This window comes from Mus caroli, unplaced genomic scaffold (genome assembly GCF_978045245.1).
Source record: "Mus caroli unplaced genomic scaffold, Mus_caroli_1 scaffold_9, whole genome shotgun sequence".
In the NCBI taxonomy this organism is placed as follows: domain Eukaryota; kingdom Metazoa; phylum Chordata; class Mammalia; order Rodentia; family Muridae; genus Mus; species Mus caroli.
Window position 1 is genome coordinate 51,790,289 of NW_028227264.1, and position 288,358 is coordinate 52,078,646.

Below are 288,358 nucleotides of genomic sequence, written 5' to 3' on the forward strand. Positions count from 1 at the left end.
TGACCATGTTTCCAGGCTTCCACTATTGACTATGGACCAGCAGCATGCCAGGAACAACCTCCCCTCCCCAGTTTTCAGTACCAGATTTGCACTGCTGAGGTCCCCAGCTGCTTGGACTGGGTTTTCCAGCCTCTCTGGTGTTAGTCACTGTGGGGTTACTCCAGTGACCGAGAACACCAGCTGCTTGGGTTCTCAGCTTCTCATGTATGATTCAGCTGTATGTTCCATTTCAAAGTCAGCTAATTAAATCCTCCAAATATATACTTTTTCATTCTATTAGTTCTGCACTCTATAGCGCCCAACCAGATGTTACAAAATAAGACTCCCCAAATCCCAATTTCATGTGCTGCCCTTGCCGTAGAGAGGGACTAAAAACCAGACCCAGTTCACTACAAATAACATTAGAGACAGTCACTCCAATGACACCTTTCCTTTATAAAAAGAAAAGGAGTTGTGAGACAATGTACCCATGCCAAAAACCTTGGTAAGGTAGAGCAGGTCTGAGACCCCAGTACCCAGGTACCCACTTAAAACAGTAGGCGCCTCCCTGCTCCTGCAGATTCCTGGCCTGGAACACGTGCCACACTACTCATGTCGGTCACATAACCCAAAACAGAGTCTCCATGCTTATGATGTACCTAGAGGCCTTGAGGGTTTAGCCAATAACCTTCCCTTCCCAGACATTCTTTCCTACAAAAGATATTTAACTTCTGGCCCACCCTGAGAAGTTGGTACGCATCTATTTTCCACAATAAACAACCAATAAACAGTTTGAAACCAAGGACTGTCTCTTTCATCGAGAACCACCAAGGGGAACATGGAGAAGGCCTGCGCCTACAGAGCCACAACCTAAATCTACTGCATAGAAGGCCTCTTTGTGCTCCAGACAAGCTCGAGGAGCTCCCTGCCTGGGGCTAGTCACCATCATCAGTCCTGCCCTCTACCCCATTCTGCTTCCAACTCCCCCCGACCCCAGTTAGTAGCACCTAGATAGCCAGGACTTTGGGAACCCCTGAGCCTGTTCTTATCACTCTCTGGGCCGAGCATATACAAACCATCACAGTACCATATTTCCTTTCTGGTCTCTTCATGTCTGAATCTAGTCCAGCCATTGGGCCTTTTATTAGCTGTTCTATCCATGTGTGCATGTTCCCTGCCCGTTCCCTGTATCACCAAGTAATCAGTCATGAAGACTCACTCTGCACACACATGTATGTATGCAGCACAAAAAAATAAACTACAAAACCAAAACTCTCCCAGTGAAGCCTATATTAAACCACTGAAAATTGTAAAACATACCATGACTTACCCAGTGCATTTTAAAAATCACCTACCATACTATAAATTACTGACTTATTTTGTTTCCTGTGCCAACAGTTCTGTCCAAGGGAGAGGAAAGTCTAAAATAGACAATGGAATGGAACCAATTGTTGTCCTAGATCAACTGCTACAGTGGAACTTAGGCTCCTAGCAAATCCGCCAGATCGGCTGCCATGCACACGGAGTTACACTGTGGGGCAGGATCTACCCAATTTCTGTGTGGTTTCTAGCATCCTGTTTGCTCAGGTGTTTTCTCTGAGTCTCCTGTCCTACGGAGACAGCCTATCATATATGGTAAACATTGTCCAGAAACGGCTAGAAAAGAGACTAGAAAAATGGCAAGTGCTGACAGTGGTAATAACTCTTTCAAAGGCCTTAAATATTTCATCCAAGAAATATTTGTTAAATATGTATTATGGGTGATACTCTTTTAACTAATGGGGTACATCTGTGAGAAAAGCAGACACCCCTATAACTTCAAAGATTCTCACATCAGTGAGGGTGTATTAAGCTGTATTTGAGCTAGAGGCAAAGGAGAAATAAGTATCACTGTTATTTAAAATTTGATATTCTGCTCATCATTTAAAAATACTTTTGAGTTTTACAAATGTTTATCCTTATCACCCAATTTTGTTATTATCTTGAATTTTGTGTCTTGGCTCCATATACAGGATGGTAGATGAATGTTGGTTGTGGAAATCGCTGCCCAGCTTGCACTCCTACGCACACACCTATTTTCAGCAGCTGCCAGTGTAAGCACCTAATCTGAGTTCTCCACCACTTGGGGCCTCAGCTCCTGAGCCCTAGCCCAGGGTCAGTCACACACCTTCCTTGTGATGAGCTGACAGCCAATCCCTAATCAAGGTGGAGTGTGAGATCCTAGAATAATTAAGTGATTGGGCTGTCAAATGCAAAGTGAGAGTAGATTGTCTCAGCTAGCAGTCAAGTGAGAGTGGCTGGCCTTGAAACTGACTCAGAGAACTAGAGTCTGTAGAGGCAAGATGTGGCAGGAGATATATTGCTCAGTCTATAACCAGTGATTCTCCAAAATGTGATCTCCCACCAGCAGCACCATTGTCACCTGGGAGATCACGAGGAAGACCAGCCAGTTCTAAAGTCTGTGCAGACTTAATAAATAGAAAATCTGGGATTAAGGATTTTAACAAGGCTTTGGGTGACTGTGATCAATATCAGTAAAGAAAGGACTGTGAAGAGGCTCCGAGAAACTGGCCCAATAATGTCACAATTCTGGACCTGATCCAGTGCTTAGCGATAGGTTATTTCTCCACTGATAGAGAAATGAACCGATTTAAACCAGATTACATTATATTAATGGCAGGTCTATTGGGAAGCTGCTGTTGGGCAAGTTAACTGGTCCCAAGGATTGAGGCCAGGGGAACTGCCATAGATAGGGAGAGGGGGGTGGGCAGAGGGAGGAAGACAAAGAGCTCACACACAGAGGAGAGAGGAGGGGAGAGCAAATTGTCTGGATTATTATAGGGAGGGACCTCTGGGAAACAGGCTGGAAAGTTCAGGGTTAGGGGCAGGATATGCCAGGTAGGGACTGAGGAATTCTGAGAGAACCTGAAAGCCAGGCCTGTGTTGATCACCTCAGTCCCTTTTCCCCGGGGTCCAAAACCAAAATCATTTAGACTGAAAACAGGACTGAGCCAAATAGAGATGCTGATGACAAGGTGGGTAAGAGTTAGATGCTCACATAAGGGACTGCTGGGTAAAAGGTGGTACTAAGAGCCCTGAGATGCAAGTACCAAGGGCCAGGAGAGAAGAATCCGAGGACAGGTAATCCTTAAAGGTCCATGATGTGAGGAGAAGCTAAGTTATCTGTTGTCAAAATCATTACATGAGTTAACACTTTCAAAATGCTGAGAATAACTAGCACATAGTAAACTACCAGCAGCCAGTTTTCACTGTTTACCTGTAGTCACTATTTTTAAAGAAGAATTAAGCAGCGAGCCAGGGAAGGCATCAGAAAGTGGATGTTACAGACCTTAATCCTCATGTAAATAAAGTATGCTTATTGTGTAAAAATAAAACAAAAACCTCACTTAACTACCGGAGCATTTTCCTCATTTATAAAGTAGGATATTACCTGGAATTGAGTAGTACTTGTTGTTGTGAAGGCAAAACATGTAGTAAATATGCCTTGAAAACGTATGTATTGGCAGTATGGTAACTGGTGCAGATAGAGTAAGTCAAGTTTCACTTGGGAAAATTAGCATTTAATATAAAGCTAGAAACATTTCACTTGAATTCAATTTTGGCCCAAAGTCTTTGTTTTGTTTTGTTTTGTTGGTGAAGGATCCTTTTGGAGAGAGCTGTACATGTGTGTGTGTGTGTGTGTGTGTGTGACTGCAGTGAACACAAGTTTATGGCTCCTGTGGCCTTCCTGAAGAAGTAACGATGCTGAGGTACAAAGTGCTGGGCAGTCTGTCTGACAGTGGCCATCCACAGATGAGTGAGACTCGCTCTCCATGAGGCCGTGGACTCGCCTGCTCTGTGACTCCCTATTTACACTGAGTTCCTTTGAAGGTGGCAACGCAACTCTCAGATATGTCAGGTCCTATAGCTGGTCTTTGCTACTTGGTGGGTTCTTCTTTTTCCTATCCTTTATTCTCTCTTGGTTTCACCCCTTAATGTTAGATAGGAGAGAAAGAAGAGAGGGGACAGAGGAATTAGGAAAATCCCTGAATCTAATTTCTTTTGTTTCTTCTTTGAGCATGACTAACAAACCTTAGCCAACTGCCCTAAAAGATCAGCAACCACCAACCCCCCCCTCTTGGGGCCCGAGTATATATATATATATATATATATATATATATATATATGAAAATTTCCCAGTCTCAGACATCACACAATCCCAGGAAAGTATCAGGCCTGCAAGAGCACAAGGCAACTACCATCAGCTGCTTTGGATAGTCGAAGCAGCCCCATATCCGTATACCTCAGATTAAAACAAAAACATATTTTATATTATTTCTGTGGTTTTTAAAAGAAACCAAAATACCAGAATTGCTACAAGGTCCCAAAACTGTTTTAGAGCTTGAGCATGACATGTTTGTTTGCTTGTTTTTTGTTTTGAGACAGGATGTCTGTTCATAGCCCAGGGTTCTTTTAATTCATTATATATCTTAGACTGGCCTAAAGCTTGCCATTCTCCTGCCTCCATCTCCTAAAGGCTAGGATTATAGGAACACAGCCATAACACTTGGCTAGATTCTCCACCTTAAAACATAATTTCTAACAATGCTAAACCATATCATTAGAAATCAACTTTGTAATTTCGGGTTTAAAACTATTATGGACTACAACTTCTGTATCATTCTAAGGATTAAAGCAGGTCTGGAATTTATGTGTTTTTGTCTCTTCAAAGTGGATCTAGTCCCTCCTTTGTTGGCAACTGTACAGTTAGTTAAAAAAACACTGGAAAAATGTAAAATATTTTAACACCCTCCTTGCATTCCCACCCATTTGGCTCTCATCTAAGTATTTCTAACAGCTACAAAGATCAACATATCCACGAGCAAATGGAGCTGGGAACCCAGCAGTACAGTAGCCAGTCCCCTCTGCATTCTGTAGCCTTCGCTGTACATCAACACTGTTAGCAATGAATGGCTTGTGTGCTTGGAATGGGCTTGCTGTCATCAAGCAGCTTAAATGGTTCCTAGGCAAAGATGATTCAAGTGCATTTAGAAATCTAAGGTCTCCAAAATTCCCTGCATTACAAAGTTGGAGAGTTATGGTGCCTAGAACCTTAAGCCCACTAGGAGATCAGGATGTAGGGGGCTGGCCAGAGTCTCTACCATTGGCCCAGGCTGCTGTGCTTGTTTGTGATGGACTGTGATGTAGAAATATAAGCCCAACAAACCCTTTTCTTTCTCTACTTGCTTTTGGTCATGGTGCTTCATCATGGTAATAGTAATAACTAGGATACAAAGCAAGATGATTGTATCAGTGAATTCCAGGTTAGTCAGGACTATACAATGAGATCCTGCCTCAACATTCCCTCCCTCCCCAAAAGAGCAAGCGTGCTGTGCATACTTATAGATGAGGCTGGAGAAATGGCGCAATGGGCAAAGTGCTCACTGTGCTCGCATGAGGACTTGAGTGTGCATCACCAGCACCCATGTAAAAGCCAAGAAAGGTGGCTGGTCTGTAACACCGGCCTTGGGGGGAAGGGTGGATCCGGGATGCTCTTAGGCGAGTCAGTAGCTAAAAAGACAGCCTTCAGGTTCAGTGAGAGACCTTGCCTGAAAAAACTAGGTGGAACAATTTGAGCTAGACATAGGCATCAGCCTGTTGCACATGCTCAAGACTGGTGAGTGTATTCATGAACTCTCATGTGTATACTCCCTCCCCCAAGGGGAAGAAAGACAACCCTTTTTTTCCCCCATCTTAGTTCTAGGAAGTCTACTAGAACCCCAGAAAGAAATAATGCTGTAACATTAGGAATATATTCAGGATCATTCTATCCTTGAACGTTCTTAAACAATCGCAGAAATACATTATATAAACTATAGTGTTAATGTCTTTGAGCAGGTATAAGTGAATATGAAATACATTTAAAAATTACTGCTTGTATAAATGTTTTGTGAGCTCTTAAGTATTAAATATGTTCTAACAGTTTACCATGTTTCAGAAAGTCAGTCAATTTGGGAATTCATTTTTAAATGCTAAAAAAATTGGGTTTTTAAGTTTTTTTTTTTCTGTATGAATATCACAAAGTAGAGATTAACTGAGCACACATGTTTTTTAACATGTTTCATGCCCCAAAGTCCTCTTGTCAATAAAAGAATCAGTGACTTTAGAAATGCATACTCTGAAGCATGTCTGTAAGGATACAACCCTACCTTCCTACCACTGCTGGGATCCAAACACAGGGATTTTAGAAGCACACAGAAAAACAGAGTTTAGTCATCTATGCCCACCAGACATGGAAACTTCTTTGTTTTATTTTATTATTACTTATGTAATAAGTAATGTCATACACGCTACATATACATTCTTCTTCTGAGCCATATCCCAACCCAACTTTTCTTGGTTTTATAAAAAGACAAACAGATGAGAAGCTATCAGGGATCACATTTCCATACCGATGCCATTGCAGATGGGCTACAGCTGGCCTTCCGGAGCTCGCTTCTCTTCTAACCACATGATTTAAGTTGTACTGAAGGTAAGCTCTGAGAGCAAAAAAATGAAAGGCAAGGCGTGTGTGCTGGCACAAGGGGAACAAATCCAAGGGCCAGTGCTTCTGTAAGCTACGGTGTGGCTTCCCTGGGGATGCTGTCCAATGAAAGCATGCGTCTTGAAGACAGAAAACCACCAGCCCCTTTTAATATGATGCGTGAGAGCATGAGAAAAACCACATGATTTAGGCAAGTCATTTCAAATGTTAAGAAATACCGCATTCAGTACGTATAGGGCAGGAAATGCAAAGCAAACAGAAAGCACTTAGCTGCCTTGTTAGATTTCTGAGTGCCACCATCCTGCCATTTAGTCTGGATATGTGAGAGAAGAAGCTCAAAATAGAACTCCTCTAGTAAAAACCAAACCAAACCCCAAAACAAAACCAATACAACAAAAATGAACCAACCAATCAACAAACCAATCAACCAAAACCAAACACCAAAACCCCAAAAACAAAAAGCAAGTGAAAAACTAGAACGTCCTGGATGGTAAGTCATCTTTTGTGAAATGAAGCATTAATTCATTCATCCATCCAAAGTATTGATATCACACCAACCGTAATTAATTATTCAGCTTTTAGTGAAGATAAACCTGACAAGGGGGTTGGGCTTAGGCAGGGCCACGTACTCTCACACACTGTGTGCACACCTGTAACCACTTGCACACTTTGAAGGCTCTTGGTTGGGTCACACTGTGTGCACACATGTAAGCACTTGTATACTTTGAAGGCACTTGGTTGGGTCACACTGTGTGCACATCTGTAAGCACTTGTACACTTTGAAGGCACTTGGTTGGGTCACACTGTGTGCACACCTGTAAGCACTTGCACACTTTGAAGGCACTTGGTTGGGTGGGGAAGACAACTCTGACCAGAAAGCTTTTCCTAATCATGGCTTTTTCCTCATCTCTTCATCCCAGTCAAAATCTAATGCTTCCTCATCTAGTTCCGACAGAGTGAAGAGCGAGAGGGTGGAAAGATTCGCTCTCTCTGTGGGCTGCTGCAGCTGGAAAGACTGCCTTTGCTGGCCGAGCACCGGAGCTGTGGTCGCAGGAGGGCTGTGGCTCCTGTCCCTGCTGTCCTTCCTTTCAGGAGGGAGGGATTCTGATTTGGATTCTGGTGGGGAAGTGAAGGAGAAGCTTGCCAGTCTGGCTATCGTGCCAGCATGAACCTTGCTGCTTTTATTACCCCAGGAAACCCCTTCCTTTCTGTCTTTCTCACAAGCTAGATGCGAATGCCCAGCCTGGTTCCCAAGCTCCGGTTCGGGCTGAATAACCCTTCTTTTGGGGTCCTGTTCCCTCTCCTCTCTTGGTCGATTACTCTCTGGTGGCTGCCTTGAGAGCTCCTTTGTCTTTCCGTGCAGCTGGTCAGAGCATCTGTCTCCTGAGGTCGATGTCGACTTTCCTGGCTCTACCACAGGCACAGCTGCTTCTCTTCTTGTTCTTTGTTGGGGAATTTTAGAACTGTCAACTGCTATTTTACTAGCACTGGGAGGCATGGGGCCTTGGCCTTCGGGGGAGTGGGTCAGTTTTGTCTTCTGTTTAAATGTGAATTTGGCCAGCTTTACTGTTGGCGTCTCCATACCTTCAGGTTCAGGCTCTTCCACCTGAGCAGATTTCTGTCTCTTTCTTTTGGGTGTTCCTGTTCTTTTTCCTGACCCAGGTGAAGGGATGGACAGGGACAGAGGGACAGTGGGTGGCAGTGGTCGCACTCTGGTTGTGCTTCTGCACACACTCTGTGACCCCTCCTTCAGCAGCTTGGGGAGTCTTTGGGGCACAGAGTCTTGTTCATCACCCCGTCCTGCTTCAGATACAACCACTGCCTGACTCGCCTTTGTACTCTTAACACCGTGAGACCGTAAGGGGGCACTCATGGCTCCTGATGATGGAAGATGTCCAGCTTCTAATAATTTGCTTCTTTGCTGTGGCCCATGCTTCTCCTTGCCCTGAGATTGATTGTTGGAGATTTTCAAATCCACATTTTTCTCAGTTGTTTTCAGATTGGGAGACACAATAGTGCTTTCTGGTGCAATCTCAGGACTTGATGTGGGGTCCAACCAGTCTAAACTGTCACCTCTGTCATCTCTGTTCTCAGCTGAGTTGTTACAACTTGTTGGTCTATTAAGCTCTGGACCAGGCGGGGAGTCTGCACCAGATCTCTCTGTGGGACTCCAGCTACAGCTCTGTTCCTGCTGTGTTGAAGTCCTGAGCCTTGGCTTGTCCCTGGGATCATTTCTGCAGGAACCTGGAGCCACCTCTTCCTCTAGTGAATGTGACTGGCATTGGTGTACACTCTCATTCTGTAACCTGGTCGGAGAGAGATAAAGAAAACATACTGAAAGGAAAGAAATGGGCACCAGTCTTTCATTTCCAGGAGACACCGCCTGGAAGGTTTAAGAACAACATAATTTCAAGTAAATAGAAGTATAATCTTCTAAAACACAAGAAATTCCTTTGAACTTAGTGCGTTGGTATGCCTCTTCTTTCAACCTGAAACTGCAGTAAAACAAAGAAACTGAAACTGGAGGCTGGTCTACCTTTTCAGTCATTCACTTGACTTGACTGTTTGAAGATCAGTGTAAATGCTCACCCATAACATTTCCCGTGCCATGTTTAAATACAAGACATACGTGCCGGCCTTGCACAGACGCTGGTACTCCTAGTGACTGCTCAGAGGGCTCACTGGGCAGTTTTTAGATCAGGGAAAGGATTCTACAGTTTTACCAAAGCAGGCACTGAACTTTAGTGTGCATGAGACTTGCTTTCCATAGAAGTAAAGAGTCTATGCCACCCGACATGGCTGCTGCCAGTGCCTGTCCACCTTCATCACCACAGCAGACCCTCTGGCACTGTTCACTCTTTCTTGCAAAGCCCCATCATGTTTCCTCAGGGACTCTGAGCAGCAGTTCAGCAGTCTGACACAGAATTGGCACCTGCTAACCAGCTGAAAATGAAGGGTCTACTCATGAAACCTTCTCTCAATACTGGGCATAGGAAAAGCTCTGCACATACCAAAAGAACCATATTCTCACAGAAGTATAGTTCCCAAAGCAAGTCCTTTAGAAGGTCCTTAACTGAGAAATGTAGGCTCAGTGGAGTGAGATACATGGCCCTGCTTTCATGTGCTAAATTGGAAAGGAAATTGCACACAAAAGCAGGTGAGGAAATTACTCTAAAATTCATGTGCAGCAACAGAAAAAAGAATTAAAAATATAAATTTAATTATATTAAGAAGTTAGTATATAGCACTGGGAAAGAAGATTACATTTTATTTTTGTTTTCTTATTAATTCATTATTTCTAGTTTTCAAAATGCACAAAGAGTATATATTATACTCATAAAATTAATTAAAAATTATAAAAGTAGATAATAACTGTATCACAACAGGTTTTGAAATATCAACAGACTAATAAGCTCATGTTCCTTGTTTCTAATTTGGCTTGCAACCAAACAGAAAAGCAAGTGACTTTCAAAATCCCTGCCATGAAGTAGACACTTCAACATCAGATAAACGTCAGGACACTACACTGGCTAAAGCTATGTAAGGAGGCCTCGAGGCTGAGGAAGTTCAGGAGTAGAATGGTTTGATCCTTTTATTTCAGTCTCGTTCTTGCTCAGGAATTAAATTCCTAGATGAAATTTCTGCAGCTGTACTACACGATCCTAAAACCAAGTGATATCTCTGCCCTCTGATTTGAGGTAGTTACTACCAAAGTATTCTCTGGAAGAAAGTATGGGGAAAATTTGAGTGGTTTTGCCATGAGATCTATTAGGGAACATTTTCCTAAAAGGCAAAAATATATAGGCTAGCTGAGTTCTTATGACTCGATGAGATTAGCTTTCAGTTGGATCTTGAAGGCAATTGACCCTTAGTGTGAAGCACTTGTTTCTGTTGCTTTGAGGATCAACACTATAACATGGTTGCATGATAAAGGCGTAACAACAGGAAAGACTATTTAAGGCAGGATTCAGGTTTGCTTTTTGGACAGTCCTAGGTACACTTCTCCCATTCCATTCAGTCTAGGAGAGCCATTTTTAAATATGAGATGATGAATTCTGAGTCTTGTGTTCTTCTTTTCTTGAATTTATCAGTGTATCAATTCTGGTAGCAGGAGCTAGTCAAAATGAACAGCCTCTCCCCGAGCCCAGCTGAAAAGTGAGTGGATCACCCATGCCTACCATACTCCTCCCGTCTTAAAGTAGCTGGAGCCAAAGGGGAGGGAGATTAATTTCACACTGTGCCAGTTTAGTGCAGCCTGACACCGGTGACTGGTGAGTAAAGCCATCTTTCCACTGCCCATCAACGGAGTGGAGAGATGCCAAGAAAAGTATTCTCAGGGTCTGTCTTAATGCAATCAACAACCCCAGTGGCTGTCAGTGGCTGATGGGATGCCTACAGTTTCCTTCTAAGTTTATGCTTTGTTTCACTGGCTGCCAGTGAGATGCCTTCCTCCATGTGCCTTCCTTTCCCTCCTTACCTTTCCAGTCTTCGAAGTTCTTCCTGCAAGAGGCTCTGGAGTTCCAGCTTTTCCAGAATGAGTTCACACTGCCTCCGGTACTGTGCACGGGGGTTTTCAGGGAAGGAAGTGTGAAGAGCATTCACACCTCCTAGCAGAGCACCTCCCTGTGGGGCAAGAAAGCACCAGGGACAGTCACAGGTAAACTTGCACAAGAGTAAGAACACACCAGGAAGCACACTGGTCCCAGGTGTGACAGACCCTCCATGCCCTCATCCTGGGTATCACCGTCACAGAGCCTTTTCAAATTTCCATAGCCCTCCCTTCTCCTACAAGGCAGTGGGCGACCACTGTGCCGGGAAGTGGCTACCTGTCACTCCTGAGAGCATGAACTCCCTTAGGCTTGCTGAGAAAGGAAAATATTGAGAGCGGCTTCTTCCCGATTTACAGGCAATGGCAATGGCAGAGTGAAGGTCTCTGCCCCCAACAGTTCCCCTTCTTTTAAACAATCGCTTTTGAATCTTTCCAGGAAGCTAATTTGATCATTTTTACAACTCTTAGTATGATAATAAAGTGTCATTTTATAAAGATCTTGTAATTAGGGTGAACACAGTATCCTCACCTGCATTGAAGATTCCATCACAGACACAACTGTAATAGCATCTTCCAGAGTCACGGTATTGCGGAACATCAGGCGAGCGTGAGCTACGATAGCAAGACACTGTTAGGATCACCCGGGATGATAGATGTGATCCTTTGATTTCTCTGCTCTCTAAACTTGCATTTTATGGAGAAGCTAAGTGAATCATCAGCTAACTTTACTGGAACAGGCAGCTACCTTCAGAGTAGCTTCTCCATAAGAGGCCTGAGCCTTCACAGTCCAGGCAACGGTGTGCATTTATATTCGAACATTCTAGACTCTAGCAGAAAAGGCACTGTAAAAACATCCATTTAATATTCAGAAACTTATCTTCTGTTTTTTACTCTCATATAAATACACAAAATTAAACCTCATTTCTCACCTCTGGCATCTCTTTTATCTATGACTTATGAGCTGTTTGAAGCACCAATCTAGCAAGCAAGAATTTTAGATACTTCTTGCCAGAATAATGAGGTTCATTTGTTTTCTGGAATTTTTATTACGTTTACATGATTTCACTCTATGTAACATTCAATTCATGTGACTGTTGTTAATTTGAACATGGGTAAAATATGAATACTATAAAGGGTGGGTATTAGTTGCCGGTGTATGTGCAAGCCTGAAGCCTGTTGGAGGGGATGGGGTACACTGTGCTGATTGCGTTATAAGAACAGGCATGAGACACTGGGAATCAGGGAGGTGGGTTTTACTCTCCTTTCTGTCCCCCATTACAAGTTTTCTAGTCTTATCCCCAGTCCTGTAGCAGTTGGCTTGAGCCTGACCTCCCTCCTACTGCAGTTCCATTCCCTGGACTCCACTGACCCTGTAGATTCAGCTCTCCTCCCTCACCCCACCCCTTGGTGTCAGTTACCTATTAGAGCTTGCAACACTCTCTACCTGGGAGCCCAGTAGTCATACCCAGCTGTGATTCTGGTAGGCAATTTTCACCCTCTTTCCCAGTCCTCCATTACAGTCTCACCCCTAGAAGACTGCTTACAGAGACCTGTCCTTCCACCCCATCTCCAGTCCTGGGGAACTCCACCAAACTTTGGAGTGGACCCAGCTTTCCTCCTCCCTGGAGATAGCCTCAGACTCATCTTCCTAGCCTATATCCATTCTTTCCAGTCAGCCTCCAATACCTAGACACGCTTTATACCCTGGAGACCCGTGGCCACACCAGCAGGAACTTGAATAGGTGAATCACACTATCCTTCCTGTCCTCTATTACTATTTCTCCATTCTCACCCCCAGCCAGTAACAACCTGCTTACAGATACACCTCCTGCTACCTCAACTCCCTTCATGGACATCCCAACTCCAGGTTCAGACCCCCATCTCCATTCATTGAAGACTCCAACTCTAGATTCAGATCCTGGGATCCTCATAGCCTTTTCAACCTGTTTCCCCAGGTAATTCTTTACCTTACTACAATATACTAGTAGCATTTCTTCTTTCTACCACATCTCTGGCTCCCTGTGGCCCCCCAATTCTAAGTATGAGCAGGTTTCCCTTAGGTCTTTCCTGAAGTCAGTCTTAACCTTTTCTTCTAGCCCACCCCTATTACTCTCTGTGACTCAGTGACTTGCAGAAGCATTCTCTCTTAGTCAACCTACAGCAACACTCTTCTCTAAGAGTCAGAGAGGCCAATAGGAAACAAGGATAACCCACCCAACAAAGATAAGACCAGACCTCAGATGCTGAGATATCAGCAAAAAACGTAATTAATAACAACCAAGACAATATGCTTCCACTGTATCCAGTGATGTTATGACAATAGGTCATGAGAAATGTAATAAAGTTGAAGGACAAGACAAGGCCTTCAAAATTGCTATTATGAATATGTTCAATTGGTTGTGCAAACGTTATATGCCTCAGTACAGGGGAACGCCAGGGCCAAGAAGTGGGAGTGGGTGGGTGGGGGAGTGGGTGGGTGGGGGAGTGGGTGGGTGGGGGAGTGGGTGGGTGGGGGAGTGGGTGGGTGGGGGAGTGGGTGGGTGGGGGAGTGGGTGGGGGAGCGTGTGGGGGACTTTTGGGATAGCATTGGAAATGTAAATGAAATAAATACCCAATTAAAAAAGAAGAGGATATGAACAGGGCTGGAGAGATGGCTCAGCAGTTAAGAGCTCTTCCAAAGGTCCTGAGTTCAAATCCCAGCAACCACATGATGATTAACAACCATCTGTACAGCTAAAGTATACACATATACATAAAATAAATAGATAAATTAATAAATTTAAAAAAAAAAGAGGATATAAACAATCCCTTAATGAAGTCTGTGAAAACACAAGCAGTGGAATGATATAATGAAAAAAAAAATCATGACATGAAAGTAAAATTTAACAAAGAAATATACTTACTTAAAAACAAAACAAAACCTCAATCTGAGATAAAACTGGAAATGAAAGATTTAGAAAGTCAAACAAAAAAGCCTCATCATCGGAGTACAGGATATGGAAGAGAGAATCTTGGGTGTTGAGGACAAGGTAGAAAGAACAGATATCTTAGTCAAAGAAAATGTTAAGTTAAAAAAAAAAATTCCAGGTACAAAACCTCCAGGAAATCTGGAACACTATGAAAAGACCAAGTCTACAAACAAGATAAGTAGAAGGTGCTAGAAGAAAAAGTTCACCCTAAAGAGGTTAATCATACCCAAGAAAACACAAGGAATATATAATTTCAGCCCAGCAAATCAAAAGAGGAGGAAAGACTATCACCACCACAACAGAATAACTTATCAATAAATAAATGCTACTCATTGATTTCTCTCTCTCAACATTCATGATCTCAATTTCCCAACAAAAAGACAGGCTAACAGACTCGCTTAGAAAACAGGATCCATCTTTCTGCCATACCCAAGAAACACACCTTACCGTCAAGGACAGATCACCTCAGGGTAAAATGATGAAAAAGACATCCCAAGCAAATGGACCCAAGAAGCAAGCTAGTACCACCATTTTATTATCTGACAAAACAGACTTCAAATGTAAAGTAATGAGAATAGAGAGAAAAGGATACTACACACTCATCAAAGAAAAAAAAAAATCCATCAAGAGAATATTGGAAATCTAAATATTTATGTGCCAAAGATAAGGGTAACCAATTTTATAAAAGAAACACTACTACAGCTAAAATCAATAGATCCTTGCACAGTGATGGTGGGTGACTTCAATAGCACAGGCACTAAGATCTAACATCCAATAATTGAGACCTCATGAAACCAAAGAGCTTCTGCATGACGAAGAACACCAGCATTTGGATAAAGTAGCAGGACACAGAAAGGAAATGAACTGTACCAATTACACATCCAATAGAGGGATAATATTTAAAATAAAAAAAAAACTAGACATGAAGAAAATAACCAATTGAAGAATGGAGTGCAGAAGTCAGGTGTGGTGGCACATGCCTTTTATCTCAGCACTCAGAAGGCAGAGGCAGGTGGATCTGTGAGTTTGAGGCCAGCCTGGTAAACAGAGTGAGTTCCATGACTGCCAAGGCTACACAGAGAAACCCTGTCTCAAAAAACCAAGCAAGCAAGCAGGCAAGCAAGCAACCAACCAACCAATAAAACACTTAAAAAAAAAAAACAAAACAAAACCCAAAAACCAAAAAAATTTTTAAAAAAAGAGGGGGGAGGAGGGACTGGAGATGGCTCAGCGGTTAAGAGCACCAGCTGCCCTTCCAGAGGACCCAGGTTCCATTCCCAGCACCCATATGGCAGTTTCAATTTTCCTTAATGCCAGCTCCAGGAGATCTAACACCCTCACACCAATGGACATAAAATTAAGTAAATTACTAAAAAAAAATTTGGTACAGAACTAAACAGAGAGTAGTCAAAAGATGAAACACAAAGTCTGAGGAACACTTGGACACTTGCTCATCTGTGTTCATAGCTGCTCTTCATTGCTGGCTAGTCATAAGAGCCAGAAAGTAGCTTAGATGCCTATCAACAGATCAACAAATAATGAAAATGTGGTATATTTATACAATGTAACATTAGTCCTCTGTTAAAAAAAGGAATCATGAAACTCACGGGAAAACAACCATCCTGAGAGTAAACCCAGACCCATAAAGACAAATATGGTATATTGTCTTATATGTAGATGCTGGCCTTTAAGCCTTCAATATGTATACTACACTTGGTATAACCACAGAGTTTAACTATAGAGCAAGGGAATGATCTCCCAAGGAACAAGAAATAGGATACATAGTAATGGATGGCCAGGGCAGGGGTTTGGACTGGGAGGAGAGAATATGGAATACAGGAAGGGACAGCTACAACTAAGGACCATTTGAGTAGTCATATGAAAACTTATTACAATAGAAGCTTCTTACATATATATATGTATATGTATATGAAAGAAATCTAAGTGGAATCACCAAAAAAACAGGGAGACAAAGTCCCAACTAGACTTTTCTCACCATCAAGTGAAACCTTCAGTGCCAGAAACGGGTTACATCTAATTAAGTTGTTGGCCAAAGGCGCCCCGTGGAACCTCCAAGCAGCTCAGGCTATCTTCAATGGTGTTGGTTACTCTCTACAAAATTGACTGAAAGGTTCTATTACTGAAGACGCCACCTAGATATTCATTGAACAGGAGGAAGTCTAACTTGTGCCTAGTTAGAGCCTTCACACCAACTGACTAGCATTGGTGGTACTGGAAGTACTCTGCATACTACCCAGAGGAGAAAGACAGACACATCTACAAACCCTTCAATCTACAATAGTGACCAGACTGCATAATATATGGGTGCAATAGTGGTACAAAAGTTGTGGGAGCAACCGACCAGTATCTGATTGGATTTAAGGTTTATTCCATAAGAAAGAACTCATGTCTGACACTGCTCAGGTGACTAGAAAGGCCATGGACTTAAGGGAAAACTGAATGCTATTGTTCTGAATCAAATATAGCAGGATTTAATATATAGGAATTTATATTTAAAATATAAGAACTCCTAACGACATTCTGCCTCATAGATTACTTACTTGTTCATCCACCATCAGAAAAGCTTCCACTGAAGTAGATGGGAACAAATACAGAGACGACAACTAGACCATAGGTAGAGAATGAGAGACCCTGAAACACCTAGTCCTAAATGGGATGTGTTCATCAAACTCTTCCCTTGAGGGCTCATAGAACTATGGGGAATAAATATGGGGAAGAGGAGGAATAAAGATTATAAAGAGCAGGTGGGGACGGAAGACACCAAGAAAATGGTGTCTCCTATACACAACAGGACTGACACACATATGACCTCATAGATACTGTGATAGCATGTATAGGGCCTATATGAGAGATGACATGGACTCAAGCTCCCATCCTTAACACAGAAGCTATTTCCAATGGACAACCACTAAAAAAAGAAAAAAAGAAAAAAAAATCTGTTTTCTCTCTAAGAGAAAACTGGGTATAAAACATGGTATTACTGGGTATAAAACATGGTTAAGGCTGACCTCATGCCCAGCAATAAATACCTGCTGCTCCTGAGAGCCAGCACCATAAAGAAGACTTTCTAAATGATCAATAGCTTACATTGTGGGAGGTCCAGACATGGCACAAAGACTAACTCCATAATCATTATTTATCCTCAGAAGCATGGTGGTCTGAGGGCTAAGGAGCCCTTATTTTTCATTTATAAAGTTTTAAAGATGTTTATTATCTTTAAAATGTACATGTATGTTCTCATATACATGTACACTGCAAGTATGAAGGTGCCCGCTGAGGCCAGGAGGGCATCAGATCCCCAGGAGTTACGTTGACAAGTTTGAGACCAAGGGATCGAGCTCAGGTCTCTAGATTGGAGGTAAGGTCTTTTATCAGCTGAGCCAGCCAGCCCATCTCCTGATACCTCTAAGCCTTTACTTTTCAAGTGACTATGATAACCTTAGAGCGGGGATTACTCTTATCATCTTTGAATGCATGGTAAATGCCTTGTATAAACAAGGCGCTCAATAAAAATATCATTTGTAAAATGAAATGAACCTTCTGCTAATCGGATCAAGCTTTCTAACAGGCGGATGGTTGTCCGGGCTGCATTCCGGGAATCACTCTGCCTTTGCATTTGGTAGTATCGAAGGAGGACTTGATTGCTCACTTCAGACAGTGTGGGGTGGAGATTCCGAATGAGGCAGAAGTAGGTTTTCATCTTCTCCATGCTCCACAGATTCTCCGATTTGCTTGGATAACCTGTGTACAGCAGACATGGGATCAGTAAACTAAAAGGAATTGGAAAATATCATAATTTGGGAATTTTAGAACATTCCTATATAAGATTTAATATCTATCTATCTATCTATCTATCTATCTATCTATCTATCTATCTATCTATGTTTTTTTTTGAGACAGTCTCTCTACATAAATATCCCTAGATGCTCTGATACTCACTATGTAAAGGTGTACACCACTACAAAAGCTCCTACACACATTTTTAAAAGATAAGATTTCATGTGCACTAAAATCTAGACCTATTCTCCTTGTAGCATGAAATTCCAGAATAAGCTATCTTACGATATAAAATAATAAAAAGAAGCTCCCCACACCCAGAGTGAACATTATGCAGAATGATTCTGAATAATTATAATAATAAGGACTTGAATAGGTCTAACTTTAAAAAAATAACATTTATGGATTTCCACTTCATAATTCAGTCCAGTTTTCTCTGTGTGCAAAAGTAGTAATAACACTACTATCAAAAAAGATATGTATGCATGTTATATATACATATATGTGTATGTTTACACATGTATACACACAGATATTTGCACACATATGTCAATTATATCCTCATGGTGGAGGTGGAGAAAGTCACTTCTCCTTATGCTATGACTCTGTAGCCCATACCTGGCTTCTCAGCTGCCTTCTGTTTAAGCATCTATTACCTGTCAACACAGACATCTTGAGTATTTAACTCAAGGGACATGTCCTTTGCTTAGGCCTAATCTTTCCTTGTCATGGTGAGTGACTCATTTGTCTTCACTTACCTTTATTTTCTAAGATAAAGGAAGAAATGATACGATCCCAGTCTTCATTCCTAGTGTCGAGCAAAACCAGGACGAGGTCAAATCGACTTAAGAGTGGGCTCCCGAGGGCAATGTTCACAGACACAGACTCCTGGGGGTCGTACTGGCCTTTGGGGTTAGTTGCTGCCAGGATGGTGGTCCTTGTGTTCAGCTTACAAACAAGGCTACCAAGATAAAGGGAAAAATTCACTAACTGAGATTCAAGAAGCAGGATAACACTTGTTAATACAATGGGGATGTAATTGTCCCTTGAACACCTAGAGGAACTTCTGTGAAAGAATATGGAGAGATAGGAGAGGGTACCACAAACACCAAGTTCAAACAAAATGAACCAGAATAAGTATCTTAAAGAAAATTGTTCAATAAGCACCTTCTATGCTGCTGCAGCTGCAGTGAACAGGACCCTCTATGCTAAGTCCTAAGAGGCGCACACATCACAGCAAGCATGGATACCATACCTAAAGAGTTTGCACTTGACAGGCTATAATGGCTATAATCTAATTCAGGGCAGCATACAAGAAAGTCTCTATGATTAAAGCTACAGTGGAAATAAGGTAGCATATATTTGGCTATCTAGATGAAAAAGATAATCAGAGAAATGAGATTAAGTAGCTTTTGAACTAGACCCTTTAATTCACCTGCATATTATTAGCTGGAAAGGTATACATACCATGGAGGGCAGGAGAGGATGACACTGGGAAATGGTTGAACCAGAAGCCTCCTATGCACTTGATTATTTTGTTTTGATTTCTTATCTGTCTATCTCTGTCTGTCTGTCTTCCTATCCTACCTGTCATTTATCCATCTATTTACAAATCTGTATTAGTCAGGGTTCTCTAGAGGAACTGAACTAATATAATGTGTGTGTGTGTGTGTGTGTATGGTTTATTAAAGTGGCTTACAAGCTTTGGTCCTTTTAGTCCAACGATAGCTGTCTACCAAAGGAAAGTCCAAGAATCCAGTAGTTATTCAGTCCACAAGCCTGGATGTCTCAACTGCTCTTTAGTATACACCAGAATACTAAACAAGTAGGCTCTAATGCCAGTGAAGAAATAGACTTGCCAACCAGAATGAGAACAGGCAGACAAAGAGCAAAGAACTTTCTTCATCTCTGTCTTTTATACAGGCTACCACAAGAAAGTGTGGCCCAGAACAAAGGTGGATCTCCCACCTCAAAATATCCAGACTAGAAGTAGTTCTTTCCACTTTAAATAATTTAGTTAAAAAATATTCTCAGGTGTACCCAGACACTTGAGTTTTAGTTAATTCTAGATGTGGTAAAGTTGACAGTTAAGAATATCACCCAACCCATCCAACTCCACCCCTGTTGCAGCACCACCTTGACCTTTACTATGTAACCATGTGAGCTTTAAACTCAAACTCAGGATCTTCTGGCTTTAGCTTCTCTAATGTGCTAGGACTTCAGACACAAACCACTTTACCTGGCTTTGTTTTCATTATTCTGTATATGGAAGAAAAAGAGTGAAGAAGGAACATAAACTCATTAAGTCTAGAATCAATTTAACATGGAGTTCTGAGGGATAATTATGAAGGACTTGGTAGAGGGACTGAACAGGAAAAGAACAGAGAAGGGTGGGATGCTAGCATAATGAATAGTCTGGTAAAAGGGACACAAAGTCCTAAGCAAGGCAGTGGAGGGACAGGAATGGATTGTTGTCAGGAGCCATCATAGGTGAAGCTAATAGCTAGCAGGTGATTGTCTTGAGTCCACCTTGAATTAAAATCCACGACGGAGCCGGGCGTGGTGGCGCATGCCTTTAATCCCAGCACTTGGGAGGCAGAGGCAGGCGGATCTCTGAGTTCGAGGCCAGCCTGGTCTACAGAGTGAGTTCCAGGACAGCTGGGCTACACAGAGAAACCCTGTCTCGAAAAACCAAAAAAAAAAAAAAAAAAAAAAAAAATAAATAAAATAAAATCCACGACGGAGTTGCTCCGATAGGCAAGGCCCAGGAGAAATTCATTTTAGTTAAGATTTCTGCTATTAATATGTTTTTCCTGTTATTATTAAATATATAACTATCACTAGGTATAAGGCCACCTTTTTGAGCAGATCTCTGCAGAACAATGAAGATGTACTCTTTTTGTAGTGATGCTATGTAGACAAATAGATAATAATTCTATAGAATTCCTGATTTGATTCAAGTAATTTTAGGTAGAAAGTTTTTAGAGATGGTCTTTGTTGCTAGAAAGATGTAATAAAGTTAGAATCAAGAATAGAATGTGTCCACTCCTCAGAACAGTAAGTAAAGGCCACATAATAAGAAATACAATGAGGGGCTGGAGAGATGGCTCAGCGGTTAAGAGCACTGACTGCTCTTCCAAAGGTCCTAAGTTCAAATCCCAGCAACCAGTGTTGGCTCACAACTATCCATAATGAGATCTGACACCCTATTCTGGTATGGCTGAAGACAGCTACAATGTACTTAGATATAATAATAAATAAATCTTTAGGTGGGAGTGAGCAGAGGTCCGGAATTTAAATTCCCAGCAACCACATGATGGCTCACAACCATCAGTACAGCTACAGTGTACTCATATACATAAAATAAATAAATAAACCTTAAAAAAAGAAATTATTTACATAATACATTCCAAATATGGATACCTGTTATTTAAAAAAAAATACAATGAGCTTTCATAATTATACTAAAAAGAGAAATAGATTTAGGACAATTTTGTATTCAAGGAAATACATTTAGGTCTAAGGATAAAGTCACAGGTGTACATATGCTAAGGCAGGGCCATGTAAAAACTGTTGCTTTGAACTTTTAATGAATATATTATGATCAACCACTATTTTGAATCCTTCTGTAACTCCCATTTTATGCAACACTTTATCTCTAAGGTAATTTTCTAAATAACTTTTTGTCTAAGTAGGTATAAAAAGATCAGAGACAAGAAATAAAGTTGTTGGTTTAATGGTTTGACTTGGGGAACTTTGCCCCATCCATTCATCCACTCACCCATCCATCCATCCAAAAGTATGTCTGTTTGTATATGGTTTTGTGTAGATGTATGTGTAAGCGTGCATGAATACTTGTGGAGTTGTGAAAGGCGGTTGGGTCTGGCCAGAGTGTGGGTGTATGAATGTTTGAAAGTATATGTGTCTGTACATATTTGCCTGCACACAGCCTCTTAATTCTTTTCTGCTCTTTCCTCTCTGGTTCACAAACAGCTAACCAGTTTATCCAGAGGTTTCTGGCTGATTCACCAGAGAAAGGAGCAGCAGCAGTAAATCTTGTAACTTAACCCTGTTATTTTATGATGAGGTGCTAAACAGCTTCTGCCTCAGAAGAACTCAGACAAGCAGGTCAGCTACCTCAGCAAAGTGTCTTACACTTAAGGCAGGCAGACATTTTATTATTATACATCAACCCTAAGTATCTCCTACAACCAAGTCTTACCCCTGCCAATGCTATTCCCCCTCCGCTGCCTTAAGAAGAACCAAGAACAAGAAAGGACTGCCGGAGCTGGCCCCTGGCAGAGTGTGCTTAATTTAGATATCAGTTTAAAACTAATTAATCCTCAAAAATGTGCTACATTTACTAACAGCAGAAGTGTGACATTTTTCATCTGTGAATGTGAGCTCTGTGCTTGATAACCATTTTTAGAGTGGGATGCCTATCTGCCTCTCGGAAGTCACAGCCCTGTGACATCAGCCAATCTGTGCTACATTTGTTAATTTCCATTTTATTTCCTGGTTTCTCTAGCAATTACTTCATTCCCTGAGGCTGAAAATGTTTGAAAAAATTTTTACTTGTGGCAAATGGCCTCAAAAGCTACTCACTGAATAAAACAAAGACAGACAAGTCACTTTAACCAAAATCTCAGCCCCCTTTAAAACTTGGAAGAGATAATTGGATGTCTACCTTTTACATTTATGTGCTAAGCTGGCAGATGTTGAGATCTTGAATCACTTCCATGTAAAAGTAGTTCCTCCCAACCCCGCATGCACACTGGCCATTCTGTGGGATGCTACCTACACTTATAAGAAAGGAAGGCTAAGAAGCTAACCAAGAAGGAAGGCCCAAGCAAGGAAGCTTGGATCTTACTTAGAAGAGGGAATAAATCAGTTATAAGAGGCAGATGGAGAAAGGGAACTGAGAGGGAAGGAGAATTGGGGGATGGGAGGGCTCAGGATCAGGTGTGAAGAAGGACAGGAGAGATGGCTCGATGGCCATGAAAATGAATAGAAATCTGCAACTGACAGGAGTAAAGAGATGGGGGGTATCTCCAGGTCAAGACAGAGACCTGGAATCAGGGAGGCACCCAAGAATCAATCGGGGTGACTTTAGCTGTGACTCATTACATTGGTGATATGGAACCTGAGGAGGCCACCCCATATATCCAGACAGTAACCCCAGTGGAGAGATAGAGACAGCAATTCATCCACAAAACTTTCAACCCTAAATTTATCCTGTCTACAAGAAATGCAGGTACAGGAGAGGGAGCAGTGACTGAGGGAACAGTCAACCAATAACTGGCCTAACTATTAATGATACACTGTTTAGCTTGCAGATGGGAGCATGTTGTCTTCTGAGAGGCTCCACCTAGCAGCTGACTCAGACAGATGCAGACACCCATAGCCAAACAGTGGATGGAGCTTGGGGACTCTTATGGAAGAATAGAAGGAAGGATTTTGGCACCTGAGGGGATAGGAACTCCACAGGAAGACCAACAGAGTTAACTAAACTAGACCTTGGGGCTCTCACACCAGCCAAAGAGTATAATGTAGCAGATATACGACTTGGTCTTCATGTGGATCCTGAACAACTGGAGTGGGGGTATCCCAAAAGCAGTTGCCTATACATGGGATATGTTCTACTAGCTTGGCTGTCCTGTCTGGCCTTAGTGGGAGAGGAAGCACCTAGCCCTCAAGAGACTTGAAGTGTCGGGGTGGGGGTGGGGGGGACCTCATCCTCTAGAGGTGAAGGGGAGGTGGGATGGGGGAAGGATTGTGGGAAAGACTGACTGGGAAGGGTGCAGTAAGTGGTGTGTAAAGTGAGTGACTAAAATTAAATTAAATAAAAAAAAGGGATGGTAAAGGGACAAATAATACTAAGGGTATTTGATTTAAAAAAAAAAAAGAAAAAGAAAAGAAAAAAGAGAACGAAAGAGCTAACCAGGTCTTAAGGATGAATGAATGACAATAAAGACAGCTAAGAAATTTGAGGTTTAGAAAAATTATGGGGAAAATTATGTTAAACCCCTTTGAACAATAAAGGTCCAGAAAACTATCTGAATTGTATAAAGTGATTTAGACTATGAAATCTTCTACTTAAACGACATTAACATAGCATGGCTAAGCAGCTGATGCCACCCCACATCACTGGCAGCACTGGAAATAACTGCTGAGGGACAAAAACAACCCACATGTACACAGAACTGATACTCAACATTGTGGAGTTCCAACACATGCTATAATAATGAATAGGTTCCAGAGCACCATAGTAAGCAAAATACTGTGACTCTATTTACATGAAGCATCTAGAGGTAAATAAATTCATAGCTACAGAAAGTACAATTTATCAGAAAGCAAAACAGAAAGTCAATTAGTTATGATTTTAGTCTGTAAGAAAAGAGTTTGAAAAACAACTGTATAACACCATGACTATATTTCACAATGGACTGCATCCTTAAAACAAGTCAAGTTTTAAAACAAGTAAGTTTTATTTTCCATCTTTACACTCCTCCCAGGAGTGGGGAGATGGAGTCAATATTACCTTCCTAACACCTGCTGTGATGGTAATGGGAGATGGGACCCTTGGGAGGTTTCAGGCTAAGATGAGGTTATGAGGGCAGGCCCTCACAGTGGGATTAGTGTTTGACATAAGCCACATATCACCTAGAGTGTTAATCTGCTGTATGCTAGAGAAGTTAAGTCAGTCCACTCTGACTTGTGAAACCCGTTCTAGAACATCAAAGACCTTCTCAACATGACAAACACAACAGCAAAAGCGTCAGCCCCCAACCCAGTTTGAGATGCAACCTTCACATAAAGGTTTCTAGGCTGTCTCACATTTTTCTCTAGGAAGAGAACCCCATCTAAAAAACACAGCTGCTAAGCACAAAGTAGGAATCAAAACAAATTCCACCAAGTTATGCAAAGTAAGAACACAATGATGATATTAAAATACACCAATGCATGCATACCATATCCACACACATGCAACATGTTCCAAAGCAAGAACAGTACTACATGCTTGTCTCAGCTATTTGAGAATCTGGAGCAGAAGGAGCCCTCAGGCCCAAGAGTTTGAGGTTAGTTAGTATGGGTAATATGACCCCATGGCAATGCCTTACGCAAAGATTCTACGTTTGAGCAATCAAGGAATGAAATTGTTGGTCATCTTCAACATCTCCTGAGAGACTTCTACTTGCTTACTGATGTGACTTACACTTATGTAAACTCTAGGCATCCTGAGGGTTTTTTTTTTTAAATCTTGTTTATATTCTGATTGTAATAAGCCTTTACACTGAAGAAATCACTGTGGTTCTTTGCGATTTCTTAAGCATTACAATCGACATGTATAGGCTATAATATGTCTATGTAGGTTTGTGCCCACCTGGAAAAAGAGTGTACAATAAACGTTTAGCCTGAACTCAAAAGGCAATTTGGGTAATAAGCATAGATAAATGGGATAATTAAGTTTATAGTTCTATTTTTGAAAAGAATTATTACCTTTTACCAGGTATAAAGTAAAATGTTAAAAAAAAAAATCTGAGAAATTTCCCTGTAGCTTTGTAGGCAGGATATAGTCTGAGTGGTCTACACTCTCATCCTTAAGGGAGACCATAATCCAAATCAAAATACTTTCCTAATAAACAACTGAGTCACATGAGAAATGAGAAAGGGAGAAAGCAAAGCCAGGCCTCTTGAAGATCTTGAAAACGATGATGTAAGAAAGGTACTGATCGTCTCACGGAAAAACCTGCAATGTCGGGAGACAGGGCCAGAACATATGGATGACGGCTGTAGAACAGGGACTACATTGATGAGATCACACTCCAAAGTGCTTTATTCGAAAATTAAAGACAATGGTTCCACCAAGACTATAATCCAAAGTAAACTGTACCTTTAGTTTTAGTAGAATTCATGATTATATATTCCTTTTCACAGGTAACCATATCTGCTGCTAATTAACGTTGTGTCTTGCTATACATCTCTAAAAATTTTTTCTCAAGAGTTTTTCATTTGCAATTTACTTGACATTTTACATCAGGAGGGTTAGCAGGGTTCTAGTTAGAGGTAATGAATTTAAGATTCTAAAAAGCTGAACCCAAGAATTTCATAAATCCATTGTTTTTAATAACTGAGTAGTACTCCATTGTGTAAATGTACCACATTTTCTGTATCCATTCTTCTGTTGAGGAATGTCTGGGTTCTGGATTTATGAAATTCTTGGACAAATGGATGTATCCGAAGGATATCATCCTTAGTGAGGTAACCCAACCACAAAAGAAGTCATTAGATATGCTCTCACTGATAAGTGGATATTAGCACAGAAACATAGAACACCCAAGATACAATTTGCAAAACACAAGAAAATCAAGAAGAGGGAAAACCAATGGGTGGATACTTCATTCCTCCTTAGAATACGGAACAAAATACCCATGAAAATGGTTACAGAGACAAAGTTTGGAGCTAAGACGAAAGGATGGACTATCCAGAGACTACCCCACCTGGGGATCCATCCCATAATCAGCCACCAAACCCAGACACTATTGCATATGCCAGAAAGATTTTGCTGAAGGGTCCCTGTTATAGCTGTCTCGTATGAGGCTATGCAAGTGCCTGGCAAATACAGAAGTGGATGCTCACAGTCATCTATAGAATGGAACACAGGGCCCCCAATGGAGAAGCTAGAGAAAGCATCCAAGGAGCTGAAGGGGTCTGCAACCCTATAGGTGGAACAACAATATGAACTAATTAGTACCCCCCAGAACTCATGTCTCTAGCTGCATATGTAGCAGAAGATGGCCTAGTCGGCCATCATTGGGAAGAGAAGCCCTTTGGTCTTGCAAACTTTATATGCCTCAGTACAGGGGAACACCAGGGCCAAGAAGCAGGAGTGGGTGGGTAGGGGAGCAGGTCGGAGGGAGGGTATAGAGAACTTTCGGGATAGCATTTGAAATGTATATAAAGAAAATATCTAATGAAAAAAAGCTGAACCCAAAATATTAGATGATCTACTGTTGAAACAAATCCGGCTTCCTCCTAAGCAATTCAGTAATAAGTATGAAGAATGAACACATGTGTTAGTGTGACCCTGGGTGGAGTATCCACTGGCTCTCACTACCAAGTAGATGGCAGAGAAACACTGGTCGCTGGGCCAGTTAGCTACTAACTCAAAAGCACCTTGTGATGTTACAATGAAATTAAAAACCACAAAGAATCAAGACATAAATAAATATAATCATCATTTGGAAGTACCTATCATTCTCTGGAGAAGTTGGAGAATCTACTGCAGAGATGAATGGAGAGTCTAGATATCTATAACTAGCTATATATAACTGTGTCCTTAGAGCCGCTGAAGTTCTATGAGGAAGAATTCATCAGACCATTCTCTCTGATTGCCTACTTCAGCTATCCAGAACTTGCCTTATGACCCATTCTTTTTTTTTTCTTTTTTTTTCCCCAAGCAGTGGGGAAAATCTGGACTATTTCTTTTTTTTTTTAACTTTTTTTATTAGATATTTTCTTCATTTACATTTCCAACGCTATCCCAAAAGTCCCCCATACCCCTCCCCCCACTCCCCTACCCATCCACTCCCACTTCTTGGCCCTGGCATTCCCCTGTACTGAGGCATATAAAGTTTGCACAACCAATGGGCCTCTCTTTCCACTGATGGCCAACTAGGCCATCTTCTGCTACACATGCAGCTAGAGACACGAGCTCCGGGGGGTACTGGTTAGTTCATATTGTTGTTCTACCTATAGGGTTGCAGATCCCTTTAGCTCTTTGGGTACTTTCTCTAGCTCCTCCATTGGGAGCCCTGTGATCCATCCAATAGTTGACTGTGAGCATCCACTTCTGTGTTTGCTAGGCCCCGGCATAGCCTCACAAGAGACAGCTATATCAGGGTCCTTTCAGCAAAATCTTGTTAGTGTATGCAATGGTGTCAGCGATTGGAGGCTCTAGCCTAGATGGCTTATGACCCATTCTTGGTACATTCCTTAAGTGATCTTTTATCCTCAATACACTTCTGGACAGGCCCCATGCTGGACCATGCACCAAGCTCATAATACCACAGTCTTTTCTATTTTAACTGCTTCTGAGGAAGAGTGGACCAGATGAGAGACCATCGTTAGACCCAAGAGATGCCAAGTCACAAACTGCTTAGAGGTCCTGGGCTATTCTGACATAAATGTTTTAATAAGAATGACAGCAGCTATCGGACCTCTCTTGAAGGTATATCCAAAGTGGTTCCATGAAGGGAAGCTCAGCTACTAAGGATAATGAGAGAATAAACTAGGAATGAATGAAGTTTTGGGGCTATGGTGACAATGGATTATACAGCTGTTATTTTACATTTACTTTAACAAACTCCCACTCAAACCATGATATAGACTGGCAGTCTAGCATTAGAAAAATGAAGTAATATGTGCTTTCAGCCTGGTTTTGTGTCAGCTTGACACAAGCTAGAATCATTTGAAAAGAAGGGCCCTCAATAGATAAAATGTTCCCACCAGATCGGCCTATTGGCTGGTCTGCAGAGGACTTTCTTGATTAATGATTGATGTGGTAGGGCCCATCCTTTGTGGGTGGTAGCACTCCTGGGCATGTGGTCCTGGGGTATATAAAAAAGCAGACTAAGAAAGCAGACTGAGCAAGCCACGAGGAACAAGTCAGTGTTCCATGGCCTCTGCTTCAGTTCCCACCTTGAGTTCCAGCTCCACTCTCCTTAACTCAGAGTACAATTGTAAACTGACATAATCCTTTTTCTCAAGTTGTTTTTGTTCACAGTGTTCAACAGAAACTTGACCGAGACAAATGCCCAAATGCCAAGTAGTGGAGCTTGAACGTCAATCTAGCCAGGCTAGCTCTGGAATTTCTACTCGTCATTATTCTAGTTAACTCTGGGGTCATTATTCTAGTTAACTCTGGGGGACTTTTGATGTTGGCTTCTGAACTTGCTCTCTCTAGAATATATCATGTTCTATATCTCACGATACAATATAAAACCACATTTTATGTACATATTCTACGGGAAAGCAGCCAACAGGTGAATAAGCTATGGTTCAATTGTAGCTTAGTCCACAATTTATTTTCCCTCGTAGGTGGCACATTAAAGGCTATCCTCTAAGAAACCTCATTAGATACTTGATTTCATACATACATGTTTTCTTCCTTAAACTGGAAGACTCTCACAATCCTATAGCTAATCTACCCAACCTCTAGGTAGCTGCGGCCGCTGGAAACTCTTTTCTGTATTGTTTGTAAGAACCCTTCTCTAAATTTCCTATCCTTTGATACTAAAGGGAGCACATCCCTTTCATCCCAGCACTCAGAGCGCAGAGGCAGGCAGATATCTGTGATTTGAAGGTCAGCCTGGTCTACAGAGAGAGTTCCAGGATAGCCAGGGCTATACAGAGAGACCCTGTCTCAAAAAACAAAACCAAAAACAACCAAATAAATTTTGTATTTATTCATACTGTATTTTGATCAAATTCACCTCATTACCTTTTCTTCTCTCTAAACTCCTTCCCAAGAAGTTCTCTTATCACATCTTTTTTATGTATTTTTATTTTTTATGAGCTCCTGAGTTTAATGAGAGTTGCATGGGTGTGGGATCACAACAAGAAAGCCTGAATATCATTTTTCTTTATTAAGAGAATGATGCTGATACAATTATCATGAAGCTATTTTAGAGACTCAAATGAGTGCCGACTATGGAGAACACTATAAATACCTTCATACACACACTTAAGATAATCTTGGAGTCACTAAGTATTATCCCATCTAGGCCAAGAACATATTGGCTAGATGTCAAAGACATGCACAGCAATAGAAAGGCACTTAGCACAGCTAAGATATACAAGGAAAGTTGGTTGAGATGGGAAGTTTATGTTATGTGTATGTGGTCTTATTTAATAATAAAATACTATACTTCAGTAGCTATAGCTTCTGTCTATTGATGTAAGACAGGCACTGAGTCAGAAGTTGACTTCAAGTTAGGACAATCTTGGTTTCAGAAGCAGATAACATGGCTGTCTAAACATGACCTGCCCAAGCATGACACCAGTAGACATGCCAACGTGGAAGGGGGAAAGCTCCTGAAGTCTCAACCTTGAAAAGAACTGTAGGCAACTAAGGAATGCGGAGAGCAGGAGCACACCGGTTAGTAATCCAAGATCACATGCTCAGCCCTAAGGACACACATGCACAAGTAACACAGAGATTAGGCAGATTGTATTCATGCATATAGGTTGTGTGTGTGTGTGTGTGTGCGCGCACGCATGAGTGGGTTGTGGGGAAGAAAGGGAAGAGGGAAATGACATAATTATGGTCACAAAAAATAGCAAATAATAAAAGAAAGGCCTTGACGTTCATTTCATGGAGATTTTCAGAGACCAAAAACAGTCAAGCCCGTCCCAAAGTCAAGCACACAGTAGATGAGGCTACCACTGACACTCACTGACTTTGAGCCAGGAACTTTTCCTATTTACAATAACCATTTTGACTGTTCTTGAATCTATCTACAATTCACATTGCTTTATTTTAAGTAAGGGTTGTTCATTGCTGCTGTCCAAGTTGAATACTGGTTGCTTCTGGGCAGCAGGGATTTTGTAGAAAATTAAAAGAAAAAATAACTTTGGAGGAAAAGTGTTTGGCCTCTTCTTGGAAGTTTTTAATCCAAGTCATTTCTCTGTATGGAAAATGTGAAATTGAATAGTTCAAGGTTGAAGAGATTAAAAGCATGCTCTATAACTGTTCTGTTTTTAAATGAAATTTAAATTTTAAGGTATGAGAAATGTTAAGCCCAACTGAAAATTTCAGGTCAGCATGCACTCACTATAAACACAATGGTCTGAATAAAAATCAGTTACCTCTTGGATACTTGTCAACATGTGGATTCATCCAGTGGAGAAAAGAGACTACAACATTTTCCTAAATTCACAGAGCATAGTAATTCCAGCTCTGTTATCTTAATGTGATTATAAATATTGTCACTAAGTTCATAAAGAAAAAGAGTCCTTTTCAATGTTCAGAAATCTAATATACAAAAGTTATGTAATTACATACTATGCAATGTTAGGAACTGACTCTTAAAATTCATGCTAACAATAAAATAGTATAAATGACTTTATGAATCCAGAAATGGTTATGGAGGGGGGCAGATACCAACAATGTCAACATATGACAGCAAGTGACTAAGAGCCAGTTTAGCTGTAATAGTGAGAGAACACTGGTCCTATCAACCTTGAATGCAGTAAATCACAACAATGTTTTCATTTTTCAATTATTATTTTACATATATGGATGTTTTGCCTGAATGTTTGTCTGTACACGACCTATGTACCTGATGCCTTGGAGGTCAGTAAAGAACTTGAGATACCCTGGGTAATTGTGAGTAAGGGTAGTGAATGCTCCCAACCACTTAGCCATCTCCCCAATCCCTATAAAGTCTTTAAATAAAATATGCTAAGTTCTTTAAAGTAAAATTCTTAAATAAAAGTAAAAAGGCCAGATCACTGAACTACTAGCTGTGGTGAGTGCCTCCTCTCAAGGAAGTATCAACACTGGACAGAAGTCAAGACAAAGCAGAAGGACAGGAAGGACTTCGTCTTTAAACCATAACACAAAAGCTCTGTGTAGGAACTATTCCCACAGCCACGGGAACTACTCACTAAATCACAGTGTTCCAGCTGCTTCTTAAGCAAACTGTGTAATACATATGTATCTGGTAGATAGATTAGAGAAGAAACAACTTAAAAACTGCCCACAAGTAGCAACAAAAGGTTCTAATCCTCTAAAATGAGTCCTTTTCTTTTACAGACAAGAAATCCAAAGTGAAAATTATTCTTTCAATGGTTTCCTTTTGGAGACATTGTTTCCCTTGTAACAAAGCAACTGTGAGTAAGTCTCCCTGCGTCCAGGCATCAGGTCTTCTTTCAGTCTCTTCTTATGTAGCATTTTTCTAGGTAGGTTTACTAACAAAGCCCAAAGAGAAGCTGTGAGCTACATTCACACACGTCACCATTCAGGAAGAGCAAGTGTTCAGAAATCTGACAGTGATTTGGGACACAAACGTATGTGTGTTATGTACACCCTGACCTGCTCTTGCCTTAGTTGGCTTTCTCCAGCATTTCACACATGTGGATGGAATCATGTCTTGGCATCTTTCACTTTGAATAAGGCTTTTATTCATGTTGCTTCATGTACCTACAGTCTGCTAGGCTGTCCCTGTATTTCATGCTAGCAGTATTTCATTCCACATAGGTATCACGGTTTATCCATTATCTGGTAATGAGCCTGAGCTGTTTGCAGTTCAGAGGCATTAAAAATAAAGCTGCTAAAAACTATGTTTGTACAGGTCCTTTTTTGCACATCCATATCAGAGTGTTCAAGCATATTTATTTCATTTATATAAATTTCTTTTAAAATTAGTTTTAAGTTAGCATACCAATCATGGGTTTCATTATTTTAAAATGTATGCAAAAGTTACACTTTGAACGAACCATCTCCTTCCCTCACTCCCTGCCACGCCCCTCCTGCCAGCCTATGTCCGCCCTCTGCTTCCATATCACATGTCTTCCATTTCTCTTTCCTCCCTTCCTTTCTATTCTGGCAAGATTTCTTTCTCCTTTCCCTCATGAGTAAAAACATGTGGTATTTATCCTTGAGTCTGGCTTATTTTGCTTAACATAATGATTTCCAGTTCTATTCATTTTCTTGTAAATGTCATAACTCATTTTTCATTATGATAAAATTCCACTGTGTATATGTAGTTTTTTCCATTCATTTACTGATGGAATTCCATTTCCAAAGACTGAGTAGTGCAGCGATAAATATGGAGTGTAACTGTCTTCACTGTACATGAGTTGTTTACATATATACCCAAGAAAGGTCAGTTGGGTCATAGGGGTCTTCATAGTTATCCTTTATCAAACTTGTTTTGGTAAGTCTATTTTCTGTGCCTTTCTTTGTAAAATTTAATCAGCTTATCAAGTGGCTAGAGTCTTGCCTGGAACAGCGTGGACTCTATAGACTGATTTCAGAAGAATTCACATCATAGTAATATTTCCTATTGACCTGTAAGAGGAAGCCTATCTCCCTGGGCTTCTAATGCTTTATGGTTTCCACGTAAAATCCTAGAAGCCATTCCACTAAATTTATCTCTATTGTACTCTGTTAATCTTTCAAAATCCCCATATTTAAGATGCCCTGAGGACACACAGGACTTTTATAGAAAAAAAAAAAAAAAGTAGAGACCTGTGTTGAAAGAGCACCATAAATTGCCCTGAACGAACTAAGATAGTCTCCTTGGTAGTTTGAAGGAGGATGACCCCCCCCTAAGCCAGTTGATAGGAAGGATTGGGAGGTGTGGCCTTGATGGAGGAGGTGTGTTACTGGGGCAGAGTTCTGAGGCTTCAAAAGGCCACTGCAGGCCCAGTCCTGCTTTCTTTCTCTGTCTGCTGCCAGAGGATCTTGGCTACTTCTCCTACACCATGTCTGCCTGCACCATGGTCCCTGCCATGACAGACTAAGCCTTTGAAGTTGTAACCAAGTCCCCAGTTAAAGGCTGGTGTCTCTTCACAGAAATACAAAAGTAATTAAGGCAGTCTACTTTTATAGTTTACTTCTAACCTTTTCTTTTCAAACCAATTCACTTTCATTCCCTTATGCACACCTATAGTCTAGTAAGTAAACTTTTGAACTTGAAGATGGTTGATAATCCCTGAGTATATCAACAAGGTTCCCATTTTCTTGGGATTTATACTGAATACTTTTTCTACTTCCGAAGGCTTTAAAGAAGAGAAATGCTTACCCAGCCTTAGCAACACTTATGGTTTGTTGCTCCATTGCTTCATGGATGCTTGTCCTGTCATGTTCTTTGAGGCTGTTAAATTCGTCAATACAGCAGAGACCAGCATCTGCAAGCACCAAAGCCCCAGCCTCTAGATTCCATTCTCCAGAGTCTTTGACAGCTGTCACGGTCAGACCTGGGGAGACAAGGAAGCTATGGTAGCTCTTATTTTCCAAAGGAAGATACATAGTCAAGGTTCCCATTTGTAATCAAAATGGACAGCACCAGGACACTAAGTCAAAAGACCTCAGAAGTACTCAGGTTGTATAAACAACCTGTAAGTGTTCCTGCTCGAATGGAAGGGCATCCTGGGACCTGGAAACCTAGAAACCATACAGCTCTGAAGGGAAAAGGTCTCCCAGTGGAAGGGCATCCTGAGACATGAGAGCCCAGGTAGCTCTGAGGTGAAACAGTGTCCCAGTGGAAGGGCATCTTGAGTCACAGTGGCCCAGGAACCACACAGCTTTGAGGTGGGACAGTGTCCCCTAGAAGGGCATCCTGAGACATGGGAGTTCAGGAGCCACATAGCTCTGAGAGGAGGCTCCTTCTCTTGTCTTGTCTTCATTGTTTCTTTTCTTCTTGGCTTCTTCTGACAAAAGAGTGACACCAGGCAGGAAATCTCATGAAAGAGATTTATTGGAGGGTCTAGGGTGCGTAGGAACAAATCCAGGGAAGGCTGCACTCTGATCCCAGGAGTGGGCAGCAGGGAATTGGACAAAGGGCTGTGCTTATATAGAATTTCTTCCTCTTCCTCCTCCTCTTCTTCCTCCTCCTCCTTCTTTTTGAGACAGGGTTTCTCTGTGTAGCCCTGGCTGTCCTGGAACTCACTTTGTAGACCAGGCTGGCCTCTGCCTCCTAAATTCTGGGATTAAAGGCGTGAACCACCACGTCCAGTTTATATAGGATTTCTTAGGGGGTGGAACTTTTTAGGGCAGAGATTTTTAGATGGAGGATTGGTGGGATTTCAAGTTCTGAGCTTGGGGAGCTCAGGGATTGGTGGATTTTTGTGGGAAGCTCAAGGATTGGCAGCTCCCCACCCCCACCCCGCTTTTCCCTGCATTGGGCCCATGGGTTAGGGTCCCAGCTGCAGCTGGCTTTTGCTGAGGTTCCATCTCTGTGGGGCTGCTGGGGTGTGTGGGGTTGACAGGTCCTTAGGATGGCAGTAGGCTGAGGCAGGAAAGGTCTACCGTGACAGCTCTTGAAGGGCAGCTTCTGCTGAGGCAGGAAAGGAGATGTGTCACCGTGGACAGCTCTTGTGATGGCTGCAGGCTGAGAAGCCCTGGTGCTGCCATTTTGGACACCTCCTGTCAGGCGTCTTACTGAGGTCATAGGTTAGGGTGGGAAGGAGGAGCTGGACCGCACTTTGGGTTTTGTGGCATGCCACTTACAGCTTTCTCTACATTTTCTCCCCCTTTGTTTATTATCAAACAATCAGAGGTGAAAAAGGGAGGGTGGTTTTGAAAGGGGCAGTATTATTCTCAGAATGCTTCCTGCTAATCCAGGGTGTCGAGGTCCTTGGGGAAAGTTTGGCCATTGATCTCAGGATATAATTGGGTGTTGTAGGCCTCTGGCTCTGTAACTAAGGGTCAGTAAATCTGTAATTACAAGTGGTTAAAGGTCTGATTACAAATCTTCTAATTTTTTTTTTTTGAAGTTTAGGTAAAAAGTTAATAAAGCAGAGAAAATTAGCAGGACTAAGAAAATGAGGAGAGGCTGGTGAGATGGCTCAGTGGTTAAGAGAACTGACTGCTCTTCCAGTGGTCCTGAGTTCAATTCCCAGCACCCACATTGTGGCTCACAACCATCTGCAATGGGATCTGTGTGTCCGCAGACAGCATGCACACACACACGCACACACAAGAAACAAAATCATTTTTAAAAAAAGAGAAAAAAAGAAAGAAAAGGAGAAGAAGGGGGTTAAAAAAGGTAGTATCTAACTCCATACTGGTCTGTCAATGATCACTAGCCAGAGACATGGAGCTGTTTCTTATGTTTTTGGAGATCTGTCTGTCTTAAGTGTTGAATTTTATCTTTCATTATACCCCATTGCTTAACATAAAGATGGTGTTCCTCCCAAAGGAAGAGACAAAGACCACCCCTTTCTGCTGTTAGTATATCTAGCTAATAGCAGAGGTTAACATCTCAAAATATGGTATGCCAGGGAAGTGGGATCAGTCTAATCTAAAGGGGATGATATTAGGGTTGTGAGTACTTCTGAGGAACTTTGGACCACTTCTTTTACCACGTCTATACCTAGGGGTTGAGAGAGTGGACTGTGTACCCTCTATACTTTGATTATGCCGGATGGGCAGCTGTGGTAAGTGCTATAGTCAAGTTTACCAATGAACCCCATCTCCCATCTGGCATGACATGGGTCCTTTATCAGAATATAAATGATTTTTTTTAATCATTTGTTTGTGCAGTGACAGAAGCTGCCATCATTGCAAATCGAGCATGCCAATTTCAGCCATTTGAACTGTACTGTAGCCAAGCTCCTTGTGGTAACAATGAGACTTTTCTCTGGAGGAAGAGAGAAAGGGTTGCAAATCAAGCTCTGTGGAAGGCAGTTTCTATAAGCTCCAAGTGGGAGCTGAGAGACAAAGAAGCCCAGGAGAGCATGGGAACTTCCAGGACAGAGCTGAGAGACAAGAGAGAGAAGGTCACAGAGGCCCAGAATGGTGTAAGGGAGCTGTGGGGCTTATCAGACAGCTCCTAGGGGGAGAAGGAAAGGAAACTGGGAGGGTCCCAGTAGACAGAGAGGAGAAAGTGCTTTAGTAACTAGAGAATTGCCCACATGGTGAGGCTCTGGAGAGCAAAGTAGGCTTCAGGAGCCAGAGAAAGGCTCCTTACTGAGGGGACAGGAGAAGCAAACAGAGCAGGTCGGGGGGAAGAAGTTGCTGGAGAGGCAGACTCTAGAATATGGAACCAAATAGGTGATAGACGGCAGAAGCCAGCAGAAACAAATGATCTGTGTATACTTTAAGACAGTCAAGACAGTAACTTGAGTCAGTTTGAAATGTTGAGACATGGACATGGCTGGAAGGTAAGTTGCAGTGTTGGAGACCCTTGTATGTTAGGAGATGGTGTGGTTGATGAAAAGAGAAGACTGTAGTAAGCGACTCAGTCTTAACCCTTCTGATTTACATCTAAGAAGCTCAGCTGCAGACAGAGCTTGCAAACCAGGTGCCAAGCCTTAGGACGGTCTCATTTTTGAGGGGCAAAGATGACCCCAGACTCTGAGAGTGCATCCCTCTATTTCAGAGACACACACAGAGAGAAGGGCCGAGTTAAGTCTGGGAGGTGTGGTGCTGGAACATGGAAGAAGGGCCTGTTTTGAAGTCTATGAAATAGTTTGCTAATGTTCATGGTGGTGGGGGTCGAGGCACAGGCCGCCTGCCTCACAAGAAGAGAGTAAGAGGCAAGTCATCCCTAGGAATGATAGAATTTCATCCTTGGTGGTGAGGACAGTGGGTGACTGGCTTAGATGTTTTCTATCTATGGTAATAGCCTTGTAAGAGTTATGTTTAGTCCCAGAGAAGAAACCTGAGGAATGCACAAGTGGACCTTAGGGGGTGAGTGAGACCCTACATTCCTGGCTAGACAGAGGTGTCTGCTGAGCTAATGTGCAGGGATGGGCTATGAAGGAGAAGGTCATCTACATATTAGATTTAGGAAACTACAAAGAGTAGGTCAGAGGCCAGAGCCTAGTCAAATAAATATGGGCTTTCCCAGAACCTCTGGTGTAGGAGAGTCCAAATGAGTTGGGTAGAAATGGGTGTGTCCTGGTCAGGCCAGGTAAAGGCAAAGCTGTTTTGTGACTGGGTAACCAGAGGAATAGGAAAGGTATCTTTAAGGTCTAGGACAGAGAATGGGAGGTCTCTGAGGGCATCATGGAGAGGGAAGTATACTGGCTAGATACTAAGGGGTGAAGAGGAACTACTGCTGCACTGATTAGCTGGAGATCCTGAACCAAGGATGGGTTCCATTAGGTTTTTATAACTGCCCATCCAGGGGTACTAACGAGGGAAGAAGTGGGACGCAGACGTTTCTTCCCTAAGAGGTCAGGGACAAGAGGCTTATATCTCCTGTGACTTTGGAGGGACATTGGTATTGAGCCTGGGTTATATATTTGGTGGGGTTTCACAATTGAATGATTGGTGGTGGTGTAATGTTTGTCTATAGAGAGGTTTTGGGCATCCTATACCTGGGGATCTACCTGAGAGGCTGATAATGGAAAAGGTGCTTCTAAGTACATAATTTGGAGAAGGGGAATGTTGATGCTTGGTGTCAAGCAGATGTGGGGAGCAAAAGAAACAGAAGCTCTCATTTTGGCTTGGAAAACAGCTAGAAAAGGAGCTGCTTTCCACCTGGGGTCTCAAGATCCAGATTAGTACATTGTAAGGGGTCCAGCAAGGAGATGGGGCAGTTTGGTACCACTGGGTTAGTGCTACTAGGAAGGAATGGGTAAGAGGGTACCCCTAAATATACAGCTAGGTGGAGGGGTTTGGTAAGCCTGGTAAGGCTGCCCTCCCTACTCTGACAATAGAGGGATGGAGAGGTGGCTCCCAGAATTTTGTCAGGACTGTAAAGTGGCTTTGATGTTCAGAAGGAAGACTGAACTGATACTGTGATAACTACCTAAGGCTCCCTGTTGGAGATGGCAGTGGTCAGGCCAAAGGAGACCCTAGTTGTCCATGGCTGGGCCAGGAAGATTGGCTGAAAGGTGATCAGGGTTTGATGTACCCATGCCATGAGGGACATGGGGACAGTCAATACCCCACAGTTCTTTGATAGCACCTTGCACATGGTCTTGGTGGATTATGAGATTGGAACTGAACCAGAACTCAATGACTCTCTTGACCACATTTGGAACAGGTACATGAAGATTCTCCGGCTTTGGGAGACCAGGATGCCTGGGCTTTTGCTTTGCCCAGCTGAGAGGCCTTAGCCATCATTGGGTATTGTTATTTTGGGGCATTTTCATCTCTCCCATGGTACACTCTGAACACCTCAGCTAAGATTTTCACCTGAGGTCCTTCCTATAGATGTTTAACTTTGGCCCTAAAAACATGGGAACTTTGGAGAAAGAAGTAGTTCATAAGGAGCTGTTTTCCACCTGGGTCTCAGGATATAGATTAGTATATTGTAAGGGGGGGCCTTTGGAAGGCAGTCTAGAAATTTTGATGGATTTTCATATCTGACCTTTTGGAATTTTTCATAATTTACCACCTTAGAGGTGGCTTTGTAGAGACTGAGCAGGAAGCAAGTTATAAATTGATTCTTAGCTAAGATGCTCCCTGGGATATTTTAATTCCAATCAGGGTCCTTGTCTGGGACTCCCCCAGCCCTGACTGGATGGGCAGCTTGTCTCTGAGGAGGGAGAAAAAGAAACTAGAAAGGCTTAAGAGGAAGGGAATACGGTAGTCTGGGTTGTGGTTTGTTTAGTGTGATTAAAAACAGTGGAAGAATTATCTGGTTTGGGCTTCACAGCTAGGAGGGGCTGATTTTTCCTTGATTGGCTTATGTCATGTGGTCACTTTTTAATCAGAATGGGAGTGAGGTCACATGGCAAAGTCCATTCTTTCAAACCCTAGAAAAGTTGACTGTCAGCCATGTGACTGCTTCCATCCTGATGGGGGCTAAGATGGCAACAACCACATATTTCCTTTGTGTTAAGTTAACACCTTTGTTAGAGATTTTACAGGGTTTTAATCATATACCTTAGCAAGCTTGGAAAATTAAACCAAAGTCTCAAAGGTAGGGATGAGCAGCAATAGTCCCTATTGTGAGTAGTCTGTCCCTTTATATTGCTGTTCTCTCTTTTCTCTGTCACATAGTCAGGTAGTTCACCTGATATGGGACAGAGATTTTGGGGGAATGTTTAAATAAGCATGCTTGGATCTAGAGGAGGCAAAGCCATGCACCAACTCTGAAGCCAGCTTTTAACTAAAGTGGGACAGCATAAACCACTCTAATGACCTGAAAGAGCTAAAATCCTGTAAAACTGAATCCAGTAAGATGAGAGAGAACAAAGAAGGCTTGGAGACAGGAAAATTGTAAGGTCTGTCTGACTGCAGACAGAGAACACTGCAGGAGGGAGCTGAGAATTTACCAGGTAGTGAGAGCACTGAAGCTGGCTACTCCTTTGCTTTCTCTCTCCCCTTCCTGCTAGGTTGGCTTTCTGGCTCCCATTTTACAACAAACTTACAGAGCCATTTATGGTAACTTAAAAGACAAGATATTTGCATTGTTTGGGGAGAGATAAACAGGGTCTGGAGAAAAGAGGAATAGGAAATGGCAAATCTCTTTCCATTTCCCAGATCACCGGCAATATTGTAAAGATCCCAATTAATATTATGATCAAGGATGCTGTTAGGCAGCCATTTGTATTGATTATCTAAGGGATAGTAAGGCCAAATTTGATAGGACAGGCAATTTAGGACCCTTCAGGTTGGGCTTTAGATATGCAGGTTGGAGGTTTTCTAAGAGGCATCTCAAGGGAATGAGAGGGTAGGAAAGATACTATCTCCATGGATGAGAAAAGGGAAGTGTAATGTCAAGGGCATCCTTAGACTCAGGGAGGACAAAACCAGGACCAAGCTGTTCAGTGGATTATCACAACTCAACAGGGTTCAGCTTAGCTGGCTAAGCGAAAGAGTCTGGGTGCCTGGTACCAGGACTTTCTCAGAAACCAGAAGCTGGGAATAAGAACCAAGCTCTTGTACAGGGTCTCCTCCACAGGAATGGTTTGGGAATAGACTCACAAAGGCTACGAGGGTCTAGAGGAGTTGCAGAATATACAGGCAGTTCCAAAGTTAGTAGTAGAAAGGGTGGAAATTGCCCAGTAGTCCCTAGGGAAGCTGCAGAGTCACAGCTGCAGGGGTGAGGGTGGGAGGGGGATGGGATAGGGTCAGGGTAGACAGGGTGGCAGGAGGGCCTAAGGAAGCTGCAGGGAAAATCCACAAGGGCCTAGAGGAACTGAAGGGAAGGTGAGAAAAGGGCAGGAAGGGGCACAGTGTCCTAGAAGGATCTAAGGCAACTGCAGACTTGCAGCTCCAATGGAGAGAGAATGGGGTCAGGTGAAGAGGGCCAACCATAGCCTTAAAAACTGGGTCTGGGGCTACCTCTACCTCAAAGAGTACCAGGGGGTGCCGAACATTCAATGGCCACTTCCTGGGACCCAGGGAAGCATTTATACCAACCAGAAGGGATCAGTGAGCCAGGAAGTGAGATTGCTGCAGGTCAACTAGGGGTGGGGCCCAGGGATAGTGCAGCTCAGACCCCAGGATTAGGGAGCACACAACACCAGGTATCCAGGTGCCAGAAGACCTGAGAAATGCTTTGAGTCATCTAAACTTGATCTGAGTCTTCTGCCACTCTGGCTATTTCAACTACCTCAGTTTATCTGTAAAAGGAAATAACAATAGAAAATAGTGAGTTTGAATGTGTAAATGAGCAATGGTGACACATGCCTTTAATCCCAGCACTTGGGAGGCAGAGGCAGGTAGATTTCTGAGTTCAAGGCCAGCTTGGTCTACAAAGTGAGTTCCAGGACAGCCAAGGCTATACAGAGAAACCCTGTCTTGGAAAACAAATGTAAATAGAACAAAGGAAAGGGCCTTTAAAGGACTATGATAAGTACTCACAATGGCTCGTACTATAAAACAAATGCATTTCTGGCCAGGGTCACTAAGGTGGGGAAATAACAAAACGAGAAGTCATAAATTGCAAGCAGCAAGAATGAAAGAGAAGACATAATTATACATATCTTAAAAAGAACTAAGAAAAAGGAAATACTATGAGCAATCTTATACTATATGTATATTAGTGTCATTATGCAAAGTTTACCTGACCTCATATGCCATGTGAGGTATAAAAATTAATTCAAAACTGTTAGAGATTAAATATAAAATATAAAACTATAAAAATAATAGGCAAAAATCACAAGAAATGGGAAGTTCTTCTGTTTTCCAATGCCATTCAAGGAGAAGTCACTATTCCATCTGATGAGTATAAAAATGAGTAAGTTGAAAAAAACATTTTTAATCAATCAAAGAAACAAGGTCATGAGACAAACACTGGCTAAAGCTGGAGACAGTCAAGTAGATGCTGAGAAGTACAGCTTACTTGGCTGAACCTTTGTGAAATGAGTATCTACACAAAGAAAACAAAACCCAACAAAGCAATACGAATTCCTGAAAGGTAACTGAGGTTTGCTGGAGGCATGAAGTGACAAGTTGGAGTAACAAATCACAGGTCAGAGTCACAGGGAACCCACCATACCTCAGTAAAGTGTTACCTCTAGAAGATATAACCTGACAGTGAAGACTTTCTGCTTCTGGCAGGCAGAAGAAAAGGACTATTTAAAATATGCAAGATTTGCTGTTCTTAACAAGATCTGTCCTCAGGAGAAATTATTTTACCATAACTTAATCTACTTGGGAGGGAAGATGTCTGTTTCCAGCCTCCCTTCCTAATCCCATAGCACCGGAGGGTGTGAAAATAGGAAAAGAAAAGTAAGACTAAGCATTTGAAAAAGACAGAGGCAAGAGACTCAGTAAATGGCTTCAGGATGCTCCAGCTATGCCATGGCTAACCTCTACAAGACAAAGGGCCTTTCTTTTTTTGTGTTTACATTTCATAAGAAAACTCCAGGGGCTAGAGAGATGGCTCAGAGGTTAAGAGCACTGACTGCTCTTCTGAAAGTCCTGCGTTCAAATCCCAGTAACCACACGGTGGCTCACACCCATCTGTAATGAGATCTGATGCCCCCTCTTCTGTGTGTGTCTGAAGTCAGCTACAGTGTACTTAGATATAATAAAAAATAAATCTTAAAAGAAATAAAAACTCAGCCGGGCGTGGTGGCGCACGCCTTTAATCCCAGCACTCGGGAGGCAGAGGCAGGCGGATTTCTGAGTTCGAGGCTAGCCTGGTCTACAAAGTGAGTTCCAGGACAGCCAGAGCTACACAGAGAAACCCTGTCTCGAAAAACCACAAAAAAAAAAAAAAAAAAAAAAAAGAAATAAAAACTCCAATGCATAGCACAAGGCAGAGCCACAATCTGAAGGGACAGAACCACAATGTAAAGGGATAAAACCGCAGTGTGAAGGGACAGAACCACAGAACCACAATCTGAGGGGACAGAACACTCATCAGACTGAGATTCCTGTTTGGCAGAGATATTGAAATTATCCAACAGGATTTGGGACAACTCTGTTAACACCACTGAACAAACAGAGAAGCAGAGAAATACAAGTCTAAGAAACAATGGAGAATGCTACCATAAGCACTGCCCACTAAGCAGTTATGTCAAGGAGTACTATGAAAGCAGGCATATTCTAAACCACATGGTTCAATGACAAATTCTCAAGAGAAATTAAAAATCATTTAAACTAAATGGAAATGAAAGGACAACTTACAAAACAAAACAAAACAAAACAAAAAACCCCAAAACCAAAAAAACCAAAACCAAAACAAAATCTTGCAGGATAGTGCAAGCAATACTTTAGAGGGACACTTAAGATACTGATCATGGTTAGGAGGAAAAATTACCTAAGCTTCCATGTTAGAAAACCAAAACATGAGCTATACCATATCCAAAGTAAGCATAAATATAAATCAGCATAGAAAGTAGTGAAATTGGAAACATGAAATCAAAAGAGAAAAAGCAAAACCAGAAGCTGGATCTTAGGGGAAAAAATATCAATAAAATTGTTAAACCTCAGAATAACTAAGAAGGAAAGGGGGAGGGGAGACGTATCACATGGACATAAAAGAACAATACAGAGGGATTATGGGTAATTCTATACCCACAGATTTGATAACCTGAATGAAATGAACCAATTCCTTTAAAGGAATCTTTAAAGATACAATCTATCTAAATGTAAAATAGAGACAGTCTGCATGACCAATACCTACTAACAGTCTTTCATTACAAATTAACAACATTCCCAAAAAGGAAGCTCTAGGATCAAATGGAGCACCTTACTAAACACTTAAAGAAGCCATTGTGTGAATCCTCTACTATCTTTCCCAAAAGGTGAAGACAGAAAGAATACTGCTTAGCTAGTGCTGAGGCCAGCCTTATTTCCTATAAAAACCAGACAAAACCATACAGGAAAAGTATAGGTCATTGTGTCTTATAAATAAAGATGCCCAAATCCTCAACAAAATACTGGCACACAAAGTCAAGGTACAAACAGTCATTTTATGTCGTCACCCAGAGGATTTCTCTCACATATGCAAGGATGGTTCAACATTAAAAAAATACGTTGATGCATAAATCCCATCAACAGTCCACTGAAGGCATAAAAATCACATGAGCAAATCAATAGATATAACAACAGCGGTTTTCAATCCAACAGCCATTCATTATTTAAACAAACAAACAAACAACAACAACAACAACAAAAAACTCCTAGAAAACTTGAAATAGAAAGAAATTCCTTAGCTCAATAAAGACCATCTTAAAAAACAAAGCCCTACAAGTAACATGGAGAGAGACAATGGAGACAATGGAGGCTTGAAGCTTTGCTTGTCCCTTACCAACAGCGCCTTTAAGGAGAACTAGCTATTGTCATAAGACAGGAAAGGGAAAAGAGTGAAAGACCAGTGGAGAATGCAAAATTATCAGGACATAGTGCGTGAAAGGCAGCCTGGTTCCTGATCGAGCTAGGTTTAAACACTGGAGACCCAGCAGATTAATCTGCAAGGGGCGGAAGGAAGTTTGCCACATGCTCCCAGTCACAAGGCTCCTGACAGGAGGCCCCAGCTCCATAGTTTCCTGGCCTTGAGTCACATAGGCTGTGAACTCTACCCCCATGGTTACCTGGCAACAGCCAGGTAGGCCCAGCCCACTATAAAAGGAGCTGTTAGCCCCCTCAGTCTCTTACTTTCTTGCACTCACCACTCGTTCCATTGTTCTCCCTCTCTCTACCTTCCCTTTCCCCCTTCTTCCCCCCACCCCCGACGTGGCCATGGCCAGCCTCTACTTCCCTACTCTCTCCCTCTCTCTGACTTTCTACAATAAACACCTTAAAACCATGAACTGTCTCTTCTCATCAGGATCCGCTGTGCTGGAGCAATGGAGCAGGTCTTCCCCTAACTAACTGCACTTCTAATCTCCTGTGGGAGGTCTCTCAGCTTTCTCAGCCATGGCCACCAGCCAAGACAAGCCGCCCAATGAGCAAGCCTAAGACCCGGAGCCCTTCCCCCTGCCCTTTTCCCTTCTGCCCCAGGCCAGAGCCTGAGCAAGGGCCCTGCTCCATTCTCAACTCTTTCACGTCATCCATCAGAGCCTGTGGTGTCCAAGAGCTAGAACCTGTTGTCCCCCACCCCTACCTCCCTGCAGGTCTGGGAACCCCGAGCCAATTCCGGCAGTTCTGTGGGGACCCTAGACTGTGCCTTCCCCATCCTTGGAGCCGGATCCTGCGCTCGGGGGAAGTGGAGGTGGGGAAAGCACAGTCTGTGATGCACTCAGATGTCCCATGTCCTGCCTTGCCAAGTGGCCTGAGCCATGGGCCTGACGTGGGACCCCATTTTTAACCTATAACTGGTGCTCTCACCCCGTGGTAACCAGCTGGAGTGCTCTCCTACCTTTTCCCCTTCAGCCCCCACCAGAGAACACTCCGTTCTCAACTCTTTTGCAATATCCAGCTGCGTCTGTGGTGTCCAAGAGTTAGAACCTGCTGTCCCCAGCCTCTATGCAGGCCCAGGGACCCCAAGCCAACTCCAGCTGGTTCCGTGGAGATCCCAGACTGTGCCTCCCCCACCCCTGGAGCGGGGTCCTGAGGCTTCTCACAGACTGACACCCACCGCACAGCTGCGTGGGGTCTGAGAAGTCAGACTTCCCATATCCCGCCTTGCCCAGCAGCCGAGCCCTGGGCTGGACGCATTTAACCCAAATGCGCCTGTAATCCCAGCTTTGGAAGGCAGGCACTGGTAGATTTCTTTTGAGTTAGAAGCCAGCCTGGTCTACATAGAGCAGTGATTCTCAACCTGTGGGCTAAGACCCCTTTGGGGGTCACATATCATATATCCCGCTTATCATATATTTACATTACAATTCTTAGCAGTAGCAAAATTTCAGTTATGGAGTAGCAACAAAATAAAGTTATGGTTGGTTAAAAAGTATTAATGGGCCACAGCATTAAGAAAGTTGAGAACCACATTGATGTACAGAGTTCCAGGATAGCCAGACCTACAAAGACAGACCCTGTTTTAAGAAAGAAAGAAAGAGAGAGAGAGAGAGAGAGAGAGAGAGAGAGAGAGAGAGAGAGAGAGAGAGAGAGAGAAAGAAAAAAGAAAGAAAAGAAAAGAAGGAAGGAAGGAAGGAAGGGAAAATCAATGCAAAATTAGTATAGGTCAGAGGAAGAGAACAGAAAGCCCATATAAATAATCTATTGATTTTTGGTAAAGTATCAAAGATAATACAATGAAACAAAGAATAGTCTTTTCAATAAGTGGTGTTGGAACAACTGAACATCTGCACATAAAACAAGTAATCTAAGTATCTAGGTACAGACCTTACAGCTTTTAAAAAAAGGATATATACATATATAATGTATATGAGTACACTGTAGCTGTACTGACGGTTGTAAGCTATCATGTGGTTGATGGGAATTTGAATTCAGAACTTCTGCTTGCTCTGGTCGATCCTGCTCTCTCTGGCCTAAAGACTTATTTATTATTATATCTAAGTACACTGTAGCTTTCTTCAGATGCACCAGAAGAGGGCATCGAGTCTCATTATGGAAGGTTGTGAGCCACCATGTGGTTGCTGGGACTTGAACTCAGGACCTTCAGAAGAGCAGTTCGTGCTCTTAACCACTGAGCCATCTCTCCAGCTCAACCTTATAGTATTTACAAAGATTAACTCAAAATGTATAGACTTAAATATAAAACATGAAACCATAAAACTAGGATACAGTAATATGTGAATCTTAAGATTTAAAATTATAGGGCTGGTGTGGAGGCATATACCTTAAATCTCAGCACTTGGGAGGCAGAAGTAAGCAGATCTCTTGAGTTCAAGGTTTGTGGTTTATATAAAAAGTTCCTGGGTAGCCAGGACTATATAGTGAGGTATGTACAAAATAAAACAACAAAAAGAACTAGATAAAATACCTGGATATATACCTCATTAATAAAGATACACAGATTGACAAATAAGATATTCAATATAGCAAATAATTAGCCAAATATGAATTTATAATGAGATAGCATTATAATCCATTTAAGTGGTTGAAATACAAAGTCACTTGATACAAAGTGATAACTCCAAATTATGCCAAAACAGCAGCAACTCATTGTGGATGGAACTGGAGAAAATTGTTGCAACTATATTGGAAGACAATGTGGAGGCAGCTTATAAAACAAACTCTTACCATGCAAACCAGCAATGTCAGGTGCTGGTATTTACCTTAAGGATGCAAAAACCTATATTCATGAAAATTTGGCTTACAGTTGCTTATAGAAGAGGTATTTAGAATTGCTGGGAATTGGAAGCATCAATCTGTCCTTCAGAAGGCAAATGGTAAACAATGTATCAGACAACAGAATAGCATCGTTGCTTGAGGGTCAAGCAATGAAAAGACAGGGAGGGGATTGAACTGCATCCTGCTAGGTAAAGAAGATGAAAATGAGTACAAACTGTATGACTCTAGCTGCATCAGATTCTTGAAGAACTCTGGAGAGAGTAAAAAGATCAGTGGTTGTCAAATGGTATAGAGCAGGAGGAATAAATAGGCAGAGCACAGAGGAGGTGGGGAGTAAAGCTATTCGGTGTAAGACAGTAACGGCAGAAACCTACATATGTTAAAACCTATAGAACACAAACAAGAATGAACTGTAGTAACAACAATGGGCTTAAAAGATAAAGATGTGCAGTATGGGTTAGAACAGGGATGCTGATAGGAAGAACATAAGTGCATATGCATAGGAAGGTGCCTGGAAATAGTTAGATTGGTACTGTATTTTTTGTTCAATCATGTTGAATTCCTAATACCACTCTAAAAATAAAGAGGAAAATTGTGACTGTAAAGATTTTATAAATATGACATGGAAAGAAAAATGATAAACTGAGCTTCATCAAAATAAAGTCAGTAGTCAGGAGCACTGGCTACTCTTTCAGAAGATCCAGGTTTGATTCTCAGCACCTACATGGCAGGTCACCATCATCCCTACCTCTAGTTCCAAGGGATATGATGGTCTCGTCTGGCCTTCATAGGCACCGGGCCTATGAAGTCATGGCCTATGGGTCATGTATTGCACAGACACACATGAAACCAAAAGACAAATATAAAATTAGGAAAAAAAAATCAAATTAAGAGTACGTGTTCTTCCAAAGACAATGTTGAGAAAAAGTGAATGACCCTGACTTCTCAATGGAGACTCTTAAAAGCCAGAGGGCCTGGACAGATGTGCTGCAGACTCTAAGAGACCAGATATGTCAGCCCAGAGTACTGTACCCAGCAAAAATTTCAATCACTACAGATGAAGAAAATAAGATATTCCATGACATAAAGCCACTGTTAAACAATATTTATCTGCCAGTCCAGGCCTACAGACCATGTTAGAAAAAGTTTCCAACCTAAGGAGGTTAACTATGACCATGAAAACGCAGAGAATAGTTAATCTCAACAGCAAAGTCAAAAGAAGGAACACACACACACACACACACACACACACACACACCAGTATTACCACCAACAAGAAGATTAAAAAAACAACAATTATTGGTTATTGATATCTCTAAATATTAATGGTCTCAATCCCCAATAAAAACTCACAGACTAATAGAATGAAAGCAAAAACAGGACTCATCCTTCTTTGCTGCATCCAAAATCACACATCACCATCAAGGATAAACATCACCTCAGGGTAAAGAATTGGATACTCCAAGCAAACGGACCGAAGAAGCAAGCAAGTGTAGTCACTGAAATAGCTACCAAGATAGACTTCAACCAAAACAAAATACAAGAGATAGGGAAGGCCACTATATAGTCACCAAAGGAAAAATCCACCAAAATGACATTTCAATTCTTAACATCTATGCCCTAATCACAATGGCACCCATATTTATAAAAGGAACACGATTACAGCTTAAATCATACACTGAGAGTGGGAAATTTCACTACTCCCACTCTCACCAATGAACAGGTCATCTAGACAGAAAGAAAACAGAGAAATAAATGCTGGAGTTAATAGATGTTATAAACCAAATGGACCTAACATATTTTTAGAACATTTCATCCAAACATAAAAGAATATACCTTCTTCTCTGCACCTCATGGAACTTGCTCCCAAACTGGCATAAAGCAAGTCTCAAAAAGATAAAAGAAAACAGAAATAATCCCCTGCATTCTATCAGCCAGAAACAACAGTAAGCCTATGAACTCATGGAAACTCTCTCCTGAATGAAAAATTAGTTAAGACAGAAATAAAGAAATTAAAGACTTTCTAAGATTGAATGAAAATAGTTACACAACATACCCAACCTATGGGACACGGTGAAAGCTGTGCTACAATGAAAGTTCATAGCACTAAGTACCTACATTAAAAAAACAAAACAACACCCAACCTGGAGACATCTCATACTCAAAACAGCACATCAGAAAGCTCTAGAACAAAAGGTTTGTGTCTACAAACAAACTAAAAGAAAAAACCCCCAACATAATCATCTCATTAGATGCAGAAAAGGCCTGTGATAAAAATCCAACACCCCTTCATAATAGAAGTCCTGGAGAGATTAGGGATAGAGGGACATACCTAAACAAACAAAGGCAGTTTGTAGCAAGCCCATAGTCAACATCAAATTAACTGGAGAGAAACTCAAAGGAATTCCACTAAAATCAGGGGCAATACAAGATTGTCTACTCTCTCAATACCTACTTAATATAGTATATTTGAAGTTTTAGCTAGAGTAATAAGACCACTGAAGGAAATCAGGGGGGTACAAACTGGAAAGAAAAAAGTCAATGTATCTTTATTTTCAGATGATATGATAGCATATATAAGTGACTGCCCCTTCCCCCACTTTCATCAACGTAGCTGGATAGAAAATTGACTCACAAAAATCAGTAACCATTTAATATACAAATGAAAAGCAACGGAGGAAGAAATCAAATAGCCTCAAATAATATAAAATATATTCAAGCAACTCTAAATCAAGCAAGTGAAAGGACTGAATGATTAAAAACTTCAAGTCTTTGAAGAAAGAAGTTGAAGCGATATCAGAAGATGTTAAGATCTTCCATCTCATAGATCAGTAAGATTAATAGTGAAAATGGCCATTCTACCAAAAGCAATTTACAAACTCAGTCCAATCCTCATGGAAACTCCAACACAATTCTTCAGAGAAACTGGAACATAATACTCAACTTAATATGGAAATCATACACAAAAATAAGATAGCTAGAACAATCCTGAATAAGAAAAGGACTGCTGGAGGTGTCATCATCCCAGATTTCACATTGTGTAGGCTGCTGCTTTGCTTGAATGGTGGTGTCCTTTGATATGCAGAAGCATTTTAGTTTTACAAGGCCACACATATTGTTGATACTAACGCCTGTGCTATTGGTTGTACACAAATCTATGGTACTAAACACAGCATGGGATTGCCATTAAAATAGACACATTGATCAATGGTATACAATTGAAAATCCAGATATAATTCTACACCTGATTTTTACAAAGGAGCCAAAAATATACATTGTAAAAAAGACAGCATTTTCAAGAAACTGGCCAAACTGAATAGCGGCATGTGGAAGAATGTAAATAGATTGTTATCTACCACTTGCACAAAATCTAAGTACAAATGGATCAAGGACCTTGAATCAAAAGTGGGGAATAGGTTTGAACTACTTGGCACAGACAAATCACCAATAGCACAGGCATTAGTATCAACAAAATGTGTGGCCTTGTAAAACTAAATGTTCTGTATATCAAAGGATACCACCATTCAAGCAAACCAGCAGCCTACACAATGTGAAAAAACAAAACAAAACTATCATTTGTAGAAGGCCTATATCTAGACCTTATACATATGTAGAACATATAAAGAACCAAAAAATCCTGAGCTTTAAGAAAATAAATAACTCAATAAAAATTTGGTGAAGAACTAAATAGTTTTCTCAAAAGAGAAACCACAAATGGCTGAGAAACATTTTTTAAAATGTTCAATAACCTTAGCCATCAAGAAAATGCAAATTAAAACCGTCCTGAGATCTCACCTTATATCAGTCAGAATAGCCAAGATCAACTAACAAATTACAGCTCTGGCTGGCAAGGAGTTTTAGAAAGGGGACATTGCTGGAGGATGTGCAAACTGGCATAGACACTATGGAAATCAGGCTGGCAGTTCCTCAGGAAGATGGGACTAAATCTACCTAAAGATCTAGCTATACCAATGCTGGACATATACCAAAAGGACTGTACATCCTACTACATCTTCCACACTGATTGCTGCTCTGTTCATAAAAGCTACAAGTTGGAAATTGCTTAGATGTCCATCAATAGATGAAAGAATAATGTGGTGCATTTACATAATTGAATATTATTCTACTGTTAAGAAACATGAGAGCCGGGCGTGGTGGCGCATGCCTTTAATCCCAGCACTCGGGAGGCAGAGACAGGTGGATTTCTGAGTTCGAGGCCAGCCTGGTCTACAGAGTGAGTTCCAGGACAGCCAGGGCTATACAGAGAAACCCTGTCTCAAACAAAAACAAAAAAAAACAAAAAAACAAAAAAACAAAAAAAAAAGAAACATGAAATTATAATATATGCAGGTAAAGGATGAATGAGGTAACCCATATCCAAAAGGACACATATTGCATGTTTTCTATTATATTTGGATGTTAGCTTTAAGCTTTAGATATATGTGTGTCAATCCAAATAACGAGAGGTTGGGTAGTTATGTTACAGGGTCATGGGGGAGGGGGGTCTATGAAAGGAAAAGTAGTGTGTTATAAAGGGATAAAGGAGAAATGATAGTAGGAGAATTAAATGGGGGAGAAGGATGGCAGGGTAGAGTAAAGGACGCTACTGGAGTAGAGAAATAGTCATCAGTATCAGCCAGGCACAAATCCCGTGATCCGCCTGCATGATATCCTAGTCCAGTAATGGTCCAAGTATTATGGAAGTACCCAACTTCTTTTTGATTGGATTTAAGGACCACTCTGTGAGATGGCACACATATCTGACACTCTTAAAGTGGACAAGGACTTGAGACTAGATAGGTCATGGGTGCTAAGGGGAAACCTACTACTACTAGTCTGCTAAAGGGACATAGTAATAAGATGACTCTTAAGGACATCTTGCTGTACCATAGATCCATGCATCACTCAACCCCCATCACAGAAGCTTCTTGCAGAAGATGATAATTAGCAACAGACCCACAACTTGACAACATGTGAAGAGTCAGACTTTGGAGCCCTCTACCCTAAATGTGGAGTGTGTGTTAAGCTTCTCCTGTCAAGGTTCCGGGCTATGTGGAAAAGGAGGCGGAAAGTGTGTAGGAGCCAGAAGTGGTAGATGACTTCAAGGAAGCAGTCCTTGATTGAATGAACAAAACATCAGGAATAGTACATATATAAACCCACAGAGACCATGACAGCACATAGAAGACCTACCCAGGTTTAAACCACACAAAATCCCAGCACCGTAAGGGGGAGTGGATTCAGACCCTCCGTCCTTACCCTACCCAGAAGCTATTTGCAATTCCTAGCAAAGGGGAACCAGTTCTCTCTCCTGGAGTGTTACTGGGTCTATGTACCACACTCCAGAGCAGACCCCATACCCTGGGAGTAGTTCACCAACACAAACTGTAGTTCTTTTCTTCAGTGTATTTCGTGTTTCATTTTGGTCCTTTTGTTTTGTTTTATTGGGTTTGTTTTGCTTTGTTTTTGAGGGAGAGTCAATGAAGTTGTGTGGCTACGTAGGGAAGCAGGGAGGATCTATGTGGAGCCGCATGTGTGAACACTGCTGGCACAGATGAAAAGCAGGGACACTAGGTTATATCTCATCCTTGCCTATGCTGAACAAGCCCACACACGGCTCTGGGAGGTGGAACGCAGCCTAAGATTGGGGGGAGCCCAGCCTGTGAGAAACACACAGCCAGGGGCTGTGGATCCCAATATCCTAGACACCCAGACACCACTGGGAATTGCAAGGAGTTGGGAAGACTGGCGATGAGCCCAGGGGTGGGCGCCTGGGTGTGTGTGTGTCTGGCTTAGTGCAGGGTGAGTGCCAGGAACTTGGAGGGGCCTTCTGCAAGGAGACTTAGGTAGAGAGCAAGCGCAGCTCAGTAAGGAAGGCTTTCCTCCATGGTGGATGCTTGTCCAAACTATATATTCATCCTTTAAAATGGATGCATACAACTTACTCAGGGTGGACCAGAGATTAAACACCTTTTGCAGGAAGGACTGTCTAGGAAGGGAAGCTTTTTGGCCAAAGCCTTGGGGCCCATCTAGATACATCATTAGCATAGAGAACTCTGGGCTACTTGCTACAGGACCAGTTGCCCTAGTCCTCATAGTGGGGTGTAGTGGTCACATGTTCTAGGACAGGAACCAGGTCGGGAGCAGATCCAAACGCCTACCATTCTCAGTTATGAGAATTGCTGGGGTTTCTTAATCTGCTCGACCTTTTCTGTTTGATGACACGTTTCCACTTGCCCCATAGATCTAGAAGGAGTTAGGTGAGATGAAAAAAAAATATGAGCTAAATATGTTATATTAAAACATTTCAAATTAATTAAAGAAGAGAAAGAGTAGCCGTTCTTATATTATTCACATTAAGAAAATACTTCCATTTTTACAGCCCCCAAAAGCAGAAATGAATCCAACAAGATAAAATAGATCTTAAGACTTTAAAGTCTACAAAGTACTGCTGAAAAAATGTAAAGTGGATGGATGATTCAAATCCCAAAATTTGCTGACTAGAAGACAACATTGTTACAAGGTAATACTCTCAAAGTGGGGCTGGAGGAATGGGGGAGGGGTTAGAGTACACCCAGCTTTTTTAAAAAGAAGGGTCTGAGTTTACCTCCCCGAAACCACATCAGTCAGCTTACAACCACCTGTAACAGTTCAGTTCCAGCAACCTTGACACCTCTGGGCTCTCTGGGTGTCTCTTCCCAGATGCACAAAACAATCAAATCTTTATCTCCATTCAGAGTGGCTTCTGTGCGGCACTGAGAAAATATCCTTAAGACCCACAGGAAAACTTAAGGACCCCAGGGAGTCAAGCTGCAAACTAGAGAACAAATGGAAAGACTTCCATTCCTCACTTCTAAACTGCAAGGTAAAGGAACTGGACAACAATGTGACAACAGGTCAGCAGTAGAACCGTCCAGAAAGAAACCCAAACGTTGACAGCAAATTTACTTTTTATAAAAACTCTAAACTAACGCAGCTGGAGAGATACGTCAGTGTTTAAGAGTGCTTGCTGGTTTCCAGGGAATCTGAGTTTGGTTCCCACCACCACCATCAAGCGTCTCATCAATTCTAGTTGCCGAGGACCCGGAACCCTCTTCTGCCCTCCATGTGCACACGCATGGCACATACTCACACGGACACAGAAATAAAATCTAAAAGAAAAAATATCTAAGCCAAGTGACTAGGGAAATGTTTTTAATAGATGCACTTGAATACTGGACACCCCTTGCAAAAAATGATTTTGGATTTCATGCTTCACATAGCATACAAAAATAATTTCAAGTGAAATCAAAGACATAATTGTAAAGTGCTAAAACTACATACAAGTGAAGGGACTCTAGCCAGCCCAAGCTTGGCAAACATGACCCCAGCAGGCCTTGCCTTTCTCCCCATCCCCTCTGCCTTGCTAAAAAGCAAGCAAGCAAAAAAAAAACCCTGCTAAATTACAGTCCTAAACTAGCCACCAGGGCCTATTTTACCATATTTGGCCACTTCCTCTTCCAAAAACAGACTACCAAGGCCCAGCTATCAAAGTATTGAAGTCTTGCAATCAAAGGCCCCTTTGGTTCACCTAATTAACCTGCCTAATTAAAATTAAACACCTCAACATAACATGGGATTTGCCTGTTATAAATCACCAATGCCCTCTCCTCTCTATCCAGAGGCAGTCCCTCAGGCCAAATATTCCTTCCTGCCTCTCCCCTCTTCCTTTTCTCTTCTGCCTTGTCCTCTACTTCCTGTCATTTTTTTCTTATCCCCTCTGCCCTTTGTCCCTCTGGGGTAAATAAATATTTGTGCTGAGAAATTGGTTTTGGGGTGCCCTGAGCCAACACCATTTCTAACAACAAGTAGAAAAAAAAAAAAAGACCATTGTAAATCTTTGACCTTGGAATGGTAATGATTTTGAGAAATTACAATCATGAGCCAAAACAAAAACCCAAAGCAGATACAACAGTTAACATACATACACACAACACACACACACAGGCACGTGCGTGCACATGCACACACAAGATTTATTTTGGAAAAGACACCACCAAAAATACCAACTCACAGAAATTTAAATCCATGTATTGAAAAGACTTGACTTCAATGATGGAAAGAGCACAACTCCAAACTAAAAAGAAAATGAGCCAACAGAAAATGGGAAAAGATCTGAAAATGGCCTCCTCAGAAGATATAGAAATGTCCAACATGTAAATGAAACATAACAACAGCTTTAGTTACTGAGGAAATGCAAAGCAAAATCTCAATGAAATATACTTTATAGATCACATGGCTACAGTCAAAACCATATTTTACACCTTTTATTATGTTATTAGTGGTCTACAAGCACATATGCCTGTGTACAAGGCATGTGCCTGATGCCCATGGAGACCCTAGGAGGGTTTTGTTGGATCACTTGGGACTGGAGTTCTAGAGGGCTGTGAACTGCCCTGGGTGGGGCTGTGAACTGAACTTAAGCCCTCTGATAGAGCAGTTAGTACTTGTAACTGCTAAACCATGCCTCCAGACTCTTCAAGAACACATTATAACAAGTGTAGAGGTAATGGGAATTTGGGTCACTTGTGTCTAATAGAAATGGTAAATGGTGCAGATATTTTTGCAACCAATCTGGTGGCTCCTCAAAGGGAGTTACCTACCATTTGTGTCCAGGTTTATCCCTAGGCACAAATGTAGAGAAATGAAAACAGCCATATGCAAAAGTTCTGCACACAAATATTCCTAGCAGTAGTATACATAATAGACAAAGGTGGAAGCAACTCACACGCCATCAACTGACAGGGAAGGACATGAGTTTGATCCAGAAAGTACAAAGTTATTGGGTAACAAAAACAAATTAAGGGTTAATAAGTGCTATACCGTGGATGAAAATATCAAAGACATGTTTGAAAGATGCTGTTCAGAAAAGACAAATCTACAGATGTAACACTGGGAGTGGTAGTTAAAGAGTAGAAAGATATATATTCACATATACTACATCCACATATATGTGTATTTATATTTTATTTACAGGACAGAGCTTACATGTTGCTTTGGTCAGCCTGGAACTCTCTATGTAGATCAGGCTGGTATTACCTACCATTCCTGCCTCAGTCTTCTGGTGCTGGGATGACAGGTGTAAGCTATCATGGCAGGTCTCAAAGTACCTTCATGAGATGATGAAAATACTCTAAAGTTGTGGTGATGATTGCATGATCCTGAATATCCTTAGTAAGCTATTAAGTTAGATACCTTAAATGTGAGAATATGCTATGAGTTAAGCTGTATTTTAAAAAAAATACTGTATAATTGTACGTAAGGATGCTTGGACAACATCTACCAATTAATTACCTGTCAGCTCATTTGTGAAACTGGTCCCCTTCATATCCTTCCTAGTTTCAGTCTCTAAAAGGCCCCAGCCTTACAAAGCCTACTTGCTTAGACTCTGCCAAATCTGACTCCATTTAAAGTCATTTGTCTCTATAGCAACCAACTAGAAAAAGCTGCTTTGTTTAGCAATGACTTTGTACAAGCAGTGGTCTAGCCTAGAGATGTTTTAAAGATCTGAGTTCTCTATTCATCACTTCGCTCCCCACCTCCTAGTATCAGGTAAAGAGGAAAATCTCTGATGAATGGGAGAGGCAAAGAAATGTAAAAACGAAAGAAGACATGCTGCAAGGAAGACTGAGCTAAAGGGGTTAGAAGGACCTGCTTTAAAAGAAGGAGGAACGCTTAAGAAATCAGAACTAGGAAATACAGAATAATTTTTAGACATTTCCATTAATGTACTGGTTAAAACACTTCAATAACAATAAGACATTTCAACATTCACATAACTATGCTGGGTCAGCAAGCAGAATTGTAGCGATCTGACAGGCATTTCTCAGTGGTTCAGCTACACATAGGTATCATATATATAGCTGGCATCTTTAACAAATTTTTAACGGACTGGTAGGTAGGAATGGACACCAAAACTGTAAAGCATTCATTAATGCTATGGAGCACACGATGAGGAAAATGTACACTGTATTTAACACATGGAAGCCTTAGGAAATTTAAAGGTCTGGCCAGTGGGCTCACTGGGCAAAGGGCTGGCCAGGCAAGCCTGACCACCTGAAAGTGATCCCCAGGACCCAGGCTGGACAGGGAGAGGAGCCCTTTCTGGTTGTCCTCTTACCTAGCATACACATGCTGAATTTTATTTATACACACACACACTTAAAAAATATAATTACCTTTAAGTGAAACTCATGAAAAAACAGGGGATGGGCTTTTTAATTTGGCATCAGTTCTAAAATATCTAAGGATTCAGGGTAGGATGAGTGGCTCTATCCTCCCCCACTTTCAGGGCTGTCTTTTCAAAATCGGCTGTCTGTCTGAAAGGCCTCCATGGGGAGATTCTGGTTTTGCTCCGGCTGGATCAAGCCCCATTTCTAGCACCGCCTTGGCCATCCACATTTACAGTTTTGTTCTTTTGGGATTCATTAATGAAGTCATTAACACAGTGCTGGCTGGCCTATGCTTATCCCCCTAGGAAATTTTATGTCTCTAGTTTTCTATACATAAGGAATACTTTAAATGTTACCTGCTATGGTGAAGGCAGAGTTGTCACTATGACAACACTGAATGTAACCAGTTCCTAGGTAGCAGCCCTCAGTTGCTATGCTGGGTGGTAATGCCCTACCCTTCTAACCATTCTAGTGTATTGGGTCGCTATGTAAATGTTCTTTACAAAGAGTAAAGACAATTTCTTTTGCTCATTTTAAAGTTGCTGGCTAAAATGGAACCTAAATTCTTCTCTTTCAGTTGTATTTTTGATCATATAAGCTACCTTTGCTACTGGACCACAAGCTCTTTATATGCTTTATTTATTTTATCTTTATGTTAGCACTCAGCACAGAGATTTAACATAATAGATGCTTTCTGTATATATGCAACAAATTAAAATCACTAAGATTTCAGTTAGAAATATCTGGAAAAAAAAATCACTCCAGCAAATCTGCACATTTGACAGTTTTATAGGGAAAAATAATGTTTAAAACAAGTCACCAAGTTTTGATGTTCTGTTAGTGTGAAAAAGGGGGGACTTTATGCTACTAAAGATCACAGTTCAGTGTGCATGGCTTGGGATGTAACTTGCCTACCTAATATGTGAGAACCTGGATTCAATTCTTAACACCACAAAACAAAAACAAAAACAAGCCAGCAAACAGAAAAGCAACACTTTTGCTGAGTTTTGTTTCTAAAGAGGGGAGTAATAATACAAATGACCTTCCTAGACAACACAGTGACTATGTAAAATAAAATGAGAAAAGTGCAACAGGAGCAAGCTTAGGGGTCTGGGAATGGCTCAGAGGGAGAAGGCTCTCTCTCTCTCTCTCTCTCTCTCTCTCTCTCTCTCTCTCTCTCTCTCTCTCTCTCTCTCAGCCAGCCTGGGCTCCACCCCCAGAACCCACAAACAGGTGGAAGAAAGCCTTCTACACCAGAGCATCCTCTGACCTCCATACTGTGGACTTTGTAAAAGTTACTCCACCGTTTCTATGTTACCTTTTATGGTAGGCAGGACTGAGACTCCATTTCTCTCCCAGCTCCAGGGAAATTTCCAACAGCCCATTTAAATTCTACTGAATTTAACTTGTGTTTTCATTGGTCTCTGTGAAACCTCAATTTAAGTAAATGTTTCAGTCCTAGAAGCCCACTGCAGAGGATTTTCGGATCCATGGAAACACACTGCTCGTCTACTCAAATAACAACCAACATACATGACTGTCAGCAGATTTTTCCACTGGAGAATGGCTATGCACAGCATCCCCCATCTTCACAGCATCCTCCCCACTGCATCTCATGGCTCATAAGGCACGTGATAACTCAGGAATATGAGGATAAAACATGCTTAAATACTCAACAACTTTAATTCGCTATGAGAGAAAAAGACATAGTTTGTGTGTTTTCTAGAGCTATCATAACAAAATATCATAGACAAGTTTAAATAGATATTTATTTCCTCACCATACTGGACACTAGACCTTACAGGGCTGCTAGCTTTGCCTTGTTTCCTCAGAGCCAGTCCCTTGGCTTGTGAATGGCCTTCTTGTCCTTTCCTTGAGATGCTTTTAAGCATGTATCCTGTGCTGTTTCCTCATATACTTTTTTTTTTTTAAATGAAGATACCAGACTGAGGTAAGGTACATCCTGACTCTATCCTTAACAGCCTTCTGTAGCTCAATCCTCTCTTTATGAGACCTATTTATAACCAGTTTTGCATTCTGAGATACTAGATGATAAAGCTACAATATATGAATTTGATGTGAACACAATTTAGCCTGTAACAACAGCCCTTGGCAGTTCATTCATGGTTTTCATTTTTAAAAAAACTAACAAATCAAATTCAGGTAGTCCCCAAAGTAGAAAGTAGTGATTTGAGGTCTCTGACCCATCAGGTATAATATGGTTTTCTGCTGGGGAGTCGCCTCGACATTGTTCTGACTGAGTCAGCGTGTTATCCATAGTTTCTCCTAAAGCCTATCAGTTTACTTAGACACATGGTACAGTGCTTCCAAGGGGTTTTTGGGGAGGAAGGGGTAGGTCTCCAAAAATATTGTTCATGGTGAAAAAATCATTGGACCAAGTTTTTCCTTAAAAATTTTTGATGAGCAGTAATATAATAGAGGGGCAAGATGAGAGTCCTGGAGATAGCGCTTGGAAAAATGGAAGATCCCTCCTCTAAATACTGTTATATATGGCACTTAAAAAAAAAAAAAAAAAAAAAAAACAAGAGACAAAAAACAAACAAACAAGCAATCCCTGATACACACATACATGTGTGTGTGTGTGTGTGTGTGTGTGTACATCCACTAGAAATGAGTCTTCTATAGTTTATAACACACTTCTGGTCTAACAGCAAGAAGCATGTAAAAAGCACATAAGAGCACACTGATAAGTCAGTTGGAATCTCCAGGGTGCCTGGCATAACTGCATATTACAACCTCACTGTTGGCATGCTTCCTTGGCTAACATCATGTAAAACTAGGCTTGGCTAACATCATGTAAAACTAGGCTTGGCTAACATGTAAAACTAGGGTTAATAAGAGCTGTGCGTATTATTTACCAGCCATAGTCATCTTGCCTACCACCAAAGTGTGACTTTTACTCTGGTACACAAAACCAATGGTGACTGAACTGATGGACACCGATTGCCCAGCGTACTGGCAATAAAAGTGGCTCTCTCCCCACTTTAATCTCCTTAAACATGGATGGGCCTGCTCCATGATCACTGAAAGGTCTCAGGACAAGGACAGATCATCCACAGCAATACAGTTGAGTCTCAACGTGTCCAAGGAAGATTAATCAAATTCTGCACACTAGCAGAAACTTCACTTGCAGATTAATACTAAGACATACTTTTCACTCCGGATTTTATTGAATAGTTTAGTAGTTTCATTTATAAGTTAAAAGAAAAGAACCCAATGGTTTATGAGTAACACCTCCACAGTAAAAAGAATCAGTTCACATTCACAAAGGTGTTAGGTTTCCGTTTCCTGTTTCCTTGCCTACCCACAGTGGCTAAGTACAGTAAACAAGCAACTTTTCCTCAAGTCAGCCTTGAAATGGTCTCACAGGCGTCACAGGCATGGAAGGTCTCCTTAGAATTGGTGTGCTGCAATTTTTCACTTATGAATGTTTGTTATAAATGCCTTGAAGAGCAAACGGCATGTTATCTGTGCTTTCTCCTTTCTCATCCTCCACCAAGAATACATTTGTTGTCCTTTGGTCTTCTGACACTGCCATTTTCTGGACTTTTAACTTCTTTCTCTGCCGCCCCCCCCCACCCCCAACAGAAACCTCACTGTAACTGATCACGTTTCCTCCCTTTTTTTTCTTTTTTTTTTCGTTTTTACATCTTTTCAGTTCGTAAATGGGAAGAAATCCAACGTGCAGATGAAGATCGCATATTTAATTTTTTTTCCAGCCTGTGTGAGTGTAAAATCACCCCGCCCTCATTTTGTATCTATTTCACCGCACTGTCGTGGCCAAGAACTTGAATTCCAAAATGGCTTGCTCCTTTCGAGCTGACATGGGCTATAAAAATGCAATTTATTCCCACTGCAACCAGTCCTTCTCCCTATTCTCTACCATTACGATTGCGAGAAGCACAGACAGCAGGCTGGGCCTGACGAGGGCTGCAAAGCGCACCTTATCTGCTAAATCCAGCAGAGCCGGCAAAAGGCGCCGGCACTGGTGGGGGAAGCGTTAAAGGCTGGGAGAAAACCCGAAAAACCCCAAGGCCCATGATGCGCGCACACCGGGCCGCCTCGCGCCCTCCCGCCTCCACCGCCGGCCCCGCCCACCCCACGGGCCCCGCCCCCTCCGTCCCGCCGCGGCCACGCCCGACGTGTGGCGCGGGCCCGCCGGGCGGGGGCGGGGCCTGCGTCGCCCCTCCCCCGCCGGCGGCGGCCTCCGCGCGGGCCTCCCAGCCCCTATTCCACTCACTTTGTTCTGCGCCTTTGTCCTGGTCCGCACCAGCAGGTGGAGCCGCAGTGAAAGTTTCCCGTCCGTTCTGCGAGCGGGAGCCCATCTTGCTCGCCGCCGCGGCCCTCGCTGGAGGAGGAGGGTCAGAGCTCGGGGGCAGCCAATCGCGGGCAACGCTGCTAGTTATCAGGGCAGAATGGGCTGTAGTTTAGTGAACTAGGAAAGCTGCAAAACACCGTGGAGTGCCGCCGTGTAAATAAAAAGGAAAAAAAAGTTTCTCAAGTCGCAGCTGCACGACGTCGGGTCGCGCCGCGCCGGGGCGGGGGTCTGCGCTCTCGGAGCGGCCGCGCGCGGGACTCGGTGGTGCCGCCAGCCCCGGCCCCATTGTTTGTGTTTTCTTCAAAATATGGCAAAGGTTCAGGTGAACAATGTAGTGGTGCTGGATAACCCGTCGCCTTTCTACAACCCGTTCCAGTTCGAGATCACCTTCGAGTGCATCGAGGACCTGTCTGAAGGTGAGCGAGTGGCGTCGGGCTGTCAGTTGCGGCGGCGGACGTTAAAGTTTCCCGGCCCGGCCTCGCGCGGGGTGGGCCGCGGCCGGCGGCCGGCGGGAGGGCGGCCATGCGAGGGAAACTTGAAGTTGAGAGACGCCGGCCGCGCCGCAACTTGCGAGCAACTTGCCGGGCGGAGGGAGCCATGTTGTCAGCTTTGTCTGCGGCGGGCGGCGCTCGGCGGCCCCCGGCTCGCGCGGCGCTGGCGGGGGGTCGTGCGGCCTCGGCGGCCCCAGGGCCCGGTGGGGAGCACGCTCGGCCGGTGGGAAGCGGAGCCATCTTACCCGGCGGCACGACGCCTGCTCCGGACCGCCGGGGGCGAGCGGGCCCGCGCCTTCCCGCCCGAGCCCCGCCGAGGCTGTCCTCGCGCCGCTCTCCGGCTCCCTCCACCAACCAGCGCCGAAGGCGGGCGCTGGGCTCGGCCCCTCGGCGCCTGGCTCCTGAGGGGCGGCCGTGCTCTCCGCAGGCGCCCGGGATGCTGTGCGCAGCCTCTCCCGGGGGACGGAGACCTCTCGGAGAGAAATGGTGAGGGGCTGGGAAGTTCCATGGCACCCTAGAGCAGAAGCAGGGTGCTTAACCAATTCCAGGCACTTCTCTGGCTTTTAGAAAGTCTGAAAGACTTTCTCCAGAACGTGTGAAGAAGATGCAATTAAAATAACTCCACGTCCAAGCAGATGGAGAAAATGCAAACATTAGCTGGGAGATAGAAGGCAAAGTCCTTTCTGAAGTACATTTTACGGTTTAAAAATGCGAAATAGTGAGGTAATACAGAGCTTAGAAAACTAAAATGTGGCTTCTTAACGCTTTTCTTAGATTTTATTAAAATCAATGCTTCATTTTCAACATTTGAAACAAAAAGTTTAACTTCATTGGTGTTAAATTTTAGTTGACGAGGAAGACATCTTGGGACTTGAAAGTATTAAGACAAAATGCCTTTAGGAGTATTATCCTAATCATGACGAAAAGAATTTCTCTTTTAATTTAAAAGTTTATAATCTCTACAATGTACTTCATGTATAATGTTAACTTTAATTATAAAAACAATTGCAATAAACCTTTAACAATTGTAAAAAGGAAGTCACAGCCCCTTCTCTTCACTCCTTTGGCTAACCATCACCATCACTTAAAATGTACCCTGCTGTTTTTAATACGTATGTAAATTATAACGTGCATACATTTAGTGAGTGGGACATATTTTGAAGATTGACTAAACATTAAAATATAGTAGTCTCTGAATAGACTGTGGTGATTAATGTACGTGTAAGGGTGTTTTGCTCATTTCTCCATTTGAAATGTAACAGCATTTCTACATCAGACCTATTTCCAACCCCAACACTGATTTTAATTTTCTTTTTCGAACTGCCAATTTATATACAAATGATCAAATATAAAGTAAGATCCTGGCTGAGTCCATCCTAACTCAGTGCAGTGTCCGAGGCATTAGAAGTTCTTTACAGTACAGGTGTTTCTCATATGATGGCTTCCATTTTAGGTCCACATTGTATGAGGAAGATATGCTCTAGGATATTGTTACAGAGTCATTACACTGGATAGTTCGAAACCAGCCACCCACAGAAACCAAACAAGGTTCCATGTTAAACAAGGATCCTTTCACAACAGTGGTATTACTCAAGTCAAGAATATGTCTTCCTCTAGAACAATTCAAAACCAGCGCACCATTATTTTAAGGTATTTTAAGCTGAGTCATTCCAAAGCTGCAGAGGAACCCTTGACAAGGGTGCCATTCCTGTCTACTCCATCTAGAGGCTCTGTGGAGCAAGGAGATGGGCGTTGATTTACCCTGCAGAAGCTCGTTTCTAGGGCCCATACTTTTGTTGTACTGTGACTTATTAAGTTACTGATCAACATACAAATTACTCTACAGTTAATTTTGAGTTTATGATTTGTGTCTACCTCCAACGTACCGATTAGCCACCACTTATTGTGAGTAGTCTTGAAATATTTTAACTTTGCCTTAAAAGTCGTCTGGTAGTTTTGCTTCAGAAGAAGCCATAAGTTGTGTTTGCTCTAAAGATAATATGGTTATTTCTTTTATAGGGCTTATAGAGCACATTAAAGCGTGGGATTTAAAGGCTAGTGAGATGGTTCAGCCACTAAAGCTGTCAATCACAGGAATCCACTTGGTAGAAGGAGAGAACTGACTCCAACCAGTTGTCCTTTGACCTCCACATCAATACCCATATATATACAGAAACACACTTAAATATTTTTAAAGAGATTTTAAGTAGGGGCTTTATTATGCTTGATCACTAAGCCTATAAGTTTAATTGGCCCTACTTCAGTTTCTAAGGTTTAATATTTGCAGTGCATCAAAATTGACCCTGTGGCTTTATACTTTGAGAGTTCAGGCCTGTTCTGATTGCAAAGACTGTATATTTTCTATTAGACCACAGATTTTCCCAACAATGTAATTAACTTAAAATTTCCTTGGTAGTATCCCTTCTAGCACATATGGAGGTATTTTCTGCCTGGGATTACCATGAGTAAATGGAAAAGTTAACTTCTAAAATAAATGAATAATTTTCAGATCGAAACTCTTGTAGTGCCACAGCCCTTAACCGTAACTCCATAAAACACCGAGGCATAGAAAAGGAAAACTGGTTTATAAGCACATTGATAAATAAGCCTACCATCAGACTCAGACCCAATTTGTGCCTGTTCCTTGTTCTTACTAAGGTTGGATTAACCCACTCTCCACTACCTGTCTTTATCCACTCTCTTCTATAGTCTTGAAACCTATTACTTGAAAGCTAGAAAGAGCAAGGCTTAAAAGCCATGATTTTTGAGTAGCAGCAACCATCTTTAACTGAATTTTAGATTACTTACCTTCTCCAAGTCTCAGCTTTCTTGTTTTTATTAGTGTGCACACACAAACACAAAGTATATATGTGCTTGAATAATTATATCTGTATGATAAAGCGTTTACTTTAGGTAAGTCAGTAGCTTTCATATACCCTTCTCCTTAGCTGTGTCTTCATTTGGCTTTTGGGTCACTTCCTTCATTGGATGCTAGCTTTCTAAACTTTAATGATTCATCCTCTTCCTGGCTTGCCTTCCAACTTTAGTGTTGAGGAAGGCTCATTTCACTCCTCAGAATTCCATTCCTATCCTTGTCATTACGTTTTATTGCCAAAATCCAATTTTTAAAAATTTGACCTTTTTGTGTTTATAATTAAACATCTAATAGGCATCTTAGACACATATAAAACTAACTCCTGATTATTTTGTTCTTTACACAGAGCCCCTCCCCCCAAAGTGGCTATTGCTGCTTCTATTTCCAAACTTTATCTAGGATGTGAATGCTTTACACCAGCCCTATGGCCACCATAACTCACCCACACCATCATGCTTTCTGTACTGAATAGTTGAAACAATCTCTTGTTCTCCTGCCCTCATACAGCTTACACAAGCACAGTAAATAAAATTATCCTTAAAGATAAAAGGAGGATTCCTGTACTTCTCTGCTCAAAACCTTCAGGGCAGTGTTTCTCAACTTGTGGGTTATGACTCCCAGAAGAGTACACATCTGGAAAGCACAGATGTTTATATTACAGTTCATTTGCTATATAACAGTAGTAAAATTGTAGTTATGAAGTAGAAACAAAATAACTCTATGTATGGTTGGATAGTAACCACACCTCGAGGAACGTTTACAGGGTCACAGCTGGGGCTGTAGCTTGGTGATTAAAGTGGGTGCCTAGAATGTGTGAAAGTCCTGGGTTTGATGCCCAGCACAACAACAAAATGGTGCCGCTGAGTGTTAAGCCAGACTCCTTAATGGTGGGCATCAGGCCTGGTATGATGTGACTGTGTTGCTCCCCACCCCAGCCTCAGGATTGGGTAGCTTCTCTCTGTTCCAAAATCCCAGCTTCTTGGCTTATTCTTGAACACACCAAGCAGGTTTTTTACGTTTGTGGCTGTTTTTGCTGGTCTTTCTGGTCAGAAAATATTATTGTTTCTTCCTAGATCCAACAGCAAATAAGTGACCTGATGAGATCCCAGGTGCAGAACCCTGAATCTGAAAATGTACTGAAAGCTGAAAATACAAATAGTCTTAGTCTATGATGGAGCCAAGACATAATAGTAACTACTGGCTTTTAAAACATTACAAATAAACAGGGAAGTTGCAATTTAAAAAGTTTCATTTTACAAGTATAGTATGATTCAAAGGAGTGCCATTACTCTTACAGATTTAGGAGATACCTACATAGCTACACAGAAAGGGTTTGTTGACATTCTCCAGAGTGAACTAGACATTCAACCCCTAGGGAGTGCTTAGTATAGTCTTTCTATAACGAAGCTAAGCATAGATCACACTATAGGAGATTGTCTGTCATCATCTTCCTATGTTTAAAGAGCAGATTCCTACATGTCTTCAAAGAGCAATGGTTTTAATCTTCTCAGTTCTCCATGGAGAGTTTTCTAAAAGGGTACTTAATGAAATCTAGGTTGAATTACAAGGCAAGTCTTAGGTTGTACTTGAGTGTATCATGTCCTTGCCTGTTTGCTATGTAAGTACTCTGCTATAAGAAGAGGTATAGGAGCCGGGCGTGGTGGCGCACACCTTTGATCCCAGCACTCGGGAGGCAGAGGCAGGTGGATTTATGAGTTTGAGGACAGCCTGGTCTACAGAGTGAGTTCCAGGACAACCAGGGCTACACAGAGAAACCCTGTCTCCAAAAAAAAAAAAAAAAAAAAAAAAGAAGAGGTATAGGAGCCTGGTTTCCTCTAGTTTTAAGAATGTATGGCAGAAAGGAATACCAGGAGGGAAGAGCACCACTGTGTCTGGTTGGTATCCAGTTGGCATAGTGTTTAATACAGTAGTAAGTACACAGTTATTAATCTGTTAGCTAGTAAGAGTGGTAAGGTAACAGATTGACAAATTTATATCAGGAGATGAGCTGAAACTTCTGAACCATAGGAAGGTTTGCTAATGATTTTTCCACTTTAGATTGTAATGATTTCTGTTTCATAGAGCAGCTTTTTTACAGGGGTGAAGTTAAAAATGGAACTCAAAAAGAGGCTGGGGGTATTGCATAGTCCGTGAGCCTGGGCGATGGGATTTCGCTCCCAGTGTTCTTTCCTAAAGGAGGTCTCTGAGAACTTACGGTGCTGTTTCGCTTTATGAGTACCTATAGCAAACATTTAATGTTTCCCCAATTTTTGTTCATGTTTTACTTGTGAGGCACACTCTCCAGGGACCAGTGCTTTATGAAACATTATTTGGAGAAGTTATTGGGATGAAATATGAATTCTGGTGAGAAATACATAAGTAACATTTCTATATCTCTCTGGTAAGAAGCCATTTAGCAGTTAAGTGGTCAACAAAAGGGACTTTATTATATTAATATATAATTACTGCTATGAAATAATGATTTTCGTTCTTTTACCCTAGACTTGGAGTGGAAAATTATCTATGTGGGCTCTGCAGAAAGTGAAGAATACGATCAAGTTTTAGACTCTGTTTTAGTGGGTCCCGTTCCTGCAGGAAGGCATATGTTTGTGTTTCAGGTAAGATTAATCTTCAGATAAATATGCCAAGGAAGTTTCTAATAGACTAAACTACCTCAGAGCCCTACCCTTTCTGTGTTACCTAATTGTTTTATCTATTCTCACTTTTAGTCTGCTGTCATTTCAGGCAGTGTCTATCATAAAGGATTTATATTTGCGATTATATGCAGGGATGTTAATTGAGTTTACTTTCAGGAACTAGACAGACTACAAGTATAGTGTGCATACAAGGTTGGGTTTGTCCTATGGAACTGTCTTTCAAGATGAAAGCATCCCCAAACATGTATTCAAATGCTGGTCAGCAACATGCATGCATCTGCTGATATGATAGCAACAACCTCACTTTAGTATAGGAACTGCAACATTAGCAGATAGAGACATGTTACTTGAGCCATTGGAGTGCCGGTCTAATGCTTCATTAAAGCTTCTTATCTAGGTTTTTATAGAGGACCACTTTGACAAATCCATTACCCTGTTAGAACTTGTGAGTAGAAATACTCATAGTATAAATTATGTTCTCAGATACCTCTGACAGTGTTTAGGTCTGTGCCCAAGCTTTAGACACTAGACAGAAGTCAAAGAGTGTTATTTCTCCTGCTTTATTAAGTTGCTATATAAAACTAGTGACTTTTCAATTATCCATGCTTCTTAGAGGGAGATATTTATAATACTACAGGGAGTAATGAGCTAGCTTTTAAAGAACCATTAATTTTTGTTAGAGGTATTCCTGCCTAACCAAATCTCACTGCAGGCACAATCCAGGAGAAAAGTCTACTTCTTCCTGTGCTTGGCCTCTCTTACTCCCTTCACACCCAGGACAATTTCAATGAATTGTCTCTCTGAAATAATCCCATTAGAATGGGTGAGGATTTGCTTAAGAGAACATTGTTAGAGATGCTGCCTTTTAAATAAAGAACTGAATCTGGGCCTGAGTGTTTTCTACTAGGAAACCCCAAATAATTTAGTATATATAAACAAATGGCTTAGGAAGGCTCAGCTATAGTAATTTAAAGGCTTCAATACTTTAATTAAAAGTGCCATCAAACTGAGTTGTGTGTGTGCATAACCTTGTGAAAGCCATAGCAACACAGACTGCCTAAGGAAGTCCCGCAGTCTCAGGCAGCCTGATGCCTCTGCTCACTATGATACAGGACCCACTAATGACCTACCGAATAAGAGTATTATGAGGAATAAGGCAATTAGCAAATTACTGACAAAACTAGCTATATCTATAATTAATTAAACTATTAATTTATTCTCATTATGTAAAGAGGCAGGATTTCCTTGCACCCAAAAGCCTGGGGACTACATATTACTGTACTGGTAATTCATGATGTAGTAAAAGAAGGTCAGCTTAATATGTAGCCATATATATACATTTTGTATTGCTGTAAAATCTTGTACATCATGGTTTTAAAGTGAGCCTTTTTGACTTGCAATGTAGAAGTATGCAGCTTTTTGTTGCTATCAGTGTAAATGTTGCCAAAAAGAACAGAGAAAGCACTGTGATTTAGGTCATGTGTTAGCCTGTGAAGTTTTCAAAGTCTGACAGTTATTAACAAAATGAAACTAAGGCAGTTTTTCTTTTGTGTTATGAGCAAACTGTCCTATTTTTCTGGTCTGCCATTTTGCATAGTATAATCAAATACGACTGACCGCCTTAGGAATGGGTCTAAGACTAGCAAAGAGATGTCCAGACACCTGCCCAGTATTGACTGGATTGGGTCAACAGAAGTAATCCCCATCACTTTTCCATTCTTGATAGCCTGAGAGCTATGCACATTTCTTAACCCAAATTTGCTCAATTAAATCCTTTGGCAAACAACATTTTTAACATAGATGCACTTACTACTAATTCACTGGGTGGTAGCAACTGAACTCCATCTTCACCCATTTCTGGGTATATGAGTATCCCTGAAAGTAACCCTGCGATGTTGATTTGTAGGACATACTACAGGAGGGTCTGTGTCCCCACACTTGGTCCACAGGGATCATATACCCCATCAGGTTAGGAAAAATTAGAGAAATTTCTAAAATAATAAATTCTTATAGCTGCATTTAGATTACACACACACACACACACACACACACACACACACACACACACACACGAGAATTACAAAGCTGTAACTGTCACGAGCCTAAGGAACTAAAAAACATCTAAGGTTTAAAACCTGCTAAAGGGCTAGAAATGGATGATGTTTAAATGGCAGAGATATAAACTGCAGGCTGGAAACCGAGGAGTAAGAAATGGAAGTTAGCAGCGTTCTGCATAACAGATGAAGGAACACCCAACCTTTAGACATGAGATGTTGAGAGTGACAAGGGAAGAGAATAAGAAAAGCTGAAGGTGACTGATAGTCTTGGTTGATTTTTATGGCTTTTAGTGTCACCTATGTGCTATATATACAATAAATATGTCTTAAAAGTTTCCAAGCTAAAAGCATTTACTGAAGTGTTCATATGCAAAGGATATGATGCTAGAATTTACTTTGTTTGCTATGCAGAGTAATGCTTCAGGTTGTACTTGGATGCCTCGGTCATCACTGTCTGTCTGTCTGTCGGTCTGTCGGTCTGTCTCAGAAGTCTTGCTGATGAGGACTGTGGGCACAACCCTAGCCTTTTCTGGCATTTTTAATGTCTTCTAGTTTTGTTGTTTCACTTTCTTAATTCCTTTAGGTTCATTATGATTCAAACCATGGTCTTTGGTGTAATCTACTTAAACAGTCTTTGACTGCACTGAATATCCACAATGTATGTGGCTCAAATATAATAGGATTTTCATTTTTTTTCAAACTTTGCTGTAAAGTTTTTCAGGTCCATTGTCATTTGTACTCACTGTTTACTCATATGTACTTCTTCGTTGCTGGTGCTCGGATTGAACTGAGCTACATTGCTGACCTCTGCTGTCAGTTTTAGAGGGTTTACTACTGAAGAACTTACGTGTCTTGGATAGAAGAGGGAACTAATAGAATAAACACTAGAAAAGACTATGAAACTTAATTTGGTAATTAGGACTGTAAAAGGTTAGGATCACTACAATGATTGACTTGGTTATAAAGAATGGAATTTATAATGAATATTATGTAATTAATCACCATACAGTAAAACCAGAGTTATTTCTTTCTTTAGCTATAATTATACCTGCAAGTACTAAGTGTGCCCAGTACTACTACAGAGAAACATGAACTTTATTTTCTAGGTATAAGCCAAATCCCACCAAAGTTCATTTGTTGGGCGGGTGTGGTGGTGCCCACTTGTAACTCTAGCACTCAGGAGGCAGAACAGAGTGAACCTGAGGCCAGCCAAGGCTATAGCAGGACTCTGCCTCTAAAAGCCAAAAATAAATTGTAAAAACATTTTCCCCACTAATATGGTTTCAAGTAGCCCTAAGGTAACTAATGTTCATTTGCTATATCTGCCACTAACAGCCATTTTGTGTTTCTTTCTGAATTACTCTAGGCTGATGCACCGAATGCAGGACTCATCCCAGATGCAGATGCCGTGGGGGTAACAGTTGTTCTGATTACTTGCACCTACCGAGGTCAAGAATTTATTAGAGTTGGCTACTATGTAAATAATGAATATACTGAAACAGAATTAAGGGAAAACCCACCAGTAAAACCAGACTTTTCTAAGGTAATTTTTTTACTCTTTCCGGTTTTTAGGGGTTGCTGTTTCATAGTGTATCATGAACATGGCCTTACAGCAGATCTGAGGTTTTGTAGCTCTTTAACAAACTAATCATTGCCCCATTTGCATTGACGGCTCCCACCCTGCTCTCCCCAGGAGTTGCTGCTAGGTGGTACCTTGAGCCTGATGGTTAGTAAAATGGAAGGGCTTCCTGCAAACGCAGCCCTTTGTTTCTCTATACCGTTAGGGACTTCATTTCAACCAAGGACATGTGAGGTCGTAACGCTTGTAGTGACCTGATTAAAAATAGTTTTGCCTATGACTCTTCCCCAAATCATGGCCAAGATTAGACTGGTTGTGTTGTTTATTTCTTTGACAGATTTTGAGGCTGTTGAGGCTCAAGCTGTCTTTGAACTGTGGCATACTTCCTCCCTCAGATGTCCACAGGATTACAGTTGCCACCATGCCCAGCTTGTGGTTATTTTCATTAATATTTAGGTTGTCTATATAGTTACCTGCTATTCTTAAAGGTTAAACTAAAGTTCTTAAGTATTTCTGATGATAACAAGTTAAATTCTGAGACATTAAAATCTGATTCAATAGTCTTATAAAAACACTTCGAGAGGTTTAGTTACTGGTGACTAACTAAAGTACTCTATCTGCTAGGCCTCACCATAGACTAGAGAGTTAGTTCTCCTTTCTGCAGGTGAGGGTGGGAAGCTTTTCATAGTCTGAAGACCTCCTGTTGATCCAGGATTACTCTTTGTAGAACCTTTGTATGGCAGTAAAAGAGACTAGAACATATTACTGCTTCGGAAACTGAGATTTAATATATTACTGCTAGGATCCCAATAATTAGGGGTTTTGTTTGGGAAAAATTGTTCATTTGAAGTCTGGTTATTTGATTTTATTTCTTAGTGCTTAGCATTGAACCTAGGGACTTTTCCAGAGTATGGCCAAGGCAATGAGCAATATTCCTAACCTGAAAATACACCAGGCTAAAGACACACTTATTTAACTACCTCTAACAGGGATACAAAAGGACCTTTCCCTCCCGTATGTATTCTTTAGGTAGCAGAAGTATAAGAGCAGGTACTTTGTTGGGGGGTGAAATATGTTCCCCACCCCTCACTTCCCTTTACCTTGTTTCTGAAGTTAGTTTCTAAGCTAGTAGTTCTTTTGCTGTTTGCTATTGTGGTCCTTGCTTATTAGTTATGTGTAAGTGCTTCACTTGTTGATGCCTTTGCATATGAATTTAGTCTTCTAGAAAGATAGAGAGAACCACCCAGTTTGCACATTTTAATCTAACTTCCTTAGTGCTTACCACTTAAATGTTTCTCTTTCTAGCTTCAAAGGAATATTTTGGCATCTAATCCCAGAGTCACAAGATTCCACATTAACTGGGAAGATAATACAGAAAAACTGGAAGATGCAGAGAGCAGTAACCCAAATCTACAGTCCCTTCTTTCAACAGATGCATTACCTTCAGCGTCAAAGGGATGGTCCACGTCAGAAAACTCACTCAATGTTATGTTAGAATCCCACATGGACTGCATGTGACCACGTGCCATCCCATTAGTACAGATTAAGCTATTAAAAACAGAACTATTTCCCTGAAGTTCCGTAAGTACATAGTCAACGTGAAATGTGAAGAATTTGTTTAAAAACATCCTGTAGAAAGTTTATAAGAAAACCAGTATTTGAGCAAATTGTGGATTATAAATACAACTATTTTTAAGTACTTTTTTCTCTAATGTGTTATTTTATTTGTTCATGAAACTAATCTGATTAAAGCATATATATTATTTTCTTCTCTTTTATATGTAATTAAAGCACTTATATCAAATTATTAGACCAGGTTGTAAAGGTGTTGTTTTAGCCTCCTGGACAATAAGATTTACTAGCCTTTAAAAAAACAAAGTTTACTTCAACTAAAATGATTTTTTTCCTGTGAAGATAGTGTCCTTTAAATTTGAGGAGAAAACTTCCATTCTGTAGTAAAAAAGATCACTTTAAAATGGGATTTGAAATCAATTATATGCCACCAGGGTTTTTCTAGGCCACCCCAGTGCATCTTGCCACAACTTGTGTTACAACAGACTTCTAGTTTTTATATAACAAATGCAGCTGCCTTTGAAGTCCCTCTGACTATGGTGTATGCTTCCTTACATCTAAAACTGAGAAACCACGACCATAAATCATTGTCCAGAGATTTCAACATGGCAAGAGCAAATACAAGGTCTCTAAAGTTTAAGATTACATTAAAATGGCTCAGATCTGCTCTTTCTTTCAGTTTACAAAAATGCCGAACTTGTGGTGTTGGCACTACTAATACATAAGGGTAATTTAGAAAGGTCTGGTTAGCTTTATTCTGGCTGGCTACTTTAGGAAGTATGTCTTACCATTTGCAGCTGTATTACCCCATATCCTCTGGTTCTCATTAACGTGTAAGATCAGGGTATTATCTGTAGTTGACATAATCTAGATAGCTTTTCCAGACTTTTTCTTCTTTCTGAAGAGCAGTTTTAGAAAGGAATTCACCAAATAAATGGGCCAAAAGCGTATTTTCTTTAATGAGAAGTAAATACTTCCTCAAAGTTTTGATCCATTAAATTTACAGTACAATATTTTCATTTGATTATGGGTGATGATGCACAGGAGAGCCATGGGATGCAAGTTATGCGGTGCCTTCACATCTAAGCTTTTATACTGCACTTTTCAAAGCATTCTGAGGAAAAGGAAAGGGCATTTGTTTAAACAGACTCTTTTAAGTTGTATATATTTCTTGCTATTTTAAAAGGTAAATTTGTGCAACCAAGTCTTGTTAAATGCTAAACTTTGAAATTTAAGACTCCAGGTTATTACAGTATTGACCATTATCCAGTTCATAGGTTTTAAAAATAAAATCTGACAACTAAAACGATTGGAAAAAAAAATCTCATTTTGTCTAACTACAATTAGGAGAAAATGTTAAAACAAGAGTCCAGTGATCAAAACAGTAAGAATCAGTTTGATAGAAATAAAACTAAATCTCCAAGTTAAGCGAATTCACTGGAGTGTTTAGTCTGATTATAAAAACTACTTTGTAATGAGATTATGTGGTTAAGGTTTTATATCAATTTTTAAATATATGGCCCATTGTCACAAAAGTTTGAGACATAAAAAACTATTACCTTTTATTATTTAAAGGTTACTGCTCTATAGAATGTAGTAAAAGAATAATAGAAACATTTAAACATTAACAACTAAGAAACTAGCGTGCAGCGATTTTAGACGTCTGAATTATAGTTACAAGGAAGACTGCCCTCCACCCCGTTTCTTATTTTTGAGATATGATCTCTCAACATAGCCTTGGCTGTCCTGACCTCTCTATGTAGACCAGGCTAGCCTTCAGCTCACAGAGATCCACCTGCTTCTGTCTCCTGAGTGCTGACATTAAAGGCGTTTTACTCCATACTCAGTGCTATTTCCTCTTTTTGATTAGTGTAAATGAATGTCTGGTGAATACGTAACACATACACACACTCCATTCGGGCAGCTGAAGAGCTAGGTTATGATGGCATTGTTTGAGTTGAGGAAACATTTCAGAATCTGAGGAGAAGCATGCTTACAGCTGTTCATTCACAACCTCGTCTGACCCTTCATTTCTGTTACTGTTTTACCAAGAAAGTCTATGGGGACTGTCAACTCAGTGGCTCAGTAGGTAAAGGTGCTTGCTGCCAAGCTGACTATTTCATTCAATTCAATACCCAGGATTCACATGGTAGAAACTAATTTTCCCACAAGCTGTCATCTAACTTCCATATATACACACACAAAATAAGTAAATGAAATGTAATACAGAATTTAAAGACTATGACATGTTTTCTATCACAATCCATAGTGTAAAATACAAAATGATCATGCAATGCAAGTATACATTAGGTTTTTCATAAAAGTAGCCATCTGCTGCCCTTACTGAGTGCAGCCTGATTATAACAGATTACAAGAGTGCCACAGGCCACTGACATCTTTTGAGTGGACATCTTTTGAGTGGGTAAGAAGTAGCAATAAGTTTTTACAATGGCAAAATCTTTACCAATCTTTTTTCTCACCTTTGGATTATGATCTTGACATCTGAAATGAGGGAAGAGTGCTAATTCACTTTACATTAATTATCACTAGCACATTGAAGCCTTGGCCCTTTATACTAATACTTCCTTACTAATAGTGGCCTTATAAGATGGCATAGGCTTAGTGCTTGGCATTCCACATGATTGGTTGGCAATCATTTCGTATAATTACTCACAAAATGTCACACTCAGCCACAAGGATTTCTAAGTGTGTAGGGGTAGCTCTTTATAGGCCAGCCCTTCTCTTTTGGTATTGTCAATTTACAGAGCCCATCCAATCAACACTTACTAACAAAGCATTTAGAGTCCCCAAATGGGACTGTTGGGATATTTTTCTTTTATAATGAGTTTCAAAGAGTAAGTATCATATAAGAACTCTGAGAAGAGACTACAGAAGCAAGGACATCTTAACATGTAATAACACTAATAAAATATGGGAAATCAAACTCCTATTTTTAGAACAGGAGAAATAATCAAAACTAAAAACATCAAAACACATTTTAAAAAATAATTTTCCCTAAATTTCCTGTCGCAGTCTTTGTGTTAGAGCTTTTATATGTACTTGCTGTAGAATTATTACAATGTATGAACAAAATCTCTTAGTACGTATGTGAAAATATGCTTTATCAATGCAAATTCCCCTAAAAGGTGTCATTAGGAGCCACTGCTGTCCATGAAAATGCCTTAAGCTATATGCTATCTACCTACTTTGTAAATGAATTTCCCTGTTTTGATATTTTGTTTGGTAGATCTTTATAAAATGACATCTTTACATTTTCCTATATAAAACTAAATTCCATACAGAGGACATAGACCTTTTTGAAATATCTTTTTAATTGTACATAAAGGATGTTACATTCCTTCCATTTTTGGCAGTAACTTTGAAAAATCTAAAAACTAACTTAAAATGTATCCTACAACTACTTTTTCATAAGGAAATAATTGTGTTCACTTCTATATTAATCTTAAATTACGTAAAATTGTTATACAGTACCTGCACTAGTAGATCCAATTCCTGTGGTCAAAACGGACCTTGGGGTAATCTTTGCTGCATATTTAAGGAATTGTGATTTCCCTGTGCCAGGATCCCCAACCAATAAAAGGTGAGATTCCCCTAGAAACAAATAAGTGTTAAAGTTCAAAAAATTTAAAAGGATCTATGAATAACATACAACTAGTACAGAAAGTAGACCATATGAAATGCCAACACATTTTATGTGGTATTTTTTGATATAGTTTATGCAAGGCTTTTCAAGGAAGGAGTTAACTAGAAAATCTTTAGAAAAGTTAGCTGTCACAAATATAGCAATTTTGATTACTGAATGTGACATTTAAAATTTAAAATCTTTTAATAGAGTATGTGCTATTTCCAGATGCTTAGGCCCATGTTCAACATTTTAAAAATCCTTGACTTATAAAAACTTTCTGATTGTATCTATTTTTAAATCCAAACTACAGTGATTAAAGCTATCCATACAAGTCATATAAGGCTTTATTCTATTTTTTAAAGTAATTCTAGATGTTGAGGATTTTTAAAAGTGGTTTATATATATCAAGCCATTATGATTATATTAACTGAATAAAAACATTCTTTCACTTATGTAAATTTCAATAGCTTAGTGGAATATCTACCTTAAAATGACCACCTACTCAAATTTTACACTTAATAGAAATGGACACATGCCTGTCCTAAGGCAGGTATTTTCACTGGACAGACAAATTTCTTTAGTAATAAGTATTTCCTAAATACATTATTTAAGCTCAGCACTGAGTAAAGTGCCTTGCGGATAGCAGATGATGGAAACACAGTTTCTAAAGTGCTTCTGTACTCTGTGGTTTTAGAGCTGTACTACTAGCATGGCTTAGAATATCAGTATTTTAGTGTGTGGGTTCACTGGTTAACAGCTCTGTGTGTGGCCTGCTCGCTGCACAGGAGCTTTCTGCCATCCAGATAGTGTTGCATGCTTGAAGCAGTCTGTGCTTCAAGTGTGACCTACAGCAGTAACTCCTGGCAGATGGCATATTTGCTGTCTACCAGCAGGAGAATCAGCAGGCAGATGACTGCATAGCAGTTGACAGTCACAGATGGAAACCAGCTTGGAGACATTAAGACACACACACACTCTCTCCCTCTCCCTCCAAGAGAGCTAATTAGGCTTGTAGTATATAACCACTGAAAAACTTAGTGATTTCTTTCATCTTTCTGGAATTACAGAAAGTCTCTGATAAATATGGATATAGACTAAGTATGAAAAACCCAATTAGAAACTACATTTAGAAAATAGCTCTAGAGGCAGCTTTTAAAATTAATTTCTTGAAGTTACTATCCTAAGTAATAGGTTTTATTTGGGCATTTTCAAACCTTTGTCATTATAATTCACCCTCCAACAAGCAGGTAAGGGCCTCCCTTCCCCTCTACATGTTAGTATTTCTCAGAATGTATCAGTAGGTACTGACCTCTAACCCTTGTTCCTGCAGCATCAGTTCTTTGAATTCCACCAGCCAGTACCATGGCCACAGCAAGCTTCACTAGATACATCCCAAAAACTTGAGGACACAAGCTGGCCAATATTTCATTCCTCCCTGGGAAGTGAGAAAGGTCAGAAGTTATCATTTTCTAGGACCTCAACCTGAACTCTCCCTGGCCTGTAGCCATTTTCTTATAAGCACACTATCTGTTCTAATCTAACATGATAAAGAAGGCCAAGTCAAGTGAGAAATGACAAAGAGGAGCTTTGTTTAGAGTGTGCTTTTCTTTTTCAGTTTGGTTTTTGAGATGGTCCTACAAGGTAGCCAAAGGTGGTTTCAAATGTGTAATCCTGTCCCAGTCTCCCAAGTGTTGGGACTACAGGTCTATGCCACCATGCTGCACTGACCTTGCTTAGGTTTCAAATTTAGAATCATGAAAAGAAGAGTGGTTTCTTTTCAGTTTCTATAAATTTGTCATGCTGAATAAAAAAGGGGGCTTCTTTTTCTCTTTCAACTTGTAGCTATCAAGCCAGCACTATTCCTTTTACTTCTGAAAGAAGTAAAATTAATTCACCTTCCAAGTTGACTTGGCATGTGTTCTTGATTGAGAAATTGTTTTTTTTTTTTGTTTGTTTGTTTTGTTTTGTTTTTTTTGGAATAAGTTACTGTGATATCAGTATATTAAGATCACTGCAAAATAGAACTCCAATAATCCCAGGTGAAGATCTTGAAGTCCACAATTTTGTGTTTTAAATAAAAGCAACAAATTTGGGAATCATTTTAGTGTCTTCATAAAGAAAGCATTTCATCCATTCACTGGTCTCATCAGTCAACAAGATTCTAGTGAGTTTTCCCTGAGCCTGTCCATGCTTTATGTACAAAGACTATTTGTAATGAGTCAATCTTTTAGTTTGGGAAATAGAACCAACCACTGAGCTACTTCCTATCCTGTAATGGCTCAACAATGACTCAATGGCAAGTACCCGATGTGAGCCTAGAACAGCAGGAATAGCAAACCCCTTGATTAAAAGGAAAGCAGAAGGATGATGTAGAAAATGTTGAAGGTGTGTTACTAGTAGAAGGACTCTCCTTTTCTAGACAGAAAGCTGAGAGAAAAGAGTTCAGGGCTCTAAGCCAGGAAGACTTGAGATTCTGATTAAAATCCAAGGGTTACACATTAAAAACAGAATGGACCTAAGAACCAAGTTTAAGAGTAAGTAGGTAAGGTGAGCCAGAACTATCTATCACATGCTGGCAGAAGCCACACTCCAGTGGTAAAGGGCACAGGGCCAGAGTCTAGCCTAGACACACGTCCCAGTGCTTATCTTGAGCAAGAGCCTCTACTTTTCTGCTTTACAGTCTCTCTCCCTTCTCCATGGCTTTGTAATGGAACATGATGCATTCAATCCCTTACAAATTTCTAGTTTCAGACTATGTTCTTACAGTGTCTGTGGCCTAGCTTCCTCTTTACCGTTACTTTGCAGAAAACCTTTCTGGTATAAGATAATCAAATCAGCACAGTATGAGTTCAAATGATCCAGCAGACCCAAGTACTGTGCTTGGGGTCCCATCAGTCTCCACAGTTTCAGGAGACAAACCCCAAGAAAAGCAGCACTGCCTGCAAAAGAGATGCCCTTTGGATGCAGCTTCTCTTCTCCACTCCAGCAAGATGCACATACAACTTCAAAATGGTCAAGTATACAATATACCAGTATCTACGACCATAAGAGGGGAGTTCATTCATACTAAGAAATGTTGCCTGAATTTCACGGTGTCTTCCTAACTTAACAAGGATATTATATGTAATTCATTCTTTATCTGACAAATGAGTTGCATAGCTACAACTTCCTAATTACAGGACAGATCTTCAGTCATCAGCACAGGGACTTGGGAATATCCAGGGCAGAGTGCGGTGTAATGAAAGCAGATGAGCTGTGGCACTGGAATGGATAAGGAATGAACCGACCTGAACCTAACAACAGTTCATTTAAAACTACACTGAAAAATGGATGATTTTAAAAGTAATTGCTACGTAAAGCCACAGCTTAGAGGAACTTTGGGCTCCTTTTTATACTGATTACATAAAAGGAAGATCAGAGAATTCTACGTATGTATTGTACGTGGAAGATTTAAAAAAAAATCCCACAAAATAAAAGCAAACTGTCCATATATAGATGAATGGAAGCTTTACTTTGTAAAATAAGTGTCTAGTTTGGCTTGTGACTTGAGAATAAAATAATATACATTAGAATGGAGATATAAGTTTATTTTTCTTGAAACCTTAAAAGAAGAATGAAAACAATTTAATTCATGTTTTATATATGTGGGGTTTTTTTCAATAAAAAATAATACTTTCTAAACTCAAGGCTGTGGTGTGTTATTTATGTAATACATTGAAAGCTCACAATGTTATGCTACAATGACAAACGTGTTCTGTCCATCAGTCTTATCCCTATTTTAAATCCTCAGCTAACACAGTCTTTATTTGGAAGTATGGTAGAAAACTATGTACTTAATATATAAAAGCATGAGGACTGACGTGTGTTTAGTCCCCAGCACCCACATGAAAAGCTAGGCATGCTCACACGTGCTTGTAATCCCAATGCAGGGGAGACGAGACAAGTGATCACTAGGCCTCACTGACTGGTGAGTCTAGCCTTCTGTCCAAGACAGACAACTTATTTCTGTGACTTGGGGGCCGGGGCAAGAAAACACATGATGGCTCTTGAAGAATAACATAAGATTGACCTCTGGCTTTCACGCGCACACACACACAAGAAATAACAAAATCTCAATGCCAGAAACAGACTTGAAGATACTGACTAAATGATACCCGTCAACAAAGCTACGCATCACCTAAGTAAGTCATATCCCATTTAACTACTGAGCTGAATGTAGTCAATTCTGATGAGTCTTAGGCCCTTAATCACCAACCTGCAAAGGGGTCACTCTTATAGTATTCCCAGAAGTCTTCAAATTCTTTTCGAGTGTCCTCATCCATGACCATCCCCGAGGACTGCTCATTATTCACTTGGACATAGTTGGCTTTCAAGACAATCTCAACTTCACATCGTACATCTCGCTGAAAGGGTTTCCACCGTTGCATTACAACCCCATAGATGGTGAGGTCATCTCCTAAGGAAAGCACCCACGTGAGTCCAGGAATATCATGCACAGTGAGATAGCATTGAAGCACTTGGCAAAAGACCAGAAATTAGAAATAAGCTGCCCATACACTTTCTGTTTCCAAGGACATCTGTTCATTCAAAAAGCAACAACCAATTTTAGGTTAAAACACAACCCAGATTCTCAGCCCCTAAAACAATAAATTGTTTCTGAATACATAAAGTCAAAGTCAGCATTTAACAACAACAACAAAAAATGTGCTACATAATAAACACATAATGCCCTTTACTGGGAATAGTGCACTAGATAATTATCATTGTTATGTCGGACAACATGTTCATTCTCTGAGAAACTAATCAACTAATCCTGCGTTTTTAAAGAAGGAATAGATCAGTAGATATTGATTCTACTTCAAAGCATAAAATAACTGGTTTCAGACCCCAGGACAAGGGACTGAGGTGCAGGCCTGGCATCCCAATTCTAGCATCCCTCAGCCCCTACCTGATATATCCTGCCCTCAACTCTGAACTTTCCAGCCCAGAAGCTGGACTGCCTTTCATCCAGACGCTCTTTCTATACAATCCAGACATTTTGGTCTCTTCTCTCTCTGCATGCACCCTTTCTTGACTCCCCTTCTGTCCTCAATCCTTGTGGAGAGTAAATTTGCCGGAGAGCAGCTTCCCAATAATCCTTCCTTTGATATAATCTGGCTTGAACTGGCTCATTCACCATTGGAGAAATAACTTGTCAGATGGTGCTGAACCCGAGAGGACTTGAGTCTCCAGCCCAATGGCCTAGGTCTTTCCTGGCCACGTGGAGTCTTTTTCTCTTCCCTCACCTTATTGCCAGATATATCATTTCTTCGTACTCCGTGAGATAGCCTATTAGGATCCAGGACCCTCTGTGCTCTCTGCTGATTTGTGGCTGTGCCAGTGTTAGCCTCATTCAATCAAAGAACAGGTCTTTGTTTGGGGGAGTAAACTTTGATACAGAGATGTCTTATTACACTCCCCACCCCATAAACCATTAGATCACAGACTATCAATTGGGATGCCAATTCCATAGTGTTAGCATCTCCAGCAAATGCTGGGAAAATGGGTGCCACAGGATCTAAAGCAAAAATTTATTCAAATAGGTCTGAACGTCCTGTGTCCACTTCTTTGGAAACACCCCCTTCTCACTGAGCACAGGGATCCAGGTACAGTGAAGCCTCACCCTCTCTCACCGCCCACTCCAATCTCCCTCCTGTCCTTGTGTGGCCCTGGCCCCAGCATCAGCTGCCAACTCCATGTGATTGCAACAGTGATGGTGAACGACCAGCAGGCTCATTTTAAATTGCTCACTGCGCCTGTGAGGGGTCACCATCTTGACTTTGGAATACGGCTTCACCACCATCTTGCTTAAGGGCAGCAACATGTGACATGATCAGACCAGGGAAGCAGGTCTCCAAATGATACTTTTGAATTGAAATAAAATTTTTATATATATATTTTTTTTTAAGATTTACTTAATGTATATAAGTACACTGTCATTCCCTTCAGACCCAGCAGAAGAGGGCATTGCATCTCATTTCAGATGGTTGTGAGCCACCATATGGTTGCTGGGAATTGAACTCAGGACCCTGGAAGAGCAGTCAGTATTCTTAACTGCTGAGCCATCTCTCCAGCCCATATTTTTATCTTTTACTTCTGTACTGTCTTGGCAAATAGTTTACAATATTGTTCTGTTTTCACTCTTTGAAAGATGGTTTATTTTAATATAACTTTAAAGTTTTACAACATTAAAAAGGTTAAAGATCACTGCCTTAAAAATACATTTGCCTTGTTCTTATCTACCAGTAAGAACCAACTTGTTCCTTAGTTATTCCTTCTTACCTGAGGAAAACCTATTCCTGGGAGGCAGATGACCACACTTCTATGTTATGTTCTCGTAGGAGACCCTAGGCAGCTTCTAGGCACATTTACTAACCCCTGATGCCTGTGATTTACCATATACAATACAGCATGTCATTTAACAAGTATTTAAGAATGTGATGTCCAAAGCCGGGCGTGATGGCGCACACATTTGATCCCAGCACTCGGGAGGCAGAGGCAGGAGGATTTCTGAGTTTGAGGCCAGCCTGGTCTACAAAGTGAGTTCCAGGATAGCCAGGGCTATACAGAGAAACCCTGTCTCAAAAAAACGAAACAAACCAACCAACCAACCAACCAAACAAAAGAATGTGACATCCAGTATTTTAGGAATATAAAAAAGGGGACCAAAAACAAAACAAAAATTTCATAAACTTAATTCCCCTAAATTTCAGTCATCTTGAATGCAGGATGTTGAATACATCTCAAACCCAATCTTTCTATTTTATATAAGAAACACCATCTTGCAGCAGGTAATTCTTCATGCCCAAGACTGCCATTTATGTTTTTGTGCTACGAAATGCCTTTCATTCTCCAACCTCTATGGGTAATGTGCAATCTCCAGAGCTTTTGATTTCCTGGAGAAGGGTTCGTTAGATACTAACCACATAAAAATGGTGGTATAAGTGTATACACTAGCCGGCACATTTCTAGCTAAATGCAACTTCATGCCAAATGCAGACAAACACACTGTGTTTTACATATGTGTTTCCAAGAATGTTCATACACCTTTCAAGGTAAATCTAGAATAATGGCATTTTACTGTATTCCCTCTTAAAGTTTTAGATAAAAATAACTGGAATAAGTTTCAATATATACTTACTTGAAACACCACCTTATTATCTTCACTCTAATGGATTATACTGAGGTTCTTTCAATATTCATTAAATGAGGGCCATAACTTTCAATATAGTAGAAATCAATTTCTATAAACAGTGATTATATAGAAAACAGAGTATGGAAGAATGGCCAAGAATAACAGTCTCATTAGGATTGGGTGTAAATCTTCTTGCCACCATTCTTGGGCAAATTATCTGCCTCAGTCATGATACTATAATGAAAATTAGATCATATGTATGTATGTGTATGTATATATACATATATATGTATGTACACATATAAATTAATGGAATCTCAACTTAGTAAGTGTTACCTATTATTATACTAAAAATACCTTGCATTTGTAGAACATTTAAAAATACTTAAATACAAGCTGGGCAGTGGTGGTGCATGCCTTTAATCCCAGCACTTTGGAGGCAGAGGCAGGTGGATTTCTGAGTTCGAGGCCAGCCTGGTCTACAGAGTGAGTTCCAGGACAGCCAGGACTATACAGAGAAACCCTGTCTTGAAAAACAAAAACAAAAACAAACAAATAAACAAACAAACACAACTCCCCCCCCCCCATAACAAAAAACCCACAAATACACAAATGGTTTCATATGTGCAAGTACTTTTTGCATGGCAGAGTTATGTGATCATTGTAACTTTGAAGTTTACAGAAACAGAACATTCACTTAAAAGTTGTGTATTTTCCTACAGTTAATATGCACACTATTGGTAAAGCTACAGTTCTTCCACTTAAACAGTCCACTCTCTGTCCCTTTCCCTTCCCCAGCATCTGGAGTCCTGCAGACATCCTCAGTCAGATCCATCCCTTTGATCTTTAACATAATTGTTAGCACGGCAATCCACTTCATTGTTCTGAGGAGTGTGAATTCTGTCTTTTGATTTCTTAGGTTTATAGCTATGGGTAATGGGGCAAAGATCTGTTAGCATACTGCTTTTACCTGTCCTTTATTATGAATGACAGCTGAAAGAAATATGGCTTAAGATTTCAGACATAATTCAGGTTCAATGCACTACATGGAAACACTGTTCTCTACTGAGAATATTCTTTTTCAAAACCTGTGAAACTCGGGTGTCATCAGCACACAGCTGAGAGAAACAATGATGCCTTTTGCTTAGGTATCAGTAAGTTTTTAGTCACACTTGACCGTCCCATCTGAGTCCTTTGACTGCCCAATCCACAGGAACCCTTTTGAGATGGCCCTGTTAAGCATGATGTCTGACTGAAGAGAGGCCTGGGTCAGAACTCAGTGATATGGGTCTCTATGCTCCAGTCCTGCTGCTTAGTTCTTTACATGGGGTTAGGTAAGTCTAGTTCCTTGTCAGAAGGGACCATGTGAGCAGCAGGAGACTGCTAAGCCCCAGCTTAGTTCTTCCTTCCTCTCTCTCTAAGCCTAACTCTTCACAAGGTGACCACTTAATGCCCTCTGTCCCTTGTCAGTAACTTTGTGGGACATAGAAATAAATAATGACTATTCAGACCCTCCTACGCAAACTACCAAAAGTTTACTCTTGCTGGCTACATACAGTAGCACCCATCTATAGCCCCAACTGCTGGGGTGGAGGTAGGTGGTAGGAGAGGGAGGAGTTCAGGACCACACAGACCCAAGAGTTCAAAACTGCCATCTCAAAAACTAAAAGGTAAGTGCTTACCAGATTTGCAACTGTCAACTAGGTCATCTTCCAGAATAACTCTCATGGATCGTGGGATACTTCCAACAGACAGCCTCTGCACCTAGCAAGCGCAAGATAAGAAAAGGAGTGTGCTTCACGAGATGCCAAAGATCCCAAACACGGCGCACCTGAAACTGCTTCCACTTCTCATACTATAATATAGCTTGATTATGATAAGACTTAAGGAATTTTCATTAAAAACTATGACTAATATCAGTTTCAGAATTCACTAACACTAGCCGGGTGTGTTGGTATGCTTCTTTAAACCCAGCACAAGAAAGGCAGAGGCCAGTGGATCTCTGTGGGCCTTCAGGAGAGCTGGGCTATGTAGTAAGACCCTGAGTTAAGAGAGAAAGACAGGAGAGAGAGAGAGAGAGAGAGAGAGAGAGAGAGAGAGAGAGAATATTCACTAATACTAGAGAGATGTCTCAGCAGTTATAAGCTCTTCCTGAACTTGCAGATGACCAGTTTCACACCACATGTTATTCCAGCTCCATCTGACCTGCCACCGTCTGACCTCTGTGGGCATCCATACACAGATTCTTATACATGCACATACACACAAATAAAACTAAAAACCAAGAATTCACTAAGGTAGAATAAAACTGTAACACCAAATATGAGGAATATTCCCAACTATAATCTACATTGTAGATGGTTAAAATACATATTCTAACAACTTATTTCTTTCATAATCTCTAGTCTGAAGTCCTGGAAAACCAGCCGGTCCTTGGGATTACTCCTTAATAACAGATCGCTGGCTTTATTCCACGTAGACATGACCTTAGAAATGACTCTTTCCCAAGTTCCCATGAAGCTAGGTGTGGTCATAAGATTAAGTCCTGGCCAATGACAGGTAAGCAAACATGTAATGGCAGGCAGACAAGACTTGATTATATGATCAAGTTCATATGTTCATCTTACCATCATTTTTCCTTCCTCAGTTTTCTGACTAGAATACAGGTGTCATGAAACGGAAGCCACCATCCTAAACCATACATCACCGCAGGAATAGAAGGCAACTGTCAGGAATGGTGAAAAAAGCTTGGCATGGTGGCACATTTCTACAATCTCCACCTCAGCCCTTGGGAGGCTGTGGCAGGAGGATTACCATGAGTTTGAGGTCAGCCTGGGATGTGTGCTGTGGCAGGGTATCAAGTGAAAGAAACCATCTGATCTTTGCTATCATTTACCCAAGAGTGGGCCTGCTGTGTTCTGAAGCAGTTGGATGTCTACTCCTGAGCTGCCCTCTCTGTTAACTGAACAGCACAGCAGACATGGAACTGTAAGAGGAACGAAGCACGCCTGTCTTACTCTTTTACGGGAATCTCACAAGAGAGGAAACTGTTCTTCTGGCCTGGTTGTCTCAGAACCGCACACAAAGCTACAGACAGATAGTATCAGTCTATGCCCACATGTTACTTTCAACATTCTTTGTGGAGGGAGGCACTGCTTTCAATGCCTCGCTACTTCCAGTGAGTGGTCTTAGCCTCGTTGCCACATCGTCACACACTGTTCCGAGTCAGAGGCATGAATTAAGTCAGGATGGAGAGGTAGGGGACAGGTATATCAGAGTCCAAAGCATAGTGAGATTGACTACACTGACTCTTTAAGTTGATTGACTGTAAACAGACTGAACATACAGTGTATAAGCAGAATGAGCACAGAATGGTTACAGGATGGGAAAAGTTAGAACTGTAAGGGCCAGTTTCAAACAGCATTTCTCAGAAGGTATTCCCACACATGGGGAGTTCCAGGTCTAGATGCTGGAGTGAGACCTATTTAAATAAAACAATAGAGGGATAAGAAAGGTGAAGTGTAAGAAGTCCACACTGAGGAGCCTACATGCTGCCCTTGAGCTGCCTATCTCCTTATTTACATGATTTAAGGAAAGGAAATTAAGTTCTTCTTTATTTGTTAAAAACCAAACTTCCAATTTCTTGATTTGCCAATGTTTGGCAACCAGTTAAACAGACTGAATTTTTATCATATTTCTAAGTGCAGCTAGTTTAGAATGTTTAATATAAACTTTTTATTCATTTTTACTTTATGTTATAGGTGTTTTATCTGTGCATCATGCACATGGAGTGCCAGCAGAGTCCAGAGGAGGAGTTGCAGGCAGCACTTTATAGGTGCTGGGAACCCCATGGAGTCCTCTGCAAGAGCAGCAGCAAGCGCTGTAAGCTACAGCGCCATCTCTCTAGCTCCAATATCTGCTTTTAAATTGTAATACAACTCAGTGGTTCTAAAATCTCGTCCGGGCTCCAGAACAGTGACTGCATGGTTTCTAAAACCTACATCCCAATACGTTTGACAGCTTTGACCCTGATCTCCCACAAAGTGAAGGTACCAGGCTATTCATTTCCATTTTATAGTCTCCAACCCCCACCATCTGACTGTAGTAGAAAACATGTCCAAATCTGTTATTTTTTCCCACTGACTTGATCATTTACCTGCTCCTGAATTTTGATTTCCTGGTAATCCCGACATCTGGCTGGAGATGAAGACAAGTCTGAGAGGCAAGTGAATTTTGAGGAGTCACAGCTGTCTAAACTTGGACATGATGATGGCCGACTGAAGGTGTAATACTGATGGAAGTCGGCCTCCACCACGAACACATGCTTGCATTTGTTACACATGTAATCCCGCTCGAACTCCAAGACCTTCACCAGACTCGTTCGGATCACTGTCCCAGTGACAGATAAGAAGTGTCCCACATCCTTGGTTTTGGGAATGTGTTCCCTGACCAGTTCTGGACAAACAGGCAAACCTAATGAAAAGATGACATCAACTTACACTTTTGATAGCTGACTCCACAGAATGTTATTTCGTATTACTGTATGTGTGGGGTACGTTCACATGTATAGAGACCAGATACTCCTGTCCAGTAACTTCCTAAATTATTTATCCACGGTGTATTGTGTGACCAAATCTCTCCCATGAGACTGTCTGGCCAGCAAGCCTCAGGGACTCTCCTGTTTGCCTCCAGAGTGCTTGCTACCATACCCAGCGCTATACCTGGATGCTAAGGATGTAAACTCAGGACTTTATGGCTGTACAGCAAGCACAGGGCTAAGAAAGATGGGCTCTCAGAAAGACAGTCTCAGGAGCACAGACAAAATTCCGCCACCTGACGCACAGAAGATCAACTTATTTAGTCATCACTCAATGAACCAAAAGAGTAACAAAGAGATGTACCAGGATGACCAACAGGCCCATTTGCCTCGGATTCGGAATTTAAATATGACTGTTTGCAAGCTTTGGCTTGTATAGAACTTTATCCACACTATCACTTTATCCTTTCAAAAACACGTGGTTTTCAATACTAGAAAAAGAGGCAACTGAAAGGTTTGAATATGCCAAAGAAAAAATATTATGCAAAAGCCACGAGCCCAGCTAAGCCACACCACTGGGATGCAAAGTTGCCAGTCCTGCTAGCCAAGGTTATTTCTAATGGGTTTATCAGTAGTGCTTGCTGGGCTGGTTGATGCTGCAAGATTCATTCTAAAAGTTAGTGGCTGAAAAATTTAGTAAGTATTGTTTCTCAGCCTGTTGGCTAAGATCAAGTATAAATCTGGTTGGCAATCTTTTCGATCTGCTGAGCTGTTAAGGAATAGCTATAGTTAGTATCACAGTGGCTTCAGTTTCTTGGGTCGGCACTCTTGTTCTGTTGTTACAGCTACTCTGAAAGCCTAGCAATAGCACCAATAATCACAAGGTATCTTAGGAATCATTGACAGGAAAAATCAAATCAAATTGGGTGTGTGTCTGTAATCCTAGCAATCTCAGGAAGCTGAGGCCATAGGGTTTCAAGTATATATATATGGTGGTTGCAGTGGTGGCACACGCCTTTAATCCCAGCACTTGGGAAGCAGAAGCAGGCGGATTTCTGGGTTCAAGGCCAGCCTGGTCTACAGAGTGAGTTCCAGGACAGCCAGGGCTACACAGAGAAACCCTGTCTCGAAAAACCAAAAAAAAAAAGAGAGAGAGAGAGAGAGAGAGAGAGAGAGAGAGAGAGAGAGAGAGAGAGAGAGAGAGAGAGAAACATAGTCTCATATAGCTCTGGCTGTTCAGGAACTCAGTATAGTCTTAAACTCAGAAACCTACCTGCCTCGTCTCTACAGTACTTAGATTAAAAGTGTGAGTCATATAACACCTGGCTTAATACCCAGGTTTCTTGACAGCTGGTGGTGGCAGCACATGCCTTTAATTCAAGCACTTAGAAAGCAGAAAAAGGTAGCTCTCTGAGTCCTTAAGCCACCCTGGTCTACAGAGTGTGTTTCAGGACAGCCAGTCCTAGACACAGAAAAACCCTTATCTTGAGCTCGCCTACCAAAATAAAACAACAACAACCCAAAACAAGCAAACCAACCAATCCCTGCTCCCCCCCAAAAAAAAAAAACAAAAAAAAGATTTCTCTTTCATACTATGTTGCTGGAATTTTATAATAAAAAGACAAAGGCAACACAACACTAAGCAAAAGTGACAATTTGCAACCAAAATCTTTGTACTATCCAAAAAGCTGGGGTGGTAAGGCATGGAGGCCTGGCCTGTCACACATACACACCCACATACAGAAACATATGGGCGCGCGCGCGCGCGCGCGCGCGCGCACACACACACACACTCACACACACACACACACACACACACACGCACACACACCTCCAAGAAGTCAACAAGCATGTACCAAGCTCCTGGTAGTTGAGCAGCACAACCCTCACTGTGATCTTGTAAAATAGTTCTGAAGGTCACAGGGGTGGGGTGGGGGTGGGGGGGCAGGATCTTCTCTAATTCATACATTATCAATATTTTATTGTTAGTAGTCACACAAAGCTGTTGTAGATTACAATTTTATGTTGTAGTTCACCGATGTCTTCATATTTCCTCCCTCCCTGAGGTTGGCATGGCAAGTATCCTATGCCCAGAAGACAATTATTATTATTTGCCATATAGAAGATATGTACTTTAAATATAAACATCAATTATTTTTTTAAAATTCCTTTTAGATGTATTTTGTGTGTGTGTGTGTGTGTGTGTGCCACAGACACTTGTGATAGTGTGCATGTGGAGGTGAGGGGACAACTGTTAGGGCTCAGTTCTCTCTATAAAAGATCAAACTCAGGCTATCAACCTTGCCAGCAAGCACATTTACCTGCTGAGCCTCAGAATGACAATTATTTCTTAGTGCTCTGAGTCCCTATGTGTTTAAATTTATCCAAGTCTTTCCAGAACACTAAACAACATACTCTTATGCCTTACCTGATATCCTGGCATGAAGATTCTGCTTCATAGATAACCCCTCCATCTCAGGAAGGGACTGCAGAATTGCCAAGGCTGACCTTCGAAGTGCACTGTCAAAAACTGTTAGTACTTCATTGGGGAACACGGTGAAATAGTCTCCAATTTCCATGTTGGTCTCGAAAAGGGTCATAGCATTAACCACAACCGGATAGTGAGCATCAGCATCTCTTTCTCTCAAGATCAGAAGAATATCGTTCTTATGGTGCTCTGAGACATAGGACTCAAACACCTGACCCACCAGGGTGACCTGCTCACTATTCATCTTGAAGGGTAGGTACTAAAAAGAAAGAAAGGACAGTATTATACCATTGCTATTCAAGTTTTGCACACAATTTACCAAAAACATCCTTTGCTTACAAACCATCCCAGCTTTGGGTCACACAGTACTCATAAAATATCTGAATTCAATCTTACCTATAGATGAATTATCTATTGTAGTTATGTAAAATGTGCTTTAAAATTCAGTGAAGTTGCTAGGCCAAGGTGATGCATGCCTGCCAATTCCAGCACTCAGGAGGCAGAGGCAGGTGGAGCTCCGTGAGTTCTAGGCTATCCTGTTTCTACAAAGACAGTTCTAGGACGGCTAGGGCTATGCTGAGAAACCCTGTCTTGAAAAATCAAAATCAGTGAAGTTGAGGCCACAGGGGAGGCTCAGTGTTGGCAGCACAAGCCTAAGGACCCAAGTCTGGATGCCTGGGACATACCTAACCAGCTGGACAGTAGCACATATCACATATGCAATTCCAGTGTTACTACTGAGAGATGGGTGGTAGAGATGGGAATATGACCCAGTAGCTCAAGCTGCCAACTATTCTAGACTATATAGTGCAGCTACAGAAACAAGAGAGCTCATGTCTCAAAGTGGCAGGCAAAAATCAATGCCCTAAAGTTTCTTCTGAGCTCCACATAGATGTTATAGTATACATGAACCCATATTCTCATTCTCTCTCTCTCTCTCTCTTTCTCTCTCTCTCTCTCTCTCTCTCTCTCTCTCTCTCTCTCTGTGTCACACACACACACACATACATACACACTTTTATTTGCGTGTGCACAAATAAAATAAAAAGAAGAAAATCTAGAGGTTCTTCCTGATGCAGCAGCCATCTTAATTCCAGAAAATGATAAATTTTAAAGAGGAGAGGTTCTGTTCTGTGTTCTCCAAGCCTTTTAGAAAACATAGAGGTGTTTTGTTGGCCATATACATGCAAATCTACAGGATAGGTTGTAGACATCAAAGGATTGGGTGCTGCTCCAAAGAATGTCCCATAAACACCACAGTGGCAAAACTGGGAGAGATTACAGTGTCAGCCTGCTGATGGCATTGCTGTAAACACACGGATTACAGGTAAGGTTCTTTCCAGGATTCGTGAGCATTCTGAACATCCTGAATACTCGAAGAGCAAGGGGGCCATTGAGAGAGGCACCTGGGTTCAGGGTGAGCACCAGCCCACTGCACACATGCATAGAAGCATGCTGTGTGAGGTCTTGGCAAGGAGCCTATGCTGGTGGTCCCTGTTCCCTGGGAATTCATGACTTAATGTATACAAGCATATTACAGACCCTGACTGTAAAAGTGTTTTCTTAAAAACAAACAGAAAAATAATGAAGTTAATTTTAATTTGTGGAATTGGTTGCTAGGGAAACGTATTAAACAGCACAAAGTATTCCTCATGTTTCCCCCAATCTTTCTCCTTGCTAGCCCTTTATTAACATATTATAATTAATATGCAATCTGTAGGAAGTTCTGGGCCTCCCCTCCCTCATCCCTGCCTTTAGTGGATTTTTTTGAGGCCTTCTCTGCTGGGCAGGCTGACTTGGAACTTATTATGTAGCCCAGGCTGGATTCCAATTTGCAGTAATTCTCCTGCCTCTGTTTTCCAAGTGCTGGGACTACAGTCATGTATCATCATCACACACACACACACACACACACGCACACACACACAGCTTCATAAACAAAGCATTAATCAGATTGATAGTTCTAACATGACTAGTGACTTGCTTTAGGATTATACACTGTAGTAAGTTTGTTTCCTGCTTTCTCTTATTAGCATAGGGGAATGACGGGCTTCAACAAGAGCAGTTGTTACAGGTGGAAAAAAGTTAGGCAAACCGACGAAAGATGGGAGCATTACGTTTCGGACAATAAGACTGCAAAGAAATATTATATATACTCTACTTCACTTATTTGACTCTATGAGCAAGCCTTTCTTTCTCAAATGTGTATTTACAAACATAGGGAGCCTAGCTCATGTTCATATGTACTGTCATATCACAAATCCTAAACGTGATTCTATATCCACTTCCTAATGTCTACCATGCACAAGCCAGTATCCTCACAAATGAAAGAAAAAGCACAGTAAAAGGTACCAGGCCCTCAGAGACCCAAGTGACGATCTAAAGCAAACCATTCCAGAAGGACTAAAAAGGTAACGTGAGTAAGAGTGAGAAGAAGGTTCTGGACAGACAGCACAGAGGCTAAGAGCACTTGCTGCTCTTCTAGGGGACCTGGATTTGGATCCCATCACCATGATAGGAAGGGCTCACAGTTGCATGTAACTCTAGTTCCAGGGGATCTGATGCCCCTGGACTCTGATGGCAACACATGTGCTGCATGGAACATTCAGGTGCACATGCACACACACACACACATACACATACACACACAGAGAGACAGAAAGAGAGAGAGATTGATTGATTGATTTTCAATTTAAATGAGCTGACAAGTACCAGAGAAGAAACTATGAACTGCCCTGGAGATTCCATACTAGCTCTAAGCACCTTAGCAAAGGTGTGGTTTATATTGGACTTATTTTATTTATTTAACATATATCATCCTCTATAAATACTATGACTAAAGAAGACTAGATATAGTTCAGTTAGAGTTCAGTTTGGCATCCCTTAGGTGGATCACACTGGCTACTGATTCTGCCTTCTCTGAACACCTGCTCAGCTGGGAGGTATACAAGTATAAAGTTGCATCACACTTAAGCCAAGAATACTGACAATTACACGAGGCTAGTATGAGATTAAGAGAGTATTTTTCAGAAAATCAGTGAAAGTAAGCCAACACTAAAATACTAAGCAACTTGGTTTTGGTTAGGTAATAGCATAATCAATCAGTCAAGAGTAAAAAGGAGATTATTTGGGAACGAGATCATAGTATTTCATGATGTGGATCTTAGCTGGGAAAAAAAAAATCACAGCACTACCCTCAAGAGTGACCAAAGGAATAGCTTTACGATTTTACAAATACAAAGTGAATGTAGAGCAGAAATCCGGAACAACAATTAACAACATACCCAACTCCAACAGAGCAGAAAGAGGGCGGGCAAAGAATTTTAAGTTCCTAACAGGGGCAGGTTATATGTTTGCCTAGTTAAACCGGCAAATTACAGTGTTAAACAGACCGATATTTTTTAAACACAGCTTTTTTTCTTGTTTTTTTTTTTTTTCCAACATCCGTGCAATTAGACAAGTTTATCAACCTATAAACTCAGGCATCCCGTTACAAACTTAAGCCATTTATTGTCTAGGGGAGGGAGGGACGATGGTTGTACAACTCTCAAATTCTCTCTCCTCTTGCCTCTGGCATCCAAACAAATAAAATGGCTTTGCTTTATTTCATACTATCCACTGCAAGGTGGCGCCAAAAAGAGCAGTTTGGGGATAGAGCCTTGCCCCTCACCTAGGCTCGCGTAGCTCCGCCCCTCGGGGGCTGTGGCCACGCCCCGCGCGTCTCAGTCCGGCGTTGCGCGCCATTCGCGGGTGCGCGCTCGTTGCGCGCCTTCAGGCCGCCTGGCGAGCGAGAGCCTAGCGGAGGGATGCTTTGGAAAGCATTCGGAAATTCGCTTCTAATCCACAGGTGGTTGGCTGTGGCCTCCCAGCCCCGCGAGGAGTTTAGAAATTAAAGGATGCGGACGAGACCTGACGCTAACCATGGGAGGGAAACGATCCCCAGGACCTCAGGCTGCGGTGGTCACTTACGGGCTCAATACGCACTGTCTTGGTCGCCGGGACCGCGCTGCGGCCGTGGTCGCCCCAGCCCGACCCGCGCGGCGTTGGAGGGGGCGGGGCGTGCGCGCGGTCGCTCGAGGGGCCGCCTTGCGCGGGAGCGCGCAGGCTTCTTCGCGCTGCTCTCGCCCGGCCTCTGAAGGACTTGCGCTTCCCGCGGACCACGAGCCGCGCACTGCCTCGACTTTCCGGCCGCTGGGGCTTCTTCCGGGTGCGGACGCAGGCGGGCGCGCGCCAGGACGGACGCTGGAGTCTTCGAGCAGGAGGCGGGATCAGGGAGAGAGGCGGGACTCGGGGAGCTGGGGGCGGGGTTTGGGCGGGACAAGATGCCTGAGGGGCGGGTCTCGGAGCCATGGGGCGGGGTTTGAGCGGGACACCGGCTTCGAAGGCCGGTTTAGGGCGAAGTGGATAATGCAGGCTGGCAGGAATTTCGCGGATGGGTGATGGGCGAACGCGGGGTGAAGACTAGGGCGGAGAGAAGGGGAACCCTGGTGACGTATTAGGGCGGGGTGTGGGCAATCTGGGACTCGACTTTTGGTTTGCACCTTCAGATATCTTAGAACTCATGTGATTTTGTTGTTTTTTGGTTTTTGTTTTTTGGGTTGGCGATGTATTTAAGGAATCTGCCTATTTCCACGTCACAATATTTTCCATTTCGTGTAGTTCTCTGATCCATTTCGAGCTAAATTTTATAAGTGGTGTTATGGTTTTGTGAAGTCACTTCTACTTTAAATCCTTAGACTGTACATCTACTTATCAGCAATTTTTATTAAATCAAATCAGGCAGCTGAGGGCAAAATTGGATATAAGAAATTCATTATCTGGCCGGGCGTGGTGGCGCACGCCTTTAATCCCAGCACTTGAGAGGCAGAGGCAGGCAGATTTCTGAGTTCGAGGCCAGCCTGGTCTACAGAGTGAGTTCCAGGACAGCCAGGGCTACACAGAGAAACCCTGTCTCGATAAAACAAAAACAAAAAAGAAATTCATTATCTTGACCCCAACTCAGCTTCAGAAAGAGTCATGTCAGCACATGCTGCCACCGTTCATGTTCCCTGATCTCAAAATGTCCCTAGCTCAACTAATAAGTGTTTTTCTGAACTTCAAATTGTTCCTGAAGACTTTCTACATTAGAGCCGCTAGCAAAAACATCTTAACCTAGCTTCACTACCAATTTGATTTTTCCAAATGCTTTCTAAAGGTGGTAGTCATAGCTGACAATCTACAGCTCTAAGTTCTTCCCTAGGGTGGTGATTGAGTCATTCATCTGCTCCAGCAGCAGTGCCTGAGAGAGATCAAGCACTGTTATTTTGAGTGCCAGTGATATTGCCCAGTGAGGGGCTGGAAGCCCACTTAGAATTTCCATACAATTCTTAGATTCAGAGGGATGTGAGGGCAACGAGCAGAGCAGAACTCCACAGCAGCATGACGTCCTCAGGACTCGGAGTCCCCGGAGCTCTGCCTGACTGAGGAGATCCACCATGGTGCTTAACCAGTGGGCTGCATCCATGAGTTCTAAAGCTTTTTGTGGTTCCTCCTGCATGGCCCATAGAGTCAAGAAAACAAAACCAAGAAAGGCTCCAGTGCACTTGAAGAACCATATCAAAAGTACCTGCAGTCAGGCTTGACAGTATTAGACTTCAGTCCTAGGAGAGAGAGACGCAGGCACAGGTGGATCTTTGGTTGCTGAGGGCCAGTCAGGTCTACATAGTTCATTCTTGACCTGCTAGAGTACATAAAACTGTTTTAAAACAAATGACCGAAAGTACATGGAAAGAAACCACACTTTACATTGAACTTACTAAAGTCTGATTAACTGACTAGAATTTGATTGTGAAGCTAGGACTATGACAGGTCTAAACCCTAGTTTGCCTTAAGCCACCTTTAAATTCCTTAAAAGGTATTTCTGGCTAACCTTTTTGTCTGGCTGAATAGTCTTGTGACTAGCTGGTAAAACTTTTTGAATGCATTTATTATTTCTAATTAGGGGTATATGTGTGTCTCTCTGTGTGGGTGTGCGCGTGTGAGTGCAGGTTCCTAGAGAGGCCAAAAGAGGGTGTTAGGCTGGAGCTGGAGAAACAGACAGTTGGATGTTCCCTGGTACTGGGTATCAAACTTGGGTCCTTCAGAAGGGTAGTGCATGCTCTTAACAGCTGAGCCATCTCTTAAGTCCCTTCTGGAGCTTCCCCCAACTCAAAAGTTAGGAATGTCATACAATAGCAGAGAGTTCCAAGCTGTGTTGTAACCTCCTCTTCTAGTTTCGTTTCTGCTGCTGAAAAAAAAAAAAAAAAAAACCCAAACCAAAAGTAACTTAGCAGGAGAAAGGGTTTATCTGACTTACAATTCCAAGTCCTTGTCCTTCACTGAGGAAAAGACACAGCAGTAACTTGACAGTACACCTGCTATTCCACCCAGAATTAACTCTGACCCAAGAATAAACTTTCCATCCAAAGAAGTGTGGCAGGAGCCATGGGATGCTGCCTGCTGAGTGGCTCACAAGCCAATACTCAGCTTTCTTATATAATTCAGGACTACCAGCCTAAGGGTGTTACTTCCTAGGGCTGGGCCCTCTTTTTACATCAGTTAAGGATACAATGTCTCAAAGACATTCCTACAGGTCAATCTGATACAGGCAGTTCCTCAATTCAGACTCCCTTCTCAGCTAGGCTTGGTGGCAAAGGCCTTTAATTCCGGCAGGTTGATCTCGGTGAGTTCAAGGCCAGCCTGATCTACAAAGTGAGTTCCAGGACAGCCAGATACATTTCAACAAAACAAAACAAACAAGCAAAAAAATCTCTTTTCTGAGGTAATTCTAGGTTAAGGCAAGTTGACATTTGAAATGTCAATATGATACATTGGTTCAATCTTAATGATTTTATGTCCCTATAAAAACTTCACACATTGGAGCACTATTAGTACATTGGACCACGGAAGGGGAGAAACTGGACCATGGCCACTCATAGTTTGTTCCAGGATAAACTGTTCTCTCCTTTTGAGGTAAGGGTTGTGTTTTTGACTCTACGATTAGTAGAAGTATTAAATTTTTTTGAGACACAGTCTTGTTAGGTAGCTCACAATAGCTTCCAGTCTTCGGTTCTTCTGCTTCTTAAGATTATGGGTGTGAACCACCATAAATGGCTAATAGAGCACTCTTAAGTCTTGTAGTATAGCCTTTACACAGGTGTACACACACACACACACACACACACACACACATGAGAGAGAGAGAGAGAGAGGGAGCGCTATTAGCCTGCAGAAGACCACGACCTATAGTGAGCCGGGCAATACAACTGATAGCCAGGTCTATGGTAATGACAACTGAGTTGTGAACATTCCATCTTGGAGAGAAAAGGGGTCTTAAGACCCACAGAAGACCTTTGCTTCTCATCCCAGTCACCACTCTCTCCTATCCATCCTCATGAAAGTAGGTAAGAGATTTTTAAAAATGACTTGGAGTGATACATTTTTTAAAAGTATAGAATTACATTTATTTATTTATTGTGGTGGATCCTGGGACTCAAACTTAGGCAAGTCAGAGAACAACCTGTAAGGAGTCATGGGCTTGAACTCAGGTTCACCAAGTATTCTTGACACTGAGCCACACCCCATGGCTTTTGCATGGGACTTTCTGTGGTGCAAGCTTCATCTGCATTAACCGTCTCATGTGATCAACTCCAAATAAATTCATTTGGGAAGCTAGACTTGGTAGAATCTTTGGTCTATTGGTCCCTTCCCTTTTGGGATGAAGAGACTTTTTTTTTTTTTAATTTTATTTTTTTTTATGTCCCAAGAAAAGCCCATTTTGATAGCTACACTGACCTGAATCTCATGCATGGCACTGCAGCCATCAGATGAGCCACATCCAGCTATTTGGTGACAGAGTTCACAGAAACTACTTATTAGCAGGCAAAAGTGACTTAACATAACTAACTTTTTTGGAGACGTCTACTGATCTTAGAGTCACCACAAAGTATTTGGCTGTAGTGGCTATTCCTGGTTGTCAACTTGACTATATTTGGAATGAACTACAATCCAGAATTGGAAGGCTCACCAGTGACCCTTATCTGGAGGCTTGGAGATCCTTATCTGGATCTTGGTATGGAGATCTTGAGCCATAGTGGCTATGGATTCCAGAAGATTAAATCTCCGAGTTTAAGGAGATTTAATCTGGGCTACACGTTTCATCTGGGATTAAAGGTGTGGTGGAACACACCTTTAATCTGGGCTACACCTTCTGCTGGAGACAATATAAGGACATTGGAAGAAGGGAGTCTAGCTCTTGCTCCTGCACCTGCTTGCTGTGTGAGACTGAGTAACTGCTAGATCCTTGGACTCCCATTCACAGCTGCGACTGAACCATTGTTGGGAATTGGGCTGCCGACTGTAAGTCATCAATAAATTCTTTTACTATATAGAGACTATCCATAAGTTCTGTGACTCTAGAGAACCCTGACTAATACATTGGCTAAGGTGGACTAAAGCTTAAGTGAAATGTGGGGCAGGAGAAATGGCTTGGGTTAAAGCACTTGCTGCACAAATGTAAGATCTGGAAGAGTTGGGGTCTTAGGAACTCACATAATTGCTTGGAGGGCAGGGTTGTCCACCTGCAATTTCAGTCCTGGAAGGTGGAGGAAGGAGATCAGCTAATAAGAGTCATCACCTCAGTGAACTCTAGGTTTCTGTAAAATAAATTCTGTAAAAGGGGGATGCATGATGATTCCTGACGTCAACTTTATGCCCCTTCATGTATGTGCATATACATGCACACAAAATACATGCACATAGACATAGGCACTCATAAAAAGTGGATACCCCCCCCAAATATGACATCTTATATGTCAACACAAACCATGCTACTATGAAAACTGGCAAGCAGGCGCTTGTCTGTTTTGTTTTGAAGATAAGGTCTCACCATATAGCCTGGCTGGCAGTAATAGACCATGTTGGCCTCCAGTGCACAGTAATCTCAAGTGTTGAGATTAAAGTACATACACTATTCCTGGCATAACCTTCCTTTTAAGACAAATTATAGTAGACCTTTTTTATATACCAACTTTGTACCTAAATAATATTACTCATAGATACTAACTTTATTGAAGGTTTACATCTCATCTATTGGAATCAAAAAAGAAAAAGCCACAAACCAACAAGAATATACTTGGAAGTACACAATTTACATAAATTCTTTTATTCTGGATTTATAAATGTTAACAATTATATAGTTAGAATTATACACAACAATGGAAGATAATAATAAATTTCCCTATATTGATATTAAGACTCTTGAAGTAACAATTTATGATCATTAGTGCAGTAAAACTTATTGACAAGTCTTATACCTGGTATTAAAAAGTGTTTAAAGGACACTTGATAGAAAAGAACCACGAAAAACATTTGTTCTAACAAAATTTATTATGCAGTAATTACAAAGATTAAGACTTCCATCTAAAATAAAAATAATTGTTATAATTACACACATAATATAGTACCTCAGAGAGTGATTCCAATAAATATCACAGGAAATACAGTGCATTTTCAAATCGGAGAGACAAACACTTTCTCATTCACAGTGTTTTACATAGAAAGGCCTGTCCACATAATGATTCCTATGCAGTCATGCTCTTGGAACAGTCTACACAGAGCTGTGCCAGCAAAATTCAGTCAGAATGTGAAGTACCGGGCAAACCACTCCTGGCGCTGGGGGTCTGGAGAAGCCACCGGGGAAGCTTCACTCTGAGGAGGACTGAATTCATAAAAAGAGAGACATGTAACCCAGGATTAAATAGTTTGCAAAGCAATGGGAAAGCAATTAAATACAAGCGTTGATTTCCACAACTGGTACCCCACGTCAGAACTGGATGGAAGGACTGGCTACTCTGCATTAGGGTGCTTCCTCTGACCGGAGTTCCAGTGGCAGCTCACATGAACTCTGTGACAGAGGAGCCACGTCAGTTACTCTAGGATCCAAAAAGTAAACGACTGGCAGAAACAGCAGTTTCATCTTTAAGTGTTTGAAAAACTGAGTGTTTGTGGGAGAGGAAAGCAAACAAAATAGTGTCCCTTCTTTTGGCAACTTTCCCCTTTAAAACGATCAGAACCTGACACAAGGGGTTGATTCTCACTCATACGTGTACTCTTCACTAGAGCTAAAGTAAATCAAAGTATAGTTCTTTCTACTATTTGCATATTTACATTAAGCTTCCAGCATTCTATCAGATACTTCAAAGAGTGCATCATAGCCTAGTTTTCGTCCTACTTTGCAAGCTCTAACATCTTATTTCTAACTACCTAAGGTTGTTTGGGCTACTTAAGAAAACAAAAGCATCCCTACCGTCTCTGGGGGAATTACAAGGCACGCAACAACGTGTTATGGAAAGTCCAGCGGTCAAGTTCCTTGAGCTCATGCACATGCATCTTACTGATACCTGAGCGCACCCATGCGCGGAAACAAGCAACACAGAGGATTTAGCAGCAGACACAGTCAGAGACAGCCTCGACTAGTTTTCATTGTCTTTTTTATAGTCTTTAACTAGTCATTAACTACATTAGCTATCACTTAGCTTAAAAACAGAAATACAAACCCCACTTGTAAGACTTAGTAGTGGGGTTCTTAGGATTTAGTAAAAATAAGAGAAAAATTAACTTGAATCAACAACAACAAGAAATCAGTCCTAGTAAAGTAAGCATAAAGCAGTACTTTTAATTTTAATCATGTAATCACTTAATAATTTCATTTCCTTCAAAATTTACTTAATATATTTAATCAACTTGGAGGCAACTTTAAACTAGAATTAGTTTAAAACTGGTTTGTTTCTAAATGTATTTGTATTTAACTACAGCATTAAGTTCTCAGGGTTTAATTTTCTTTTAATTTGGCAATATGTATATGTATGTTAATAAGCCTGATAAAAGAAAATACATATATAAAGCATTAGAAATGAAATTTTTAATAAATAAAAATGATTTTAAAGTTCTAAAAATTAAAGTTTGCACTAATAAAATCTTGGTAAACTATAAATATTAAAAACTTTAGCACATGAATTATGTGAACTTTTAGAAAATTCACTACTGATAAATTAAGAATAAAGCCTTTGGACACTGTCAAAACAAAATTTCCTAGATAGGTCGGAAAACATTTTCAAACTATCTCTTTTTTTTTTTTTTTTTTTTTTTTTTAGGTTTTTTTGAGTAGTGGATTTCTGTAATGTAAAAAGGGAAATTTCTTAAGTTAAAATTGAGAAGAAGGGAAAAAAAGTTACTGGTGAGACGTGGCTCACCTCAAAAATGTCTTGGGCTCTTTGGGTGGCAAAGGTTGTGGAAGAGGCTTGTTGCTGTTGAACTCAACATCATGGGCTGGAGAATTGGGAATGGGTTCCAGACGGGTAGGATGTCCATTGCCCATGCCACTGGATTCCAGAGCACTTAGGTTGGGAACACTCACAAACCTGTTTGCTGCTGACTTATCATTCTTCTTCTTTTGCTGCGTTAAAAATAACACACGTGAGAACACTCATTCCCTGCACAGGAGCCAACAAAGGAAACAGGAAGAGGAGGAAAGGTAAATTTGGCTTGGAAAATTTTTTGGAAACGTTGTGTCAAATTGTGATGTTAAAATTAACCAGTGTTACCCAAAGTGTGGTCTGGGGATCCTCGAAAGTGCTCCTCTACATGGAATCCTCAAGGATAGACATGCTACCAAGACAGAGAGCACAGGGGAAGGGGCATTTAGGAACGGTTCATCTCGAATCTCGAACCACACCGTGGACTAGGGGAAGACTAGGTCAGAGTATAGAGTGCAGGGAACAAGAGAGGTAGGAAGTTCCTCAAATGCCACAAGGGTAAGTGGGTTTAGGCTAAATTTAGGAGGTGTGAAGTTAAGTCTAGTATTAAAAGAGAGGTCCGTCCATCTGTCAAAGAGAGGCTGTTCTTGCCTGGAAAAAAAAAAAAAGGAATACAAGACTGCTTGGCATTGTAGTTTGAACAAATCTCACATTTCTACTGAAGATTTAAAGCGGACTTAAATAATCTCATGTTAAGTTCTCTGTGACATCTTTCTAAAGAGCAATAACTAAGTATGTAGCATTAAACCTACATTTTAAATTAACTGGCAATATCATGAACTAGCTCATAATAAAAAGGCTAAAGACTAGAGTAGCTGATTTTTTGCATCCAGTCAGAATTTTAAATGAGCAAAAAAAAAAAAAAAAAAAAAAAAAAGAGGAAGCCAAATGCAGCCTTGAAATCTGTCAGTTTGCAAAACGTCATCTTTAGTCTCAAAGAATTATATTCCTAATTCAAGGATTGATGAGTGGCAACTCTTACGGAGAATAAAAATTAGTACTTTGTAAAAGACTCAGAATATTATCAGGTTTTCCAGGTGGATGCATGCGGATGTTTTTCCTTGCAAAGTTATTTTAGTTTTTAAAAATGGAAATAATTCACATGACAGAACTTTTACTTCAATGAAAATAATATAGTTTCTGTGGATGTTTCTTCCTGCCATACCCTGTGACTGGCAGACAGTCTATGATACAGTGTATCCAGCATCAGAGAACAGAGTGTGAACACTGGAAAGCTATCAGCAATCAGCAGCAGCTGGGAGCTTCTCTCAAACACTGTATCTTTTGCCTTTTCTTAGTTTACTCTGGAGATGGCTTAGGGTTTTAAACTGGGCTCAGGGTTTTTGTTTGTTTGTTTTGTTTTGCTTAAGAAATCAAACAGTTGATAGCCAGGTGTGGTGGCCCACACTTTTAATACCTGTGCTCTTTGAGACCAAGGCTAATCTGGTCTACATAGTGAGAATAGCCAGAGTGGAATAATGTGACCATCTCTAAAAATCAATCCCAAGATAAAACAAATGAACAATCAAACAAACAAAAACCCATACTTATGGTAAAAGTCTAAAGTAGTTGTTTTAAAGCTGAACAAAGTATTCTGATAAAATAGATGCATAAACTTCTAGTATGCTTTGTCTTTGAGACATGGACGTATGTCTAGCACACAATTACTACAACTAGTATGTATGCTTAGTGCGCAAGTGTTAAAAGTGTTTTCATGTTAAAAGACATGCTATTCTTAATTATCAGTTTTAAAAATAAAATTAAAGCCAGGTGGGTATCAAACAACTATACTCCAAGCAATTAGGAGGTAGAGGTAGTCAGTAGTTCAAGGCCAGCCTTGGCTATAGAGTGTGTTTAAGACCAGCCTTGACTCTAAGGTGAGTTTAAGGACAGCATAGGCCACATGAGACTGTTTCAAAAATCAAATAAAATGAAAACTCAGCATTAAGTTAATTCTGTCCATCCATTCAATTATTTATGGTGAGTTTTCCTTATGGAACTCTAAAGAGAGAGCTATAGCTCTTTAGTTTGCAAAACATTAAGTTCAAAGTATAAAGTACTGATGAAGAAAGAATAAATTCGGAATTCTAAACAGAGAAATTGTATAAACATTGAAAATAAAATTTCTGGATAAGAGCATAGCAGAAATCAGCACAATGTGAAGCAATAAAATATGGATTTAAAAAACCCCAGCTTTAATATGAGCTTTATTATATTACTAATTTATCCTAAGAGATTCATAATCCATATGAAGTTAGTATATACACTTATTTAGTCATTACTTGATTTAATTACAGAATAGTTTAAAGAGGTATGATAAGGTTTTACAATTTAACACATTTATTGAATACACACTATGCCTAAACACTAGGGCTGTGTGGCCAGGGGACAATGATGTACAAAAGTCAGATCTAATTCAAGGCTTTTCCATAGTTGTTGTAAGAGAATAATAAAGAATCAGGAAAGGCCATACTTGAATTGTCAAGAACATTCACAAATGGGAAAGTGACACTTCCAGGGTCACCTTTAGTTCTGCTGGAAGGTCTGGAGCTAGGACGAGCTATGGGAATCTGGGGCTGGAGTCTCTGAACTGCACAGAGGGCTGAGCTCAGTAAGGAAGTGATAATAAATTGACTTGTGTCAGAGCTTTACTTTTCTGTAGGAATATGGAAAAAAGAAAGGTAGAGCCAGAGTGTTTCAACATGAATACAATGTTTTAAGGATCTAAATTACTAATAAGCGAGTAGCTCATTCTGAATTGAACAACAACAAAAAAATAAGTAATGACTTGAGCAGGAGGTTATTATACGTCAGAGGACATTTTGGACAGCTTTAACCTTATGCTGCCTGTCCCACACAAGCCCATCTCCCTCCGGGTTTAAGTACAACCCTACTTCACAGTGTCTACGGCACATACCTTAGCCAATGGGTTAATAACACCAACAGTAGGACTTGTGTTAAATATTTTGTTGAAGTTAGTTTCTCGATTGACTAATTCCAGCTGGTAAAATTTATTATCCTCCTATGCAAAAGAATTATAAACATCCTTTCAACATTTTCTATTATAGAGTTACAAAGTTAAAATGTGTGCGTGCCATTTCATTAAAAATTTAATGAAGTATAAAGGTTTATATATTTTGTTTAAACATCTCTAGACTTGATTGCCAGTGTCTCAAATGTAGCTAGCAGGTCACTTTTTAGCACCTTTTAAACCTTGGGCCTAGGGACTTGACCATACCCTTTAATAGCCTTTCATTCCTGTCTACAGGATCTACTAATGTCCTGTCTCTTTGTGGTGCCTACTGTGGCATCTGAGTGGGTTTAACTTGTACTTGAAGTGTTGTGTACACGCAACTATAATGACAGGAATGAAGACAATACTGAAGAGACACATGCCTCTTTTATTGGCTACTGGAATATTGTAACTAACAACTAACTAACAATGATCCCCAACAAATTGGAATTTCCAAACAAGTATCATGGCTCAGAGAAGGAAAAGGCAGAGATGCCAGAGAGAGAGAGAGAGAGAGAGAGAGAGAGAGAACTTGTCTCCAAACAGGATATCAAACAGCCCTGACAAGCTGTCAGATTGCTTTGAAGGAGGGACTACAGCTAAGACAATGATGGGCAAGACCACATCTTGGCCAGGACTGTTAAGTTATGTATATCTCTTTCTGGCATTTAAACCACAGCCTCATGTCAGGATCCCAAAGATGGGCACTGGGGCTCAAGGAAGAGGGTCATGGGACTCATTTCTACCTCTTCCTACTGTAGCCTCATGGGACACGTTTCTCTTTTCTACTTTTCAGTATTACTTGTCTGTTTAATTCGCCTGTTGAGGGTGGGTGACCATGCCCACTGTGTTAGGGCTGCCAGAGCCAGACTCTGACCTGAAGAGAGAGTTTTTGTAGCCTACATGTTTGACTGGTTTCCATATATAACTATGACACTGCTATGTATTATTCTTCAGTACCTGAAAATGGATTTGATCTCATCTGGTCTTTTCTTTGAGATACCAAGGGTAAAGGAAAAGTGAATGGCCATTACAGAGATAAAACCTTTCCTTTTTGAGGAATAAGTAAGATGGGTTAAGCAATTTAGCAAACAGACTGGGAAGGCCACAGCAGATGGAGCAGTATGGGTGAGAATGATGGCTGTGTTCAGAAGAGTAGACCCTTCCTAACTCTCTTCCTTTCAACCAACTTTCATTTCCATTATAGGCCTTGCCCCACATGCCCCTTGAGGGTCAGAGAACCACTCTGTTGTAGAAAGAGTATAGAAATGCCCCTGGCTACAAAATTGGATCTGCCCTCTGATGAGGATAAATGCAATTGTATCTGTAACATTCCAAGTAGTAACTGGAAGAATAAATAGCTCTTATAGGCTATAGATGAATACACTTGTTATACTTTCTCACTTTATAAAGGAAACAGCAGTCTTCCATGTCTGCTGCTATTGGGAAGAGCTATGCTCATATATACCAGCCTTGGAAAACTGGGTGCTTAGCATAGTGCAAGCCACAGGAAATGGCACAGCCTCTTCTTGGGCTCCCTCTAAGAACCCTAATCTACCCTGGAAGTTTCAAAAGGAACTTCATAAGTCTCAAAAAGAACTTCACAGTCTTGAAAACAGATGGAATTTTCTAAATCATAAAAATAAGTTTAAAGGATGTCGGAATATTGGTCTTGTGCTGCTACGTGCTAACATCCAAAGACTTGCATTTACTAGTCACAACGAAGAGCAGCATTTTAGTTACTGACCAGGATATTAAGGCATTTTAGAAAATTCTGAAACATTTTATAAATTTTCAAACATCTGTATATTTTTTTTTATTCTCAAGTAATCATGGTTCTAATGAAGACAGAATATTTACTGTTAGAGACATATAATTCTTTGCCAGTGGATTTCTGAGTGCCCTTGCTGCTGAGTACCACTGACTCCCTTGATAGTACACATCTCTTCTTAGGCTGGACCACAAAAGCTTCCTTTCTGTTTGTTTGCTCCTGCTCTTGAGATGGGTTCTTTCTGTGTATCCCAAGACACTCTTGAATTTAATATGGTGCTTAGGGTGGCCTCAAAGTCAAGAGCTTCCTACTCCAGCCTCCTGAGTACTTGCATGGCTCAATATCTCTCTGGGTCGGTGTTTGGTGGAACACACTTTAGGAAATGAACACGGTTCATTTGAGCAAAGCATGGTGATAACTGCCTGTAATCCCAGCCCTTCAGAGGCTGAGGCAGGAGGGTTGCTGTAAGTTTTAAGGGCTCCATAGCATAACTATCTCAAACAAAACAAAACAAAACAAAACAAAACAAAAAACAAAACAAAACCCAGAGGCTAAGGCAGGAGGGTTGCTGTAAGTTTTAAGGGCTCCATAGCATAACTATCTCAAAAAACAAAACAAAACAAAACAAAACCCACCACCAACAACAACAACAAAAAAGGGGGAACTGTAAGTTGACAGTGCAGTCTAATGCACGGCCATGATAACAGATTTTTCTTTGTTCTGATACTGTATGTACAATACACATCCCTGTGTATACCAATAGGATGTTAACTATTAAGTGGTAAAGACATATTATTAACATTTTAGTATGTGTTAAAAGTTTTTATTTCAATAAAAACACCGAAGAAAAGGGTAAAATTCCCTTATTCTAATGCCAAATTTAAATTCGAAATTAAAGCTTAATAAACGTGACCACAATACACAGATTTTATTTTCCATTTTCAATTAGCATTATTCAAAAATACTCCCCCATTGTCTATTAATTACTAATACGGTTGTACTGAAAACAAAGTATCTTACAATGAGTTTCTTTATGACCTGGTCTCGTTCTGTAAGCAGGGATTTTAATTCTGCAATCATCTGTATATCTTCTGGCCGTGATTCTCTCATTAGATACTTCTCTTCCATATCTTCTAGTCTATAAACAAGAACACCTTTATCTCACCGATACAACTCAAGACAACATCCTGTTGTAATAAATAACTAAATCTTTCAATTAGTTAAACACACGCAGATTTACGGTAAGCCTTGCAAGCATGATAATGTGACTGCCCTAAGAGCCATTAAGTGCTCCACGGGTTGGTTATGTTTGGGAGGATTTTGCCACTTTAAGTCATGTGTGAATGATGTGAGGTGTGCTTTGAAGGAGCTGAGAAGCCAGACGACACAAACTTTACAAAAGCAGGTCGGGTATTATTGTGAGTAGTTACCATCAACACAATGCTGTGTGGTGATGTACATGACATATATAAGGAACAAGAAAAGATACCAACGGAGGGAGAACAAAAGACACATAAATGTCACCTTCTTGTCTCAGTTTGTGGGGAATGCAGTTTTAAAACTCTCCATTATCAACCAATAAGAACAAATTGTTCAAGGCTCATCAGGGAAGAAAAATAATCACATTTTCTTGTAGGCCAACTCACTCAGTGGTATTTACATACACTGCAATGTAAGTATTTACACACACTGGAAAGATTATACTGTCTATGTGAGAACAACAACAAAAAAAGGTGTTAGGGCTATGTGCTGAGGCAGCCACAAGATGTCACTAGAGTGCTGCCTCTGGGGTTAGAAGCATCTTGGATGCAGAGCTACTTCCTTTTTTTTTTTTTCTTATAAAGGACAACATTTAATTGGGGCTGGCTTACAGGTTCAGAGGTTCAGTCCAGTTTCATCAGGGTGGGAACATGGCAGCATCTAGGCAGGTATGGTACAGACATAGCTGAGGGTTCTACATCTTTATCTGAAGGCTGCTATGAGGAGACTCACTTTCAGGTAGTTAGGATAAAGCCCATGCCCACAGTGAGACACCTACTCAAACCAGGCCACACCTCCAAATAGTGCCACTCCCTAGGCTAGTCATACTCAAACCACCACTTTCTACTCCCTGGTCCCCATAGACTTGTTCAAACACATAAGTCTATGGGGACCATACCTACCCATAGAATAATAAATATATTTAGCCCAACTTCCAAAGCCCCCATAGTCTATAGCAGTCTCAACAGTGTTAAAAGTCCAAAGTTTAAAGTCTCTTCTGAGATTCATCCAATCACTTAACTGTAATCCCTAAAAAAACACAGGAAACCAGCTGGGAAAACTCTACTTCCTATGGCTGTAAGAACAGTTGATAGAGACTGTAGCCAAACCCATCCTAGATGGAGTAAAGCCTTGTCGGTTTTCATTGCAGAACAATGAGCAAGTTAATCAAACAAAGTAAAGTGAATCTAAAATAATCATCTACAGTTTTGGAATCTCCTTTTGTGGTATGGGAAAGATCTCCTCTGCTCAAATGTATGTTTCAGTTTAGTTGGAACATTCTTTTTACTATTCTTTTGTTTTGTTTTAGACAGGATCTCATTATGTAGCTCTGGCTTGCCTGGCATTCACTATGTAGACCAGAGATCTACTGCCTAAGCCTTCCAAGTCCTGGGATTAGTACTCTACCGCACCTAGCTTAGTTGAAATGTTTGAAATGAAATAACCTCCATTATTATAAGCTAATTCTCCCAACAACATACCTTTACATCAGCAACAATTTTAATAAAAACTAGATAATAATGAAGACACAGTATTGACAAGAAGCAATCTATAAGTACAAATGGGAAAGCATTAAAGGAGAGAACATGAGACTGTTATGAACTAGGTAGAACTTAGAAATATACAAGCATCTCATCCACCCTTCTGCTAGGAAGGAACTGGGTATCATTCCCACATCCACTTCAGGACAACATGAGTCAATGCTGTTCCAGCTACCTGGGCAGCTCACTAGACCAACAGTGCTTCTAGGAGGCTGGGGGCAAAGACTGACTGAGAGATTGGGGGCGAGGAGTTCTAAGATTATATATGTCCTGTTTTTCTGTCTTGTCTTTCTCTCTTTGACACAGGGCCTCACTTTATATCTTGGATTTGCTAACCTCTGACCCTTTTCTGTTTGGTTCTATATTTCTTTCTTCTTTTGTTTTGGTGTGTGTGTGTGTGTGTGTGTGTGTGTGTGTGTGTGTATGTGTTTTGCATTTTCAAGAAGGTTTATTTGTGTAGCCTTGGCTGTCCTAGAACTAGCTCTATAGACCAAACTGGCCTTGAACTAACAGAGTTCAGGAGTCCTACCTCTGCCTCCTAAGTGCTGGGATTAAAGGTGTACGTCACTACCCTCAGGCTGGTTATATATATATATATATATTTGGTTTTTCGAGACAGGGTTTCTCTGTATAGCCCTGGCTGTCCTGGAACTCACTTTGTAGACCAGGCTGGCGTCAAACTTAGAAATCTGCCTACCTCTGCCTCCCAAGTGCTGGGATCAAAGGCGTGCGCCACCACGCCCGGCTGGTTCTATATTTCTTAAATGACCTTTATGAAATATGCTCTTGAAACTAATTCATAATAGTAATGTCTGTGAGCATTATTAATATGGTAGCAGGAATCCAGTTTTATTTTCATTGAGTTTTCAGATTATCATTAAAAGTAATATAAAGGCTGAATAGAAAGGAGAAGCAGAACACATGGAAGTGCCAATCAGGGTTACTGCTGGACTCTCACCAAGCATATGAGGCACCCCCCTCCCCGTGTGTGTGTGTGTGTGTGTGTGTGTGTGTGTGTGAGAGAGAGAGAGAGAGAGAGAGAGAGAGAGAGAGAGAGGGAGGGAGAGAGAGAGAAGTAGAGAGAGAGAGAGAGAAGTAGGGAGGGAGGGAGGGAGGAAGAGAGAGAGGGAGGGAGGGAGGGAGGAAGAGAGAGAAGGAGAGAGGAAGAGAGATGGGTAGGGTGGGGTGCAGTGTGAAGTGTGTATAGGTAAATTTCCCAGAGCTCATAAACAATGCAGCCCTATATTAAACTATACAGAGAAACATTATCTCTATATAACGTCTATAGAGATGATAACATTTCCCACATTATCATCTACTTCATGCTGCATTATAGAACCAATCGGACAAGAAAATCAATGACTAGAGACTGCAGACCTGAACAACAGCATCACTAGGACTCACGTAGCGCAGAAATTACATTTTCTACATTCTGTTATTTATAAACAAAATAGAGGACTGAAGCATTTTACTGTAGGACTTCTATAATTTCCAAGCAGACTTTGATTTCTGTTAAGAAGTCCACTACTACTTCCAGGTGTGCTCAAAGTTTCTGAAAATAGCCTGAGTGGTAAGTTTTAAAAAACACAAACAAACAAACAAACAAACAAATAAACAAATGAAACAACTACAAAATCATTGGAGTTTTAGAGGCCAAGAATTCAAAACAGCAATTATTGCAAGGCAGAATACATCTTTTTAGTTAGGAAGTACTGGTCTACCTAATGTCCATGTGTAGAACTGATATTTCTCTAATAAATAAACTCTTTTTTTGTTACAGTACAGTGAAGTGCTAATTTAAAGTAAACCTACCCCCCCCCCCAATCCCTTGCCAGGTATTGTAACCCATATCTGTAATCCCAGCACTTGGGAGGTAGAAATAGGGAAAGCAAGAATTCAAGGGCACCATGGACTACTGGAGGTCCTGTTTCAAAAACAAGCCAACAAAAAACAAACCCACAGAAACTAAAAGGACAAACATAAATCACTTTTTTATACAATAAATATTTCTGGACCCCAAGCTACTGGGACAGTTTTTATTTCACTTAAACTTTCTTTACTGATGAAAAATGTCATTTAGGCAAAATTGAGTAGCCTGTTCTCTCATTTATTATCTTGTTTTTTTTTTCTCTCTCTCTATTTTGGGGTCTTGGCAATCAAACCAGTGTCGTGTGCTTGCTAAGGAATCATCCTACCACTGAGCTATGTTCTAGACCTTGCTTCTTTTTAAAACAAATGAAGTTCAATACATTTAAAAATTAGATGCAAGAGGTTTTGTTTTGTTTTGTTTTGATTTGGTTTGGTTTGATTTGACTTTTTGAGACTGGTCTCTATGTGTAACAGCCATGGCTGTCCCAGAACTTACTACATAGACCAGGTTGGCCTTGAACTCACCGAGATTCACCTGCCTCTGCCTCCCAATCCCTGAGATCAAAGCCATGCACCACCACACCTGGCTAGATGTAAGGTTTTTTGGGGGATAATAGTAAGACAATCAAATTTCCATGAAGCTCTAGGAGGACCTGAATACTTAGCACTAGAGAGTGCAATTTCTAACAGTCATTTCAATGACACAAGGACTCTCGCACTATTTCTCCATGCCGTTAAACCCGCTCTCCATTCCCCCTAGCAGTTCAACAGGAGTTAGAGCAGAAGGGAGAAGAGAAGCTCCCGGCTGCTCCAGGGTCTCCCCAGCACCATACTCTGCTCTGCAGGCTTCGCAGGCACCTCTACAGTCCCCCCTCGGCTCTCTAATAATTCCCCAGGACTTTCTGAATCTGAAGCATCAAAGCCGAGGTGTGGGTAGCTTATAACACAACTGGCAACTCCAGGCTATTATTATTAATTTACATTAACTAAGTTGAATTAGAGTTTAAGTTCTCAGTCACACTGGCTATACACTTCAAGTGGTCATTACTGCGCATAGCTACTAAAGTTGGAGGAGCCGATACAGAACATTTTCGCTATCACGTAAAAACCTGAGGGACAATATCAGTCAAAAATAAGTGTGTAGAATTTGTCTTTAGTTAAACAAGGAACTACCTAAATCTAAAGAATAACTATATGATTGTAGCAGATAAAAATAGAAATGTGACTGGATAGTGTGGAGCCAAGGCAAAGAATAAAATGAATGTCATTTCTAAAAAAGAAGGCAAAATATTTTACTTATTAGTGATATAATTCTTCTTTTTTTTTGATTTTTAATATTTTTATTACATATTTTCCTCAATTACATTTCCAATGCTATCCCAAAAGTCCCCCATAGCGCCCCCCACTTCCCTACCCACCCATTCCCATTCTTTTGGCCCTGGCATTCCCCTATATTGGGGCATATAAAGTTTGCAAGTCCAATGGGCCTCTCTTTCCATTGATGGCCTACTAGGCCATCTTTCGATACATATGCAGCTAGAGACAAGAGCTCCGGGGTTCTGGTTAGTACATCATGTTGTTCCAACAATAGGGTTGCAGATCCCTTTAGCTCCTTGGGTACTTTCTCTAGCTTCTCCATTGGGAGCCCTGTGATACATCCAATAGCTGACTGTGAACATCCACTCCTGTGTTTGCTAGGCCCCGGCATCGTCTCACAAGAGACAGCTATATTTGGGTCCTTTCAGCAAAATCTTGCTAGTGTATGCAATGGTGTCAGCGTTTAGAAGCTGATTATGGGATGGATCCCTGGATAAGGCAGTCTCTAAATGGTCCATCCTTTCATCACAGCTACGAACGATATAATTCTTCTATTATCAAAAGATCAAAATATAGAAACATTAAGTCAACATTTGCTGTTAAAATTTCATAATCAGCACATAATAAATGTCCAAATAAACACAGTTTTTCCTGTTTGTAAATTAATATTCCTAAGGAGATGTCAGGACATGCAGACAAACACAGGCTGTTCATTATGTGAGTGTGCTGTTTCAGGATGTGAAGAGAGGTGCCATGGAACTGGCGGGTGCCTGGCATATTACAAAGGCCAGGGAATGTGAGAGCAATGGCTCCAAGGCTGGTTTTTATCTGCTTCTCACCAAGCATGTTGTATGCATGCTCTGCCGCACTGCAGGAGTCCACAGTGGCTGAAAAAAAATCTAAAAAATGACTGTAATCTAAGCAAACAGCAAATCACCAAGTTTGTGGAGATAATGATTTTTTTTCCTGCATTTTTGGGTAACTTCACTAAGTGAGAACACTCACAAAACGTATTCATGGCTAATTAGTATGTGCCTACTTATGTGAAGAAGGCACATGCATCTGTCAGGAAAAGTGCCTTATCCCAGAGGGCACGAGTAAACACCGGCAGCCAGGGGCCTGTTGCCACTGAGTGTGTCTATGTGTGTTTGCACCTATGCAGGGAGTATTTGCTGAGACTGAGCGGTTATGCAGACAGAAGATGTGAAGATGACATCTATATCTGAGGGTAGTAAACACGTATAATAGCACAAATGCAGAAGACAACCCAACAAAGCCAACAGTCGGACAGTGTGGTGTGGTGGTGGTGACTTCATTGTTACTTTATGGAGGTATCTGGATAATTGGAGAAGTGACTAAGACATTAGCAGCAGCTTAGAGCAGATGAAACCTCAGATGACCTAAACAAGACCAGGGATTAGATCAGAGAGACAGACTGAATTCAAAGTGAGTTATCTGCCGGAGTTTATAAAGACCCTGAAAAGACAGGGGCTGTTAATCTTCTTAATGATCACTAAGAAATACATATAGATTTTTACTTAAATAATGGGGTTACTAAATTTGAGTGATTACTTTATTTGTAATATTTTACTTTATAGATTTTTAAAATTAAAAACCCATTTAAATGCTAATTGTAGGAATTCAAGCAGTACCGAAGTATAGGAAATGAGGTCTTTGCTCTTTTCTGCCCCTCCTATCTACCAGGTACTTGCTAAATGGACACACATCATTTAGAGTGTATGTTTGTTTTGAAGGATGTTTTGGGTGTTGTAAAGTATGTATTGTTGACTCATGCATAGGCTTATAACATTTCTATGGTTCACAATATACTAATAACTTCACATTATACATGAACACACTTTGAGATGTCATCACGGAAGCCATGTACCAATGGTGTGTGTGTAGGGGAGACGTGTATTATTTTAACAGACCTACAGCTGCGGCATCAAATGGAACAAACCACTCAGTGGCCTTATCCTAATTAACGAACATCCACATCCCACTGCAATTACATCTAAATTACAGTACGTATGCCTTCCTCACTCAGCACCATTTTTACTAGATTCCAACAGTTAGGCTGAGCTTAGTCACAGTGCTCCTCAGTTTATTACCCACACAGAATTTTCTTGAATGCGATATGACTTACGACACTTGTAAAGCTGCATTTATTTCCTTGAGTAGCTCATTAGTCTTATTAAAATCTGCCCGCATGATATTTTTCTCTCTGAGGTGGTCTGCTGTCATGACATCCAGCTCTTTCTCAAGTCTCTTGTTTAAATCTTGTTCATGCAACCTGTTTAATTTATTTTTAGTTAAGAAAATGTTATTCTGAAGTCAAGTATTCAAGTTTCTATCTATGTTCTACCAGATTTGAAATGCCCCCATTCTGTTATAATACATGGGAAATTATTGTAAACAGCTTAAGATAAGCTACGGAGTTTGCTATGGACTGCTGGTTAGTGTTAAAATTTGTCTCCTTTAATGCTTTTTCTAATACAACTTTAAACATCTTTAATGATGGTCATTTTCCAAAGTTAATAATAATAAATACATTATCAAAATGCAGACATTTTATTTTTTCAGATGATATCATATCCACCACACATAGTAAAGAGTGAACTTCAATGTATTATTACGAGGAAGGCACTAGTCACAAAAACAGGGACACATTGCTAAGCATTATTCTGCAGACATAGTTTAGACAACAATGCACCTTCTGCTGTAAGTACTGGCATACCTCATTTGCTGGTTGGATTCACTCCGTACTCTGAGAATCTCTTTCCCCTTGAGTTCCAGTTCTTTCGTTAGGGTATTTATGTTTTCATGGAGGTGCTGGACCTCCTTATCCAAGTCTGTGATGTGGCGCTCCCGGTGCCGCAGCTCCTCCTGCAGATCGCTTATCCTACACATGTGCTCCTTACTCTGCAAGAAAACGCAGAAGGCTAAGGGTTTTTACACATCTGCTGTCTGCACTAATGTGACAGATGGAAATGACACTTATGAATATGAAATGTTATCATTCTGACAAGCTTCAAAACCAAACTGAACTGCTCAAAATGAGAAAACCTCAAGGCCCTCTGTCTTCCATACAGCTAAGAAATACTTATATGAATATAGTTGCAATATCATGGCTATAAGGGACCCAAAAGATTGTGAAAGCCTAGTTCACTCATTTTATAATGAGGAAATCACTACTTATAAGCTGATTTTTCCAAGGTAGTTTATAATCCATGTCAGACTGATTATGTATATACATGTACATATATATCCAAGAATAGAATATGGGTCTCTTAGTAAATTGTATAGATCTTGTAGTAAACTGCTGGTACCATTGTCCTTTGATCTTAAAAGGATTTTCATCTAGGGAGGCCTCCAACACACACGCATTACATGATTTGGAAAGGCAGACTTCAGCTGCTTTCATGGCTGTCCATATAGTTCTCTATCTAGGAAGGATTTACTATAAGTCAAGGTTTTCTACACATTCTGTAAAGTAGACATTGCCAATGTTACTGCAGGAAGAGTTGAAAAAAGTAACTTCCTTCTACGGTTACAAGTGGCTCATTCAAAACAGCCTAGTGATGATAAGCAATTCCAGGCTGACCACTTAACAAGGGAGAACCAACTAAGTAGAAGCTGCAGGTGTAATGAGCCAACAGCAGCTTTCTCTGCACAGCTGTATCCTCCCATGAACACACATCTCCACGATCACAGGTCATCATACTAGAAGAAAGTATGCTGGCCCAAAGAGCAAAGTTTAAAAAGTGTAAGCGGTAGTGGCTAATGAAGATGTTGGGCATATGAGTTATCTGTCTTCTTATGGAGGACCTACTCCATCCTTCTGGATGCTTGTGTCATCCAATGTGACTGTTAGCTAAGTTAAACTACATAAAATTGAAAATGTAGTTTCCTGGGTACACCAGACAAATCTGGGCTATGTGGCTACCAAGCACCACAATGGCCCTCCCAGACACAGGGTAATGTGTTGTCATGGCTAGGACTGCTGAACAGTGCTGTTCTTACCCTTGACAGTTGTCATATCTCATTGTTTATTTTTCTAAGATGCAAACAAAAGTACGAAACATTCAATCAAAAGGTTATAAAATAAAATGTAATTTTATAACTGGTGTGCAAAAGTATGGTTGCTTATTTCCTCTGAAAAAAAGAAAAAAAATCATCCTTATGCAATTAGCAGTTCCTACAAAGTACCATTCCTGGTATGAGGGTTGGGGAGCCAGACTGAAGTAATCAGTGCAAAGTGATCACACTTGCCTGCCTACGGCTGATGTCTATGCTTCTCTCTAATTCCATCTTAGCTGCTGCCAGTTCTTGATGGTGACTATGCCGCAATAAATCAATGGAAGCTGCATGTTGATGGTTTAGTTCAGAACGCAAGGAAGCTGGAACACAAAGAAAAGAGGTTCAAAAAGATCCAGAACATAACTTTTAAAAGTAGGACACTAATTTTAAAAAAGTTGCCTCCTAAACATTTGTCAGTATACAACTCTAAATTCCACATTTTTTTGTTGTTGTTTTGTTTTTGAGACAGGGTTTCTCTGTATAGCCCTGGCTGTCCTGGAACTGACTCTGTAGACCAGGCTGGCCTCGAACTCAGAAATCCTCCTGCCTCTGCCTCTGCCTCTGCCTCCTGAGTGCTGGGATTAAAGGTGTGCGCCACCACGCCTGCTTTTTGTTTTTGTTTTTTTTTTACAATGTCATGCAATGACCATGCAAAGTACTGGCTGTAAACAGTATTAACGATTGGAGGCCAGTCACCACATGCATTAGAGTTTGGAACTGATTTTTAATTTTTTTTTTTTTTAAGGCAAGATCTCACATAGCCAAGGCTGATTTGGCTATGCAAACTATGCAATTGGGGCCTTGAAATCTGGACTCTCCTGCATCTATCTCCCACAAACTGACTGGAGCTACAGGCATGTGTTATGCTTGGCCCTGGAATTAATCCTTTCACACACCTCACAAACATCTATGGAATGACCACAGTGTTCTAGGGAAGAATAAAATTTGACACTGTCTTTGTAACTTCAAAAGCCAGGAGTGAAGATACTGTGCAGGAACTAAGTGGAATACCAGACGTTAACATTAAAGATAATGAAAACTCAGGGGTAAAAATACCCAAATTTCTGAGAGTTGGCGAATGGGGTGGATTACAGAGAGACTGTTATGGTGAATCAGTCTAGAAGACGGAGGGGATCAACTGGGTCTCCTAAGTTGAGAAGGGGGAGCTTTCACCACAGAGGAAGAATGTGCAAGGAAAGCCAGAACCTAGTCTGTCCCACAACTGTGGTGTCTGTGCAGGAGGCCTCAGGGTGCACAGGGACATGAAGGAGAATAGAACCTTCGTGGATTTTACTTAAACCTTTAGGCCCATGGCTCTCAAACTGCGATGTGAGCCACTGCATTTCTAACAGAATGCAGGGCTCACCCGTTATGTTTTCTTAAACATGTTTGATACTTGAACATTTTTAAATGTTACTATGGAGACGTGAATAAAAAGGCAAACTATGGATTTTGAGGCTAAAACATGGGATCTAATGGAAGAGATGCTGCCCCTGACTGTAGCTGGCCAACTTAAGCCCTTCTTGTGGTCTTCATGGAGAACACAAGTCCAGTTTTTCCTGGTGTTAAGGGCTTCTTTAGAAGAAAAACTTGCCAGATACTCTCATGTAGAACCATGGATAGACTAAAAGAGGGAAGTCTCATGTGAGGTATGAACATTTCAAAGTTCTCTCTTGACAGCTGTGAGAAGGAAGTCAGGAGGAAGGTTATGATAACGATATTTCAAAAACAAAATACTATAAAGGCTGAGAGAGATGGTTCAGCAATTAAGAACACTTGTTCTTGCAGAAGACCCAGGTGCGACTTCCAGTACCCACACAGCAGCTCACAATTGTGTGGAACGCCAATTTTAGGGCATTCAACATCCTTTTCTGACCTCTGAGGGCACTATGCATGCATGTACTGCACAGACATATATGTAAGCAAAGCACTCATGCACAGAAACAGAAACAGAAAAAGAAATCATATGGCCTTGGTGTAAGTATGAAGGTCTAAGGCAGAGGAAAAAGGCATAAACAGGATTTAAGAAGAATTCACAGGCAGAATGTGGTAACAAAAGAAAAAAAAAGCTGCTCCTATTTTCCAAGTTTTGACAACTCAATAAATTGACACTGTTAATCAGAGTGCGGAGTATAGGGAGGAACATGCATGGACTTTGGATAATGGGGAGACGATAAGATTATATTTTAAGATCTAGTTAAAAATCAACGCCTCAACACGTAGCAACGAATACTAATTTAATGTATGAAAACATGAAGGTTGATCCAGAAACACCCATTTGGAGTCTCCAGCCCAAAGGTGATAGCTGAAGCCATGGAGATAGACAGAAAGGAAATGTCTAGAGGAAAGAAAAAAAAAAAGCTCGAACTGAATTAAAAGGAAAAAAAGTATTTAATGGATACACATAAAACAGGTCTGTCCCATGAGAGTAAAGGGTACAGATAAAAAAATTATTACAGACAGAATGTAGTAACATGGGGACCAAGAGGAGAAAGACCCAAAAGACCAAGAGACAACAGCTAGCCAGTGAAGACAGCTCAAGTCAGTGGTGACCTCAGAGAGGGTATTCTCACAGGAGTGATAGGGTCAACAGACCCAAAGGATCCTGACACCAGACTAGGATCTAGAGTAGATAAGTGGAACACCTAAAACTCAGCATCAACAATGAAGAATCCAACCAAAAAGGAAGACGTGAAGCTGATGAGAACATGAAAAATACTCAATATCATTATCCACCTAGGAAATGTAAAGTAAAACTATAATGAGATATTATGATACTCCTATCAGTATAACTGACTTACATACGGTCACATGTCTAACACTGGTAAGATACAAGGGGAATGAGTCATTCATGTAATGCTAAGAGATTGCAAAATGGCAACTCGGGGCGCCCTTGTGAGTATGAGTGTGTATGTGTGTGTGTGTATGTGTGTGTATGTGTGTGTATGTGTGTGACTGCATGGGTACATGGGTGTGGGTGCACGTGTGAGAGAAGATATAGGGATTCATGTGTGTGGTCCATGCATAGGTGTTAAGAGTTGGGGTGCATGGGTGGGTGATTCGGAGCCACGGGCCAGTGGCTAATTTCTGGGATCCCTAAGTGTCCTGCCTCCATTTAGTTCCATGAAGACAAACATTTATGAGCACTGCCTTCTCATAGCACAGAGGAAGCTCACCCACTCTAGTCTACCTTCCTTGCCTCTTCACACAGTAGCATCAAGTAAAGTCTGTGGCTGGCTTAAGATAGTCATCTGGATGTTCCAGACTTTAAATATAAAACTTGATGCCTTCAGTTGACATTTACAGTGGAGGAATGGACAAAGAAGTATGGCAAGATTATAATCCTGTCCACAATACCAAGCATAGCCTTTCCCTCGTCTTCTAACTCAAACCGGAGTGTCTGAAGCTCCTGCTCCATCTCCACGCGGAAGCCCTCCATCGACTCTCGGTGCGCATCTTTCAGTGACTGCAGCTCTGCAGAATGCTTCTGCTGTAAGTGAGTCTCCAGAGCCTACACAGGGGAAGCCAATCACGTCATTATGCTAGAGAACACAGCAAACAAAGTGGAAACAGTCCTCAAGCCCAGGAGCTAAGAGAATCAAGATATAAAGTACTGTAACTGGAAAACAAATTCCGTGGGCCAATGCAGTGGAAAACAATTAGTTATGAAATCAGTCTGGCTCAAAACATTCTGCTGTTACTAAGAAAACAACACAAAGCCTCAGTTAGGTTTGCCTAAGCACAGTGAGCGGGCTATGAAGCATCATGTCAGGCAAATCTGCTATAGCATTTTCTATAAAATGCAAATAGCCCACTCTCTGGAAAAAAATTACGCCAAGTAACAGCTATCTGGAGATATCTGGAGATCCTAGCTCAGACTATAATAATACGGGGTGTGGGAAATGGTTCAGTGAGTCAAATTTTTGCTGTGCAAGCCTAAAGACCTGGGCTTGTCCATTTACTTATTTGTGTGTATGTGCTTACATATAAACATGTGTATATTGTGGATATACACAACACGTGTTCTCTATCTATGTTGGGGGCGGGGTACTTAGAGTGGCAAACGTTTTACCCACTGAGCCATCTCCTTAGCCCAGGGCTTACAGTTAGATCAGCAGCACCCATACAAGAAGACAGGCAGGGCAGTGTACTCCTGTTATCACAGCACTGGGAGGAGGAGCCAGGGAGATCCTTGGAACTCACACGGGCCAGGTGAGTCAGTCAGTGAGCTCCTGGGCTCCATGGAAGGCACTGCATCTCATTCAAGCAACACCAAGCAGAACAAGGGAGAGGAGAGGAAGACACCTGGTACTAACATCTGGTCTCTATATACACATGTGCATGCATATATGTGTACTCTCTCTCTCACCACACACACACACACACACACACACACACACACAGTAAAAACTAAAGAATATGATAATGATCCAGTAATATATTCATTAGGTTTAAATCCCTTTTAACTTATCACAGTTATAATTTTTATATTAGCTTTGGGATTATATTATAAGGAAATTATATTTTAAAACCTATAAAATTTTATTACATCATGAATAGTTCTTGTTTGTAGACATATGTTGCAGAAAAAAGAATGTAAGGGTAAAGTCCAAGATTACAAAAAAGTCATCCCTTGGATTCATTGCTGCTTCTTCTTCTTCTTCTTTCTTCTGCCTCTGCCTCTTCTTCTTTCTTCATTCTTCATTCCTTATTCTTTTTTGTGGGCTCACAGTAAAAGCAAATTTAGAGTTTGATAAAAATCTGAGTGTGATGACACACACTGTAATCCAAGCACTGAGGACACTGAGGCAAGAGGATCAGGGGTTCAGAGAGAGTTCAAGGCTATCCTGTGCACATGAGCTTCTGCCTCAAAAAGTTTGTTTTGTTTTTGTTTTTTAAAGATTTGTTTATTTATTTTATGTATATGAGTACACTGTAGCTGTACAGATGGTTGTGAGCCTTCATGTGGTTGTTGGGAATTGAATTTAGGACCTCTTCTTGCTCTGGTCAACTCCACTCACTCAGTCCCTGCTTGCTCTGGCCCAAAGATTTATTATTTATTATTATACATAAGTACACTGTAGCTGACTTCAGGTGCACCAGATCTCATTACGGGTGGTTGTGAGCCACCATGTGGCGTTTGCTGGGAATTGAACTCAGGACCTTCGGAAGAACAGTCACTGCTCTTACCCACTGAGCCATCTCGCCAGCCCTCAAACATTTTTGATAAAAGATTATTACCAATAATAATACACTAGGAATAGGACAGAGACAACTGTTAACTGCTAAGGAACCAAAGATGTGCTCAGCTTGGCATTATAACAGACGAACAGAATGTTAGTTCTATTTTAACATGTCTGCAATTATGTGCAATATTAGTGTGTGTGTGTTTAAGCACTGTGACTCCCTATGGGTGTGGGGGGGATCATACCTTGGAGAACAGTTTAGTAAAACAATGAGTAATGCTTTAAAGAGAGAGAGGGTGGAGCTCCAATGTAAATCTTCAGAAGCTGGAGCTGGTGATTCCTATTTCAGTTTCCAATGTTAGGTTCACATTGTGCTGCATCTGGACCACAGACCCCGAAAACAGGAATCCAAAGCTAGCTATCATCCATCTCTTAGACAGTTTCCAAACACCTTCCCCGAGAAGCTTACCCTTTGTTCCTTTTCCTTCTCTTCTTCCATGGTCTGGAATGCGAGGACGTGTGCTTCTTTGAGGGACTTGTGCCTCTGCTGATGCTGCTCCTCCAGCTCTTCCAGCTCCTGCGTGAGTCGCTGGCGCTCTTGCGTGAACTGTGCTTGCAGCTGCTGCAGAGACGTCTGTGACTGGCAAAGCTGCAGCTCCAGGTTCTGCTTGAGCAGAGAGATCTACGCCAGAGAGACAGACAACAGAGACTAAACACAAGGCATGTTTCACAGACTGCTGGCCCAAGGGGAAGAGCAGGTCAACAGGTCTGATGAAATGACCGTCTTACGTTAAAAACGGTCTACATTTGAAACTCGGTTCACAGATGCTTCCATTATTATTGTTGGATGTGTGTATGGTGTGTGTGTGTGTGTGCAGAGGTCAAAGGGAAACAGCGTGCAGTCACTTCTCTCCTACTTTTATGAGGGCTATGGGGATTGAACTCAAGTTGCCAGGCTTGACAGAAACACTTTAAGCTGAGCCATCTTATCAGCCCAAAAATCTGATCTTGAGTCATCACTAGTTTAAGTCTGTCTTCAGAAATTGTCTTGAAAATAGTCTAATTACCATGCTTATAAAATTATGCATTATATATCTGCTGAAATAAAATTCGGCAATACATGTAACATTTATACCAAGGACAGAAACAGGAGGCAATGGACACTACTGTAAGATTAAGTTGTTCTGAGGAGATTAACTAAAGGTTAAATGGCTTCTCCGTGAGGCACTAAGTGTGATGATTGGGCTGTGGGTTCAGAAAGAAGAGCCACCTCCTCTACTAGCATCTGTACCTCACCACTGTGTGGGAATTGGGCATTTCCATACCATCCGCCTTCATTCAGAGCACTTTCTGGCATGCGAGAAACAACACAATAATTGTTAGTCAAGATTATTTGAGGACCGAAGACCTGCTCTTTTGAAATATCTGTCAGGTTGTTATTTGCTCATTATCTATTTGATGTGTGAGTGTGTTTGTGTGTGCATACAGATACACGTTTGTGAAGGTGCCCACAGAAGCCAGAAGAGGACATCACATCCTACCCCCTGGAGCTGAGATTATTGGCAGCCGTAAGCTACCACACATGGACTGTGAGTGTCAAACCCAGGGCCTCTGGAAGAAAGGTAAGAACTGGGAAGTGATTTATTGTTGCTTTTGAAAGCCCAAACTATCAGCCTTAGCATGTCAAACATCACCTCTGGCTGTTTTTATTCAAATGATGTCTTTTCAAAGAACAAAAGGCATGTGAGCACAGGTGGTGTGTGTATTAATGTACATATAAATACTGTTTAATCTTATCCATTTCTGCTCACATCTACAGGCTACTCTAACCTGAAATGGTGTCGGTCATGGTCATTCTTACTCTAGAAGCCTGAAGAAAAAATGAACTTAAGAGTCCAGATACAAAGTTGTGAAATATGCCTTATAAACAACTTAAGACACCATCTACTCAAACCAAAGTAAAACAGCATCTGTGGCCTCCAAAGACAACAGAAGAGGGTGCTCTTATAGTGAGCAGGAGCCTTTTTATTTTTCATGTTTTAATTTTTATCAGCAACAACTTTTCTTTGATGTATTGGTGGCAGGAATGGGCTACTCAGCATGTTTCACAGAGAAAGAAGAAAGACCCAGGCCTCACCAGCGATGCAAAGGAAGGCAAGAGGGAAGAGCTACTCATGGCAAACAAGGAGAGCTACAAGCAGCAGGGATAAGTCTGTGCAGAGAGCTTGGCTGAAATAGTAGCTACACGAAGGGCTTGGGACAAAGTTACAAATGAGGATTAATAACAGAGCCAGCGCGCACGGCACCATGGAAATAGCCAAGCCCTGGTGAGAAATACACAACTAGAATAGTTTGGTCTGTCATTATGTACTTCCAAAGAAGCTGTTTGACTGTTGAAATTTTATGAATTATTTATTTGTACACAATGGTATGTTTCAGAGGTTTTATAGTTTGGGGGCTAAGGGAGGAACTGTAAGTCTCTGACTCCAGGCAATGCAATTTCTTAAAAGTCTGAGGAGACAGGGTCTAACGCTGCAGCCCAGGCTCGCCTGGAATTTATAGTAATCCATATGAGTTCAGAGATTATGGGTGTGAGCCACCATGCATAGCAAACTTCACGAAAAACCCCACAGCAACAGATAAGACCATGCTGTGTGCTAGGATTATAGTTTATGTGCTCAGAATTGTATGAAAGGCTCACCAGGATGAAATCACTACCCAGGAGAGCCCAGAAAGACAGGGCAGGGCATAAAATGTAACTGCAGTAAGTGTCACAGTGAGCACCGATCTGTAATCAATGGAGTCCTCCGCTGCCCAGCCAGTGGGGTCTTGTAACAGAAAAGGCCTCTTCTAGGTAAAGTCTCAGCATCAGGATGGATCTCAGTGACTACCTTGAGTTTCTGTGGTGTTAACTTGCTAGAACACATATGGGAAAGTTTGACCTTAACTGATATTCTTGACACTCTTCCTTGGCACTCTAAGTTCCTTTAGTGGGAACTAAAACTGAACTAGGCTTTTCCTCTCCATGCTGTATGCCCGGGCACAGCCCGTGTTCATCCAGAAAGAGGAAGCATGAAGTTTTGCTTTGCACAGAGGTGCTATTTGGGCTGCCAGATCTTATCCTCCGAACCAGTGGTTCTCAACCTTCCCAATGCTGTGACCCTTTAATACAGGAATGTTGTGGTGACCCTCCCAAACATAAAATTCTTGTTGTTGATACTTCATAATTGTCATTTTGCCACTGTTATGGGTCATAATGTAAATATCTGATAAGTGACCCCAAAGGGATCATGACCCACAGACTGAGAAACACTGCCTTACACCTGTTTTATATCTTTGTGATGCATGCTTTAAACGTTCACTGCCTTCATACATCTCCCATTGGGTTAGCTGGACCACCCTGCATCAGATTCTATTCATCTGATTACAGACTGACTTCAACTTGCACCATTTAAAGGTGAAGCTTATGAGGAAATAACTTGAATATAAAAACAATTGCCACGTATATTATACATTTAAATAGAAGCAGTTTAAATTTTTCCAGCTTAAATAATGTGCACTATAATATACTTTACCTTAAAAGAACTCCAAAAAATTATTTTCCGACTTAGAATATATGATTAACCTTTGAATATACACACTATAGAAAGTAATAGGCATTATATAGACAGACACCATGCAGTTTAGTAGTCAAATATACTTATTTAGTATTCTTACTATTGGAAGCACACAAACGCTAAAGTATTCACATTCATGTTCAATGCAGCAACATGAATTATATGCAGAAAGCCGCATCATGCACTTCGGCACTGCAAATAAACTTATTGGTAAGGCAGCAATAAGGAAATCAGCCTTTATTTTGTGGGAAAATTGCATACCATTAGAAAGGACAGATAATGAGCAAAGCAGTGTAATACTAACTAATGTTTTAAAGCAGTGTGAAATGAACTAAAGTCTTATAGCAATTACTTAAGCATCTGAGTTTAATGTAGATATAAACTGCATAATAATATCAAGCAGCTTTAATTCAAAATAAAATAAACCAAGGATGGGGTCTGCATTAAAGGTTTGGACAACTTTGGTCAATAATACTGTTATAGAGAACGGAACATCCACAGAGTTACTTGCTGAACAGTGGATGAGAAACAGCAGTGGATTTGATTTATACATCATACTCAGATTGAGTACTAAATGGCATTTGCATCTTTATCTGTTATCAACTTTGAACATTTAATCCATTTACTTTTTAAGGGATTTAGTGTGTGTGTGTGTGTGTGTGTGTGCTTTGCCTGCTTGTTATGTCTAGGCACACCACATGCGTGCAATGCTGAAGAGGCCAAAAGAGTCTCCTGTAACTAGAGTTACAGAGGGTTGTGAGCTGCCATGTGGGTGCTAGGAATCGAATGCAGGTCCTCTGGAAAAACAGCCAGTGATCTTAGCTGCTAAGCCATTTTGCCAGCCCTATTTTAAAGAAACACAAGACTCCTTATTGCACAAAAATTAATCCTTATTTAAAAAAAAATTCTTACAAGTCAATACATCTGTTGTCAAGTAATGTGTTCTATATTTTGTAAACAGTTTTAATTAAAAGTTTAACTGTGCTGACAGAAATTGCTATTCTCTGGTCTCTATCACTTAATGATAGCTTTGGCAAGAAAAGTTGGACTCTCTTTTAGAAAATATGGTGTTAAAGACAGAATTCTGTAGAGATGCCAGAGAGAAAACACACTAGGATATGTGACTTACTTTCTAGGGGGAAGCCTTGCCTCTCTGTGGAGCCCCTCCCATGTGCTCCGGCCTTCACCGCGTGCACGTAGAAGCAGCTCAGCATAAATACTGGAACACACCTAGTCCTTTAGTAAGGAACAGGATCCTAATACATTTAGATTGTGTCATTACCTCTAAAAGTAAACAGTTCAAATCTAAGATTGCTGCTGTGACAGGATACTAGGCATGACGTTAACCTGCCAACTTTGTTTTTAATGTGATGTCGGGTTTTTAATCCCCCCCTTCACCTTATTACAGGAGCTAAAGAACACACAAAATACAGTCTATCCTCAAGAGATAGAAAAGGACTCTTGAATCTAGCTGTGTGTTAATCTCCTGACCCTCTGAGATTCTGGTTCTACGCATTAGAACTGGATCCAGGCTGATCGACAGGTTTGTCTCTAATTACCAAAGTAAGTGTGCACTGTATATGCAATACACTCTGGAGTGCATCAGACAGAGAGATGCAGGCTGGAGATGTAGTTCAGTGTGTCTTGATGGAATAACGTATTTTGTTTTGCTAGATTTATAAGAAAGTATACCAAGTATAAACTGAAATATAGATAATCTATCTGATAAAATATTGATTTATGTTCTATATACCAAAGTTTCTAGGTGGACTCTGGGCACATTTAAAAAAAAAAAAAAAACCTCAGTATTTAATGCTTGGAGCCATGGATGGCGTCACATATCCCAAATGTGTCAGAGGGAAAAGAAAATACCACTGTGGGTATGAGGTCATGAAGGTACAGGTGTTGACGAAGTAGAATTTACAGAGCCAGATCTGGATGGCCTCCTCAAGATGCGTGCACCCTGGGCTTTATTTGTTGATGTTAAGTGATCCCCCCCCCCCCCCCCGCTTTAGAGAGAACAGTGAGTCTATGCTTTATGTAAATGGCATTTATACGTTATACACGGTATTCAGACACTTGACTCGTGGTTTTCTTGCTTTGTTTGCCTGTAGTTTATGAGCCAGGGTCTCATCGTATTACCTAGGCTGGTCTTGACTTACAGGTGTGGGTCACCATTTACAGAATTTTCTCTCTGTTCTTTTTTTATTTTCAAAATCATTGTTGTCCTGTATCCTAGGGTGCTGGCCTACAACCCCTGACCTTTCCACCTCTCCACGAAAGCACTGTGATTACAGGCACAGAAGGTCTCCCTAGTGCGTGCAATGGCATTGCCCATGGCAGTCACTGGTCCTCGCCTCTTTCTATTTCTTCAGTGTCAGTCAGCACATGTCAGGTGTTGCAGGGATGTAAAGATGCGTCCCTCTTTTACCACAGGTACATAACTAGGGCTATTGAAAGTCATACCACGTTAATTGGAAAAACGATGAAGTTTGGTACTTTTAAGCACTGAAAACAACACTAAAAACTGCTAACTTAGGCTTAGTGGAGAACAATAAGAATAATTTATCACCATGTCAATGGTCTACATACATTTTCATGAACAATTATAGATTATGGGAGCTGAGACATTTTAACGCTTTTTAAAAGACTATTGATTTGTTATTATAAAAGACTCCATAGAGAAGGAAAGTGATAAAATATTTCAGTTAAAAACCTATTTTTAAAAAGAAAATATATTTTAGATCATGAAATTATGGCCATTCTGAAAAACTTCTGTTTGGCAATTCCAGAAAAGGGTTTTCTTGGAAGGTTCTAAACTAAAATTAGCAATTAGGAGCCACAGGGACACTTCTTAATTTTCCCAGAGATGCTATAAATTACATTCCCAGTTATCATCTCAATCTTAACTAAAACAAACTGCAAAGCATCTGTAGAGAAGAGATGTATTAGCAATCACGGGATGTTTTTAAGGATGGCCTATGAGAAGCCACCTCTTGCTAAGCATGAACTTACACTTGGGAAGCTGGGTCTATGGATGGATGAGGGCGCTGCACGCTAACAATTCAGGTTGGTTATGCAGGATGGGGGTGAAAGGTGACCAATGACAACTATGATGTCACATCTGGGGTTTAATTAAATGAGGATTATTTAATAATGTTTAATGCTATTTTTTTCCTTAGGGAATATATAAAGATATTCCCATCCAGGTACAAATAGACATTTGAAATAATGTACTTTTACTTATATTAAGTTGATGATCTAGTATTTATTTAATTAGTGTATTTTTAACCACTAAGGGGAATAATTATGCCATCAAAATGTTCTGAGAAACAATGTAATCCATTTTGACAACAATCACATTCTATTTGGGTTCTTATCTTAATCAACAAATACATCAAAAAATTTGGATATTAAGCTGAAAACTGAAATGATCAGGTCAAAATTATTACTCTAAGCTATGTGACTTTAATGTTAACAAGAATGTTTACATGTAGTCTTTCTTGTTCATCAAAATTGAGATAAATATATCTGGTCATTTATTTTAAAATATATTAAGAAAATTAAGCTAATCATATTGATTTTTTAACTTATTTGATAGGAAAGTTGACTTTTCTCAGGTAGTAGAAAAATGAAAATATTAAAGTTTCACAGGACAAATTTAGACTCAAACTTTGCTCTATCTGGGAAAGAGTGGTCTGGCTGCATTCTGCTTATAAATAGGTACACAGGAACACAGCTGCCTACCTGCCTGACATTCCAGTGAGTGAGTCTTTCACAGGACAGCAGCAAAGGCAGTGGCCACCTTTAATATTTTCACCCTCTACTCCCTGAGGAAAGGCATGCATCGCCACAGGCCTTTTCAGAAGAAATGCACTGACCTCAGCCCCAAGGTATCAGGGAGCCAAGGAACACACTCAGAGACATTCAGCTCTGTAATTTTATAAAGAAGGACAAGGTATGAATGGGATTTGATATGCAGAGAAATCTCATTATTTTCTTCAAATTAAATAGAAACATATGAATGATTATTTGAAGCTTAATCTCTGCATGTGTGTCTACATAAAAGTCAAAAATAATTCTTTTGCCATTTAGAAAAGGGATTTATCTCATGTGTTAAAATTTATGACATTAAAATATAAAATATACTTAAATTTTATGCATTTTCCCAAATACTTATTCCTTTTAAGTAAAGTTTATTAATGCTTTCTTTAAAAATAAATTTTTAACTAAAGAAAACATATTTTGTATTTATTCAGATTTTCTGATAATCAACTAGTTAACATTTTTCAGGGACATTACTATGCCTTTCAAGGTTTTTAACATTAAAATAATGAATTTTATATGTAAGTTGAAAATCTAGCTTAGCTTTATCATGAAATACACTTAATAAGACAATATTGTGGATGTACGTACATACACAAATGAATGGTTGAAAGTTAGAGATCATTAGTACCCATATGCCAAAAAAACCCAAACAAACCAAATCTTACATTGTGTGCCAAAGTCTATTTTTGTATAAGTTAAAGCTTCAAAGCAGTGTTGTTATGCAAAACCAAAAGGGCGACATGCCTTGTGCAGAAACTGTAAGTGCCGCTCGCTCACTTACATTGTTGATAGACTTATGCAAAGCTTCACCCAGAGAGTGCCGCTACGAGGAAAGATCACAAGAAGAGAGGGGACATTCAGAAACTGACTGAGTCAGAGAGGAGGAGGAGTAAAATGGAGTGTGAAACACAGAACATTCATTATAACATGCACACAAAAAACAGTTCTGAGGAGAAATTTGATTTAAGAAGAGATTTAAGACACAGTCAGTGTAAATGATCTGCACATATTAGATAATCAGGATATGAATAGGATTAGATAATAACAGGATTAGATAATCCTAAAATTATCTGATGGATCTGTGGGCTGGTCAACTTACCTGTGCAGGATACTTAAGGTTAGAACTTGTGACCTGAGTCTGGGGTAAAATATGACTGCTACCAAAGGCACAGAAGGGCTACTGCTGTTCTAAAGTCCTTCAGAGAGCTGCAACCTAACTGCTCAGGTGTTGCACACAAATGGCTGTAGGGCACAGCTTTCTCCAAAGAGCAGATGAGAACCACAAAATTGCCTTGACCTTTTGGTATTACTACTGGCTTGAGATAATCGTTGGAAATCAGGACTATAGAGAAAAAAAAATGAAGCAATTTTGTATCTTTTAAATTCTCGTTTCTAGCATGAACTTTAGAGACTATAATGCTGTTTTCCAATAGCACAGGGTTGAATAGGGGGCTAGAGAGCTAGCTCAGAAGTTAACATCATTTGCTGCTCAGGTCCCCAAACTCACATGGTGGTCACAACCATCTGTAACTCCAATTTCAGGGGATCTAATGCTCACCCACAAGCACACATATGGGGTATACATACATACACATATACATACATGCAAAGCAAAAGGAATTCATACACATAAGGTGATTAACATACTTTTAAAAAGTGGATGACTAAGTATTCTAGGACACAGTTTACTAGAATTGAATGGTGGAAGACACCACACCTTTGGAATTGACCCTGGAGGTCACTTACATACATTGCAAGACATACTGGGATCCTCAAAAACTATGGACTGGATGTTTGTGCCCCCAGCTCACCAACTCTTCTGTTGACATCCTACCATTCAATGGGATGGTATTAGAAAGTGAGACCTTGAGCAGAGCCGTGAGAAACATTTATGTTCAAAAGCTGGCATCTACAGCAATGCCACCAGCATAGCCCAGGCTAAGACAGGACTACTGGTACCAAGGAGTGAGGGTGCTGCCCCAATCCAGAATCCTGGAAGTGGTTTATGGCAAGGCTGGAGTTTGAGCTTCACACAGGAAAAACCTGTATTTCTATAAATAGGCCTTTTCAGAAAGAAAGTGGACAGGTGCAGAGAGCTGTCAGTCACGTTAGAGAACACTAAGGAGATGCTGGGGAAATAGGCACTGGAAGAAACAGGGACAGTAAGCCCCGCCGCCACCCGAGAAGGGTTCAGGCAGAAAACATGGTCACAGCACTGAAAACTGGAGTGATTGCCATACCTTTCACAAAGCTATGACCTTTGCTGACAGTTGTTTCCGTACTTGAGTCTTACAGAAAATAAAAATTAAGAAAAGGAACTGAATATTGAGCTAAGTGATTTCCAAGTAGTTTTGAAGGTCTGCATTGTCAGTCATAGTAAAATGAAAGAAGGGAGATATGGAGGTTGTACAGATGACTCAGTGGTTAAGAACACCCGCTTTTCTTACAGAGGACCTGGGCTTGATTCCCAGTGCCCACATGGCTGCTCATATCTACCCATAATTCCATTTGAAGGAGGATCTGATACTCTCTCATTACCTCAACTAGCACCAGGCAGGTAAGTGCTGCACAGACATACATTTGAGCTAAACATTCATAAATACTTCAAAAATCTAAAAAGAAAAAGATGCTTTAAAGAAGAGGCAAACAACTTAAAAGATGCAATTGTTAAACAAAAACTCATTAGAATATAAAGATTTTGAAAATCCCAAGCCTATCCATAATGTAAGCATAAGAAAGCAGGTTTTAAAGACAGTTCTGAAATATACCTGAGGACTGCTTACTACATTAGCATAACCAGCAAACAAGGGACAAGGAGTTCTTACAGCAGTAGCTAGGCACTATTATTTGGGAAGAAGGAAGGATCAGGGCATGGTGGTGCGCCTTTAATTCCAGCACAGTTAGGCATCTCTCTCTCTCTGTAAGTTCAAAGCCAGCCTAGCCTACATAGAGAGTTCCAGAACATCCAGAGCTATATAGTGAGACCCTGTCTCAAAGAAAATAAAACAAAACAAAAGGAGGAGGAGGAGGAGGGAGGAGGAGGAGGAGGGAAGAATGTCCCTGAAAGTGAATCATCTGTCTTCTTTGTTTCTAAAGGCAAGACCCTGTGCTTCACTGTTAGCAAGCCAGAAGAACTCCACCAAAAGCTGGGGGTGGGGTGGTGAAGCTAAAGCTTTAGGGGCTGGACTGGTAACCCCATGTGTGTCTCATTGCCTCTGGGAGCTGGGACCTCAGCTGCAGCAGCACTTACAGGGCCGAGGAACGAAGAGTCGCTTTGCAAGCCTTTAGAGCTCACTGTATCTGCCTTGCAGTTCAGAATAATTCCTTCCTTTCCCATTTCTCACATCTGCAAATGGAACTCCTGTTTTATTCTTTTCTCATCCTTGCATTTGTGTTGCATAAAACTTACCCAGTACAATGGTTTAGACAGTAAATGTCTTCTGAAAACCCATGTGACTTGGCTCTTAGGGTGGTGTTATTGAGAGATGGTAGAGCTCTTGAGAGATGTGGCCTGGTACATCTTTATATTACTGGGAACAAGTGAAGAGGAGACCATGGGACCCCTTCTCCACTTCTTTTCTGCGTCCTGTCACTGAAGTCTTCTCTACGACTTCTCTATGACTCAATGCTTCCAGACAATGACGTCCTGGCACTGCACCAGAGGCCTTCCAAGTAATGGGTCTACCGAAGTGTAGGCTGGAATCTGTAAAACTGTGAGTCAAGATAAACCATTCTCTTTATAATTATGTTGATAAGATTTATTAATTTGTCAGCTAATGTTCTGAGTGGAGATAAAGAAATGAACTACAATAAAATCCATCTTAAGATGGAAATAAGTGAATAAGTGATAGCATTTTAGCATTAAAAACAGAAAATATAGTCAAGTGTTTTCTTTATAACTTTCTACATATTATAGCTATATCAGAACCTAGTTGTTTTCTTTGTCAATTGTGATGTATACACTATCCCAGAAAGTACAGCCTGTGCTGGCCAATACTTTAGCCTGGCCTGCTGGCACAGAACAGGAGGCCTGGATACTTGGGAGTCTGAGGGAGAAAGAGAACTTGAGCCCAGAGTTCAAGATCAACCTGGGCAACATAGTAAGACCCTACACCATCATCACCACCACCATCATCATCAATGATGAAATCAATAAGAACTAAAACAAGTTAAAATGTAATCCTGGGATATAAAGTGGGGTAAATGCAATATTAAAAGAAAACCACTTAGTAATAAGCACTGAAGAGACACAAGGAAGAAAAGTAAGGAAGAAAAGAAAGGAAGGAGGGAAGAGGAAAAAACAGAACAAGGATGAGCTCCGATAACTTGATGCAAGAGAGATGACAAGAATAACAAGAATAGGATCAGCAATGGGGTCTGCCACTAAGGCTGATGACATGGGTTCACTCCCTGGAGTCAACATGGTAGAAGGAGAGAGCTGAATCCTGCAAGCTGCCTTCTGCACTCCACACATGCACAATGCATCTAGGAATGCACACACAAATAATCACAAAAGAATACAAATCATTTAAGGAAAAATGATGGCGAATGTGGTGAAATTTCTTTACAATACAAACAGTCCTTAAAACATTTGTGCTCAACACTTCCTGGCTGAAAAATATCAGAGACATCTTAGGGGTGGTTTCCATATTAATACATAATTGAATCACTATCCCTTGCTAGGTGCAGAATGTGACAGAAGGTTAGGGGGAGTCTGCCCAGGAAAACCTACCACTTTGGGTCCCTAAATAAGAAATTAAATTTACAGAAGGCCACTAGCAAACTGTGCCAATGTGATGACAACCTCAAAGAGGAGTTGTTTACTTGTTCTTATTCAAAAGGCTTCAAATGATTGCACACACACACACACACACACACACACACACACATTGTTCTTTTTCAGATCTCCATTTTAAATTATGGAAACCAGAGAGAAACGGGCAGGCTTCAACCATTCCTGAAATGGCAATACATGATTCTACATATATAAAACTTAGCTTAAAGAAAGCCTACTTTGTATTCCATTTTGAAATTTTTCACAATCATAGACAGAAAGAAAAGTCTGAGATATCTGTAGATTTTTCAGCACTCACTTAGGAGTTGCTTCATGCCTTAGTTCTGTCCTTGCTTGGTGAAGCACACAGTCTGCTTAATTACTGGCTTGCCAGGATCTCCCCTTGCTTGGTGATACACAGTCAGTCTATTTCATTACTAGTTTACCAGGATCATCTGGCTTGGTGATGCATACCACTGGGTCTAGTTAAGTACTTGTTTAACCAGGAAAGTGCAGAAGGTTCATAAAGTCTGCCTTTGTGTAAATAAGAGAAATGTGTAAATTATTTTAATGATAGTTATAAATGTCCTGGAAACCATCTAGATCTAGAACATACTACCACTTTTTCTTTATGCTATACTGTCTCAGTACTTAAGGCATGAAACCATAAAAGAAACTGATAAAAGTTGCTCACTTGGGTAAACAGTTTTAGGAAATCAGGACACTGCTACTGAGTATCTTCTGCTGCCCAGATGGCATCTAAAGGCTAGAAATGAAATGATTTTACATTGTCAAGAACTAGCTGACTTTCCCATTTAAAGCCCATGTGTTCTGCTCAAATATCAAACTAAAACGTTACAAATTCTTCTCAGAATCTGGATCACATATACAACTGATTTACTTAGCATACTGTTTCATGTGACTATGTTTCCAGTCTTAAAACATTTACAATGTTTTAAGTCTGTTCGATGGAAAATAAAATACAGTGAGTTAGCATGCAGCAGGTCATGTTTCTCCAGCTAGAGAGTGCCAAGGAGAGGAACAGGCACAGACTCGTCTACCTGGTTTAAGAGGTCTTCCACCTTCTTCTGCCATGAGTCCCTGGCGGCATTTTTCTCTCTCTCTTTCAGCTGCAACAGTTGAGACATGGCAGACTTTTTATCTTCTTCATGTTGGAGCCTCAACTCCTGGCGAAGCTTGGAGCACTCTTGTCTATAATAAATCGTAGGCATCTGCTTTGTAAAGAGAGTCGTTTCTCTCAGGAAATGCTCTCTGGGGGCTCACAGGGTTTCTAAAAGCCCATTTAATCCCCAGGCCTGTGAGTGTGAGTGCCACTGGGCTAACTTACAGGGACCTGGTCACTTGGGCAAGAGCACTTGTTTTCCATCAGTAGACCAGGCATGGAAAGAATGAATCAGTCTTCTTTTTTTTTTTTTTTTTTTTTGGTTTTTCGAGACAGGGTTTCTCTGTGTAGCCCTGGCTGTCCTGGAACTCACTTTGTAGACCAGGCTGGCCTCGAACTCAGAAATCCACCTGCCTCTGCCTCCCAAGTGCTGGGATTAAAGGCGTGCGCCACCACGCCCGGCTACGAATCAGTCTTCTAATCTCACGTTACTTCTCTGCATTTTTGTACTCAAGAAAATTAAATTTAAAAACTGAATCTGAATTCAAGCAGGGGAAAAAAGACCTCTAAATCCTCTGCATTTAATTATGAGAAAAATTAACTTACAAGAGCACTAGCACATCTTTTAAGGAGGCTACCACAGGAATACTTCCCACATGAGACCGCGTTGCAGAGCCCGGTGTACCTAAGATTTTCAGTCCATTTGATCTCCAGGTCATGGGCCATTCTGTCCACCCTCAGCTTCTCTTCTTCCTTCATGGTGGCTAGTGTCTGCTCATGCTCGTGACGTTCTTGTTGTAGCTCAGCCTGAGGAACAGAAGGACAAATGAAGACTAGTCTCCACGAACACAGAAGAACAGTGTGGCAGCTGCTGCTGCGCTAGCTAGGAGAATTAGTCAAGGTAGTTCCACAAAATAAAAGGAGCACTTTTAGTATTTGAAAAGTTCCTTAATTTTTCTAAATCAAAGCTTATCCCATCTAAACAGTTTAAAGTTAGTTTATTAAAGCTTTTTTTAAAATCATAAACATACATCATACTGCCATGTTCTTCCAATGATTTCTTATTCTTGTTGAACATCAGGCTACCTGTGTACCATCAACATGATTAAAGGGATTATAAAGAATTTAAATTGACTGGATGTTTTTCTTATGTAACTTGAAACCACGTGCCCATGCTCTTAGCGTTATGATAATGACATGGCCCTTGAGAAATCCTTGCAGATTGGCATATATCAAGTGATTCCCTGGATCCTGTGGCTGGAAGTGGCTATCTGGACAAGAGCGCCAATGATGACCCATTCTGGGTGCTGTGGCTACCCAAGAGCACCCGGCAAAATAGGAACAGGCACTGGGCTAGCCTTTAGTCACTATGATGGGTTTTTGGGGACAGCACAAAGTAAAGCAGTTTTAAAGGTTATTTTTCATATTGAAACCCCCACAGAACACTGTTGACTTGGCTAACTAATTACCAAGCTGAACTCAGGCACATGTTCTTGCTCAACACTCAGCCTCTAGGAACCATCTTTCCACAAAAGCTAGCACCGAACATTAATTTAACTATACTTAAAGCATTTCCTATTTAAGGAAATTCTGCATTAAGATTTATTTTTAACTATGTCTATGTGTGTGTATGTATGTGTTGGTTTAATTATGTGTATGTGTGCATATCTATGTGTTGGCATGTGCATGTGAATGCAGATGGCCTCAGAGGACAGACATATCAGATGTCCCTGAGGCTGGAATTACAGGATAAATCACAGTAAAGTTAGGAATAGGGTGTATACCAAGCTGAGGTACCATATAGACATAATACATGCATCCATGCATGTAGGCAGGCAGGCACACACGTACACACGCATGCATGCCACATGTAACTTTCAACAAAATAGAGTTACCAATTTAAAATACCTTCCTCCCTCATTTTACTTTTGCTAATGTAAAACAACACCTCTCAATATGATTTAGTCATTCTATTCAGCCGTATGTGGAAAGCTGCTACCACTAAGGTTATAGACAATGTATGGTATCATATACATCAACTATATTGTATACTACTATAGTGTATTGTATATTGTATGCAAACTTATTGTCATATTAGCATTGTTTATCATATATCTACTAGAGAAAAGTAAACAGAAGCCATCTATTTTGTCACAGATTTCAAAAGTAAAATGCTATTGGTATTCAAAATATACTCAATTATTGCCTAGGTAAACCATGAATAGAATTATATATACACAATAGAGGAAGTGCAGCAAATACACACACACCTGAAATGTCACCAATCCTAAGATAAAAACTAATACGACTACCAAGACCAATGCCAGCTGAGTGATTACACTTTGCTGAGCACCAGAGTATACAGATCATCCCTTTTAATTATTATAACCATGATATGATAAGTATTATTACCCTGCTCTCTGCCCTACTGAAGTGTCAGGAAGGAAATGCAGCTCTGTCCAAGTGACATGGTAAGTGATGGATGCAGAATCCTCATAGGGCCATCGCGCCTGACTGAAGCCCACACTCCAGATCACCCCTGAGGGAGGACATGAAGATCCCTCATCTATTGTTTGCCTAGTTCTACAGGTTCTGGAACTTTGCTTTACTTCCTAAGAGTGGGAGGGGGAGGTAGAGCCTCCCGAGACCTGTAGGTCACAGAGAAGCTCGTTTGCTATATATGAAAGCTGCAGCTTTGACCAGGGAAAAACTTGCACATACTAATTATCCTGGATTGAACGGTGTCTGTAAAAAGCATTCCTGAAATCTCAGCCCTTAGACTGAGCATGGCTCAGGATGCAACCTTATTTGGAGACAGTGCTCACACAGTTTAACTGTGTATGAGTTTATGCAGTTTAATTGAAGTGAGGCTATATTGGAGCAAAAGACTCCTTAATCCAGTATGATTAGCACACTTCTGAGATGATGATATGGAGACAGGTAGAGATGAAAATGCTGTGACTAAATGCAAATCAATCTCTGGGGCTATAAAAAGCTGCAAAAAAGAAAACAGTTTCCTCTTAGTGACATGAGAGAGAGGATGTCCTTGTCAGCACCTTCATCTTCGACACCTAACCAAGAGATGACCCATTTCAGTTGTGCTCAAATCATTTGGATTACTTTTCAGTGGGAGTCCTAAGAACTAATACACTAATTATATACAATGACACCCACAGATGCTTTAAGTAAAGTGGCCCAGTTGTATTTTTATACTTAGACATTTAGATTACAGCAGAATCATGCAATCACCTCAACATTTAATAGGGCATCCTTGGTCTCCTTCAGCCTGCCTTTTGTCAGGTCCAGCTCACTCTGAAGCCTCTCCTGGGAATCCTGAAGACTAGAAATGAGTCCTTCGGCAGAGCCAAGACCTTGTTCACTCTTCCTTACGAGGTCCTGGAGGCGGCCAATCTACGAGTGAACAGAGTGTTTTATTAATGTGCAGTACACAGCAGAACAGTGCCATCCCCACAGCTCCTCAGACGGTTTCCATATTTCTGACTTTACTGCACGGATCCCTTCTTCACAACTCTGGAAGAAGCACTTGGCCAAGATACTCTTTACCATCGGTCATTTCTTTTAGACTTCCGTGTCTACAGTTTCCACTTTTCAGGATCATAATGCAAGGGCATGGATACACCTTCCCTCAGGCTCTTGGCTTAAAGAAAATTCCTAGTAATATCAAATAATAAAATGCCAATGAAACGGAACTGAAACGAGATGAAGATTACATTAAAGATAAAAATACAAACTGTTTTAAAGCTTTTTAAAAAATCAAACCATTAATATATCATGCATCAAGTCCTTGTGCTATTTAGAAAGGCAATACATTTAGGTCAATGTTGGCAATCTCTTACATATATCTTTGAGACTCAGGTTTTATTTGTATTTCCATATAAAAGTTGCCTGGGAGACCCTCTAATTATAAGAGCTAAAAACCCATGATTTTAAAGATCTTTAAAATCTAAGGAGATGCTATGAAGTCAACACTCATTTGAAAAGAAATGGACAAGCCTTCCTATAAAATGCATGAACGTTTTCCTTGCAAGTATTTTCTTACAAATACAGACTCCACAAAAAAAGCCATGGAAACTGTTCATCAGTATCCTCTGCTCTTCCTGTTCTTTCAATGTAGGTATCTCTGTGTGTACATGCTAAATGAGTCTGGGCGTGGTAGAATGAAATCTTGTTAGTGTCTCTAAATGCTCCTAAACTTAGTAAAATGATAAAAGATTCCCCCCTTCTGTGCTCTAACATATATTCATAGCAAAAATATCTGACCCTTTGGTAAAATTTCATCCATTCCATTCTCTGAACCTAAGACCTATCTAGACACATGGTGGACTATTTTCTTTCATGGCTATGACTGGTTGTTGTAGATGGCCCTGGTGTTGTTGTATTCTGATGTTAATTCTGCTTTCCCAGGAGGGGTTGTCTGGAACAAGGAATGAGTCACATATTCAGGTGACTCCCTGTAAACCATCCCCTAATGAATAAAGGAATCAATAACTGGGCAAGTAGGCAGGACTTCCGGGTTGGATGGAGGAAGAGAGGAAGCAGGAGAGAGTTAGGTCCTTTGGAAGTTGTATTAAGGAAATAAAGAATCTAATTAAAAGGGTAATAAATATTTCCTCTTTTTATTTTTTGCTAAAAAGCAAAATGTTTTAATTCTTGCATAGTTAAGTGCAAAATACAAAAATCAAGTAAGCAACAAGAATGGCTGATTGTTTTCTATGAGTCTAATTAATACAAATGAATTATATTTGAAAGCAACTATTGTCTGCCACTGTCAAAAATCTCTTTTGGGTACATGGGAGATCTACTCTCCTTCCCCATTGATGTCCTGTGGTCTCAGCAGGAATTCAGTCCAACTCCAGATAACAGCTTGGTCAGAGTATAACCCAATACAACTGCTTCATTCTGTAGCCCTGAGAATGTTTCAAGAACAGCCATGGGGGTAAACACATCATTCATAGAGCTCTTAGATGTTTTAGAAGAAAACGGGTCTCTTAGTAACACACTTCTGCCAGCTGTACCAGGCCCAAAGGAATGCATGACTGACAAATAAAGTCAACACAAATAAGACAAATCCAAAAGGACAAGGAAACCCAGTTCCAGTGTCACCAGTTTCAGTTCTGGATCCAATCTGTTTGAAGCTCACATTATCCAGGGACATTTTAATCACTTGGGTGAGTGTAAGGTCTTTGTCCTGATGGTTTACATTCTAACGTCTGCTCTTTGTGATACAGAAAGAATACCCTAGATTCTTCTTGTTATTATGACTCCTGAGAGGATACAGAAGGTAAGCATCTCCTCCTTAGACTCTCCATCTATTCATGGGCACTGTTCTTCAGCCCTTTCTCTGTGGAAGCACAGAGACTAGTGTGGACATGAGCGTGAACCTTGACCCTAAAGTAAGCATTCTCAGGTTTGTGCTTAGCATCAGCCTTATGCTTCACAATTATTCAAAATATTTCACAGGGCCTCTGTTCTATGAGAGCTGCCTAACTCTCTAGCTAACTCAGCAATCTTCCTTCATTTGTCTTTGTATTTGTTGCAAAGGTAAAGTACTGTGGTTACAATGATTAAACTGAGCTCCAAATACTACCACTTGGACTGAAATTTTGATTTTTACCCACTTAATATGTGTCATGGACAAGTTCTCTCTGACTTAATAACTAGAATCTCCTACCCTGGCCTGTATTACAGATAGAGAAGAATACAAATCAATGCTTGGGAGACTGGAAGTGATACTATACCTATAGTTGCTGATGCACCACATCTATACTGATACTCCAATAGTATCTACAAAGGCCCCATGCATTAGGGCCTTTGTATAATATTTCCTCAATTTATCATCTGGTCCAGTCTCTGTCAATAACGTATCTCTCTTTTACAAAGTGCACTGAGGTGGACATATAAATATCTCATTTTGTAAAACTCCTCATCATAGCAGGGACCATGTTAGCTGCGACTGCAATCACAGTGCCTCAGAGCTCTTTGTACCCAACCAACCATTCAATGTTTATGAAAGAAACAAATAAGTCAATTACTAAAATACACCACATATTCTTACTAATTAAGGGGTAAAATCTCTTTAACAGTATGTAAGCATTTAATCTGTAAAAGGAACCCCTGTCCCTTTGCTTTCCTTGACCTTGTACTATGACCAGGCCACTAGTAGGCCACATGGTGTCTCCATGATGAAACATGCAATGCCCACAGGTGTGCAAACAGCTCCACAGAACAGAGAGACACAGATGACAGAAGTGTCTACGTGAATTAGAAAAAGATTTCCTTTCTTTGGGGAAAACGAGTTCTGTGGAGATTAAAGCTACTTCTGAATTTCTCCTATAAACAGTGCTGACATTTTCTCAATAATCCTTCACTATTTGCTTACAGTGATAAACAGAAAACTGAAGCTGCTGGCCCAGGGTATATCCATCCAAGGCTCCCACAGAGCCTGTTAAATCCCTTCCCAGGAAAACTACACGGTTCCATATTGCCCTTGGCTTCTTCTGCATTATCTCTCTACACATTCAGTAGCATTGCACAGCCTCAATTTTAATCACAGTGAATTTCATGGTCATGCAATGCTATGTTGCTCATTCGTACCTCTTGAATTTAGTGCAGTTAAAATTACTTTTCTTTTTGTCTTAAGTTTATAAAAACAAAATAGTGCCAGGCATGGTGGCGCACACCTTTAATTCCAGCACTTGGGAGGGAGAGGCAGGTGATTTTCTGGGTTTGAGGCCAGCCTGGTCTACAGAGTGAGTTCCAGGACAGCCAGGGCTACACAGAGAAACCCTGTCTCAAAAAACCAAAACATAAATAAAAATAATAAAAAACAAAATAGTGGTGCCTGTTCTACTTACTGTTTTGCAAATCCTCTCAAGGTAGTGAAGACAGGAATCAGTGCAGTTTACCAACCACTTACACTCGCCTTCCTCTCTCTTTCTCGTTTGTGTACAGAAATGAAAGGACAACATAAACCTCATTTATCTACATTTAAGGACCAGGTCTGATTTCAAACAAGGACATAAGGCACCAGCTTCAGGAATAGACCATGAGTCCCAGAAACTAAGTCATAAGACACCAGCTCTAGGAACAGACCATAAAATTCAGAATAAGATCATAAGCCCCCCTCCCAAAGAGCTGCCTGGAGATAACCACAAAAATGGGGAAATATCTCAGAATTGGCCATCTGCGCTGAGCAGCCCTATTTCATCACATGGCTGACTGTTCATGATATAGGAATGAAGACCACTGACCACCTGTGTGCCCCTAGCAATATGACCCACCGATGAAATTTTAGATTACCTAACCGTTCTAGAGAGTTCTCCAGTTCCCTATAAGAAGGCCTGTGTGCCTTTGTCTGGGTTTGCTATTCCAAAGAATGGTTGACCCTGCATGCTGGTTGTTTCTGCAGAATAAATGCTCTTTGTTTTTGCATACTGTCTTGAGTCTGGGGTCTTCCTTCATTGATTTCCAGACCCTTACAGAATGTTTTCTTCTGCAGCCAGAAGGTTTAGCTTTCACTGAAAGACCAAACAGGTCCTGCTGTGGCTCCTATAAACATGCCCTAATGCTCAGGCCACAGGCATGTGTTACTATGTGTTCCTATGACTTAGAGAGTTGAGACTGAGTTCTTGAACTGCAATGCATGCTATTCAGAGTCACTGATGAATAGGAGCTAAAATTCTTAAAAATTTATTCCTTGTGATTTTAAACACTTATTTATATTAGAACATCCATAGTAGCTCCAGTGTTTCATTTTTTTTCTAATTACTACAGTTGCATGCATAATAATGCAGTTATAATCTGTTCTCACTAATGATTTGTGAATGGGTTTTATCCAAGCTTTAGTTAACTGGGAAATGTGGCTATCCTTCATTTTAAGTTCAGGAAGCAGACTAGGAGATCTGAGTCAGTAGGCTCAGATCAGTCGGAATGGCTACCCAGCTCTAAGGGAAAGCAGAAGCAGAGATGAGGAGAGATGAGCCAAGCAGACTCCTGGGGAGTCATAACAATGTGGCATCAAAGCATCGCAGGACCCTGGAACATAATTGAACATGTAGCCAGGAGAGAAGAAAGTTTCATAGTCACTGCAACTCTATTTGGAAGTTACAGTACGTAGGTTGGAAAAGAAACCAAGATAACCCGTTTAGATGGCAAACCTGAGGGGCCTGCAGAAGAAGATGGTCACTTAAGTGTATTCTAGTGAGGGTGGGCCAGGGCAACTCATGTGGATTCTGATGAGAGTGCATTCGGTGAACTCAGTGAGGATTAGCTAGGACAACAGGAGACAGGCTGGGCTGCCATCAGTGTCTGCCATTAGCCTCTATCGCTTTCTAAGGTACTTTCTGTACTTTCGCTGGATAAACATTTGAAAACAACCCAAGAACACCGAGAGCAATCTACGGCCGACTCAGGGGTACTTGTGCCCTCTGCTGTGGTTTCTGAGGGCGGATTCAGAGTTAAGAGCAAAGTGGCAAGAGCAGGCTGTTGGGAGAGACGAGGTCAGTGAAGGAGGAGAGGTTGGCAAGATGCAAAGGGCGAAGACAAGAATCAGAGAGGTAGAGGGAGCTCACTCAAGAAGCCATAGAGGGATAAACCGGAAAGAAAGAAGGGAAATAGTAGGGAAGCACTTAGCAATTGCCACAGCAGAGACAGAGGAGGAACTATGATACCTGTCTTTCTTTCTCTTTCTTCTCTTTTTCTTTCTCTTTCTCTCTCTCTCTCTTTCTCTTTCTGTCTCTGTCTCTCTCTTTCCCTCCCTCCCTCCTTTCCTTTCTATCTATCTATCTATCTATCTATCTATCTATCTATCTATCTATCTATCTATCTATCTATCTATCTATCTTTACTTACTGTTTTTTCCTTCTAGCATTTTTCTTATATTCTATCCTTAGCCTTTGATTTCCAAGGCTAAATAATATTTTCCTATCTATCCAACAATCTGTTTTCGAAGCCAGTATCTAGGCCCTACAAAGTTTCTCTCTTTAAAATGAGGCACACTGGATGGAAGACTAAGCTGCCATTCTGCAGATCAGCTGCTCCCCTTGCACCTCGTAAGGTGCAGCTCTGGTTACTTTTATCCCTCCTCAAAAAACAAAAAACAAAAAAACAAAAAAAAACCATTGCTGGCTAATGTTTTTGACAGCACATGTCTACATAATAGGATATAAATACAGCATTAGAAAATCCAGCACTGAGTCAAGATCTTTGGCCAGTTTTCTCACCTACCTATGTGCTGGCATCAGATTAAGTTACTACAGAGTGTATATGTAATGTAGGCAAAAGGCCTAAAGAGCTCTTGCCTCCTGATTGGCTGAAGTCAGCTTGTCTCCCAGCGCTTGCTTTAGATTTTCCAGCTCTAGTTGGAGCTGATTTTTATCCTCTTCCAGACTCAGTTTCTCCTTTTTATATTGTTCCTCCAATTCCTTAGAAAGAAGAAAAATTTAAAAATTAGTAAGATTATAATACTATATTTCTGAAGATTCTAATAAAGACAGTCTGGTTAATATTTTACTTTTCACATCAGCTCTCCCTGTAAATAAGGTCACAGTTAACTGTGACGCCATTTAATTCTCAATGTGGTAGATCAAACCATTCTGATATAGGTAATACCATTAGGTAATGCTTTTAGTCATAAGAGTGTTTGACTGGCTAAGCTACTGAAGAAAACCAGGAAAGCATGATGTAAATGATAATTTGGCACAATAAAGCTGATGTTCTAATTCTCTTGAATTCTCCATATTTTTATATTTATTTTTATTTCTTTTAATTTTAAACAAATTTTTATTAGATATTTTCTTCATTTACATTTCAAATGCTATTCTGAAAGTCCCCTATACCCTCTCCCCGCCCTGCTTCCCAACCCACCCAGTCCTGCTTCCTGGCCCTGGCATTCCCCTGTACTGGGGCATATGATCTTCACAAGACCAAGGGCCTCTCCTCCCATTGATGGCCAATTACGCCATCCTCTGCTACATATGCAACTAGACACAAGCTCTAGGGGGTACTGGTTAGTTCATATTATTGTTCCTCCTATAGGGTTACAAACCCCTTCAGCTCTTGGGTACTTTCTCTACCTCCTTCTTGGGGGCCCTGTGTTCCATCCAATAGATGACTATGAGCATCTACTTCAGTATTTTCCAGGTACTGGCATAGCCTCACAAGAGTCAGCTATATCAGGGTCCTGGCAGCAAAATTTTGCTGGCATATGCAATAGTGTCTACGTTTGGTGGTTGATTATGCGATGGATCCCCAGGTGGGGGCAGTGTCTGAATGGTCCTTCCTTCTGTCTCAGCTCCAAACTTTGTCTCTGTAACTCCTTCCATGGGTATTTTGTTTCCCATTCTATTTACGTACAAAAATTTCTCTATAATTTCTGGAATTCATTGTTCAAACAGGGAATGTAGGTGAGAACAAACAAAAGCAAAATGAAGGAAATTAGTTTGTAAAATCAGTTAAACTGATATCTGCTAGGCATGCTACTTAATACCTCGGCCTTCTAGGCAACAAGGTGTGGTACAACACCTGCTCTAATAACCCACAGGACCAAATAAGGAGTTACTTACTCACCAGAATTCAACTAAATGTACAGAGAGAAGAGGGAATTTTCTAGGTAGAGAACTGATAAACTACAGAGAGAAAGTCAGTCGCTGGCATGATCACTTCATGGTACAGTTAATGGTGAGGTTTTTATTGTAGATAAAAGAGAGACCAGCCAGAGGCATGTGGATAAGTCCAGGGCAGACAGAGAAAGAAACAGGCTGGGCTTGGCCAGTTGACTGTACCTGGCCAGGGCTTTCTGTGAGAGAGGGAGATTAGCAGTGGATAGAGAATACGGAAAGCATGGTGAGAGAAACAAACAGCACAGAGGGAACCAATACAGCAGGAGTTATAGGAGAATGAGCAGTTTCGGGAGAAGGGAAGACCATGAGCTGGAGGGAATCTAGGGTAGAGGAGGAGGAGAGAAGGGCAGGATGCTAGTGTGGACTTAGGAATGGGCAACAGGTACTTGTGATTCTCAGGGAGGCTGGAAGCCAGTATGTGCTTTCATATACTGATAGGTGCCACGGGTAGTCACATCCTCTGCCTGAAGGAAGGGAAACGACTCCTTTTGTAGAGGGGAACTAGTTTTACAAGTTCCCGAGGAATCCTGGCTTTTACCCAATTGCAAGAGGTCCTCCTTCAATCTAGGCTGAGCTCACTTCTGGATGTATGAACTCCCTTTTGGAGTCTGAGACTTGCAGTTTCCTTTGAACCTGACACTAAGTTTGGTTTGAAGAGCAGAGCATGCCAGTTAAAAATAATGGCAGAGTAGAGGGCCACTGAGCATCCCAGCAGAGGAAAAGGGATGTTTAAACACAATAGAGGTGCATATACACGCACAGCTTGGTACTGCTTTTACAGTACAAGATGAGAAAAATTGTGGTTAAGGTTGTGTTAGGGACCCCCATGACAAACTGGAGATTGATGATATTTGGAGAGTAGCCATAGGTTTTGATATACGACTGACACATGCCTAAGATTTAGTATAGTGAAGATATTTAAATTACAATCTACAGAAGGAAAGGTGAAACTGAGGAGTCTCCAGGGGGACAGGCACTAGCTTCCACAGGCTCTGAACTCTGCTCCTGCTAGCTAGATTCTTCTAGCAAGATTTGACAGCAGTATGCAATAAACTCTGTAGGGATGCTCCCAAGACACTGAAGCTCAGGGTTTCTCACTAGGGCTTCATTGCATGGGCATCCTCTTCCGAAGTTCCAGTAGGAAGGCAGGTAGTCTGCACTATGGCACTATTGGGGCATACAGTTTAAGCAGGTGATCTTTTCATATTGGGGGAAGATGGCACCCTTCTGAAACCCCAGTTCCTAGGGGCCAAAGGCTAATCTGTCCAAGTAGAGTAATCTTGGGCTCCATGATTGTTTCTGCACAGGTTATCTCTGTACACTTGTTCAGATGGTGAATTCCCTACAGTTACAGTAAGAAATATAATCCTTTTGTAATAAATAAGGAGGAGAGAGGTCATACTAGCTTAATTTGTTTTTTTTTTCATTGTCATAAACATTTATTAGTAACTAAGTCCTTTTGGATAATTCTAATTTTTTTCTTTAACTGAAAATAGATATTTTCCTCCTGATTACGGTTTCCTCTTCCTCTCTCTTCCCATTTCTTCCTCACTGCCTCTCCCATTTAGAGCCACTCCTTTTCTGTCTCATTGAAAAGAAAAACAGGCTTCTAAGAGAATATATGTATATATATTAAAACAAAACAAAAACAAAACTAATAGGTCAGAATAGGATAAAACAAAAACTAATAGGTCAGAATAGGATAAGACAAACAAGTAGAACTAAAGGAGCCCAAAGACAAGGCACAAGAAGCAGAGACTCACTATTGACACACTCAAAACACTAAACTGGAAGCCATAATATTTATGCAGAGGACCTAGTGCAGACTACTGCAGGCTGCCTCAGTCTCCATAAGTTCTTTGTATGCATTGATTATGTTGATTCAGAAGGCCTGTTTCTTCAGTGTCTTCCACCCCGTCTAGCTCTTACACTCTTTCCGCCTACTCTTCTGGAGGGTTCCCTAAGCCCCGAGGGGAGGGATTGGATGGAGACATCCCATTTAGGGCTGAGGGTTCCAAAGTCTCTCACTCTGCACTATGTCCAGCTGCAGGTGAGAAGCATCTGTACAGGGCACTGATCTGTTTCCCCTAAATTCTCTTTAAGAAACACATTGACACTAAAGAAAGGGGGTTCTGGAAGAAAGCTAGTTTTAGCTCACATACTTAGCATGCTCACTGGGCAGCAATGAGGGGAGGGGGTGGCAGCAGATAAGAAGCAAGCTGTTATGGCAAGTGGTACCCAGAAGGCAGCCCAAAGGGCTCCGTGGCAAATCCCTCCAAATAGAAGCATTCTCTTCAGGAGCTCTGGAGCCAGGAGGGAAGCAAAATGTCACAGGTGTGGTGAAGGGAAAACTTGCTGGGTTCTTTAAGGTTCATCCCAGCTTCATAGAAGCAGGAGGCAATGGCTAGGGGAGGGGCTCTGGGCAATCCAGCTGTGAGCATGAGTTTCTCAGACCCCTGCAGCTAGCTGCCTGCACCATGCTGCAGGGCTTGTGAGCTGTCACCCGTGCTGGGGTGAGCTTTTTGTGGATGCAGCTGCTTTTGAGTCATTCCTGCTCCTTCTAAGTAACCCCTCATCCGTGCACTCTGGTGTAATAATTACTTTTGTCTGTTACAGCCTCTTTCTGGGGTGAGTAGGTGTGTATACTTCTTCCCCAAGGGAACCTCCAACACAACACCGAGCTTTTGAATGTGTTCACATATAGGAAAGGCCAGGTGATCTTTCTGATAGCAAATATTCTGATGCCATAAGTGGAGGGCTGGAAAGACAGCTCAGCAGTTAAGAGCACTGACTGTTCTTCAGAGGGACCCAGATAGGGTTCCCAACACCTACATGGTGGCTCACAACCTTTTGTACCCACAGTTCCAGGGGATCCAATGTCCTCCTCTGGCTTCCTTGGTACCACGTGTGGTGCAAAAACTCTCACACATAAAATAAAAATGAACACATTTAAGTTATTTTTAAAAGGACAGAAAGTGTGCTAAGGCAGGATTAAAGGTAGCTCAAAAATTAGAATTTAATGGTTAAGAGATGACTGGGAGTAATGAGGTAAAGACTCTTGCTTAAATAACATCTAAAAGCAGGACACCATCAATTAAGTATATAAATAAAAGTGATAGGCAATAGCCAGGGAAGCCGCAGTGTGCAGTGTGTGTGCATTAGTGTGTAACTCTGAGCAGAGCACAGCCACCTCATTAAGCAGACACAGGACCACACAAGGAGGGGGCATGTTAAGTGGCATGGAGAAAATGGCCATCAGTCTCAAGAGAGTGTGTCACTAAATTTTGTCTCTGCCTAGATGAACACATAATAGTTGAGATAGAAGTAGCATCCTAAGAAAAATTCCTAATTTTTACATCTTAAAATATTCCAGTACTTATGCCACAAAATGAAGGGGTATTATGACAGGGAATCTAAATTTACATTCCATCTATTCCACTTAGTAAGGTTGGAGACACTAATCTTGAGTCATGAGTATCAAGGGATATATCACAGAAAAATCACTTATAAACTGTAAAGTGTAACTACATAAAACAGAGCCCTTATTAGCAAACGTCTGCAGGAGGGTAATTAAATGACTTATGGTTTTACAGAGCTGAGACCCAGGTCTGAGCCAGACTTACAGATTGCAGAGGACCTAGCGCATCCCTTTATCAGTAAACAGGGTGCAACAACCAGTCAAGATACAGAGAAAAAAACTACGTATCAAATGGAACCGCAGTATGAGACACAAGACAACAAACACCAGTAACATTGATCACCACAGCTAGGACATGCATGAGTGCCCAACACTTGCTCAGTACAGGAGCACTGTAGGGCATATTATATTCTCTTCTGCCAGAGAAGGTGCCAGAGGCGCAGCTTAAGGTCCATGCCACCACAGCCAACAAGCAAAGGGCTAAGTGTAAAGGTGTCAGGTGTGTCAGACAATTTGCATTTTCTGCTGTGTAATATTGCTCTCATATAGTACCATTAATAATATGATTATTTAAGGGAGAGAAAAAAATAAACACACACACACACACACACACACACACACACACACACACACACATACAAACATTCCCAGGGAAGCCATCTACTAGAAATATGTGTGTCGGTGAGTTAAGGCTACCTGAGATGAACAGTTATCTCATGATGAAGAATCCCCGGATGAAAGAGTGTTTCAGTTACTGTTTATAGAAAGTAGTCTGTCTTAATAAAGCAGGCCTCCATCAGGACTTAACGTAAGCCAGGCGTATCACGACTAGCATCATGATATAAAGCATGATGACAGCATCATATGATATAAAGCATGACAGGAGCCATGAAACTCCAGCAATTGTTCTTCCACAATACAAGTTGTGATGGAACACTGCCAGACTCTGGACAGTTTAAGCTGTAGTGGCGAATCAAGTTTGCACTCACCGTCTGTAGCTTTATCTTATCTCTGCTTGCATTGCTATGGACAGCTTCAATCGCCATGTGGTGCTTCCGAGCTAATTCTTCCAAAGTCTTCCCATGGGCCTCGTTTAACTGAGCCACCTCTCCTTCCAATCGATTTTGCAGGTTCTTAAGCTCCATTTCATAATATTCTTGCTGAGTTCTTTTTGCTTCATTTACTTTCTGGAATGAAAACCAAGATTAAGAACTGGCACCTGCTTTTCCATCAATGCTGTCAGTGTCTAAGTACCTTAGATGGATATAAACTGGAATGAACTCATTGCTTTGGGACCTAGACTTTGAAACCTAACAATTGGTGTTCTCAGAGAGAGACAACGTAGATGAGGCAAAAATAAAATAGTTTAAATTAAGAAATACAATAGAATGAAAGGTTGCTGTATTAGAAGCAAATGTGAGTTGGTACACTAGCAACCTCAAAGGATAAAGGTTTGTGTGCAGTACATGAAATGGCTTACCCATTAACCACTCATATAATACTATTCAATACAACTGGGGTGCTAGTTATGTGCCTTTTCACCAATCACAAGCCACCAATGAGAGGAAGTAAAAAGACAGTGGCAATGCAGTGTACTGACTTGTATGAAAGGGTGTCTATTGTATGTTGCTGGAGTACACAGAAAAGGGGTGTAACTTCTGTCTGGCTCTCTCTCTCTCTCTCTCTCTCTCTCTCACACACACACACACACACACACACACACACACACACACATACACATACACAGACACACAGACAGACAGACAATGAGTCGATTCAATTAGGGAGAAGGAAATACCAAGCTGGCAATGATGTGCTCTCACACTTAACTTCTACAAGCTCAGAAGGCACCCAAAGATGTCTCATGTCAAAAGCATATTTTCATAACCATTTCCATTTCAGCAGTTTGAAAGGTGAAAAGTAGTTAACCAGGGGACAAAGATGCAGGGAGATAGAAGGCCTAATGCAGTCTAACGCACACAAGTTACCACAGGCCATAGAATCCTGGGAATACTGAATGAAGAGTAATGGCACTCAGAAACAAGCATGAGTCAAATAATGAAACGGGTCTTCATACTAACTACTAGGATTCTTATTCTGGAGGGAATGAGAAATCACACATATGCACACATACATGAGAAATCATAATATATTAGATATAGTTCATGATATATAGTCATCTTTGTAATAGGTTAAGGAGAAAAGCTAGGAAGTTGTGACTACCATCCAGAACAGCAATGACACCTACTTCAACTCATGATCTGTGGGTGGGTATGAAGAGAAGAAGATGGTATAGAAGCATATGAAGGGAGTGGGACCAACAGGACTTGGTGATGGATAAGGAGATTGGAGAAAAAGACATCAGCAATACCTCCCCTGACTAGGTTAAGTAACAAATTTAATTAACAAAGTTTTAAGGAGAGAGAATTTATATGCATATTTCTATGACATGTTTATCAAAACCATAAATAGAGACATTGTGTGGAGAGTTAAATAGATAAGGCTCAGGGGAAATGACTTTGCAACTATCAGTGAACAAGTGGTGCTTGTGACTGGATTAGATGAGTGTGTGGAATAAGAGAGAACCTTGGGCTCATCTTGCCAGGAAAGTCATTATTGTAGCTTGCAGGGTTCACAGCTGGATACCACGTTGTATTGGTTACTTTGCTCCCTTGGTAGCAAACACAGCAGTTTCTGGCACTATGAATGCTGGAGTGAAACTTCCTGGTGAGTACCAGCTTGATTTCCCATCGCCCTACAGCTCAAGCTTGTGATGTCTTCAGCAGCAGGGTCTTATCATCAAGTTCTGGAACACAACTAAGACCAATAGTAATGACAGCAGGAGTTTTAGGAGTTTACTGTGGTGGTTTGAATAGGTTTGGACCCCATAGACTCATGTGTTTGAATGCTTGGCCCACAGGGAGTGGCACATTAGGAGGTGTAGCTTTGTTGGAGTAGGAGTGGCTATGTTGGAGGGGAGATGTCATTGTTGGGGTGGAGGGTGGGGGTTTTGAGGTCTCCTATACTTAATCTATGCCTGATGTGGCACAGTCTTTCCCCTGCTGCCTGCAGAACTCTCAACTCCATCTCTAGCACCGTGCAGGCCTGTATGCTGCCCTGATACTCACAATGAGGGAAATGGACTAAATCTCTGAAACTTAAGCCAATCCTAATAAAATGTTATCCATTAAAAGAGTCACTGTGGTCATAGTGTCTCTTCACAGCAATGAAACCTTAACTAAGGCAGTAACCAATTGCTATCTGATTGAATTTAAGACTTGTTTCACAAGACAGAATTGTTAGTGTTCTGGCAGAATGTCTGGGAGTGTCATCTGGGCTAAAATCCTATGGCTGGGTGGATCATAGGCCCTAGGGGAAAACCTACTATCATTCTGTTCAATTAACAACGTATTAAACTGTCCCCCATGCACTTCTACGTGTAAGTTTCTGTGGCTTTCAATTCTCAGCAGTGAAGCTTCATTTATGCAGTAGATGGGATTACTACAGAGACTCACATCTGGTCAGAGTGCAGAGAATATGAAGCTATAGAGTGTTCAACTTAAATGGGACATCTGTACCACACTCCTTACCCACAGGCACAGGAATGGACTCAGAAGAAGAGTCAGAAAGATGGCAAGAGCTAAGGGTGGAAGACTGCTTTGATGCAAGTGTTTTATGGTCATTATAGGACCACTGCAAATGTGAACTCACAGTGGGCCATGGCAGATGAATAAGACCTGCACAAGACCAAACCAGCCAAAGTCCCAGCATAAATGGAGCTCACAGAAATCCTACCTCTGGCAACTAATGGCTGCTAAGGGGAAAAGAGGCAATATTCTTGGGGTTTCTTTCTCACTAGGCTGCCCAAGTTACATTGGGCGGCCCAACACCCATACATGTACTGGAAGCCTCGGTATTCAGTGGGTTTAAATACAGCTCATGAATTTGGGAGGGAATAGATATATGAGAAAGACTTGATCAAAGCACATTATAACACATTCATGTGTGAGATTCTAAAACAATAATCATTTTTATTGCTAGGAAAATCTCGACCGCTGAGAGTGGTGGTGGTATAAACAGTACAACGTACGATGATGCACCAAGTCTCCTGGTAACTACAGACTGGGGAACTGAGGCAAACCCAGCTTCGATGGCACAGGGGTAAGAAAAGGTAGTATCAGGTTAAGAGTGAGCGGGAATGAGCAGAAAGCAGCAGCAGATACTTTTTTTTTTTTTTTGGTTTTTTGAGACAGGGTTTCTCTGTGTAGCCCTGGCTGTCCTGGCACTCACTTTGTAGACCAGGCTGGCCTCGAACTCAGAAATCCGCCTGCCTCTGCCTCCCGAGTGCTGGGACTAAAGGCGTGCGCCACCACGCCCGGCTGCAGCAGATACTTCTAAATATATTTAAACATTGATAGGAAAAGGGAGAGGATAACCCAAACTCACGCTTGTTTGGTGGGAGAAACAATCCCCGGGTTTCTATGAAACTGCCCATAAACAAGCTGCAGCTGTGGCCAACCCAATGCTGCTGTAAAAACTTTCACAACTTGATTGGAGTCATCTTGTCACTTTTGTAAAAATTCCCTAGGATCCAGACACCATACTATAGTCCTGTGGTCTTAGCTACTGGGGAGGCTGGCACAGAGGGTTACAAGTTCAGGGACAGCCTTAGTGGAGACGTAAAGAACCCTGTCTCACAATGCAGAGTGAGAAGATCCTGGGGATAGAGCTCAGAGGCAGAGCATTTCCCCAGCACAGGTAAGGCCCAGGGTTGCAGGCCTTTAAAAAAAAAACCCAAAAAACAAAACCAAAAATCTAAACCAGAAAGATAGAAAGGAAGGACGGACAGAGAAGGAAATAGGGGAGGGTAAGGGAGAGAAAGAAAAGGATTCCTAGGAGTATATGAAATAACATATTTCATTTATGTAAAAAGTGTGCTCAGTGTGATCTATAATAAAATATAAATCCCATTCAATTTCTGGCTTGAAATAAATAGGAATTCTTAGAATTTTTATAATATAGATTATTACCCAAATATTTTTAATGCATACATAAAATTGCATAGCCTACCTTTAAACTCATTTCCTCAAAACAAACAAAAACTAGACTAAGAAACATATGTCCCCCATGCAGCAGGACAGGGGATCTGCACTTCCTTCCTCTCCTCCCTGCTCCCATCTGCCCCTCACAGTACCTTCTCCAGCCCATCCGCCCATCACAGTACCTTCTCCAGCCCATCTGCCACTCACAGTACCTTCTCCAGCCCATCTGCCCATCACAGTACCTTCTCCAGCCCCTCTGCCCATCACACTACCTTCTCCAGCCCATCTGCCCATCACACTACCTTCTCCAGCCCATCCGCCCATCACAGTACCTTCTCCAGCCCATCTGCCCATCACAGTACCTTCTCCAGCCCATCTGCCCATCACAGTACCTTCTCCAGCCCATCCGCCCATCACAGTACCTTCTCCAGCCCATCTGCCCATCACACTACCTTCTCCAGCCCATCTGCCCATCACAGTACCTTCTCCAGCCCATCCGCCCATCACAGTACCTTCTCCAGCCCATCTGCCCATCACAGTACCTTCTCCAGCCCATCTGCCCATCACAGTACCTTCTCCAGCCCATTTGCCCCTCACAGTACCTTCTCCAGCTCATCTGCCCATCACAGTATCTTCTCCAGCCCATCTGCCCCTCACAGTACCTTCTCCAGCCCATCTGCCCCTCACAGTACCTTCTCCAGCCCATCTGCCCATCACACTACCTTCTCCAGCTCTTCTGCCCATCACAGTACCTTCTCCAGCTCCTCTGCCCATCACAGTACCTTCTCCAGCTCCTCTGCCCCTCACAGTACCTTCTCCAGCCCATTTGCCCATCACAGTACCTTCTCCAGCCCATCCGCCCATCACAGTACCTTCTCCAGCTCCTCTGCCCATCACAGTACCTTCTCCAGCCCATCTGCCTATCACAGTACCTTCTCCAGCCCATCTGCCCATCACACTACCTTCTCCAGCCCATCTGCCCATCACAGTACCTTCTCCAGCCCATCTGCCCATCACAGTACCTTCTCCAGCCCATCTGCCCATCACAGTACCTTCTCCAGCCCATCTGCCCATCACACTACCTTCTCCAGCTCCTCTGCCCATCACAGTACCTTCTCCAGCTCCAGCACCTGCTGCTTCTGTTCTTCATCCAGACTCTGCGTTCTGCTCTGCAAAAAAGCTCTTTCCTCTTCCAGCCGACACAATCGCTCGTTGGCTCTGGATTTTTCTGATTCTAAATCTTTAATGGTAACTTCTTGGGTCATCTGAGTTGCCTGAAGCATTCCAATATGACCTAGAAACCGCCCCCCACAAAGAAAATCTCCTTAGTTTATAAGTCTGTCACTATGAGTGTGTGCCTCTAGTGACACAACTGTACTTCATGCCTGAGTGGTCCCAGCTGTCTCTTTGGCTTCCTTGCTGTACAGAGGGAAATAATCTCCCCGGGACTATCTTACCCATTTATACCCCTTTAGAATACAAAGTCCAGTTTTATACCACAGATGGTCCCTGGTACCAACTCCATTTTTTAAAAAGGAAAAACTGCAAGGTAAACAAATGAACATAGGAACAGCTCCTCAATAGTTTGAGGAAAAGTGTTCTGGGAGCAACTACAGAAAGAGGATGCACTGACTAACTCTATGAAATGAAAATGGGCTGTTTATTCTCTTCTCTTCTTTCTTTCCCTCTCCACCCATCCATTTTTCTGTCCGTCTCTGTCTCTGGGAAAATTTGTGTGCAAGGAACAAAGGTTGCAGCTGAGTTTACATTGAATTTGTTTTAGATAAAGACTACATTGAAAAGCAGAGGAGAGCAAAGTTATAAAAACGAACTTAGATGACAGTTAAGCTGGGTGAGAGGTGCAGGAAGAGTTGTTGGGCCAGATATGATCACAACACACGGTTTACATATTTGAAACTGTGAAAGAATAAAGCAAAGACTTATTTAAAATGGGTAAGGGGAATGGAGAGAACCGAGTGTGGGAACAGGTTTGCATAGAAAGCATCATTTAAGGCAGAGGTTTTCAAAGAACCCTGGGCAGACGGCACCAGATTCCCTGGGAACTCCAGTCAGAGCAGCCTACTGCAGCCCAGTGAGTAGGAAATCCTGAGGGTAGGCCTGGCATCCCTGGGATCACAAACTACCTGAATGATTCTGATGGAGCCAGAGATCATTTAAAATGACGGGTTTATAGGCAAGACAATTTGCCAGTGAGCCAATCAAAATTAAAGGTGTTCCTGAAAACAGCTTCACTGGCTAGGGTACACCATCCACTTAGACAGAAAGCAGCTCCAGACTAGATGTGGATCAGCATCTGTCTCCTAAGGGCTGTGCACTGAAGACCACTGCCATATCACATGGGTGACTCAACTGTCCTGTGTGAACTCACCCTTGTTCCCTACATACAAATTCTTTCACAGTCAGCCAGTCAGACAGATGGACGAACATACAGAGGAAGGGAGGGAGGATAGAGAAGCATAAATGGCTCATTTTCATTCATCGGGAAAACTATACTCTCTTAAGGCCAAAAAAATAAGAGGCATCCTGAGGCAGGATAGAAAGACAGGGGACAAGATGGGGATATGGAAGGAGAGGAGCCACCTGGTCCCACGCTTAGGTGAGGTCTCTCACCAACTGAAAGTTAAGCATCCCAGAGCAATTAGCATGTGCTGTGAAAACTGTCTTACTTCAAGACAATCCTCCTTTTACAGAAGGATATTCACAAATAAAAATGTAAAAGCAGCAACATTCCATGCTGAAGGCCTGAGCATACTTAACTCTGAGTCTCACAAACTAGGCTATTAACTTTGGTTGACAGTAAATGCTTCCTGGATAAAATCCTGGCTTGGAACACCCCAGAAACTTCCTTTCAACCTCAAATTCCATGAAAACTGTAAAGATGACAACTGAAAACCCACAAACATTGTAAGAATGAGATAGGAAAATGCAGGTCTCCCTTGAGAAGCCTGGGGCCACGTGTGTGTCTTATTCAGTGATCACCCCTTATCTGTTGACCCTGGGTTTGAATCTATATTTTACAAAAATCCCTTAGGCAAACAATTCTGCTTCAACCTGGCTCATCCTGAGAATCCTGTCTGCAGTGAAGTCATAGACCTAGCTTGACCTTGGTCTGAGGAACCCCACAGACTGCTAGTGGGGAGGCAACTGTGCTCCACAACTGTTGGCAATCATCCCATTATTCCAGTGTTATCATCACTCAGAACATATTAGAGACTTCTCAAATAAAATAGCACAGTCTAGACAGTTTCAAAATACCAGGAAGAATGGAAAATATTAAATTAAAAGAGCTGTCAAAATGTTCAGATATTGTTTTGAATGAACAGCGAAGCCTCTGGTTTTTGTGGAGCAGTGCGCCAAGCTATGGGTAGACATACTAGCTTTGAGAACAAGATCTGAAGCTTGCTCTTGCAATCGCTCCCGGGCAGCTGCTAGCTCGCTCTCCACTTCCTTGTGCTTGCTTAACAAGGCCATTTCTCCCTCCTTGGCATCGTCAAGCTGTTTTTGAAGAACCTAAGGAAGATCATATAGCCATAATCAAAACGCAAGCATGATGCTAAGCTGAAAACTTTTATTTAAATTCCAAGCATCACATTTCTCTTACCAGAAAGTTCCGTGTAACTAGGACAACTTAGTTTCAAGTCTGTAACATGAGGTAACATCACATGACCCAACGGAGGAAGCCTATTTCTACTCTGCCTACTGCAGTCTAATGCTCCACAGATACTAACATGGCCAGGAAGCCTTCTGTGTCAGGGAAATAAAACTTGTGGAGGCTTTTGACATCCTTTCCACACATGGACTAGCTTTTATAAATTTCACTTTTAAGAGCAATAATCTCTTTGTTCAATGTCTAAATATCAAAGAATGTGGCAGACGTCCTTAATAAAGAGAAAAAGAAAAGCACAATTAATCCCTAAGCTCAATATTTCCACTCTCCCGAGCCACTGGTGGAAAGACCAGTAAGCTATTGAGATGAAATCCATGTATAGTATCAACACGGTCTTACACTTATCGTTCTCAGTGCTTGATATCTGAATGTGTAACTGAGTAGGCAAAGGTAATAAAAATTACCCCTTCCACTTCTTTTCCTCACAAAGACAAAGAAAAAAAAGTTGGGAAAGGAGCTTTGAGTGGTATGAACATAAAAAGCCAATGCTAAAGCCTGCCAGGCTGATCTTCAAATCAACAAATTAATACATAAAAAGTTGACACATAAAAGAAAAGTAGGTAATGCTAAGCAATGGCTTAGCAGTTAAGAGTATTTGCTGCTTTTGTAGAGAACTTGGATTCAGTTCCCAAGCGCCCACATGGTAGCGTCCAACCATCCATACACATAAAATAAAATAAAATAAAATAAAATAAAATAAATAAAATAAAATAAATCAAATCCAGAATAAACTTCTTAAAGTTGTTAAGCATCTACCACCCAAAAAAAATTCTCCTGAACATGGGGCAAGAGGAAAGGCAGCTGTCTGCAAAGCCAGAGCTAGGGAGGCAGAAGCTGGGAACCCTGGAGGACACTGGCTAGCCTGAACAGCTGAAATGACAAATAAAGTCCTCTGGTTTCAGCAAAAGACCTTGCCTCAACATAGAAGATGGAGAGCAATCCTAGAAAACACCCAATGTCAACCTCAGTTTCCACATACATATGTGGGCACGTACCCACATTGACACATAAACACGCATGCTCACACACCACACACATGTAAAGAAAGAAGAAACCCTAAATGGCCCACCTCTCACCTGTACATTGTTCTCTGCTGTGGCCAGAGCCATCTGCAGCTTTTGGCATTTGTCGAGAAGGCTGCTAGCTTCATCCTGCACCATCTGCAGCTCTGTCTTCAGTTTTCCTATGGTTTTTCGTAAAATGGCTTCTTGTCCCTGGAACTCTTTGCGAAGATCGGCCTCCTTGTCTCTGCTGGCCTGCAAGCTTTCGGCTGTGAAGAGCTGTGACCTTTTCAAGTTATCAAGCTCACGCTCATAAAACACTTGGGCCTTGCTCAGCTTGCCCTCATACTCCTCGATGAGCTGTTTCTTCTCGAGTCTCAGCTCCTTGACCGTGTTGTTCAAGGCCTCCACCTCCATCCTGTGCAGTCCCTCTGCTTTCTCTTGCCCCAGGTTCACGGAGGAGCTGTGGTTCTGCTGTGACTTCAACAGCTCTTGGACTTCGAGCCTGTGAGTGGTTCTCAGATCCTCCAGAGCCGCCTGTTTGTCGTTTTCAAACTGAACCTGGAGCTGCCCAAAGCTCCGCAACCTTTCTTCGAATTTCTTCCTAATCTCTTCGACCTCCCGGGACATGGTTACTATGCGCTGAACATGCTGGGCCTCTGCACAAAGTTGCATGTCCTCAACTCTGTGCTTATAGGCTTCAAACTCGGTCAAAGCCTCCTGCTTCATTTTCATGTGATCTTCTAAAGACGCTTCCAAAACTTGAATCTTTCTCCTAAGGTCTAACTCTTCGGTCACCTTGCTTTTGTATAGCAGTATTTTTTCTCTTGTTTCTGCAAGGATTTGTTGGATTTCTTCTTCATGGGCATCTTTGAGGGCCTGAATCGCAGCATCGTGTTCATCATTTCTAGTATTCAAAGCATATATTACCTACACAGTTTTGAAAAAGGGAGAAGAATTCAGCACATATTCTTTTACATCTTGAAGTTAATTCTTTCATTTGGATTGATTTTTTTCTACACACATATTATTTCTGGTAACTGTTAAATACTGAGATATCAGGCAATTGTTTTTGTGCCTACAGACTGATTTGCTTTGCAGAGTCTATCCTTGCATAGACTTTGAAACTGTTATTTTAAGACATTCAAGATGACTCATTTGCAAAACTGCACATATACAATCCCAGCAGGAGGTTAAGGCAGAGGTAAAAGTCACTGCACACACAGTGAGTTCCTGGCCATCTTGAACTCCATGGAAAGTCGTCAGCCTATCTCTGTCTCTGTGTGTATCTGTCAGTCTGTCTGTCTGTCTATCTGTCTCTTTCTCCCCATCTTCCTTTAAAAAATATTCAAAATTAAGAATAATATACTATAAATGAAAGGAAGAAAGGAATAGCAGAGGTCACCTGGCCAGAGAAGAGAGTTCTCTGCACAGCGCAGGCCAGCGTAGTGGGGGCTACGGAAGAGGAGGAGGAAAGTCTCAGGTAAGGAGCCACTGTGCACCAGGTCCTTATCTCACACTCACATGCGTGGAGCTCTAGACACCAGGGTTCCTCAGAGCCCTCTTTATGTGTGAAAGGACCTACTTAACTATACAAATGTTAGCGATTCCCTCTTCTAGAACCCTTATACTTTGCTTTTGTTAAGGGATTAGACTTATTTTATTGACAATAAACAAAATCTGCTGTAGTTAAGTCCAATCTAAATTCCTATCGTCTTTAAAAACTCACTTAAGCAATTTAAACCTGATAGGGACTGAGCCTCTGTATTTCCACAGAGCACTGGGGAGCAGTAGCTCTCCAGTCTGAGGCAGCTCTAGAACCACAGGGTTCAAGGGATACGGGGTCAGCCTCCTTTCTCCAGATCACCCCTATGCTTTGGAGCTCCCAGGGGCACCTGAAGTAGACGTAATCATGTGGGCCTGAACTCTTCTCAGTCTTTGAAACCCAATGTCACCTTCAAGTGGACAATGTTAGAATTGAGCTGAATTATAGACACTGACGAAATCCACATATATTGTGGTGAGTGAATAAACCATAGCAAACAACACGGAGTGTGAGATAGGGAAGAATACTGCCTTTATCCCATCTCAAGCATCCATTAAGATGAATGATCAGGGTGGACTTGGTGGCACACATCACTCATCCCAATAGTCAAAAGGTGAAGGCCAAGACATGGCCATGAACTTATGGCCAGGCTGGACTACACAGTGAGTACCAGACTAGTCAGGGATAGCAATGCTTTGTCTAAAACAAAAAACAAATAAAAATGATAGAGAAAATAAACATGAAAAAACAAGAAAAGGAAAGAAATTAAACAAAAGAAAGGCAAAGGAAAGCCCACTGGTCAGGATGCCTAGAGCAAAGCAGATGGTTTGGGTCATTTTAAAATAAGAATCTTATACATAAAGATTCAAATGAACAAGGTAAAGGAGACAGGAGGATTCCTGAAGCTGATTAGACAGACATCCTAGAGGAATCCATGAGCTCTAGGCTCAGTGAAAGACCCTGCCATCACAGGGAGACACCAACCTCAACCTTGAGCCTCCATACATGCACACTAGTGTAAGAGCATCTGCATACATGGGTGCACACATCTAGATTGATAAGTGTACACGCACGCGCACACATACACACCCCTACAAATATAAGTAAAAATAAGACATACTTTGCTCCATTACAGGTTTCTTTCTGCAGTGAGTATATATGTATGCTGTGTCTCCCCCCAAAAGGACTGTCACACACAGAAAATCAGTTCTTGATGTTTGAGACACAGGCTTATGGTGTTTTATCATAACAGTCTGATCCTATTAAAACACTGGTAATATATCAATATGTTCCTGCTGAAATTTTAACTAGAAATAAAGTATATTCATTGTCCAAAAAGTCCATTTATAATAAACGCCATCCACCAAAGCAAAATGTATCATATTAACTTATTAACTAAAGTCAGTTTCTATCCCAGGGATGCAAGAATACACAAATTAAGAAATTTTAAAAATAGATCTCCAATAACTCAAAAAATAATAACAAGCATATACAAGCAGGATTGTATTAAATTAAAAAGCTTTTGAACAGTTAAAGAAACAACTGAGTAAAGAGAGAACATACAGAATGAGAGAAAATATTTGCCAGCTATACTTTTAGGAGGGATTAATATTCAGAATATATAAAGAACTCAAATTATTCAACAGCAAAAGGCTAAGTAATCCATTTAATAAATAGTCAAAGAATATGAAAAGATACTTCTCAAGGTTCAAATGGCCAATAAGTATAGTACATGAGAAAAGTGTTTAATATCCTCAGCTCTCAGGGAAGTAACATGGAGGGGGCCAGCAATATGGCTCAGAGAGTAAAGGAGCTTGCCACAAAGCCTGACAACATGAGTTCAACTCCCAGAACAATTCCCAGAACCCAATGGTAGAAGGAGGAAACGACTCCTCCAAGTTGTCTCCTGAGCTTCATGCCTGCCAAGTGGCATGAATGCACATACACAATAAACAGATACATAAATATGTAAATAAATACTTCAAGTTTTTTGGTGTTCAGTAACTTTAATATGCTTGATAAATAGATCCCTAATGCCAACTTTGCCATCTGAAAGATCTGTACAACTGTATCTTTAAAGTAGTTTCAAAATCCTGATTTTAAAAAAGCATACAATATGAACAACAATAATGAAACTATTATAATGCTTTTTAAAACTTTTTATTGAAAATGGATTTTTCATATAACATATTCTAGTTACTGTTTCCCTTCCCCCAACTCCTCAGATCCTTCCCTCTTCCACTCACCCATAATCCACACCCTTTCTTTTTCTCTCTCATTAGAACACAAACAGACATATAAAATAATAATAAAATAAAATGAGGTTAAAAAACAAGCAAATCAAAATAAAACATAACAAACAAGCAGAAGAAAAACAGCTGCCAAAGAAAATACACAAGAAATATCATATATAGACACAGTGTCACAAACATATGCAGACAGAAGGAAAACAGTCAAAGGAAAAATGCAAGAAACACATAGAGACACAGTGTCATACATGTCTGCACAGACAGAAAACCCATAGGACTGGAAACCATAGTAGATACACAAAGTCCTGTAAGGTAAAAAAAATAAAAAATAAAAAGAAGAAACAAACAACAAAGCTTCTACAAAGCATTATGAGACAAAGACTCTTCAACAGTGCCATTGGGTTTGTTTTGTGTGATCCATTTATTGCTGGGCCTGTGGTCTGGCCCTCAGAATGGTTTCTACACCCAGTGAGACTGCACTGGAGAAAACAAACTGTCCATTTGTGAGTGGCTGTCAACTGGAGACTGCTTCTATTTTGGGAAAGGGGCGTGTCCACTTCTCCTGTCCATACTGGGACCCCATATGGCCCAGACCTGTGCATGCTGCTGTGGTCTCTGTCACTTCTTATGTATGTAGATCAGATTGATTTAGAGGGCCATGGTGGTTCTGTTTGTTTTACAGTTTTTGTTTTGTTTTGTTTTGTTTTGGAGTCCTGCATCCCCTCTGGCTCTCACATTCTTTCTACCCAGTCTTTTGGGTAGAAATCCTACCCAGGATTCCCTGAGCTCTGTGGCTCTGGAGAAATTCGAGGGCAACAACCCATTTAGGACTGAGAGCTCCAAAGTCTCTCAGACTCTGCACATTGTCCAGTTGTGGGTCTCTGTATTTGTAATCCCATCTGCTGCAGGAAGAAACTTCTCTGATGATGGCAGAGCAAGGCACTGATCTATGAGTATAGTAGAATGTTGTTAGGAACCATTTTATTGAGTTCCTTATGTAGAATGTAGTATCTTGTTTCTCCTAGTCTTATCTAATGTCAGGTTCTTGGCCACGGATGGGCTCCATCTCATGAAGTGGTCCTTAAATCCAATCAGATAGTGGTTGGTTTCTTTAACATTTGTACCACTATTGCACCCGCCTATCATGTAGGGATGATAAACCAGTCACCATTGTAGACTGGTTTGTAGCTGGGTTGAGGTTTACATTGTTCCTCTGGTAGCATGTGGAGCACCTTCCAGTAGCATGAATACTATTCATTTGAGGTGAAGGCTCTAGTTAGGTGCCAGATGGACTTTTTCTTGTTCAGTGAGATAAGTGGGTGTTGTCTTCAGCAATAAGGGCTTACCATCAGATTGTGGCTAGTGACCAAGAGCCTTGGAAATAGCTTGGGTTGTTTGGGGGTTTCAATGGGTCCTCTTTGCAGACAACTCAATTGGATGTAACCCAGTCACAGAAGTGGAGGCTTCATTTGGTGACAAGAGACAGCCAGTGGGGGCTCTATCTCCCCTGTTATTTGGTGATTCCATCTAGATCACCTTCACATATGTGTGTATTTTAAGTTTCCATATGACTCCTCAAATGACCCTTAGTTTTAGCTGTCCATCCCTGCATCCCTCCCTGATGAATCTCCGGTAGTACTAATCCCCACTTCCTCACCCATCCATAACCATCTATTCTATTCTGTTTTCCCTAGGGTGATCTATCACCTTCCCTAAACCCTTACTCTGTGCGTATATGAATCATAGCTTCCTTATCAAAGCCTTAACTGCTAACGTCCACATAGAAGTGAACACACACTATATTAAATGGATACTTTAAAATTTGTAAAGGGGCTAGAGAGATGGTTCAGTGGTTCCAAGCATGAGCTACTCTTCTAGAGAACCAGGGTGAAATTCCTAACACCTGCATGGTCACTCATAACCATCTGTAACTGTTTCCATGGGATCCAACACCCTTTTTCTGGCTTCCACAAGTGCAGGGGGAGGAGCTGATAATTAAAATCTAACTCCCTAATTGGTTCTTGATTGGGTCAATAAAGACAGCAGAAGCCAATCGCTGGGCAAAGGATAAGGTGGGATTTCCAGGCCGGACAGGAAGAGAAGGGGACAGAGGGAACTAGGAGGTAAAGTGGACAGGATGAACACCAAGCAGGCCTGGGGGCTATTAGATGAATTCTAATATAGAATAGCTGTTGAGTTTAGGACAATAGATTTAAGCCCAGCGGTTGTGTCATTTGGCTGATTTTAAAATATTAAGATTGTCTGGTGTTTTCCATTTGCAATGATTCAGGTGGGGATGAGAAAGAGTGTAAACATGGAGCAGTCATTGGTGGAGCAGTAGATCGGTGAAATTCGACTGGTAGCTCCAGACGTTCTCAGGAGGGATGGATGATGGGCAGCTTATCAGGCCAGCAGTGGGAGCTGGGTGAGAAGGCCATTTCCGTTCAGGCACTCAGCAAGGAGAAACCGGCAGCACTCTCGGGAATATTGGTGGCAGTCATTCTTGGGGCACAGCCGGGATCTTGGGAAGGTGTTAGCTAGCCATGGGGGCTGATTATCAGATGGCAGGCAAGCTGCTGATCACAGAGCCTAGCCCCAGCAAGCGTGCACTTTTAAAATTACAGGCAACACACAGGTACCAGGCATATAAACAGTACACAAACATGCATGCACATGTTGCACAGACAAAATAACCACACATGTAAAAAAGATAATTAATTTTAAAGACATGGACATTCCATCCACATCAGCCAGAATGGCTGTTATCAAGCACACAGAATTAAGGAAGACTTCGGATGCAAGAGAGCAGGAAAGGAATTCCTCTGTCCACATCCTCCAGTACATTGTTTCTCTGTAGCTATCACTCTAACTGGAGTAAAAGGAGATCTCTAAGTCATTTTAACTTGCATTTCGCTCATGGGTCGTGAAGTCATACATTTTTTTTTTTCGGTTCATTGCTGTGGTGGTTTGAATAAGAATGATCCTGTAGGCTCATATATCTGAATGCTTAGTCGTCAGGGGATGGCGGCACTTGACAGGAATTAGGAGGCGTGGCCTTAGTGGAGGAAGAGTGCTTGAGGTTTGAGGTTTCAAGAGCTCAAGCCAGGTTAGGTGTCTCTCTTCCTGCTGACTGAGGATCCAGAGGTAGATCTCTCAGCTACTTCTCTGTCACCATGTCTGCCTATGTGTTGCCATGCTCCCGGACAGAAACATGGCCTAACCCTCTGAACCTTGAGCCAGTCCCAATTACATGCTGTCTTTTAGAAGAGTTGCTGTGGTCATGCTGTCTCTTCACAGAACAGAACACCGACCAAGACAACGTCAATCATTCTTATGTTGTTGTTTTTTCTTTTTCTTTTTCCTTTGATATTTTCTTTATTTACATTTCAAATGTTATCCCTTTTCCTAGTTTTCCCTCCAAAAATCCCCTATCCCCTCCTGTCTTCCCCTTGCTCACCAACCCACCCACTCCCATTCCCAGTCCTGGCATTCCCCTATACTGGGGCAGAGAACCTTCACAGGACCAAGGGACTCTCCTCCCACTGATAACTGACTAGGCCATCCTCTGCTATTATGTTGTGCTCTTTAATTTCCTGTTCTGTAGTTTTGTCTGTATTTTCTTTTTCTTCTTCTTTCTTTTTTAATTCTGGGTATTAATCCCATGAGGTGTATAGCAAGTAAAGGTTTTCCTGTTACAACTTAGGTGGTCTCTTCTCTCAATCAACTGCTTCCTTTGCTGGGCAGCAGCATTCTCACCCAGGAGCTTCTGTTTGTCAGCTGTTGACACAATCTCTTGAGCAAGCAGGTTCCTATTCAGAAGGCCCATAGGCCAATTTCCTTTACTCACTTTTTCCTTGAAATGTTAGAGTTTCAGATCTTCCATTAAGGTCTTTGATCTGTCTTGAGTTGATTTTTGTGCAAGGTGAATTTCCTTCTTTTAACATGTGGATTTTCTCAGCATCATTTGTTAAAAAGGTTGTCTTCTCCAATGTCAAAACTCAGTCATATGGGTCTTGCATCTGTGTTCTGTGTCTTCTTGTCTGTGTGTATGTCTTCAGTACCCCACTAGTCTTGTCACTATGCTCTACAGTATATACTCAAATTAGGCATAGTGATACTGCTAGCATTCTTCTTTTTGCCTAGGAGCCCTTTGGCTCTTCAAGGTCTCTCATGTTTCCTCATGAATTTTAAGATCTGATTTGTTTTCTATTTCTGTAAAGCATGACACTAGAATCTTGGTGATAAATACAGTGAACCCGAAGAATTGTCTGGGTAGTAAAACCATCCCTACAATGCTAATTCTGTCAATGCAGCAAGGGAGAGGGCTTTTATTTTCTTCTAGTTACTTCTTCAATTTATTTCTTCTTAGTTATAAAGTCTTAATTCTAGTTCCTAGTGAACCCCTCCCCACAACATGACCCATCAAATGCATCTTTACAATCAGAATCTTTTAATTTTCTCAAATATTAGGGGATGAAGCAAAGAGAGAATCTGAGACTAAAGAATCAGGGAGAGGATGGTACAAAGAGGGATAGCACACACTCTGTGAAGGGCAGTAGGCTCTGGATTGAGGTGTGTGAACACTGTCAGCACAGGGCAGGGGGAGGGATGCGGGGAAGGGTGGCTTGTGTCTGCTGGATTTGTCATGTTTTGGGAAATGGAACATTCTGTTAAAAGAAAAGCACAATGTGCTGGGGACTGAACCAGGGCCTTGTGTCCAGCAGGCAGGGGTTCTGCCAAATGAGCCCCACCTCTGCTCCACATTTAAGCTTCATATCCTTCCGGTGGGATCAGTCAACAGGTTACCTGGTCATACAGCATTGGTCAAGGACACTGTCAAAACCCAAATTCCTCAAAAAAAGACTTCTTACTTTTGCCATGAGGGCTTGTTCTATTTGTTCTACAATGATACCACATTGCCTGGATTTATATTTAGTGATACTCTTGAAATAGCTTCACATGTAAAATTTTCACAAATTATCCAAGGTAATTCTCTATTTCTTAAACATTTCCAATGGGCTCTGAACAGCTTAGTTAGGGAATATTATTCATCTGTAACATAGTTTATAACTTGGGACCTAAATATTAGCCTCGTGAGTCAGTAAAGGCACATTAACCAAATACTTAAAGCTCCTTTCCTCTAGAGGTTATAAAATTGTACAAATTTCCTTGCTGATTTTCTTGACAGTTCCAATGAAGATGAGAAGTACCATGTATTTACGCCATCTACATCACTTCAGTGACAGTTTTAATCACTGTACAAAAAAAAAAAAGAAAATAAACAAAGTACAAACTGTTTATAAAACCAGATTCATCACAAGTTGAGGGATTAGGCTCAAGATGAGGTGGACCAAAGAAAAGCAAAGAACAAGGAGGTCACAAATGAGAATGAGCTCAAAAGAACAACGATAAGGCAGGAGCCACATGGATGGTACGAGTACCATCCAATACAAAAGGAGCAAGGTCAGAAGAAAATGCTAGGCTATGGAAGCAGCAAGTGCATGTCCGTGAGACACACGCACAGATGCCTGCGCGTGCGTGCACGCGCGCGCACACACACATACACACACACACACATACACACGCACACACACACAGATAAGCACACATACAGCTTTCTCCTTTTTGAACCAATTTAAAAAGCATTTTATCTACCAGTGCATACTATCTCTAAATACATTCAAACATTATTTTCTAATATCAAAAGCAAGAGTATTATCACACTCCCAAATTTAGACTGATAGAATACTCTCTAATTCCCAGAGCATAATAAACATAATCAAAGTATTCCAGTAGTGAAATTTACAGTATATTTTCTTTATCAAAGTAGATTACCTAGAATACCACATTGCAGTAAACTGCTGTGCCACTTTAGTGTTCTTTAGCCAGAAACATGTGCACATGCACACACACATGCACTCATGCACATATGCAGAGAGAGAGAGAAGAGCTATTATTTTCTTTTCCTTTTTAAATTTTATGACACTTGTTTTTAAAGAACCTAGATATTGGTTATAAGTTGTGTAGTGTTATGTTTTTATTTTGTGCTTTTTAAAATATCACATGACTTAAGTAAATTTTATGTTCTGTCTTTTCAACTCAACTATGTGTGCCAGGTATCTAAAATTAACCAATATCACATATATTGATATATTAATAATCTATGGGTAAATCTATGAAACATATTATTCATTTATCAACCCTTTTCTCAGGTAGTATCCTTCCCTTGTAATGTTCTAGGCTCGAGGCAGGAGGATAACCCCATTTCAGTCCCTGAACCACAACGTATGACTGTATCTCAAACACAAACAAAAAGAGATAGGTAACTAGGAAAGAGTTCACTTTTGCTTATAAAAGATAGGTAGATCCCATGGCCCCGAGGCCATGAGAGCAGGAGAGCTGGCCCCACCCCCTCAACTGGGCAAAGCAGGATAGGTGGCCCTGGTGGTACAGGCTCAGAAAAGCTGGCAGGCTGACCAACGCAGCCACCACCCAGGCCCAGATGTAGGGTTTTGAGTTGCCTCATCCTAACATCTACCCCTTCTATGAATTGCTAGAGTGTGTGAAGGAGTTGGTCCTGCAGATGCAAAGCTGCAGAAACTCCAGTGAGGAGCCATTATTGATGGTGTAGCAGAAGCCAGAGGCCTCCAACCACACCAGTGACTCATTGCAGTGAACATTTGCAAGTAAAGCTATGTAGATGAAAGCGTATGCTATGTGACACACTGTGACACACTGCAGCTTCCATGGTGAGATGTTCTTTCTTATTTCTATTTATTTTTAATTTTGTTGGTGTTTTTTGGGGGGAGGTGTTGCAAGGGTGAAGGGTGGATATGGAGGGGTGGGCCAATGAGTGGTATTGGAGTGGATGATGTGAAATTCACAAAGAATCTAAAGGTTTAAAAATTAAAATAAATAAAACCTTATCATTCACAATAGCAATAACAACAACACAGGTAGATCCTAAAGACCACAAATCTAACCCATGTGCAGCAAGTTACAGGCCCAGCCACCCAGCCACCCAGCTCTGTGGGATTGTGTCCTTTTTTTGCCTGGGTGGGGATTGTCAGGCAAAGGCCATGTTTATAAGCACAGAGGGGACTCCAAGGGGCGGGCTGTGAGAACTGTAGAGAAACAAGTACTAACAACGTAGCCCTGTAAAGCAAAACTGACAGTTCTCAATGATACAAGAGGAAAACCCTTCTAATCCGCATTCTCACACATTGTTTGGGCATGCAGTTCACTTCCCACAGCTAACTGTATGACAGGATGCACGGAGAGCTTTGCACACATGGATGTCCAAGGTGAGCGCCACAGAACGTACTCACGGGTTCTGCCCCGGCCAGAAGTTAACTGCCTCCATTTTTCACCTCCTGATCCGCTCCCTTTTGTATTAAATTAAACAGAAAAACAAAAAGCTGCTTTTCATACATTATGTAATCAAATTAATTCCAGCAGCAGACTTGTGCCCAAATGAAACATTTAGGAGGCAATTAACAAAAAAAGCTCATTCAGATTTATGTAAGCCAAGGGCACTCTAGAACCTTGATTTTAAAATAATTTGAAAACCTAATTGCTTTGGGAAATAATTACTTTAAAAAAAACATTGGTTCTGTTTGTTTCTATTACTGTTGGAAACATATTCCAGAAAATATTTATAAAGTATATGATGCTTTCTTTTCCTGCACGATGTAGAAGCATCTATTTTCTCAGGAGATTAAACCTGAATTTTGAAACACAAAGGTCTTTTTGAACACAGAAGTCATAAAGTCTCACAAATCCAGCTGTCATTCAGTGAGATCTGTGGCACCAAACTTTAAGAAAATAACCAACAACTTTTTGTGAAAGTCTACTGAGTGCTCTAGATTGCTTTTATGAATTCCAGCAAAGAAAAGTATATGGATTCTTAATCCTGAATAGAACTCTTCAAAGCAAACCATACACAAAATACCAACAATTTTAGATAATATGCATGTGTGTCAAGTATCAAGCTGTAGGGTGCAGATTACAGGACACAGCATGAAGTCTTCCACAGACCGAAGGTAATCGGAAAAGCTCGGAAAGGGTGGGGCTGGGGAGATGGCTCAGCAGCTCGGAGCACTTGCTACTCTTCCAGAGAATGCAGATTCAGTTCTTAGCATCTGTAGCTCTTTGATTCCGTTCCAGGAATGTGACGCCCTCTTCTGGCTACCACAGGCAGTGCACACACATGATGCACATACATACATGCACACAAATAATCATGTACATAAAACAAGATTTTAAATTAGTAGATTTAGGAAGGCCTGAAAGGACACAGGCATTTGTACAGAACTGTAAGGAGGGCCACTTGGGCTAAGGCACAGGGAGCACTGTGCTCTGGGCTTTGTGTAGTCTCGTAACTCATCAACAAGAGTGATGGCCAAGGAAAGCCACTGATGAAATTTAAATTCCTAGAGACTAATAGTGTTGCAGAAATGTGATTAGGAAAGTAGATAGTAATTTTATACTTTAGTAATTTTAGAAGACTTAGAATCGATACATATTTCTTTATTTATATGTAATTAGTGACTCTAGTCACTAATTCTACCCCTCCACCCCCTACACATTTTTATTGATTTTCTGGGAATTTCACATCATGTACCCCAATCACATTGTCTTCCCAGGACTTCCATATTCACCACCCCTGTGACCTACCCCCTGAAAAAAAGTTAAAAAAAAAAAAAAACCAAGGAAAAAGTAAAGAAAACAAGCAAACAAACAAGACCCCAAAACAATTCCACTTTGTGTTACCTATATATTTGCTGGAGCTTGGTCAAACTCTCAGTAGCTGGCTGGCCCCTGAAATAAAACTTAGGCCTTTTAGACACTGATTCTTTACATTCCACAGTCTCTCACTAATTTTTCACATAAGACTTTTTTTTTTAAAGATTATTTATTATATGTAAGTACACTGTAGCTGTCTTCAGACACCCCAGAAGAGGGCATCAGATCTTGTTACGGTTCGTTGTGAGCCATCATGTGGTTGCTGGGATTTGAATTCAGGACCTTTGGAAGCATAGTCAGTGCTCTTAACCGCTGAGCCATCCTTTTAACATGTAAATATTCCTTGAAGAAGAGAGCAATGTGTGATTAACTGTGTACCACAGCCCCTTCCCCTGTTTTGAGTACATAAGGCACAGGATCCTAGGATCAATCCCCAGTGCTGACAGAAATCAGTTACCACAGTGAACCAATACCGTAAAGCCATAGGGAGAGGGAGTGAGTAAAATGTCTTATGTTGAAAGAGGTTCAATTGGTTCTCACCTGTAAATATAATTTGCCTGACCCCTTGTAAGTTATAGGTCTTGTGTCCGTACTGCCACAGGGCTCAGCTACTTGGGGGGGCAGGACTCGGGGAGTTGACTGTGCTTAAGCACACTGTTGCCTGGCAAGTGTTGGGCTGTAGGGAAGCCCTGGGACATCTCTCAAGGATGGGGGACACACTGGCAAACCAGGCCAGTTCCAACATAGAGAGTTAAGGGCCACAAGAAATGGGTCTTTCCTTCACAATTCTTGATTTTAACCACTGGTAGTACAAGCTAACCTGCTAACATGAATAGAAGACAGCAGAGGTAATGCACAGACTCCCAACAAGAGAGGTAGGGGTAGACCCTCTCTTAGTGGCAGCAGTAGCAACAAGTGGCTTGACAACCCTTACCCAGGAAAGACAAAGATGAAATCCCACAGAGCTGGGCTGAAACCAGGTAAGCCCTGGCCTGAATCTCGCTGAACATGGGCAGGACGCTTGGTCTTAGGGTCTACCTTTTATACACAAAAGTAAATTCTGTACTATTTCTTCTCTCTTTTTGTTTGTTTGTTTGTTTGTTTGGGGTGAGGGATTCAGTCACACGTTGTGGTCCAGGGACTGAAATGTGGCTTACTGCTGTGAGCTTTTATCCTGAGTGGCCCCAGAACTTGGCAGCTAGCCACTGCAATTCTTTAGCTTCCAGCTTCAGGCAGTATCTGCTTGTGTTAAAAGATCTTGAACAGGGCTTGGGGGCCAGGACAATCAGTTATATAGAGACAAGTTGTTACAACTCTTGGGTGGCTAGTGTCACAGTTCTTAGGCCTGAGATACCGTGATCTTTTTTTTTTTAATTTTTAATATTTTTATTACATATTTTCCTCAATTACATTTCCAATGTTATCCCAAAAGTCCCCCATAGTGCCCCCACTTCCCTACCCACCCATTCCCATTCTTTTGGCCCTGGCATTCCCCTATATTGGGGCATATAAAGTTTGCAAGTCCAATGGGCCTCTCTTTCCATTGATGGCCGACTAGACCATCTTTCGATACATATGCAGCTAGAGACAAGAGCTCCGGGGTTCTGGTTAGTACATCATGTTGTTCCAACAATAGGGTTGCAGATCCCTTTAGCTCCTTGGGTACTTTCTCTAGCTTCTCCATTGAAAGCCCTGTGATACATCCAATAGCTGACTGTGAACATCCACTCCTGTGTTTGCTAGGCCCCGGCATCGTCTCACAAGAGACAGCTATATTTGGGTCCTTTCAGCAAAATCTTGCTAGTGTATGCAATGGTGTCAGCGTTTAGAAGCTGCTTATGGGATGGATCCCTGGATACGGCAGTCTCTAAATGGTCCATCCTTTCATCACAGCTATGAACTTTGTCTCTGTAACTCCTTCCCTGGGTGTTTTGTTCCCAAACCAAGAAGGGGCACAGTGTCCACACTTTGGTCTTCATTCTTCTTGAGTTTCATGCGTTTAGCAAATTGTATCTCATATCTTGGTTATCCTAAGTTTTGGGCTAATATCCACTTATCAGTGAATACATATTGTGTGAGTTCTCTTGTGATTGTGTTACTTCACTCAAGATGATGCCCTCCAGGTCCATCCATTTGGCTAGGAATTTCATAAATTCATTCTTTTTAATAGCTGAGTAGTACTCCATTGTGTAAATGTACCATAATTTCTGTATCCATTCCTCTGTTGAGGGACATCTGGGTTCTTTCCAGCTTCTGGCTATTATAAATAGGGCTGCTATGAACATAGTGGAGCATGTGTCCTTTTTACTGGTTGGGACATCTTCTGGATATATGCCCAGGAGAGGTATTGCTGGATCCTCCGGTAGTACTATGTCCAATTTTCTGAGGAACCACCAAACTGATTTCCAGAGTGGTTGTACAAGCTTGCAATCCCACCAACAATGGAGGAGTGTTCCTCTTTCTCCACATCCTCGCCAGCATCTGCTGTCACCTGAATTTTTGATCTTAGCCATTCTGACTGGTGTGAGGTGGAATCTCAGGGTTGTTTTGATTTGCATTTCCCTGATGATTAAGGATGTTGAACATTTTTTCAGGTGCTTCTCTACCATTCGGTATTCCTCAGGTGAGAATTCTTTGTTCAGTTCTGAGCCCCATTTTTTAATGGGGTTATTTGACTTTCTGGAGTCCACCTTCTTGAATTCTTTATATATATTGGATATTAGTCCCTTATCTGATTTAGGATAGGTGAAGATCCTTTCCCAATCTGTTGGTAGTTTTTTTGTCTTATTGATGGTGTCTTTAGCCTTGCAGAAGCTTTGCAGTTTCATGAGGTCCCACTTGTCAATTCTCGATCTTACAGCACAAGCCATTACTGTTCTATTCAGGAATTTTTCCCCTGTGCCCATATCTTCAAGGCTTTTCCCCACTTTCTCCTCTATAAGTTTCAGTGTCTCTGGTTTTATGTATAGTTACTTGATCCACTTAGACTTGACCTTAGTACAAGGAGATAGGAATGGATCGATTCGCATTCTTCTACATGTTAACAACCAGTTGTGCCAGCACCATTTGTTGAAAATGCTGTCTTTCTTCCACTGGATGTTTTTAGCTCCCTTGTCGAAGATCAAGTGACCGTAGGTGTGTGGGTTCATTTCTGGGTCTTCAATTCTATTACATTGGTCTATTTGTCTGTCACTATACCAGTACCATGCAGTTTTTATCACAATTGCTCTGTAGTAAAGCTTTAGGTCCGGCATGGTGATTCCACCAGAGGTTCTTTTATCCTTGAGAAGAGTTTTTGCTATCCTAGGTTTTTTGTTATTCCAGATGAATTTGCAGATTGCACTTTCTAATTCGTTGAAGAATTGAGTTGGAATTTTGATGGGGATTGCATTGAATCTGTAGATTGCTTTTGGCAAGATAGCCATTTTTACAATATTGATCCTGCCAATCCATGAGCATGGGAGATCTTTCCATCTTCTGAGATCTTCTATAATTTCTTTCTTCAGAGACTTGAAGTTTTTATTATACAGATGTTTCATTTCCTTAGTTAGAGTCATGCCAAGATATTTTATATTATTTGTGACTATTGAGAAGGGTGTTGTTTCCCTAATTTCTTTCTCAGCCTGTTTATTCTTTGTGTAGAGAAAGGCCATTGATTTGTTTGAGTTAATTTTATATCCAGCTACTTCCCTGAAGCTGTTTATCAGACTTAGGAGTTCTCTGGTGTAATTTTTAGGGTCACTTATATATACTATCATATCATCTGCAAAAAGTGATATTTTGACTTCATCTTTTCCAATTTGTATCCCTTTGATCTCCTTTTGTTGTCGAATTGCTCTGGCTAGGACTTCAAGTACAATGTTGAATAGGTATGGAGAAAGTGGACAGCCTTGTCTAGTCCCTGATTTTAGAGGGATTGCTTCAAGCTTCTCACCATTTACTTTGATGTTGGCTACTGGTTTGCTGTAGATTGCTTTTATCATGTTTAGGTATGGGCCTTGAATTCCTGATCTTTCCAAGACTTTTATCATGAATGGGTGTGGATCTTGTCAAATGCTTTTTCCGCATCTAACGAGATGACCATGTGGTTTTTGTCTTTGAGTTTGTTTATATACTGGATTATGTTGATGGATTTCCATATATTGAACCATCCCTGCATCCCTGGGATGAAACCTACTTGGTCAGGATGGATGATTGTTTTGATGTGTTCTTGGATTCGGTTAGCAAGAACTTTATTGAGGATTTTTGCATCAATATTCATAAGGGATATTGATCTGAAGTTTTCTATCTTTGTTGGGTCTTTTTGTGGTTTAGGTATCAGAGTAATTGTGGCTTCATAGAATGAGTTGGGTAGAGTACCTTCTGTTTCTATTTTGTGGAATAGTTTGTGAAGAACTGGGATTAGATCTTCTTTGAAGGTCTCATAGAACTCTGCACTAAACCCATCTGGTCCTGGGCTTTTTTTGGTTGGGGGACTATTAATGACTGCTTCTATTTCTTTGGGGGATATAGGGCTGTTTAGATCATTAACCTGATCTTGATTCAACTTTGGTACCTGGTATCTGTCTAGGAACTTCTCCATTTCATCCAGGTTCTCCAGTTTTGTTGAGTATAGCCTGTGGTAGAAGGATCTGATGGTGTTTTGGATGTCTTCAGGATCTGTTGTTATGTCTCCTTTTTCATTTCTGATTTTGTTAATTAGGATGCTTTCCCTGTGCCCTCTAGTGAGTCTGGCTAAGGGTTTATCTATCTTGATGATTTTCTCAAAGAACCAGCTCCTTGATTGGTTGATTCTTTGAATAGTTCTTCTTGTTTCCACTTGGTTGATTTCGCCCCTGAGTTTGATTATTTCCTGCCATCTACTCCTCTTGGGTGAATTTGCTTCCTTTTGTTCTAGTGCTTTTAGGTATGTTGTCAAGCTGCTAATGTGTGCTCTCTCTAGTTTCCTTTTGGAGGCACTCAGAGCTATGAGTTTTCCTCTTAAAAATGCTTTCATTGCGTCCCATAAGTTTGGGTATGTTGTGGCTTCATTTTCATTGAACTCTAAAAAGTCCTTAATTTCTTTCTTTATTCCTTCCTTGACCAAGGTATCATTGAGAAGAGTGTTGTTCAGTTTCCACGTGAAGGTTGGCTTTCTATTATTTATTTTGTTATTGAAGATCAGCCTTAGTCCATGGTGATCTGATAGGATGCATGGGACAATTTCAATATTTTTATATCTGTTGAGGCCTGTTTTGTGACCAATTATGTGGTCAATTTTGGAGAAGGTACCATGAGGTGCTGAGAAGAAGGTATATCCTTTTGTTTTAGGATAGAATGTTCTGTAGATATCTGCCAGATCCATTTGATTCATAACTTCTGTTAGTTTCACTGTGTCCCTGTTTAGTTTCTGTTTCCACGATCTGTCCATTGGTGAAAGTGGTGTGTTGAAGTCTCCCACTATTATTGTATGAGGTGCAATGTGTGCTTTGAGCTTTACTAAAGTTTCTTTAATGAATGTGGCTGCCTTTGTATTTGGAGCATAGATATTCAGGATTGATAGTTCCTCTTGGAGGATTTTACCTTTGATGAGTATGAAGTGTCCCTCCCTGTCTTTTTTAATGACTTTGGGTTGGAAGTCAATCTTATCAGATATTAGAATGGCTACTCCAGCTTGTTTCTTCATACCATTTGCTTGGAAAATTGTTTTCCAGCCTTTCATTCTGAGGTAGTGTCTATCTTTTTCTCTGAGATGAGTTTCCTGTAAGCAGCAAAATGTTGGGTCTTGTTTGTGTAGCCAGTTTGTTAGTCTATGTCTTTTTATCGGGGAGTTGAGTCCATTGATATTAAGAGAAATTAAGGAAAAGTAATTGTTGTTTCCTGTTATTTTTGTTGTTAAAGTTGGCATTCTGTTCTTGTGGCTGTCTTCTTTTAGGTTTGTTGAGGGATTACCTTCTTGTAGTTTCTAGGGCGTGGTTCCTGTCCTTGTATTGGTTTTTTTCTGTTATTATCCTTTGAAGGGCTGGATTCATGGAGAGATAATGTGTGAATTTGGTTTTGTCGTGGAATACTTTGGTTTCTCCATCTATGTTAATTGAGAGTTTGGCTGGGTATAGTAGCCTGGGCTGGAGTTTGTGTTCTTTTAGTGTCTGTATAACATCCGTCCAGGATCTTCTGGCTTTCATAGTCTCTGGTGAAAAATCTGGTGTAATTCTGATAGGCTTGCCTTTATATGTTACTTGTCCTTTTTCTCTTACTGCTTTTAGTATTCTATCTTTATTTAGAGCATTTGTTGTTCTGATTATTATGTGTCGGGAGGTATTTCTTTTCTGGTCCAGTCTATTTGGAGTTCTGTAGGCTTCTTGTATGTTCATGGGCATCTCTTTCTTTAGATTTGGGAAGTTTTCTTCTATAATTTTGTTGAAGATGTTTGCTGGTCCTTTGAGTTGAAAATCTTCATTCTCATCCACTCCTATTATCCGTAGGTTTGGTCTTCTCATTGTGTCCTGTATTTCTTGGATGTTTTGAGTTAGGATCTTTTTGCATTTTACATTTTCCTTGATTGTTGTGCCGATGTTCTCTATGGAATCTTCTGCACCTGAGATTCTCTCTTCCATCTCTTGTATTCTGTTGCTGATGCTGGTATCTATGGTTCCAGATTTCTTTCCTAGGGTTTCTATCTCCAGTGTTGCCTCATTTTGGGTTTTCTTTATTGTGTCTACTTCCCTTTTTAGGTCTAGTATGGTTTTGTTCATTTCCATCATCTGTTTGGATGTGTTTTCCTGTTTTTCATTAAGGACTTCTACCTGTTTGATTAGGTTATCCTGTTTTTCTTTAAGGATTTGTAACTCTTTAGCAGTGTTCTCCTGCAATTCTTTAAGGGATTTTTGTGCTTCCTCTTTAATGTCTTCTACCTGTTTAGCAGTGTTCTCCTGTATTTCTTTAAGTGTGTTATTAAAGTCCTTCTTGAAGTCCTCTACCATCATCAGGAGATATGCTTTTAGATCCGTGTCTAGGTTTTCCGGTGTGTTGGGGTGCCCTGGACTGGGCGAAGTGGGAGTGCTGGGTTCTGATGATGGTGAGTGGTCTTGGTTTCTGTTAGTAAGATTATTAACTTTACCTTTCGCCATCTGGTAATCTCTGGGGTTAGTTGTTGTCGTTGTCACTGTTTAAAGATTGGAGCAGAAGCTGTGTTCCACTCACCAGCAGTCTCAAAATCCTGTGGCGGGGGTCGTGGGTAGCTGGCGGGTGTCAGCCGACCCTGTGCTCTAGCTACCCAGGTGCTGTTCCGGCCGGATGAGGCCTGTGGCCCTTCTCAGGCCGGTTTCTGCTTCCCTAACTAATGCAGTCTCAGGTCCCGCGCAATTGGATTGGAGCAGAAGCTGTGTTCCACTTACCAGAAGTCTTAAGATCCTGTGGTGGGTGTTGTGGGTAGCTGGCAAGTGTCAGCTGACCCTGTGCCCTAGCTACCCAGGTGCTTTTCTGACCGGAAGAGGTTTGTGGCCCTACGTAGGCCGGATTTCTGCCTCCCCAACCAGAGCAGTCTCAGGTCCCGCGTGACTGGACTGGAGCAGAAGCTGTGTTCCACTCACCAGCAGTCTCAAAATCCTGTGGCAGGGGTCGTGGGTAGCTGGCAGGTGTCAGCCGACCCTGCGCTCAAGCTACCCCTGTGCTGATCCGGCCGGATGAGGCCTGTGGTCCTACTCAGGCTGGTTTCTGCTTCCCTAACTAATGCAGTCTCAGGTCCCGCGCGCAATTGGATTGGAGCAGAAGCTGTGTTCCACTCACCAGAAGTCTTAAGATCCTGTGGCGGTTGTTGTGGGTAGCTGGCGAGTCGATACCGTGATCTTAGGCTAATGTTACAATTCTTGCACTAGGAAATCTAAGACCTTCGGCCTTCTGGAAGCTGCCAGGGCTCATCGCTGCTCACCCCAGCTTTTCACACATCCATCTCCATCAGCTTTCTGCCATTTCTACCCAGCTGCTCTTTGCTGTGACTCTGCTACCTCTGCTCTCTTCTCCTCATGTTAGCATGCTAGCTGGTACTATCAGGAGTAAAAGTCAAAAGTGTATGAGAGAAGACTCCTTCAAAGAAAATATTTATTTGGCCTAATGTCACAACACCAAAGGAGCATCACTCAAAGAGTGAGCCAAAAAGCCTGCTTAAATCCATACCCAGGCTCTTCTGCTCTCTCGATCTTGCTCTGTCCTCTTGCTTCTTATCCCCTCTCTCTATTCCCTCCCTGTTCCCTCCTCATGCTCTAATATCTCTCTCTCTCTCTCTCTCTCCCCTTCTCTGTCTCTACTCCCTCAACCCCCCCCCCATGCCCTGAATAAACTCTATTCTATACTAAAAAAAAAAAAATGCCATATCCAGATAAGGGCGTGGCAAGAGGTTTCTATAACAACCAGAGCAGACCTTTATGTCAATGAGGGTCTGTGTGCACAGTATAGATGAAAATCTCTGCACAAATCGCATACCTTCTCCTGGACCAAGTGTTCCTCTCTCTAGGCGAGATAAAATGGCTATAAAGTAGTCAAGAGTTCACTGCTGGCAAGAAAAAAAAAGTCCAGGGCAGTCTGTTTTCCAAGCTGTGGAACTTTCTGGAGCAAGAGTTTTGTCATGGTGTCAGGCAGTTATTGTTGCTATGTAGTTTCCTCACTGAACCACAGAGTGTCCAGTGCTGAGGACATGAGGGACATCTGACTGGCTGTTTGACATCCTTTGCTCAAGGCATCTGGGACCACAAGGAAAGACCCAAAAGTTGTCACAGAGAAAGTTGAGAGGCTTGGTGGTTAGAGAACATGCTGTGTATGTGTGAGGACTGGAGTTCAGATCTCTAGCACCCATATCAAAAACTATATGGGTGGGACTGCTCCCTCATAATCCCAAAGTTCTGGAGGCAGGGACAAGGGATTCCCTAGGGCAAGCTGGCAGAGAAGAATAGCCGCCAAATCAGGAAGCTCCAGCTTCAAGTGAGGTGAATAACATGTACAGCAAATGATTAAGAAAGACACTTAACATCAACTACAGCACCCCCATACTCACACACATGAAAACATACATATATACTATGCACATATGAAAACATGCATACACACCACATACACATGAAAACATGCATACACACTATGTACATATGAGGCCATGCATACATACTACACACATGAAAACATGAATATATATGCAACACACATAAAACATGCATATACACTATGCACAGATGAATATGCTTTCATATAAAGACACACATAGACATGTAGATGCAAGACACACACACACACACACACACACACACACACACACAGGGCTCAGATGGTTCCTTTATACAAATAACCTCAGGATTCTTTCCTTTTGACAATACCATTTTCCCCATCCTCTGACCTTGCGGTATCCTTATTTCTCAATAGCCAGTGTTTCCTGTTGCTCTTCATTCTCTAGATATCTGTTACTCATCATTGCTGGGGAGATCCTTGCTGTCCCTCCTGACCTCAGTTGTCTCTGCTCCATCTCTCTGTCCACAGTCCTTACACTAATCATCTTAAGGCATAGTATCCTTCTGCCACCATGTAGCAAAAGCAGTTCCTATAGGCTGTGGACAAATGGCCCACGTATAAAGACAGCAAAAGCATTCAGATCTTGCAGTAAACAAGACCCAGCTTTGAGTCTGGTGCTGCCGCCGCCGCTTACACCACCTGGAAAAGTTATGCAGACTCTGCATGTGCCTCTGCACCTGCAAGTGAGAATATTAGCTTAAGTACTGAAAGTAAGGCAATCAAAGTGCCCGCTACCGCACCTGCTGTTATAGGCCCACAGAGAGTAGTTACCGTCCGTCTCTCCTGTTTTATCCACTAGCATTAGGACTGATGCCTCTATTCTGCTCCACTCACACTGGCACTCTTGAAAGGCCATGGCTTCCCACCCAGTTGAGGTGACCTGTAATCCCTGTGCCCTCCCTACTTTATATGACTCATCTTTGAAAGGCATCTCACAAGGCCCCTTTTCTTTTTGAAGTCTCTGTTGTCAGTCCAAACATTCACAATCTGTCACCAGCTCCCTAAAGCTTCCGTTCTATAAGTCCTGCCTGGAACCCAAATGTGTCATTTGCAATCATATCAGCCTATGGTTTGACATGAATACATCTTGTCCCTATAAATTCAATCGTCAGTGACAGCAGAGAAATCAGCTGTCTCCAGATTGTCTCACAAATGTTCACCAAATAACAGGGAGGTGATAATGAAGTCTCTCTCAAAGTATGTCTCTGCTTACCCTCTACTTAATGTGTTGTGTCCTGCTTTCTTTACTGGGCACGTCTAATCTTCACTAACAAGGTGTTTTCATTTATTAAACACATAAAGTCATCTCTCCTATAAGCCAGCAGGACATGCAGCTAGGTTCCACAGGTTTGACTGTAGTGGAATTGTTGATGTTCTTTACACGTCACAACAGAAACGCCTGCACTATTCAAAGAAAAAGAAGAAACCAAAACTACAATTTGCTCTTTTCAATAAAAAATCCTATTGCTTAAAGAATAAGTTTCAGAAAAAATATCCAGATTAGTTAATTATATTAGTACATATTATTTGATCTTAAGTGTACAGACATAATAGCTAATTTTATTTGTGCTTAACAACATAGAATGAACTGATACCATAAACTTCGAATGTCAAAAATGCATTTGAAAAATCAACTAATAAGGCCAGGACAACCAAACTATTTCTTCTTTAAAAGTGCTCCAGAGTAAAGAAAACTCTATGTCAAGATAAACTCTATTCTGATAAAAGCTACCGAGGGCAATTTATCTAGACCTCAAGTATATAAATTGTAAATGACAACTAAGAGAGAAAGAAGCTAAAATTTAAGCATTGTGAAAAATACCACCAACAAAAAGTTGGCCTGCTGATCCCAAGAGGAACTCAGGGAAGGGTGAAGTACCAGGCAGACACACCAGTGGCTGCTTGCAAGTGTATAAAGCGCAGTTCATCATCCAGGTCATGGCCTGCTTAACGCACATAGGTAATTCACCCTTATGATGCTTATTTTGTAAAAGAAGAACAAGAAAAAGAAAAACAGGAAGTGGGCTATCACGGTTGCAAGTTTGGGGACTGGGGACACAGAAAACCAGGAATGAAATGTGGAAGAGAAGCAGAATTCAGTGAAATATCCTTAGGGAGCCTAGGGGTGAGGAATCATGAGAAGAGATAGAAGATGGCTACCCAAAATGGATAACTCCTCAGATTTAATGAGTCAGTAAGACTTATTAAACACACACACACACAAAGCTCAAAAGATAGACTGTCAAGGAAGACGTGGTGGCAAATAAGTGAAGGATGCTTAGAATCCGGTGTCTTTGGGGATTTTCATATAATTGGGTATCATGACACCAGTTAGAATAATGGCCTAAATCCTCAACAGTGACACCCAAACTGATAGAGATGGGCAGGAACTCCCTTAGACTGCCCAAAAGGAATGGCACAGACAGCTTAGCAGAGGTTTACAAGACTGAAGACACTCTTACCACAGAGCCTCAACATGTCAATGGAGTGTACTTCACTAAGTGAAAACACACTCATACAAAATCCCATAGGTAGATGCTTAGGGCTTTATTCAAAATTGCTGAAACTTGGCAGCCATCCAGATGATCTTCAGCAGGTCTCTCACCCAATTCTTTAAGAAAAATTTTTTGATTAATCAATCGATTGATTGATTGGGTCTAGGAACAGATATAAGTTATTTTTAATGGTTCCAAGAGTGAAGCCCTTAACATAAACTACGGTGGTAATGGTGTGACACTGTGGGTTCATCAGTTCTAATAAATGTGTCTCCTCGGTGCAAGAAGCTTCTATAATATACAAGAACTTGTGTGTATGTGTGCATGTGTGTGCATGTGTGTGTGTGTGCGTGTGCAAAGCTATTTCTGTTAATTTCTGTTAAGTTCTGCTACAAATCCAAAGATAAGGTCTGCTTTAAAAGCCCAACTGAAAAAGTTACATTATATACAATTTTGACCATGTGACATTCTGGAAAAGCCTGGAGAGAGGAAAAGATCAGAAGTTGCTGATGGTCAAGAGGCAAGTAGGAACTATGAAGCTGTTTAACTCGGGGGTGGCACTCTGTGATGCTGTAGTGGCAGCTCCGGGGGTGCCTTAGTCAGGGTTTCTATTCCTGCACAAACATCATGACCAAGAAGCAAGTTGGGGAGGAAAGGGTCTATTCGGCTTACACTTCCATACTGCTGTTTATCACCAAGGAAGTCAAGGCTGGAACTCAAACAGGTCAAAAAGCAGGAGCTGATGCAGAAGCCATGGAGGGATGTTCTTTACTGGCTTGCTTCTCCTGGCTTGCTCAGCCTGCTCTCTTATAGAACCCAAGACTGCCAGCCCAGAGTTGGTCCCACCCACAAGGGGCCTTTCCCCCTTGATCACTAATTGAGAAAATGCCTTACAGTTGGATTTCATGGAGGCATTTTCTCAACTGAAGCTCCTTTCTCTGTGATAACTCCAGCTGTGTCAAGTTGACACAAAACTAGCCAGTACAGTTCCCCTGTGCAGAGGCATTTCACCCCTCCTTTTGCCTTAATGCTAAGGTGCTAAAGAACAGCTGCATCCTGTCCTAAAGCTAAATGACTTGCTGCTCCCCAGATGATTAAGGTGTTAACTGCTAAACATAATCTTTTGATTTACAGAGCGCAGAACATATTGCCACCTTCAGGTAACACCAGAATACATGTGGCCCTCTCTTTAATTTTGACCAACTAACATAAAGCAGAGAATAGAAACTGCAGTAATGTTTCAAGGCCAACTGCCAGGAGAGGAGAAGAGAGGAGGAAAGAGGGGAAGGGGAACAGGAGGGACAAGAAAAAGAACCTGGCCCTACCCAGCATAGTGTGGTCTTCCTGTGCATTTTCCTGCACTTCCTCCTCACTTCCTCTTTATACATATTCAAGGGATTTTTTTGCGTTTGTCAGCTCCCTAATATTATCATTTGGAGCAATGAAGCCCTTAGGTGATAGCCCTTGAATAAAGCTGATGTCCTTCCCATCCGCTCTGCATTTGCCCAGTACTAACTTTGCACTTTTGAGCAGTGTATTCGTAGAGTTGGGTCTAGTAACAGGGGTATGTGTTACTTACACTGGTCCAGGAGGGAAGCCTTAATGTAAGCTCTGGTGGTAATGATGTGTCTCTGTGGGTCCCTCAATTCTAATAAATGTGCCTCCCTGCTCCAGGAAGCTCCTATAATATACAAGAACCTGTGTGTTGAAGGGAGCATGTGGAAAATACCTACAATTTCTGTCCAGTTCTGATGCAAATATAAAATATAAAGTCTACTTTTAAAAAAGATTTATTTTATGTACACTGTAGCTGCCCTCAGACACACCAGAAGAGGGCATCGGATCCCATTACAGGTGGTTGTGAACCACTATGTGGTTGCTGGGAATTGAACTCAGTCTGGAAAAGCAGTCAGTGCTCTTAACTGCTGAGCCATCCCTCCAGCCCATAAAGTCTACTTCAAGTTACACATGAAACACAATTCCCAGGTAGTTCCCCTCCCGAGTGCAGCCTCTGGATAATAGTAAATAAAGTCCCATCAGTCCCTGAAATGGATTAAAGAATTTACTGAAGAAAATGAGCCACTCAAAGAAAAGGTCTATTCATTCTGGTATTTGAGTGTGTTCAATTAAAAAAATATCATCCAATGGCTTTCCATTCTCACAGTCTTAGTCAGGGTTTATTGCTGTGAACAGACACCATGACCAAGGCAACTCTTATAAAGGACAACATGTAATTGGGACTGGCTCATAGTTCAGAGGTTCAGTCCATTATCATCAAGGCCGGAGCATGCAACATCTGTGCAGGCAGGCATGGTGCAGGCAGAGCTGAGTGTTCTACATCTTCATCTGAAGGCTGCTAGCAGAATACTGGCTTCCAGGCAGCTAGGACAAGGGTCTTAAAGCCCACACCCACAGTGACACACCAACTCCAACAGGGCCACACCTCTAAATAGTGCCACTCCCTGGGCCAAACATACAAACCATCACACCCACCTACTATGTAGAGTCCTGAAAACAGGACTGCTCCTGATGAATGTCAGCATACAAAGTCATAATCTTGAGCCTGTCAGATGGCACAAACCACAGTGCAGCCAACTGCCTCTCGGGATTAGTAAAGCCTCCCAGGCCAGACGGGGAACAAGCACTATGGTATGTGTAGCAGAGCACAGGAAGAAAATGGGCTATCATGAAGGCAGGTCAGGAAAATTAAGTGAAATTTTGGTGCAGAGTTGCTGGAAGTCAAGCGTGGGCACCTGTCAGAATCGAAAACTTCCAGAAGTACTAGGTACAGTCAGGGTCGACTCTCCCATGTGTCGTCGGCTATACCTCAGCAGGTGACTACAAGAAAAACTGCAGATGGATCAAGAGTACAGCGGAAGCCTGAGGGCAACATAAACCCCATTAGTCTCCATTTAAAGACCAGGCCTGATTTCTAAAAGGCCATAAGACACCAGCTTTAGGAATAGACCATGAGTCCCAGAAATGACGTCATAAGACGCCAGCTCTAGGAACAGACCATAAAATCCAGAATAAGGTCATAAAACCCCCTCCTGAAGAACAGCCTGGGGAAATATCTCAGAATTGGCCATCTGTGCTGGACAGCCCTGTTCATGACATAGGAATGCAGGCCAGCAATGAAATTTTAGATTACCTAATCCTTCTAGAGTGTTCCCCTGCAGTTCCCTATAAGAGGCCTGCTAGCCCTTGTCTGGCGTGGCCATTGAAAACAATGGTTGACTTCGAATGCTGTTTGTTTCTGCAGAATAAATGCTCTTTCTGTTTGCATCCTATCTGAGTCTCGGGTCTTCAGTGATTTTCTGACCCTTACACTTGGAAGTGACATGGCTGCAACTGAGGGGAAAGCACAAAGCTATCCAGACTCTTATTTGAGCACTAAAAGCCCAAACCAGGTATAGTGGCTATTCCTGGTTGTCAACTTGACTATATTTGGAATGAACTACAATCCAGAATTGGAAGGCTCACCAGTGACCCTTATCTGGAGGCGTGGAGATAGAAGTTTCTGATCTGGATCTTGGTATGGAGATCTTGAGCCATAGTGGCTATGGATTCCAGAAGATTAAATCTCCGAGTTTAAGGAACACACCTTTAATCTGGCTACACCTTCTGCTGGAGACAATATAAGGACATTGGAAGAAGGGAATCTTGCTCTTGCTCCTTCACCTGCTTGCTGTGTGAGACTGAGTAACTGCTAGATCCTTGGACTTCCATTCACAGCTACTATTGAACCATTGTTGGGAATTGGGCTGCAGACTGTAAGTCATCAATAAATTCCTTTACTATGTAGAGACTATCCATAAATTCTGTGACTCTAGAGAACCTTGACTAATGCACCAGGTAAGGGTCTCTCTTCTCCAGTCCGAGGAACCAATTTTACCTGTGGAGGCCTGGAAAAGAGAAAAATCCAATGCCACTTAGGCCAAGGGCAGGAAAGTCAGGAATAGAAATGAACATAAAACTTATTTCAAGATTTTTGGATGTAACTTAAACAGGTGTTAGTGAAAAGGGTCTCAGCCTGTTTGTGCAAAAGATCACAGCACAGTTCATTAATTCACAAGGTATTGGTGCCTGTTTTCCTACTGTGACAACACAACTGCATATATGTTATTAACTACCATGAAAAAAGAATAAAAATATCAAATCAATAAAGTAAATTACACATCAGAAAGAACCATAAGCTAGGTTGTTTCTTCTATCAGACAACGATAACTCACATTTCTGGTCACTCTTAAAGCCTTGCTAGTGGGTTCTCCCACAAGCGCTTGGCCCATGCAAAGACTGCTGACATTCACAGGTAGATGGAAAACAAACCCATTGATTGCCTCTCTCCCCTTCTCCACTCCTGGAGCTTGGTCTGTGAAGATCTCAGAGATCTAAACAAAACAAAGTTAGCTCTTAATTACAAAGAATCCAGGTGACCGTGAGAGGAAAGGAAGGACACTTCTTTTCTCCACTTGCCAAAATAAAATGCTGTGACTGGGTGGCTCCTGGGTGCTCTTTAATTGTGACAAGAAACAACAGTGCGGTCACTTAACAGGAGGCCATGCTGACTGCACGCTGGAACTGAAAAAGGCACAACAGTAGTGGAAAGGGGATGTAAACTGGGCTGCAAAGAAGACAGAGTTTGCCTGCTCTCTGTCCTCAGACAAGATGCACAGTGTGCTACGATGAACTTAGCATGATGTCAATCTGTGTAAAGAACAGTTCTTGATTCTTCTGGAATGACACGAAGCGCTTTTCTTTTTAAAAAAAAAATACATAAAATATTGAATAGGGAAGTTATAAATATTCTGAAATTAACAATGTTTTATTCTTTCTACATCTTTACCAATACTACTGCTCCCCTGGAACACTCTCCTTTTCTCCTATCCAATTATTGAAATCTATCTATACTTGGGGAAATTTATCTATGCTATATATTTCATGATTTCTAATCTGTTCCTTGTAGAAAGTTTAGAAAGCAAAGGAGGAGTGGGGAGAAGGTTGCATTTTGATTTTTAAGAATTTAAAAGATTAAACATAATGGAAAAGTACTAGAAAGAATAAAAAAAATCACAATCCTTACAATCTGAGAAGATGGAAGGACAATTAGTTTCATGATGAAAAGCATTTACTTTGGAAAGCTAACTTCATCACAATTATATAGTAACTGGATGCTGACCAAATAAAACGTTCCCAAAAATATACTGTAGTTTTTCATACATCCATCTAATTTCGGGCCAATATTACCACTATTCTCAATTTCTATTTTCTTTGCAAAGGAAATTCAGAGAGATACATAATACATAATGGTACTGAACAATATTGTCAAAATTACATCTGCAAAATCATATAAAAACAGCATTTGAACTCCAGGGAGAGCCACAATACTTGGGTTCCTATAATATTTTCATTCAACGTATCTTGCTAAGGACCAGTCTTGCCTTAGAGAGGGGTTCCTGAAAGAAGGAGTGTTTGGGAGTAGCAAAAATAAAAGACTTGAAGTAAAATTGTGGGTCCAAGCCAGTCTAGGTTTTCTCTCTCTCTCCCCTTCTCTCTCTACTCTCTCTCCCTTTCTCTCTCTCTCTCTCTCTCTCTCTCTCTCTCTCTCTCTGTGTGTGTGTGTGTGTGTTCTGCTCTGCTCTGCTCTGCTCTCTGCTCTGCTCTCTGCTCTGCTCTCCTCTCTCTGCTCTCTGCTCTCTGCTCCTCTCTGCTCTCCTCTCTGCTCTCCTCTCTGCTCTCCTCTCTGCTCTCCTCTCTGCTCCTCTCTGCTCCTCTCTGCTCCTCTCTGCTCCTCTCTGCTCCTCTCTGCTCCTCTCTGCTGCTCTCTGCTGCTCTCTGCTGCTCTCTGCTCCTCTCTGCTGCTCTCTGCTGCTCTCTGCTGCTCTCTGCTGCTCTCTGCTGCTCTCTCTGCTCTCTGCTCTGCGCTCTCTGCGCTCTCTGCGCTCTCTGCGCTCTCTCCGCTCTCTCCGCTCTCTCCGCTCTCTCCGCTCTCTCCGCTCTCTGCTCTCTGCTCTCTGCTCTGCTCTGCTCTGCTCTGCTCTGCTCTGCTCTGCTCTGCTCTGCTCTGCTCTGCTCTGCTCTGCCCTAGACAGCTTTTCCTTGCTATTCTAAAAACTCTCTGGTTGAGACAGCTCTCTCTGTTAGTTAAAATTGCAAAAGATATCTGGATAGCTCGTGGGTTTTTAGAAAAGCTCCCATTAAAAACAACAACAACAACAAAAGACTTGTTGTTGACTTGGCTCTTCCAACCAAGTCAGAAATCCTGCTAGAAAAAAATTATTGAAGAACTGTTTTCACTCTCTAGACATCTCTCACTAGAGAAAATTCTAAAAAGGACTGCTATTATTTTCTGCTAACTCATCTCATACAGATCAAAAGCTCAGTTTTTAATTTATGTATCAATTCAGTCATTTACCTCAGGTTTCCTTTGGATTATCCTATGAATCAGCATCCTATGACCCTGCCCTTTGACTCTTAGGAGGCAGCAAACATACACTCTTTTGGGTGTTTTTTTATTATTTATTTATTTATTGTTTTTGAGACAGGGTTTTTCTCTGTGTAGCCCTGGCTGTCCTGGAACTCACTCTGTAGACTAGGCTGGTTGGCCTCGAACTCCAAAATCCACCTGCCTCTGCCTCTCCTGCCTCTCTGCCTCTCTGCCTCCTGAGTGCTGGGATTAAAGACGTGTGCCCCACCACTGCCCGGCCACACATTTTTTTTTTTTTAACATTGCAAAAGAATTCAGAGATCTGCCTGCCTCTGTTAGGCACAGACAATAAACTAGCTGGATGGGATCCTGTCCCGAAATTATTATTTCTACCATACCTGGGCCTCCATTAGCTGTGTCCCAGGCTGACCTTGAACTCAGGAATCTGAATGACTTTGTATATTTCTGACAAGCTGGCTAATAATGTAGCTGCTTTTTTTCTCCTTTAGATTCATGAAGCTCCTCATATAATTCATATTGCATCCTTATATTTTTGCATATATATATATATATATAGTTTCTCAACTATGCTAAATTAAAAAAATATATATATATCCATTTAATTTTATTTTAATTCATTTTTAACACTCCATATTTCATTCGACAAACCCCCATCCACCCTCTGAATGCTCCACATCCCATACCTCCTCCCCACCCCCCACCCAGAGAAATTATATACTTTTAAACTCATAGTCTTAGAGTTCTTTTCCACAGTTTTAAGGGCTTTCCTGAAGGTCCCAATGTTTACTATTTTGCTGAGACATAGCCACACCCTGGACTCCTGGACTCATGCTGTTTCTAATTATTATGGAGTCACTAACATTAACAGGGAAGATATTCCTCAGAAGGAAAGAGTCCTCCACTGCTAGTACTGGTTCCAGAAAATATACACATTATTATACAAACAAGGCTTATATCCACAGCAGCCATTGACACTCATGAAGGCTCATACCTGTTACTCTGTTCCCATTAAGGCCACGTGAGGCTCGGCAATATCTCTTCTATAGTTTGTATTTAATATAACACATTGTAATCTTATACACAGCTAGTCATTTTCTGTATTTGGGGCCTTTTGGGTGCATTTCAATAATCAACTAAATATGACTTATAAATAAATATGTATTGTGAAATATTAGTGAATTACCACCTACCACTGTAACGCCTACAAGTTCTATGTCAGGAAGACAGGAGCCTGTGTACATGGTCAATTCTAGAGGGAAAATAAAGGATGCTCATGAGGAAGACAACTCCTGTCAAAACACATCAACTGGGTGCAGCCATTATGATGGGCATTTCTCTACAGTTTAGGACAGGTCCCATCTCACTCTGACATACCTTGATTCTGAGTGACTAGGACCTAAGGACAGACCTGAAGAAGAACTGCCATGATATCCCTTATGTGGTGCATCACAGGACCCTCAAACTGAACACCATTAGTAAGAACATCTGAACCGATCTGTGTGGATGGCTGAGAGGGAATGTTATAATGCGAATCTTGTTGGACCACGTGGTCTTGTCTAGTCATAAGACTCAAATACACAGGGTTCTGAATAAGAACAGTAAAATTTAATGAAGTGACTCAGGTAGGACTGCAAGGTTATTTGATATAACACATGCTAGATACTACTGAGTGTGGTGGGATACCATCCTCGAAAAGTCACAGTTTTGAAACCCACAGCCATCTGAGGTCCAGGTCCCCATATGCCAGTATCTATGCCTAATACTCTAGTCCTGAGGTGAAATACAGACTTCCTTTTTTCCTGGGTTACTCTGAAACCTCCTGAACACACTGACAGCAGTTTCCACTATACCAGCTGCTTGCATGGACCTTATGTTGCCAAGTCACATCTTTTTATTTCTAATCACTAATATTAGCTATCTAACAGAAGCATAGTTCTGGGACTGAACATAATTTGTATTATTGGCTTTGAGTACAAAAACCTATTTTCTAATCTTTTTCATTTCCTACTTTCCCAACTCGAAAGGGCTATGAAAGAATTAAATAAACAAACAAAACCAATAATAACCTTTCCTTCTTTCCTGGACTCGCCCTCCCCATATGAAGCCATTATTAGGTTCTGTCTGTTTGGCCTCCAAAGTGCATTATCGGTCTCTGCTGTCGACTGCATTTTCATTGCAATGAGCCCAGTGCAAGTCACCAGCAATGAGGTTAAGGCATGAACCGTGAGCCTAACTCATCCCTGTGCTCACCCTGCTGTTCTATGATCTACTCTCTCAGAAAGCAAACTGGCCCCAGAAACAGAAACCATGCAGCACTGTTGCTCCCAACCCTGTCAACAGCTTCCCACCAACATGTACAGAACAACAAAAGCAAGGAGTACTGGTTAATGCTTCAGTTTTGAAGGACCTAGAAATCTCCCTGGAACTCCACCTAAACTTGAAGCCACTTGTACCAAATGAGTCAAATGATCCAACAAAGTACTCACCAGAGACAGGCTAGGCCAGTATTATCCAGGCTGTGTAGGCAGAGGAGGTGGGGGAGATAAAGGCATGAGACTTAACTGAAGAGCATTTGAGGTCTTGGTAGCAGGAGAATCTGATGGTGGTTCAAAGTCTAGCCATGTTCTGTCCCAGGTGTTGTGTCTGCTAATGAAGTTTATGTACTTCTTCGAAGTTCATTCTATCAACAACTGAAATGATAGCCTGTGCTATTTTTGTGGTGCTTGCTGTTTGACCCCCAAAGGTTCATGGACTAAAATACTTTCTCTACAGAGTTGGAAAGCTAATTAGGTTATAAAACTTGCCTGCCATGAGCAGATTAAGTCAATGCTCCACTGAGGAGGTCTCTAAGGGATCTGGCAGTTGTTTACAGAGCTGGTTATTATAAAGGAAGGTATATCACATGCCTGGTATTTTTGGTTTGTGGCCTTTTTCCCTTACTCTCCACCATGCTATGGAGCCACACCATGACACTAGCCCCAGGTTGTTTAGACTTTCTCATCATCAGAAGCATTAGCAAAATTCATCTCTTTATTTAGATCATACCCAACCTCAACTACTTTGTTACAGCAATACAAAAACAGACTAAGAGTCTATGTTTTACAGAGGACTTAGATAAAACTTAGGAATTGAGATTTCTCACATGTTCTCCAGAGAGTAACCTGCTGCCTCAGACAAAGCAAGTAGGACTATAACTTTACCACCTCTGACTTCCAGTGTTTATCTTCCCAGAACTACAGGCCCTTCTAAAGCAGGTCTATATGTGAGAGCCCAAGGCTAATTGTGTGCTTTACCACTGTGTTAATCCAATAACCAAGGAGATTATCCACATTCATTAGCAACTTTTGATTGTTAAGGAGGATGCACTCGTCTGGTGCGGGGACAGGAGGTAGTTTAAGGATCATTAAGTCACCCTGTTAACAAAGTACACATTTATTCCGCCACCTCCATCCTGATAGCCAGTCACATGGAGGAAATGGAAAAAGATGAACAGCCACTTATGGTTATCAAAACACAAAGATAAGGGCAATAAAATTCAGTTCTTAGAAAGAAGAAACAAAATTTTACAAAACAAAAAAGTTTGAAATATGAGAGAAACATAACAAACAAGGGAAGCAACTGTGTCTTGAAATACTTCTTTCTGTTGTTTGCTAGTTGATAAACATTTTAGGTCTCAATCTACCTCTCAGCAGGACTTACATATAGTTTAATGAAATGAATATTATAATGCTCTCCCTACTGAGATAATCTCTATAGCATCATGAAAGAATTTGAAGAGGCATAATGGATTAGTTAGGGAAGCAGAAACCGGCCTGAGTAGGGCCATAGGCCTCATCCGGCCGGATCAGCGCCGGGGTAGCGGGAGCGCAGGGTTGCCTGACACCCGCCAGCTACCCACGACCCCCGCCGCAGGATTTTGGGTCTGCTGGTGAGTGGAACACAGCTTCAGCTCCAATCCAATTGCGCGGGACCTGAGACTGCATTAGTTAGGGAAGCAGAAACCAGCCTGAGTAGGGCCACAGGCCTCATCCGGCCAGATCAGCACCGGGGTAGCGGGAGCGCAGGGTTGCCTGACACCCGCCAGCTACCCACGACCCCCGCCGCAGGATTTTGGGACTGCTGGTGAGTGGAACACAGCTTCTGCTCCAATCCAATTGCGCGGGACCTGAGACTGCATTAGTTAGGGAAGCAGAAACCGGCCTGAGTAGGGCCACAGGCCTCATCCGGCCGGATCAGCGCCGGGGTAGCGGGAGCGCAGGGTTGCCTGACACCCGCCAGCTACCCACGACCCCCGCCGCAGGATTTTGGGACTGCTGGTGAGTGGAACACAGCTTCGGTTCCAGTCCAATCACGCGGGACCTGAGACTGCTCTGGTTGGGGAGTGAGAAATCCGGCCTACATAAAGCCACAACCCTCTTCCGGTCAGAAAAGCACCGGGGCAGCTGGCGCGCAGGGTCTGCTGACACTCGCCAGCTACCCACAACACCCACCACAGGATCTTAAGACTTCTGGAGAGTGGAACACAGCTTCTGCTCCAATCCAATTGCGCGGGACCTGAGACTGCATTAGTTAGGGAAGCAGAAACCGGCCTGAGTAGGGCCACAGGCCTCATCCGGCCGGATCAGCGCCGGGGTAGCGGGAGCGCAGGGTTGCCTGACACCCGCCAGCTACCCACGACCCCCGCCGCAGGATTTTGGGACTGCTGGTGAGTGGAACACAGCTTCTGCTCCAATCCAATTGCGCGGGACCTGAGACTGCATTAGTTAGGGAAGCAGAAACCGGCCTGAGTAGGGCCACAGGCCTCATCCGGCCGGATCAGCGCCGGGGTAGCAGGAGCGCTTGGTTGCCTGACACCCGCCAGCTACCCACGACCCCCGCCTCAGGATTTTGGGACTGCTGGTGAGTGGAACACAGCTTCAGTTCCAGTCCAATCACGCGGGACCTGAGACTGCTCTGGTTGGGGAGAGAGAAATCCGGCCTACATAGGGCCACAACCCTCTTCCGGTCAGAAAAGCACCGGGGCAGCTGGCGCGCAGGGTCTGCTGACACTCGCCAGCTACCCACAACACCCACCACAGGATCTTAAGACTTCTGGAGAGTGGAACACAGCTTCTGCTCCAATCCAATTGCACGCGGGACCAGAGACTGCATTAGTTAGGGAAGCAGAAAAACGGCCTGTGTAGGACCACAGGCCTCTTCCAGCTGGACCAGCACCGGGGTACCGTCAGCTACCCACGACCCCCGCCGCAGGATTTAGAGACCGCTGGTGAGTGGAACACAGCTTCTGCTCCAATCTTTAAACAGTGACAACGATAACAACTAACCCCAGAGATTACCAGATGGCGAAAGGTAAACGTAATAATCTTACTAACAGAAACAAAGACCACTCACCATCATCAGAACCCAGCACCCCCACTTCGCCCAGTCCAGGGCACCCCAACACACCGGAAAAGCTAGACACGGATTTAAAAGCATATCTCCTGATGATGATAGAGAACTTCAAGAAGGACTTTAATAACACACTTAAAGAAATGCAGAACACTGCTAAACAGGCAGAAGACAATAAAGAGAAAGCACAAAAATCCCTTAAAGAATTGCAGGAGAACACTGCTAAAGAGTTACAAATCCTTAAAGAAAAACACGATAACATAATCAAACAGGTAGAAGTCCTTACAGAAAAACAGGAAAACACATCCAAACAGATGATGGAAATGAACAAAACCATACTAGACCTAAAAAGGGAAGTAGACACAATAAAGAAAACCCAAAATGAGGCAACACTGGAGATAGAAACCCTAGGAAAGAAATCTGGAACCATAGATACGAGCAGCAGCAACAGAATACAAGAGATGGAAGAGAGAATCTCAGGTGCAGAAGATTCCATAGAGAACATCGGCACAACAATCAAGGAAAATGTAAAATGCAAAAAGATCCTAACTCAAAACATCCAAGAAATACAGGACACAATGAGAAGACCAAACCTATGGATAATAGGAGTGGATGAGAATGAAGATTTTCAACTCAAAGGACCAGCAAACATCTTCAACAAAATTATAGAAGAAAACTTCCCAAATCTAAAGAAAGAGATGCCCATGAACATACAAGAAGCCTACAGAACTCCAAATAGACTGGACCAGAAAAGAAATACCTCCCGACACATAATAATCAGAGCAACAAATGCTCTAAATAAAGATAGAATACTAAAAGCAGTAAGAGAAAAAGGACAAGTAACATATAAAGGCAAGCCTATCAGAATTACACCAGATTTTTCACCAGAGACTATGAAAGCCAGAAGATCCTGGACGGATGTTATACAGACACTAAAAGAACACAAATTCCAGCCCAGGCTACTATACCCAGCCAAACTCTCAATTAACATAGATGGAGAAACCAAAGTATTCCACGACAAAACCAAATTCACACATTATCTCTCCATGAATCCAGCCCTTCAAAGGATAATAACAGAAAAAAACCAATACAAGGACAGGAACCACGCCCTAGAAACAACAAGAAGGTAATCCCTCAACAAACCTAAAAGAAGACAGCCACAAGAACAAAATGCCAACTTTAACAACAAAAATAACAGGAAACAACAATTACTTTTCCTTAATATCTCTTAATATCAATGGACTCAACTCCCCGATAAAAAGACATAGACTAACAAACTGGCTACACAAACAAGACCCAACATTTTGCTGCTTACAGGAAACTCATCTCAGAGAAAAGGATAGACACTACCTCAGAATGAAAGGCTGGAAAACAATTTTCCAAGCAAATGGCATGAAGAAACAAGCTGGAGTAGCCATTCTAATATCTGATAAGATTGACTTCCAACCCAAAGTCATTAAAAAAGACAGGGAGGGACACTTCATACTCATCAAAGGTAAAATCCTCCAAGAGGAACTATCAATCCTGAATATCTATGCTCCAAATACAAAGGCAGCCACATTCATTAAAGAAACTTTAGTAAAGCTCAAAGCACACATTGCACCTCATACAATAATAGTGGGAGACTTCAACACACCACTATCACCAATGGACAGATCATGGAAACAGAAACTAAACAGGGACACAGTGAAACTAAGAGAAATTATGAATCAAATGGATCTGGCAGATATCTACAGAACATTCTATCCTAAAACAAAAGGATATACCTTCTTCTCAGCACCTCATGGTACCTTCTCCAAAATTGACCACATAATTGGTCACAAAGCAGGCCTCAACAGATATAAAAATATTGAAATTGTCCCATGCATCCTATCAGATCACCATGGACTAAGGCTGATCTTCAATAACAAAATAAATAATAGAAAGCCAACCTTCACGTGGAAACTGAACAACACTCTTCTCAATGATACCTTGGTCAAGGAAGGAATAAAGAAAGAAATTAAGGACTTTTTAGAGTTCAATGAAAATGAAGCCACGACATACCCAAACTTATGGGACGCAATGAAAGCATTTCTAAGAGGAAAACTCATAGCTATGAGTGCCTCCAAAAGGAAACTAGAGAGAGCACACATTAGCAGCTTGACAACACACCTAAAAGCACTAGAACAAGAGGAAGCAAATTCACCCAAGAGGAGTAGACGGCAGGAAATAATCAAACTCAGGGGTGAAATCAACCAAGTGGAAACAAGAAAAACTATTCAAAGAATCAACCAATCAAGGAGCTGGTTCTTTGAGAAAATCAACAAGATAGATAAACCCTTAGCCAGACTCACTAGAGGGCACAGGGAAAGCATCCTAATTAACAAAATCAGAAATGAAAAAGGAGACATAACAACAGATCCTGAAGACATCCAAAACACCATCAGATCCTTCTACCAAAGGCTATACTCAACAAAACTGGAGAACCTGGATGAAATGGAGAAGTTCCTAGACAGATACCAGGTACCAAAGTTGAATCAAGATCAGGTTAATGATCTAAACAGCCCTATATCCCCCAAAGAAATAGAAGCAGTCATTAATAGTCTCCCAACTAAAAAAAGCCCAGGACCAGATGGGTTTAGTGCAGAGTTCTATCAGACCTTCAAAGAAGATCTAATCCCAGTTCTTCACAAACTATTCCACAAAATAGAAACAGAAGGTACTCTACCCAACTCATTCTATGAAGCCACAATTACTCTGATACCTAAACCACAAAAAGACCCAACAAAGATAGAAAACTTCAGACCAATATCCCTTATGAATATTGATGCAAAAATCCTCAATAAAGTTCTTGCTAACCGAATCCAAGAACACATCAAAACAATCATCCATCCTGACCAAGTAGGTTTCATCCCAGGGATGCAGGGATGGTTCAATATACGGAAATCCATCAACGTAATCCAGTATATAAACAAACTCAAAGACAAAAACCACATGGTCATCTCGTTAGATGCGGAAAAAGCATTTGACAAGATCCAACACCCATTCATGATAAAAGTCTTGGAAAGATCAGGAATTCAAGGCCCATACCTAAACATGATAAAAGCAATCTACAGCAAACCAGTAGCCAACATCAAAGGAAATGGTGAGAAGCTTGAAGCAATCCCTCTAAAATCAGGGACTAGACAAGGCTGTCCACTTTCTCCATACCTATTCAACATTGTACTTGAAGTCCTAGCCAGAGCAATTCGACAACAAAAGGAGATCAAAGGGATACAAATTGGAAAAGATGAAGTCAAAATATCACTTTTTGCAGATGATATGATAGTATATATAAGTGACCCTAAAAATTCCACCAGAGAACTCCTAAGCCTGATAAACAGCTTCGGTGAAGTAGCTGGATATAAAATTAACTCAAACAAATCAATGGCCTTTCTCTACACAAAGAATAAACAGGATGAGAAAGAAATTAGGGAAACAACACCCTTCTCAATAGTCACAAATAATATAAAATATCTTGGCGTGACTCTAACTAAGGAAGTGAAAGATCTGTATAATAAAAACTTCAAGTCTCTGAAGAAAGAAATTATAGAAGATCTCAGAAGATGGAAAGATCTCCCATGCTCATGGATTGGCAGGATCAACATTGTAAAAATGGCTATCTTGCCAAAAGCAATCTACAGATTCAATGCAATCCCCATCAAAATTCCAAATCAATTCTTCAACGAATTAGAAAGTGCAATCTGCAAATGCATCTGGAATAACAAAAAACCTAGGATAGCAAAAACTCTTCTCAAGGATAAAAGAACCTCTGGTGGAATCACCATGCCGGACCTAAAGCTCTACTACAGAGCAATTGTGATAAAAACTGCATGGTACTGGTATAGTGACAGACAAATAGACCAATGGAATAGAATTGAAGACCCAGAAATGAACCCACACACCTATGGTCACTTGATCTTCGACAAGGGAGCTAAAAACATCCAGTGGAAGAAAGACAGCATTTTCAACAAATGGTGCTGGCACAACTGGTTGTTAACATGTAGAAGAATGCGAATCGATCCATTCCTATCTCCTTGTACTAAGGTCAAGTCTAAGTGGATCAAGGAACTTCACATAAAACCAGAGACACTGAAACTTATAGAGGAGAAAGTGGGGAAAAGCCTTGAAGATATGGGCACAGGGGAAAAATTCCTGAATAGAACAGTAATGGCTTGTGCTGTAAGATCGAGAATTGACAAGTGGGACCTCATGAAACTACAAAGCTTCTGCAAGGCTAAAGACACCATCAATAAGACAAAAAAACCACCAACAGATTGGGAAAGGATCTTCACCTATCCTAAATCAGATAAGGGACTAATATCCAATATATATAAAGAACTCAAGAAGGTGGACTCCAGAAAGTCAAATAACCCCATTAAAAAATGGGGCTCAGAACTGAACAAAGAATTCTCACCTGAGGAATACCGAATGGCAGAGAAGCACCTGAAAAAATGTTCAACATCCTTAATCATCAGGGAAATGCAAATCAAAACAACCCTGAGATTCCACCTCACACCAGTCAGAATGGCTAAGATCAAAAATTCAGGTGACAGCAGATGCTGGCGAGGATGTGGAGAAAGAGGAACACTTCTCCATTGTTGGTGGGATTGCAAGCTTGTACAACCACTCTGGAAATCATTCTGGCGGTTCCTCAGAAAATTGGACATAGTACTACCGGAGGATCCAGCAATACCTCTCCTGGGCATATATCCAGAAGATGTCCCAACCGGTAAAAAGGACACATGCTCCACTATGTTCATAGCAGCCCTATTTATAATAGCCAGAAGCTGGAAAGAACCCAGATGTCCCTCAACAGAGGAATGGATACAGAAATTATGGTACATTTACACAATGGAGTACTACTCAGCTATTAAAAAGAATGAATTTATGAAATTCCTAGCCAAATGGATGGACCTGGAGGGCATCATCTTGAGTGAAGTAACACAATCACAAAAGAACTCACACAATATGTATTCATTGATAAGTGGATATTAGCCCAAAACTTAGGATACCCAAGATATAAGATACAATTTGATAAACGCATGAAACTCAAGAAGAATGAAGACCAAAGGGTGGACACTGTGCACCTTCTTAGAATTGGGAACAAAACACCCAGGGAAGGAGTTACAGAGACAAAGTTCGTAGCTGTGATGAAAGGATGGACCATTTAGAGACTGCTGTATCCAGGGATCCGTCACATAATCAGCTTCTAAACGCTGACACCATTGCATACACTAGCAAGATTTTGCTGAAAGGACCCAAATATAGCTGTCTCTTGTGAGACGATGCCGGGGCCTAGCAAACACAGGAGTGGATGTTCACAGTCAGCTATTGGATGTATCACAGGGCTCCCAATGGAGAAGCTAGAGAAAGTACCCAAGGAGCTAAAGGGATCTGCAACCCTATTGTTGGAACAACATGATGTACTAACCAGAACCCCGGAGCTCTTGTCTCTAGCTGCATATGTATCGAAAGATGGTCTAGTCGGCCATCAATGGAAAGAGAGGCCCATTGGACTTGCAAACTTTCTATGCCCCAATATAGGGGAATGCCAGGGCCAAAAGAATGGGAATGGGTGGGTAGGGAAGTGGGGGGCGCTATGGGGGACTTTTGGGATAGTATTGGAAATGTAATTGAGGAAAATATGTAATAAAAATATATATAAAAAAAAAAAAGAGGCATAATGAAGTTCTAGAAAAGAACTTTAAAGATGCGAACATTCAAAGTCTTAGGGAAAATAAGAATCACATTTAACTCAGTGACACTCTACATACTTCCCATGTTCAACCATCATACATATACACATATATACAGTATATATATATGTATATATATACATACATATATACTGTATATATATGTGTGTGTGCATATATATATATATATATCATAGAAGCTCATATTTGAAACAGTAAACAACAAGGAGGGAATGAGAACTTGTGTCAGAGACTGTATTATTGATGTTCTAGTCAGAGCACATGCAAGATAACTAAAATAGAAGAACATCAAAGTCAAGATATGTTGCAAGACAAAGGCTGACATGGATTCCTCTTCGGGGTAATAGGAAGGAAAAGAAAAGAATGAAACATTACAGGCTATGGTCAATGGCTATGTTCTAGGCCATTCTCCAGAACTTGACATTGCACCCCTACAGTTTCTCACAGGCACTATTGTCTCGCCAGCAAGAACACACGCGTGAGAAACCGGATCCTTCTGCAGCAACTTTATTACATCAGTTTCAACATGAAGAGGAAGACCCCAAGCACCAAAAAGGTGCTGCTTATATACACCTTAGTGTGACATGTCCACACTTGATTGGCTGCTCTCCCAGAGCCTCATCACCACGCCCCGGGATGGGCCGTGACTTGGCACATCACCACGCCCCGGGATGGGCCGTGACTTGGCACTAAAACACTCTTGCACATGCGCACATTGCTTGTTTACCAATTAGGCCACGCAGGCACAGCAGAAACCGATTCCCACAACAGTTGAAGACACCATATACTTGAGTCACAGAGCATGGAAAAATGAAACAAGTATGGATCTAGAAGCTTCATCCTTATTGGCCAGCTTTTGCAGTGTCAAGTGGTTCTGTTCACATCAATGGAGGAAAAAAGTAATAACCACGGATACCTGGCTGTGAACCTTTGAACTACAACAGTGGCCAGTCTGGCAAGACACTTTCACCTATGCAATAGTGACACACATGTCATAGGAATCAGTAGCTACACCTCCTGGTTGGATTTATAGCCCACTTCATAAATTAAAAGAAAGCCATACCTGGCACAAGTCTGTTTGTGCATAGCCCAATGCCCCACAAGTCTACTGTTATTACTTTGCTAAATGGCCATAGTGTTGAATAAGTATCTAATAAATTATCACTAAAACTGTAGATCAGTGCATCTGTCACTGCCCATTCAGGAAGTTTCTTTGTACAAAGATGAGGTTAACACAGAGAGCCACAGTTGATCAAGGTGCAGAGAATAAGGACTATGGTATGCTCTGCTCTAAATGGGACATCTAAATCAAAGCCTCTCCCCACAGGGCTCAGGGATCGCTTCTGAACAGCAGATGAAAAGACTGTAAGAGCCGGAGATGGCAAATATCTGATTACAAGGAAAGAAAGATTTCTGAACACAGCAAGGCACGTGTAAATTCACAGCATGCTCAAGAGCAATAAAAGCTCGGGCAGACAATACTCCAGCACTAAGAGGCCAGTCCCACCTCTAACTGAGGAGCTATTGGTTGGTACCTGATAGTGGCTGAGAGGGACAGTCCATTTCCACCAAGGTTGGACACTCTGGCATATTGACCATGAGCTACATAACCAAGAATCCACGGGCAGTGTAGACTGCATTTGATGTTTTTCTTTTAAAAGAGGACACAGAGTTGGATGAGTTAAGGAAGAGATGAAAGGTCTGGGAAGAGTGGGGGGGGGCAGGGGTGCATAGGATCAAAGAACTAATGAAAATGATACCAAATGTAAAAGATATTTGAAAGGAAAAAAATACCTAAGACATGAAAGAAGAGGTAAATTTAATTCCAAAGTTATACTCTTAAAGACTAAATTTAAAAGCAAGGCTAGAGAGAAATTCGGAGTTGTAACTGGAGACCAGGCATTGTAGCTCCCGTGTCTTTAGCTTTGTTATACGGGGTGTCTGATAGAGATGATTAATTCGGTTTTAGACATGTGATGGGGAACTGAGGTCATGGCAGATATCCAGGTGCAGATGACAGTCTCAAAGGATGAAAGGGAAAGAAGCTTCCCCAAAGGAATTAGAGGTTCTACGCCACAGCCACACTTCAGAGTCACCAGAACAGGGATCTTGTTTATCCAAGGGCAGCACTTGACACTGGGCTCCACACATCAACTGGCTACTAAATCGTGGTTCTTACTACGAAACTACAATCCAATAGATAAACGCTATTCAGAGTGTCCTTCCTTCCTTGGTGCTGTGTGCCTGCTGGTTGATATGAAAATGGGTAAGTTCATGAAACCTGGGAACGTGGTTCTGGTCTTGGCTGGTCCTAGCTGGACGCTACTCCAGACACAAAACTGTCATCATGAAAAAAAAATGATGATGACAGCTCGGAAAGCTCCTATATTCTTACTATTAGCCATTGGTTCCTTCCCCCCACCACCACCACCCTCACCCAAGTGACAGCTGCCATGAAGTCAGATACTAAGGCTTCAACAAGGTGGATAACTACAATTACCTCACAACCAAAAAGTCCTCTGTGGGTATCCCTTGGAACAAAACTGTCATCAGCAAGGATGCCCTTAAAAAGCCAGCTCAGAAATGGGCGACCACGGATTTTAAGGCCAGACAAGACATAAAAGAACGAGAGGGAGTTCCAGATGCTTAGGGTTTAGGTCAATTATTTTTGTTTCCATTATTAAAACAGAAATAAGAGGTAGAGGGAGCACTATTCAATAATTCACTAGGAACTTTTGTTAGGATCTTCCTTTTCAAAGGACTCTGAGAGAGTGTTGAGGTTTGCTCTGCTGCTGTGTATTTTAATGCTAAATTCTATACCAGAAGGTCTGGGCCTACAGGGGACTTCTCATGTTTTCAAGCTTCTGATGTGCAAACCTTGTTCCTTGATTTAAAACTATTGGGTAAATAAAATTGGCTATAGCCAGTTACTGGAGGGGTTAGAGGTAGGTGGGTTTGGAGTGACCTGGTTGAGGGAAAGAGAAGGGGAAGAGGAAGAAGAGAGAGAGAGGAGGAAGCCACCATGAGGGGAGATAGACGATGAGCACATGGGCAGGAGAAACAGCAAGTATCTGGGGTTATACCACTGGGGAGGTAGCCAGGCCAGCAGTTAGAAGAGTAGCTTAGGGGTTTACCCCGCCCCTAGTAATTGTCAAAGCCAAATAAAATAACCATACTCTGAGTCTCATTTGTTGGGAAGCCAGGTGGGAATAAGCTTGAATTGGTTTTATTTAATGCCACATGAGAGTGTGGCAATTCACTTCTGCCCTACATTTATACAGTGGTGTAATGAAGCCAGCTGATGAAATGAGAAGATTCTTCTACAAGAGGCCATGGTATACAGGACAGTGTAGGCCTTTAGTCAATTCTTCCAGCTGAGCCCAGCCTTTAATTCATCATAGTCTAAGAGCCAGATGTGTAAACAAGCCCTCTAGAGAGGAATTCTATTTCAACTCCGCTTATCAAATTACATACAGCCACATGACTGTCTTGTTTTGAATTCCCAACCCAAGAACCAGTGGGAATTATAAAATGGTAGTTATAGGTGGTGTAAGAGACACCAAGAAAAAAACAGAGCAATGACAGATGACTGAATACGTCTTGGATAAATGGCTGTCCCTTGGCTTAGTAATTATCAGTGAGCAGTGCTGAAGAACTGAAGTAGAACTTGAGACTCACCCGAACCAGGGGACTCCAGGTTCCGTTGCCTAGAGCTCTTTCTCTCAATCTTTTATTCCAAGGTATCTCAAGGTTCAAACCAGGGACAGAAAGGCAAAGAAAAACACGCAGAACAGTTTTCATCACTGTCTTTCGATGTGCTCAGGGGGCAGAAACTCTCACTGCCGAATGGGGGCTGTTTATCTAATGTGTTTGAGCCCACTAAGCTGCATTGCTGAGGACAGGGGTGGAGTGGGGTGGAGGAAACATCTTGCCTGTGGCATTCCTTGGGTAGCAAACGAAGCCCTCTGGGAGCAGAGTTCATACAGAGGATAGTGTAGCAGGCTCTCTAACATGCAAGCTACCAGTAACCATACTCCACATAGTTTTCTTCACAAGAACTTTCATCCCTCATTATTTTTGCCAATAATAAAAATCCACAGTGAGTTTTTCTATCTTTGAGTTCAACTTTTGAAATGATCATGTCCAAGAAAACAATTTCCTCAAATTTAAATTTCAGTTTATTTGTGTTAAAAAAGTGTTTTCTCTCTACATCCTATGTCCTTCCCAGAATTATTTTAGTCTTTTCACCCTTCTGATCCACTCTATGTTTGAATTCGGTAATGGCTAAAGACATGTACACCCTAAGAAAGATTCTATGCACCCAACCATGACTAACGTAGGTGGTGGCAGTGCTGGGTAAAGGAGCTATTCAGCACTTTATTACTTTGAATGCTTATTGCTAGGAATAGTGTGGTAGTGTGAGTACTGAATTTTATATATCCACTGCTCTCTCACCCACACATCTCTCCTTTTGCTATTTTATCAGAAAAGCACATTTTAATACTTCAAAGACCTATTATTTGATATATAATTTACTATAAACTCATTATAAACACAGTCTACGCTGTAGCTTACTCCTGTATAGATACATAAAGCTGTTCATTTACAAATCATAATGTAAGAAAATGAAGCTTGGAGATAGAGAGATGATTCCGTGGTTAAGAACACTTACTGCTCTTGCAGAGGGCCCTGGTTCAATTCCCAGCACCCACATAGCTGCTCACAACCCTGTTATTCCAATTCCAGGGGATCTGATGCCTTCTTCTGACCTCTGTGGGCCCCCGCATACATGCAGTGCACGTACATAACCATGAAAATTAAATAAAACATATATAAGCAATATAAAGACTTTTAAAAGAAATGAAGTTTGATTCTCCTGAATGTTGTTATTAACCACTATAAGTACTTGGGAAAATAAAATACTATGACGAATGCATTCAATCTCCCTGAGTCTCAAAAGCTGAGTAGGTCAGATCTGGTTAGAACTTTGTGTGTGGGTGTGTGTTGGGGTGGGGATCCTTAAACCTGGTGCCATCTAGATTACAGCTTAGACCTTCAGAAGCGGGTCAGTTAAAATCAGGCAAGCTCATCATGAAATTTCATTAGAGCTTCTTCCTCAAAATCTTAAAGTGCTCAGCTGTGTCCTCTCCACGCTATGTGCTAGAGCATCATCAGAAGCAAGAGAGAGCAAACAGAAAGACAATGGACGACCAATAACAATGTAAGCAGCCTAGAGGTGAAGCAAACTGTAGTCTCTATTTGACATGAGACAAGAAGCATCTGTCAGAAGACCTCACTGCCATAAGATCCCACAATCAGCCAGCCAAGGACTCCGGCTGAACTCCCTAAATGTGTGAGGGAAAATAAGTCCTTCCTTAATTGGTCCTGTCTTGTATTTTGTCACAGGGATCAGAAAATCTGGCTGATGAAGCTATCCAAACGTTTATATTTCTATGCCGACCCAGACTTTCTCCACGGCAATGATGCTTTATTAGTTGCAACACACATGGCTGCTGGCCTTTTGAGGGTGGAGCCTGAGTTCCCTTCACTTTTGCAGCAGGTACTTCATCAATTGCTGCACGCTTCACAGTTAGAATGAGAGAGGAAGAGATTAGAAGACAGAGATGAAGAAAGGAGGTGCCAAGTAAGGTACATGACAAAAAGATGAAGGGAATGACATAAACCACATATCGAAGCACTGAAAAGTAACAAACACAACAAAACTCACCTGTACTATCAACAAATGCCTACACAACCCCGTGCGTGTGGTTATTATAGTTTAAGAAGCTGAGGAAAATGTCTATGAATAGTTTGAGGAAAGATGGAGTTCTCAGAGTCTGTAGTGTGGGATAATGTAGCAGAGTGTGCGCATAAGCAGCCCTGGGACTCATCCCCAGGAATTCTACTGACAAATGGCAAAGGAGGATAGGTTTACAGGTTATGACTTTTTACTACAAGACACCACCTACCGAAGAAATGTATGAAAACAAGCAGTGGCCAGTGCAAGAAGAGCATGGTACCCAGAGAGAAAGCTGGGCGTAATTTCAAAGTAAAGAGTGTTCAGCCAACAGATGTGGCTGCAGAGACATTTGCTGACATAAAATCAGAGTTATAGGAAGTGATTACAAAATCCTGATAGGATTATTATACGTTGCTGCAAGAGTTCGGGGTGTATAAGTACTCTGAATAATGGCTGGCCAGTATCTAGTGGCTATACCAACAAAAATTTTAATGTTGGTACAAACGTATAGAAAAATGCTTACATACGAATAGTGAAAGGAACATAGTAAGTGTTTAGAAAAGACAAGACATAGCTGCATAAATCTAGGTATGGAGCCAGCTCCCTGCATCTGAAGCTCAGGCCCAGCAAGGTAGAAGGAAACAGAAATGAATGGACTAGAAGTCTTTAAGAAACACCTAGGTCCTCCAGGGTTGAACACAGAAAACTGTGGCATTTGCTCAGGATTTGAATGCAACAGAGAAGCAACACCGTAGCCTTTGTACTTTACAAGTGTACAGTGCTGAGAAAGTTATTTTAAGCATCTCTACATCTCAGGATTTTCCTGCCCGGTGGAGAGAAATATCATCTGCTTTAAGAAGCTATAATGAGAAGATGGAGTTGAGTAGGGACAGGCTGCAGATTTCAGATGTTTCTTCATTCAGCTCTAGGGTTGGGAGCAAACAAAGGGCAAACTCTGCTCTGAGAAGAGAGAAGTGGGCACTGAGCAGCAAGAGGTGGTGGAAGCCAAGAAGCACAGGGTAGCAGAAAGCAATGCAATGGAAGATGGAAAAGTGCCAGGAGCATCAGACACCACTGGAATCCAGAAGTTCAGTAGTTCATAGACATGCTTCAGTGCCTTCGGGAATCTAAAAGTGGACACTCGTGACCGACCCAAGTGAAATCAGGATGATCTAAACAACCTGCACTGCTCCACAAAGAGCAGCGGGATCTGGAACGCAGTAGTAGATTGTTCCCAATGAAGGATAGACCAAGGCTAGGCAGACTCCACTGCGCACAAAGAGGGTATACGACAAGCTGAAAGGCAGTGGCACCAACATAGTCAACAAAGCAAGCACACCAGAATAACTGCTCAAATCTCAACAGAAACCCTGAAGGCCAGAGGGCAGGGAATGCTGTATTTCAAGCACTGGGAAAACAAATTCATTGCCAACATGAATGTGTCTAGAAAAGATATCCATTAGAACTAGTGAAGTAATAAAGATATTCTAAGATAAGAATAAAGTATAAACTAAAGGAATCTGGGTCCACTAGGTCTGCATTATAGAAGGTACAAAGAGACAGAAGAAAAGTCCAAATCTCAGTAGCACCCCCCAAAAAAATCTCAATAAATTCTATAGGAGAGGAGATTTTTAGAAAAATGAGCATTAGGAAAGAACATTAATGCACTAAACCAGCAAAACTTTCAGGTGAACAAAAAAGAGAGAAGAGAGGACAAAGTATTCAAAGCAACAATATGATGAAAGTTAAGGATGACTATTAATACTAGCTCTGAGTTTAAATGGTATTAATTCTCCAATTAAAAATAACAGAGGGCCTGGAGAGGTGGCTCGGTTCTAAGAGCACTGGCTGCTCTTCCAGAGGGACCCAGATTGAATTTCCAGCACCCACATGTCCGCTTAGAACCATCTTCAAACTCCATTTCCAGAAGATGGAACAACCTCTTCTGGCCTTAGGAACACAAAGCTCACAAGTGGGACAGACTGCTTGTGACATCAACAGACTAACAGACCGAGTAGATTACAAACAAAACCCAACTACTTGATATCTACAAGAAACTCAACTCATCCCTGGCATACACAAACTAAAACAGAAAGGCAGGAAAACGATATTCAAAACACAGGCTCAGAAAGCATGAAGGATAAACTATATCCACAAATAGCAAGCAGACCTCCTGACAATATTAATAAGAGACTATTAAAGCTAGTACATATTAATTAGGGGACCAAGCACTTAGAAGAGATGTGGAGTGGATAATGCACTAAGTGTAGGAATGTCTTAGTCCCCAAAATAAACACCACTGGACATATGGGGACACATAGGCCCGAAAAAACTATAACAGTGGCTTACCATACTCCATCAACAGACAGACAAAGTCAAGAAATCAACAAGGACCTATTAGTGTTAAACAATGCTCTGAATCAAATGTGCCTAACAGGCTTCTACAGTCCAACAAATGAAGAAGAAACACTTTTCTCTCAAGTTCATGTAATCTTCTCCAGAATAAAACATATATTAGACAATAAAGCAGGTCTTACTTAACAAATATTAAAGAAAAAATCATGAATTTACCATATTACAGTGAAATGGAAAAGAAATGAGAACACAAACAGGCAACAGTAATTTTCTTTTCAATGCTCAATGGGCAACTAAAGTATCTAAGGGGAAACATGTAAACTTCTAGAATGAAATAAAAATGAAAGCCTAACATACCAGAACCCATGGAACACATTGAAGATGGTTCTCAGGGCAAGAGGATGATGCAGACTGTAAGTCCCTACACTTCAGAAAACAGGAGGTCCCAAATAAATGGTTTAATAACAATGGTTGGTAAAGTCATAGAAAAACGAGAACAAAGAAAACTCAAAACCAATATAAAAGACAAGAAATACTAAATGATAGACCTCCATTTAATGAATCAAGATTAAAAGACAAATACAAAAGACTATTGCTACAAAATAGTTCTTTGAAAATATAAACAAGATTACTATTACTAAACAAACCAGAGGGAAATGCAAATTAATAACATTAGAGACAAGAATGGAGACATTACAACAGAGACCACTGAGACCTGAAGGATCATTAGGTATTGTTTTGAAAATATATACTCTGGTGCTATAGAGAAGATAGAAGAAATGGAGATTTTTAAACATGTATTGCCCACCTAAATAAACCAAGATGTTATGAACAACCTAGACAAATCTATAATAAGCAAAATGACAGAGTAATAAAACGTCTCCCAGTAAAACAACAGCACAGGACTAGATGTATTCTATTAACCTTGACTAGGTCAATGAGGCATGAAGTGTTGCTACACCTCTAAGTCCTCCATATCATAGAAAGGAAACAATGTTCCAGGTTCATTCTATGATTCATTTTCTTAATATCAAAACCTCATGAGGACTCAGTAAAAAAGGAAAACTATAGACAAGTATCATTGATGAACATAGATGCAAAATCCCTCAGTGAAACACTCAAAAACTAAATTTCCAACATATTGAAAGGACCACACAAAATGGTTAAAGTGCCCTAACTCTAGGGATGCTAGCTGGCAGAGCTGGCTCAACATAATCAGGTCAATTAAGTCTAATCCTGGATGTAAACGAAGCAAGGAAGGACAAACCACATAATCATCGAAATAGATGAGCAAAGTCTGTCACAGAAATCCATTACTCCTCATGCAACAAAATCCCTGAAGAAACAAGGACCTGAAGGATCATAATATAACAAAGGCTGAAGATGGCAAACACGGAGCCAGCTTCAGACTGACCGGAAAATACCTTAAAGGATTTCATCTAAAGGAAGTTCCAAAAGGAAGATGTCCATTTACAACTTAACAACGTATTTATTTTAGCATAGCTTGAGGGTATAATTCATGACATCATGGAAGGCTTGGCAGGCAGCAGGAGCATGAGACAGATGGTCAGAGTCGCTATGCTCAGGAGGGAGACAGACAGATAAGTGCTGCTGTTCATTTGTGTTCTCCTTTTTATTCACTCTAGGACCCCAACTCATGAGACAGAGCCTCCCCACTCAATCCTTCCTGCCCTGTTCAACAAAATTGCAAGCACTCTCATGGACCCACCCAGAGAGGTGTTGCCAGGGTTACACTCAAGGTTACAATAAAGATAACCCTCCCAGGAAGAAGTCATTTGTAGGTGACATAAGCCTACTTAGAAAGCCCTGAAGACCACCAGTGAAAGGCCACTAGCTTTTTATAAATAGACTTAGAAAAGTGACGAGATACAGATCAACACACACAAAAAATACGTAGGAATTTTTGCACATGAAGAATGAGAAAGAAATCAAAGCAAGTTCATTCATTTACAATAGCTCTGAAAAAGCTAGGGACAAACTTAAACAAGGAGATAGAAGAACGTTAAGATGAAAACTTTAAACACCAAAGAAAGACATGGAAGAGGGGTACAGAAAATAGAAAGACGCCCATGTTCATGCTGTAGCCAGGCTGGCCTTAAGTGTAGTCCTCCTCAGCTTTCCCAAGAGCAACTATAGCTACGCCTCACAAGGCTGAACTCAATATTTTTAGTATGACCAAATGTGTACAAGTTTTCTGTCAATAGTTTCATCAAAGTAGAAGAATGTTTACTCTAATAATTCCAGTTAAACATACCACAATCTTGCTTTAAAGCTTTAGCTTCCTTCATTAGCGTTTGTTCAATACCTATAATTTTTTGAGCTGTTTTCCACCATTTGCAGAATTTTGAGCATATATGGCTGGAAATATGGCCCAGCTTAAGAACAAGTACAAGTAGCTTACAACTGTCTTAACTCCAGCTCCAGGAAAGCCAATGATTCTGATCTCAGAGGGCTACAGCAGTTTAAACCATTAGAAAACTCTCTAAAAACAAGGTTGGCCCCTTTCCAGGAATTTTTGTCCAGCAGAAAGGGACAAAAAGCAAAGCAGAGCCCCAACAATACATAATTAAAGACAATAAAAGAATATTATTAAAAAAAACCCTGACTACTTAAGATGTTGCATTCATGCCACACATTCTGCTTCATGCAGCCCGATGACTGTGGAATGTGCTAAATAAGCTAAATTCCAGTGTCCATTCCCATTACCTGGGTCTTCCTCCCACCCCCACCCCCCAGACTATCACCCCAACCCGCCCTTAACTATATCCTTTAGAATCCAAGGCAGCATTTGAATAATAATCATCCAAACGAGGTAAACCTACTAACTACAAACTCAGAATCCCTTCCTGCCACATCCCTTCCTGAAGCACATCTCCACGTTTTCCTCACCACAAGCTGCTCTCTCATGGCACCTAACTCATCATGGATCTGCAAGAGACTTACATGGGCATTCGCCTAGCTGCCCTCTAGAAGGCCAACACGCCAGTGAGACAAGTGGGCTCAAATCCTAACGCCAAAGCCTGGCCCAGAGCAAGTCACTGAAACTCTCTAACACCCAGTTTCCCTGTGGCATCCACTAGCAACCCCATAGGACAAGATAGATACGGGGTCCGATTTAACACAGCTTTATCAGTCAACCTGCGTCATCCCAATACCCTCCAGGGATTACCATCATGTGTCACAGCGGTCCCTTAGACACACACACACACACACACACACACACACACACACACACACACACAGTTTATTAATTTAATATTAGCCTCTCAATTAGCTACTTTGCTATTGCTATAATCAGATATCATGACCAAGGCAAATTATAGAAGAAAGAATTTATTTGGCGTAGGGTTCCAGAGGGCTAAGAGTTCAGTTACAACTGAGAATGGTGGCAGCCACCCTGGCAGGAACAACGGAGAGCCCCCATCTCGGAACACAGGCAGGAAGCAGAGAAAGTCACCTGGAATGGTATTTGGCTTTGAATCCTCAAAGCCCACTCCCAGAGGCATACTTCTCCAACAAGACCACACCTCTTAAACATCCTCCTCACACAGTGCCACCAACTGGGACCAAGAATTCAAGCCTTAGAGCCCATGGTGCCCCCCCCCCCCCGGCATTCTCACTCTGACCACCACAGCCTCACTTCCCAACACAGTTCCTAAGGCCACACAGCAGTGGCAAAGCTTCTGCACTGTGTTTGTCTTTTACATCAACAGTTATTTATTTATGTGTATAACTGTGATGAAGGTGCATGCCACAGTGTACACGTGGAGACTGGGAGGACAAATCATGCAGGGACTTGGTTTTCTTCTTCAACCACATGGCTCACACTCAGATCGTCAGGTTTCACAGCAAGTGTCCATACCTTCTGAGCCATCTCCCTGACCCTCACTCTGTGTTTTGAAATAAATTATATGTTGTGTCCTTTTCTCTGAAGTAGAACAATATGACAGATGCAAAATACAATTAGCATGCAAGTAGCAGGTCTGAATGGAATTTTGTAGCATACCTCTGACTGTAGCACAGGCCAGGTGGCTGGCAACTCACACAAAGCATGACTATCATTACCTCCCGGAGCCCTTCTATTCTTCTCATCACCAAGGAAATGACAAGAGCCATGGTCGCAATAACAGGGGAGTGTTTAGAGTGGTGAGAAGACAGCGGTACTGTCACACAGACCCATAACTCCAGCTGAGAGCCAGAGCCAGGGCTAAGTAGATGCAGAAGTCTGCCTGTTTTCAGATATAGCCAATCTTTCACACCGATGGAACTCCAACTTATGATTTTACCCAACTGCTAAAATATGTACCTAACTCTAAACCTAAGACTCGGAGTATAAGCTCCATTTGGACAAGAATTATACAGCAAACTCAGTGTTCACTGAACCAGTGATGTGCAGTGTGTTTCAGGCAGACCTGTTTAAAGGCACTGTGTGCTGACCTGTTGAGGACATGAGAGACCAGGAGTTGTCATCAACCTGGTTTTGATTTGCCAGAGGAAACAGAACATGGACTGTGACCTGCTTTGAATAATGAGAACTGACCGGATTTTACTCCTCAGCCTTTGCTTCTAGCTATGGTTTTCAACGATGGGAGACATCCCTCCATACAAGAGACCATGGGCAAAACAAAACACACTTTGGGTTAGAGACAGTGTTGGCAGAGGCTAAGCCCGGGGCGGATGGGGCGGGGAGGAGGACTAGACTGCACAGAATTTGACATTTATTGACCGCCTCGTGCCTACATAAATTATCTCATCTGACCTTTGCAATAACTTTGCACAGTAGGCTCTGTTAATGTCAATTTACAATGAGGTTCAGAGAGGTGAAAATGTTTCCGAGGAAGCTGTAACTCACATTCCTGTAGATGTAAGGAAGCCACGGCTCTAATTGGCTGGTGAACACTGCTGCAGCTCTGCTGGGGTGCCACTCTGGCCGTATACAGATATGCTAACTCCCAGGTTTCCTGAGCTCTCTCCCTCCATTCCTTCTTTCTACTCCCTGTCTAAATACACCAAGGAGATTTGTAACCCCCGAATGGAATGCACAAATCTGGGCACCAAAGCCTTATTAAGGAAGTGTTTAAGAAACAAAGTTTCTTTGTCTGACCAGAGCATTTATATAACTTTCTACTTCAAATAGAAAAAAAGTTGTCTATAGTAAGGTAGTAGTATAAGTAGGATTCCCAATTTATTCATAAATGTTATGATTATGTGATGATCAGGATTTTATTTTCCCTATCAAATTATGTGTTTGTGTGTGTGTCCCAAATATAGTAGTAACAGAAATAAGTAATTAAAAGCACTTAGCTTAGTGTTTATGGAGAAACTGAATTTCCAAAATACAGCTAAGGCTGAAGTCCCCACCTCAGGTGCCATGGTTGCTTCTCCATCTTCCATGAGCACTACAGAGCTTTGAGACTCCACATATATATCAAAGCTTCAGAAGCTGGAGGAACAGGACACACACATGTGCGCATCCAACTTGACTTCTCATCCAATTTTGTTCCAGTTTTGGTAGGAAGGATGAAATTCTTAACGGCATAAGCTCAAGGTCAAAGAATGACAGCTGTCTGTTGATGCAGTTTAGCAGCAACTAAGAAAATATTTTCTACAATATTGGCTTTGGTTTCAGATGTTTTAATTATACCAAAACACTGACTACAGCTGGCAATCTCCCAAGTGCCAAGGTTAGCAATTCCAAAATTCACTATCAGACAAGAAGTGATCGGCTGTGGTTTTCCAGGACAAGGTGAAGATCTTTATCTTCTGAACAGTGAAATCTGAAATACTCACAAAGCCCAACATTTTTTTCTTTGTTTATATTTCCCCATATGGAGTCTCACTATTATCCAAGCTGGTCTCAAACTCATGAGCTCAAGCCATCCTCTAGCCAAACCTTCTCTCATAACTTAGCCTATAGGCAAATGCTGTGCCCTACTCTTAAAAGCTTTGTAACCATTGTCAAACAACTTAAACATTTTGAATTTTGGAGCACCCTGGACTTTGTGAGGTAGGAATGCTCTCTGCCAGTAAAATCTACGCAAATATGTACAAATAAAAATCTTGGAAATCTGAAACACTTCTATTTCAAGCATTTTGGATAAGAGATACTCAATGTGTATTATTTCAAAGAACCACTTGGTTACCAGGTAATCTAAAAGAGTTACTATAGCTCCAATAGGCTTAAAACAGAAAATGAACCAGATGGCAACGTGCCCTCCACCAAGCTATCATTTTATAACATTGTTTTCTATTTTTAATGCTAATTTCAGTTAGCAAATGTTCCCTGCAGGTGTCTACCTCCAAAATGGCCTACTGTGCACCAACTGTGTCAGTTAATGTCCTTCATAGTCACAAAGGATGTGTAGGACCTTTACCAGCCAGCATCTAACTAGGTATTGAAGACCTAGGTTCCTCTTCATGCCCAGGTCACATGGAAGAGATCCAAGCTTTCCAGAGATGCTCATCATTTTAGAATTTAGAGTCCAGCAGCTGACATCATTCAATTCAACCAGCTACTATAATACATGAAACATACATATATATGTACATGGAAAAACTGAATCTGGACCATTCATTCCGTTTCTTGAGGTATTGATAGGAAGAGGCAGATGGAAGGTTTTATAAGCAAACGGAACAAAGGAATAAAGTGTTGAAGGCAGGAGGTTTTCCAGCTTATAGCCTTCAAGGAATTGTGTCTAACTAACGACACAGTTAAGCAACATCCAAAAACCAAACAAAAAGTAAAACAAAAAAACATTCAAAAGACTTCAGTAGTAATATCCACACCAAGCAAGACAATCTCTCAGTCAACTCAGTTAACAGCTTTATAAGTCTGCAATTTAGTCATTGTCAATAAAAACACAAAAATAATATGATGTTTACCTAATAGAGGAAGGTAGTGGGAGAGGGGTCCAGGTATGTTGTTCCTCAGGCACCAGGCCTTTTTCCTTTCTTTTCCTTTTTCTTTTTTTTTTCTTTTTTCTTTTCTTTTCTTTTTTTGTTTCTTTCTCTTTTTTTGAGATAGGGTCTCCCATTGGCCTAGAACTCTAGTCTGGCTGACCAGTGAGCCTCGGGGATCCACCTATGCACCTCTCTTTGCCTTTCTGGTTCTGGGATTACAAGCATATAATAGCATGCCTGGCTTTTTTTTTTTTTTTTAACATACGTTCTGGGCATTGAACTTGGATATGATAATTGCATAGCAAGTGTTTTATCAACTGAACTATCTCCACGGCCTTAAGTCTAAAGAATTAGTACAGTATGGTTAAGAAGAAGATTGGTTTCAATATTATCAAATATCTGTTGATTTGGATGATATGTAAAATGTTGCTCCAATAATAGAAATAAGAACTGTGACCTCCCAGATGAAAAAGAATGGAAATCTGCATCTGATGGGGATGGGGAGGTGGGGTGCATCTCCCTCCAGGACATGACAGAGACCTGGGATAAGGAAGGCTTCCAAGACTCAATGGAGAGTTAGCTTAGCTGTGACTCACAGCATTGGGGATAAGGAACTTGAAGAGGCCACCTCCTGTAGCCAGCCAGAAACCTCAGTGGAACAATAGGGACACTAACCCACCTACGAAACTTTCAACCCCAAATATGTGTGTCTACAAGAAATGCAGGCAAGGGGGATAGAGCAGAGACTGAGGGAATGGCCAGCCAATAACTGGCCCAATTTGAGACACATCCCATGGGCAAGCACCAATTTCTGACACTATTAATGATACTCTGCTATGCTTGCAGACAGGAGTCTAGCATGGCTGTCCTCTGAGAAGCTCCACTCAGTAGCTGACCCAGAGGGATGCAAAGACCTACCGCCAAAGAGTGATTGGAGCTTGGGGACTCTTATAGAAGAGTTGGGGAAAGGATTATAGGCCTGGAAGGAGATAGAAACTCCACAGGAAGATCAACAGAGTCAACTAACCTGGACACTTGGGGCTCTCAGAGATGGAACCACCAACCAAAGAACATACACAGGCTGAACCCAACCCTCCACACCCTGCTGCATATATGTAGCAAATGTGCAGCTTGGTCTTCATGTCTGTGCCAACCAACTGGAGCAGGGTTATCCCAAAAGCTATTGCCTGTAAGTGGGATATATCCTTCTACCTGAGCGCCTTGTCTGTCCTCAGTGGGACAGGATGTGCTTAGTCCCACAGAGACCTGATGGGGGGATACCCAGGGGGAGGCTTCCACCCGCTCAGAGGAGAAGGGGAGGGGGATGGGAGGAAGGACTGTGGGAGGGGTTAACTGGTAGGAGGGGCAGTGAACAGAATGTAAAGTGAATAAATTAAAAACAAACCAAACAAACAAACCAAAAAACAAACAAACAAACAAAAAACCCAAAACAACCTGTGACCTCTTAAGTAAAACTGGAAAGAGGGAAAACTTGGGGGGAAAAAAGACTTGTAAATTCAGCTGCCCACACAGAACAATCTGAATTTAAGTCCTGACAGTCCATATAAGTGTCCCATAATTTTGGATCCTCAACCTCTGTGTCTGTACATGAGTGGTTTAAGCCAGCTAGAGTCTAAAATTTTGTCCCAAGTTTCCTTTAACTATATAAAGGCAGTTCTATCCTTCCTGCGCCCCTTTTAAAAATGAGGGCAGGGGTTGGGCAATTCATAGGATATTGTGGTTTTACATTTGTTTGTTTTTATTTTTGAAACAGGGACTTGTTATATAGAGCACAGACTGGTCTGGAACTCACTACATAACTAAAGATAGCCTCACACTCATCTTGATCCTCCTGCCTTAGCTCCCACATGCTACGATTACAGAACTCCACTAACTACAGCTATCTGGATATCATGGTTTTGTGCACATTAGTAAAATCACGGAAATTATCCACTCAGCTATGAGTAGTCTATTATGTCCATGCTACTGCACAAGATAATAGGAGAGGTGCAGTGCAACATGGGAAATATGACTAGAAGATTATGTCCACGCTGTCGCACAAGACAATGGCAGAGCTGCGGTGTAACATGGGAGAAAGAGAGGGGCTGCATTTGGCGTGTGCTAGCATTGAGCTGAAACAGCCAGATGTTTATGGCATGAGGCTACTTACAGTAGGAGCTTAGAAACCCAAACTAGACAGTATTATACAGCAGCATCTAATTCTTAAAAATAGAGAGTATGATTGTAACTGGAGTAACTGCAAAGTACAGGAGAGTAAAGGGGGCCATTGTGTGGGGGAGGGGAAGCAGAAAGAGGAAAAAGCAAGTACAAGGGACCCAAAGGGGGAAATAGGAAAATGGGGAGAGTTTTAATTAGGGAGGGAGATAATACAGAAGGAACAGAGGGTAATAGCAGAAAGAATGTCTGAAAAAGTCATAAGGAATTATATTACTGTGCATCTACATAATATATCTATAATGCATATGAGTCTGTGCATACATATATATACCAACATAAAAATATGTACATATATATGTATATATACATACATACATACATACACATACACAGATATATACACATATAGTTTAAATAAAATCTTCCCATTTAGGCATACATACATAGTTTAAATAAAATCTCCCCACCTAGGCTGACATTGCTTCCCCACAAGAGCCAGAGACAATCTAACAAAAGCCCCAACACTAGGCAGGAGGAGGTCCCTTTGCAGGGTTGCATATAAGATTCCCCAATCATTTTAAACTACTACAGTTACCCTCAGTTACCTCCCAAAGGTGGAAGGTACATCCCTACTGCTGAAGACACCATGTACTTTGGACACAGCACCCAGAGGACCTGAGCTGGGTCTGACTCGAAAGCCTCTTCCCTGGTACCAGAAGGCTGCATGCAACCTTCCCACAGAGGGAAGGAAGCTTCCCACATAGTCTCGCCCAGCTATGGTGCCTTTGAGCCCCAACAATGTCCAGCAAGGCACAATAACCCTTAAGGCACAGTAGCGGTGCACTTACTTCAATGCTGACCAACAACTTTCTAATTGGACTTGAGACTAACTCAACACGAGGGAAATCATGCCTAGCACTGAAAACCTAGCCAGCAGCTCAGTGCAAGCGAAGCCATGGATCTTGGAGGAGAACCCTTTATTTAACCAGCATAATCCCTAGCTGCTTTCTAAGTATTTGTCCTTATGCCCATGGATAACTGTAGTTTTTGCCCTTCATCAAGGAACCTTTACTTTGCCACAGAGAGCATGACTGGAAGCCACAACCAATCAAAACGCAGAGTTGTGGGTCCCAGTCTTAACTGATAGGTCAATAAAACAACTCCTGTAGCTATGGACCAGGGTCATTGCAGAAGAGAGGGTGGAAACACTGTTAAGTACGGAAGGAGCAGGAAGTTTGTGGTGGGATTGTGTTTGCTACAAATGTCCAAGAAGCTACAGCCTTAAGTCTCACCAAAAATAACTGGCTAAATATGACCTAAACAAGGGTGACTTCAATCCATAAAACAGAAAAGCTCAGGTGACCGGGACCCTCGACAAAGACCTACATGCAGTTAAGGGATCGGGAGACTGGGAGGAACACTCTCCAAGGGAAGAGGGCCCAAACTGGTTAAACCACAGGAAAGAGCAAGGGTACCTGTGGGAGGGGCTGGAGAGAGGAAGGGGAAAGTGAACTGATAAATTATATTATAATCTGAAAAATAAATAATAAAATCAGTTTATCTATGAAGAGAAGATGAGACTGCTTGCAACGTTTACCAGTGTTCACATTGCATAAATGCATTTTTGTTTGGAATGTTGAAAAACAGTTCCAAACGATATTAAAACTTTTAAAAAGAATGTTTGCTATGAAACCAGCAAATCAATTGCATTCTGAAATGACAATGTTAAACTTTAGACAAATAGCTTATTTTTTTTCTTCTATGAAAATTAAGTTCAAGAGCCCTTATCAATATAGTTTAATGAACTGTCAGTGCTCATTTAAACAACTGAGACTATTTTAACTCAGCTAACCCAGGAAGACAGCGGATGTAATTCTCAAAAATACTGACTTTTTCTACTTTGCAATAAAATTCCTTTCATACTACCAACTCCTCAACAAATACTCAGTAACCTTGATATTCTGTGAAACGCTTTCATATTAAAGCTACAGGAAATAAAAGATACGGTTCCTAAAGCCAAACAACCAACAGTCAAACAAGGGGAATGAACATGATGACCACTAGTGACAAATTTGCATCACTAATTATCAAGTAAGGAATAAAGGGGGCAGCTCATCCTATAAACCTTCAAAGTAAGGAAGTTCCAACGGACCAGACTGGTCGGAGGGCAGCTCCAGGTGCAAAGGCCACAGCTGCGTACTGCAAGGACCAGGCATGATGCTAAAGACCAAACAGAAAGCCTTTTCTCAAGCTCATACTCTACCACCTGCAAGTCATAACCATAAGTGATGTGTGGGATGAGGTGTACCAAAAAAAGCTCAGTTGCCTCAAGAGGTACAAGCTAAATAGCAAGCGAGTAAAACAGAAGTTTCTGCTCAGGGCCAAAGACAGTGAGGCAGCATTCTGAAGCAGGTGGCCAAAGAAAGCACTCTTTCAAATGCCAAAGGAAGAAGGCTAAAAGTTAAACGGGGCTGAGGTAGGATAGCCCCTAGGCTAGCTGCTGTAACAAGCAGCTCTGTGGAGATCCCAGAATGGGTCTGGTGCTCCTTACAGAGAAGGGTCTCGGGAAAGATGCCTCTCCCACACTGAAGCTGAGAAGACAGCTTTGAGGGGAACACTTAGAGAGCTTGACACTTCACCTCAAGCACTGTGACAAACACTGGACCTGACACCTGATCCATCCCCTTAAAGCATCAACAGGATGAGAAGCAGCACACACACACACATGCACACACACACACACACACACATGCACACACGCACGCACACACATGCACATACACACACATGCACACACGCACACACACACACACACACACACACGCATGCACACACGCACGCACACAGGAGTAAAAACACACACACAGCCCAGATGTGAGTCCTACAGGCAAGAGACATAGCAAGCTGGGAATGGAGTCACATGGGTCCAGCCAAGGGTCATTATCTGGAGCTTGAAGAGACCATAACAAAATCAAGATAAAGGTAACACCAGCCCCAGGAGGCTGAGCAGTAACCAGCAACTAGTCAGAACTTCGATGCCTTTTTATTACCAGGGAAGGTAGAGTGCTCAACTCAGGCCACTGAGGCCGGGAGGTGGGGACCCGCAGGTGAAGACTGAGCTTAACCGCCCGTCAAACCTATGAAAGCACTGCGTTAGACTCCTGGGAATTTCTTAGCTGCTCCCTCCGTTCTGTGTCCTTCCTTGTATCACTTCACAAGGGTCGGAAAGCAGGGCTGCTGAGACAATGAAAGGAGAGCAGAAACCAGGCCAAAAGCACAAAAGCCCATTAAATCCCTTCCCCAGTTGCCTCCCTTCCCCACTGCAAGAGGCAGGGCCTCTTCAGAGGGTCGGCTGAGTACAGGAAACTTTGCCTTCACATCTGCCCAGGAGATTGTCTGGTTTGCACTGGACATATTGATAACTCTGAGACTTCGATTACCTATTAGCTTGAGAATAATCTATATTGTCTAAGGATAACTAGAAAAATCAAGTCCATTCATAGCAGAAAAATGACCCAGTCCTAAGAAGGAAATTTAAAGGGAGGGAAGGTTGGAGGGGGTGGGCGAAGTTAAAGTGTTGTTTCACAAGGCTGCTGCATGGTTGCATCTTCACGCTCTGCTTTTTACATAAGACTCTAAGCAGTCAACAGAGGGGCAAGTACAGAATTGGAGTCTTACAAATTAGAATAGAATCCATTCGGCCTCTCCCTTGCCTTGAAATGAGCCACTAACAATTTCAGAAACATGCCACAACACGGGAATCAACCACCAATTCAGCAATCATTGCAACTCTTGATATAAACGACCTAAATACTCCTGACTTACACACAGAGATTGTTCTGCACCCTCCCCCCCACCCCCAACACCCTGTGTATAAAAAAGGCACAAGAACTGCTATTCTCCCATGAAAAGGCTGCTCTCCTGGGTTCTTGGGAACAGAATCTGAGTAAATACCACGCACTGAGTATTTTCATTCGTTATAAATATGCTGAACTGGGAGTTATGGCTCAGGGGCAGAGTGCTTGCTTAGCATTCACAAGGCTCTGGGCGTGATCCCAGACACCAAAGGGAAAGAAGAATCAAATAAGCCTCACCAAGTACATTCTAAAGTAATGAACATCCCTCTTTACCTTATCAGAGATAGTCAAGTCTCTTAAAACATGCCTCGCAAAACTATACAGCAAATCAGGGTGTGAAACCTCGAAACTGTTATTCAATAGATGATCTGCTATACATATTTAAATAGAGCAGAGTGGGAAACATTCAAAATAAATACAGTATGGATGGGGTTATAAGCCCAGAACTCAGGAGTGACTGTGACTCTGAGGCTAATCTGAGTTTCATAGTGAGATCCTGTCCTTAAAAAAAAAAATTAAGTTAAAACAAAATACTTTAAAAAATTTAAACGTATCTAACCAATTTTTTCTTAATACTTTAAGAAATAAAAAGTAAGTATTTTCAGTGACACTTGTAATTAAGAGATGCCACATGCCATCACAACTCTCTATGAATCCTACTGTTATCCCTATTGTTACACCTAGAGAGTAAGGCTCAGGGTTAATGACTTGCTCCAGGTCAACAACTTTCCAACTCACGACAGTGTGTGAAATCAGCAGCGCATGCTCTTAATCATGCGGTTTCTCCAATGCTGGTGAGAGTCCATTTGATTCTTTGGTTGTTGTTGGAGTTGTTGGTTGTTTGTTATTGCTGTTGTTGTTGTTGCTGGTGTGTGTGTTGTGTGCACACTCACACACGTGTATATGTATAGATGATACCAGGTGTCTTCCTCAACCACCCTCCATCTTACTCTTTGAAACCAGGTCTCTCCTTCAACTTGGAGTTTGCTGCCTTAGTTAAACTAGCTGTTTAGCAAGACACAGGGACCCCCCTGTTTCCTGCTCCCCAAGCTCCGGGATTCAGAATGTATGCTACAGCACCCAGATTTTTTTAAATGTGGGTTCTCGGGATCAAACACGGGCCCTCAAGTTTTCATGGGCAAAAGCACTTTATCAACAGCGCTCTTCTTTAACCCCGAATTCCTACTCCACTGGTTATTCCAAAATAACAATAAGTTATTTTGAAACAAAAGCCAAAAGTCAAGTTCCAACCATAGTTCTATTTACAGTTGCCTCCTACCGATATGAACTCATTAGTAAACTGTTTACAAAAATCTCAGGCAGCAGATACAATGGAACATCTACCTTCTGGCAATCCTTTTATATGGACATTCATGATGTAAGGTTTATGGCATACTATTTACAATAAGCATATGCAACTACAGAGTTTGACAATTTCTAAGGTGATAAATAAGGGAAGCAGCTTTTTAAGGTTTGTGAGACAGACTGAAATGGATCTGTTATTAGACTGCTTCCTTGCCAGGTTGTATCTTACGAAATATAAAGGCCAGTGGTAGGGGTGGGGGGAAGCCTTAGACATTTCAGTAAAATTCACAGCAATTATCCCTCACCAACATGACTCCTACACTCTCCCGCCCAGGGAACACTTGGTGATTTCTGTAGAGTTGTCTGTTGTCACTTCTAAGTGCAGGGCAGAGGCATGTGCAACTTGCATCCCCAGTTGGCAAGGATGCTATTAAGCAGCTCTGTACCACACAGGACAGCCCCCTAATAGGAAACTACCCAATCTAAAATGTCAACTGTGTTACACCAAAAGTCTACTACCAGGGATTAAATGTCTGCAGCCCTTCCAAGCCAACAAGGGGGTTAGATACAGTAACTACAAACAGGAAATCAGAGTGTGGGCAACCCTCAGCAGTAACAGAAGCCCTGGGCCAGCAGCACCTGGCTCATTATATTTGAGAGAAAGATACTATCATTCCCTTAATATCCCCCCTGAGCCAGCCCGGCTGAATTGCTTTTACTGAAGGGGGAAAAAAAAAAGGACAGGAAATTGAATGTGTGAATAGAAAGGGGTAAAGTTTACTGAAGAAAACCAGCTTTTATTAAATACAGAGTCCCATGTCTAACCTACAGAGTGTTAGTCACAGGAGTCTCAGGGAGTTACAATCTAAAATAAGAACACAGATGTTGTGGACACGGTGCAACGAAAACCCAGAAGAAATAACAATCCATGAGCCTCGCTGTGGCTACCTGCATTCTGAAGATGAAACACCGGTGACCTGGGAGTCTGGACTTTGAGCCTCATCCATGTAAATGCTCTGATAACATGTGACTACCACAGTTTACATCTTACACCTTCCATTCTGGGTTTCAAGGATCCTTCACAAAAGCAAACGGTACCAACTGAACGTGCAGCATCTCTTAGGATGGTGCTTAGAACAAAGACAGACAATTCAAAAAAGAAGGAAACTCCACAAATGGTCGTGTTGCTCAGCATGGGTTGAGTCATGATCACGTGGCTTTTTGTTGTTTTCATCATGTGTCTCTATGCATCCCTTCATTCATTCGCGTTATCTTTGAATCCTCGATCGATCACATCCTCCTCCCCCATTTCTTCATTCCCTTTTCACAAGTGTGCCCCCTCCACTCTTTAACCAGGGAAACTGTATGATGGAGTTGAGCCAGATCTCAAGAGATTATTGAGCAGTGACCCTCAAGCCCACCTTCCTTTTCAACACTGCAACAGTCCTAGGGAACTTGGTCCCCACGAATGACTTCCAGAAACCCTAGATCAGTCCCACACAGGGTTAGCCTTCTGGGTTAGAGCTACACAGAACCAACCCTTATTATCAGTATTCAGTATTTTACTAAACTCGAAAAAGAACTCACTAACGGGCATACCACCCTGAACTATGCTTGGAAAACTGTGCAGGTGATGTGCAGGTCTTCTGATAAGATGGGGCATTTACTAAATGCAAACACGGTGTGATTCATCTAATAAACCTTATTTGACATCTTGTGAGGGTAAGTAAGGAATGACTCATTAAATCCCTTAAAATGGCTCGCAAGGTATGTTTTACCCTCCTACAGTCCTCGGAATAACCTCGTGAAGTTTATTCTCTCATTAACTGTGAAACCAGTAGCCTGACACCGATTAACTCCGAGGATCCCGGGTCATATTAGGTAAACTGGTACAGTACTTCACCGGGTACTGTAGCGCGGTGCTTCGTGCAGCCCTTGGCAGTGGCACCTGAGCAACAGGAAAAGTCCATTACTCCTGTGGAACCCAGAAAGTAAGCCCTCGTGTGCTCTCTGCAGGTTTACCCCTAGTTGGTTATGGAGTGCAAGCCCTGGAAATCCCGCGGTGCGGTGTGCGGTCTAGCTCAAGTTAGGTGGCCAGCGTTCCACCCAAGTTTGGTGGGGCCAGGAGGCAACTCTGGCTGTTGCTTCTCTTAGGAGCCCCCTCCTGAACCCCGAGCCCCAGCACCCCATACCTTGGTGAGCTGGGCGATCTTCTTGCTCATTTTCAGGTGCATGTCCTGGCTGTAGTCCATGTTGTGCCCGGCAGCCGGGGAGGTCGCGAATTTGGCCGGCCCGGACGTGGAGCTACCGTAATAGTGATGTTGCCAGCTCATGCCCGGGGTCGCCATCTTCCCGGCAGACCCCAGCCGGGGCACCTGTCCCCGCGCGCGGGGCGAGGCCGGCGCAGCGACGACACGGGACAGGCGACAGCCCGGGCGACCGCTTGCCGACCCGCCGGCCCGTGCCCTCCAGTCTCCGCAGCCCGCAGCCCCCTGCCCGCCCCCGAGAGCCGCGTCCCCCTGCCTCGGCTTGGCGACGTCGCGGCTAGCGTCCCGCAAGCAGCGGCCACCGGGCCCGGAGACTTCGCGGCCGCCGGGGCTGCGGAGGGAGGCGGAGACGGGGCGGGCTGCAGCGGCGGGAGGCGGGTCCGGGGACGCGGGAGCCGCCGAGCGCCGTTACCAGGACGCGCGGCTTGGGGGGCTCGGCGAGCGCGCGAGGGTGGCCACGTCATTTCCCCGCAGCCAAGCTCCGCCCCGCAGCTCCACGCCCCGCAGTCCTCCAGTCTGCAGCTTCTCAGCCCGCAGCCAAGCTCCGCCCCGCATCCTTCCACCCCGCAACCCTCCAACCTGCAGCTCCTCAACCCGCAGCCTAACTCTCATCCTCAACCCTCCAGCCCATAGCTCCGCGTCCCTGCAATCCGCAAATCTGTGACCCCGCAATCTGCAGCCCTGAACCCCTCCGGCCCTCCAGCCGCCAGCACTTGTCCTCCACACTCCCGTAGCTACACAGCGATTGAGCCCCACACTAGGTGCCTGCCCCACCGAGGCCTCTCACAGTCGCACAAGGCCTTACAACCCTGCAGCCTGAGAGTTCCCACAGCATCCAGCAGCATTGTCTCACTTTTCACCGTGCAGACCCACAGCTGCCAGCTCCTTAGCACACCCATTCCCCACAGTCTGCACCCTTTGGCTATTACCCTGTGCCCGAGTGTGCAATCTAGTTTATAAAAGAATCGTCCAAAGAAGATAAAAATTTGATGGTGACCTTCGCTTAGCAACAAGCAGCGGGAAGCCCGACAGAGCCTCTCTGCATGTACTTTTTGTGTTGCAGGCCCAGCCACAGCCTACATAGGATCTTAAGGCCAAGCATCTCTACACTAGAGAAGTGGTGGTGAAATAGAGGGAGATCTGATCCGTAATCCTACACGTGATTGGTCTTCCCAAACTCACCCAGACTCAAGCATTTCAGGGTCATACTGACCTAATGTGTGCCAGGCTAGAATGAAGCAATGCCAAGGGCCTATGTTTGGAGGACCATACCTCTACAGTCAGCTGCACCCAATTCACAGTGGGATGAAGCCTGGAATAATTAAATATGAAAATGTAATTGGCTAGATATTAGAATAGGACTAGGATATAGACGGGAGAACCCAACAGGGAAACAAGATATCTGCCCTTAAATATTGGGGCTGTATCAAGATTTGGCATTATGTGTACTTTTTCCACCTTGCTAAATATATTACTTTATACTGATCTTTTCTTAGCACCTCTGCCTTTCTAGTTAAAACGACTTAAAAACAACAAGTAAAAACTTGTATCCTGTGTTGAGGTGGGGTCCTTTTAGGTTATGGTAATACAAACTCTGTAGGATTATACTTATATTTCAAGAAATACATTCTCCATACAGTTTTGCACAACTGAGCTCCTCCACTTCATGTGTTTCCTCTTTAACATGCAAGGAGCCATCACATGAAATTGAATATGCTAGCAAATTGAATGGGGGGGGGTGAACTAACAAAATATCTGAATGTGACAAAAACTAAACAAGATACAGATTTACTAGGATTCTAAAACATTTCCAGATCTGTTAAAATTCCAGAAGGAAAGTTCAAACACGATAACATCTTCTGCCCCATACAAGGCACTCAGTACTTCAGTAGTAGACCTTCCAGAAATAGAATTTAGTTCTAGAATTCTGCATGGGGGAGGCAATGAGGAATGTATGTGCATTTTCTGCTCCCTTAAGCACTAATTAAATAAGATAAAGAGAATTAGAAACTGTATAAACTGGGGGCACAACAGCTCCATGATGTGGTTAAGGGAAGGTTTTCATTTTAGATATTAGAGAACAGTCAGAGATATCTTGAAGAGTCCAGAGCAGGCAGAGGAAGTAGACTGAACATGGCCAGGGCTATCTACAAGAAAGGAAAGACTAGCAGGGGATAAAGAATAGAGAGAACATAGTGAAAGAAGCAGGAATAGAGTGTTGAGAGAGTAAAAACAAAGCAAAGGTTATATGGAGAACTGGTAGCTGGGGAGGGGAGCCTGTGGGCTGTTGGGAGTTTGGGATAGGGGAGGAGAGAGAAGGGTTGCAATGCTAGCAGGGACTTGGAATGTGCCAACAGGTTCATGTGACACTGAGGGGACCTGGAGGACAGCATGAGCTCTGATATGCTGAGAGGTGCCCCAGGTCCCTTCTCCCAGTGGTAAGAGGAGTGGTTCCTTTGGCAGAGGGGAGCCAGCTTCACAAGCTCCCAAGGAATGCTGGTTTTTAATCTAACCACAAGAAACCCTCCAATAGTCCAGGTTGAGCTCATTCCTAGATAAAAGAATGGCCTTTTGGAGGTTGGGGAATTGAGTTTCCTTTAGACCTGAGGTAAAGTTATATTATTTAATTGCCTTTGGGACAGAGAAAACCTGATCATGTTAGCACTCTCTTGTCCTTCTCATTTCAAAAAAAAAAAAAAAGTTCACTAGATTTGTATATCCACATCTTGCTCAGGCAGGAGAGGTGTTTGGGAGTTCTGTCCCTGAAATAGAGTAGAAAGAGCACAGGACAGGAACTACAGAGACCAATATGTAGCATCAACTGAGTCCCTGCAGCTTCTCCTTTTCCATAATTCCTCCTAAAGGAGACAGTACCCTCATCCTCCATCTCTGACTTAGAAGTTAGAGGTTGTGGCACACAAGTGTCTGCCATCACTACTTTAAGCCAAGAGAATCCAGCCGCCCCTAAACTTTATGCTCGGAAGATATCCAGTGTTCTATGAATTTAACATTTTCTCTATAAATAATAAATAGGCCATTTCAATAGGATTATGTTTATTATTACATAATCATAGTGATGTAAAGTAGGCTATAACACAGAGGCTCACTTATAAAGAAGGTGTGTACGACACTGGAGAAAAGGAGGGTGCCAGTTAGACAAATCTTTGTACAGTGCCAGCTTCTATCATGAGATGTTTAAAAAGTCATCACTAAGTGTTATTGGGTTCTTGGTGTTGAGGCTGAAGATGAGCATCTGTCTTGAGGGTGGCAACAGTATAGTGGAGAGGACAGTCTGGTAAAGAATATGCAACATCATAAAGGCGTTTCAAAGGAACTCCAGGGGTGGTGGTGCACTTAAGTTAGACTTGGGGTGTCTGGGAAGGCTTCACAACATACAAGAAGGTGGTAGTTAAATGAACTACTGGAAGATGAATGTTTCAGAGAGAAAAAGAAAGAAAAACAAGCTCTAAGATTGACAAGAGATAAGGCGCAAGAGACGGGGTCGAAAGAGCATAGGCTATTTAGGAAACGTCAGGTGGTGCAATGTGGCTAAGAGCAAAGGTGGAATGGTGGGGAGTCAGAATACTAGTGTGTTAGAGCAGGTGTCAAGATGACTGGTGGGTGGGAAGACTTATGTGCCTTGACAATGAGACTGTGGGAGCTTATCTTGATGGTACGGATGAGCCCCTGAAAAGCTTTCAGCAAGTAAAATGAAATAATTGGACTTGCGTTTCTGGTTCAGAATTCTTGCGACTGAGGAAAATGGACACATACATGGATGAGGCATCCATTGCTCCTGGTGGATGAGACATGAGGAATTGCCACCTTAAACATGTTGGTGACAAGATAAAGGAAAGGTTGGAAAAAGGCAAACAGTACACACAGGCTGGATAAAATGAACACTCAAGGACATCACCTCAGAAAAGGAAGAGAAAGGATAGATATGTTTAACGTGGGACGTGATAATCTTAGAGATGCCTGTAGGACATCTTCAGTCAGGTTAAACTGACTATAAGAGGAACTATAACCATATCCAGAAGAGAAAAATAAATGCAATAGCCTTCAAGAGGACTCCAGAACTATGCTTCTGTGTGGAAATAATGTATCAATGTAGGTGGGTATTATAGTTTGGATAAACATCCCCCCAATATCCATATTTTAAAGGCTTGGATCCAGAATAATACAATGGAAAAGTGGTGAGGAGTGTAAGATGCTCTTTGGTCTGACCACAGCCTCTGCATTTACTTGTGGCCCTGACAAGAGCAAGTTTGCTCTGCCATATGCTTGCTGCCAGCATCATCTGCCAGGCACACCAGAGCCACCAGCGAATGTGTCTGCAGTTCTTAAGACTGAAGGTTCCAAAACTGTCCATGAGAAAGATTACTGTTTCTCTACACACTTACTGTCTCAAGTGTGTTATGTAGTGATGAGAGGCAAACAATGGTAGGTTATTGTCTGATACGTTCTAGAATTTCTCTCTGAGGAGGAGTCATCTGCAGTATGTGAAAGCATCAGGCCTATGACATAATGCTCGAGAGCCCGAGGTTCATACTGATGCAGAACCTTGGTCCAGCACAGGTACAGGCTGGTACAGAGGAAGTCCCTGAAAGCAGATAGAGGAATAAACATTAAATAAAAAGAATTATTATCTATTAGAGCTGGAAGGAAATTTTGAACCTAATCTCTTAGTTTTGTATACACTGAAGATCAGAAATGTAGAGTTACCCAAGTTTTAAAACCATCTAATAGGAGAGCTAAAATTATATAGTATATGTGTTGACTTACAGGCAATTCCACTAAGCTCCTCCCAGGAACCTAGCAACAGTGACCTAGCAACAGCTTACATCATCACCTGCCTCCAGGTGCTGAGGTGCCTGACAGGTATGACAGGCTATAAGAAGACCTCATTACCACACTTCTCCCTTTTCCCTTTCTTCACTCTCTCCATCTTTCTCTCTCTATTCCCACACGTTCCTAGGCAGCCTCTTCCTCTCTTCTTCTCTTGCTCTCTCTCTTTATTCTCCTCTGTCCCTGCCCCCTTCTCTGCCTCTACAGGTTTTTTTCAGTCCCCCTTCCCTTCTCCCAGTAAACTTTATTGTACTATCATATGGTGTAAATCTTCAGGGGATATCTTGGCCAGACCTGCTGAGGTGCTCTGTCCCGCTGCATTATACCACATTATAAAGCATAACAATATTAAAATTCAATTTCTGGATGTTACAGAAATAGGATCTCACCATGCAGCCCAGGCATGCATGGAATTTGTTATTTAGTTCACACTGGTCTCGAACTCATGACTCTTCTGTATCTGCCTCCTCTGTGCTAACATTATGGGCATGTGCCATTACATCTGGCAGTTTTTTCTCATTCGCTGAACAATAGTTGAAAGTCACTTATAAGACAATCTTTTTCTGATATTATTTCACTACAGCTATCTTAGGCTAGTTCTTTTTTATGCTAACATTTCAATCATATATGTATATATTCAGAATAATTTAAAATGGACTCATATATTCAGAATGATTTTTATTGGATATTTTATTTATTTACACTTCAAATGGTATCCCCTTTCCCAGTTTCCCCTCTGCAAACCCCCTATCCCATCCCCCTTACCCTGCTTCTATGAGGGTGCTCCCCTACCCACTTACCCACTCCTACCTCACCACTCTAGCATTCCTCTACACTGGGGTATCCAGTCTTCACAAGACCAAGGCCCTCCCCTTCCATTGATGCCAGATAATGCCCCTTTAGCTCCTTCAGTCCTTCCCTTAACTCTTCCACTGGGGACCAATGGTTGGCTACGAGCATCCACATCTGTATTGACAGGATCCTCTCAGGAGACAGCTATACCAGGCTCCTGTCAGCAAACACTTCTTAGCAACTGCAATAGTGTGGGTTTGGTGTCTGCATATGGGATGGATCCCTGTGGGAACTAAAAAGGGGGTGTACGGGAAGAAGGGGGAAGGAGGATAGCCAGTGTTTGGCCAAAGTTCCTTCTGTGCACTGGGCAGGTGGACATAGGAGTGCTGTCGGATGCTTTCCACTCAGCCCTGGATGGGTATCTAAGCCACTGACCCCACTCAATGGGGATTGGGGGTGGACAAAGGGCAGCCCCCGACCCCAGAATGACACCCTATAGCCCGAGGATTATGGGAGAGAGGGCTGAGGGAGAGAGGTTCCCACACAATCAAGAGTATGTGCAGCGGGCTTTGATGAACAGAGCCAGTCTATGGTTTTAGAGCTTTATTATAGAAAGGCAGGGAGAAAGGAGAGAAGGTGGAAAGAGAGAGAGACCAGCCATGGCCAAGAGGAGAGAAGATGGAAGAGAGAGAAGAAAGGCTAGAGAGTAAGAGGGAGAGAGAGGAAGAGAGTGAGAGGAGAGAGGAGAGGAGAGCGAGAGGAGAGTAAGGGGAGTAAGAGCAAGAGAGCAAGAGAGTGAAGAGGGGCCAAGCAGCTCTTCTTATGGTAGGCTGTTATCTTTTCTGTTGCTAGGTAACTGGGGAGGAGTTTAGCCTGAAGGTCAGAAGCTTGGGACATTGCCTATGTGACTACTAACCATGCTTCTCTTGTGGGGGCTGAGGGGGCAGTAACTTCGACCGGAACCTTGAGTCCAGGAGATAGGAGAGAACTCCTTCTGTCCTATGTAGGTGAATTATCAACACCGGGTCCTGTGGTTCAGACCTCAGCTTGACTCCAGACCAGACTGTCTGTGCATAGCCCAATGCCCCACAGATCCCCAGGTGGGGCAGTCTCTTGGTGGTCTTTCCATCAGTATCTGATCCACTGTTTGTGGAACACTCCCAGGAGCAATTCTGGGTTAACATTTTGGAGATGGGTGGGTGGCCCCATCCTTCAACTTGGGGGGTGGGCATACCTAACCTCTGGATATAGTCTCAACAGGTTTCCCTCCCCTTTGTGGCATATTTCTTTATGCCATGCCCATGGGGTCTTGAAAGGATCTTGATTTCCTGGTATCTAGGACTTTCTGGTTGCTACTCCCAGTTCCCCATTGCTACACAACTCTGTTCAATTTCCATACCTCTGTACATCTCCTCCATCTCCTCCCATATCTGATTCTTCCCCTCTCTTTCCCCTTCCCCTCTTCTCTTCCTCCCAAATTCCTTCCACCCTCTACTACCCATGATTATTTTGTTCCCCCTTCTAAGTAGGACTGAAGCATCCACTCTTTGGTCTTCCTTCCTCTTGAGCTTCATGTGGTCCATGAGTTATATTATGGGTATTACACGATCTTTGCCTAATATCTACTTATCAGTGAGTACATACCATGTGTGGTCTTTCCTGACTGAGTTACCCTCATTCAGGATGATATTTTTGTAGATCTATCCATTTGCCTGCTAATTTCATGAAGTCACTGTTTCTAATAACTGAGTAGTATTCCATTGTGTAAATGTACCACGTTTTCTGTATCCATTCCTCTATTGAGGGACATCTGGGTTGTTTCCAGCTTCTGGCTATTATAAATAGGGCTGCTATGAACATAGTGGAGCATGTGTCCTTCTTACATGTTGGAGCATCTTCTGGGTCAGAATGATTTTTAAATAGGCATAGTGGTGCACATCTTAAATCCCAGCACTTGGGAGGCAGAGGCAAGTAGATCTCTGTGACTTTGAGGCCAGCCTGGTCTGTCTACAAAGGGAGCCTATGCAGAGAGACTCTGGTGCCCTCCCCACCAATGATTGCTGGTCAGGGAATGAAGAAATTTTTATTCATCGTTGCAACAGCTAATTAATGATAAAGCAGACATAGCCTACATGACTATACCAAGAAGGGTCCTAGGAACAAGTAACATGGCTATAAAATTGACGAGAGATTATGAAAGTAACCATTTTTATATTTTTTTCCCTAAGCTTACAAAATTGTGTTTATTTCAGCCCCAGAAAACCTAGATAAATGCCAGACTACAGCACTTCAGAATCAAAATTACAGCCAGGAATGCAATCGATAACATATCTGACTAAGAATCAGAAGAATCAAAATTAGGTTTGAAATGTGAGCTCCAAAGTCTGTGCAGCATTGCGTGCCAGGAGCTAGTGGGGATGCTGATTCAGGAAAACCAGGATAACAGAACAAGACCTTATCAGAGAGGTCTTGAGAGACAGGCAGGGGGAAGGAAAGAAGAGGGAGGAAGAGAGTAGGGGACGAGGAGGGAGGGAGGACCAGTCCAACAGAGACAAAGAGACAGGTGATAGGGAGTAGAGAGGTAGGGAGGGAGGCAGAGGGGAGAGGGGGGGGAAGAGAGGTAGAGTGGGGGAGAAAGAGGCAGAAACAGAGGCAGACAGTCAGAAGAACATCACAATTCTAGATGAAAACTCAGACGAGCTGAAAAATTGGCAAATTGGTTGTCACTAAGGGACACTCAAGAGTGAAATGGAGACCCTTCCAATGAAAGGATATATTTGCAGGTCATATACATGACAATGGGTTGATATCAAGAACATATAAAGAATTCCTAAAACCCAGAAACAAAGCCTAATTTTAAAAATAGGCAAAAGCTTGAAATGCCATTTTCCCCAAATGTATAGAAATTACCAAGAAGAAAGTGCAATGATAGATAGATGCTTAATATCTCTAACCACCAGAGAAATTAGAATAAAGTGAGATGCCACTTCATTCCCATTGGGATGACTATTGTTAAAACCGAACCAAATGTCAAGAAAATGGAAAGTATTGAGTATTATATGGGGAAATTAGTACACTTGTGCATTACTGGTTAAAATAAAATGATGATGTGCTGAAAAATTATAGTGGTTCCTCAAAAATAAAAATAGACTCTGACATACAATATCATACAATGGCAAAACCCCTCCTAAGGTATGTATGTATGTGTGGAAAAATTTCAGCAAAGACTCAAAGATGTCTGTAAACCAGTATAGTGTTATTGCAGCTATACTTTCTTTCTTTGTCACAGCAAATGTCCAGGCACAGGTGAATGGCTAAACAGAATGTGGTAGACACAATGGGGTTTGAATCAGTGTGTAAGAGGCTGTTTCAGGCTCTGGGGATGGATACCAACAACACGCTAAGAGAATTAAGCTAGTCCAAATGATACAAATAGAGTGTGATTCTACCAGTATAAGTTGCCTTGAATGGCTGTACTCATAGAGACCGATAGAACTACAGTGGGCAGAGGGAAAGTATGGAGTGGGATTTAAAGGGAGTCAGGGAGAGGCAAAGTTTTAGAGACAAATGGTAATAGTGAATGAACTAAAAATGGCTAAAACCCATATTTCATGTTAGGTCTATTTTAACACATGAATAAAATTGGTCATCATCTTTCTCAGGCAAAGATACTACTGTTTCTTGTGAGAGTATGCTCTAGAGACTAGAAATGGCACACTTCTGTATCAGCCAGTAGTAGCATTTAGTGACTGCTTCTGGAGTCTCCACTCCAGAATGAAACAATCATTTCTGGCCTGAGGCTGTGGTTAGTAAATGAGAATCTTTGGGCATAACGTTTGAAGGAAGAGAAAGGTGAAGAAAATATTCCTCTCCTAGTTCTCTCCTGTTGCGTGGCCTGGAAAGACACCATCCCACGCTAGCGCCAGCTACTCTCTGGCCCCAGTGGTCTTTTCGCCTTCATGGCTAGCCCTATGCAGTGAATGCCTATCTCACAGTTCTCTTGCTGTGGATTGTAACCTGGTAAAATCAACTCTAGAGGCTTGTGATTTATCAGTCAGATTTATGTTAGTAAATTCTTAACCTACAAAGCGTCAGCACATTGAACTCAAAACTCAATTGATATAAACATAAGCTACATCCCTAGATGGGGCAAACACACCCTACTTATTATTAAATCATCTATCTAAGAAATCCCCAATACTTATGGCTCCCAGGACTGTGTGGTTGTGGCTCCTCTTCCTCTCCTATAAGTCCCATCTTATCTCTTCCTCTCCTTCCTCTCTTCTCTGTTCCTCTGTACTCTCTGTACTCTTAAAATTCTCAACCCACTTTCCTTTTCCACTGCCCAATAACAGACTCTCACCTTAGCTTGTGCCTGCCTTCACTTGCATATAGACAGAAATCCACACTTTCAGTATGTGTTATCACATAATTTTATGTTTGGGGGGGTCACCACAACACTAGAAGCTGTAATAAGGTGTTGCATTCAGAAGGCTGGGAACCTCTGCTCTAGCATATGGCATTCAACACAGTGTAGTGAAATTCTGTGCAGTGGAAAGAGTAAAGACATGCAGTCCTCGAGAGAGCAAGGGCTGTTGCATGCTTTTTAATTGCCCATCACCTGCATATGGCATCATAAAGATAGGACACTAAAGATACTTTCCACAATCTATCCCTTGGACTTTTCAGCTCCATTTTGTTTTTCTTCTGGTTTTTCAAGACACGGTTTCTCTGTGTAGCCCTGGCTGTCCTAGAACTCACTCTGTAGACCAGGCTGGCCTCAAACTCAGAAATCCGCCTGCCTCTGCCTCCCACGCGCTGGGATTAAAGGCGTGTGCCACCACGCCCCGGCTTTTCAGCTCCATTTTATCCTCCATAAAAATCCATCCCCTCTCAAAACTTTAATGCTACAGCCATTTGCAAATTTCAAAGGGACTCAAGACAGTCCGTGTAGTAAGCAGGTGACTGTGGCGTGGTGGGCTGTGGTAGGCAGCCAGGTCCCTGGTCAAGCTCAGGCTTAAAACTCTGGTGACCCAGCAGGTTGCTTGCAAGGAACTGTAAGCTACATATGCTCCTTGGACTCCTGACTCCTGCCACATAGCTACAGTCTCCCACAACCTCCCCCACCACACCCCCTCCTCGCCCCCCCCACCCCCTGCAGAGAGGTCTGTGGCCATCAGTAACTTAGGAGTAGCACCAAGCCCTCCCACATGCGGATAAGGTATCTCCAAGCTCTCAGACCAAGCCAATGAGAAGTACCTGCTGTTAGACCCTGACCCATCCCAAAACCGGACCATCCAGAGACTGCCCCACCCAGGGATCCAACCCATAAACAACCACCAAATCCAGACACTATTGCATATGCCAACAAGATTTTGCTGACATAACCTTGATATAGCTGTCCCTTGTGAGGCTATGCCAGTGCCTGGCAAAAACAGAAGTGGATGCTCACAGTCATCTATTGGATGGAGCACAGGGCCCCCAATGAAGGAGCTAGATTAAGTGTCCAAGGAGCTGAAGCATTCTGCAAACCTATAGGAGGAACAACAACATGAATTAACCAGTACCCCCAGAACTCGTGTCTTTAGCTGCATATGTAACATAGGATGGGCTAGTCAGCCATCAATGGGAGGAGAGGCCCTTGGTCTTGCGAAGATTATATGCCCAGGTATAGGGGAATGCCAGGGCCAGGAAGTGGGAGTGGGTGGGTTGGGGAGCAGTGGGGGGAGGATATAGGGGACTTTTGAAGAAGAAACTAGGAAAGGGGATAGCATTTGAAATGTAAATGAAGAAAATATAATAATAATGATAATAATGATAATAAAGAATCCTATCCAGGAGGAATAAAGGTGTGTAAGAACTACTCTGTCATCTGAGAGGTTCCGTCGTAAGAGCTGTAACACTGCCACTTGGGAAGAGGTCTGATCTCTGAAGCTCCCCCCACCCCCCCAACCCCCGCACCTACCCCTCCTCACTCCTCACTAGATAGTCGGCCTCTCATTGGCCCAGCCCGGTCTGACTCAGCGCAGGCTACATGGAGTAAGTGAGATGGCAACAGTGGAGACAGAGGGAGAGCTAGCTGTAGCAGTGGGGGCAACAGAGATGACAGAGACAATGGAGACAACTCCCCCTTCATGCTCACACTCTCACCCCTTTGCTTGAACCCTCACACCCAGCTGGGCCAGAAATCTCTGTGGAAAGCCTCAGATACACAGGCTCACAGGTGACCCTTATGGAACTATCTCAAACTCTACTACTGGTATTTATCAAGTCCAGACGTTCACAATCTATTTTAGAACTTCCTCATCTTTGATGAGTACTTACTTCAGCTGATGTAAGTTATCTTCTTGAAGAACCCATACTGACCTCAAAGTCACAGAGATCCACTTGTCTCTGACTCTTGAGCGCTGGGATTAAAGGCTCGCGTCAAACACACCCTGATGATACTGAATTTATTTTCCAGGTCTTTCATCGGGACAGAGGAATGGTCAGAAGAAGGACAGCAGGACATCACATGAATACTTTGAGATCTAGAAGTATTTGGTTTTGCTTCTATCATTTAGCAACAACTGTAGATGTTCATGGCAATCAGAATCAACTAACACACCAGTATTTTAAAAGTGCCTTTGTCTGTTAGACCTTTGTCTTGAAGCTCTCAAGTGAGTAGGGTAGCCATACAGAGAGTCCTGGGGAGCTACTCTGTGACACCTTGCATCAGTGAGTGTCTTCCTCTTCCCAACAATTAGCAAGCCTTTAATCTAACAGAGCATAAAGGTAGATGGAAGCAAAATGCATAGATTATGCAAGTGAATGAAGGGGATGGTGTGTTAACCACCATTCCTACTTCATCTTGGTTTCCAGACCCAGTTCTAATGTTTTGGACCATATATCCACCATTATTTCCAAGCATATGCCATACCAAGAACATCAGGTCCCAACCCAGAAGAACCTTTTCCTTATGTGAACCAAGCCTTTGATAATCCATTCTAGCGTTCTAGCTAAGGGACTTCTTTTGAATAACGAGGTATATGTTAGAAACAGTGGATTCTATGTTCACTTTCCTGCATTCTAGGATGCAGGGTCTATAAATAAATAAATCACACTGTGAGTCATCAAATAATAATCCTAGAAGTGACATTGATGGGGAAGTCAGCCAAACGCATATTCAAAATCAAAGGCACTTCCAGTAGGGCTGACTCCTTCCCTCGTTCTCAGGAGGATGTGCGTGAGAGAGACCTGATGGAAACAATTTATCACTAAGTGCCTTGCTGTGTCTTTGAAGAGTTGGTACTCTATCCAATGCTAGCTATGGGCTTTGCTGCTGGCATGACAGCACTTCCATAGAAGTAGTAGCTATGCAAGCTCAGTGAGAGGAATCAATACTATTGAGACTATGCATGGCCTCCCTACCTGCCAGAAAGATCACTGTGCTTATGGATTTATTACCCTGGAGTGCCTAGAACAGAGACCAGCGGACACAGAACCAGACAGGGTACCACTTACCAGCCTCCTTGCTAATGAATGCTCTCCCACAGACAAGAGTGTAAGACACTAAGATGTGCATATTTGACTCTTTGTCCATATGTCTCTTTACACTCAGCATTATAATCTTTCTTGTCACATTGTCCTAGTGAGTCTACTCAGTTCAGTACCATTTAATGCAGCATATATATAGCTTTCATCATTCCTTCTCTATAAACCTGGTGTCCTGTGTCACACTCCAGATGTCATAAGCCATCATATTAAGCCACTTCCATATATAAAATTTATATCATATATAAAATATCTATCATATATAAATATCTACCATATGTAAACATATATCATATAAAATGTATCATAAATATATACATGTTTATACACACACACACATATATATATATATATGTATAATACATGGTCTCAAACTGGCCTTTAACTCACTGTATAGCTTACAGCAACCTTTGAACTTCCTGTGTCCCCCTCCTAAGTGTTGACATTACAGGCATGCACTGCCCTGTCTGTTCTTAATGTTACTTCATTTTACAAACAGAATTGTAATTTTTTTCTTCTGTCACTTGGGCACAGGAAACATGAAGTGTGGAATAGCCCAACCTAGGTTGGTGGCAAGGGAATCTGGGCACTAGTTCATCAACTTGTGCACCATGGAATTAGTTAAGCTTGATCCTATCTATGTAATTTTCCTCATATGGTGCACAGTGGTTGTATGAACTTAAAACTTAGATGATTTGATAATATACAGCTCCGAGTGGGCCTCTCCACTTTCAGGTTCTTGAGGTCTCATGGCAAGGTGTTCAGTCTCTAGTGAGCTTCTGGAACACGACTGTTCTTTAAGCAGAGAGTGGTTCCCTGAAGAAGTTGGGTAAGTTGACAATAATTCTGAGCTATCTCTCCTGTACTGGCTGCCTTTGGCACCCTTGAGGTTATTGGACCCCGTAGTCTTAGTAACAAGAAAAACTGTTTAATCCTGCATTTTATTAATGAAACCAAGAGGGTGTTGTGATCCCCTATTGTTAGTGTCAGCTCAGATCCTGAACTTTTACAAGGTCAGGGTAAACATATTTCTTTAGCAGAAGAGCTGGAGTGTTAGTGTACATATGTGTACTAGAGAAGGCTTCCTATTCAACCACTGTGCTCTGGGTCTGGGTGGTGACCTGGAAACTCACTTTCCAATTATGGTTGCCAAGCCTTGTCTAGTCCCTATATTTACTTGTTTGATTTCTTTCTTTCTTTTCTTTGGGGGGGGTGTTGTTGTTGTTGTTGACATAGTTAAATTATAATGTTTAAAGCTTCCATGCCTGCCTCCCCCACACATAGGAATACAAAGGTCTATTAGTTGTAACCCCCAAACCCCTAGAACTCCAGAGTTCTGGTTACTTTGTGGCCATCTTGTCTGTTGTACTGAGTATGCCCACCTGGCCTTTGATGTTTAAGTCTAGCTACCTGAACTCTAAAATCATATTTTTAAATTTTTTCCATAGGCTCTATGGAGATGTATTCTGTGGATACACTTTCTTCTGACCTTTTAGAAAATGCTAGTGCATTTCTTATCCCCTACAGGGAAGGACTATCCTAGGAAACACAGTTAATGGAATATCACTTAAAAGACGCGTTCCCGGGGGTTGGAGAGATGGCTCAGTCATTAAGAGCACGGACTGTTCTTCTAGAGGTCCTGAGTTCAATTCCCAGAAACCACATGCTCCCAGCTCACAACCATCTGTAATGGGATCTGATGCCCTCTTCTGGTTTGTTTGACAGCTACAGTGTACTCATATACAATAAACACATAATTTTTATTAAAAATTAAAAAAAAAAAAAAAAGACGCGTTCCCACCTTCTGGAGCTTCCCAGCACATTTCTTAAAATCCAAAGGCCGCTTAGGAATCTCTGTCATAATTTTGTCCCAAGGTTCATTTAGAACAATTATTTTGGAACAAATCCTAGGTATTCTTGACAAAATGTTAAGCCTTGGGTTGTGGGAGAAATGTTTCCAAGTCAATAAACTTGACCCATTCTTTCTTAAATCTCCATCACTCTACTTAGTTTAGCACCTTCAAATTTATTGTCATAGCTTATTTCTTGTCTTCTGTGAGAATTGTTCTGTAACTCTCCCAGTCAGTTACAGCCTCCAATAGAGATTTTATGTCCCTCACCTTAAATGTTAGCACCTTACCAACCTGTGGGTAGTCACTGACCAGGAAGTCAGTGGACAGGATCCCAAGGGAGATTGATGATCTATAAGATACTCAATTCAGAGAGGTTTTTCAGCTGGGTGTGGTGGCACTCGCCTTTAATCCCAGCACTTGGGAGGCAGAGGCAGAGAGGCAGAGGCAGAGGCAGAGGCAGAGAGGCAGAGAGGCAGAGAGGCAGAGAGAGGCAGAGAGAGGCAGAGAGAGGCAGAGAGAGGCAGAGAGAGGCAGAGAGAGGCAGAGAGAGGCAGAGAGAGGCAGAGAGAGGCAGAGAGAGGCAGAGAGAGGCAGAGAGAGGCAGAGAGAGGCAGAGAGAGGCAGAGAGAGGCAGAGAGAGGCAGAGAGAGGCAGAGAGAGGCAGAGAGAGGCAGAGAGAGGCAGAGAGAGGCAGAGAGAGGCAGAGAGAGGCAGAGGCAGAGAGGCAGAGAGAGAGGCAGAGGCAGAGGGGCAGAGGGGCAGAGGGGCAGAGAGAGGGGCAGAGAGGCAGAGAGAGAGGCAGAGAGAGAGAGGCAGAGAGAGAGGCAGAGAGGCAGAGAGAGAGGCAGAGAGGCAGAGAGGCAGAGAGGCAGAGAGAGAGGCAGAGAGGCAGAGGGGCAGAGAGAGGGGCAGAGAGAGGGGCAGAGAGGCAGAGAGAGAGGCAGAGAGAGAGGCAGAGAGGCAGAGAGAGAGGCAGAGAGGCAGAGAGGCAGAGAGAGAGGCGAGAGGCAGAGAGGCAGAGAGGCAGAGAGGCAGAGAGGCAGAGGCAGAGAGGCAGAGAGGCAGAGGCAGAGAGGCAGAGAGGCAGAGAGGCAGAGAGGCAGAGAGGCAGAGGCAGAGAGGCAGAGGGGCAGAGAGGCAGAGAGGCAGAGAGGCAGAGAGGCAGAGAAGCAGAGAGAGAGGCAGAGAGGCAGAGAGGCAAGAGAGGCAAGAGAGGCGCAGAGAGGCAGAGAGGCAGAGAGGCACAGTGAGGCACAGCGAGAGGCAGAGAGAGAGGCAGAGAGAGAGGCAGAGGCAGAGAGAGAGGCAGAGGCAGAGAGAGAGGCAGGGCGAGAGGCAGAGAGAGAGGCAGAGAGAGAGGCAGAGAGAGAGGCAGAGGCAGAGAGGCAGAGGCAGGTGAATTTCTGAGTTCAAGGCCAGCCTGGCCTACAGAGTGAGTTCTAGGACAGCCAGGGCTATACAGAGAAACCCTGTCTCGAAAAACGAGAGAGAGAGAGAGAGAGAGAGAGAGAGAGAGAGAGAGAGAGAGAGAGAGAGAGAGAGAGAGAGAGAGATTTTCCTTATTTCAGCCCAGGGAAAACTGCAGTCCATTAGCAAGAGGAGAGACTGGCTTCTATGGTCTTTGAGATTCAAGAGCACCCAGAACATAAGGTCTTTATTGTCCATAACCTTGTCCAGATCCACGTTCATGATTACATCCACATCCATAGTCACACTCTATTCACTTAAATGAAGCCTTGTTGTCTTTCTCGTAAGATCAGCTCCTGCTCATTCTTATTATAGCCATGTCATCGACACAGAGCTTTGCATAGGAGAGCTTCACAGTTCAGGTCCTTCTACTTCCTACCACTCCTGTAGTTAGGTTCTGGGTCTAATATTTTAGCACAGATTCTGGGTTTTCTTCTCCCTGCAGTCTCTGTCTCTGTCCCCCACCCCCCACCCCCAACCAGAGAATACATTTGACTTTCACAGAAAGCTCTGAATCATTTGCTGTCTTCTTCATTCAGGCCTTCAAGACCATGAAGGCCTTTCATGAAAGCCAGCTAACTGTGTGCTCTTAGAATCAACAGTGCCCCTTTTCATTCAAATATCAGAGACACTGGATAAGCAATGCTTCTCACACCCACATCTGATTGACCACAGACGAGAATTCTGTAGATAGACTAGAGGAAATTGACTCTACAAGGTGTGGACTTCTGTTTCCATCTCACTGGGACATAAACCATTTTCATGTTATTCTGCTGGGAGTCTGCTTTCTTGCAGAACTTTTGTTTGGCTCACCTCAAATGCAGAGCCTGAGATAAGGACTCAAGTTCAGGGGTTTATTTTCAAAGACTGTAGAAGATATGAAGGAATCACGAAGCTTTTTTGTTTTGTTCTTTAGAAAAGGAATCTGGGAAAGTCAATTACAGCGTGTTACTGAACTTGTTCAGGTCTTTTTTTTTTTTTTTTTTTTTTTTTTTTTTTTGTGGTGCATTGTTGGTTAAGGGGGAACTCTGAAGCATCACTCGGAGTCCAGGTCAGAGTGTACTTACAAAGAATGGGAGGCTCAAGCCTCTGCCCCTTACTGCTTCCTGGCCCTTTGGCTAACCATTCCTCTAAAGACGTCCTAACCTATCCTTTGGTCTTGCCTTGACCACACCTACGTAAGCTCCTATTGCTTCAGAAGAAGACTTCAAACAGAAACTCTGATGGGTAGTGTGAGCATGGGTGGTGGGACAATGAAAACATGTATGTTCTAGACTCCTGCAGATGCAGCGTGGGTCAAAGGTGAGCTGGATGGAGCAGGAAAAGACACTAAAGCTTTGCTTCCTGATAGTACATTGTTGTAGGATTTTCCCTGTCAAATTACATTAGGACAGCAGGAGGCCTGTGATTGGACAGGGAAAAGGGAGGCGGATCTAAGTGTTGCAGAGACAGACAACATCTCAGGGGAGAAAGAGAAAGGAAGATGGAGGTAAACATAACCAGCATGGTAGCAGCCACAGGTAGTCATGATATCATAAGGTTAGAATAATTGGGATAAAGCTTTTATCATTATCAGTTGGTTGTGAAATTATTGTATTGGCATCTTGTAAATTGAGAATTTATTGATACATAAATCTGATTGGTTAATTATAAGCTTCAAGAGTTTTGTTTCCACTGGGTAGATGAGTGTTGTTGTGACTGACCACGGGGTATACAGTCATTGCATGGGCCTGGCAGCAGAGATCTGCCAAGGGACTCTGGAGCTCCAGCCAAGAGAGAGATGGCTGAGTTGAGATAACCTGGCTGGTGTCATGTGGTCCACTGGCAGTATCACAGGAAGCCTGCCAGTCTTATTAATATTTCCAGCAATAGTACGTAGGTTTCCCTTAATCCAGTGGATCTCAACCTTCCTACTGCTGAAGCCTTTTAACACAGTTCCTCATGTGGTACTGATCCCTAACTATGAAACTATTTTTTGTTACTACTTAATGACTGTAATTTTGCTACTGTTATGAATCATCATGCAATTATTTTTGGCAGTAGAGGCCTGCCAAAGGGACTGAGACCCACAGGTTGAGAACCACTGCCTCAATCAAATACACAGATCTCTTCTTTGCAAAGAATGCCAACATATAAATAAGGCCTATGCACTCTTACCAAAATAACATTTGTCTCTTCAGAAAGCAAGGGATGGGAGAAGAAACAGTCTGCTTATGAAGCTGGTGCTGAACTCATGGTTGATCCTAAGAGCAGGAGTGGGTGACAATCTGGTTGGCTTTTGTTTCATTTTGCTTTTCTTCAGCTTAACTGGTCAATCCCTTGCTCTTGGGTCTCAAATCTGGTATCCAGGAGATACAACTTTTGCTCCAGATTTCATGGCAGAAAAGATAAGAAACTGTTTAGATGAGAAATGGTATATTTTCGTCCATCCTTCGGGGTCTAGGGATGGATGCCTGCAGGGTTGGTTTTCTTTTCTTTTCTTTTCTTTTCTTTTCTTTTCTTTTCTTTTCTTTTCCTTTTTTTCTTTTTTCTTTATTTGAGACAGGTGAAAAGGTTTCCTTTTCACCATGTTTTCTTCTCTGACATTACACTGTTCCATAAATCTTGTCACTCACACTTCTTCTCCAAGTAACTCTTTTATTCTTTGATAACAGTTCATTGGAATAAAGACCAAAAAAACTGCCCTTTTGAGGTAGTGTCACTGGGTGCCAGACAGCAAGGGTACCTACTGTGTATTCTGAGCCAGTGGTTTGAAACAGCTTCCTCCTCAGCTTGCTTTCTGACCTGTGAGTACTACGCACCCCTGGTCCTTGTCTTCTTCCCTACCCCCTAGGATTGTCTCCAAGCAGTCCACATCTGGGGTGTGTAGATTTTTCAGTGTGGTGATCTTTTGTACAGTTTGGAAGTTGAGGCAAGAGAAGTAGTAAAAGAAGAGAAGAACTTAGATAATGAGATGCTGAGGCACACGACTCTGCCCATCTCTAGGGCAACAGTATCCAGTACAGAAGTGACAGATGGATGATTGCACCTGTGTTTTCTGCACTTCCTGACACCAGTGCCCCTTCCGACTACTACCCATACCATTCAGATCTGGTTCTGATTCTACCACTGGTGGATACAGCTGGTCTCCAGACAGCCTATCCAAATTCAGGGTGCAAAGGGGAAACCATATGCTTTGCACAGTCCTGCTTGAAGCACCCTCTTTTCTCACTTGAAGATTTAATGTGTCACCTTGAGGGATAAGAAAGAAGAATTGAGGAACTACAGAGTTTGGGGGCCAAAGAAGGAAGAGACCAAATTTAGGGGACTGATTAATGTATCTAATGCCATATTGGGGTCAGAGAATGACGTTAGTGTCTTTCATTCTTTCTGGTGGATCACACTGTTCTTTCTCACCTCTGCCTCATGACTGGATTGATTCACAGTTTAAAAGTGTGACTTCCTTCTTTAAAAAAATGTTTATTCAATTGACTTATGTGAAAGAGCTAAGCTTTCAGCTCTTTGCCTTGTTCCTCTTCTTCCTGTCCTACTCTTTAATTTCTCATTTCTTACAAATAGAAACATTTTAAAATAGAAAAAGGGAAGCAAAGGCTGAAACAAAAGATGAACTATTATGAACACACAGCTGTAAAAGCACATCTTACAGATCATCACAACAGAGTTTAAAAAAAAAAAAAAACAATGAAAACAAACAAACAACCCAACCAGGGCTTGGGAGATGGCTCAGATGTGAGGCAGGTGTGGTACTCTTGCCGAGGACTGGAATTCAGTTCCCAGCATCCACAGGCAACTCCTGTTTGTAAAGCCAGCTCCAGGGAATCGAGCACCCTCTTCTGGACTCTGTGGGCACCTATACTTACATGTGCATGTGTGAGTGTGTGTGTGAGTGTGTGTGTGTGTGTGTGGTGAGTTTTTTGGTGGGTGTTTTTTGCCTGTATTTTTAAAGAGAGAGAGAGAAAATAAAAATTGAAAGAATAAAGGATATTTATGTTTCATTACAAATAAAGACATAACTATAAGAAACTTAGAAGTATTTACCATGGGCCAGGGCTTAGGGTGAGGCACAGGGACGAGCAGAATGTTTTTCTTCTCTAATTGGTAAAGTGATTTTTAACAAAAAAAAGTGAAGCTGATTATAAATGTAAGAAACTGGCCTCTTAGGATTGGCAGTAGACCAATATTTACTGTAATTCTTAATTTTCCTCCCTGATTACTGAAATTGTCATAAATCAAACACCAAGAAGCACGAGAAAGGAGGAAGCCTGTGCCTAAAATAATCTCTACTTAGAATCAGGCTTACAAACTAAAATGAGTTGCAGCAAAAATAAGCTTCACTGTGTATCAGGAAGGCAGAGGGCTAGTGCTACAGAGAAATCCTAGATGCTGAAAACATCATTAAGGAAAAGCAAGAGAAGCAAGAGGAGACCAATGTACACTGTAAACCTGGGTTTAAACCAGCAGCCTTCTGGGAAACTGTAAGCAGTGCAGGCTCTGGTTTCCTACACAGATTTACTCTGTATTTACTTTCCTGGTCTCTCATAAAAAGGCCCAAAGGAACTCTCTAAATTTACTAACACTGTCTCTGTTCTGGTTCATTACCTCTGGCTCTCCTTTCCTTCGCAGCACTCCTTCCTGCCTGGGTCGTTGCCTGCTAAGGGTATCTGAGATACTGGCATGTGTCAAGTGATGTCTGTAGAAATAAAAATGGATGGGGACAGCTTCACATGACAGAGACTGTCCAGTACTCCTCCAGTCAGGTGATCAAGGTTGATTTCAAAAGCGAGAAGCCACGTAGATGGCCATTACCTTTGATATGATAAAGGAAAATGGCACTTTGCCTCTACAGTACCTACCTATAATGGGTACCTAAGCCCACAACATACTTTAAACAGTTAAAGTAAATCTAAGTTTAAAGAGGCATTCTATACAATAGTGGTCTGTACTTGAAAGCACCAAGGTCATCAAGTCAGAGAAAGTCTATAAACACAGCCATGGAGATTCTGAGGTGATCCAACTATTAAGTGGGTGTGGTACCCTGGGTGGGATCTAGGATGAGAATAAGAACTTTAGGTAAAGCACAACAAAACAAAACTGAATGGAAACATGGTCTCTTACTGAATAATAGCATATCACACTTGATAATAACACAGGAAGCCAGGTAGGGTCCACAACACCCTCTGTACCATCTTCATAAATTTTTATATAACTAAGATTAATTCCCTCAAAATAAATTTATTTCAAAAACAGTGGTTCTTAAAACAGACACAGGTAAAAGGTTTACTCGTGTCTCCTATTATTTCAATAATTTCCAACTATTACAAATTTGGCTCAGCTCTCTCAGTAGTAAAATTATTTAAAAGCATATGCTTATTACAGAAATAAAATATAATCTGTGCTCTGACACCCACATCAAACACATCTATTGCAAAGATGCAATGGTTGGCAAACACTAATTTTAATGAATTAATTAGCTATGTATAACTAAAGACATTAGTCACAAACTCCTGAACGTCAGTAAGTTGCCAACAAGTTCTATATTTAAGCAAATTATACCATTACTTAAGGCCACAGCTTGTCTTTAATTTTGGATAACACTAAAGTGCCAATAACAAAGCCAAACAGATATTTCTCAAAAGAGAACACATTAAATGATAATTTGTAGAGCTATTATTGAAAGTAGGACTTTAGCTTTTATGGGTCTTCTATCTGCTTTCAAGTTTTATGACTTTGAAAAATAAACCAAGTACCGGCTGTTCTCTTAGAACATTAATTTAATTTATAAAATGTTATGGGAATTATTAACAGTAACCTCAATATAACAGCCTAATTGCTTTGTTTATAGTCCAGTGTTGAAAGTAATTAACTGCATGGACTCTGGTATCTTAATATCTTTTTGTATATCAGTTTTCTCATCTTTAAACAGGATTTGCTATAACCTGATATAGCATAAATGTTACAGTGATGACAATTGGGGCAATAAAGTGTTGTCTATTTTTTGCTATACCTCAACTCTCGAGACTGGGTCATTTACAAAGGAGTCTGGGGTCCAAAATCTGGTGGGTGAATCTGTTGATGACCTTGTGCTATGTCATAAGATGATCGGAAAGCTGAAGGTCAAGAGGGAGACTTAATGAGGGGCAGCTTCATCTTAAATGAAGCTCAACTCATCTTATATGAATTCACTCAACAATAGCTAAAATTCTTCCTCTGGCTCTCTAGAGCAGTGGTTCTGAGAATCCCTTTCAGGTTGAATGACCCTTTTATAGGGGTCTCATATCGGGTATCCTGCATATTTCTATTACAATCTGTAACAGTAGTAAATATATAGTTATGAAGTAGCAATGAAATAATTTTGTGGTTGGAGTCACCACAGCATGAAAATCTGCATCATAGGGTCCCAGCATTAGGAATGTTGAAAACCTCTACTTTGGAGAAGCCTAGTCACCTCTTAAAGGCCCCAGTTGATACCACGTAACCATGACACAAGTTTTAAAGAAGACCAATCATATTTAAGTCTCAGCAGATATGCAAGGTTTGGCGGAAGGTAAGGTGTGTTTCAGGAGTACTAAATTGTCTTTGAAAATACCAACATTGTCTGAAAACAAAAATCAAGTACCTCTGAGGCTGGGGAATGACTCTGTTGATAAACCCTTGCCACACAAGCTAGACCACCTGAGTTTTGATCCCCTCACAAGAAGCCATATACTTGTAATCCCAGTACTGAGGGAGGGAGTTGAAACAGGAAGGTTTTTGCAATGTGCTGGTCAGAAAGCCTCACTGGATCAGCATAAAAAGGTATGGTCGCTAGATGACAGAGAGATGGATAGATGGATAGATGGATAGATAGATACATAGATAGATAGATAGATAGATAGATAGATAGATAGATAGAGCATTGAGGAAGATTGCCACTACCAACTTCTGACCTCCATATACAGGCACACATGCACGCGATTACATGTACACATACACTGTTTCCCCAGACTTTGGGATGTTGTGATGCATGGGGAAAATTCTATAAGAGGAGACATTGGTAATTGAGAAAAATGTAATAGATCCTTAACTTTTGTCTTACTAATTTATTAAATCTAATCCCTTTGTGAAATATTTCTGTGGTTGACAGTGGCTTTCCTAGACTTCGTGGAAGTACCAAATTAGGAGTTGTATACTTTTCTGATGTTTTAGTAATTGTTAATCAATAGAAAATACCACTTAGAATGTAGTCAACATTAAGTAAATAAAGTACATTTGGATATAATTTCTACATGACCCCTGTCTTCCAAAACTAGTAACTTCTCCTATGCATACATGTGTCCATTTATACTTCCTGTCCTAGGTTGTAATGGAATCCCTAACTTTTGATCTTCACCTATTTATTACCTTGAGGGAGAACAGTTTTGGAAACAGTAGCAAGTTAACTTCTTCCCTTTACTTTTAACCATAAGAGTTGGGATGTTGGCATCCTATAAAGGTTCAGTTAAGGAAAGAACCTTGAGAATTTACATCTGGGTTTCCTCATGGGAAAGACAGCATCTCCTCTATTCTGAGAGATGGGCATAGAAACCTTTGTTGTTGTTGAAGACCCTGAATTCTTTGAAATGTAAAAAAAAAAAAACTTTCTGAAGAGAAAACATTTATGATTATTACAATCACGCCAAATGTGTTGGGCTGAAATGCAAAGTAATTGCCACTCCATCCCTGCACTTTATAAGGATAAATATGAACTACTCTTCTGTGACAGTATTTCCCTTTGTATCTCTGGGTGGCCAGGAATTTGCTATGTATACCAGGCTACCACTGAATTTATAGAGATGTGCATGCCACTGCCTCCTAAGTTCCAAAATTAAAGGTGTGCTCTACTACATCTGACCTAAATAATATTCTTAAAAAACATGTCGGAAAAGCACCTGGGCAGCTGGGGCGCAGGGTCTGCTGACACTCGCCAGCTACCCACAACACCCGCCACAGGATCTTAAGACTTCTGGTGAGTGGAGCACAGCTTCTGCTCCAATCCAATTGCGCAGGACCTGAGACTGCATTAGTTAGGGAAGCAGAAACCGGCCTGAGTAGGACCACAGGCCTCATCCCGCTGGATCAGCGCCGGGGTAGCGGGAGCGCAGGGTTGCCTGACACCCGCCAGCTACCCACGACCCCCGCCGCAGGATTTTGGGACTGCTGGTGAGTGGAACACAGCTTCAGCTCCAATCCAATTGCGCGGGACCTGAGACTGCATTAGTTAGGGAAGCAGAAACCGGCCTGAGTAGGGCCACAGGCCACATCCGGCCTGACACCCGCCAGCTACCCACGACCCCCGCCGCAGGATTTTGGGACTGCTGGTGAGTGGAACACAGCTTCTGCTCCAGTCACATCCGGCCTGACACCCGCCAGCTACCCACGACCCCCGCCGCAGGATTTTGGGACTGCTGGTGAGTGGAACACAGCTTCTGCTCCAGTCCAATCACGCGGGACCTGAGACTGCTCTGGTTGGGGAGAGAGAAATCTGGCCTACATAGGGCCACAACCCTCTTCTGGTCAGAAAAGCACCGGGGCAGCTGGGGCGCAGGGTCTGCTGACACTCGCCAGCTACCCACAACACCCGCCACAGGATCTTAAGACTTCTGGTGAGTGGAGCACAGCTTCTGCTCCAATCCAATTGCACGGGACCTGAGACTGCATTAGTTAGGGAAGCAGAAACCGGCCTGAGTAGGGCCACAGGCCACATCCGGCCGGATCAGCACTGGGGTAGCGGGAGCGCAGGGTTGCCTGACACCCGCCAGCTACCCACGACCCCCGCCGCAGGATTTTGGGACTGCTGGTGAGTGGAACACAGCTTCTGCTCCAATCCAATTGCGCAGGACCTGAGACTGCATTAGTTAGGGAAGCAGAAACCGGCCTGAGTAGGGCCACAGGCCTCATCCGGCCGGATCAGCGCCAGGGTAGCGGGAGCTCAGGGTTGCCTGACACCCGCCAGCTACCCACGACCCCCGCCGCAGGATTTTGGGACTGCTGGTGAGTGGAACACAGCTTCTGTTCCAGTCCAATCACGCGGGACCTGAGACTGCTCTGGTTGGGGAGAGAGAAATCCGGCCTACATAGGGCCACAACCCTCTTCCGGTCAGAAAAGCACCGGGGCAGCTGGGGCGCAGGGTCAGCTGACACTCACCAGCTACCCACAACACCCACCACAGGATCTTAAGACTTCTGGAGAGTGGAACACAGCTTCTGCTCCAATCCAATTGCACGCGGGACCAGAGACTGCATTAGTTAGGGAAGCAGAAAAACGGCCTGTGTAGGACCACAGGCCTCTTCCGGCTGGACCAGCACCGGGGTACCGTCAGCTACCCACGACCCCCGCCGAAAGATTTAGAGACTGCTGGTGAGTGGAACACAGCTTCTGCTCCAATCTTTAAACAGTTACAACGATAACAACTAACCCCAGAGATTACCAGATGGCGAAAGGTAAACGTAATAATCTTACTAACAGAAACCAAGACCACTCACCATCATCAGAACCCAGCACCCCCACTTCGCCCAGTCCAGGGCACCCCAACACACCGGAAAAGCTAGACACGGATTTAAAAGCATATCTCCTGATGATGATAGAGAACTTCAAGAAGGACTTTAATAACACACTTAAAGAAATGCAGGAGAACACTGCTAAACAGGCAGAAGACAATAAAGAGAAAGCACAAAAATCCCTTAAAGAATTGCAGGAGAACACTGCTAAAGAGTTACAAATCCTTAAAGAAAAACAGGATAACATAATCAAACAGGTAGAAGTCCTTACAGAAAAACAGGAAAACACATCCAAACAGATGATGGAAATGAACAAAACCATACTAGACCTAAAAAGGGAAGTAGACACAATAAAGAAAACCCAAAATGAGGCAACACTGGAGATAGAAACCCTAGGAAAGAAATCTGGAACCATAGATACGAGCATCAGCAACAGAATACAAGAGATGGAAGAGAGAATCTCAGGTGCAGAAGATTCCATAGAGAACATCGGCACAACAATCGAGGAAAATGTAAAATGCAAAAAGATCCTAACTCAAAACATCCAAGAAATACAGGACGCAATGAGAAGACCAAACCTACGGATAATAGGAGTGGATGAGAATGAAGATTTTCAACTCAAAGGACCAGCAAACATCTTCAACAAAATTATAGAAGAAAACTTCCCAAATCTAAAGAAAGAGATGCCCATGAACATACAAGAAGCCTACAGAACTCCAAATAGACTGGACCAGAAAAGAAATACCTCCCGACACATAATAATCAGAGCAACAAATGCTCTAAATAAAGATAGAATACTAAAAGCAGTAAGAGAAAAAGGCCAAGTAACATATAAAGGCAAGCCTATCAGAATTACACCAGATTTTTCACCAGAGACTATGAAAGCCAGAAGATCCTGGACAGATGTTATACAGACACTAAAAGAACACAAATTCCAGCCCAGGCTACTATACCCAGCCAAACTCTCAATTAACATAGATGGAGAAACCAAAGTATTCCACGACAAAACCAAATTCACACATTATCTCTCCACGAATCCAGCCCTTCAAAGGATAATAACAGAAAAAAACCAATACAAGGACAGGAACCATGCCCTAGAAACAACAAGAAGGTAATCAACAAACCTAAAAGAAGACAGCCACAAGAACAAAATGCCAACTTTAACAACAAAAATAACAGGAAACAACAATTACTTTTCCTTAATATCTCTTAATATCAATGGACTCAACTCCCCGATAAAAAGACATAGACTAACAAACTGGCTACACAAACAAGACCCAACATTTTGCTGCTTACAGGAAACTCATCTCAGAGAAAAGGATTAACACTACCTCAGAATGAAAGGCTGGAAAACAATTTTCCAAGCAAATGGCATGAAGAAACAAGCTGGAGTAGCCATTCTAATATCTGATAAGATTGACTTCCAACCCAAAGTCATTAAAAAAGACAGGGAGGGACACTTCATACTCATCAAAGGTAAAATCCTCCAAGAGGAACTATCAATCCTGAATATCTATGCTCCAAATACAAAGGCAGCCACATTCATTAAAGAAACTTTAGTAAAGCTCAAAGCACACATTGCACCTCATACAATAATAGTGGGAGACTTCAACACACCACTTTCACCAATGGACAGATCATGGAAACAGAAACTAAACAGGGACACAGTGAAACTAACAGAAATTATGAATCAAATGGATCTGGCAGATATCTACAGAACATTCTATCCTAAAACAAAAGGATATACCTTCTTCTCAGCACCTCATGGTACCTTCTCCAAAATTGACCACATAATTGGTCACAAAGCAGGCCTCAACAGATATAAAAATATTGAAATTGTCCCATGCATCCTATCAGATCACCATGGACTAAGGCTGATCTTCAATAACAAAATAAATAATAGAAAGCCAACCTTCACGTGGAAACTGAACAACACTCTTCTCAATGATACCTTGGTCAAGGAAGGAATAAAGAAAGAAATTAAGGACTTTTTAGAGTTCAATGAAAATGAAGCCACAACATACGCAAACTTATGGGACGCAATGAAAGCATTTCTAAGAGGAAAACTCATAGCTCTGAGTGCCTCCAAAAGGAAACTAGAGAGAGCACACATTAGCAGCTTGACAACACACCTAAAAGCACTAGAACAAAAGGAAGCAAATTCACCCAAGAGGAGTAGACGGCAGGAAATAATCAAACTCAGGGGTGAAATCAACCAAGTGGAAACAAGAAAAACTATTCAAAGAATCAACCAATCAAGGAGCTGGTTCTTTGAGAAAATCAACAAGATAGATAAACCCTTAGCCAGACTCACTAGAGGGCACAGGGAAAGCATCCTAATTAACAAAATCAGAAATGAAAAAGGAGACATAACAACAGATCCTGAAGACATCCAAAACACCATCAGATCCTTCTACCAAAGGCTATACTCAACAAAACTGGAGAACCTGGATGAAATGGAGAAGTTCCTAGACAGATACCAGGTACCAAAGTTGAATCAAGATCAGGTTAATGATCTAAACAGCCCTATATCCCCCAAAGAAATAGAAGCAGTCATTAATAGTCTCCCAACTAAAAAAAGCCCAGGACCAGATGGGTTTGGTGCAGAGTTCTATCAGACCTTCAAAGAAGATCTAATCCCAGTTCTTCACAAACTATTCCACAAAATAGAAACAGAAGGTACTCTACCCAACTCATTCTATGAAGCCACAATTACTCTGATACCTAAACCACAAAAAGACCCAACAAAGATAGAAAACTTCAGACCAATATCCCTTATGAATATTGATGCAAAAATCCTCAATAAAGTTCTTGCTAACCGAATCCAAGAACACATCATAACAATCATCCATCCTGACCAAGTAGGTTTCATCCCAGGGATGCAGGGATGGTTCAATATACGGAAATCCATCAACGTAATCCAGTATATAAACAAACTCAAAGACAAAAACAACATGGTCATCTCCTTAGATGCGGAAAAAGCATTTGACAAGATCCAACACCCATTCATGATAAAAGTCTTGGAAAGATCAGGAATTCAAGGCCCATACCTAAACATGATAAAAGCAATCTACAGCAAACCAGTAGCCAACATCAAAGTAAATGGTGAGAAGCTTGAAGCGATCCCTCTAAAATCAGGGACTAGACAAGGCTGTCCACTTTCTCCATACCTATTCAACATTGTACTTGAAGTCCTAGCCAGAGCAATTCGACAACAAAAGGAGATCAAAGGGATACAAATTGGAAAAGATGAAGTCAAAATATCACTTTTTGCAGATGGTATGATAGTATATATAAGTGACCCTAAAAATTCCACCAGAGAACTCCTAAGCCTGATAAACAGCTTCGGTGAAGTAGCTGGATATAAAATTAACTCAAACAAATCAATGGCCTTTCTCTATACAAAGAATAAACAGGCTGAGAAAGAAATTAGGGAAACAACACCCTTCTCAATAGTCACAAATAATATAAAAAATCTTGGCGTGACTCTGACTAAGGAAGTGAAAGATCTGTATAATAAAAACTTCAAGTCTCTGAAGAAAGAAATTATAGAAGATCTCAGAAGATGGAAAGATCTCCCATGCTCATGGATTGGCAGGATCAACATTGTAAAAATGGCTATCTTGCCAAAAGCAATCTACAGATTCAATGCAATCCCCATCAAAATTCCAAATCAATTCTTCAACGAATTAGAAAGTGCAATCTGCAAATTCATCTGGAATAACAAAAAACCTAGGATAGCAAAAACTCTTCTCAAGGATAAAAGAACCTCTGGTGGAATCACCATGCCGGACCTAAAGCTCTACTACAGAGCAATTGTGATAAAAACTGCATGGTACTGGTATAGTGACAGACAAATAGACCAATGGAATAGAATTGAAGACCCAGAAATGAACCCACACACCTATGGTCACTTGATCTTCGACAAGGGAGCTAAAAACATCCAGTGGAAGAAAGACAGCATTTTCAACAAATGGTGCTGGCACAACTGGTTGTTAACATGTAGAAGAATGCGAATCAATCCATTCCTATCTCCTTGTACTAAGGTCAAGTCTAAGTGGATCAAGGAACTTCACATAAAACCAGAGACACTGAAACTTATAGAGGAGAAAATGGGGAAAAGCCTTGAAGATATGGGCACAGGGGAAAAATTCCTGAATAGAACAGTAATGGCTTGTGCTGTAAGATCAAGAATTGACAAGTGGGACCTCATGAAACTACAAAGCTTCTGCAAGGCTAAAGACACCATCAATAAGACAAAAAAACCACCAACAGATTGGGAAAGGATCTTCACCTATCCTAAATCAGATAAGGGACTAATATCCAATATATATAAAGAACTCAAGAAGGTGGACTCCAGAAAGTCAAATAACCCCATTAAAAAATGGGGCTCAGAACTGAACAAAGAATTCTCACCTGAGGATTACCGAATGGCAGAGAAACACCTGAAAAAATGTTCAACATCCTTAATCATCAGGGAAATGCAAATCAAAACAACCCTGAGATTCCACCTCACACCAGTCAGAATGGCTAAGATCAAAAATTCAGGTGACAGCAGATGCTGGCGAGGATGTGGAGAAAGAGGAACACTCCTCCATTGTTGGTGGGATTGCAAGCTTGTACAACCACTCTGGAAATCAGTCTGGCGGTTCCTCAGAAAATTGGACATAGTACTACCGGAGGATCCAGCAATACCTCTCCTGGGCATATATCCAGAAGATGTCCCAACCGGTAAAAAGGACACATGCTCCACTATGTTCATAGCAGCCCTATTTATAATAGCCAGAAGCTGGAAAGAACCCAGATGTCCCTCAACAGAGGAATGGATACAGAAATTATGGTACATTTACACAATGGAGTACTACTCAGCTATTAAAAAGAATGAATTTATGAAATTCCTAGCCAAATGGATGGACCTGTAGGGCATCATCTTGAGTGAGGTAACACAATCACAAAAGAACTCACACAATATGTATTCATTGATAAGTGGATATTAGCCCAAAACTTAGGATACCCAAGATATAAGATACAATTTGCTAAACGCATGAAAGTCAAGAAGAATGAAGACCAAAGTGTGGACACTGTGCCCCTTCTTAGAATTGGGAACAAAACACCCAGGGAAGGAGTTACAGAGACAAAGTTCGTAGCTGTGATGAAAGGATGGACCATTTAGAGACTGCTGTATCCAGGGATCCGTCCCATAATCAGCTTCTAAACGCTGACACCATTGCATACACTAGCAAGATTTTGCTGAAAGGACCCAAATATAGCTGTCTCTTGTGAGACGATTCCGGGGCCTAGCAAACACAGGAGTGGATGTTCACAGTCAGCTATTGGATGTATCACAGGGCTCCCAATGGAGAAGCTAGAGAAAGTACCCAAGGAGCTAAAGGGATCTGCAACCCTATTGTTGGAACAACATGATGTACTAACCAGAACCCTGGAGCTCTTGTCTCTAGCTGCATATGTATCGAAAGATGGCCTAGTCGGCCATCAATGGAAAGAGAGGCCCATTGGACTTGCAAACTTTATATGCCCCAATATAGGGGAATGCCAGGGCCAAAAGAATGGGAATGGGTGGGTAGGGAAGTGGGGGGCGCTATGGGGGACTTTTGGGATAGTATTGGAAATGTAATTGAGGAAAATATGTAATAAAAAAAAAACAGTTACAAAAAAAAAACAAAACAAAAAAAAAACATGTCATATCTGCCAAAGTAAAGAGGGGGCATTTCACAAGGTTCCACCCCTAGGTGAAAGGCTGTAGGTAACTAGTGGGTGTTGAGAGAAGGAGTGTAAGTTTTCTTCAGGGATGAGCCCCCCTGATAGGTTACACAATCCATATTGGTTAGTCATAAACACAAATAAAAGCAACACTTAATGGACTTTGTAGGGTGTATGTGTATAAATGTGTGTGCCTGTATGCATGCATGTATGTATGCCTCTTAGTTAGGGTTTTATTGCTGGGAACAGACACCATGACCAAGGCAACTCTTATAAGGACAATATTTAATTGGGGCCAGCTTATAGGTTCAGAGCTTAAGTCCATTATCATCAAGGGTGGAGCATGACAGCATCCAGGCAGGCATGGTGCAGAAGGAATTGAGAGGTCTATATCCTCATCTGAATGCCACTAAAAGACTGGCTTCGATGTGGTTAAGAGGATGATCCTCACAGGAACACACTTCCTTCAACAAAGCCACATCTCTTGATAGTGATACTCCCTGAGCCAAGCATATTCAAACCATCACAGTATGTATGTATGTATGTATGTATGTATGTATGTATGTATGTATGTACAACAATTTTATATTAAAGAAGAGGCCATAAGAGGGAGTGGGAGTTGGGGGAGAGAGAAATCCGGCCTACATAGGGCCACGAGCCTCATCCGGTCAGAAAAGCACCGGGGCAGCTGGGGCGCAGGGTCGGCTGACACTCACCAGCTACCCACAACACCCGCCACAGGATCTTAAGACTTCTGGTGAGTGGAGCACAGCTTCTGCTCCAATCCAATTGCGCGCAGGACCTGAGACTGCATTAGTTAGGGAAGCAGAAACCGGCCTGAGTAGGGCCACAGGCCTCATCCGGCCAGATCAGCGCCGGGGTAGCTGGAGCGCAGGGTTGCCTGACACCCGCCAGCTACCCACGACCCCCTCCGCAGGATTTTGGGACTGCTGGTGAGTGGAACACAGCTTCTGCTCCAATCTTTAAACAGTGACAACGATAACAACTAACCCCAGAGATTACCAGATGGCGAAAGGTAAACATAATAATCTTACTAACAGAAACCAAGACCACTCACCATCATCAGAACCCAGCACCCCCACTTCGCCCAGTCCAGGGCACCCCAACACACCGGAAAACCTAGACACGGATCTAAAAGCATATCTCCTGATGATGGTAGAGGACTTCAAGAAGGACTTTAATAACACACTTAAAGAAATATAGGAGAACAATGCTAAACAGGCAGAAGACACTAAAGAGGAAGCACAAAAATCCCTTAAAGAATTGCAGGAGAACACTGCTAAAGAGTTACAAATCCTTAAAGAAAAACAGGATAACATAATCAAACAGGTAGAAGTCCTTACAGAAAAACAGGAAAACACATCCAAACAGATGATGGAAATGAACAAAACCATACTAGACCTAAAAAGGGAAGTAGACACAATAAAGAAAACCCAAAATGAGGCAACACTGGAGATAGAAACCCTAGGAAAGAAATCTGGAACCATAGATACGAGCATCAGCAACAGAATACAAGAGATGGAAGAGAGAATCTCAGGTGCAGAAGATTCCATAGAGAACATCGGCACAACAATCAAGGAAAATGTAAAATGCAAAAAGATCCTAACTCAAAACATCCAAGAAATACAGGACACAATGAGAAGACCAAACCTACGGATAATAGGAGTGGATGAGAATGAAGATTTTCAACTCAAAGGACCAGCAAACATCTTCAACAAAATTATAGAAGAAAACTTCCCAAATCTAAAGAAAGAGATGCCCATGAACATACAAGAAGCCTACAGAACTCCAAATAGACTGGACCAGAAAAGAAATACCTCCCGACACATAATAATCAGAACAACAAATGCTCTAAATAAAGATAGAATACTAAAAGCAGTAAGAGAAAAAGGCCAAGTAACATATAAAGGCAAGCCTATCAGAATTACACCAGATTTTTCACCAGAGACTATGAAAGCCAGAAGATCCTGGACGGATGTTATACAGACACTAAAAGAACACAAATTCCAACCCAGGCTACTATACCCAGCCAAACTCTCAATTAACATAGATGGAGAAACCAAAGTATTCCACGACAAAACCAAATTCACACATTATCTCTCCACGAATCCAGCCCTTCAAAGGATAATAACAGAAAAAAAACAATACAAGGACAGGAACCACGCCCTAGAAACAACAAGAAGGTAATCCCTCAACAAACCTACAAGAAGACAACCACAAGAACAAAATGCCAACTTTAACAACAAAAATAACAGGAAACAACAATTACTTTTCCTTAATATCTCTTAATATCAATGGACTCAACTCCCTGATAAAAAGACATAGACTAACAAACTGGCTACACAAATAAGACCCAACATTTTGCTGCTTACAGGAAACTCATCTCAGAGAAAAGGATTAACACTACCTCAGAATGAAAGGCTGGAAAACAATTTTCCAAGCAAATGGCATGAAGAAACAAGCTGGAGTAGCCATTCTAATATCTGATAAGATTGACTTCCAACCCAAAGTCATTAAAAAAGACAGGGAGGGACACTTTATACTCATCAAAGGTAAAATCCTCCAAGAGGAACTATCAATCCTGAATATCTATGCCCCAAATACAAAGGCAGCCACATTCATTAAAGAAACTTTAGTAAATCTCAAAGCACACATTGCACCTCATACAATAATAGTGGGAGACTTCAACACACCACTTTCACCAATGGACAGATCATGGAAACAGAAACTAAAGAGGGACACAGAGAAACTAAGAGAAATTATGAATCAAATGGATCTGGCAGATATCTACAGAACATTCTATCCTAAAACAAAAGGATATACCTTCTTCTCAGCACCTCATGGTACCTTCTCCAAAATTGACCACATAATTGGTCACAAAACAGGCCTCAACAGATACAAAAATATTGAAATTGTCCCATGCATCCTATCAGATCACCATGGACTAAGGCTGATCTTCAATAACAAAATAAATAATAGAAAGCCAACCTTCACGTGGAAATTGAACAACACTCTTCTCAATGATACCTTGGTCAAGGAAGGAATAAAGAAAGAAATTAAGGACTTTTTAGAGTTCAATGAAAATGAAGCCACAACATACCCAACCTTATGGGACACAAATGAAAGCATTTCAAAGAGGAAAACTCATAGCTCTGAGTGCCTCCAAAAGGAAACTAGAGAGAGCACACATTAGCAGCTTGACAACACACCTAAAAGCACTAGAACAAAAGGAAGCAAATTCACCCAAGAGGAGTAGAGGGCAGGAAATAATCAAACTCAGGGGCGAAATCAACCAAGTGGAAACAAGAAAAACTATTCAAAGAATCAACCAATCAAGGAGCTGGTTCTTTGAGAAAATCAACAAGATAGATAAACCCTTAGCCAGACTCACTGGAGGGCACAGGGAAAGCATCCTAATTAACAAAATCAGAAATGAAAAAGGAGACATAACAACAGATCCTGAAGACATCCAAAACACCATCAGATCCTTCTACCAAAGGCTATACTCAACAAAACTGGAGAACCTGGATGAAATGGAGAAGTTCCTAGACAGATACCAGGTACCAAAGTTGAATCAAGATCAGGTTAATGATCTAAACAGCCCTATATCCCCCAAAGAAATAGAAGCAGTCATTAATAGTCTCCCAACTAAAAAAAGCCCAGGACCAGATGGGTTTAGTGCAGAGTTCTATCAGACCTTCAAAGAAGATCTAATCCCAGTTCTTCACAAACTATTCCACAAAATAGAAACAGAAGGTACTCTACCCAACTCATTCTATGAAGCCACAATTACTCTGATACCTAAACCACAAAAAGACCCAACAAAGATAGAAAACTTCAGACCAATATCCCTTATGAATATTGATGCAAAAATCCTCAATAAAGTTCTTGCTAACCGAATCCAAGAACACATCATAACAATCATCCATCCTGACCAAGTAGGTTTCATCCCAGGGATGCAGGGATGGTTCAATATACGGAAATCCATCAACGTAATCCAGTATATAAACAAACTCAAAGACAAAAACAACATGGTCATCTCCTTAGATGCGGAAAAAGCATTTGACAAGATCCAACACCCATTCATGATAAAAGTCTTGGAAAGATCAGGAATTCAAGGCCCATACCTAAACATGATAAAAGCAATCTACAGCAAACCAGTAGCCAACATCAAAGTAAATGGTGAGAAGCTTGAAGCGATCCCTCTAAAATCAGGGACTAGACAAGGCTGTCCACTTTCTCCATACCTATTCAACATTGTACTTGAAGTCCTAGCCAGAGCAATTCGACAACAAAAGGAGATCAAAGGGATACAAATTGGAAAAGATGAAGTCAAAATATCACTTTTTGCAGATGATATGATAGTATATATAAGTGACCCTAAAAATTCCACCAGAGAACTCCTAAGCCTGATAAACAGCTTCGGTGAAGTAGCTGGATATAAAATTAACTCAAACAAATCAATGGCCTTTCTCTATACAAAGAATAAACAGGCTGAGAAAGAAATTAGGGAAACAACACCCTTCTCAATAGTCACAAATAATATAAAATATCTTGGCGTGACTCTAACTAAGGAAGTGAAAGATCTGTATAATAAAAACTTCAAGTCTCTGAAGAAAGAAATTATAGGAGATCTCAGAAGATGGAAAGATCTCCCATGCTCATGGATTGGCAGGATCAACATTGTAAAAATGGCTATCTTGCCAAAAGCAATCTACAGATTCAATGCAATCCCCATCAAAATTCCAAATCAATTCTTCAACGAATTAGAAAGTGCAATCTGCAAATTCATCTGGAATAACAAAAAACCTAGGATAGCAAAAACTCTTCTCAAGGATAAAAGAACCTCTGGTGGAATCACCATGCCGGACCTAAAGCTCTACTACAGAGCAATTGTGATAAAAACTGCATGGTACTGGTATAGTGACAGACAAATAGACCAATGGAATAGAATTGAAGACCCAGAAATGAACCCACACACCTATGGTCACTTGATCTTCGACAAGGGAGCTAAAAACATCCAGTGGAAGAAAGACAGCATTTTCAACAAATGGTGCTGGCACAACTGGTTGTTAACATGTAGAAGAATGCGAATCGATCCATTCCTATCTCCTTGTACTAAGGTCAAGTCTAAGTGGATCAAGGAACTTCACATAAAACCAGAGACACTGAAACTTATAGAGGAGAAAGTGGGGAAAAGCCTTGAAGATATGGGCACAGGGGAAAAATTCCTGAATAGAACAGTAATGGCTTGTGCTGTAAGATCGAGAATTGACAAGTGGGACCTCATGAAACTACAAAGCTTCTGCAAGGCTAAAGACACCATCAATAAGACAAAAAAACCACCAACAGATTGGGAAAGGATCTTCACCTATCCTAAATCAGATAAGGGACTAATATCCAATATATATAAAGAACTCAAGAAGGTGGACTCCAGAAAGTCAAATAACCCCATTAAAAAATGGGGCTCAGAACTGAACAAAGAATTCTCACCTGAGGAATACCGAATGGCAGAGAAACACCTGAAAAAATGTTCAACATCCTTAATCATCAGGGAAATGCAAATCAAAACAACCCTGAGATTCCACCTCACACCAGTCAGAATGGCTAAGATCAAAAATTCAGGTGACAGCAGATGCTGGCGAGGATGTGGAGAAAGAGGAACACTCCTCCATTGTTGGTGGGATTGCAAGCTTGTACAACCACTCTGGAAATCAGTCTGGCGGTTCCTCAGGAAATTGGACATAGTACTACTGGAGGATCCCGCAATACCTCTCCTGGGCATATATCCAGAAGATGTCCCAACCGGTAAAAAGGACACATGCTCCACTATGTTCATAGCAGCCCTATTTATAATAGCCAGAAGCTGGAAAGAACCCAGATGTCCCTCAACAGAGGAATGGATACAGAAATTATGGTACATTTACACAATGGAGTACTACTCAGCTATCAAAAAGAATGAATTTATGAAATTCCTAGCCAAATGGATAGACCTGGAGGGCATCATCTTGAGTGAAATAACACAATCACAAAAGAACTCACACAATATTTATTCACTGATAAGTGGATATTAGCCCAAAACTTAGGATACCCAAGATATAAGATACAATTTGCTAAACGCATGAAACTCAAGAAGAATGAAGACCAAAGTGTGGACACTGTGCACCTTCTTAGAATTGGGAACAAAACACCCAGGGAAGGAGTTACAGAGACAAAGTTCGTAGCTGTGATGAAAGGATGGACCATTTAGAGACTGCCGTATCCAGGGATCCATCCCATAATCAGCTTCTAAACGCTGACACCATTGCATACACTAGCGAGATTTTGCTGAAAGGACCCAAATATAGCTGTCTCTTGTGAGATGATGCCGGGGCCTAGCAAACACAGGAGTGGATGTTCACAGTCAGCTATTGGATGTATCACAGGGCTCCCAATGGAGAAGCTAGAGAAAGTACCCAAGGAGCTAAAGGGATCTGCAACCCTATTGTTGGAACAACATGATGTACTAACCAGAACCCCGGAGCTCTTGTCTCTAGCTGCATATGTATCGAAAGATGGCCTAGTCGGCCATCAATGGAAAGAGAGGCCCATTGGACTTGCAAACTTTATATGCCCCAATATAGGGGAATGTCAGGGCCAAAAGAATGGGAATGGGTGGGTAGGGAAGTGGGGGGCGCTATGGGGGACTTTTGGGATAGCATTGGAAATGTAATTGAGGAAAATATGTAATAAAAATATTAAAAATCAAAAAAAAAATAAATAAATAAGTAAAAAAAAAAGAGGGAGTGGGAGGTGGAGGGAGATGGGGATAAGTGAAAATGATGTAACTACAGTACTCATGTATAAAATTCTAAAAAAATAAAAGCCTGTCATATATTGAAAGATTATGAAATAAAGAATTTTCAAAATCTATTTTGATAGACATTGATTTTCTAAAGACATATTCAGTAGATAGCAACATTCTTAATGAATGCCTCTCAGATTGGAATAAAAGGCTAATCAGGATTCTTTAGAGAACAGAATCAGGATGTCTGTGAATGAGGGTCAGAATCTGCTTTAAGGAGAACTGTTCATAATTATGCAAGTCCCATGATTAGATTCTGAGGCTGCGTAGATAGGGAGGGTTCTTTCATGGTGTCACTAAGTTCCTTTTCTTCTTGTTTGTGATTGATGTGTGTCAGCCATTAAGACTTTTGGATGCCTTTATATAGGCTGAGTGAATTCCTTATGGCATCCTCAGGCACAGTTGCATATATGGTAAGTGAGGTTATGGAAATAAAAGGATGCTGAGAGTTTTCCCAGGGCAGAGTGGAGGCTCTGTGGGAATTAGAGCTCATCTGTCTTCTGAACCAGTTTAACACACTCTATCCCAACCAAGCTGTGCTGAACTCCTGTGAAATGGAGTTTCCATCCTTCAGGTTAGTACCTCTGGAAAGCAGAGAACCCTGGTGGGCTATGTTTACTTTTGGTGAAGTTCTGTGATATGTTTTGTTCTTTCTCCTCCCCTCCCTTCCCCTTCCCCTTCCCTCCCTTCCCTTCCCCTCCCCTCCCCTCCCCTCTCGCTCCTTTTCTCTCCTTCCCTCTTCTCCCCTCTTCCCCCCAATTCTCCTCTCTCCTATTGCCCCTTCTCTTCCCCTCCCTCTCCCATCTGCTTTCCTCTTTATTTCCTCCCCTCTACTCTTTCCCTCCCCTCCTCTCCTCTATCCACCCCATTTCCTCTTCTGTTCTTCCTCCCCTTGCCCTCCCACTCCCCCCTCTCTCCTTCTCTCTCCCTCCCCCGCTTCCCACCATCTTGAGTATTATGGATTGGGCTGAAACTCACTTTGTGGCTAAACATGAACTTCAAATTTTCTCGTACTTTCTGAGGTTTGAGTTGCCACGGCTGATTTATGTGGTACTGGAGGTGGAAACCAGGGCTCCTCCATGTTTGACAAACACTCCAAAAATTATAACACACCTCTAGCTCAGGATCCTACTTGACAAATTTTCTTTTTCTTATCCTTTAAAAAGTCCTACCACCCCCCTTTCACACTGTGTAGTAATCTCTCCCCTTAGAAAACAGTCAGTTTCTTGCTTCCTCTCTGAAAGTTAGAAGCGACAGTTTCCTCTGGAGGTTGAGTTCTTACAGTTTTTTGAAAGACATCTCCAGGCCTTAATAATGGAGCATGCTGGACAATGAAGGGAGCTGCTGGCCTATGACCTAAGACTCAGTGCAAATTTGGTCCTTGAGATGTGTAGCTGGGTCATCTGACTGCCGAGAGTTTGAATGCAGTTGGGAATTGCATAGTAAATTATCTCTATTCTCTAAGAGATAGGATTTACTTCTCATTGTTTCAAACCGCTTTTTTCAGGTTTTAAGAGCATCCATGGGTTAGCCTAACACTATATATCTAATTTTTTCCAGATAGTCTCCAAAGTGTGTTTCCATCGGTTCCACCAACAAGCCAATAATCTTCAGTCAATCTTAACTCATTCCTTCCTACTTAGAACGTTCTGCCTCACTTTTCCCTGTGAATTTCCCTGTCCCTGTCTCCTTCATGGGAGTCTTTCCAACAATTCCTGGTCTTACAGCTATCTCTGTATTCTGAGTTTCTGTAGCAGTTCTCAGAACCAAACCATACAATTTAGCCATTAATTATATACTGCAGCACAGTCTTTTCTTTGTGCCAGTGTGTCTTGGTTTTTTATTCTGCAGCTAAATTATAAGCATCATGAGACATTCCACATCTCTCACTTCACAAGTGGCGAGAGACCTGCTCTAAGTATAGAAGAGAAATTGGGGCCATTGGCTTAGACTTGGGTGTAGCATATGAGCCTCAGCTTTTTTCACCTCACTTTTCTCCTGCCTAGCTTGACTAGGTGCTCTGATCCTTGAATTATCTTTCCAACTCTCTCACTTCTTTTCTGTGAACTAATCTCCCTTCTCTCTCTTCCTCCCCCCATTCTTTTCTCTCATCCTGTTTCTCACATGCTTACATATGTTCATTTCACTAGAGTCTAGTGACTAGGTGAGTATTTTAGCTGTGTTTATAAACCTCCAAATGTATTTTTATTTGTTTGTTTGCTTGCTTGGTTGACTTTTTTTCTGAGACAGGGTTTCTCTGTATAGCCCTGGCTGTCCTGGAACTGTCTTTGTAGACCAGTGTGGCCTTAAACTCAGAGATATGTAGCCCTATGTCCGCCATTTCACAGTAGGGCTCAGGGGATCCCCTGGCCTGTGATGAGGCCACAGCCATGGGCTTCTCAGACTCTTGGATATCCAGAAGCTCAGAAGTCTGGAAGTCTCAGAAGATCAGAGAAGGGAGTTGTGAGGGGAGGTTAGGGAGGGAATGTGAGCTGGGGATAGTGTCTAGGCCTGGGCCGGAGGCTGCGGGGGGGGGGGGGGCAGTGAAGGGAAGCTCCAACTTGTCTCACAGAGATTGTCCTTGGCTTGTCAGAGGCAGTCTTGGTGGAATTTGTGGCTGGAATGACAGAGAAGACTTCTACAGGAGATGGGGCTTTGAAGCTGTAGGTGAAATGAAAGCCTTCTTCAAGACTCCCCATGGCAGACATTGATGAAAAGAGACAGTTCGTGATTCTAAACAGGTTATTGTCATGGTGGAAAATGGATGCATCAAGCCATACCCCACTTCTTAAGGTGGGCCTGAGATTAAATACCTTTCACAGGAAGGACTGTCTGGGAAGGGAAGCTGATTGGCTAAGCCCTCTGGGCCTCTAGATACAGCATTAGCATGGAGAACTCTGCTTTGACCCTACATGACCACAGGACACGTTTATTTTATGTAAGAAGCATGGCACACATTCTAAGTCAGGAGTCTGGCAGGGAGCCAGGAGTCACCTAAGCATCAGGTGTGTGCCCACCAAGTCTCTGGGTCTTGACCTGATTTACCTTACCAAACTTCTTGGCATGTTTTTATGTCCATGCACAGAGATCCACCTGCCTCTGCCTCTCAAGTGCAGGAATTAAAGGGCTTTGACTTTAAAGTCCTGCCTGACTCCTGATTCAAACATTCTTTTAAAGTGTAATAGGCTATGGATCATCTTAACTGTGGCATTTAACAGGCGAGTTATTGTAGCGTTGTGGTAAACCCAGACAAATTGAGCCTGTGAGTGAATAAGGTAATTTTTTTTTCAAAAGCAAGAGATTTATTTTTCTGTGCATTGGTCAAACTTCAATCAGTCCCTAAAGGGGAGCGACTAGAAGGTGACCCTGAATAGCTATTGCAAGCAGTTTTTATACTTTTTAGGGGCACAGGTTATATGAGCAAGGTTACAGTTCAAACTTATTGGCTAAGAATATTGACTTTTACATCTATTGGCTAGTAAGCATGACACACATTTGAACTCTAAACTCTACCAGGGACTTCCCAGAGAATCAGTCAGTATGTTCTGCATTTTTTTAAACTTTATTTGTTTATTGGGTATTTTCTTCATTTATATTTCAAATGCTATCCCAAAAGTCCCCCATACCCTCCCACACCCACTCCCCTACCTACCCACTCTCATTTCTTGGCCTGGCATTCCTCTATACTGAGGCATATAAAGTTTGCAAGACCAAGGGGAATGTCTTCCCAGTGATAGCCGACTAGGCCATCTTCTGACACATATGCAGCTAGAGACAGGAGCTCTGGAGGTACTGGTTAGTTCATATTGTTTCACCTATAGGGTTGCAGACCCATTTAGCTACTTGGGTACTTTCTCTAGCTCCTCCATTGGGGGCCCTGTGTTCCATCCAATGACTGACTGTGAGCATCCACTTCTGTGTTTGCCAGGCACCAGCAGGGCCTCACAAGAGACAGCTATATCAGGGTCCTATCAGGAAAATCTTGCTGGCATAGGCGATGGTGTCAAGGTTTGGAGGTTCATTATGCGATGGATCCCCGGGTGTGGCAGTCTCTAGATGGTCCATCCTTTCCTCTCAGCTCCAAACTTTGTTTCTGTAACTCCTTCCATGGGTGTATTGCTCAAATTCTAAGAAGGGGCAAAGTGTCCATATTTTGGTGTTCGTTCTTGCGTTTCATGTGTTTTGCAGATTGTATCTTGTATCTTCGTTTTCTAAGTTTCTGGGCTAATATCCACTTATCAGTGAGTGCACATTACATGAGTTCTTTTGTGATTGGGTTACCTTACTCAGGATGATACCCTCCAGGTCCATCCACTTGCCAAGGAATTTCATAAATTCATTCTTTTTAATAGCTGAGTAGTACTCCATTGTGTAAATGTACCACATTTTTTTGTATCCATTCCTCTGTTGAGGGGCATCTGGGTTATTTCCAGCTTCTGGCAAATATAAATAAGGCTTCTATAAACATAGTGGAGCATGTGTCCTTCTTACCAGTTGGAACATCTTCTGGATATATGCCCAGGAGAGGTATTGCGGGATCCTCCGGTAGTACTATGTCCAATTTCCTGAGGAACCACCAGACTGATTTCCAGAGTGGTTGTACAAGCTTGCAATCCCACCAACAATGGAGGAGTGTTCCTCTTTCTCCACATCCTCGCCAGCATCTGCTGTCACCTGAATTTTTGATCTTAGCCATTCTGACTGGTGTGAGGTGGAATCTCAGGGTTGTTTTGATTTGCATTTCCCTGATGATTAATGATGCTGAACATTTTTTCAGGTGCTTCTCAGCCATTCGATATTCCTCAAGTGAGAATTCTTTGTTTAGCTCTAAGCCCCATTTTTAAATGGGGTTATTTGATTTTCTGGAGTCCACCTTCTTGAGTTCTTTATTTATATTGGATATTAGTCCCCTATCTGATTTAGGATAGGTAAAGATCCTTTCCAAATCTGTTGGTGGCCTTTTTGTCTTATTGACAGTGTCTTTTGCCTTACAGAACCTTGCAATTTTATGAGGTCCCATTGGTCAATTCTCGATCTTATAGTACAAGCCATTGCTTTTCTATTCAGGAATTTTTTCCCTGTGCCCATATCTTCGAGGATTTTCCCCACTTTCTCCAATATAAGATTCACTGTCTCTGGTTTTATTTGGAGTTCCTTGATCCACTTAGATTTGAGCTTAGTACAAGGAGATAAGAATGGATCAATTCACATTCTTCTACATGATAACTGCCACTTGTGCCAGCACCATTTGTTGAAAATGCTGTCTATTTTTCCACCGGATGGTTTTAGCTCCCTTTTCAAGTGATCATAGGTGTGTGGGTTCATTTCTGGGTCTTCAATTCTATTCCATTGGTCTACTTGTCTGTTGCTATTCCAGTACCATGCAGGTTTTTTTTTTTTTTTTTTTTTTTAATCACAATTGCTCTGTAGTACAGTTTTACGTCAGACATGGTGATTCCACCAGAGGTTCTTTTATCATTGAGAAGTGTTTTTGCTATCCTCAGTTTTTTATTTTTCCAGATGAATTTGCAGATTGCCCTTTCTAATTCGTTGAAGAATTGAGTTGGAATTTTGATGGGGATTGCATTGAATCTGTAGATTGCTTTTGGCAAGATAGCCATTTTTACTATATTGATCCTGCCAATCCATGAGCATGGGAGATCATTCCATCTTCTGAGATCTTCTTTAATTTCTTTCTTCAGAGACTTGAAGTTCTTATCATACAGATTTTTCACTTCCTTAGTTAGAGTCACGCCAAGGTATTTTATATTATTTGTGACTCTTGAGAAGGGTGTTGTTTCCCTAATTTCTTTCTCAGCCTGTTTATTCTTTGTGTAGAGAAAGGCCATTGACTTGTTTGAGTTAATTTTATATCCAGATACTCCACTGAAACTATTCATCAGGTTTAGGAGTTCTCTGGTGTAATTTTTAGGGTCACTTATATATACTATCATATCAGCTGCAAAAAGTGATATTTTGACTTCTTCCTTTCCAGTTTGTATCCCCTTGATCTCCTTTTGTTGTCGAATTGCTCAGGCTAGGACTTCAAGTACAATGTTGAATAGGTAGGGAGAAAGTGGGCAGCCCTGTCTAGTCCCTGATTTTAGTGGGATTGCTTCCAGCTTCTCACCATTTACTTTGATGATGGGTACTGGTTTGCTGTAGATTGCTTTTATCATGTTTAGGTATGGGCCTTGAATTCCTGATCTTGCCTAGATTTTTATCATGAATGGGTGTTGGATTTTTTCAAATGCTTTCGCAGCATTTAACAAGATGTTCATGTGGTTTTTGTCTTTGAGTTTGTTTATATAATGGATTACTTGATGAATTTCCATATATTAAACCATCCCTGCATCTTTGGAATGAAACCTACTTGGTCAGGATGGATGATTGTTTTGGAGTGTTCTTTGATTCGGTTAGCAAGAATTTAATTGAGTATTTTTGCATCGATATTCATAAGGGAACTTGGTCTGAAGTTCTCTATCTTTGCTGGGTCTTTCTGTGATTTAGGCATCAGAGTAATTGTGGCTTCATAGAATAAACTGGGTAGAGTACCTTCTATTTCTATTTTGTGGAATAGTTTGAGAAGAACTGGAATTAGATCTTCTTTGAATGTCTGCTAGAACTCTGCACTAAACCCTTCTGGTCCTGGGCTTTTTTGGGCTTGGAGACTATTAATGACTGCTTCTATTTCTTTAGGGGACATAGGACTGTTTGGGTCATTAATCTGATCCTGATTTAACTTTGGTATCTGGTATCTGTCTAGAAATTTGTCCATTTCATCCAGCTTTTCCAGTTTTGTTGAGTACAGCCTTTTGTAGAAGAATCTGATGGTGTTTTGGATTTCTTCAGGATCTTTTGTTATGTCTCCCTTTTCACTTCTGATTTTTTTAATTAGGATGCTGTCCCTGTGCCCTCTAGTGAGTCTGGCTAAGGGTTTATCTATCTTGTTGATTTTCTCAAAGAACCAGCTCCGAGTTTGGTTGATTCTTTGAATAGTTCTTCTTGTTTCCACTTGGTTGATTTCGCCCCTGAGTTTGATTATTTCCTGCCCTCTACTCGTCTTGGGTGAATTTGCTTCCTTTTGTTCTAGAGCTTTTAGGTGTGTTGTCAAGCAGCTAGTGTGTGCTCTCTCTAGTTTCGTTTTGGAGGAACTCAGAGGTATGAGTTTTCCTCTTAGAAATGCTTTCATTGTGTCCCATAAGTTTGGGTATGTTGTGGCTTCATTTTCATTAAACTCTAAAAAGGCTTTAATTTCTTTCTTTATTCCTTCCTTGACCAAGGTATCATTGAGAAGAGTGTTGTTCAGTTTCCACGTGAATGTTGGATTTATGTTATTATTTATGTTATTATTGAAGATCAGTCTTAGTTCGTGGTGATCTGATAGGATGCATGGGACAATTTCAATAATTTTGTATCTGTTGAGGCCTGGTTTGTGACCAATTATATGGTCAATTTTGGAGAAGGTATCATGAGGTGCTGAGAAGAAGCTATATCCTTTTTTTTTTTTTTTAGGATAAAATATTCTGTAGATATCTGTTAAATCCATTTGTTTCATAACTTCTGTTAGTTTCACTGTGTACCTGTTTAGTTTCTGTTTCCAAGATCTGTCCTATGAGGAGAGTGGATTATTGAAGTCTCCCACTATTATTGTGTGAGGTGCAATGTGTCCTTTGAGCGTTTCTAAAGTTTCTTTAATGAATGTGGCTGCCTTTGCATTTGGAGCATAGATATTCAGAATTGAGAGTTCCTTTTGGAAGATTTTACCTTTGATGAGTATGAAGTGCCCATCTTGTATTTTTTGATAACTTTGGGTTGGAAGTCGATTTTATTTGATATTAGAGTGGCTATTCCAGGTTGTTTCTTCAGACCATTTGTTGGGAAAATTGTTTTCCATCCTTTCACTTTGACGTAGTGTCTGTCTTTTTCCCTGAGATGGATTTCCTGTAAGCAGCAAAATTTTAAGTCCTGTTTATGTAGCCAGCCTGTTAGTCTATGTCTTTTTATTGGGGAATTGAGTCCATTGATATTAAGAGATATTAAGGAAAAGTAATTGTTGCTTCCTATTATTTTTGTTGTTAGATTTGACATTCTGTTCTTGTGGCTCTCTTCTTTTAGGTTTGTTGAAGTATTACTTTCTTGCTTTTTCTAGGGCATAGTTTCTGTTCTTGTATTGTTTTTTTTCCTGTTATTATCCTTTGAAAGGCTGGATTCGTGGAAAGATATTGTGTGAATTTGGTTTTGTCATGGAATATTTTGGTTTCTACATCTATGGTAATTGAGAGTTTGGCTGGGTAGTAGCCTGGGCTGGCATTTGTGTTCTCTTAGGGTCTGTATAACATCTGTCCAGTATCTTCTGTCTTTCATAGTCTCTGGTGAGAAGTCTGGTGTAATTCTAATAGGCCTGTCTTTATATGTTACTTGACCTTTTTCCCTTACTGCTTTTAATATTCTATCTTTATTTAGTGCATTTGTTGTTCTGATTATTATGTGTCGGGAGGAATTTCTTTTCTGGTCCAGTCCATTTGGAGTTCTGTAGGCCTCTTGTATGTTCATGAGCATCTCGTTCTTTAGGTTTGGGAAGTTTTCTTCTATAATTGTGTTGAAGATATTTGCTGGCCCTTTAAGTTGAAAATCTTCATTCTCATCTACTTCTATTATCTGTAGGCTTGGTCTTCTCATTGTGTCCTGGATTTCCTGGATGTTTTGAGTTTGAATCTTTTTGCATTTTGCATTTTCTTTGATTGTTGTGCCCATGTTCTCTATAGAATCTTCTGTACCTGAGATTCTCTCTTCCATCTCTTGTATTCTGTTGCTGATGCTCGCATCTATGGTTCTAGATTTGTTTCCTAGGGTTTCTATCTCCAGCGTTGTCTCACTTTGGGTTTTCTTTATTGTTTCTTCTTCCCTTTTTAGGTCTTGGATGGTTTTGTTCAAGTACATCACCTGTTTGGTTGTGTTTTCCTGTTTTTCTTTAAGGACTTCTACCTCTTTATCAGTGTTCTCCTGTATTTCTTTAGGTGATTTATTAAAGTCCTTCTTGATGTCCTCTACCATCATCATGAGATATGCTTTTAAATCTGTAAGATACAGCTTTTTGTGTGTGTTGGGGTATCCAGGACTGGCTGAGGTGGAGTGCTGGGTTCTGATGATGGTGAGTGGTCTCAGTTTCTGTTAGTAAGTTTCTTACGTTTGCCTTTTGCCATCTGGTAATTTCTGAAGTTAGTTGTTATAGTTGTCTCTGGTTGGAGCTTATCCCTCCTGTGATTCTGTTAGCCTCTGTCAGCAGACCTGGGAGACTAGCTCTCTCCTGAGTTTCAGTGGTCAGAGTATTCTCTGCAGGCAAGCTCTCCTCTTGCAGGGAATGTGCACAGATATCTGGTGTTCAGATCTGCCTCCTGGCCGAAGATGAAGGCCTGAAAAAGGGCCTGTCCCAGAAGCTGTGTCGCTTCTGCCTGTCCCAGAAGCTGTGTAGCTTCTGTAGTCCACACTCTCACCTGGGCAGACTAGTCTCTGAGGGATCCGGGAACCAAGATGGCTCCCCCAGGTGTTCAGGCAAAGCCCTCCTGGGTGGGGCAGACACCTCTCCTCTGGCTGGGAAGGTGCCAGATATTCTGGGTCTGCCCCAGAAGTTGTGTCACTTCTTCCTTTCCCAGAAGCTGTGTAGCTTCTGTACTCCACACTCTCACCTGTACAGACTACTCTCTGAGTGATCCGTGAACCAAAATGGCTCCCCCAGGTGCTCCAGCAAAGCCCTCCTGGGCAGGGCAGACACCTCTCCTCTGGCAGGGAAGGTGCCCGGATGTCTGGAGCCCAAAATGGGGTCTACCTCAGAAGCTGTGTTGCTTCTGCCTGTCCCAGAAGCTGTGTAGCTCTTGCAGTCTGCATTCTCACCTGTGCAGACTAGTCTCTGCAGGATCTGGGAACCAAAGTGGCTCCCCCAGCACATTCTGCATTTTTTTTTGTTTGTTTGTTTTGTTTTGTTTTTCTGAGAATTTTTACTCAAGAATGTTCCTGTGGGTGAAGAATGGAGCTTGGCATAACCTTAACTCCATGTGGGAGGGAGAGTGTTTGGGACTGGAAAACCCCTAAGGGTCCCTCATTACCCCCATTTTCTTGTACAAGATCCAAATCCTGGAGCTACACTCATGAATCTTGGATAAGTAACTCATATTGTTCAGGTCCTGTCCTCAAGGTCTCATATTGTTGGGGCAGGACCATCAGTTGTACTGCTCCTATTCTCTCTTTTATGAAGGCTATAAGCATGCTCAATATACAGGGTCCAAAGCTCAACAATAGCAAGAGAACAATTAGGGGTCCTAACAATGTGGTCCTAATATGAGTGGTTAACCAAGGGGAGAAGTTAAACCAAGACTCGAACCAGCCCTGACTCTGTTCTATTTCTCTCTTCTGTTTGTCTAGCCCTTCTCTCACCTTGGCCATTGGGTCCTTAACTAACCCCAGAATGGTCTCCAGTATGTGCTTGCTGATGTTTCACACTCATAGGAAGCACAGAAAAAGTGGTTGGCCCCCTCCCTCAATGATGAGCCTGCTGCCAGATCCTCCCATCCCAGGGGCACACATATATGGGGGTTTCTTGCAGGACACTCTTCAACTTCAGGTGTCCACACCCTAAGTCCCACTCTCCAAGGCCACTTCTGGGACACGGTTTAGATTCAAAAGTCCCTCATCCCCCACATTTGGGTAATCCCTCCCTCTTTGTTTCTAGGGTGGGGATATCCCAGGAGTCAAGACCTTCTGCTAACTTACAGAGATTAAAGACAAGGTCCAGACACCAAGTATATGGCAGGTGTTCCTCTGTAGTAGACCAAGCTATATCCCCAGTGCCTGAGAGTGCTTGACAAGTCACTTTGGTAGGGTTGTGGGGGGTGCTGAGGCTCAGCACTGGAAGGAAGATATACCATAGCCATCTCATGGTTTCTCTGGACTTGCAGAAGTGTGGGTGATCTTGAGATTGAGGGTGTTGCTTGGGTATCTGGCTGCTATCCAGTTGGTGTCAGGCGCAGGTGCTGGTCTGATGTGAGTCATATGAACCCAGGCAGTTACTGCATCCACTTTCACAGTGGTTGGGGTGGTCAAACACACCAGGAATGGCCCTTTCCACTTTGCTTCCAAGTTTTTAGCACAATGTTTCTTAACATATCTCCAACTTGGTACTTGTGTGGAACCTCTGGGGGTACCTGCATAATACAGGGCACTAAGTTTAGGCCAAAATTCCTGGTGGCTGATCTGGAAAACTTGCAATGAAGCCATAAGACCCTTGTCAGCCTGAAAAGTCACTCAGGGGGTAGGGGTGGTGGTGGTCAGGAACTGGGGTCAAGGTAGTGAGGGTCCCATACATAATCTCAAAAGGGGTCAAGTTAAAATGGTTGGGGGTATTCTGGGCTCAGAACAGGGCCAGGGGAAGGAGCACCACCCAGTTAGTGCCAGTCTTCAAGGACAATTTACTTAAGGTCTCTTTTAGGGTTCTGTTCATTCTTTCTACATGCCCTGACTTCTGGAGATGGTATTCACAGTGGAGCTTTCAATTAGTTCCCAATATCTCTGCCAATCCCTGACTTACCTTAGATACAAAAGCAGGACTGTTATCTGATCCAATTACCTTGGACACTCTGAACCTTGGGAAAATTTCTTCTAAAATCTCCTTGGCTACCACAGTTGCTGTTTCCTGCTTGGTGGGGAAAGGCCTCAACCCATTCAGAGAAAGTATCCACAAACATTAAAAGGTATTTGTAACCATATTTTCCTGGCTTAACTTGAGTAAAATTGACCTCCCAGTATACTCCAGGTAGTTCTCCCCTAGGTCTTTTGCCCTGTTTGTTCTTGGCTGCATACTTGCTGTCAAACCTTACACTGTTCTACTATCTCTCTGGCCCAAAGCCTGAGGTCCATTTATATACTTTAGATTCCTTAACTGCTTGGACAAGCTTTTTATCTCCTAAATGAGTCCATCTGTGCATTTGGCCTAGTAAGTCTTTTCCTTGCTTTCTGGGGAGTATAGTTTTTTCTTCTTGTGTGCACCATTGCCCTTCCTTCTCTAGGTAAGAGTTGGTAGGGTGGCTATCAATCTGAGTCCTTTTTCCTTCAGTATATTCCAAGTGAGGCCATCCTTTAGTCCAGACCCATTTCCCAGCAGGTGTCTCTTGCAGGCCCATAATTGAGATAGGCTCCTGCAAAGCCACATCTTGAGCCACTTGAACTGCCTGGTTATTGCCTTGGGCCACTGAATCTCTTCTCTTCTGATGTCCTGGGCAATGAATAATACTCACACTTGCCAGCTTCATCAGATCCAAGATTTCCTGCTTGTTTTTTAAATTTCTTTTCCCTCGGATGTGAGCAGTCCTTTCTCTTTGTATGTAGCCCCATGTATGTGGGCTGTGGCAAAGGCATACCTGCTATGTGTAGATGTTAATTTTGTTGGCATTCCCAAGTTCTAAGGCTTTGGTGAGGGTAATTAGCTCTGCTTTCTGCTCTGACATGCCGGGAATGGGTAGAGGTTCAGCCCAGATCACATTTGTGCCATCCACTAAGGCAGTCCTTGCTCATCTCTGACCTTCATGGAGAAAAATGCTCCTGTCTGTAAACCAGGTAGCCTCAACTCCTGGCAGGGGTCAGTCAGAGAGGACTTTCCTCCACCCATGGGCTTTTGCCAGGATTTCTTGACATTTGTGCTGTGGTGGCTCAAGGACAGGGTCAGACAGCAAAGTGGCTGGATTGAGCCCAACTGGTGGTTTGGTCGGAGTTCAGAAGCAGAGTCTGGTGATCCTGGCGTTCATCAGCCATAGAGCTGGAGGCTGCCTTATCATGCTCTCCAGAGCATGTGATTCAGCTATCATCAAGTTTAAGGCCATGTACCAAATTATGGAATGTGGCAAGGAACTTAACAGTATGTAGGGGTTAGGCACAGTAGGGTGGATGTTAGCCACTGGACAGTTTACCTGTCACAATTCCTGGACTGGGTGGTAATTGTTAGTTCCTGGCTTCTTAACTGGTAGGAGAGGTGTGTTCCAGGCTGAATGGCACTTACACAACACCCCATGGTGGAGGAGCCTGGAGATATGTGGCTTAATTCCTTCTCATTCCTCTAGAGACATAGAATATTGTCTGAGAGACTCTAGGGTAGCCTGCACCTTGAGTTCTACCACTATAGGGGGATGACATTTTGCTTTGCCCATTCTTAAGTCCACTGTTCTTTGGGTAGTCCATGAATAAATTTTGGTGCCAGTGGCTCCTTGGACCCAAAGGGTCCAATTTTTTCTTGGAAATGGGATCATCAACTTGGAGGAAGACTGAGTGTTGAGCCCCTGTGTCCACCAAGAATTGAGTGGGTTTCCTCTCCACTCTTAAAGTTATCCTGAGTTCCAGGAGGAGGACTGAGCCCTGTCCTCCCTAGTTCCTGTTTTCCCCTAGGCCTGGGATTTCCCACCCCCAGCGGCCATTTGTTAGGGCACTCTTGGGCCCAGTGGCCCCACTCCTTGCAATATGTGCACTGGTCCTTTTCAAGGGGTTTTCTGTCTCTCTTTGTTTGGAGTATCTCTTCTCTGTTTTCCCTAACTATTATAGCCAAGATTCTCTGTAAATTCCTTTTCTGTCACTTTTCTTTTTGTCATCTCCCTTTTATCTTTTTCCTTTCTTTTTCTCTGTTCCTTGTCCTCCTCTGTCTTCCTGTTATGGTTGACTTTCTCAGCAACCTGCACTAAATCCCTCAATTACTTATCCTGCAGTCTCTCTAGCCTCTGAAGCTTTTTCCTGATATCTCTGCTAGCCTGGTCTATAAAAGCCATAGTCACAGTATCTTGTGCTCCTTGCTGCTGGGGTCATAGGGTGTATATTGGCAGAATGCCTCTGTGAGCTGCTCTAGAAAGGCAGCAGGTGATTCTCTCTACCCTTATGTACCTTGGTCAAATTTGTGGGCTGCCAGGCCACTGCTTTGAGACCTGCCAACAGAGCATGGCAGTAGATCCTAAAGTGCTCCTTACCTTTGACTGAATTAAAGTCCCAATCAAGTCGGATCATGGGAAATCTGTGGTCAATTGATGGTGCCCCTGTGTCTGAGGGGACACTCTTTTTGGCTTCCTGCATTATCCTCTCTTCGGTTGTGAAGAGCACTCTCATGAGTTGTTGGATATCATCCCAGGTGGGCTGATGAGTAAATAAAAGTCTCAAAGAGATTAATCAGCCCCTTGGGGTTGTTGGGCCTTCCAGTTGTATGGCTGAAGAGAAGGGCAAGTATTGCATGGCTTGATTGCCATCCTCATCTAAGGGGATTGGAGGGGGAGGGCCACTGTTGTGTCAGATGAAATGGCCCTTTTGCTCCAGGTCCCCATGGCTGGTCCTGGTTCTGAGGGTCCCTCACCACCCTCTCCCCTTGCTGGCATAGAAGGAAGTGGGGAGGTAATGGTATACTGGATGAGGGCTCAAGGTAGATCCTTGAGGAGGGACTGTGAGAACTGGGGCCATAGGGGAGTAAGGGGATGGAGGATCCATCAGTAGCAGATCCACTGTGGAAGGGTCCTGGAGGTTGTTCTTCTTTATAGACTCATTGGTATCTATGGGGTTCTTCTCCTTCATGGCCAGGATCTGAGAAACTCTCAGAGACAAAAAGGCTTTTATCCAAGAAGTGGGGGTCCTCCACTAGATCTTTCCAGGTAAATATACAGGGCACTTGGTCTGGGTGCCCGAGGGATCCTGGCTGAAAGCCTCTTTCCTCTACTGCTTTGATCACCTGCAAGTATCCAACCTACTCCCAAGGTGGGTCATTTGGAGGAGCAGAGATTTACTAAGTTTCCCTTCCTTACTACTACTGACCAGATTAACCCTTTTCTCCTAACTTTCCTCCAGTGGTTAACTAGGATGTTTAACAGGGTAGATTCAGTCTGTCTCATGTCCAAAAATAACACCAGTCCAAGTCCAAGAACACAGAGAAAGACAATTAACACAGAGACAATTTGCCCCTGCCATGGGCGCAGAAACTGGGTTATAGCAAGACTTGGTTGGCTCCTGCCTATACTGTGTCTTGTCATTTTGATTCTGACGGTACACAAATCCACAACCTTTGAATAAAGACAATCAACACAGTGACAGTTTGCCCCTGCCATGAGAGCAGAAACCAAGATATAGCAAGACTCGGTAGGCTCCTTCTGATACTGTTTCCCAAAGGAGCAGAGTCCTCCCAACTCTTGCCAAGCTCAGTCTTTTTCCCTCCAGTCAGTCTAGTCAGTGGAAAGCTCCCAAATGTAAGCCCCTTTGACACCCTTTGTATTTACTTTGGGATGCCCCTGAGTAAGACATCAAGATGCAAAAGCAAGAGATTTATTTTTTCCAGCATTGTGGTTGATCTTCAATTAGTCCCTCAAGGTGAGTGACTAGAAGGTGGACGAATAGGGTCTTCTTTATTCATGGAGATTTTTATAAGATACCTTAGGAACTATAGATCTACTTTTATTGTCTAAAAAAATCATCCTCTCATGGTGCACATAAGTTCACACACACACCTACAATAAATAATCTATAAGTAATAAGTAAAACAATAAGTCCATCCTATTCTGCTTACACCACTTCTAAATGTTATTTATCCATTTTCTAAAACTCTCCTAACTTATTACTTTAAGTATTGTACATATACTGTCTGCTTTTGTATTTGTAGACTCATGTCTGATTTTAAAAAACATACAGTTTTACATTGTTTTATGTACCATTCTCAGTTCTAGGATACTTGTTGGTTCTTTCTTTAAACACAATTTCCATTTGGCTACACATCTCAGAGACGACCTTTGCACTTAAATCTTGGATTCTGATTCATCTAACCTAAATATAGGTAATGTAATTTTCTCATGGAACAGGAAGTAGAAAGTTCTACTCAGGAGTAAGTATCCCAGCTAGAAGTGAGGTCTAGGGGTGGAGGTGTGCAATTCATATGGCTATTATTGCTCCATGCTTCTTTGCAATGGTTGATAAGTGATTTTTAATATTCCTGGTATTCTCTGGCTTAAATATAGATGTCCCTTGCTTTGGTCATCTAAGTTTTAGGTAGACAGCAAATAAAACATCAAAAAATCAGCTCACTCAGCAAATACAATTTTATTTCCTTCACACTTGAGCTTTCATTTTAAGAGCAGAATTGGGTCATGTGGTCAGGGCTGGAAGGCAGATGAAAAAATTCGGTTAATTTGAGTTGGGTGCACTGTGGCTCAGTAATTGGGCCTTTTTCTTAGGAGGGAAAGAGGTGAGAACACAGGTAGAGTTTGCCACACAGAAGCAAAGCTGCATAAGTCATGAACATTTACTTTCGGAGTTCTAAGAGGTGGCAGGATCAAAACCCTGAAGCTGCCTGAGAAATTTTGATGTAGTTGAGAAAATCTGAGTTTAACTCTAAGCACTCAGACTCCACTCTGATTTACTGTCTTTTAAAGCCCAAAAGGTTCAGCTCAAATAAATGTTTCAGGTATAGGCATCCCTTACATTGAACATAGGAGGTAACGTTAGTTGTCTTTCTGATGCTAATAACACACCACACACTGGATCTGCTTTAATGAACCAAGATTTTAGAGTGAGGCATGCTGGCACATGCCTGTGACTCCTATACTCAGAAAACCAAGGCACAAAAGGCCTGAGCTCCAGGCTAGTTTGAGCTACATTGTACATGTGAAATCCAGTCTTAAAACAAACAAGAACTAACAAAAGAAACAACAACAACAATAACAACAACAGACTCCTAGACTGGAGACCCCAAACCAAATAGCCATTATCTGTTGATATTCTAAGGTTGTGAAGAGTTAAAAAGCAAGTGTAATTCTTCACATGACAAAGAGCAGGAACATGTCTTCAGGGCTCCTGTCCCTTGTATAATCTCAGTAATTGGTCACAGGACTTCCACCCAATGACCTTAGCTTATTCTAATCATCCCCAAACACCTGCCTCTAAACCGTCACTTGGGGGGGGGGTTCATCCCTTTAAATACCTCACAATAGGGATACAATTTAACTACCTGAACATTTGGGAGAAATGAATAAACCACTATATTACGGCAGAAAGCTGGAGAATGAAATTGAACGCTGACTCAACCCTGAGGAGGCAGAATCAAGCAGTTTAAAAGACAAAAGGAAAAAAACAAACAGACAAGAGCAAAAACAAAACAACACACACACACACACACCAAAACAAAAACCAAAAAACCAAAGAAGCCCATCAATTCCTTTGCCCAGGATTTGGATATTTGCTGCCACCTGCAGCTTAAACTTCATATTACTCTGGACATTGGTTGTAAGAAGCAAAATGACCTAGGAATGGAAAGGAAGAATGCTTTGAGTGTTCACAATTGATACCTTCATGATCTTTATAAAGAACATTTACTTATTTATTTATTCTCATATATATAAGTATAGGTACATATGTATGTATAAGCATGTGAGAGGATGCATGTGCCTGGGCTTGTATAAAGACCAGGTGGTGTTTGGTACCTTCCTGTGTGATTTTTCTCCTACCTGCCTCAGAGTGGTGTGTGTGTGTGTGTGTGTGTGTGTGTGTGTGATCTCTGGTTTGTTATGTGGGTACTAGGATCTGCACTGTAGTCCCCATGATTGCATAGCAAGTCCTTTTAACTGTTGAGTCATTTCTCTAGCCTCCCCCTTTCACTTTCTTAAAGTTGAGTTCTCTCTTTCTAAGTCCACACTCAGAGCAGCATCATGTTCACCAATCCAAATGTGGAGGCTACAGAAGTATCCACTGATACTTGGATATATACTCATATTGTGAAGGAAGATAAAATATTGTAACTTGTGAGTTTAGGAGCCCACAGCCCCGGCCTGGGACTGAGAACAAAGCAGAACAGCCCCCAGGCATGCCAGGGCAGGGCTGTTGTTAAGGCATTCCTAAGAACATCTTGACTGTAAAGATGAAAAGGTATGCAAGGACCAGCAGGGCTATATTATCTGAGTCAATACCATCTGGCCAAAACCTCCCCTCTGTCTATTGCCCCTTGGCGCCGGGTAAAGTCATACATCAACTGGTTACTATGTGAACAAAGATAAGCCCCCAGCCCACAGGAACAAAGTCCTGATCTTTGTAATCTTTCTGTTAATGTTTGAATAAGCCAATAGTGTGTCGCTATGCTGAATTCCACACCTCTAAGCCCCTTACCCCATAAAAACCCCTAGCTTTCAAGCCTCGTGGCCGACATCCGTTATCTCCTGTGTGGGATGCATGTCGGTCCGGAGCTAATTAAACGTCCTCATGTAATTACATCAAGGTCCTTCGTGATTTTTTGGATGCACGCCGAATCGGGAATTGGGTGGGGGTTTCCCCACTAGATCTAACAATTGTAGACATACAATAGGGTGCTATTAAACCTTTTAAAATGATGTTTTGAAATATACTACAGTTATATAATTGGGAAGGCACCATGCCAAGTGCAATACACTGGTCACAAAAGGACAAATATTGTAGGAGTCCTCTTCTGTGAGGTTCCTGTAACATTCATATTCAGAGGGCAGGAAGTAGAATAGTGATCATCAGGGGATAGGAGAGGACAGTGGGTAGGGAATGGAGAATTAGCATTGAATTATACAGAGTTTCTCTGGGAGAAGATGATGAAAATCTAGAGAAGGTTGACAATGGTAACACCACAACTGTACCTCGGGTCATAGAACCAGACAGTTAACAGTCTCATGTAGCTTTTCACTACCCTGCCTTAGTTCTGGAAATGGGCCATGAGACCAGTCCGCATCCAGCGTCCCTTGAATCTACAGATAAAAGACACACACACAGGTTGCTCATCTTCAACTTGCCTTTTTGACACAATTGTTAGGCGCTACCATCTTCCCACTGGAAAAGCATGCTCTTATCAATACTCTTAGCTCTGAACTTCCCACTTTCCCTAAACTTCAGTTGCTAAATTTCCTTGACCACCTGCTTGTAGGAGAAGCCTGTGTGACCACTCTGTTTCAAGATCTCACATGCCTGGTCAACTTTTCTCCACCAGAAGCCTGGTGAACCCTCCTCTCCTCTCTTTGCATCTCTCTGCTTAGGTCCAGGGACCTGGAAGTCCTGCCTATTCCTTTTGCCCAGCAATTGCCCCATGACTTTTTTACTGACAGATCAAGAACCAATTGGGAACAGTACTTTAAGCATCAGAACCTCCCTATAGTTAACAATGGCCAATATGGTAAATCTTGTGGCACGTATGTTTACCTCAGGGGAAATGTATTTCATACTGAATTTCCAAGGAAGTAAGTTGATTCTGTAGAGCACAGAAGCTGGCTGTACTCTCAGATTATCACACACTAATGAATTGGAGCGAATTCTTCTGGGTTTCCCAACTCCCAAAAGAGTCAGTTCCTTGCCTTGGGTGACCAGATTGTCATGGCTAAATTTCTAAGGCAATTTTTTTGGGCAGTATCAAAGAGAAAAGAATTTAATGTGCTACAAAAGAAGCACATAACATTTGCAGCTGTAGGAAAGAGGCAAATAAGGGCAATTTGGGCAACTCACATTTCTCTCTATAAAAGCAATTTCTTGGTAGACAGAGCTGAATATTTTCATCCCAAGAAATAGTTTTTGGGTTGTCTAACAACCCTGGAGAAATTCTTTAAGAAATCATTTCCACGGTCTCTAAGTAGTTTTAGAAGAGAGTGAATAACAAGGTCGTTTATATGGATACATTATCTTAACTGTTTAAGACTTTATGATCTATGCATTTTATTTATTTTGGAAAGAAAGCAGACAATGACTGTCTGTGTCCATGAAATGGTCGATCACGCAGAGTTGCTGGATGATCTGCTTTCAAGTTGAACACCTTGTGGGTAATGACTTCTCTCTAGATATGTTCAAATCCTCGTAGGAGCAATCCGGAGGTGATATTTTTAGTTTTCTGGCCATTGAGAATTTAATGGGTTTTCAAGTAAAGCAGTCCTTTCTCTTTTCCTATGTTCAATTTAAACTTTAATTGGCTTTCGCTCCGGCATTGTGATCGGGTAGGCTAGGTGGGTGTTGGCAGCTGCAGTGTGTCACCAACTTGCAGATGGATCCAGATGACAAGTGTCACTCGAAGGAGAAACTGGATTTCAGTACTTTAGAAAGTCCTTGTGTTGTGTGTACCTGTGTGTGAGTGTGCATGTATGTGTTTGTGTCTATATGCATAAGTGTAGATACACCTGTATGTGTGTACATGTGGAGGCCAGAGGCTGAAGCTAAGGGCCTTCTTCCATCACTTTCTACCTTTTCAATAAATGGTCTCTCATTGTGCCTGGAGCTTGTCATTTTGGCCAGAGTGGCTGGACAACAAGCTCCATTGCTCTGCCTATCTTTGTGTCCCACCCCAACCGATGGGCTTGGATTACAGTCCTAGTGCCTGATACTTCCCTGTGTGATGGGGATTTGAAAATATCCCCTCAAGCTTGCATAGCAAGTCCCTTTCCTTACTGACCGAACCATCTCCCCAGCCCTGGATCCTTCCTTTCAGATGCTTTAACGGAGGTTTTGAAATTCTAGTCCTCTAACAACCATCTTTCCTGCAACACCCCCACCCCACATTTCTTTGGATGTTCCCTATCTTTCCTCTGCACTATTTTAAAGGAAGCCAAACTATATCCTGGGCCACAGCTTCCCCTGCCATCTTCTCATTATGCCTCCGGGCCAGGCAGAATTCTAAAGGCAATAAAGACAGGCTTGAGCACAGGGGAGCTCTTTGGGTAGCCTGGTGGAAAATCATGCTAAGAAGTTATCCTGTGGCAGACTGGGAAGACACACAATCTGCCCAGGCCCTCTCAGCTCCTGTTTCCCATCATCTAGCTCAGAAAAAGTCAGAAACTTTGGTAGTGTAGCTCATTGGTCATCTCAGTGGCAGACTGTGGTGACTGAGTCAGAAAATGGTAGCTATCAGCAGCCTTGCAGGCGATGCAACACAGAGGACTCAGTGAGAGCTCATTGTACTATCTCAGTTCCCACTTTTCTAAAGGGATCTATAAGTCATGTAAACAGTCTCCCTGAAACCACCAAGTATTGAGTTCTCTTGGGTGTCTCCATCCCTTCAGATGGCTCATTCAATAATGTTCTGTCAGCAATATCTCCAAGCCAGGCATTGGATCTATTTTCCATGTCCACTGGGAGCTTATCCTCTAATTGGTGCCACACAACAACTAAGGCTGCCTTTTAAAGAGTTAATTGGATCTCATCAAGTACCTACTGAAAACTCTCAGCGGGCTTTAATTTCTTCCAGTGTAATCTCAATGCTTCACCACGTGCTGTGATTCCAAAGACATGGGCCTTCAAAGGGGAAGGGGTAACAGAAGCAAAGGGAACAGAAAGTAATCTTTACATCATGGAATTTATATTCTGTTAACAGGAGAATATAGTCTTAATTATCTTTTTGTCGCTGTAACAAAATACCTGAAGTAAATACCTAAACAAGAGTAAATGTTTAGCTCAGCTCAGAGTCTCAGAGGTTTCCACCCATGATCACTTTGCCCTGCTGTTTGGGATTATGTGGCATAGGAAGACCAATCATCTCACAGTGATTGGGGATCAGAGGAGAAGGAAGGAGCTGGGGCTCCCTTATCCCCTTCAAGAGCAAGTCCCAATGACCTACCTTTTTTCCACTCCCCATCTGTACTAGCTGGTTTTGTGTGTCAAGTTGACACAGGCTGAAGTTATTACAGAGAAAGGAGTTTCAGTTGGGGAAGTGCCTCCATGAGTTCCAGCTGTGGGGCATTTTCTCAATTAGTGATCAAGGGGGAAGGGCCCCATGTGAGTGGGACCATCTCTGGGCTGGTAGTCTTGGTTTCTATAAGAGAGCAGTCTGAGCAAGCCAGGGAAGCAAGCCAGTAAGTAACATCCCTCCATGGCCTCTGCATCAGCTCCTGCTTCCTGACCGGCTTGAGTTCCAGTCCTGCATCCTTTGGTGATCAATAGCAATGTGGAAAGTATAAGCTGAATAAACCCTTTCCTCCGCAACTTGCTTCTTGGTCATGTTTGTGCAGGACTAGAAACCCTGACTAAGACACCATTCAATGAAGGTTCTGTAATTTTTCAGTAGTATCATCCTGGGGACCAAACATTTAGCACGTGGGGCTTTGGGGTTCATTCTAGATCTGAAATATATCAGAAGTTAATGAACAAGAAATTTACTAACAGGATCAAAAGTGGTGTGTGAAACAAACGAGGAGAGGAGCGGGTAGGAGCGCTGCAGGGAATGTGGAGGAGAACAGAAACAGTTCAATTTTGTACTTGTGTTTGGGAGGAACTGACACTTGATTAATTCTTTAAAGAAGAAAATTTGCTGTGGGAAGATCTGAGAGGAGAGCCTGCAGGCAGCCCAGGTGCTTCGAGGCAGGCAAATATCTGGTTTCCAAGAATCAAGAAGGGACTCTGTACAAGATGGAGCCTAATGACTGTTTCTCTGAATAGCCTGGGGCCAGGAAGTCTCAAGTTAAGTAGGTCAGCCCCGAGACTTTAGCCTTTTTACCCAGTAAAATAGAAAGAAAGCTTTCGCCACAATTTCAACCCATGAGTTAACTCTCTAAGGTGGGAGCCCTCAGGAGAGCACAGGCGGCAGAAGCAACAGAGTTTCTGGGACAGCGTCCTACAGGCCTACATCTGCAGCCAGGACACTTATTATAAAATACCTTGGTGTGACTCTAACTAAGGAAGTGAAAGATCTGTATGATAAGAACTTCCAGTCTCTGAAGAAAGAAATCAAAGAAGATCTCAGAAGATTGAAAGATCTCCCGTGTTCATGGATTGGCAGGATTAATAGAGTTAAAATGGCTATCTTGCTGAAAGCAGTCTACAGATTCAATGCAATCCCCATCAAAATTCCAACTCAATCTTCACAGAGTTAGAAAGGGCAATTTACAAATTCACCTGGAATAACAAAAAACCTAGGATAGCAAAAAGTATTCTCAACAATAAAAGAGCCTCTGGTGGAATCACTATCCCTGACCTCAAGTTGTACTACAGAGCAATTGTGATAAAAACTGCATGGTACTGGTACAGTAACAGACAGGTAGATCCATGGAATAGAATCAAAGACTCAGTAATGAATCCACACACCTATGGTCACTTGATCTTTGACAAAGGAGCTAAAACCATGGAAAAAGACAGCATTTTCAACAAATAGTGCTGGCTCAACTGGCGGTTATCATGTAGAAGAATGCGAATTGATCCATTTTTATTTCCTTGTACAAAGCTCAAGTCTAAGTGGATCAAGGAACTCCACATAAAACCAGAGACACTGAAACTTAAAGAGGAGAAAGTGGGGAAGAGCCTCGAAGATATGGGCACAGGACAAAAATTCCTGAATAGAATAGCAATGGCTTGTGCTGTACGATCAAGAATCAACAAATGGTACCTCATAAAATTGCAAAGCTTCTGTAAGGCAAAGAAAACTGTCAATAAGACAAAAAGGCCACCAACAGATTGGGAAAACATTTTTACCAATCCTAAATCTGATAAGGGGATAATATCCAATATACACAAAATACTCAAGGAGTTAAGATTCCAGAAAATCAAATAACTGTATTAAAAATTGGGTACAGAGCTAAACAAAGAATTCTCAACTGAGGTATACTGAATAGCTGAGAAACACTTAAAAAATGTTCCACCCTTAATCATCAGAGAAATGCAAATCAAAACAACCCTGAGATTCCACCTCACACCACTCAGAATGGCTAAGATCAAAAATTCAGATGACAGCAGATGCTGGTGAGGATGTGGAGAAAGAGGAACACTCCTCCATTGTTGGTGGGATTGCAAGCTGGTACAACCACTCTGGAAATCAGTCTGAGGGTTCCTCAGAAAATTGGACATAGTACTACCAGAGGATCCTGCAATACCTCTCCTGGGCATATATCCAGAAGATGTTCCAACTGGTAAGAAGGGCACATCCTCCACTATGTTCATAGCAGCCTTATTTATAATAGCCAGAAGCTGGAAAGAACCCAGATGCCCCTCAACAGAGGAATGGATACAGAAAATGTGGTACATTTACACAATGGAGTACTACTCAGCTATTAAAAAGAATAAATTTATGAAATTCCTAGGCAAATGGATGGACCTGGAGGGTATCATCCTGAGTGAGGTAACCCAATCACAAAAGAACTCATGTAATGTGCACTCACTGATAAGTGGATATTAGCCCAGAAACTTAGAATACCCAAGATATAAAATACAATTTGCAAAACACATGAAACTCAAGAAGAACGAAGACCAAAGTGTGGACACTTTGC

General features: G+C 41.8%; 3 protein-coding genes across 12 annotated transcripts; 1 reads left to right on the forward strand and 2 right to left on the reverse strand.

Moving 5' to 3' along the window:
• Positions 1-6,242: 6,242 nt before the first annotated feature.
• On the reverse strand, positions 6,243-94,996 carry Mcm9 (minichromosome maintenance 9 homologous recombination repair factor). Of its 2 annotated transcripts, none has more exons than XM_021174345.3 (13): positions 94,722-94,996; positions 90,693-91,011; positions 87,884-88,200; positions 85,410-85,491; positions 80,809-81,009; positions 77,863-77,988; positions 76,400-76,519; positions 33,652-33,826; positions 18,598-18,800; positions 17,600-17,803; positions 11,602-11,684; positions 11,001-11,146; positions 6,243-8,829 (listed from the first exon to the last, which is right to left on the reverse strand). In XM_021174345.3, exons 2-13 carry the CDS (start codon positions 90,994-90,996, stop codon positions 7,413-7,415), a joined length of 3,378 nt encoding a protein of 1,125 aa, XP_021030004.1. In that variant the 5' UTR covers positions 90,997-91,011; positions 94,722-94,996; the 3' UTR covers positions 6,243-7,412. The 2 variants fall into 2 exon arrangements, with proteins under 2 accessions (XP_021030004.1, XP_029338351.1); XM_029482491.2 differs by lacking the exon at positions 94,722-94,996 and adding an exon at positions 94,423-94,571.
• Asf1a (anti-silencing function 1A histone chaperone) lies at positions 61,640-73,098 on the forward strand. The gene is made up of 4 exons (XM_021174349.3): positions 61,640-62,092; positions 67,545-67,660; positions 71,123-71,299; positions 72,641-73,098. The coding sequence occupies exons 1-4, from the start codon at positions 61,984-61,986 to the stop codon at positions 72,851-72,853; spliced, it is 615 nt and encodes a 204-aa protein (XP_021030008.1). The 5' UTR covers positions 61,640-61,983; the 3' UTR covers positions 72,854-73,098.
• Positions 94,997-99,920: 4,924 nt separating the features above from the next.
• On the reverse strand, positions 99,921-225,869 carry Fam184a (family with sequence similarity 184 member A). 9 transcript variants are annotated; one of them, XM_029482932.2, is made up of 19 exons: positions 225,447-225,869; positions 159,329-160,183; positions 157,960-158,095; positions 155,677-155,858; positions 150,512-150,709; positions 144,785-144,907; positions 138,714-138,875; positions 136,150-136,271; positions 135,403-135,553; positions 130,349-130,390; positions 122,592-122,804; positions 120,294-120,447; positions 117,129-117,256; positions 115,594-115,778; positions 115,003-115,149; positions 107,890-108,007; positions 105,003-105,107; positions 102,023-102,225; positions 99,921-100,488 (listed from the first exon to the last, which is right to left on the reverse strand). In XM_029482932.2, the coding sequence occupies exons 1-19, from the start codon at positions 225,600-225,602 to the stop codon at positions 100,407-100,409; spliced, it is 3,462 nt and encodes a 1,153-aa protein (XP_029338792.1). In that variant the 5' UTR covers positions 225,603-225,869; the 3' UTR covers positions 99,921-100,406. The 9 variants fall into 9 exon arrangements, with proteins under 9 accessions (XP_029338792.1, XP_029338793.1, XP_029338797.1 ...); XM_029482933.2 differs by lacking the exon at positions 105,003-105,107; XM_021173929.3 differs by lacking the exon at positions 130,349-130,390 and having other exon boundaries at positions 99,922-100,488; positions 225,447-225,868.
• Positions 225,870-288,358: the final 62,489 nt, after the last annotated feature.

Bases quoted from the DNA above. Each gene is read 5' to 3' on its own strand.
- Asf1a (XM_021174349.3), top strand. From the start codon at position 61,984: ATGGCAAAGGTTCAGGTGAACAATGTAGTGGTGCTGGATAACCCGTCG. The intron at 67,661-71,122 runs GTAAGATTAATC...GAATTACTCTAG, and splicing joins GGCATATGTTTGTGTTTCAG to GCTGATGCACCGAATGCAGG. The intron at 71,300-72,640 runs GTAATTTTTTTA...TTCTCTTTCTAG, and splicing joins TAAAACCAGACTTTTCTAAG to CTTCAAAGGAATATTTTGGC.
- Fam184a (XM_029482932.2), bottom strand. From the start codon at position 225,602: ATGGCGACCCCGGGCATGAGCTGGCAACATCACTATTACGGTAGCTCC. The intron at 120,448-122,591 runs GTAAGCTTCTCG...TCCCCTGTGTAG, and splicing joins AGAAGGAAAAGGAACAAAGG to GCTCTGGAGACTCACTTACA. The intron at 105,108-107,889 runs GTAAGATACTTT...TCTTTTGCATAG, and splicing joins AGGTCATAAAGAAACTCATT to GAGGATAATAAATTTTACCA.
- Mcm9 (XM_021174345.3), bottom strand. From the start codon at position 90,996: ATGAATAGTGAGCAGGTCACCCTGGTGGGTCAGGTGTTTGAGTCCTAT. The intron at 77,989-80,808 runs GTTGGTGATTAA...CTCACTTCCCAG, and splicing joins TAAGAGTGACCCCTTTGCAG to GGAGGAATGAAATATTGGCC. The intron at 76,520-77,862 runs GTCAGTACCTAC...ATTTGTTTCTAG, and splicing joins TGCAGGAACAAGGGTTAGAG to GGGAATCTCACCTTTTATTG.